This window comes from Apus apus, chromosome 19, assembly GCF_020740795.1.
Source record: "Apus apus isolate bApuApu2 chromosome 19, bApuApu2.pri.cur, whole genome shotgun sequence".
Lineage (NCBI taxonomy): Eukaryota > Metazoa > Chordata > Aves > Apodiformes > Apodidae > Apus > Apus apus.
In genome coordinates, this window is record NC_067300.1 from 7,667,012 (window position 1) to 7,924,164 (window position 257,153).

The 257,153-nt window shown below is 49.9% G+C and overlaps 15 protein-coding genes and 3 non-coding genes across 46 annotated transcripts; 9 read left to right on the forward strand and 9 right to left on the reverse strand.

Annotated features, from left to right (window-relative positions):
* Positions 1 to 444: 444 nt before the first annotated feature.
* Positions 445 to 59,403, reverse strand: RALGDS (ral guanine nucleotide dissociation stimulator). Of its 5 annotated transcripts, none has more exons than XM_051636701.1 (18): positions 59,308 to 59,403; positions 9,091 to 9,201; positions 8,244 to 8,437; positions 7,776 to 7,850; positions 7,398 to 7,591; positions 6,888 to 7,009; positions 6,521 to 6,736; positions 6,302 to 6,405; positions 5,873 to 5,957; positions 5,104 to 5,181; positions 4,933 to 5,019; positions 4,639 to 4,671; positions 4,296 to 4,417; positions 4,040 to 4,135; positions 3,560 to 3,800; positions 3,020 to 3,379; positions 2,765 to 2,879; positions 445 to 2,574 (listed from the first exon to the last, which is right to left on the reverse strand). In XM_051636701.1, exons 1-18 carry the CDS (start codon positions 59,335 to 59,337, stop codon positions 2,399 to 2,401), a joined length of 2,439 nt encoding a protein of 812 aa, XP_051492661.1. In that variant the 5' UTR covers positions 59,338 to 59,403; the 3' UTR covers positions 445 to 2,398. The 5 variants fall into 5 exon arrangements, with proteins under 5 accessions (XP_051492661.1, XP_051492660.1, XP_051492663.1 ...); XM_051636700.1 differs by lacking the exon at positions 59,308 to 59,403 and adding an exon at positions 43,932 to 44,092; XM_051636703.1 differs by lacking the exon at positions 59,308 to 59,403 and adding an exon at positions 25,115 to 25,583.
* Positions 59,404 to 62,018: 2,615 nt separating this feature from the next.
* On the reverse strand, positions 62,019 to 98,775 carry GBGT1 (globoside alpha-1,3-N-acetylgalactosaminyltransferase 1 (FORS blood group)). Of its 14 annotated transcripts, none has more exons than XM_051636783.1 (37): positions 98,339 to 98,775; positions 97,605 to 97,789; positions 96,724 to 96,803; positions 96,100 to 96,209; positions 95,875 to 96,003; positions 95,586 to 95,696; positions 95,138 to 95,233; positions 94,708 to 94,871; positions 94,021 to 94,140; positions 93,275 to 93,354; positions 92,562 to 92,650; positions 91,699 to 91,821; positions 90,900 to 91,073; positions 90,251 to 90,366; positions 89,328 to 89,454; positions 88,855 to 88,894; positions 88,538 to 88,746; positions 87,720 to 87,937; positions 87,066 to 87,241; positions 85,785 to 85,965; positions 85,092 to 85,238; positions 84,672 to 84,816; positions 84,349 to 84,465; positions 83,848 to 83,946; positions 83,380 to 83,493; positions 82,253 to 82,452; positions 81,467 to 81,534; positions 80,705 to 80,822; positions 80,025 to 80,099; positions 79,043 to 79,109; positions 78,572 to 78,713; positions 78,013 to 78,173; positions 77,103 to 77,240; positions 76,086 to 76,197; positions 75,747 to 75,852; positions 75,097 to 75,235; positions 70,919 to 71,012 (listed from the first exon to the last, which is right to left on the reverse strand). In XM_051636783.1, the coding sequence occupies exons 1-37, from the start codon at positions 98,405 to 98,407 to the stop codon at positions 70,998 to 71,000; spliced, it is 4,560 nt and encodes a 1,519-aa protein (XP_051492743.1). In that variant the 5' UTR covers positions 98,408 to 98,775; the 3' UTR covers positions 70,919 to 70,997. The 14 variants fall into 14 exon arrangements, 10 of the variants coding, with proteins under 10 accessions (XP_051492750.1, XP_051492749.1, XP_051492752.1 ...); XM_051636782.1 differs by lacking the exon at positions 70,919 to 71,012 and adding an exon at positions 74,245 to 74,583; XM_051636784.1 differs by lacking the exons at positions 70,919 to 71,012; positions 94,021 to 94,140; positions 94,708 to 94,871; ... (4 more) ...; positions 97,605 to 97,789; positions 98,339 to 98,775 and adding an exon at positions 74,245 to 74,583 and having other exon boundaries at positions 95,138 to 95,213.
* An 82-nt stretch (positions 98,776 to 98,857) lies between these two features.
* SURF6 (surfeit 6) lies at positions 98,858 to 101,489 on the reverse strand. Its single transcript, XM_051636817.1, has 4 exons — positions 101,326 to 101,489; positions 100,757 to 100,972; positions 100,066 to 100,157; positions 98,858 to 99,672 (listed from the first exon to the last, which is right to left on the reverse strand). Exons 1-4 carry the CDS (start codon positions 101,417 to 101,419, stop codon positions 99,001 to 99,003), a joined length of 1,074 nt encoding a protein of 357 aa, XP_051492777.1. The 5' UTR covers positions 101,420 to 101,489; the 3' UTR covers positions 98,858 to 99,000.
* Positions 101,490 to 101,834: 345 nt separating this feature from the next.
* On the reverse strand, positions 101,835 to 108,009 carry MED22 (mediator complex subunit 22). 2 transcript variants are annotated; one of them, XM_051636827.1, is made up of 4 exons: positions 107,867 to 108,009; positions 107,502 to 107,582; positions 106,974 to 107,182; positions 101,835 to 103,070 (listed from the first exon to the last, which is right to left on the reverse strand). In XM_051636827.1, the coding sequence occupies exons 1-4, from the start codon at positions 107,996 to 107,998 to the stop codon at positions 102,875 to 102,877; spliced, it is 618 nt and encodes a 205-aa protein (XP_051492787.1). In that variant the 5' UTR covers positions 107,999 to 108,009; the 3' UTR covers positions 101,835 to 102,874. The 2 variants fall into 2 exon arrangements, with proteins under 2 accessions (XP_051492787.1, XP_051492786.1); XM_051636826.1 differs by having other exon boundaries at positions 101,835 to 103,076.
* A 50-nt stretch (positions 108,010 to 108,059) lies between these two features.
* On the forward strand, positions 108,060 to 112,185 carry RPL7A (ribosomal protein L7a). The gene is made up of 8 exons (XM_051636823.1): positions 108,060 to 108,093; positions 108,691 to 108,811; positions 109,242 to 109,391; positions 110,076 to 110,216; positions 110,549 to 110,628; positions 110,952 to 111,082; positions 111,499 to 111,568; positions 112,027 to 112,185. The coding sequence occupies exons 1-8, from the start codon at positions 108,091 to 108,093 to the stop codon at positions 112,129 to 112,131; spliced, it is 801 nt and encodes a 266-aa protein (XP_051492783.1). The 5' UTR covers positions 108,060 to 108,090; the 3' UTR covers positions 112,132 to 112,185.
* Positions 109,101 to 109,173, forward strand: LOC127392743 (small nucleolar RNA SNORD24). Its single transcript, XR_007891330.1, has one exon. It is a non-coding gene; the product is annotated as a small nucleolar RNA SNORD24 (small nucleolar RNA).
* LOC127392742 (small nucleolar RNA SNORD36) lies at positions 110,314 to 110,390 on the forward strand. The gene has a single exon (XR_007891329.1). It is a non-coding gene; the product is annotated as a small nucleolar RNA SNORD36 (small nucleolar RNA).
* LOC127392736 (small nucleolar RNA SNORD36) lies at positions 110,802 to 110,874 on the forward strand. The gene has a single exon (XR_007891323.1). It is a non-coding gene; the product is annotated as a small nucleolar RNA SNORD36 (small nucleolar RNA).
* A 610-nt stretch (positions 112,186 to 112,795) lies between the features above and the next one.
* Positions 112,796 to 117,340, reverse strand: LOC127392628 (surfeit locus protein 1). The gene is made up of 9 exons (XM_051636819.1): positions 117,230 to 117,340; positions 116,440 to 116,521; positions 116,188 to 116,315; positions 115,746 to 115,828; positions 114,776 to 114,967; positions 114,431 to 114,503; positions 113,903 to 114,065; positions 113,499 to 113,580; positions 112,796 to 113,280 (listed from the first exon to the last, which is right to left on the reverse strand). The coding sequence occupies exons 1-9, from the start codon at positions 117,251 to 117,253 to the stop codon at positions 113,214 to 113,216; spliced, it is 894 nt and encodes a 297-aa protein (XP_051492779.1). The 5' UTR covers positions 117,254 to 117,340; the 3' UTR covers positions 112,796 to 113,213.
* A 33-nt stretch (positions 117,341 to 117,373) lies between these two features.
* SURF2 (surfeit 2) lies at positions 117,374 to 120,292 on the forward strand. 2 transcript variants are annotated; one of them, XM_051636820.1, is made up of 7 exons: positions 117,374 to 117,489; positions 117,824 to 117,978; positions 118,194 to 118,295; positions 118,406 to 118,467; positions 118,892 to 119,080; positions 119,331 to 119,497; positions 120,191 to 120,292. In XM_051636820.1, the coding sequence occupies exons 1-7, from the start codon at positions 117,391 to 117,393 to the stop codon at positions 120,272 to 120,274; spliced, it is 858 nt and encodes a 285-aa protein (XP_051492780.1). In that variant the 5' UTR covers positions 117,374 to 117,390; the 3' UTR covers positions 120,275 to 120,292. The 2 variants fall into 2 exon arrangements, with proteins under 2 accessions (XP_051492780.1, XP_051492781.1); XM_051636821.1 differs by lacking the exon at positions 118,406 to 118,467 and having other exon boundaries at positions 118,194 to 118,297.
* Positions 120,293 to 120,571: 279 nt separating this feature from the next.
* On the reverse strand, positions 120,572 to 134,312 carry SURF4 (surfeit 4). The gene is made up of 6 exons (XM_051636822.1): positions 134,160 to 134,312; positions 126,989 to 127,175; positions 125,764 to 125,840; positions 125,120 to 125,163; positions 123,976 to 124,162; positions 120,572 to 123,356 (listed from the first exon to the last, which is right to left on the reverse strand). The coding sequence occupies exons 1-6, from the start codon at positions 134,205 to 134,207 to the stop codon at positions 123,090 to 123,092; spliced, it is 810 nt and encodes a 269-aa protein (XP_051492782.1). The 5' UTR covers positions 134,208 to 134,312; the 3' UTR covers positions 120,572 to 123,089.
* Positions 134,313 to 134,735: 423 nt separating this feature from the next.
* STKLD1 (serine/threonine kinase like domain containing 1) lies at positions 134,736 to 148,690 on the forward strand. Of its 4 annotated transcripts, XM_051636807.1 has the most exons (19): positions 134,736 to 135,018; positions 135,554 to 135,646; positions 136,117 to 136,161; positions 137,486 to 137,560; positions 138,163 to 138,267; positions 138,461 to 138,531; positions 139,141 to 139,256; positions 139,739 to 139,851; positions 139,951 to 140,111; positions 140,562 to 140,692; positions 141,291 to 141,374; positions 142,130 to 142,246; positions 142,823 to 142,957; positions 143,942 to 144,070; positions 145,164 to 145,292; positions 146,168 to 146,296; positions 146,834 to 146,971; positions 147,257 to 147,336; positions 148,400 to 148,690. In XM_051636807.1, exons 1-19 carry the CDS (start codon positions 134,932 to 134,934, stop codon positions 148,457 to 148,459), a joined length of 1,998 nt encoding a protein of 665 aa, XP_051492767.1. In that variant the 5' UTR covers positions 134,736 to 134,931; the 3' UTR covers positions 148,460 to 148,690. The 4 variants fall into 4 exon arrangements, with proteins under 4 accessions (XP_051492767.1, XP_051492769.1, XP_051492768.1 ...); XM_051636809.1 differs by lacking the exon at positions 141,291 to 141,374; XM_051636808.1 differs by lacking the exon at positions 137,486 to 137,560.
* On the reverse strand, positions 148,311 to 153,615 carry REXO4 (REX4 homolog, 3'-5' exonuclease). Of its 2 annotated transcripts, XM_051636815.1 has the most exons (8): positions 153,198 to 153,610; positions 152,613 to 152,959; positions 152,166 to 152,321; positions 151,771 to 151,964; positions 151,257 to 151,345; positions 150,636 to 150,710; positions 149,869 to 149,943; positions 148,311 to 149,137 (listed from the first exon to the last, which is right to left on the reverse strand). In XM_051636815.1, the coding sequence occupies exons 1-8, from the start codon at positions 153,360 to 153,362 to the stop codon at positions 149,033 to 149,035; spliced, it is 1,206 nt and encodes a 401-aa protein (XP_051492775.1). In that variant the 5' UTR covers positions 153,363 to 153,610; the 3' UTR covers positions 148,311 to 149,032. The 2 variants fall into 2 exon arrangements, with proteins under 2 accessions (XP_051492775.1, XP_051492776.1); XM_051636816.1 differs by lacking the exons at positions 148,311 to 149,137; positions 149,869 to 149,943 and adding an exon at positions 149,963 to 150,170 and having other exon boundaries at positions 153,198 to 153,615.
* Positions 153,616 to 153,865: 250 nt separating this feature from the next.
* On the forward strand, positions 153,866 to 174,775 carry ADAMTS13 (ADAM metallopeptidase with thrombospondin type 1 motif 13). 6 transcript variants are annotated; one of them, XR_007891307.1, is made up of 31 exons: positions 153,866 to 154,056; positions 154,360 to 154,465; positions 155,292 to 155,575; positions 155,765 to 155,906; positions 156,278 to 156,417; positions 157,237 to 157,320; positions 157,397 to 157,521; positions 158,307 to 158,453; positions 158,777 to 158,911; positions 159,455 to 159,605; positions 160,265 to 160,369; positions 160,824 to 160,975; positions 161,076 to 161,139; positions 161,669 to 161,795; positions 162,012 to 162,160; positions 163,786 to 163,906; positions 164,548 to 164,628; positions 164,900 to 165,081; positions 165,491 to 165,626; positions 167,302 to 167,431; positions 168,084 to 168,273; positions 168,932 to 169,049; positions 169,402 to 169,531; positions 169,941 to 170,145; positions 170,425 to 170,472; positions 170,647 to 170,947; positions 171,272 to 171,418; positions 171,873 to 172,049; positions 172,388 to 172,572; positions 172,645 to 172,742; positions 172,845 to 172,927. XR_007891307.1 is itself a non-coding variant. In XM_051636798.1 (31 exons), exons 4-31 carry the CDS (start codon positions 155,351 to 155,353, stop codon positions 173,001 to 173,003), a joined length of 4,056 nt encoding a protein of 1,351 aa, XP_051492758.1. In that variant the 5' UTR covers positions 153,995 to 154,056; positions 154,139 to 154,248; positions 154,360 to 154,465; positions 155,292 to 155,350; the 3' UTR covers positions 173,004 to 174,775. The 6 variants fall into 6 exon arrangements, 5 of the variants coding, with proteins under 5 accessions (XP_051492753.1, XP_051492755.1, XP_051492754.1 ...); XM_051636798.1 differs by lacking the exon at positions 172,645 to 172,742 and adding an exon at positions 154,139 to 154,248 and having other exon boundaries at positions 153,995 to 154,056; positions 172,845 to 174,775; XM_051636793.1 differs by lacking the exon at positions 172,645 to 172,742 and having other exon boundaries at positions 172,845 to 174,775.
* A 205-nt stretch (positions 174,776 to 174,980) lies between these two features.
* CACFD1 (calcium channel flower domain containing 1) lies at positions 174,981 to 181,402 on the forward strand. The gene is made up of 5 exons (XM_051636828.1): positions 174,981 to 175,364; positions 179,716 to 179,788; positions 180,227 to 180,352; positions 180,485 to 180,592; positions 181,041 to 181,402. Exons 1-5 carry the CDS (start codon positions 175,241 to 175,243, stop codon positions 181,132 to 181,134), a joined length of 525 nt encoding a protein of 174 aa, XP_051492788.1. The 5' UTR covers positions 174,981 to 175,240; the 3' UTR covers positions 181,135 to 181,402.
* Positions 181,403 to 186,085: 4,683 nt separating this feature from the next.
* On the reverse strand, positions 186,086 to 191,219 carry SLC2A6 (solute carrier family 2 member 6). Its single transcript, XM_051636811.1, has 10 exons — positions 191,002 to 191,219; positions 190,259 to 190,421; positions 189,785 to 189,991; positions 189,121 to 189,220; positions 188,366 to 188,577; positions 188,062 to 188,214; positions 187,597 to 187,705; positions 187,198 to 187,371; positions 186,757 to 186,902; positions 186,086 to 186,662 (listed from the first exon to the last, which is right to left on the reverse strand). Exons 1-10 carry the CDS (start codon positions 191,124 to 191,126, stop codon positions 186,507 to 186,509), a joined length of 1,545 nt encoding a protein of 514 aa, XP_051492771.1. The 5' UTR covers positions 191,127 to 191,219; the 3' UTR covers positions 186,086 to 186,506.
* A 22,806-nt stretch (positions 191,220 to 214,025) lies between these two features.
* Positions 214,026 to 221,549, reverse strand: MYMK (myomaker, myoblast fusion factor). Its single transcript, XM_051636825.1, has 5 exons — positions 221,176 to 221,549; positions 218,687 to 218,801; positions 216,103 to 216,251; positions 215,275 to 215,391; positions 214,026 to 214,214 (listed from the first exon to the last, which is right to left on the reverse strand). Exons 1-5 carry the CDS (start codon positions 221,308 to 221,310, stop codon positions 214,068 to 214,070), a joined length of 663 nt encoding a protein of 220 aa, XP_051492785.1. The 5' UTR covers positions 221,311 to 221,549; the 3' UTR covers positions 214,026 to 214,067.
* Positions 221,550 to 229,369: 7,820 nt separating this feature from the next.
* On the forward strand, positions 229,370 to 256,403 carry ADAMTSL2 (ADAMTS like 2). The gene is given in 21 exon segments (XM_051636799.1): positions 229,370 to 229,522; positions 229,524 to 229,695; positions 229,698 to 229,764; positions 231,235 to 231,346; positions 232,066 to 232,208; positions 232,790 to 232,865; positions 233,246 to 233,348; positions 234,969 to 235,114; positions 235,218 to 235,341; positions 236,287 to 236,367; positions 237,278 to 237,453; positions 238,410 to 238,752; positions 239,452 to 239,827; positions 244,592 to 244,695; positions 246,631 to 246,757; positions 249,003 to 249,216; positions 251,710 to 251,865; positions 253,037 to 253,207; positions 253,343 to 253,519; positions 254,190 to 254,334; positions 255,549 to 256,403. Coding segments are annotated over 21 exon segments (3,285 nt in total). The 3' UTR covers positions 255,668 to 256,403.
* The last annotated feature ends 750 nt before the right edge of the window (positions 256,404 to 257,153 follow it).

The window sequence follows — 257,153 nt, forward strand, 5'->3', positions numbered from 1 at the left end:
TAATCTCCACTGGTGTCTGCAATTCTAAAACAGAAAAGAACCATGCTGGCCATTCCAAGAAACAAGCCCTTGAGTGCCAAAGGAACGATGCCTGAAAGCAAGGCAGGCCACTCCACAGCCTAAGGACCAACCATCACATTTGCTCTTCAAGCAATTCCTTTTACCAAAAGGACTAAAACCAGGAAATTGAACATTTATGCAACCAGAAAATGGAACGGTCCCAACAACTCACAGGTTCAAATTAACCCTGTTCAAAAACCAGGCTGCAGTCCCTTAACCAAAACCCCTGTATCCTAGTTCAAACATAAACGAAAGCTCAACTCAGCAGCGTTAACAAAAGGTACAAAGGACAGGCTCAAGTGCCACCTCCTCCACAGTCAGACCCACTCCTCTTTCTCCAGGAACTTGCCAGCATTTTGGGGAAGGAGGACAGGACAACCCCTGCATTGGGGCAGAGACATCTGAGCATCAGTATTTTATTGCAAAGACTAATTACATTGCTGTGTACAAGTCACACCGGGCAGTGTGCTCCTTCACTGAAGTGGTACAAAATACATATGGTACAGCCAGTCCCTCGGGTGACACTGGGCTGCTGGGGGACACCGTTGGGAGGGAGAGGGGATGGTGGGGGCAGAGGGAAGACCCCGGGGCAGGGGCTGGGCTTTGGGCAGGGTGGGAGGCTGGAGGCTGCTGCTGCGTCAGGGAACCAGGGGTTCCCATCATGTGCAGCGACGGGCGATGCCACCCGAGGGGACACGGGGCTGCGGCAGCTCAGGGCTGGCCACGCTCACAGCCAAGCAGCCTCGTCCCCAGCTGGTGCCAGGGTCCCACAGCCCAGCTCCTGCCACCAGCCCCCAGAACGTGGCCGCTGCAGCTCCAGATGCTGCCCGGGCCCCGCTGCTGGAGCCGGGGAAAGGTGCTGCCCCCGCCTGGCGTGGACAGACCAACAGAAAGGATGTGCTAGAAAGAAGCGCTTAAAAAAACCCACAGAGATGGAGCCAGGAGCAAAAAAAAAAAAAAAAAAAAAAGGTCCCCCTTCGGTTAGTGTTTCCTACAGTGATTAAAACAAGCATTTCTGCCCCTGCTCAAGCAACTAGCAGTAGAGGAAGAAAGGACAGGGTGGCCAGCAGGGTCTGTGTCCCACAAGCACGGCAGAGCAAGGCTGCCAACGTCCCTCCCAGCAGCCTTAAATACCTGGTCGGGGAGAGGAGAGGGACTGGGCTGCAGGGCAGGGGGAGGCTGGATTAGTAAAATGTACAAGTTCATCTCTTCTATTTACAACCAATAAATATTGAAAAAAAAAAAAATTCAGTAAACTTTTGTTTTATACAAAAAAAGTCTCATTGCTCCTTCTCCCATGGTCAATGCTTGCAGAAGTCTGGTTAAAGCCCAAGGTGAGTGGCACTTCTGTGGGTCAGGTGGTGGCAGCTGGGGCACCCAGGGCGCCCTGGGAGCTCCCTGACTCCTCACCCACCTTGGCAGACCCAGGGTCTCTATTTACAGAAATTCAGGCAGAACTTCACTCTCCTCCTCCTGGACAGGCTGGCAGCGCTGGGGGCACAGCCCAAAGCTTCTCCCCCCTGGTAGCAGAGACAATGGTGTTTGATCTTTGGTGCAGGTTTGAACACAGGCCATCTAAGTCCAGCTGGAGGACATGCTGGATCAGGGAGAGGAGCGAGAACACGCAGGCTTCCAGTCATCAAGAGCACGAGGGGCCCCCTCCATCATGGCACAGACACAGCTCTCCACGGGGCTCTGAGCACTGCTGCAGGGCTGCATCCTCTCCAGCCCTGGGAATCCATGGCTTCTTCCAAGGGAAAGGACAGGCAGAGATGTGCAGTGGTGGCAATGCAAGTTATCCCAAGGAGGAAGGGCATGGAGGTAAGAAAACACCACCAGGAAAGCTGGGAAGGAGAGCACCCTTGCCATGTGGGAGGCTTTGCAGCCTCAGGGTGACAGCTCCTGCTCTGCTCCTTGCAAACGGCCCCTCTGCCAGTCCCAGCTCCCTGGCTGGCTCGGACACAAGGCACCTATGGCAGAGGTGGGCTCCAGCCCTGGGCTGGCCGGTGGCTGGACTAGTGTTGCACCGTGGAAGGTTAAAAAAAGGGGGGGGGTGGGGGCGGGGAAGAAAAAGAAAAGAGAGAAATCCCCCTTTGCTGCCTTCCTGTGTAGAAAAAAAGACCTGATTGAAACGGGAGTTTGTGCAGAGAGAGGTGGAGGCCGACACTGGTTCCCAAAGCACCCTTGGCTCTGGGTGCAGGGGCAGATCCACGGCCGCCCCTGTGGGCCAGGGCGGCTCCTCCTGCCGTGCCAGGCGGCACGAGGACCGGCTGCAGCCAAGCCTGGAGCTACCTGCCCCCAAGGCCCCGTCGGTGATGGGTGGGCAGTGGGGCTGTGGCTAGAAGATGCCTTTGGCAATCTTCAGGCCCTTCTGCTTCATCCTGGGCAGGGTGGAGCTGGAGCCGTGCTTGATCTTCACCCCCTTGGAGAAGCCCCGCTTCTTCAGCACAAAGTCGTAGTTGGCGGCGGAGTTCATGGCGTAGAAGACGTTGGCGTTGTCTGGGATCTTCAGCTCTGGAAGTGACCAAGGACAGGAGTCAGTCAGGCACTTCTCTGACAGGGCACCACAGTGGGGCTGAGAGAGGTCCCTGGCTGCTGGGACCCCTCTGCTGTCCCCTCCCAGCCCAACTTCAACCCAGTGCTGCCCAGGCTGGATGGGGACGCAGGCCCCAGGATAGCCCCTTGCACCCCAACCAACACACACCTCTCTCCTCTGAGATGATCTGAACCAGCTCGTAGTCTTCAGGCCGGTCTCCATCCAGGTTGTGTTTGGCCATGGCCTTGCGGATAACAACCGGCGTCTTATCCTGACTTGTCACCTGTGAGCACAGAGCCTTATTAACCAGGGGGTACAAAGCCCTGCAAAGCCTCCCACCACCACCTCCTCCCAGCCGTGCCTACATCCAAGCAGGATGAGCCATCCCCCTGCCCGGCGTCACCACGGGTTCCCCGTGCTAACCAGGATGCTCTTGTACATGTTGCCGTTGTCCACAGCCAGGCTGACACGGATGATGCAGCAGTCGTCGACCTGCTGGTTGTAGAGGGGAAGCGAGAGGGAGGAGTAGCTGGAGATGCCGGAGACCGAGCGCTTGTGGGTGCGAGAGGCCGTCACCGGCGTGGAGGAGACAGAGGAGGAAGAGGCACTGCTGGAGCCCGAGCCGATGCCCGATGTGTCCAGGGAGGAGAGGGAGGTGGACTCCCAAAACTGGAGGGCAGGGAGGAGAGGGGATGCGGAGGACACAGTGGTTTTAGCTTCTCCATCGGCCACAGACGGGGCGTACCAGCGCTGGGGGAGGGAGGCCAGAGGGATCTCACTGACCTGTGACAACGGGGGACCGACACCACTACAGCCGCTGGCAGCACAAGAGCCCTGCCTGCTGCCGCAGCAGCCAAGGGCAGGAGCCCCCCTGGCCCCAGCGGATCAGAAACAGCCCCCGGGGACCCCTCCACCCCCCAGCCCCAGCGCAGAGCTCGGGCAGGCCCCACACGATGGCCGCACCTGCCTCCGGAGGCCCGGACCCCGCGAGCTGCCCCGTACCTTCTTCTCCTGGCAGTCGGGGGACTCGGGGATGAAGCTGATGTTGATCTCCTCCACATCGGAGCTGCTGGAGCCGGCAGAGGTGACGCTGACGGAGTCGGTGGCGTCCCCGCTGCACAGGTACTGCCCACACTTGAGCTGGTCGAAGGATTTCGAGTGGGAGCTGCCGCTGGCGCAGGGCTCAGTGCTCGGCGGCTGCCGGCTGCCAGGAGAGACCCGGGGCAGGTGAGAACTGGGCGGAGCAAGGGTGCGTTTGGCCAGCGGGACAGAGGTGTAGAGGAAAGTGTCCCTGCCCATGCAGGGGGGTTGGAGCTAGATGATCTTTAAGGTCCCTACCAACCCAAACTGTTCTGTGATCCTACAACAGCAGCCACCCCAGCCCGGTGCCCTGCGCTGCCCCCCACCTCCACCCCGCCCCCCGCCAGGGCTGCACAGACTCACTCGCTCCATCGCTTGATGATGCCCGTGTTTTTCTTCGCCTTCAAGGTGTTGCTGGCTGACTCTGACAGCGGCTCGATCTCACACGACAGCCCGTAGCTGGGAGGGGAGAGAGGAGGGTTTGAGCTCCTTGCGCTGCCGCGGCCACGGCCAGCGCCGTGCCGGCAGGGCGAGGGGCAGAGCTGGGAGTTGAACTCAGGGCAGCTCAGCCACGGGGGACGAACGGTGGGACCTCCCGATGCTCCCAGACCCTGCTCACCTCTCGGCCTCGCTGAGCCGCTCCAGGCTGTGGAACCAGTCTACAAACTGGTCCTCCTGTGTGAAGCTGTAGTTGTTGCAGGCTGACTGAAGCAGCTTGATCTGGGCAATGACTTCAAACTCCTGAAGCAAAAAGAAGCTGTGAGACCAGGTCTGTTTGCCAGCCCCAGCCTCCTCCACAAAAGCCCAGCCCTACACATGAAGATCCAGAATCCACCTCCCCAGAAATGAAGAACATGACAGCGAAAAACGAGAGGGATCAACCCCAAAGGGACTGACACAGCCTGGGCTTGCACCAAGTCAGCCTCCACCCCACTGTGCTGCTGCCAGGGCAAAGCTCTCACCTTCCTTCTCTTCTCAAAGTTGATCAGCCCGCCCTGGAAACCAAAGAGGCCAAATGTCAGCGTGGAGCAGGCAGAAAAAAAATTTCCTCCCATCCCTCCCTGCCTCCCAGCTTTCTGCCACTGCAATGTGGGCATCCCTGACGCCAGAGCAGCCCGTTCCCATGGGCTGATGGGTTAGATGTGCAGGGTGCAGTGGCCAATACAGGACGCACGGGGGACCAGCCTTCCACCCATCAGTCCAGGCTCTGGGGTGGCCATGTGGAGGAAAAGGAGGATAGAGATGGAGGCACTTACATCCAGGAAATCCTTCATGGCAGTGTCCAGCATCACCAGGTCCGTGAGGAAAGTGCCAAGGTAAGGAATGGTGCCCTGCATCACACCCTGAGGGGAGAGCAAAGGAGAGAGGGGTCAGCAGAGCTGGGACCAGCCGGGGAGGAGCTGTGGGGGCAGCTGTGTGGGACTCACCATCTCTCGCTGCTGCTGCTGCCGCTTCTGAGCCCTCTTGGGGTTGATCTCCAAGGTGGCAAATTTGGACGTGCCCTCCTGGATGGTGGGGAGAGGAGGGAGATCAGCAGGTGGGAAGCTGCACTAATAGATGAGCTAAACTTCACCCTGCTTTTATCAGTACAGCTTCCCTTGTGAAGAGGGATGAGGGGAAGAGGAGGAAATCACAGCTGAGCTTTCTCATGGCTGAGAGGGAGGGGAGGCTCAGTGAACAGAAGCGGCTGCTCCCACTTCCAGCTCTGTATAAATAGCTCCTCAATGGGATGTTTTGTTTCCTTTTGCAGTTTGTGTCCTCTCAGCCCCCAAACCGGAGCCAGGCTGGCAAGCTGCAGAGAGGCTTCACGGGGAAGAAGGACATTTTTGCGGCAGCCTTCCACGACTCCTAGAACCCCACCGGAAATCAAGAGGACTTTGCAGTATGGCTGTTAAAATGCAGCTGCCTCTGGGGAGAAGCTGTCACCTGGTGCACTGGATCCCACCCCACTGCTTATCTCTGCTTGCTGAACTGCTCTGCAACCTTCAGGCAATGAGGACTTTTGGGCAGAGAAGCAGAATGCCCAGCCTTGTGCGAAACCCCTGCCTGCTCCTCAGACTCAGCAGGCCCTGCCTGCAGCCCCGGCAGCACTGCCAGGGCTCTAGCCTGGAGGTGGGAACACCACAAAAATTTCTGCCAGCACCAGCCCAAGCTCCCTGCCAGAGACAGGGGGACACAGGTGCCACTTGCCCGTACCTTGATAAGAAGCTCCCGGCTCAGCGAGTGGTTGTTCTCATCAGAGAAGATCTCAGAAAGCTCGTGGAAAGTGCGGAAGCTCTCCCTGCTCAGGGAGAAATGGGGAGAATTCAGCAATAGTGCTCCCCTGGGGTTTCCTCCTTGGACTCTCTTCTGCCCACCCAAAGGACCCCCGCAGTGCTCACAGCTCCAAGCAGGGTATTACTGTCTGGGGGCTGTTTCAGGGTGTTTGGCATAGAAAGGAAGAGATGATGGTGCTTTGATTTCCTCACCCTCCTTAGGTCCCTGGCACCTCATGCTGGTCCCTGGCTTTTTGGCACATTCCAAGAGGCAATGCTGGAGTGGAGATGATCCCAGCTCTGGGCTCAAGGGCCACAGCACAACCTCCCTCTCTAAATCTCCCCAAGGAGCCCAGGAGGCACCGCTTACCTCAGGACCTCATCCCAGGTCTTCTTCAGCCGGTGAACAGCGTTGCACTGCAGAGCCGAGAGGATGGCCCGGAGGGAGGAGAAGTTCTTCAGGATGCGGCATTCCTGGGGGCAGGCAAGGAGACAGACAGTTAAAGAAAGCCCAGGGATCTGCTGGGATTCTCACAAACTCAGCCCTGGGGCCAAGGTGGGAGGTGAGCAGGATGATGAGCTGTCCTACCCGAGCCACTTCGATCCACCGCTCCACCACTTTAGCCCTCTGCTGAGGCTTCAGGGACCGGTCCCCGAGACACGTGGCAATGACACAGTTGGCCACACTATTGAACTGTGAGACCGTGGCACGGATGGTGGGTGCCAGGTGCTCCTTGCCTTTCTTGTCTCGCTGGGACCAGATGCAGCCCAGGCAGTGGTAAGGCACCACTTTCTTAAACAGCTCCTGGAAGATACAGGGGATGGAGATGGGTTTCTTTGGGGTCCCTGGGTAGGGAACAGGCCAGGAAGAAAAGGTAGAAGGGATGAGACAACCCAGAGCAGCAGGTTGCAGATGGGCAGAGCACCACCCACCCAACTGTAGATTGAATACTCACAGCATCCATCAGTGTGAACTGTTCTGCCACCATCTCTGGGGAGAAGGAGAGGAAATCTGGCTTTCCTTCCCCAACCCCATTCTCCTCCACCAGCTGGAAGGTGCAGCCACCATGGTCCACAGCTGTGAGAGATGGCACAGAGTTCAGTACTGCCAGCTGAGGTCCACACCAGCCCCCCATCCACATCCCACCTCCTGGGCTCTTAATTCTCATCTGGCTTCATGCCTTGAGAAACGAGGCTCAGATAAAAGGGTAAGTGATTTTAAACCTGGACACAAGTGTCTGCAGAGGATTAAAGGCAGATTAGCTAATCCACTTAGAAATCCCACTTCTGGGGAGGCTGGATTAGCTTCCCAGTGTCCCTCTGTGTAAACACAGCCAGTGTTTATGGGGGTTCAGCCACGTGGCAAGACCCCAGGTTTTGAAGACTTTCCATGCCAACTGGTAGCACTCGCTCCACCTGCAGCTCCAGATGACCCCCCCAGAGGTGGAAAAGGACAAGGATCCCACCTTCTGCTTCGGACTCGCTCTGCTCTTGCTGCTGGAACTGGCCTAGCAGGATGCGTGCTCGGCGCTCCAGGTCGGAGCCGGGAATGTTGTGGCGCACGTAGGAGATGAGCTGCTTGAGGCAGGCAAAGTCCGGGGGCTTGCGGAAGTCCTCTGAGTACTGGTCCAGCCAGGCACCCAGGATGGAGGAGATGGTGCTGCAGGGAGAGGGGGAACAAGCCTATGTGAGAATTGGGTGCCAGGAGAAACTCGTGCGCATCCTCCCCCTGAGTCCCACGCACCAGGAGCACCCCTGGGACAACACATGCCTTTGTATGACATCCAAAGAGCTATCACCAAAGCCACCCACCCCTTGTTCAACCATAGCTTGGTCAGACTTACTTCTTCAGCTCCATCCTCTCATCCACAGCATGCCTGGCGTGGTCCCCATTCGCCTGTACGTGGAGTTTGCCGTACCTGGTGGGGCACAGTGAGGAGGCAGTGAGTGTCCGGGCTCAGCTGTGTCTCAATGCTGCCTCTTCTCCATCTACACCACCCTCAGCTCTGCCTGGAGGTTGGGATGAACCTCCCACATACTGTTCTGCTCCTCCCAGTCTGCCACAGCCCCTGTGTTATGGGAATAGGGAAGCAGCCAGCACGGGCCACCTCACAGACACAACTGGAAGAGCTCCAGCTCGCTGGGAAGTTGTGTCTTCCCTACCCTGCTCCAAAACCTTCATGCTGATGGGGTTGGCAGAAGCCCAGCAGCCTTCCAAGGCATGGCTGCAGAAGATGCTGGGGTTCTCCTGGCCAAGGGGCCTCAGAAACCAGCCACCCCCAGCTGCATTTCAAGACTCAGGGCAGCCTCACCTGTTAAGCAGCAGGTCCAGCACTTGCTTGGTGGTGGCAAATGCCCGGTAAGTGCACAGGAAGATGGTGACATAGGTGGAGTCATTGCCCTTGAAGGCTGAGACCAGGTACTCCACCAGCTTCTCCAAGGTCCCAGCTTTTATCGTCCGTACCTTACATGTCTCGTAGAGGTTCAAGGCTGACTCATTCTCAAACTGTCAGGAGAGGAGCACAAGTCAGTGGGCTGGATGAGGACAGACACATTCAAGCACAATGTGGTCCCAGCAGCTTCACAAGCCACTTCTGAGTCTAGCCTGGGACCACAAACCCCCTGCAGTGCCTGGGGCTCTTGTGATGGGCCTAGGGAAGCCAGGTCTCCTCCAAAACCAAATACCAGCAACTCAGCTGAGAAGACCTGAGCATCTGAGAAAGCCCAGGAAAGGTCTCAAGGTTGCTGAAACCTAGATGCAAATCAGGGTCACCTTACTTTATACAGACATAGTACTTACGGATATGGTTTAGTTAAGGACTTGTCAGTCTTAGGTTAACAGCTGGACTCAATGATTTTGAAGGTCTTTTCTAACCAAGGTAATTCTGTGATTTTGCAAAATGGGTCTTCAGACTTGTTTCCTCCCAGCCCTTACTGCAGGGCAGAGGCCAGCTCCCACACCCCCACCCCCAAACAAATACATGGTTCCCAGATAAGGCTTGGTAGGAGCCCCCTGGACAGGGAACATATGGAGAGCAAAAAGAGGGCAGGACACAGGCTGATATTGACCATGACAAGCCCTGACATCAGGTCACCACGTCTGGCAGGGAAACACCTGAACAGCCCCCGTGGCAGAAGGTGGCAGAGCCCCCAGCTTACCCCCAGCCATCGCTGCCCTTTGTTGGCCGTGTGATGGAGCTGCACTTTCCGGAGGGATATGCTGTAGATCACACCATCCTCCAGCTCTTCTCCAATCTCCTGTGTGGAGCTCTGCACGGGAGGACAAGATACACCGTGAGATAAGAAGGGTGAAGCATGTCAGAGATGCTCTGTGGGTTGGTATCTCAGCAAGCCAAAGCAACAGCCGGCAGGCAGCGAGAGAAACACAAACCAGGAGACACCAGCCTCCCTGCCAGCCTATCCCTGGGCCCACCTGAGCCCACACACAGGCAGAGCCAAGACTTCAGGAAGCTGCTCTGGGTCTGTTCCATGTCCACTGCCCTTCATTCCAGCTCTTCTGCAAACTGGGGCTGTGCTGGGTGCTGGGCAGAGTGGGAATCTCTTGCCAGGCAGTTGAGGAGGCAGGTGGCAGCACATCCCCGTGCTCAGCCCTGGCTGCTTTCCCCTCCCCAAACCTTTGCCTTTCCCATAAGGTGACATTACCACCTGGTCTGACTGAAATCTTGGTAATCTGCCCCTGTGGGAACTGAGCACCTCGACACACCTTCTGTAATAAATAATAACCATGAAACCAAGCTGCCTGCAAGCCTTGGCAGAGCTGGCCGTGCACACCAGGCAGAAACCCAAAGGGAGAGCTCAGAGCTTGGGGAAAAACCTTGGGGAGCATCAGCAGGGTGGGCTTAGACACAGCCAGGACAGGTCCCTACACCCTGGGGACAGGCACCTTCAGGCCACAGTGAGCTATGAGGCTCAAGTTTCTGCTCAGGGGAGATGGAGATCATCAAAAATTTGGTGAGGAAGGAGGGGCTGCTTCTCAGGGCAGGTCCCCAGGCACACAGCTCCCCCTGCCCCACATGCCAGCTCAGGGCTCGGTGGTGGTTGCAGCCCCACAAGGATAATTCAGTTCCCTCCTCCTCCTCCTCTCAGCAGGCTCTGCTGAGCCAATGCCTCTCTTAAGAGGATTTATCCAGATCCTTTTAAACACCGCAGGAATCTCCCCCACCCTCCATCCCCCACATCAAATGGTGGGACACGGTGTAACACGTGGCAAAACGCCCTGCTTGGCAGATGGGGAAAATGCCCCAAAGCAATAAGCCTGTTAGCAGGAGGAGGTGACAGTCACTGGGGTGCAGGGGCTCAGGGACAAGTGCCCCCTGTGTATCACACTGCCAGCCAGGGGCCAGAGCCGGCCTCCAGCTTTCCCTGCAGCCTGCCTCTCAGGAGCACAAAAACCCCTGAACAATGGCAAGGAGGCAGGGCTTGCTGGGGAGAAGCTGCCAGAGGGTGAGCCAGTATGGAGCCCCGGGCTGGAGCCCTAGGAGCAATGCTGCTCCCTGCAAAACATCCTCATCCCAAACCACTCCCTGAGAATGTGGGAACAGCCGTGCCAAGTGCCCAGCTTCAGATGATGCTGCACACCTCGAGAGACTCTGAGCAGAAAGTGCCAAACACAGCCCTGAGCTGACACACTGACCATGTACGTAATGTGTTCTTTAAGCACCCTCCTTTACCATCACCGTCCCAACCGTGGTCACTGCAGTTATCAGCCCCTGCTCAACTGCTTGTTACGGGCAAGGAACCAAAGCACAGAGTAACAGCCAAAGAGCAAGGGGAAAATTTTAAGAAGCCTCTTGTTCATGGTAGTAATGAATGAAGACAGAGGAACCCCCTGGGCAGGGCTACTGCTTCTTCCTCACTTTCTGCTGAACCTGCTCTTCTCACTTCATGCCAGACTATGGAGAGGTTTGGTTTCCTTAAGCTCAAGGGGTTGTGAGGCTCCTAACTCCAGCAGAGCTGTGAGTATCAGGAGCATTTCCTGGGATCCACTGGCTCCCAGACCAACTCTGAGAGCACCCTCACAAGGCAGGGGACAGACACACATACTTCCAGACACCTGCATCAGTTCCTCTCTTGTTCTGTGCTCTGGGATAAATTAGGGCATAAATTGATGTTCGAGTATAAACAGGTCTGAATCACAAGAACAAAAAATCAGATGCTTGTTGAGGTGCCATTAAATTAATTAAAAAATCAACTCATACGAGGAGGACATACATCCCAGGATCAACCCATGAACTTCGGGCAGCTCCTGTGCAACTACAGTGGAAATTATTGCCATAACCACACAGTGAGGTTTGCTCCGTGTCCCGTGTCACATGCGGGGGATACACCCAATTTCCATGTGCGTAGAAGCAAATTTCATTTCCTTCCCATATTCAAGACTGTCAGATTCATTCATTTTTTGTCTTACTGACTTGTGAGATATCCCTCCAAGTTCCCCCTTTGAAAACCACACACAAAGTACTCAGCTTCTCAGCATTCTTCAGCCAAGTTCATGCCAAGAGCCAGCGAGCTGTGACACTGCTACATTTTAAAATTTGGCTATTTATATTCCACGTGAGCTTCCTCTTTCCTACCACTGCCTCTCCAAGATGCTGATTGTGCATTCCACACATGTTGGTTAAAAACCAACAAAGCAAAAAGCAGCAGCAGGACAGAGCCAGTGAAGTCCCACTCAAACACCTGCACCAAACGCATATTGTGCCTTTTGCAGATGAGAAGACACGGGGGGGGAGCAGGGCTTGGAGACACAAAACCTTGACCTATGGCTTATGTACATGCAGAACTCTGCAATCCTAAGTCTGGCACTCACACTAGGATCTCCAGCAAGTCAACCAAAGGTGAATGGTCTTCAAAATGGTCTCTAAAGGTATCTTGACAGCCGAGTGCTGGTAAATATTACTGCAACAGCTACTGTTCCCCATTGCCTGCCCCCCACATCTGCTGGAGTTTTCCACCCTTCTGAGCAGAGGGGGACACAAGTCAGGCCTCAGCCAGCACCACCACAGCCCAACACCCATGTGCAAACCCTCCTTCACCAGTGGTTTAACCTGAGTAAGGGAGCACTGCACCACGGCAGAGATAGGGGTGAACTGTTGCCTCCCCTTACCGCACTTCAAACGACTGCAGCAAGATTCAGCAAGGCTGTCTGTTCTGTGAAATCACCAACTTTGAGCACCTTGATGGTTATGGCATCTGCACCTTCCAACAAACCTGGACAGAAGAGACTTGGCACCCCAGAGAGTGACAGCCAATGCATTTCAAGATGGGCACCAAAAACAAGAAGACATGGAAAATAAACAGTTGACCATGACTCCTCCAGCTCAGTGTGCAATCGATCCTGCTGCTCTCCATACAGCAGGAAAGAGGCCTCTCAATGGAGGGGCACAAGGAAAAACCACATGTTTAACTTAGAGGTATCAGACGCCCAACTCAGCAGAGTCGGAGGCTTTTGCAAAAGCAGCAGTGAGTGAACTCTGCAGGAGTTCATCCCCTGAAACATGAAACTGGAGGCCTGCACCAGATGGCTTGCCCGGTTTTAGAGACCGCCTCTTCCAACTGCAGATAGCCCCAGGCTGGGTGAGCAACCAGCTCCCCACCACAGTTCAAAGCATCGGTGACTACACTGGGGAGGAATTCCTGCTCTGTGCAATAAACTCTTCTACTCTCTGGTGAATGTTCCAGGACACAGCATGGTGTCAAACCCCACGCCTTCACAGGGAGGTTTAATAACGAGCTCTAAGATGTAGCCAAGGTTCAGAGCCTGGAGGAAGGGCTGTGGTGTGAGGGACCCTGGCAGGAGCCAGGCAGGGAGCAGCAGGGAATCTGCCTTCATCTCTTCTCGAAGGCTGAAGGGAAAACGCAAAAGCCAAAGAGCAAAGGAAAATATTGGCAAGGGATGTGCATTTCAGAAAGTGCTTGAGATCAGTCACAAAGGTGGTTTTGGTAACAGAGAAGCAAAGCACAGGATTAAGTGTGAGCAGGACAGCATCCCTGCATGTTACACAGACGATTATCCAACAATTACCAGGTCTTTAGAGCTCTGGTCCCACGTGCCCTGGGTTAGCCCGTTGGCCTCCAAAGACACAAAATAATGAACTGTTATTGGAAAAAGGTTTTAATTTCAGCACACGTGGAAGAGACAAAACTGCTTAAAGTGCTTTTGCTGATGCTTCCTGGACAACAGCTGGTTTAAAGATCAAGATGTTCGTGTTACTTTGTTCCCTTTCAGCTGGGCTACACAAAATGTCTGTTCCACAGACAGGTATAACACAGCACTGTGGTTTCAAAGGGCTGCTGCTGCCAGCCACGGGAGAGAAGCAGACACTAACCTTGCCCATGGGAAGCAGGGAACCCAGGCCTGCTGGGAATTAACGGTCTCGCTGACTAATGAGACAAGAAAAGGCAGAGCTGAGCCTCAGAGACATCACCAGGAGCTTCTCATTGAAGCTCCGCGTTTGCACGAGTTCCAAAGGACTTGATGAAAGCTGGTAAAGCCAGAAACAAAAAGTGGGAGCTTGGTCTTTATAAACCCCAGTCCCTTCTCAGAACAATCCTTCCTCACCAGCAATGGGAAATGGGCCTTTCCAGAAACGAAAGAAACCAGCTCCACCAAAGGAGCATGTCCTCCCAGGCTGACACAAGCCCCAAGTTAACTTTCGTTTCACCCTCAGGAGCAAACCCTGAACCCATGCAATGACCAGCAGCAACTTTGGGGCTTCTTACGTGAACCGAAGCATACGACATGATGTAAGAGGAAATAGGAAAAAAAGCCACCCCCAGCTAGTGAAAGGAAAACAACTGCAGTTCCGTGAACCCAAGATAAAGACCGCAAAAGCAGAAGTACCCTCTTGTCCTACACATCCAAAATAAGCGCACACAGCACAACGTAACACCCTTCCTCACAGGGACTTCCAGGCAAAAAGCCCCAGCCAAAGCTGGCAAGGAAGCTGCTGAATGTTCCCTGTGTTTGTGGGAAGAAAAGGTGCCCCATGCTGGCACCTGTCTGCCCTGGTGACCCACAGCACCTCCACCAGATCACCAGCTTCACCAAGGACAGGAGCACTCCTGCTCCCAAACACCACCCCAGGGATGACTGTGGTGGCACTGGGGTGCAATGGTTCTCCCCAGCCAAGGCTGGCCTCAAGCATGTCTTGCTTCTCCCAGGCCATGTTCCCACTGCTGCTGATGGAGCTCGAGTCCCTGCCATGACCCGGCTGTGTCCAGCCCCTGCCCAGGGCACTGACCCCTGCACAGGGATGTTAGGCAGATCGACAGGATTCCTTTGGATTTCCAACACTCTCTGCCTTCTTTCCTGTCTGCTCAGAGCTGCCTCAAACCAGGACCCATGCCAACAGCCCATTAAAACACAACAACAAAGGGGGAAACAGGAAAAGAATAGAAAAAAAGGGCCAGAAGCTAAACTTAAGTCCACTATGAAAAGGGGGTGTTTTTGCCAGGACACTAAGATAGTGGCGACAGCAGAGAGCCTGTTCTCGCCCCACCAGCAGCTGGGATCTGCAGCCAGGCCTTCCCAACACCCTGAGCTCCACTTTTGCCCTGCTACAGGTGCTCCAGCATGGAAAGCTGCACCCAGGGACCACAGGGAACAGCCCGGGGCTGCTCATCACCCAGCACCACGCACACCCAGGGAGCAGGATGGGGGCACATCACCCCCTAGACACCTCTTGAGGGGATTTTACACCTCCTTCCTCAGGGTCTGGGGCTGCCTGAGGCTGACAGCAGGTCTGATCCTGTCCTCACAACCCAGAGGGGTTACAGACAGTATTCAGAGGTAGCCTTCTCCACCCTGGCAGCTTAGGAAGGCAAGAAAGCAGCGGCTGGTGGATCGGTTACAAAGGCATCTTGTGACTCGCACGCAGTGAGTCAGTGGCTGGAGCAAGGATTAGGAGCTCAGCTCTCTCGTCCAGAAACAAGACAGAGCAGATACACAGGATTCCTCCCCCATTTGCTTTGTTTTGCTTTTAAAGAAAAGTAAGAGCCTTCCCACACGTAGAGACTTTTTCGCTCTTTTTATGGTCTGGAAATCAAGAGCCAAAGATCTGCAAATATGTTCTGTGTGCACTCCATCCCCCCTGGCCTCCAAGGGGCTGGATCAGGCCCCTGATGCAGGGGGTGATGCTGGTACTGGGGGGATCACCCTGGCAAGGGGGACTCCCTAGGGAAAAGCAAACTCCAGCTGCAATTGGCAGTGCCAGAGGTGACTGCTTAATTCCAAACCCTGTGGCTCCTACACCCAGGAGATGACCACCAGGACCTCTACCTGGTGGAAACACCACCAAAGCAGGTCTTCCCTACCAGGGGACATGTTGGGATGGGCTCCCTTTGCAGCCTGCGGAAGGTTAGAAGAAAACCAAGAGCAGCAGGTTTTGCTTCCTCTCTAAGTCGATGGAAAACAGGATCCTGCCAACACAGCAGTTCCAGCTCTTGCTCCACAGTCCTCAGCTTTGCGTTCGTGATCACTTTGGCGTCCGTTTCGGCAGAATCCATGCTCAGCACCAACGCCCACGCAGGGTCAGGCCTGCAGACGAGGGATGCAGCTGGCCTGGCTCACAGAGAACAGCCTCTGCTACCAACTCGCCTACAGCCTGCAGGGCAGTTACTGGAAGTGAAACCAGAACAACACGACTGGTGAAAACTGGTGGATAAACAACGAACACGCATTGCTCGGTAAGGGTGAAGCGAGATCGAGCGTGGCGCAGTCATGTCAGCTCAGAACAAAGAGTCTGTGTTTCACCAAGAGGTAACAGAAAAACCTGCAACAAGCATAAAAGATCGAAAATTGATCATTTTTGTGTTGTGTGCTGACTAGCACCTGCAAGCCACGTGGAACACAACAGCTCCATGATGCCTTGCCCGAATGCAAAGGAAAAACAGGCACGTTTCCCAAAAAGGTTACAGCTCAAACCTACCTGATCTAATGTTACTCTGTTGGTTCCACTGCTGAAATGGGGCCCTTCTGCACCAAGTGGGTTATTTCTGTGGCAGTAAGACTGGCCTGTGTTTGGATAGGGATGGAGATGAGGCTGGTATTCAAGCTGACATACCTTGAAATGGATTGGTGTGCTCACTCCTGAAATGTCAGTTATGTCTTAACACACATTAACCAGAACAGACAGACTTGGTCATTGCTGCAACTCGAGGGCAATGCTCATTCCCTCCATCTACCAGTATCTGCAAGATAGTGAGTTCATCTAACCCAGAGTCAAGTCTTTACATTTTCAGAGACACAAAACCTTGAATAAATATTCTCCTTCTCTCAGATCATAGTTCATGTGACAGTCCAGACAGCCAAAAAAATTAATTTTAAGAACAATCAGCTGCTCTAAAACCAGATTATTTTGTCAAACCCTCCCTTGTCCCCAGCGTGTACCTGACCTGCATGAACAAAGGGCACACCTGGGCACCAACAAGAGAAGTGGGATACACAGAAAGGGCAACAAAACAATGATGGCTCCAGCAACCCCCAGGCATGAAACACCAGCCCAGAGCCAGCAGGTGGCTTTCAGCCCCTTCTGCCATGCTGAACAATCACGCCAGCCCCATGCCAACATTCCCAGGGAGTTTCTCCACACACCAGTCCCAAGAAACCTGGCTAAGCTGTAAATGGCTGCCTGTGCAAGCCAAACTCGCCTGCTGTAGCTTGCAGAAGGAGGAAAAGAAAGCAGAAAGTCCAATCTTTGTCATTTTCAAGGTGCACAGATTGAGTTGGACAGGTTGGAGGCTGTCCAAAAGCCACGGCCCTGGCTGCCTTACGGTAACTGCTCCATCACCCTCTGTTTCAATCTGAACAAGGTTAATTTCAGTTTAGCTCAGACATCCTTAGACAGGCTGAACCAAAACAAGCCCTCATAAAATAAACGTGTCCACCTGTGCGTTCTACACTGCCCCGTGTCAACTCACATTCCCTCCACTACAGCCGGTACGGCTGAAGTGTGGACAAAGCCCACGACCCCAGCCCTCTGGAGCCCCCTCCCCAAAATCCCGCTGCCTCAGCCTGCACAGAGGAGGATGCCTGAGGGGCTCCGGGTGTTCCCAGCCCACCCAGACTCCAGAGCAGCTCTCCCAGCGGGGTTCAATGGCCCCAGCGCGCTCCGGAGCAGGGCTCGCCGGGTGGTTGGCTCTGTGTGCGTGTCGGCATCAGGGTGACCCAGTAAACAGCTGAAGCAGAGAAAACGCAGGAACAACCCAGTGCAGGGAGGCAGCAAGGGGCTGCGGGTGAATGGAAGGGAGGGAATAAATGTGAGTCTTTGTTCTCCGGCCGTGCCCCCCGAGCCCGGGGTGATGCCTCCGGTCGCGCTTCCCGGGATGCCCCGCAGAGATCCGGGCTGAGCTCGTCTCGTCCCAGCCTCCTCCTGTCACCCGCAGCCCCAGCGTGTCCCATCGCATCCCAGCTGCGGGTCCCCGGCCACCCCCTTGGCTCTGGGGAAGGGCTGGGACAGATTCTCCTCTTGGATGGTTCCCCCTGTTTGTTCCTCTCCCTGGGGCGCCTGTGGGAAACCGGGAGGGGGAAGAGCAAGCACTTTTGCTTTGTAATCACGAAAATCTCACCTTCGGAACATTACTTAAATAGGTGTCAACGAGGCAGTAGGTGCTATGGAAGCAGATAAAGAGGCAGGAGTCAACAAGCTGACACCTGGGGGGCCTGCAATCAGGATGCTCAATCAACTAAGCCTGATCTCCACAGCTGAAGCAACTGAGAGCTTAAGTTTAATTGGCACCTTCGGGGAGAAAACAACTGGAAAAAAAAATATTTTTTTAAAATATATAAAAATCCAGCTGTTGCCAAGTGCCTGAACACGCATGCCAGGAGCCCAGGCAGCGAGGTTTGGACCCAGTCCCTGCCCTGAGAGCTGGGTGTGCCAGATCCTGCACATCCAGAGGGTGGAGGGTGGCTGCAGTATGAGGAACAAGGGTGTCCAGGCAGGGCACAGGCAGCCAGGGTGGTGGGATGAATCCCCCCCTGCACCCTCAGCCCAGCACCTGTCGGTGCGGGTCCTGCCATAGATCATGTCTGAGCATCAGCCAGAGGGGGATCTGCTCCATCAGCTCTTAGCTAAACCCCAGGATGGGCAGGGAGAGAGCAGGCAGCTTCCTGCAGGGCTGCTCCATTTTCCCACCCACCCTGGGTCAGCACAGATTTTTGGGACCACATTTCCTCCCCCTATTCAAGACGCAGCCCTTTTCCAGGGAACTCATTCCTACATCTGCTCAGGGAAAACAGGCAACAGGCGTGGGGGATTTCAGCCTGGTGCTGGGTCCCCACAGGCACTGGCAGGCAAGCATTCCCTGGCATTACCAGAGCTCTTTCATGGCAGGTAAAGCACCACTCAAGGAAGCCTGTTCCTCCTGGCCATGGCACTTTGGTGAGCCAGTACAGGCACGTTCCCACCCCGACTCGTCTGCTCCTGCCACCCTGCTCCACTCACCCCTGGGGTCACTGGCCACAGGTGAGCATCCCTGCAGCTCACCCTCCTATTTAAAATTATTTTGGGGGACAAACCTTGTGAGAGTCAAAAAGCTGATGTACACAACAACCACGGGGCAGCATCAGTGCAAAGAGGTGCCCACCTTTCCCCCTGGCTCCTTCCTTCTACACTGCCTGGATCAAGACAGGTCAAGCTTCAACAGCCCCATCCATCCTAGAGCCGAGTTTTGCTGAGGAACACACTGAAATCCATGGGAAGGAGGAGGACTGGGAGAGACTGCCTTTGTGGGATACCCTCCCCCCCCATGAAGCACCTCAGGGAATACGTGTTTGTTATGACACTGGCATGAGCCATAGCTAGGCTCTGAGTCACCCCCAGTGTGCTGGGAGGGAGGGACCTGCCGGGCTCCTCCTGGTGCCAGGTCTCGCTGTCGCAACCGGGACTGAATCTAGTAAAACACATCGTCTAGAAACCCAGTGATCCCGGGGACAGTCACCAGCAACGGGCACGGCCACCGTGAGCACGGGGACCTGGCCAGGGAGTCCCGACCAGAACCGCAGCTGGGAGAAAATGCCCATTAAAAAAAAAAAAATAAATAGGAATCAAGTAGCAACATTTGGAGGAAAGCTGGGCTGCTTTAAGATGATAAAGCAAAGAGAGAATTAACCTCGCCCTGAAAAGTCTGCAGTGATCGTTGGGGGTCGCAGTGTGGGAGGAAGAGGGGTGATACAATCAACCCCAGTTATCACCCCCACACCCTCCAGTGCTTGCAGCTCCCAGGCTCTGCTCCCTCTCCAATGCACAAAGCCAGACCTCGCCAGCAGCAGGCCACCAGCTCAGCCTTTTGGGCAAGTGTCTTTGAACAAAATTCCTGGGGTTTAGGCCAAAACTGGCAAGTGAGGTCCTGAACCCCCCTGACCACATGAAGATGTGGGCTTCAGCACCCTTGCTCACTTCCCACAGCTGAGTTTTGGCCCTGCCAGCCATGGCCAAGGTGCTTTGCTTTGCCCAGCTTGGCTAAACGATGGTTTCCTGAAGTTGGTTCCAACTCTCAGAAGCCAACCCAAACCAAACACATCCCTGCACCAACGACAGCGCTGGCTGGAGGGGGGAGCCCGGTGCAGGCTCTCAGCTTGAGAGTCTCCATGGAGACCCAACCACTGCAAAGAGCAGGGAAAGGGTGTGTGGTTTCACTCCATCACATGAAAAGAAGCTCTGGTAAGACGGGGAGCGAGCCCTTTGAAAAGCAGGTTTCCACGCAGGCCTCAGCTCAGCTGCTGTTTGCTAACGTCTGGTTAGCAGAAAGAAAAGCCGCTCTAAAAATAATGCCTCAGCATTCCAGATGAAGTTGCCTCCGATGAGTTTCCTCTCCAATCTGCTCTGTTTGCAAGTCAAAACAACTTTTTTTTTCCTCCCCTGTCAGCTCTGAGGACTCAGCTGGTGCCCGGTAGCTGGATCCATCTCCATGCTGCCTCTGCAGCCCCTCACCAGGCTGCTGTGCCCACCAGCACTTACATACGGAGTGGGAAGACCCCCTTCCCCATCCCAGAATATTTCTGACAGCAGGGCTCATGGAAATGCCAACTGAGTAATGAAAACAAACTCCAGCTATGCAAGTGAAATGGGCCACGTGTGTGTCTCTGCATGTGCTTCATCTCCAGCCACCTTCAGCTGCCACAGAACTCCTGCCTCGGGTACGTTCGAGAGAAACTCTCAGCAGTTATCTAACATAAAAGTGCTGCCCTGTAAGAACCTGCACAATTGCAGCCCCCGGAAAGTAATCAAAGACTTTAGAGACTATTTGCATAGCATCATCAAAACAAAACAAACAAATTGAGCTGGAGAGGGATGGAGGCTTCAGGTGCTGCAGAGTCACCACTTCACTGCACTTGAGGAGGCCGGAGTTTGCTCAACGCAGCCCACGCGACTGCACGGCCCGGCAGAGATTTGGGGAAGGACTTCCCTGTCGCCTCTGGGAGAGCTGTTCCCAGGTGCTAAGAGAACAAAACGGCCATCCACAAAAACCCTCCTGCAAACACCAGATGAGATGTGAGCCAAGCTGCTCCTGTGACCGCTCAGGACGGGCACTGGGAGCAGGCTGGGAGTGCAGCACCCCAGCACCCAGGGAGTGCAGCACCCCTGCACCCATCCCCTCCCCATGTCTCCATTTGGGCAGCCACCCAGCGAGGCAGAGCTCCCGGGAGCAGCTGGGATCACTGGGTGCTGCAGCTCAGCACTCCCTTTCCCTAATGACTCCAGAGCAAAGTCCAAACGCGTCTTTCTTTATAGAAGCTTGGTGAGCCAGGAGGGCTGGGGCTGCTGTGACGTGAGGGTGAGTCCCACACGGGGACAGGAATGAGGCAAACACACACCTGAATGGCCAAACAGCTCAGTCCTTACCCTGCTGCCAGTGTTCCAGGCAGGCAGACTGCAGCTGGAGGCTGCCAGCCTCACCTTCCAGCCTACAGATGCTTCTCCCAGCAGGACAAAGGTCTCACACACCCCTGGCAACAACCAACACACAATTTGGACAAGCCATGGATGCTGCCTTGGGTCTAACCCAGCGCCACACACGGGATAAACAAACTCATCTGTGGAGGGTATGAACCATACAACTCAACTCTTTCCCAATTTAAAGCCCAAGTGATGCTTTAAGTCCTGACCCCCCTCACCCAGACCCCGCAGGTGACATCCCACCAAAGCAAGGCACAAACTCTGACCTGCCAGGAGCTGTGCTGGAGCCCCCCGGGCCCCCTGCCAGCAGCTCGGCCAGCTTTGTATCCAAATCCTGCTCCTTAGCAACGGCATTTTTTTCCCCCTTCTTGCTGGGTCCGTGGGAGATGAAGAAATATTTGAGACCTGGAACAGCCCTGCTGCAAGTATTTATTTAAATAAAAGGAGCCCGGCCGCTTGAAAGGCAGTCACCAGGCAGCTCTGGAGATAACGGTGTTAGAGAAAGTACAAGCAGGGGATGCCCAGCTTTAAATGTGGTCTGGAGTGACCTAAATAAGCTCTCTGCTCCTTCAATTACACACCCTCGGGGGACAGAGTGGCTGGCAATTAGAGCTGGAAAGGGTGATGGAGGAGCTGCTAGTGGTGAGGCCCTTCCTATGGCAGGAACAACTCATGTGGCCCTAAAAACAAGCCGTGCTCTGGCCCTAACTCTGGGGTGGTCACAGTTGCCTCCCCAGCTCCAAAACAGCAGTGCTGGCTGAGCAAGACCTGTCCCTGCAGGCACCACTGGCCTGACACTCTTTTTGCTTATCACACCTCAAACTCAGGCAGAGGGAAGCACGGAAATCCTGCAGGGCTGCATTTAGTTGCCCCTGACGATCAATTCCACCTTGATAGCTAGAAAACAGCTGGCCATAGTGGAGCAATAGTGTGACCTGGGGGCCCCTGAAGCACCTCCAGCTGCAGCACGGGACCTCCTGCCTCCCTGCTGCCCATCCAGCCTGCGGATAAACAAAGATTTCAGCTCCCAGAGCTGCCAATCTGGTACTAAATCCACTAAAACCCCAGCAAGATCCCAGTACGGGAAGGTTTCCCACCCCTATGGAGGCACAGCACAACAACCTCTGAGTAACATGATCCTTTTACAAATACCTCTCTGCAGCTTCTCTCTAACCATATAAAATAATAATAATAAATTAATTAATCATCATCATCATCATCCCTCCCACCTCTGTTATTCCCATCCTGCAGCAGTCACCAACAATAAGCATCTCAGCCTGCTCCTGGTCTCACTGCTGGCTCCAAATCCTTCTGGAAGGGAGCCAGAAGGTAGGTCCCCATGCAAGAAATACCAACAGATGATGTTCATCTGGCAAATTGCAAGGGGCATATCAAGTTGTGCCTGGGGGAGAAGAACATGCTGGGAGAAAAGGATCTTCTTCCAAAGGCACCACAGGAAGCTAAAAGAAAATGGCTTTTAAAAGATATTTTTGCCCCTCCCTTGCCTCCTTCCCAGCTGTAAAGAACAAGCACTGACCTCCAAGGCATCTTGAGGTTGCATTTAGCAACTGAAAATCTCCTAATTGTTCAGAAAACAAATAGTGCCAGAATAGCAAGGACATGAGCTTTTTTGATATGTGTCAGCCCAGCCACTTGTCTAGAGGTTCAGCAACTTCAGCCTCACAAAAGTTTCAGTCTGTGTCACTTGCAGGGGGGTGTTTATGACCCACTTGTCCAGCAAGGACCAGGAAGAGGGCCATCAAATTCACTTTGCAGCTGCCACTGGACAGGGATGATTGACACTTGCTGCTCATTTGGGATGGACTGGAACTGGAAAAGTCAAAGCAAAAGGTCTGCAAAGCTGCCCCATCGATCCTTGCTCGAGACAATTTAAATTTTCCATTCCCTGTGGTTAAAATCACGGTGAAGACTCTTGGCCACACGTGGCCATGAGACCTCGAGCAGGACCTCAAAGTGGTGCCTGGGAGATCGATACCGTTGCTGTGGGACACGGGCAGAGCTCTGCCCTGCTGCCATCCCCAGGGGCCCGGCCAAGGAGTGGAGAACCAGATCTGCATTCCCTGCAACCTGCCCAGCAGCTTTCCAGGGATCCTCTGTTCCCTGTGGGACCAGATTATCTGCCCCATAAACTGGCACGGCTCCATCAAACCCAGCTGCCTTTGGTGGAGATGGCAGCCTCAGGCTCCCACCGGGGAGCTGGGGACCAGCAGCAGCGCCGTGGGGCCACGAACCAGGGCTAGCAAAACACTCATGGTCTGCAGGGGGTTTTTCTTCAAATCATCTGCCTTCTCCTCCCAGCGTGCATCTTGCAGAGTAACTCTACCCGAGGGTTATAACCACACCAGGCTGCTGCCAGGACAGTTGTCACAACACCAACATTCCTGATATTTTTCCCTTTCCGCAGCCGAGCCCCCGAATGCAGCTCACCTGGCACGGCTTAGCGAGCAACACAGAGCACAGGAAGACTCCAGTGGCTTCTCTGAGCATCTCAAAGCTGCTCAGGAGACAGCAGGTCACCACACACCACTCTGGGACGCACCTTTTCTTGCCCTCGCTCGCAATAGATGGTAGAGAGAAAGGAAGCATGTGTCTGTAATTTGTTCAGGGCTGGGAGGAAAGCCCAAGCCATGGGATTCTGGGGACGTGCTCTGACCATTACACAGCACAGACCCACGTCCAGCCCAGAGCAGGAATCTGGACAAAGATGACTTCAGAGGAGGTCTGGCAGGCAGTCTTCTCTCTCTGCTGTGCTCAGGGCCATGCAAAGCCACCCTCAGCCCCAGTGACTTTACCTTTGCAGCCCCCACTGCCCGAGATGCTCCCAAACCCTCTCCTGAGCTCTGCAGCCTCCCCTGGCCGGGGTGCATGGGGGGGCTCAGCAGTGCCAGGCAGCCTCTCCTGGGGGGCACAAGCAGCAGGCTGCATCACCCCCTCTTTTCCTCCCCACTCCTCTTGCTCTCCCTGCCAAAAGCTCAGCCCCTGGGCCTCCTGGAGCGCAGAGGGCCGGAGAGGCTGGACTTCCTGCCAGGCATAACACGAACCAGATGATGTGCTCCAAACAATGTCAGCACGCCCACCCCCAGGAGAGAGAAGCAGGGAGGGGAAAAGGGGGAAAATAAGCTGGATGGAGCTTTCGTGAACTCTCGGCAGAGCTGATGAGCCCCTGCCACCAGGCCAGAGGTGAACTGGTACAGACGGAGCCTGAGATAATCCCTTCCCATCCCTGGCTGACCAAGACTTTCCATCACAGGTTACAGGGTAGATCATTTAGCACCGGGAGAAGGAGCCATCACCCCTGAAAAGCTGGCGGCCATCCCCGGATATCTGCACAGTAACTCAAAAGGTTTTAGTGGTGATTCCCCCCCTTCCAGCGGGAAGCATCCAGAGCCGAGCAGCACATCTGCAGCTGGCTCCAAATCCCAGCAAAGCCAGACTCGCTGACCCTCGCTGGTGTTAACCCCTGCACCACCAGCCCGCAGGCTCGGATGCTGCCATGAAAGCACCACCTCTGAACGCCAAAACCTTCCTCCAGCCCAGCTCCTCCTAACACACTCTTTACTCTGAATCAATTACATTCCTGGCACGCCAAGGATGACCATCCATTACTAAGATAAAAGGCACAGCCCTGACTCAGATTATTTCGGGTACTTCCAAACATATTGCCATCAACAAACCGCTCAGGCAGAGACCTCCAACGGACCAGTCCAACTCTGAACCACCCGAGGTCAAATCCAAAGAAGCACAATTTTGCATCCACAAGCAATATCCTCCCGATGCCCGTAACCTTCCCAGAGGACACTTTTGTGGTTTGGACAAGCCAGAAGCCTCTACAAGCAGCTCAGAACTGAGCAGGCTCCTGCCTCTGAGCAGCCAGAGTTTCAAATAAAATATTAAAAGCCCTGGGTTTTAACAATCTGCCCCCTTCCCTAGTTGTCTGGAGGGAAACTGTCTCTTTGGTTTCTCCCAGCAGAGCCTGGCAGCCTGCCTGCCAGGCACACACAGCAAAAAGACCAAGCAGGGGCACCCATTTATTTAATAAAATGAAGCAGGGCTGCACGCAGCAGGCTGCTCACAGCCACCCCCTCCCCGAGCACCGGCTGCGCTTTGACCAGGGTGCGAGCAAAGCAGAGAACTCCAAAGCAGAGAGGGGATGTGTGGCCGGGCCCGCACTCCCTCTGCAGCCTGCTGAGCCCCCTCTAAACCCACAGAGAGACCCCCGCACCCCTCTTCCCCGCACTCACCTCCAGCGGCGGCAGGTCGGGGTCGAGCTGGGTGAAGCTGTGCAGCACCACGGGGCTGCTCTCCCCGGCCACCTCCAGCCTCACGCCGCCCCAAAGGCTCCTCGCCCTCCGGCAGCCCTCGAACATCCTCTCCGGGGCCGGGGCATGGTGCGGGGGGGTTCGGCGGCGGCTCACCATGGGCAGATCCGCATCCCCAGCCCCGCGCTCCGCCGCCGGCCCCGCCAGCTCCCCCGGGATACCCGGGGACGGGGGGATGGATTCCCGGGGGATGGATGCGCGGGGAGGGGGTGGATGCCGGCGGAGGAGGGGAGGTGGGAGAGCGGGGTCGATGGCCGGGGAGGAGTCGGGGGTGCCCGGGGGAGGCTGTGCCAAAGCCGGCGGGGCAGGGGGAGCCGTAGCGGACGGGTCGGGGCCGGGAGGGCCCGCAGCAGCGGGGCAGGCGCGGGGAGCCCTGCAGCCGCCCCCGCCGCCCAGCACAGCCCTGATGTCACGGCGGGGCCGGGACAGAGCGGGCCAGGCTGTAAAACCAGGCACTGGATTTGCCTCCTCCCGCAGCCTCCGCCCGCCCCGGGGGCTGGCCCGGCTCGGCACGGCCCCCGTCGGGGAGGGGCGGGGAGCGGGGCGGGGGGGACAAGGAGCCGCGGGGGGCGGCAGGGCCAGGGGTGGAAAACCCGCAAAAACGAGGCGGGAGCTGCGGGGAGACGGAGCTGCCGGGAGGAGCGGAACTCGGGGGGCAGCGGGATGGGGAAGGGGCGGCCGGAGCCCCCGCCGGAGGGGGAAGCACCGGGGGTTTAACTAGGCTGGGAGGGAGCAAAGGTGACCGTGGAAGAGGATCCTTTGAGTCACCACCAGGTGTTCACACAGCACCGAAGGCCGGGGTTCACGTGCCACCACCCGAAGAAGAAATATTAAAGTCAAGCGCATGAATATTAACAGCACGTGCTGTTGCCTGGACAGACGAGTTCATCTCATCCCACGAGCTCAGCCCTCACCAACAGAGCCCTGTGTGTCCGCAGCACTGCCCGGCCCGTCACCCACCACAGCTGGGCCTGGAGGGGTGACACGGTCACAGCCCTGCGGGGGTGGCAGGAAGTGTCCCCCGGGGAGATGAAGGGATGTGACCGAGGCCACGCAGCAAGCCCGTGCCAGGAGTGGGGTCTGAGCCTTTTCCCACACCAGGCCCCCGGTGTGGGACCAGGGCACCTGTGCTTGGCCCAGCAGGGGCTCAGGGAAAGAGAAAGAGCCCCCCAAGGGGCAGCGGGGCTGCAGATCCTGCTTTCAAGAGGCCCTGAGCCTCCAAGGCAATGCTGAAACCCTGCAATGTAATTCTGTTTTCAGAGGCAAAGAGAAACAGGCAAAACTGTTTGTCATTCATCCTCCCCACCACGCTGAGCACAGCGTGCTCTCACCCTCCCCTGGCTCTTTCCTTTCCCTCCTCACATGCTGCCAGTAAACTGTATCACAGGGTCAGGGCAGTTGCTGCTGACAACACCAAAACCCAGACTTTTACGCCTCAGCTCCCTGCGCAGCTGAAATAACATCAGCTCCCAGGGCCTTCCAGCCCCATGGCTTTATTTCCAATGAGAACACGGAGCTGAAGATCATACACTCAGCTCTGCCCAGGGCACCAGCAGCTCCTGCCTGGGCAGGAAAGGATTAACAAAGCTGCCAGGGATGTGATATGCTTGAAAGTTTACCAGGCAGGAGGATGTGCCAGGACAATGTGGGTTATTATCCTGCTTATCTGGAGTCACAGAGGGTCAAGGGGACTTCCTGGGACACCCTGGGAAAAGGGACCCAGCCTAGCATGAGGGCCTTGCACTACCCAAGGCAGCTCTGCACCTCCAGGACCTTCTCTTGGGGGCAAGGTGGATTTTAACATTGCCTGGCACAGAGCTGCAGGCATCACTTCACTTAGTGTGTTCAGAAATCAGAGGCAGCTCCAGGTTCTCCAGCAGAAATCAGTGTTGCCTCTCTGGAGCAGGGTCCTTGGGAGGGATGCTGTGCTTTTCTTCAGTGTTTCCCTCTCAGGGCAGTGTAATCATGGCCCACCACTGGAATTGCTTGGCACTGCTGGAGTGCACATGATAAATAAGAGCACTACTCATTCTCAGTTGTCAAAACCCTTCAAAACCCTCCAGCTTCATTTGACCTCTATGGAAAGATGCTGCTCTGTTTGATGGGCAATTTTAACTGGTCCCTTGGTTGACCACTAAAGATGGTTTCAGGGTAGAAACACGTCTGATAATGGATAATAAATAATATAAGGCAGGAAGGCAACTGTGAGGATTTAAAAATAGCCAGCCAGTTTCCTTTCTCCTCTCCTGGGAACCTTCTGGGTCTGAAAAGCAAAACACTCAAAGCAGGGTCAGGAGCCCAAGTTCAGGATGTTTGCTCATTGTAGCTAACCCCAAACACTCAGTTGCCAGGGGCCAAGCTCTTGAAAATCATAAGATTCAAACCCAAAAAACTGTCCAGGGCTTCTTACTTGCCTCTAAGCACAGAGCCAAAAGGGAACAAGAAGATTACATCCTCAGGTTTCTCCCCTACACCCTTGGAGGTCTAGAAGTTGTTGAAAAATGCAATTATTCTATAGGCACATGACTCCAGGACCAGGGGATTTAAGAAAACAATCAATGATTGAGTGACCTATTAAAAAATAATAATAATAATAATATCATTTTACACTTGGCAACCTCAGCAAAAGCTCTTCACAACACACTGTGCATTTTGCATTGACGTCAGCTGTAAATGTCCCATTGACTCCAGCAGGCACAGATGGGTGCAGGAGCTGGGTGCTGTGGGAAATCCCTTACTTCATTTCTTTCCACTGCTCTGCAACCAGCACTTGGCTCAACCCAACGCTGGAGCACCCACAGATCACCAATCTCTGCTGCTCTGCTGCAGCCCTCAGCCTCCCTGCATGGTGAATGATGCTGAGCGGGTAGCAGAGAGGGGCTTTTGCCAACTCTTAAGACATTTTCCTCTGTGGCTCAATCTGTTTGGGTCAAGATCTGCACATTCAGACCTTAGTTTGTTTCTTAGGAACCACGCTCAGCACAGCCCCTGAGATGTCTCTCCCAGCATGTACAAGCTCATACCTCCAGCCTTTCAGCATCCTGCCCAGCTCCATCCTCCAGCCCTCCCAGCAACTGCCCTCCTTTGCTTTCATCTCGCTGCTCCACTTCCTAGAAGGACTTTCCAGTGTATTTCCTACAGGACAAAACTCTCAGTGACCCAGTTCCTGTGCTCTGTATTGCTGGGGCTTTTTTCTCACCAGGCTATATAGGCTGAGCAAGCAAGGTTGCCCACCCCAAAGCATCACTCAGAGGTGCTTTCACAGGGGTCACCGCCTCCCGCATGGCACCAGGTCACCTGTGAACACCCCCAGTGGTCCCTCCACTGCCCTGAGGGGACACACTACCACCATCACACAAAACCCTTATTTTCTTTGAGCCTCAATGAACCTGCACTGGGACAGATGCCAGAGCAGGGAATTGAAAAAACGCTGAGCTCAGCCCCAACTGCAGAAGGCAAGAACCAGCCCCAGTCCCCTCCAGCCGAGCCCCTCTGGAGCATCACACACCAGCAGGTTTTGCTGCTCCACAAGCAAGTGAACCAGGACCCAAACCAGCAGCCTCTGATGGGAGCTGGGCTGTTTTGTGGGGGAGCAGCAAACACTACCCGGAACTCCGTCCCAGGCCCTGGCACCAGCTCACAAGGCGTGCCCAGTAAATCCCAGCAGCATTTCGTGTCAGGCTGCTGGCTGGAAAATGGAGACGACAACACTTCCTCCTATTGTAGGGGCTGGGGAAGCCCTTTTCTGTACTGTTTGTAAGGCATTTTGGAGAAAAAGTGCTAGAGAGAAGAGAATTATTGACTAAAAGTCAGGCTGGTTGTTAACATTTGCCTTGGATCCTGAATCAAAACTTTTTGGATGTTCAGATTTCAGTCTGAGAGACTTTTCTTTTCCACTGCCCAGGTTTAACCAGAAAATCGTTCCATAATAAACAAATATAACAACAATAATAGAATCATAGAATGGGTTGAAAGGGAGCTTAAAAATCATCTAGATCCAATCCCCCTGCATGGGCAGGGACACCTCCCACCAGCCCAGGCTGCTCCAAGCCCCATCCAACCTGCCCTTCAACACTGCCAGGGATGGGGCAGCCACAGCTTCCCTGGGCAACCTGGGCCAGGGTCTCACTGGAATAATGTTATAATAATATATCATTAATTAAAATAATCAATATATCAGTCATTAACTATCCTCGTTACAATATAAAATACTATTATAATGAATAATAATATTATAATACTACAACTAGTACTATCTGTTCTACTTCAGGAGGAGTAAAAAACCTCCAAGCTTGTGCAAGAAAGGGAAACAACGTCACTGCTCCATTCAGTACAACCTGTATAGAGATGTCAGGTTAGAACAGCTGCTCCCAGAATCTGGGGACCAGCAGATGACCACCAACCCTCAGTCCCTCACAGACCCAGTTCTCACTTGCAAACATGAACAAAAGCCCTATTTAACCAGATGTTAGTGGTGAGTCAGACACCACTTGCCACGGCTTACAGCAAGAGTGGATTTTAGGAAATTCACCCTGCCTGCAGGCTTTGGGTGTAGCTTGGGGCTGTTTCCCTGGTGGAGAACTCCTCGGGAGGAAGGATAACGGGCTCTCCTGCACTTTGTGTCCCTTCTGCCAGTGGCACCTGTTCTCCAGCCACAACACCCCCTCCTCCCCACAGCCCCCTCGGGCAGCTACCAACTAACTACCACGTCAACTCAGAAACGAAGCTCCCCAGCCTCTATGAAGATGCCAAACATCTAACGCAGCAAGGCAAAGCTCCTAATTATTGTCAGCTCCTAGCAGAGGAAGCACACCAAATCCCTGGGCAATTAGGATCTAAAACTCTCCATTCCAGCTTTTCTGTGTTTCATTTCCTGCAGCCCCCGTGCACAGCTGGGCTGCGGCATCTCCCGCCGAGCTGCAGGCTCCTCAAGCTCAGCAACATCAACCCAGTTATGCCACAAGCCTTGGAGACTCGAGGGCCAGCAGGAATATTTTTTTTTCTCCTCCATCCTACTCCTTATGCCATCTACTTGGCCATAGCATTTGAGCATCTTCCATGAGGGCAGCCAGTGACAGCACAGCCTCACGTTTTTCAGACTTGCTGACCTCGGGACTCCACAGAACAAGGCCAACACGGGGGGTGGAGGGGAAATAAAGTGACTTTCTAAGAAACAACTGACCACAGTACACTTTGTGTGGGCTTTTCTGAAGGAAGGTGCCTTGAGTTCTCCACAGCAAAGCACCACACAGCCATTTACAGTAAAAAGAAAATACTCAGAAAAAATAAGAGGCAAAATATAACATCAAAATAGGCTCAGAAAGCCAAAGAGAACAACAGGGACCACCTTGTGCAAAGTACCAAAAGACCTTTGCAGGGCACTTAGTGGCAGGGATTGCAGCAGAACAAGCCCAAAAGCTTGCCCATTTTGAGAGGATGGTAAGACACCCAGTTTTGTTACAGACCATGCCCACATTTGAGGGGGACTCGTGGCTGCAGTGGTTTCCTCTTCCACGTGCTCCCAGAGTTCAGCAGCTGCTGAAGCCTGACACACTGCAAACACACCAGAGCTCCTCTAGTAAAGACTATTGTTTCTTGAGCTTTTTGTCTTTAAAAGCAACTTTTATCTCCCTATCACCTTTCTGCCAGAATGTTTCAGTCAGCTCTTTCAACAAATACCACCTAAGGTTCTTGTAACCAAAAGAGAAACAGGAAAAACAGATTTCTGTGTTGCTTAGTGATCAGTGTACGACCAGTTTGAGCCTCCCAGGTGCTCAGATATTGTAATTTCCATCCTTGCTTGCCTGGGCCCTCTGCTTAATAGTTGGGAAAAGAAAAATCACTGGTAGAAAAGAGGAGAAAGTTTATGGAGCCACTAAAATTGGCAGGGAAAGATGGGAATGGGTGTAGCCCCTGTAGATAGGGGAAATTCCTTTCTGAAATCAAAACACCCCCTCTCTTCTACCAGAAAGATAAAGTCAGATTTAATGATATACTGGAAACACACGTCTGATTGCTGCTGTTGGGCCAGGACCAATGGTGCAACCCCCCCCCGAGCCTTGCAGGGTCCCCCAGCAGCTGGAGTCACCTTCCCACAGCCAGTGCAGCACCCCAAGCCCCTCACTGCCCACTGGATTTTCGGTGCACGGAGCTGTTCCTCCCTCCAGCACCTTGGTGCTACTGGGGCCAGACTGGGAGCAACAGCTCAGTTCACATCCCTGCTCTGTTGAACGTGCCAATTCCCCCCGCTGGTGACTGCCCAGGGGCCAGGGGTGGCATCCCCGCCTGTCACGGCTTTGGGATGCTCCTGTCCTTGCTTGTGCAGGGCTGAGCCCCCAAGCCCCCTTCCCAGTCACAAATCCATGCCCTCCGTGGCCAGGCTCTCCAGCCTGGGTGGAAAAGAAGCAGAAGAAAGCTCTGGCTCTGCACACCTCTCAAACACACCATCAAGGACAGGCAGTACGTTTTTCCAGGGATGATAACCAGCCAAAATGACACGTTCAGCTGAACTGTGTAAAAGGAGACTCTCAGAAACAAGAGGCTCTGGCAACTGGTCAATAGAGAAATCCCAGTGGATAATGAAGAAACTCTACTGGGCAGAGGGACATCCTGGTCACCTGCTCTGGCCCCCAGTCCTGCTCCCTCTCACACCTTTCCAGATGATGCAGGTGGGCTGAGCTGCTGCCACCACGGGGTGACACATCCATGGCACAGCCTGTGCCAGACAGACAGGGAACTCAGTCCAGCCCCTGGGTCCCACTCTCCAGCCAGGAAATGGGAGGGCAGTTTTATTCTGGCTGTCATCCACTGGCTCTCCTCCTGGGCTGAAGGAGATCACTCCTCACACCCCACACATGGGGCATCCTCATGTTGTAGCTCCCAACTCTCCCTGTGTGCTCTGACCCCTCTTCCTCGCTGGGGACAGGGATGCAGGTGCCTCAACCAATGGAAACACTACCCCAGGACACTCGGGCTCAGCTCCCTGCACAACCTGATCAGCACCATCCACTTGCCTGTCACTGGAACACTGTGTCTGAACACAGCAGGGCAGGGAATGCTGCCACGGCGCTGCTAAGGAGTCCAAGAGAAAAGTGATACCCTGGCTCAAGCACAGGGAAGCAGCACACAGAGCTGATACACTGCACAAGATTAAATTATGTCCAAAGCCAAACTTAAATATGGGAGCCAAACAGGCTGCAAGATGCTGGGCTGCAGTGCTGAGCTGATCTGAAGAGCTACAGGTAGCAAAACAAAACTGATTTACATGCAGCCTGGGTTGGAGAGTTAGCCCAGTACAGGAATACAGTGGAAGAGAATTAAATACAAGATCCTGGAAATAAGTGGAGCAACACCAAGGTGTACCACACACCTAGTGTTAATACCATAAATAAATCACTGAGGTTACTTAAAATAAGAAATCCAGTTAAACAGGAACAAAGGCCCTTGATGGGTGATATGGAAAAGGATGTTCCAACAATGGTCCTGTATCTCCTTGGGCTGCACAGACGTCAGGGAAAGCATACATCAAAACCTGGACATGTTGGAAAGCCGCCGTGAAAGCCACGGGAAAGCTGACTTGATTTGAAGTGAGGAGTGAAAGCCTGGAGCCAGGATCTGGCAGAGCCAAGAGCTGATATGATTGAAAACAAGGAGATGAGAGAGGAGCCAGAGGGCCTGGAGCAGCCACGGGGATGAGGGAGAGAAGCTGCAGGAGGAACGCGGTGGGAGAGACGTCCCGCAGCTGGACCAGCAGCCTGGCTGCTTGCTGACACCGCGCGGCCCCCAGCAAGATATTTTCAGGCCAAATTCACCTCAGTCTGGCCTGGGGCACAGGGAATGGGCATGAAAATATTCTGCTTTAACAGCTCCAGTACACGCTTAGTGGTGTCAGCCACGTGAGAGTCAGGAAAAGAGGCTGGCAAGAGCTGGAAAGGGAAAGTTTCATCGCCCAGCCCTGAGCTGGGTATTGCTAAGATGAAACAAACCCTCACACGGCTTAAAAGTCAATAGGATCCCCAGGTATTGTTAGACCCTCAGACAAAGGATGTTTAAAAAACATATATATTTTCCCCTCAGTAATGACCATTTTAAAAGGCTTCCGCTCTGCATTGTTCTAGCGGGGGAAGTTACTCCAGCTCCTCTCTCACTGGCCAGCAGAACTCTTTTTGTTGTGGGTTTTTGGCATGGAGGAGCAGTGTTCTTCCAAACAATACTGTACACCAGTGGCTGAGAGCCAGATTTATCTCTGGGTTACAGTGGCACAAATATCAACAACCTGGGTGAGCGCTGCTGACTCACCTCGTGGGGCTGAGTCCGGCCATGGTGCTCCTGACCTTCCCCCAGCTTTGTGCCTTCGGGTCCATGACTTATGCTGGTTTTCCTTCAAGTCTTGGCTCAGGGGGTCACGTTGAGTGCTGAAGAATATCAGCTTTTGTTAAAATAAAAAGGTCATCCCTGTGAGCACTGAAACTACTTGTGTCGTTTCCTATGGTTTTGTGTCTCCAGACGGTGCCTAAAAATGTATCAACTGAGAACGAAAATGTTTTTGTGGTTGAAGTGTTTGTAAGAAGCATCTCCCACGTGCATTTTCTGATGCCTAATAATACGTGAACTCATGCTACAGATGTTTTGGGCCACTTACAAGATTCTTTTCCTCCTCTCAACCATCTTGTTTTATCACATTTGCACCCACTTTATGATCTTTAAGCCCTCGGCCAAACTGGTGGGAAGGAGGCCAGCAGGTCCAGAAGTCATCTGGGGATAGAGGACACAGGCAGACAAGACACTGTGCTGCCATTAGCCTCATTTTGCCAGGAAATTAGATTTTAAAGAATTTTCTTCCCCTCTAATTGCAGGGAAAAATGCTAGAAAAGATGATTTGAGCATTTGCAGGAGGGTCAGGGACCAGAGAGCAAGTGAAACATGCTGCTCCCCAAGGATCTCACCCAGCTCCTGCAGGACCCTCTGCCGCAGCCAGGCAGCACCGTGCCCACCATGAGCTTCTCCCATCTCCGACTCTCATGGTACAGAAAAGATGGGCTGATAATCCATTCCTGAGCAGTCCCCCATCATGGCAGGTCAATGTATTTTCACCTCAGCAGTGAGCATTACCACCCGTTACCGATGGTTAATTAGCTGCTGCTGTTTGTGACGCGCTGGCACGGAGGAGTGTCAGGGTTTCCATTCCACGTGGGCGCCGAACTGCAGCACCCAAGTGCAACACCAGCTGGGTCACACACTGAGTCACCTCTCTGCAAAAGCCAAACCCCATGAGGAGCTTCCCCTTCCCCTCTTCTTCACCCTGGGCCCCGGTGGAGATTCCCCACCCTTTGCAAAGCTCTTTCCCAGAGCAGGGGACCTGGGGCAGTGGGTACATTTAGCAATTAAGGGAAACTGAGGCTTGTTTTAAATCTTGGGTGGAGACGGGTGCCACGATGTGACAGGTTGGTTGGCCAACTTGGAGACAGGGCCCTGCCTTGTGCTGACCCCAAAATACTTGGGGGAGAAGGGCAGGGCCAGTCTCCCCTCCACCCCCAGGGCAGAGGGCAGCAGGTGCAGGGGCACTGAGCCCTGCGCAGGGGGAAAAGGTGGAGCTGTGCCCACAGCTCGCCCGCCTCCTTCCCTGCACTTCCCCCACTCCTCAACTAAATGAAAAGCAAAATCCGGGATTTTCAACTGCTTTTGATTCCCTCCTTCTCCTCACACAGCAGGGTGGGAAGGGATTAATCTCCATTTCCTGGCTCCAGCCAGTTCCAGAGCTGGGATCTCCCCCCGAGTCAGGGGCTCCCCGACCCAGGCCGCTGCCGGCCCCGCACGGCTGCAGCCACAGTCTCCATCCTGCCTCCCCCCATCCTGGCACATCCCCCCAGAGTCCCCAGACGTGCCTCCCAGCTGCTGTGGTCGGTCAGCCCCAGGGGTCTGGCTACAAACCACATTTCCCCTCTTTCCTCACTTGGTTTCAGTTTCTAACGTGTCCTTAGATTCCAGTATGGGAAGTAGAAGTGCTGGGGAGGGCACCAGGGTGAAAGGAAAAAACCCCAGACTCTCCGAGCAACAAGACAGGAACCTAAAGGGAGAAGAAAAGGTTGAGCAGAAAGGGGTTATTTTGAATGTGGGGTTTTTTGGGTGCTACTTCCTGGCAAACAGGAGGCCAATCACACAGAAACACAGAATCATTCTGGTTAGAAAAGACCTTTGAGATCACCAGCCTTACAGATCACCTCAGTTCATCGGTGCTGCTGGGGATGTTGCTCTGCATCTGCTTCCCTGTCACCAATGGGGCAGCCAGACACTACCACGACTGCCACGCTGCTCATCCCAAACTGCTCCTCAACATCCCTTGCTCCAGGGTGTCATCTGGGGTTCACAGCACCCAGCCACAAGCTACGAAGGCAGATAGAGGCTGTCAGCAGGATGGAATCAGGGATTCCCTGCTCCTGGGCAGCCAGAGAGAGCAAAAACCCAAAGTGCTCAGCCACCAAGTGCTGCCACAGCACCAACATACACAGACACAGCCCCAGCACAAGCCCAGAGAAGCCAGGAGAGGAACAAAGACGCAGGGCAGAGGAGATGCCTGCATGAGTCTGCACATCAGCTGACAACAAGAAAAATCAACACAACAGCCTTTGGATATAAACAGCCCTTGGGGTTCATAACATCCAGACTTCATTTGAAGATAGAGAAAGTTTCTTACCATAGAAGCCCAGAGGAAGACAAGCACCTGAGATGCTGCTCACAGCCAGCCTTTGCATGGTGGTAACACCTGAAATCCTCAGCCCCGGGTCCCGATGCGGGGCACACACTGGGCCAGCCCTGCGCTCCCCCCCCAGCTCAGCACCCGCATGACTGCAGCAGCCAGGAGTCACAAATACCAAATATCACAAGTTCTGCCCAAACCCAACCACCAGCCTGCCTGGCTGGTCCCTTTCCAGCACCGTCATATGACAGAGCAAACAGCTCCATCGCCGGGTCTGGCGAGAGACATCTCCTCAGGGCGAGACGGAGCCAATCCTTCCAGCAATGTTAACACTAAAACAAAGCAATTAAAACACTCCAGGTTCCCAACAGACAGAGCCAACACCAAGCTGCCTCTGGCTGTGCTCCACACTTGGGCTGGAGTGTTTTACCCCCTCACAAGAACGTCACTCTGAAACCAAAGATGCTCTTGGGACAGGGCTCCCAGCAGGGTAGTTCTTAGCATTATTTGAAGCTCATATGGTTAAATCCAGCCCTGGCTGAATGCAGCAGCAGTGCCCATCTGTGCTGAAACAAAAGAAAATTGCTGTCTTATGCATGGGGACACCAGTGCACAGGGGCAGGGGTGCATCAAAGCCATGTGTTGGCTTTGGAGAGGTGCTGAGAGCCCCAAGGCTGCTGGCCAAGGAGCAGCCAGGCAGTGACTGTGTGCCCCACATGAGGACATTTCAGCAACATCATGGGCTGCAAGATCAGAGCTTGTGCCAGCAAGAAGTGGTGGCACCTGCATCTGCAGTGGCAGCCACACCTGAAGACAGGCAGGGTCCAGCTCAAGCATATAACTCCAGACATACTCCAGATTGAGTGGCTCTATTGATGGCAGCCTTGTCCCTAGGCCAGCCCCACTGCAGGACAAGAAGGACATTGAGGGGTTGAAGCCCATCCAGAGAAGGGCAATGGAGCTGGGAAAGAAGGGTCTGGAGCACAAGTCTGCTGAGGAGTGGCTGAGGGAACTGGGGGTGTTCAGCCTGGGGAAAAGCAGGCTGAGAAGAGAGCTTGTTGCTCTCTGCAACTACCTGAAAGGAGGTTGGAGCAAGGGGAGGTTGGTCTCTTCTACCAAGTAACAAGCGATAGAACAAGAGGAAACGGCCTCAAATTGTGCTAGGGGAGGTGTAGATCGGCTACTAGGAAGAAGTTCTTTACTGAAAGGGTTGTCAGGCACTGGCACAGCCTGCCCAGGGCAGTGGTGGAGCCACCATCCCTGGAGGAATTTAGAAAACATGTTGATGTGGTGCCGAGGGACATGGGTTAGTGACTGGCTTGGCAGTGCTGGGTTTACGGTTGGACTTGATCTTGAAGGTCTTTTCCAACCCAAACAACTGTATGATTCTCTCAGACTGACCTTGTGCTCTAGCAAAGACCCCAAGAAAGCATCACAACCCGCCTCGGATTGCCTGTAACGTGTCCAACCAGTCAGTGAACCGGACCTGGCTCCCCTGAGCACAGGCAGGCAGCACGGGCAGCCCTCACTGCCTGCTTCTGTGACAGCTGCTCCTGCAGGCACAGCTCCAGGCCCTGCTGCACGGTGACAGATGACAGCAAATTGTACTGACGGGCCCTTATTGAATCCAACCATCCGGAGGCAGCTGCTCCGCGGCCGACCTGCCGTTCATCGGGGTGCAGGGATGGAGCCCAGCCCAGAGCACACGGGCAGCAGGAACCCCCTGTGCCTCTGCCTCGGCAGCAACTGGAGACACCAAAACTGCTCTGCTGAGTTCGAGGGTCCCTGTGGTACCAGCAGGAGGAAAAATGAGAGCAGAGAGCGAGAAGGCTGAAAGCACAGAGATCCCATTTCACTTGGGGAAGGGAAAGTGCAAGAGGCAGAACCCACACCTCCTGGAGATGCTGCAAGAGGAGCAAGTTCTGACCTTGCCCTCAGATTTCAGGCAGAGAAGCTGGGGCAAATGCAGGGAAAGAAGAGCAAAGCAACAGAGAAATGCTGTAGGATGTCACCTTGAAGACCAGTTGATGTAATGCCACCAAGATGGGTGGGTTTGCCTTTATTTACAGCAGCAGAGGATGCAGCACACTCTGCTCTTGCCAGTTTCTGCTCCGCAGCTGGAGCTACCAAGCACAGACCCAGGCAGGCAGGCCACTTATAAAAATACATGGAAAGTGGATTGACTGAACAGTAACTGGAAATGTCAGCTCCTTCTGCACTTGCAGTACAGGGAGAGCTGGCACTGCTTGAACTGCACCAGTGACCCGGTCAGGGCAGCAGCGATTCCCGTCCCTGCGAGCACCCGGGCACACACAGGGCAGCCACCCAGGGATGCCACCAGCATGACCAAGTGTGACCTGCTGGCTACGCACAGACACTTGGTGAGCACCACACATCTCAGCATCTGCAAACGGGACGTCCCAGAGGCTGCAATGCCAAAGCCTGGGGCAGGAGAAGCCCCCGGGGCAGTGCACCCCAGGGAGCTGCACCCGATGCTGGTCGAGGCTCCAGAGGTTTGTGTTTACTTCTCCCTTTGGCAAGCCTGGTCTACTTGGCTGCATCAACACAGTCTTGCTAACTCCTTATTTAAAGCATAAACCCTGATATTCCTGGCCTGGCACTCCCCTGGCTGTATTCCACTTGTTTATCCAGCTGATGAGCAGCCGCAGGCAGCAGCGCCCTGCAGCCCCACAGCAGGAGCCACAGACAGGCTTGAAGCTGCCCCAAACATGCACAGAAGGTGTTGGATAGGCTTGGCCTTCAGCCTTGCCAGGGCAATTCCCAGAGATCCCAAGGCTTTACAGTGCACTCCTGAATTTCTGCCTTTACAGGTGAGAATTCAACCTGGGAGACTTTTTCCATAGTTTCCAGTTTTCTCAAAAAATCCCAAATGATGATTCTCCTGAGGGGAAAGGGGAGTTTGGCCAAGAGCAGGGATGGAGGGATTTGTTGTTTCTGACTGCAACTGTGGTCAGGAAACAGTCCTAACGCTCATCTTCAGCTCCTCCCCCTTGATAACATCTACCATACACAGGCAGTGGAAAAGAAACAGCCTTTGATACAAACACGACAGAGTTTGATTCATCGTGGGGCTGTTTGCAGCTGTGGCCTCACCCCAAGGCTTGGTGTGCACCTTCAACCTGTGATGGGTGCAAGCTCCAACCCCCTGTGCCCGCTTGGCTCTTGGTAAAAGTCTTTTTGGCCCCTGCTGTGTGCAGAGCCCCACCAGGAGCTGCTGCTGGGGCTGCAGGAGGTGCAGGAGTGTCTCACCCCCAGGGCTCAGCTGTCAGCACATGTTCAAGACAAGAGGATTTCACAGCAGGACCAGGAGGATTTCACACTGTGCAACCCGCCTGCTCAGCCGCTCATAGAGCACAATCACAGAATCATTAAGGTCAGAAAGGACCTCTAAGATCATCAAGTCCAACCCTCAACCCAACACCACCCATGCCCACTAAACCACACCCTGAAGTGCCAAACCCACCCCAGCACCCAAAGCCCCCCCCCTGCATCCCTGCCCCACAGCAGCCCCCAGGGAAAGAGCTGAGCCCCACTGACCCAGCACGGGGGAAGCATCCAGCTCCCAGCCTTAGGGATTCAGCCTTCCCAGCCGGGTGGAAGGGGCATTCCCAGCCCTTTCACGGTGCCATTAACAGGACATCACCCTTCAATGCGGGACTGAATCCTGAAACCAGCTCTGGTGCCCGTTGACTAAGCAGATCCCTACACCCCCTTCCACATGGAAAGTAACACCATTCCCACCCCCTCCCATGAGGATTAATTAGTTGCCATTTACGCAGCACTCCAAGGTGATACGGGAGCTGCAGACAGGAACAACAAAGCTGGAAATTAGGAGCTCATTACTGCTGAGCTGGAAGGTTTTCTTTTGGGTGCCAGAGGACAACATTTCACCCAAGCTGCCCAGGTTCAGTCAGCTAAACCACTTAAAGCTCAACTGGACAAGAGGTGGAACAGAGCAGGGAATAAGCCTGTGCTACAGCAAACCTGGGAACTAATTGTTTGTTCCCATCTCCAGCTCCTCTGAGCATGCTCTAAGGTCAAACTAAGCTTTTATCTTCTCCTGAATTCTAGTACACTGGGAAAAAAATATTAAAGGAATAAATTAGCATATTAAATGTAATTTAACTAATTAGCCCACTGGAGTGGAAAATATTTGCTAACCACTTTGAAGTCAAACCTACTGCACTTGCTAGGACATCACAGAGGAGAAAGGAAGTGAAGAGGTGGCCAGGACAGACACCAGAGGATGCAAGTGCCTCAGCAGGACATTGAGAATTTCACCTGATCATTTCTCTTTTTCTCCCACCCTGCAGAGCTGCATCAAGTGTCCAGCTCAGACACAGCTGTGCTGGAGGAGCCCAAGGGCAGTGCTGCAGTCCTCTCCACCTGCCATTTTCTGGACATTGCAACAAGGGGGAATTTCCCAGCAATTTTTGCTGTGACACAGAGCTGGGGCAGCTGCATTAGCCTGGGATGTCCAGCCTTGAGTGGATGGAGCCATCAGACAGGAGGGATGAGCTGGGATTGTGTGAGATGGGCCAGGGCAGCAGCATCCCACCACCACAGGACATCAGCTCAGGGCTCCTCCCCAGTCCTGCTCCCCCTCGCAGGGAGCAGATACTGCCAATTAAGCTGACAAAACAACATGCCATGAAGCTCCTTTATATTAGGGAACTGCCTGAGATGCCACAAAAGCCGTTACATCACTTGCAACAGTCTGTTCCTCGATTTCCCCATTTCCCAGTTATAGAAACTGTTGCTCTACTATCAGCAAAGCTTTGGAAATCCTTACCCATATTAGCAAGAGAGGCACACGGGGAAATTTTGCAACTGCTGTGGCTGAATTATGAAAGGGAGGGATGGACAGCCCCATTGAAGGCTAGCAAGGGAGATGGAAATGAGAGTCTCCTCTGCCTGACACATACCACCACATGGGGGGTGGCCAGGGGGGTTGTTCCCTTTCCAGCTGATCACCCACTGACCATGGGCATAAGCAGCCCACATCTCTCCCTCACCTCCAACCATGTCCCCAAAGGAGCCCTGCTCTGTGCTGGGGCAGGGCAGTTCTTCTGAAAACAGGAGTATGAGATGTGGACCCAACAGAGCTACTGCCTCAGGGAACAGGCTTGGGCCAGGGGCCCATGTCTTGTGGGGTGCACCAATGCAGGTGGTGGTATCAGCCACGGGGAGGGGTGAGAGGGTTCACCAGAGGGGCTGCAGGGATTTTGGGAAGGGGAGCTCACAGATGGGGCAGGATGCTCCTTTTGCAAAGGGAAGGGACAGCTGCAAAGTGCCAACTCAATGCCAGTGAGACACACACCACCCCAGGGCACCTTCACAAAGGGCTGTGGGGCTTGGGGCGGGTGCGTGATGCAGCTGAGACCCCCATTGCTGGGAAAACCTCTAACTCCCTCCCCAGGAAGCTGATCCCTGCTTCATGCAGACCTGCTCAAGAGCTCCCACACTTGCAAGGGGTCAGGAAGGCAATGCTGGGCCAGGCCACTGCAGCACAGGCAACATTTCCTGGTTCAATCCATTTCTGGATCCCCCACCCTCTTCCTAGAGCTTCCTTTGGATGTGAGCACCCATAGGTCCCCAGGAAACACAGTTCCTAAACTTTTCCCAACCTGCTTGTGCCATCGCCAAGAGGAAAGGCACTTCATGAGCCTGAAAGTCCTCAAATAGAGGGGGCAAATGCCAACACCCCCACACACATCATGCCCACACAGGCCAGCAAACGTGACAGGGGGAGATGAGCAGATACCTGCAGGAGGGTGGGCAGGAGACACCAAACCCTGCCTGGCTGGGGGGGAATCGTTCAGCTGTGGAAGAGGAGTTTCCCCATCACTCCACAGACAGAGATGCTGCTCAGGACTTCCCCGCTGGCATTTCCCTCCCAGGCCTGTTCTTTGTAGCAGAGGGAAGTGCCAGCTCATGGGAGCTACACCCCCACTTTCCAGGAATGAAAATCAGAGGGAGCACCCTCAGCCCAGAAGCAGCAGCAAACACACAGCAGCAGCACAGAGAGGCAGAGCAGTCCCTGATCCAGCCTAGTGCAGGAGAGGGCAGGGGATGGAAGCATCGGTAGAGCTGGGATAGGTGATCATGGCTGGGAAACATGGTACCCACAGAGATCCTCAATTTAAGTGGAAATGGGGATGCTGGAGCCCACACTCCAACCCTGCCCTCATGGCAGTTTCCACAGGAAGGCACCAACCCTTTCCATCCTGCACAATGGAGCAAACACCCCAGCTATGACCCATGTGCTGGATGCCTGACTGATGCCTCACTGTGACCCAGCAGCCACCATGGGGTTAGTGGGACACCCTAAAAACCCAACCAACAACCCCTCTAACGCAGCACACAACCCTCTCGATTATTTTTCTTTTCTGCAATAAAACCAGCAATAAGATTAAGCAAGCAGAGGTCATTTCCAAGTGACCCAGGCCAGGCCATCCCCCGTGACCGGTCCCAGGTGCTGTCCCAGGTGAGCACAGGTCTCCAGCTCAGGCTTCCCCCTCTGCAGGGAGGGGAAACCTCCAAACCTCCCCCTCCGTCCGGCAAACCCTGAGGATCCCCGCGCCGCACCACGGCCGCGGGGAAATCCAGCACCAGATTGCACTGCTGAGCAGGAACGGGCATCACCCAGCCTGAGCCTTGAGGAACGTGCTGCTTCAACACCCAGCTGAAGGAGAACCGAGCCCCCCCAGCCGCTGGTTCCCCGGCTCCATCCCGTGCTCCAGCCCCAGCTGCCCTCCAGCCTTCCCACACTTGCCGCAGCGAGCACCAGGGCTTTGGGGAGAATTTCCCACCCCCGACACACCCCCTCCCCAGCTCCGCAGTGGCCATCACAGGTATCCTCACGAGTGCAGCAACACAGGAGATCCCAGCAAAGCCCTGGGGTGTTTCTGAACATCGGAGGCTCCCTGCAAGCCCCCTGTCCCTGCAGAGACACTGCTGAGCTGGGGGTTCCCATCCCTGCCCAAGTCCAACACACCAGCGTGCAGGAAAGTCCTCCCTTCTCCAAGGGAAGCAGGCTCATCTCTGTACCATCATTTCACCTCTTTAAATGCACAGAGAAGGTGGAAGAGAATCTAACGCTAACAGTGACGTATCGTTTGCCATCAGGAAAATCTGGATTCAAGGCTCCTGCAGTGATATTACAAACACCAAACACACACAGCAACGACATGGGCTTTCCTTGCTCCAAAATCAAAGGAAGTCTTGCTTCTGATTCTAATTTTAACTGCACCTGGATCACACTCAAAACCCCTACACAGGCGGGACAATGACCACTTACCACCCATCAGCTCTGGAAAGCACTGCCCCCTATTTCAGGCTTTCCAGCAGCTTAACCACAGGGTCCCTTCTTCCACAGTCAGATTTATGGTGTATTTCTGCAAGGGGCAGAGCTTGGGTGACAAGAGGAGCCCTTGCCAGGAAGCCCCTGACCAGAGCACATGGGGAAACCTCCACCTCAGTGCTGCAGCCAATGCCAATTTTTGGGTCATGGACCAGACCCTTCCCTTGGCGGCAGCTGCAGCAGAGCAAGGGGGCAGGATCTCTGCCCACAGAGGCAGCAAGACCAGGCAGGGCAGCCATCAAGGTGCATGGAGGCAGAGCCAAGCTCTGCAGCCCATCACTGCCTCCCAGGCTTTCCCACCCAAGGCAGGAGAGCCAGGACACACACACAGCAAAAGCTCCCTTCTGTACTGAGCAACAACACAAGCATTCTTCTTCCATCTGGGAAGGCTTTCCTTCCCTCCAAAACTCCTCCTTTCGTTTTGGTGCCCTGGCTTTGGCAAGTGCAAGACATGGTTTGCCTCAAAATACCCCGCTTCAGAGAGGAAACAGTCACATCTAGAGGCGGCGCCAGCTCTTGGTATCTTTCACTTTGCCAGAAGTTCACCACCCCCGGGTAGCTCCGGGGTGGGGTCAGCCAGGGCACCTCTCTGCCCCTTGCACACCCACCCCGTCCCCAGAGCTGAAAACGAGCTGGTGGCTCCGTTGCCTTCTACTTACATCATCATCCTGCACGCTCAGGGGGATATCCAGCATGCACATCTGCACAGGCTGCACCAGAGCCTTCTGCACGTTGAACAAAGGTTTTGCCTCCATCTTCCCAGGGATGGACGGGCTGCTCATTCTTCTCCCTCTCCTCCTCCTCCTCTCCTCTTCCAGGAGCAGGTCCAGCCCAGGCAGCGAAAACAGATTCGGACACCTCTCCCTGCTCGGTTTTGTCAGCACATCTTGCCAACAGCTGCTGCTGCTGCTCTCGGAGCTCTTATTTCCTTCCCTTGCAAAGGCAAGAGGCGCGCGGAGCCGCCCGGCGCGGCGCTGGGAGCAGGCGCGGCCGCCGGTGCCCGCGGGTCGGGAAGGAGCCGCCGTGAGCCCCCCCGGCTGCCTCCCCGCAGCCTCTCCCCTCTTCCAGGGCAATCCCGGCGCTGGCTCCGGCTGCTGCTGGGCACCGAGGGGAGGTTTCCAGCCTCATCTACATGCATGACACTCGCGAACCCCCGCGCATTGTCTCAAGAGACACAACAGGTCCTGCCTGCTGTTGATTTCTGATTATGATCAAACTGGGTCTGGAGCAGCTACAGCGATTCCCTCCGGCTGCTGAGGCAGGAGAACGAGCAGAGCTGGAAGGATGAGAGGGTGTGAGCCACGGAGCATGAACGATCTGAGCTGGAGCCTCCCCTTTTCTTTCCCTCTCTGCTTCCATCCCCGCTTGCCATTGTTGGAGGCAGTTTCAGCCCAACGCCTTCCTGTACTCCAAGGACCACGGTGAGGCTTCAGTCATTCACCTCCAGCGAGTGCTCGGGGAACCTCATGGCACTGAAAATGCCACGTGGCACTAAGACAATGAATATGGGTGATTATTTTGTTTGCAGGTCAATCCTGCACGGAAAGTTTTGCCCAGGTGAGCATGGCACTGGCTGCCTTTTCTACCACCCTGAGCCTGTGACTCCACAAAAGAGTTTTGCTCAAGGGAACGTGGCACAAAATGGGGTGGGTTTGTCACAAGCAGCATCTTCCTACGGAATTTGCACCAACAGGAGCAGCAGGATGAATATCAACACGGAGCATTATCAACATCACCTGCACACACAGGTCACATAGATTGTTATTGCTCTCCCAAACAAGAGGAAACCTAGAGCCACGTCCTTAAGCCATCTCCTCATCCTCAGGTTCTGGCCTCACAGCTGCCCTTCTTGCTGGCCCAGGGGGGAGGACAAAACCAGGGTGAACAGACCTTCTCCAGGCAGGCATTTTTCAGTGCTTCCCATGACTGCAGGCAGCTGTGGGTCCTGCTTTGGGCCTGCCCCTTGCTGCGTGCAGGGCAAAGGGCTGGGATGGTGCAGCCCTGTCCTGACTTTCCCAAATCCAGCTGCTGCCCAAGTCCGCATCTGGGTGTCAGGAGCAGCTCTGGGCATTTCTGCAGCACTACACAAGCTGGGCTGGGTGAGCCCTGCTCAGCTCCAGTCGTGCTCCTGGCTGCCCAGCTGGGCTGAGCAGTTCACAGAGAAGCCAGAGCAGCCCAAGACACTGGGGTGAGCTAGGTCTGACCCACACATGGGACCTTCCAGCCACTGGCAGTCAGAGCTGGGCACGTTCCCAGCAGGCTGGGGCAGAGCATGGGACTGCAACAGGGTCCAGCCCATCACTCCCAGGAGAAACACAAGGGTGAGAAAGGCAGTGCTGACGTGCTGCAGGGATGGGAGCTCATGGACAAGGCTGGAACAAGACCAGATAAATCCACCATAAGTTAGTTTTAACTAGAAATCAGGCAGAAGTTTCAACCACCATATGGTTGAGATGAGCAGGAGCACAAGGACTCAGAGGCTGGAGCTGCAGCAGCCCTGGGAACAGCCTCACAGAGGAGGAGAGACAGGAGATCACAGCTACAGCACATGGACACAGCAACGTTCCCAGGGCTGTGCCCCAGCTTCTTGCTGACAGCATTTTGGCAACTCTCTGACTCCTTTCATGACAGAGATGTAGTGTCACAGCCCAGGAAACACCCTGGCACGGGCAGTCACTGCCCTGTTAGGTACTCGATGCCTCAGTGACTCAGTACAATGGGCATTCCCATGGAGGACAGTCCCACATTTCTCACCCCTGTCACCAGCAGCAAAACGTGCCCCCAGCAGGGGCAGCACCCACAGCTTTGTTCCAGGAAAGGTGATTCAAACCCAGGCTCCAGCCCCAGCTCAGGTTACTCACCTCCCTGCAGCACCAGGGCAGCAGAGCATGGCTTTCCAGTAACAACTTTCCAGTAACAAGCTGGGCATGGCCAGCCAGGACTGCACCTTCCCAAGGGCCAAAGTGTCTGCATCAACATCCTGAGGACACAGATTTCACACTCAAGTGCCAAAGTGCCGCCATCCCCAGGAATCCACCTATCAGCCTGCTCAGCAGCTAATCATTCCCATGGGAACAGGAGTCTCTGCAAAGGTGGTGTGGAGGTTTAGGAGTCCCAGTACCTGCTGGTGTCAGGGTCTCTGGGTCTCCTCCAGACCTCACAGTAGCAGCAAAGGAGACACAACAGAGGTTGCTACCCCAGAGCTCACCCTCCTGGCAGGGGCTCAGTCTGCTCTACCTCACCGGGCAGGCATAAAGATGCCAAAGGGATAACCCTTCTGGAAAAGTCACAAAGCACATGGACAGGCTGCAAAGGACAGCAAAACTCCAAGTGCAGAGTCCAGGAGAGGTGCCAAGCACAGCAGCAGAAGTTGGGATGAAAGAACAGCAGCTTTGGAGAACGATCTCAAACCAACAGCAATGGGACTCAAGGGATGGGAGCTGATGGGACATGAGAGCTGCTGCGCATGGAAGGCTTCAGCCAAAGGTAACCAGCCAGATGTTTTGGGCATTCACACAGTCTCAGGGACAACCTGAAACCTGCCCCTCCTCACCAGGGGCCAGCTTGTGCATGTGCACCCACCAGCCTCCCCTGACACCTGCCCCAGTCACTGGGCAAGGTAACGGTCCCTCAACCAGCAAAGTGGTTTGGAATGATTTCCCACTGGGAGATCCTCAGCAAAAGCACAAGGCAAAGATTCCCCCGGCACCAAACCAGCCCAGACGGGACGATCCTACGCAGACTTTTGAACGACAACCTCATCCTACTCCTCCTCCTCCAGTCTGGCATGACTGGAAACCGCGCTGCGCTCCCAGATCCTCTGCAACAGCAGCCGAGACCCTGAACGTACCATGGCATCAGTGACAGAACAGCCACCCCACAGGCACAGGACTAACTCTGCTGGAGCCCAACAGCAGCAGGTGCCAGCCCAAGGAGCAGGGAAGCCCTGCAAGGGGTGGAGGAGAAATCTCCCCCTGGTATTGCCTTACCCCAGTGACCACTTCTGGCAGACAGGGAAGCCCCGGCACAGCCACTGATGCTTCCCCATTTAATTTTGCACTGGAGCTTTATTGTTTCTTGCAGATCCAGCTGAGCAGATAAAGCCCATCATGAGACCTCACTGCTTAGCAACCATGACTGGAAAAACACTGTTTTCCAGTAAGAGTCTTGGCAGGAACAGAGCAACTGCAGGGCAAATAAATCGCCATCGCTACACCAGACACATCCTGCTCCCAACTGCTCTGCTGCTGCCCCAAGGAGAGACTGACTCCTTCACTGAGAAGTACATCCATCCCTCCAGGTCTGAGCAGCCTCTGCTACCCCACAGCCTCAAGGTTTTGGCCACACCGTGATGAATCTCCGCAGAGGTGGACACAACTTTCAGTGACAAACTCACAAATCAGAGAATCTTAGTACCCAGCACAGCTGCAAGGGTGTAAACATCCAGAATGCTTCAAGCACCAGTGACCAACCCCTCTCACCTTGCTGGTTGTTCCTTACATCAAGTGACTTTTGAGGACAAAGGCCCACCTACGGAAGGCTGACTCCAATGCTTGGTGAAGTCAAGCATCAAAGACTCCCACAAAAATAAAGAAATTCCACAGAAAGAACAATGGCGAGTTTGTTTTTCAAAGGAAATTGCAACTCCATGTATTGCCTGCCAGCCCAAACATCCCTGCATCCTGCAGGAGAACGTGGTACTTGAGAGAAATGAGACAAAACCCACCGGTTTATTTTCACTGTGTGAGGCTGATAGAAAGGCAGAGAGGAAACAGAGCAGCACGACAAGTGGAAGGCAAATGGAAAATCCCAACAGCTCTTCCCCTTTGATACTTATCAGTAATAGAAAGAGGAAACCTGCTCTCAAAAACACAGAAATCCCAACCCAAGAGGATCCCTCTGAAGAAATCTGGCATTTACAAAAAGCCTATGGGTAGATTTAGAGGGGCAGATACAGGCACAGACATGAAGGTGGATGCCTAGAAGGAATTCCAGGAGACCCCGAGCAGGTAGGATACCTATTGCTCACTAAAAATGAAAGGTACCATGGAATCTAACCTCCTGAGTGCTTCTGTACATCCCATTTGAAATCCATCTGTCTTGTCCCAAATGACCTACAAGAACAAATCCCATTGACTTGTATCTGCACCCTTAGTTTTAGGCACCTCTTTGAAGAAGTCATCCTTGTTCCCTTAAAGTTACTCCTTGTGGTGGCCCCAGCCTGTGCCACACCTCGTGCATCTGGAATCCTGAGCCAAATACATTCCTGTGCTCCCCAGAATAGATACCTATGCAAAATTAATTAGCAATCAAGCCCGTGCAAAGCATGAGATGGCCTTTTAATAGGTGCATAGCAGCAATTACCAATGCAAAGTGAAAGCCACCAGGCATAAAAGGGGTGTGTGAGGGGGGGGAGCCAATTGGTTTTCTTGGGATGCTTCCACACATTTACCACTTGAGGGATTTCAATTTTCACACTCCCCCGGGGGCTGAGACTGCACCCTGGGAGCCACCATGTCCCCGTGGGGAGGGGATAGGGATGCTTCCCCCTGGCTTCCCCCCTCCGTGGTCCCTGATGGGCTGTGCTGGATGGGTCTCCATGGAGACGGTCACCGCAGCAACAGGGACCAGAGGTGCAGCTCCTGGGGCTGCGAGGGGGTGGAAATGAGACCCAGGACCATCTCAGCCCAGAGGAAAGGGGCCGTCAGGTGCCCCCCACACCCCTCCCTTCCGCTGCTGAGGCTGCATCCCTGCTCAGCGGGATGGGGGGCTCTGCTGCCCGCGCTCCAGCTGCCTCAGCCCGCGCGGAACGCGCCTTATCCTGCTGAGATCAGTCCCAGGGGAGCCGGCAGCACGGAGCTGTCACGGTGGGGACGGCCAAGGGAGGGAGCTGTGCCCGAGGCTGTCATGGCAACAGTTTATTGAGTTTCCATAACTGCCCTTCCCCCCTCCCTCTCCCCCAGAGGTGGGGACAGAGCCCAGGCTGGGGACGCTGATGGAGGAAGCCCCAGGTGCGTGTGGCTGGGGAGCCCAGGGTGGGCAGAGCTGCTCAAGGAGGGCACTCCAGCCCCCACCCTGGCCCCTGCACCACGGCTTGCACGTGGGGGGGAGGAAGGACCTCATCCCTCCCAGAGCAGCTCCCCACTCCCTCCTGCCCCTCATGGCACTGCTGCAGGGCAGGGTGGGCAGTCACCAAACAGCTCCCTGCAGCTCAGAGCTGCCCCCACCATCCCCTCCTCTTTCACCCCCAAACTAATCTCAGCTTCCTGCTAGATTGAGCCCATTCAACAACATCCTCCCAGTCTCCCCATCCCAAGTGCGGCCGCTTTGTGCTGCTGGAGTGATCTGGGCACAGCTCTCAGGCAGGGAAATCCCTGGCACAAGGCTTGCAGATGTTCTGGGCATCTGTTGCTGGGATGACTGCACTCATGCAGGGGTGCCCACCTCCCCAGGCTGGGCACACACAACAGGCTTCAGAGCTGGGGGCTGCAGAGGTACCAGTGTGGGAGGATGACACCAACGGCCATGTGCCCATCACAGCTGTTCTCTGCCAGCTCCAAACACAAGGAAAAGCCCCACCATCTCTCAAAACATCTGCCCATCAGGGGAGCTCACAGCACGGACAGATTTAAGAAAGAAAGGGCCCAAGAATAAGCTCCCAAACGTCAGCACACCTTGGCTTCTCTAGGGCCAGCTCCAGACCATGCCCTGGCAGCATGGCCAGCCATCCCAGCAGGACCCAGGTGGGCACAGTGCAGGGTACAGGGCTCAGCTGTCCCCACACCAGCCTGGCAGCATGACCAGGCACTTCCCACTGCAAAGAAAATCTTTGCTAGAAAAGAGGAAAGGTTCTGGAGGAAACAGGAGAGCTGAGGGCACGGGCACAATGCAACAGTCCCCACCATTACCAATTAAAATTTCTCTGCCAGGGTTTTAATCCACCTGCCAACCAGGCTGGAGCAGCAGACATCTGTGTGAGAGCCCAGGCTGGCAGCAAGGCCAGGGCACCTCTCCAGGCACATGTCTGCACACACCAGGGCCTGCAGGCAAGCAGGGGGCACGCAGAGGTGATGAACAGCCTCACCACCCAGAGCACTCACCTGAGACACAGCACCCACTAATGCACCCATCTGAGCCTCCAGCACCATGAAGGGCTGTTCCCTTCAGCATGTTTTTCCAGGGCTGAGCTGAAGCTTAAATAAAAGCAAAGGAGAAGATTCCTGCCTCCCCACCCCTGGAGCCTGCTCTGCCTGCAGGACACTGTGCCCTGGAGACTGAAACCACCTCAGCTCCTCATGCACACTTCAGCCTACACAGCCCTTGGCCAAGAGGTTATCTGCAGTCCCACATTAGTGTCACTTGGCAGACAATGAACTGCAGGCTCAGAGAGATAAGAGACAGAGATGGGGCTGTGGCAGCTCGGAGGGTTCCAGCCAAAGGCTCTCCCAGTCCTCCCTCTTAGTGCTTGCTTTCCAGGCTAGGGGGTTTCAAAGAGTTTCCACCCTGTGCAGTCCCCTCTCCCCTAGCCCATGCTACCCAGGGGGGTGGGAAGCACTTGTCACACAGCCAGGATTCCTGGAGCAGGTTGACTTTCCTGGAAGGCTCCTTCAGGGCTCCCTTTCAGCTGCTCCCCACCCTCCTGTGAAGCCAGTGAAGAGTCTGACATTCTTTCCTTGGCTGTAAGGGCAGCCCACACCTTTTGCAGACCTCTCCCACAGCCCTGGATCAGAGAGGGACAGGCATTTCAGCCCAGGCCCCCCTTCCAGGAGGGTGAGGGCAGCAAGCACAGGCAGCACTGACCAAACCCCAGGGCTGTCAGCTGTGGGGGATACAATCCAGAGAGCAGAGGGGCCCTTCCCTGATCTCCCCCAGGGCTGTGGCTGGACCTCAGCTTTCCCAGCCCCAACACAGCACAGACCTGCCACAGAGGGGGCTGCACCCCCAGCCCTAACCCCTGCAGCCCCTCGGGGGCTGGGAGCCTCCTGCACTTTGGGGATGGAGAACTGTGAGCTCACTTTGCACTGCACAGATCAACAAGCCAGCCTGCCAACCTGCTGTCTCCAGATGCTTTCCTACAGCAGAGAGGGGGGCAAAGCTCCCTCAGGCATTGCAGAGCTGTGCCTGCTCTCAGCTTTTAGGCCAAGTCTCCATTTTCGGCTGGAGAAAAGGAAAATGCCTGCGTTTCCCACACCAGCCCTGCAGCAGGCAGGGGAACTGGGGAACAGCAGCCAGTGCTTTGGGACACGAAGCCATGGGGCTGCATCAGCATCCCAACTGCCTGTGTGCTCCCAGGCCCTGCACCAAGCAGGACCTTCCCAGCTGGAGAAACATCTGGCTGGTGCTGGTGGATGCTGAGAGCATCCTCTGCATGTGCAAGAGGCCCCAGGGGAGCAGGGGAGGGGGTCTGTGCTCTCCCCAGCACCCTACCCAGCACAGGCAGTGACTGTAACTCAGATAGAACTCAGCCCTGGAGGCCCACATTGATTGCTGTTGCCTAACGACAGGAAAGCTTTATAATCCTATTAACTAAACACCCTTCAAGCAGCACTGGGAGCAGCGCAAAGGGGACTTGTGTAAGCAGTGAGAGCCACCCAGTGCAGTCCCCTGCTCCCTTAGGTGCTGGGTGAGCTCCCCAAACATGGGGCTGTGACACCAGCAGGTGCAGCGTGGGTGGTGGCTCCCAAAGACATGTTGGATCCTACCCAGAAACACGTGCTTTGGCTGCAGGTCAGAGTGCAAAGGAGCTAGGAGGCCTTCCACAGGAAAATGGTGCCCACACGTGCAAACTTGTAGAACTTGGACCCTGAAATATTGACAAATATATAAGGAACAGGCTGCCCAGGGAAGCTGTGGCTGCCCCATCCCTGGAAGTGCTCAAGGCCAGGTTGGATGGGGCTTGGAGCAGCCTGGTCTGGTGGGAGGTGTCCCTGCCCATGCAGGGGGGTTGGATCTGGATGATCTTGAAGGTCCCTTCCAACCCAAACCATTCTGTGATTCTATGATTCTATAATTGCATTTCAATCTCTTCCTAATGATCACCACCTGGCAGTACTTGTAGCTGTTTCCCAGAAAAAGATACATCACTTTGGCCAAAACACACAAACATTTCAGGGATGCGTGTGAATTTCATTATGACTTCCTAAGGAGAAAGGATACATTTCAGAATACTTCTATTTGCAAATAAAGTTTCAAGATTGCACCCCCCAGCCTCCTGGCTTGCAATGACAGTGAGAAAAAAAAAACAACAACCAACCAGTCTAGCTTGCAGAGGATGTAAAATCCCCATTTCCCACCCAGCCCCAGGCACCCCAGAGCCATGGGGCATTTTTGTATGGGGGTGAGAAGGCTCCGTGCTCCTGTGAGCTCTGAGGAAACACTTGCTGAGACACACGTGGAGACAGAGACTGCGTCCTGGTTTAAGCCAGGAGCAGGTACAGTGACCAGACCTGCCCAGTGCCACAGGAAGGGCTGTGCCACCACCCAAGGTGCTGATGTCTCATCCAACTAAAACCTCTTTGGGTCCAGACCTCCCCTAAATGGTTGGGACACCCGCAGCGGGAGCCTGAGGAGGAGGGTCTGTGCTGCAGCAGGAGGGAGAGAAATGCACCTTTCCCAGACTGTGGAAGGGCTGATCACTCCTCTCCCCTTCCCTTTAATTATTCACACAGCACTGCAAGTTGTCAGGCCTCCTGTCTTCCACAATGGGCTGTGGATGCAGGGGCACAGGACAGGCTCTTTGTCAGGGGACGTGATGCTGCAGGTGTCCCCAGCAGGGTCAGAGCAGGAGCCCAGGCACAGCAGTCTGAAACAAAACCCTTCCCCCTTTCAGGGCTTGTCCCACTGGGAGCAACATAAAACCTCCCTCCACGGGCACTGGAGAAGGAGCACGTCCAGTTTCCCCAGGCTGGGACAAGGCTGTGGGTCCAGAGCTTGCAGACCCACCACACCAAGGCACAGCGTTTGCACCAGCCTCGTTACTGTGGTGCCACCGAGGACAGCAGAGCCACCAGGCCTGCCTGTCACCATGGAAATGCTGAACAGAAGGGTTTGAAGCCTGCTGGGACTTTCAACCTCTGCCAAGCACAACAGGGCCCTTAAGCAACCACGAGCCCTGAACACTTGCATGAGAAGGGGACTTGTGCTCCCCTTGGCCTGCCGGGCACGAGGCAGCGAACGTGGGACTTCTCCCAGAGAAGAAGCCACCCGGAGAAAGGGCACCCCCTGCTCCTTCAGCCTCGGCGCTGAGCTCAGCCCCGTCCCGCAGCTGCTCCCTCTCCTGGTGCGCACCCACCGGCTCATGGATGCGCTGGGTTGGGAGGGACCTTTCAAGGTCACCTGGTCCAACCCCACTGCAGCGAGCAGGGATGGGATCTGCCCCCCCGGACACCCCACAGCTCAGGCACGGGTGGGTTTTGGGGTCTGCACAGCCAGTGCTTTTGCACCTCTCAACCACCACTGCCCCGACGGCTGCCCAGCCCCCTGGGAGAGGGGCAGAAGGCAGCCAAGAGCCAGGGGTGTTCCAGTTCCCCCCGAGCAGGGAGCAGGGCAGCCCCAGCCCCCCTGCCCAGGCTGTCCCTACCGGTCCCAGCCCTTGCTGAGCCACCACCGCTCTTTGTCTCGTCGGTGGCGCCTCCTCCCCAGGGAGGTGAAGATCCCAGGCCACACGGGACACAGCTCCAAGCAGGAAACACACGGTGGGAAATCCGCTGTGAGGAGGCAGCCGTGGGGCCAAAAGAGCAGGGCAGGGAAGCTGCCAAAGATTTCAAAGGGGCCTTTGGGCTGCCCGGAGAGACGACCCTGACCTCCCCTTCCCACGCCCACAGCCCGTGCGGAGCCAGGAGGGCTCTTCAGTGCTGGCCGTGGCCTCTGCTGCCTCTGCTTCCTGCCCTCGGGCCAGGCAGGGTGTTTACAGCAAGGGAGCAGGAAAGAGACTGGGGCTCCACTGAGGAGGACAGATGAAAAGGAGCAGCGGATGTCCTGAGAAACCCACCAGGGTGCGAGGCAGGCACAGCTCTCAGGGTAGTATCAGCCAGCATGTCCCCTCAGGGAGGCTGTGAGCAGGTTCATGTGGCCACATGGTGAGTCCTGCACCGAGCACAGCCAGGAACCTGCACCCCAGCTGCACACCTGTCCCCTCCTCTGGTAACACCAGGAGGGCTCCTGCCCCACAGGTCATCCCTCCTAACAGCACAGCTCAGCCTGCAGCACTCAACAGCCACAGCACACCTGCCTTGTTTTCTCTCCTCCCTTTCTTTTCTAGACCCTAGAGGGAAGTGTGGAGCTGTATCTGGGATACCTTCACATCCCAGAGTTCTGGCACCACATCTAAAGCTCTTCTCATCTTCTCCAGATCCTACCAGACCAAGATCATCCACTCTTTCTGAACTGCAGCAGGCAAGTGACCCACAGGGCACCGCTGTGCCCCTTCCTCCCCCCCAGCTCCCTTGCCCTGCCTCTTTCCTTCCTTTCCCCACATCTCTGAAATCTCTCTCTGGGCAGGGTGGTGAAGGATGATGGAGCTGCAGCTTCTCCAGGGAGCACACAACTCTGACCAGCCCCAAGTGCAGGAGGGCAGGAGCCTGCAGGGCCACGGTGCAGCACAGCTCCCTGATCCTGGGAACACCGGGGGGCTGAAAATCATTGCAGTGGATAAACTCCCACTGTGCTCCCAGGCCTCAAGGGAGTGGGAACTCAGCCCTGGAAGCCTGTGATCCCCTGGCACGCCACCTTTGACGTCAGCTCATGTCTACAAACATTGTCTTTGACCCAAGGCCAAGACTAGCAATGCAGGGGAAAACCAGTGGAGAAGAGGAATACCCGCAGAGACACCCTGCAGAGAGCCTGCTCCACGGGGTGACAAGGGGCAGAGGGGACTTGGGAGCCAAAAGGGCTCCAAGAAATCAAGTCATTCAGAACACAAGTGCCCAGGGAAAACAGATGGGTGAATCCTCACTACAGGTCACACAGGCTGGACTTGGGCAGTCCCAGCAGGGAATCCTAACATCTGGAGAGACCCCAGCACTGCCAGAGGATCTGGTGACAGTCGGGGCTGGCCTCAGGCAGAGCAAACTGGGTATTTGGGAGACAGCTCAGCACCCAAACTGCTGCCTGAACACCCAAATCACACTGCTTCGTGCAGGGATTTAAATGCTGCTACCCTAGCACGAAGAGCAGCAACGCAGCAGCCTGGAAAGCAGCACAGACACCTCTCCCTGCCACTGCTGATGGAAAGGTCACACGTTTGCCTGCTGTTTAGTGAGCCCTAGGGAAAGCAGGGGGATGGGCTGGCTGGTGACAGTGGGAACAAGCACAAAAGGGAGCCCTGGATCAGGGTTTTCTTTTTATAGGAGGGACATGGTGATTGATGTGGCCTTGCTGAGGTCTCACAGCAGCCCCGCGGTGGCTTTGGGATTGGACTTCAGGTCTCCAAGGATGGAGCTGGCTCCTATTACTCATCACCAAGAAGCCAGACGCTGCTCCTCCTAGGTGAGCAAGCTGCCAGCCCCAAGCTGCACCGAGCAGACCTGCTCCCCGCGGCGCAGCCCAGCCTGGCGCGCTGCTCTCCGAGAGCCCCGGGCGCCCGCTGCCCCACCACTCACCCTCCTCGGCACGGGTGAAGGCAAAAAAACACAGCAACTCATGTGGAAAACAACAGTGCCACCTGCTGCACAGCCCCGCTGGGCCCCCGGCGGCCGGACAGCCCCTGGCCTGCCCACCCCAGGCATTCACACAGGCTTACACAGCCGGGGGTCACAACACTGGCAGCCCCACAGCACCCCTGGCAGCCCCACAGCACCACGCAAAAGGCATCCCCAGCCAGGCACGGGGGCCCCAGCAAGCACCACTGCAGGGGGAAGTGACCCCAGCCCTGATGGTCACCTGCAGCAGACTGAGAGGGGACAGACCCTGTGTGCATGGAGGAGCCTAGGACAGCAGGATGGTGGGCAGAGCAGAACTACGGAGTGTCCCCGAGCCCATTTAGCGACCACGATGTGTGAAGGTCACTTGGCAAAGGCAGGAAAACAACCCTTTTCCTCCATCAGCAGCCTGCAGGTGAAGCACATCTCCCCAACCTCTCAACAGGAGTGGGGGGAGAGGCAAACAGCCCCTGCCACCCACCGAGCCTTGGCAAACTAGCTGACACCATCCTGAGCTTCCCCTCTGGAGAGAAATCCCAGGTTCTGGCACTAGATACCATCCACTCCACAAGTCCTTTGTCACCCTGATATCCCAGGGAAACTCCAGGCTTTTTCCAACCAAGGTAATTATGTGATTCTGGAAAGGGGGACACCTGGGAGAGCAGGGTCAGCTGGAGGTACCTAGGAGCATTTTGCTGGCACCTGCAGCCCCAGCAGCTCTGTGTAGTTGCCAATTAGCCACCCCTGCTCCACAAGTGATGGCAGGTTGGTGGCAGGTGAAGCAGTTTCTCTGCATGCCTGCCTGGAAAGCATGCTGGCATCCTCTGTGAGACATGTGTTGCTATAGCAATGGGAAAGGTATCAAAAGCACAACCAGAGCTGATGGATAGTGCAGATTGCCTTTAACATGATCAGGCAGGATCGGGACCCCTGCTTCTCAAGGTTTAGCAGCCAGGCACTGTATAGGGAATGGCACAGTGAAAACACTGCAAGGAACTGGAAAACACAACCCCAAAGATGCCCATAATAAACGAAGTCCTGAAAAGCCCCTCCTTTTCTCAGTGAAAGAGTCATCTCAAAGCAAACTGATCCCAAAGAAGATAAACCGCACGGAGCTACAGGATGTCAAATCCATCATTTCAGTATCCCAGCGATTTATTCTGGAGCCTGCAGCAGTGGCTGCATCCTCTGCTCATGTCTCATCAGCCCGATCTGCAGGCTCACACACACTCACATGAGTGGGAGCTCCAGATGGAGCTGCTGCACCACGCTGAGGAGGGACTTTGCATCCCTCCATCCTTCCTCCCAGACCCTGCTGCCAGCTGGACTCTCTTGTTGTCACTTGTTGCCAACGCACCCTCCTACCCACGGCAGAGCATGACAGAGAGTTAACTCCTAGCCCTTGGAGTCACTTCAGACACAGATCCCTTCTCTGCCAGAAGCAGATGACAGACACAGAAACAAATCCAGCTCCAGCCTTGCTTGCCTGCACTCCAGCTCTGCGTCCTGCCCTCAGCCAGCCCCAAGGCTGCCTGCCCTCCACCTGCTCCCTTCTCCTGCCCAAGCGGCCAGTAAGGGAGAGAGGAGAAGACCCTACAGCTCCAGGAGCTTGGCTGGGGATGTGCCACCTCTGACCCAGCTCACACGCATGTTTCAGTTTCAGTTTGAAAGGCTGCAATTCCCCACTGCACATGAACCTTTGCTTCCACGTCTCATGACACCCTGAACAACAACACACCTGCAGCAAGTAGATCATAGGTGAAAAAAAAAATAATAAAAAATCTTGCTTGCTCAGCTTATTTACTTTGCAGCACTCACTTTTCCCAGTTGTTTGTGTGGGCCTTTCCCTTAGCAACCAGGGGGAGAAACATTTATGAGGCATGAAAACGTAGCTGCACAGCCATAAGCACTGGCAGGGTGTGGCTGCGGGTGCAGCTGGAAATTCCTCTGAACTGGTAGTCACAAATGACAGGGATTTGATGAACTGCACCCCTTAAACAGCAAAGTGGCTCCTCCTCTTCAAGCAGGACATGCAGGAGGAATCAGGACTTCTAACCTGTGCTCTCAAACATTCAACCCACCATGCAGGGTCCTAGGCATGTAACAAACACCTCTACATGCCTCAGTTTACCCATCTATAAAATGGGGATAAATATAAAAAGCAACAGGAAGGTTGAAGTTGAGAACTTAATACAAACCAGTCCACAGGAATGCAACATGCATTGCCCAACATAGGAAGGAGACTGAGCTTTGGATATATTTTCCTAGACAGCTTTATAGGTATAATTGTCTGGATCTCCCTAGTCCAATGCCATGGAATACTCTTGTTCTTGACCCTTGGCACAGTCAGGATCAAACTCTTGGTATTTTGATTGCCAATCCCTTTTTCCAAAGGGACATACCACAGTCCACCACACCTGTGTGCTGGCTCTAGCTCCTTACCCCAGCAGAAATAATTTAGCTTTCTTTTATAGGGCTGGATCAAGGCAAACGAGGCTAAGACCAAATGAGCCCACTGGGTGCAGGAGGTGGCTCTGGTGTGCACATTTTCCAGTCCAGAAATGAATCCCAGCCCACTTTTCCATCAAAGCATCAGTCCTGCCCTTCATTCATTCTCAGGCTCCCAGGAGCCATCACTGCCCAGTTATCTTCCCAGAACCCCCACCAGGGCAGCAACCCAGACCCCCCTTCCCCTCCCAGGGTTGGGGACAGGAGGGCAACATGACAGGGGGACCATTGAATATCAAGTCACAGGAGCACCAGGACTGAGAGCCACATTCTGATGGGACCTCCAAATACGGCACCTTTGCTTCATCCTCCTTCCCCCAAAGCACCAGTTGGTCTGTGAGCACAGAGCTTTTGTCCACCTGGGCTCAACTGAGCTTCATTTAGCCTCGTAAACACACCTGGCAGAGAGAAGGGACCTCGCGGTGCCCCTCGGCCTGAGCGCTGCAGCCACCAGCCCCGCACCCCAGCCCCTGTCCCCGGCTGCCCCGCGTTTGTTCTCGGTCCGTCACCCCCACTTCCACCGGCATTTACCCCATTACACAGCTAAAAAGCAAAACACGGTCATCCCAGCTGCTTCTTCTCCGCCAAAGCTCAGGCTGCAGGGCAGGGGCCCGGGCTGCTGGCACCGGCAGCGTCCCCGACACCAGCGGGCAGCCAGGGACACGCACCTGCAGCTACAGACCCCCAGGAATCCGCCGGCAGAGCCCACCCGCTCCCGGCCACCGCACCGCGACCACCCTGAGCCCAACCTGCGGCGGGGCCGAGCGAGCCCGAGCCCGAGCCCGGCCGCCCTGGCAGCCGCTCCCCCGAGTCTCGGGGGCAGCGTGAAAAGTGCCCCCCGCCCCCGGGGAGAGGCCAAAACCGACGGGGTGCAACGCAAACCACTCACCTGAGTGTCGATCATCATCGTGCCCCGCATAGCACAGCCCCGCCGGCCGCGCTGGGACAGCCGCCGCGGGGCTCCGGGCTCAGCGACCCCCCGGGCTGCCCGGCGGCCGGGACCGACCCCCGCCGGCCATGGGGCCCCGCCGACCCCCGGGAGCCGCCAGCGCGGAGCCGCGGCCGGGAGAGCCGAGCGGGGGGCGGGCACGGCGCTGCCGGGGGCGGGGACCGGGGCCGGCTCCGCCCGGGGGCTGGGGGGGCTGCGGCGGGGGGCGGCGGGCAGCACCCGCGCCCGGGGGAGCAGCCGGAGAGGGGGGACACGAGGGGCGGCTGGCCCCGGGGTACCCCTTGGCGCCTCTTGCTTGGCGCCCTGGGGGTACCCCACCTCTGCTTTGGGGGTCTGTTTGGGTGACTTTCCCCACCCCCCGAAGGTGGGTGTTGGGGGTGTGGGGCTGGGAGCCGTGGGAGGGCACCTTGCAGGCGAGCGCGGCGGTGCGCGGGGTTTTGGCAGAGCTGCTGTGAGAGCTATAAATAGGAGAAGAGCTTCGGGGCAGAGCAGGGGTCAGTTGCTGGGCGAGATCCCCGCTGCCGCCAGCACACACCCCGCAGGAGGCCAGCCCGGCACCCCGGGACTGCGCAGACATCCCCCCCGCCCCGTGTCTGCCCACCTGCTCAACCCCAGCCCCCCAAACTGGGCCAGGGTGGGAGCCGGGGAAAAGCTGCTGGAAGATGTGGGAACACGGGGTGATGGTGGAGCGTGAGCTGGTGAGGAGACAGCCCAGGGTTGCCCTGGAAACGGCGAGGCTGCACGCACCAGTGCTCCCAGTTGACATGGATGGGGCCGGTGACATGTGCCATTCCAGGGTGACGTCAGGAGCAGCAGGGAAGCTCGTCACTCTCCATGGCCCAGTGCTCCCAGCGAGGGGGTGCTGAGCTGACCTCCGCACTCCTGGGCACCCCAGGACACGCACCCGGCACCCGCGCGAGTCCCAGCGTGTCCCACAGGAGGCACCGGGAGGGAAGAACCAGCGGCCAGGGGGGCAGTGGGAGGGAGTGAGAAGGCTCAGCCCAGCACATCCCACTGACCCGCTCCTCGGTGGCTGCCGGGCAGGAGATCCAGCGGCTCCGCACGGGGAGTGCAGCCAGGAAAGGAAAAGGTGCTGCCAGGGCTCTGGCTCTGGCACTAGATGCTGCTACAGAGCAACATCCCTCTAATTATAGCAACACTGTCAGTGCTGAACAGTGGGAAAAACACGTACTTCAAAAGGCCTATAATGATAGATTTTGCTGCTGGCAAAACTCAGTGCAAAAAAACACCCCAAAAACCTGCCCCAAAAACAACCAACCAACTCGGAAAGAAGCACTGTTTTAAGGTAATTTGTACTCGTAAGATTGGCTTTAAATTAGCTAAAGGTCCAGCAGGGGTAAGGGGGGTGAGGTGGGCCTTGAAGCAGCAGAGATCTCTGGTTAAAACTGCCTTTCTACTCGTATGGCTTTGTACTGGTTTTGGATGAAACAGCAACATTTGGTGGCTCTGTGTTTCATCTAAATATAGCCCAGGAAAAGTCAAGTCAGAACAGCATTACTCTACACTGAGTGAAAGGGGGGAGTCGGGTGGGTAGGCAGACATTTAAAAGTCACATCTTCTCTGAGTTTTGCTAACAATTCTTTCCTAAATTATTTGATTGTGTGGAGCAGAACTGCAGGATTGGGAGGTTAGCGTGAGTGAAGTGCAACCCACTCCTTCTTCAGTTCCTGCTGTCCCTGAAAGTGCCCGTCACTGTCACTCCACCTGTTGCTCCCTGAGTGTTTCATCCCTGGGGATCCCATGGGGGCAGTGAGGTGAAGCAGAGCAGGGGGGGGAAATAGTAACCCTGGGGCTGCCCTTTGAGATCAAGAACAAATCCCTGCTGAGAAAGGAACTCGCTCTGTGTATCTCACATTCACTGGTGAGTGACCAAAACTAGTCCCTGTGTGGACACAGGAGACAGTCCCTTCCTTGAAAGCCAGAGGCTAAAAAGTCAGGACACAGGGTGGGAGAGGAAAACCATCCATTCTGGCAGGGAGCTCAGAGCCTTCCAGCTCCTTTCCAGGACTGTGCTGCATGAAGCCAGGCAGATGCACATGGCAATTCCCCAAGCTGGTTTTATGCAGGGAAAACACAACTGATGTTCTTAACCTTCCTCATCTGTCTGCTCAAAGAGCATCTCATTTCCATCCCCCCCAGCCACAGATCTCACAGAGGTTTGACTAGTCCTTTCATAACTATTGCTGCGTATTTAAAGTGGTTCAGAATGACATTTCTGGTCAACAATGTCAGGCAACACTCCAGAGAAATCCAAATAGGAGTGAAAAGGGGTGCAAGATTAGCTTAGTGGAAAGGATTCTTGTCCTGTCAGTGAGGAGAGTGAGAGGGTCACAATCTGGTCCCACCTAGGATCAGGTTCAGTGCTGCAATTTGCTGTTTCTTGCTCCCCCAGAGAAGTTTTCCCTCTGGGGATGAATGCACCATGGAAGTCACCAGCTGGGACAAGGAAAGAAAAAGCCTGTCAGATTGGTTCTTAAATTAGATGGACAATGAATGATGAGTCTGTTCCAGCCAAGCAGAAAGGGATGATAGAACAAGAGGCCCTTGGGAAGGCAACAAGCTACTGATCTGAGGCTTGGTTAAGCACAAACAGGGCTTGAGTTGGAAATACCTTGACAGCATGAGCAGTGTAGAGGGGCTGATGGTTTATTTACACGTGCTGGTTTTGTGCAGTGCTGCATTTGTGATTCTAAGTCCAAATTCCCTTGGCACAAGGACACATGAGACAGCGTTGTCCCCTGGTGAATGGAGGAAGACCTCACCTGCAGGACTGCCTGCCTGCTGCCTTGCTAGTGTGTGCCTCAGTTTCCCCACTGAGGAAGGGATGTTGGGGAATTCAGATCAGAAAGTAGGTCCTTGTGAAGCTCCCCCACCACCCACAGGCCTCTGGCTGCACAATCCAAACCAGAGAAGGAAAGCTTGGTGTTGGGGGAAGGGGATTAATCAGCAGGAGATGACAGCAGAAGTCCAGGCCTTCATTAATTAGAGGAGGGCAGGAGCTGATTCAGGGAGCATCTCCCACACTGCACTGGGAAGTGTGTTTCTGCAGTCACATTCTTCCCCCTGGAGACACTGGGAGTTTCTAGGTACTGCTTCAAATCACAGCCTCGTCGAGCAGAACTGTGTCAGGTAACATGTGATACAAAACCTTTCCCTGGGGAGAAGCTGCAGGCCTGCCAGGAAGATAAACATGTTTGGCACTGCACAAATCAGGCTATTACTGTGTCAATCACAGGGTCCTGGAGCAGGCCAACAGGCAGCAGAGCTGGAGACCAAGCCTTTCATGATAGTTTTGCAGAACAGGTACCCCAGAAACACAGACCACCCTCTGTCACACAGCACTGGCACCTGGGAACTTCTTCTCATGGTGCATTTAGTTCAGCCTGTGAACCATCTGCACAGGAATTCAGAATATACAGTATGGCAGGATGAAGCCCAGTGGCTGCACATACAGACCCAGGCTGATTTAGAGCCAAATTAAGGCACGGGGGGAATTAGCCATTGGCACAGTTGATCCATAGATTTGTGGCTTCTATACCACTTTCTGTTTTTATTGGGCCAGAGTGCTTCTCCAAGAGACCTGGCAGAGCTCAGCCATGTCTTGTGAGTTTGATACTGATAGTGGGAGATACAATTACCTAGCTTGTCTTGTGCAGATCAGACTAGGCAGCTCCTTGTGGCTTGTAAAAGAATCCATGTGCATATATATGTATATATAGCAACTGGCATAATAAGACCTTAGTTTCAGTCATGGCCTCCAAACACAACTGCTTTACAAAGAGGAAATATACAGTATTAATCCTGGGTTTGGTGGGAATATACCTGTTTGGAAATATTTGGGTAAGGAACTTTCTTCACCCTTTTGTCTCAGATGATGTGCCTGGTTACCAAATGTAGACAGCTTCACAGGAGATTCAGTTCTGGTTCAGTTCTGCAGAGGGGTGTCTTCCTCCAGCACCACAGCACTAACAACAGCCTAGAGAAAATACAGTAAGGGAGACAGACCCTCTGCTGGGTAAAGCAGGACTCAGACCAGCTGCCACTAGGGGCTTTGTGCTGGAGGCACTTTGTGCACCTCATCTATATTATGGCTACCATGAAAGCTTTTCTAATTAGAGTCTTCTGGAAGATGAAATGCCTAAGACACCAGCAAGTGTCATTTTTCAGTCTGCTCACACGGGGCTGAAATGGCTCGTTAAGTCATCTGCAATCAGTGGTGGGGCCCTAAAGCTTTGCATACTTGATACACTGCCACAGAGCAATTTTCTCATGTGGAGCAGCAAGAACAGTCAGGCACCTCTTCCCCATTTTCTCTTTCTCTGCCAAATGAGCCTTTTTTCTTTTCATTTTTAAATTGTTTCCTTAGAAACAGGCAGCTTAGCCCTTTCACCCCTGCTTCTCTCCACCCTGTACAGTGCAGCACAGCCCTTCCCTGCTGCTCCCTGTGTTCTCTCTCCCCACTCACACTCCATGAGCACAGCACAGACTTGCACAGCCCTGGGGTAGGTTGAGCCACAAGATGTCCATGGCAGACGTGCTGCAGCAAGGGAGGTGGCACAGGACCCCCTGTGCTGTCCCCTTGGTCATTGTTGGCAAGCTGTGCCTGCTTCCCTGTGCTTGGATGCCCCCCCAGCCTGTTCACCCTCATGAGCTGTCAGGTTTTAAAGGCTGCAAAACACCTAGTTCAGCTTCTCCTGCAATGAAAACATTAACCCCAGCATACTCACAGTTTCCCTGGAGCATTTGGTTATAAAATGAAATCACCCTGTTTGTTGGAAATGTATCAGCTCTTCCAGTCAGTTCCAGCAGATTCTGGCCAATTTATTTCACAATGCTTAGAAAAGTTGGAAAGGAATGAAGCAACGGGGTAGGGACATGAACCTCTCGATACCAGATTTTGTGTTGGAAAAGATTACATGATCTACAGAGACACATGAACCAGGGAAAAGGTTCAGAGCACATCTGTGATGGACATAAACCCAAAGAAGTTCAGTTTGGGTCTGAGCTGTGCCAGTTCTGTGTCATCTCAGGTTTGCAAAACACACACTGGAATTTAGAAGACAATTGCTATAGGAATTCACACTGTTTGTCCTGTCAGACCAGGGTTCTTACTGGCAATGGCTGGCACCAGCTCTCTGCTGAGAAGGTCCAAAAAATCCTGCTGCACGTTCATCAGGGCTAACTTGTTCTGAGCTCAAGTTCCCTCTTGATCCTGAGAAAAAGTGTGAGTTTCAATTACAATGTATGAAAACTTATTTCCCTGAAAATTCTTTTTTAAGTGAAAAGGTCTTTACTAAAACTCTAGGTCTTCTCCACAGGAATGTCAGGTGCCATTCCGAGCTTGCTAAGGTTCTGCCAGGCCTCTGGAAAACACTCAGGCAAAGGCATCTGCAGCCTTGCTACAAGGACAGCCTTGCATCTGATAACTGGCCTTTTGGATGCCTTTGTGGGCTGCAGCCTCAGGTGAGATCCTTCTATTTACAGATTAGGAACCCAGAAACCTTTTCATTCTCACCTCCACTTTGGCTCCTTCTTCAGAAATGCACTGATTCCTGTTCTCCAGAGAAACTATCCACATCTTCCTTTCACACCAGGAACAAAAATTCCTGGTGAGGAGCTGCAGGAGATAACATTCAATAGGTTTGATTGTGTGGAGAACATCTCTGCAGGGATTAGATGGTCAATCTCTTATCTCTTTGTAGTTCTTATCCACTGTGGAAAAACGGATGAGGTGAATTTCAGGGGGCTTTGGCTTTCTGTCATCCCATATATACTCTGGAGAAAGCACCTTGGTGGGTTTGTGAGACAGGAAGTGTCTGTTGAGATGACTTTCTTCCTGCCAGGCTGCCATGATCCCATTGGCTTTGTCTGCCAGAATGGTCATGTGGCAAGTCTTGGTGAGCTCATAGACTTTCTTGACCAGCCCTCCAAACACAGCTCCTCCATAGTAGAAGTCTCCTTCTCCATCAGGGATGTAGGCTGCTGAAGAGCTCCTCCTCTCATAAGGGAATTGGCTTCGAGGGACATTAAAATAGCCAGGGTGTATGGCTGCTACTATCTCACCCAGGGTCTCAGTCCCCCAGGCATTGTAGAACACCATGTCAATGTCCAGGCAGAAGAGGTAGTCCACCTCCTGATGGCTGACCTCTGCTATGTGCTTGTTTATGGCCTCCATCCTGCGCATGGAGATCTCTTGCCAGCTGGAGTATTTCTGGATGGGGACAAGGACAAGCCTTCGTCCAGGTTTCAGCTGGACAGCAGGAATGGTCTCTGGGCTGTTGGTGAAGATGTAGTAGTTCACCTGATAGCCCTTCATGAAATGCTTCTCTGCTGACTCCAAGAAGCGACCCACAAACCTGGTGTATCTGTGCAGACACAACATGAGTGGCACAGCAAGACAAGGGGGCACAGGGTGGGTCATTAAGGGTACTTTGATTAATGAAAGAGGACAAGGGATGACTAGCTACTGCTGCAAGGATGCACACCCTACACATGCAATGAGTTAAGTACAGTGGAGGAGAAGGAACAAGTGGATTATCCCTGCTTTGACCAACCAACCACCTGCCTACAGCTCTAATTCCCAAGGCACACGCCAGCTCTTCAGAAATACTGACCATGCTTTAGGCACCTTGGGTGCTGACTCTGTTCTCTTGTTGGCTTGTATGATTATGGCCACAACACACGGGGATAAAAGTTTACTACAGACTGGGGCAGATTTCAGCTCTGCTGAGGACAAGAGAAGTCAAGATGATGGTTCCAGGGAGGAAATGCATCAGCCCAAGAAGTGTGCCCACAGAGTGCTCCACTTACTTTCCCACTGCAAAGGCTGTCACCCCTATGGTGAGATTCAGTGGCCTGTAGGCACTGTCTAGGATCTCAGAGCTGAAGGTGCCTTCCCAGATGATGGGGGCCAGCCATGGTGTGAGTGTCAGCACATCCTGACGCCTGGAGGAAGAGAAAGGGAATGTTAATGACATGCAACTGTTGTTCCTTTTGGTTTCAAGGCCAGGAAATGGGGAAGAAACTCTAAAAAGGAAGCTGCACCAGTGTGTGCACCAGCAGTAACTCATTACAGGTGGTATCATCTTCAGATCTTTCTCCCTGTTATTTACTGAGCATGGACATTCCAGTTCCTGGGATGAAATTAAGCCCTTTTTAACAAATTGGCAAAAACCCAAGGATCTACTAAACCTCATTTAAGCTCATAGGACTTTTCTGCTGTGGGAGAGTTTAATGTACCCAGGACTCACAGAATGAGAAGCTATGAATATTTGAATATCAGCCTGATGCAGCTTGCTACCTACAGATGAGAACACAAGTAACAATATGAAAATTACTATAAAAATAGAGCCCACTGCTGTGTTATTAAAACACAGCTTGAGGCATGACAGTTTATTTCTCCAGTATTTATATATAGCTTTAACACATTCAGATAGAATTTAAAATTCTGTATGTGAAGCAGAACTCAAACATACCACAAATTTATAGAAAAATCCTTAATCTCCTGTGTGGTTAGTGAAAATATTGACTATGCAGAGCCTGATTATGTCCTATCAGAGCTATTCAATGCTATTTCAACCTCTTTTTTTTTTTTGTTTTCAGAGGTTCTTTCTTGCCTTTCAGATTTTAAAACAAGGTGCCCTTTGTGATGTGTCATTTACCCCAGCCCACTCACGTTCACCCCAGACCCTGACCTGTAGCACTCTGCTAATGAAATGTGCCCTGCACAGGGTCACAGCTGGAGGCTGAAGCAGCTTCTCATCTGACAGGCTGCCGAGGCAATAAGAGCACCAGAACCAAACCAGGGAGCTGTGGGGAGCAGTTGAGTGGCTGTGGCAGCACCACATTTTCGACCTAGATCTAATCCTTTCAGTCAGAGTGGCAAGGAGAATAACAATTTCACTCCCTCCTGTAGCAGGGCATGTGATTAAAAGATTAAATTATACAGGAGGAAGAATTTTGTTTGTAGAAAATGTACAAACTGAGCTGCTCTGCGTTAATTATCTTTTTTTTTTTTTGGAGAAGGAATTCTGCAAGTTTGTTTCTTTAAGCTGGGCCTTTTAAATTTCATTTTAAAGAGCTGCACAGGGTTTCCCAGTGACTCATTTCCATGGAATGCATCCTCCCAGCGTGTGCTAGTCAACTCCCTTCAGAAGACACAGAGCACTAAGAGCTACATGATTCATGTAGCCCAGTACACACTTGCTGATTTCACACATTCGTTTATTCCAACACAGAAGAGAGAAAAATTCAAGCCTTGCACATCCTGCTGAAACAGCAGGTGGAAAAAAAATAAGTTACATACCAAGAGGTGTGTTTATTAACAGGCAAAAGAATGGTGGCTGTTGAAGGTGAACTGCTTGAGATAAGCCAGGTGATAGGAGCTGGACTGAAGGGGACTGCTAGCAAGCAGGAGCTGACAAGTAGTGTTTGCCTAAGTCACTTCCCAGCTGCTGCTGCCTGAAAACCTCTGTGTCTGTTTAAACTCACTGGTTTGACTCCTTCTCACAACAACTTGTCTGTGTGAGTGCCTGCAATTTGTTCCAGTGGCAGATCCAGCAGGCTGGCTGAAACCACTGCTGAAGGTCATGCAAGGCACCTGCTTGATTTTGCCCTGAAATGGATTCAAAGCTCTCCCAGCACTGGTTACAGCTACAGCACAGTTCCAGGAAGTGTTCCTCACTGTCTTACAGCTATTGTGCATCTCCCATCTCAAAAACAGTTCCTAATGTATGAACTGGGAGCTTACAGCAGGTATGTCAACAAGGACAGAATCACAGACTGGTTTGGATTGGAAGGGACCTTAAAGATCACCTAGATCCAGCCCCCCTGCATGGGCAGGGACACCTCCCACCAGCCCAGGTTGCTCAGAGCTCCACCCAACCTGCCCTTGAACTCTTCCAGGGATGGGGCAGCCACAGCTTCCTGGACAACACGCTCTAATATCTCAGCACCTTCATACAATGACTAAACTCAATCTTACAACATCACAGACAGCTGGAGAAACCATATGGTTGGACTTCTCATAGAATAAGGTACTGCTCAGTGTGTCCTAGGACTCTGAAACACTTAAGTGCCACACAGCACCCAAACCAAAAGTCAGGAGAAACAAACAACAAAGATCAAACAAAGAAACTTACTTTGGAGCCAGCACTCTTGGCTGCTGATAAATTAATCTGTAAAAGGGAAGAAATACCCACTGAATAATACATGAATATGCCCGGAAGGGAGGAACAGCATTTTAAAGGTTAGGAAATACTTACTGGGGAAAAAGCTGGATTAGCTTCTCTTCTGTATACTGGAGTTTCATGGAGCTGCATGATGGGGTGGGAAAAGAAAGGGATTGTAATGCTTTTCCTAAAAATGAACAAGGTTCAGCTTGAGGACCTGCTGCTGCACTAACAGCTCTCCAAGCCCCCACTCCAGTTGCTGTGCACACTGTTCTGCCTGTCCATCCATTCCTCCAAGGGCTGCCAGACCAGTAACAGTTTGGAAACAGCACACAGCAAAACAGGGACAGAGGGATGTTGGCAGCTCTGAGCCTGGAGGCGAATCAGAGCTTAGGGATCAAGATCTAGGGAAGCTCAGGCTTGTTGGGGACTGCCAGCACTGCTCATGGATGTGCTCCCTTCCCTGTCCATCTGGAGGGCTGAACTACCTGAAACACATCACACTTGAAACAGTATTCAGAGAAATAAGCATCTTACTAGACACAATGTTTTTTAACGGCTTGAAATAAACAGAAATGCCCCTAAAACAGAGAATATTTGCTTTCTTATTTTTTTTTTTAAAACAAGGTGATGAAAAAGGATGGAAAAAGCCATGGCTTGTCATGTTACAGCTGTGGTCTGACATGGCAGCCACTCAGGCCATGTACCCTGCTTCTCCACAGTGTAAATTCTCTTGTGTGCAGCTTTGAGGAAGTTTTTAGGACCAATGCTTGGTCAGTTAACTGTACATTAGTTTGCACCATGGAATGAAGCTGACTCTTTCTGGAGAAGCAGCTTCATTTCACTTTGTTCAGAGCAGGCTGCTGCTCCGTGGCTCGTGCTGCCATAACACAGATACACTCATAAAGTAAGTGGGAAGCAAGGACTGCAGTGAAGAGAAGGAACAGGATTAGGAGATGGAGGGTTATTCCAACTCTGCTGGAACACCTTCTGTGATTGTTCATTTCACCTCTCTGACTTAGGTTTCTCCACCCAGTGAGCTGGAATACTTAATCTGCATCTCAAAGCAGAGTGAGATCCTGTGTGTCCATGTGCACGTGTGTGATTACACCCTGATAATGACCTGTTAGTCCTGGTCTCTGTGACCCACAACAAACAAGGCCTCACTCATGCAGTAACAAATGCAGAGCTGTCCTGAAGGGCAAGCAGAATAAAGCAGAAGTTGCATTGTTGCTGTTTTAAGAGAGTGACTAATTATAGGTTCATAAAATATAGAACAAGTGTCTACTTGTTAAGAACTATGTACACAGCCAGTGAAGTACAACTCCTGTGACAACAATCTGTATTATTAATTAAGTAGAAAATGGGATACTTACAAGATTTCTGGGCAAGGGAGGTAATATGGGAGGTAGTACACTTTTCCATTCCAAACTGTAATCCTGGGATAACAAAGAGAGACTTTAAGACAGGTAATGTTGAAATATCTTCCCAGGATTTTCTAAGGTCAACTCAGAATCTGGCACAGATTTTGAGAAGTAACTCTAGCTAACTGCTTGTCTACTTTAATAATTAGTGTAGGATCCACTGTCTTCAGGTTTTAACATAAGTCACTGCTGCTAAGGCACAAGTGGGAAGCTCAGGAGAAAATTAGTCCAGAAGCATCCAGCTTGTAACACCAGTCTCAATATTATTATTTACATCAAGATGTCTCCAAAATGTAGGTCTACACATTTTTTACAAGTGCATAGCAATGGAGACACGAGGCAAGGCTTAAAATGGACACATTTGCAGGATGCACTGATGAGACCTACAGACACTTCCTGGAAGTTGCAGTGCTGGGAGAGCAGCCTTTCATTTGTGCAGCAGGCAAACAGGCTGCAGAGTTTTCCCCCCCCTCTCAGTTCTGATCACAATCAGAAGCTTGCTCAAGAGAATCTCTACTGAGTACACTCAGCTACAAACATTCCCAATATTTGAAAGCAACAATGTTTGATAGCTACAAAGCCACCCCTAATTACACTAGAGTGAGTTAGGACTGTTTGAAGACAGATAATAATCTCTTTTAAAGCCTGAACTGAAATGTAACTGAAATATTCTGTACTTGAATGTTTGTTTGAGTCAGATACAGTATCAGCAGCCTAATTTAGACACAATTAGACTTTTTTTCTCTCTTGCTTTGGAGGCTTTTCCCTCCACCAGTGTTACTTTATCTATTGTACGAATCACTGTTCTTTCTTCCAGCTCTAATTGCACTGCTAATATGCTTTTTACCACAGTATAGATAGAGGCAGGATGTTTTAAATATGACCAAGCTTGCCAGCAAATGCTTACCAGATAAAGGCAGTAAGAACCAAGAGACAGACAAGAGATCCCAACACTTTCCTGGAAATCATGTCTTCTAGAGTAGGAGGAAGGGCAACTTCTTCCTTCCAGCAGCTTTCAATCTGCAAAGAACTAAAAAGGAAGGGAAATGGGCTATAAATGTCTCTCTCTGAGAGTAAATTATTTTATTCTAGAAATAGGATGTTCTCTACGCAGTTTAATTTTGATTCAGCCTTTCTGAAATGAGGAACGTGGGCGGAACCTGCCTGTCAGAGCCAGGCCCCTCAGTCACCGAGGCAGTTCCTGTAAACCATGTTTCAGAAACTTCTCCACCTCAGTGAGATCTTATCACAGCTGTAAGTGCATAGGGAGCCTTTATTTTAATTTCTGGAAATTCCATTTATTCATGTAAAGAACACACCCTTTGCAAGTCAATAAACCCAAGCAAACCATCCACATCAGCTGATATATAGAGCTAATACAGTTACCACTTTAGCTGATAAACTCCATCTTTCCCAGAAGAGTAACTGCCAGCACAGCTCCCTCCAAAGCTGTGTGTAGCAGAAAGATAAACTGAGGCCCAACACAGGCACAGAAACATTAGACAACGATAACGGTTCATACTGAGTAACGATATTTCTCTGCAAGTCAAAGAAATTACTCCCTTTTCAACAGGAAAATCAATTTCCCCAAGCTCAGCTGTCTTACCTGAAAAGCTCAAATTAATCTGCTCTGTTCACGGAAGTAAAGGTTCCCACAGTGTGAACCCAGGGACCTGTGGCAAACACTGAATTATAGAAGCGTTAAGGTGGAAGGGACCTTAAAGATCATCAGGTTCCAACCTCCCTGCTGTGAGCAGGGACACCTCCCACCAGACCAGGCTGCACAAGCCTCACCCAACCTGGCCTTGAACACGTCCTGGGAGGGGGCTTCCACAACCTCCCTGAGCAACCTAATTCCAGCACCTTCCTACCCTCACAGCGAAGAATTTCTTCCCAATGTCTAACCTGCATTCCCCCTCTTTCAGCTTAAAACCACTACCCCTTGTCCTATCACTGCCTCCTGATGAAAAGCCCCTCCCCAGCTTCTCTGTAGCCCCTTCAGGCACTGGAAAGTGCTCTAAGGTCCCCCTGGAGCCTTTTCTTCTCCAGGCTGAATGTCCCCAACCCCCTCAGCCTGTCTTTATAGCAGAGCTACTCCAGCCCTTTGACCATCTTTGATGGCTCTTTGCACGTGGCAAAGGGGCTTATTACAAGCACATTAATCACTCCAGGCTGCATTCATAATTACCCTGAAGGAACACAGAACCACAGCACCACATGCTCACCCACCTCCTCAGCATCCTCTGCCTCCACAAAGTGCTCCTCTGCACAGCCAGCTCTCCAGGCTGCTGCACCAGGGGCTGCAGTGCAGCCTGGACTCAGAGGAAAGCACTTTCTAACATGTGACTAGAGCCTGGGGGAAGAAAAAAAAAAAAAGCAAGGCTGTTTGTCAAACTCCTATTTATAGACAGTCAGCAGCAGTGATGTTAGAGGGAGGAACCACTATGGGTCGCTGCTTTGGGGGAGGCTGAAGAAGACATCACAGAGAGCTTTTCTGGCCCTGGCCTTAGCAAAGCAAACAGCAGCTCCAGTGGCCATTTTCCCCTCTCCAATTTCTATGGTTACAGAAAAAGAGGTAGCAAAAAAAGTTTGGTTTGGTTTATTATGCCACACAGAAATCCTCTCAGGTGCTTCTTGCTCACTCTCCTGGCAACCAATCTGAGCTTTCACCAAGAAGCACCACAAAAAACACACAAAAATAAATATGCATAGACAGGCCTTCTACCTGAGCAGTTCTGGATTCTTGCCTAAAAATGCTGCAGCTTCACAAATGCAGAAGGATTTGCAACCAGCCTTTCCCCTCTAGCTGTCATTCTCTGCTTTGGGCAGTTTTATCTAATTCCTGTGTTAATTCTGTAACAAAAGCAGCTACAAAACCAATGCCAGGGTTTTTCAGCACCACGTACCTGACCTTGTGCTCGATGCCTCCAGCAAGTGCAAAATGGACAAGTGTGCAGAGGGAGGTTCAAACAGGTGCTTTTCAGTCATTCTTGGAGAGCTGGCTAAACAAAGGGTGGGGGAGACAACCTCTGCCAATGCTTTGCTGCCCTTCTCCCCAGGAGAATTCCTGATTTCCAACCAGGATCTGCCTTGCCACAGTTTAGCTCCATAAATGAAAACAACAGGCAGAACTACTTAGCAGATGGTCTCCTGGGGAGCCTCATTTCCTGCACCCAACTCTCCTCATGCTCTTACCACCATGGTGTAGGGAGTGACAGCACAGACCTTGGGTGATGGGGGAGGACAGAAGGTAACGAACAGAGAGGAGAATAAAAGTTATCCTCAAATTGAATACTAACATTAATATAGAATAAATAAAAAAGACACGGATGTTGTAGTTATTTTTGTGCAGTTTCAGCTATGGTAATAGGCACAGTGTGCTTCTATGTGTCTTTACAGAGTAAACAGCTAATCCCTCAGGTCAAGTAATACACATATTTTGAACACACATCCTTAGGAGAACAGCTGATGCATTCTCCCTTTGCTTCAATTTCTCTGTTACAAATCTGCAAGAACACTGGAGCCAGAGGAGTTCAGAACATCTTCTTGCACCTAAAACCATCTCATTGGCATTTATCTTATTTGTCCTCAACTGATCTACAGCTGTAGGGTTCACATTGAATGCCAACAAAAATGAAATAGATGTGGTTGGAGTTAGTGACAGAATCTCCTGACAAACAGGAAAACAGCAAAAGGATTTTTAATAGTCACTCACATTCCTCAAATTTCTTCAGTTTTTTAAAAAAGTGATATGGTTGAAAGCAGCACTATTAATGAACTTGCTTGACCTCCCAGAACAAAGCAGCACTTTATCTTCAAGCCCTGCCTCAGAAAGCATTCTGGATTGCAGATAAATGCCTCACTTGTAGACCATTCCATGGAAAACACTCTTCACAGATCAACTGTTTCAGATTTCAAAACCTGTATTTCAGATTTCTAAACTGGAAGTAGCAAGCTGCAAGTGCAGTGGTGTTCAGAATGTGAAGGAAGGGAGGATATCTGTGGGAAGGGCTTCATCTGTGCTGAAGGAAAACTCTCCCTGCTGGACTGCACTACTGAGCAGGCTGCTTGTAACAGTGGGAGCTTCAGACCACGCACGACACAGACACATTCAGTCACACCAGAGTCTTGATCATGAGCTTGAGCACAAATCCATTGCTTGGGCTTCTAGCTTTTCAGATTCACATATTACAGACAGCACCACCACAAGTTAACCTGCCTCTGGCTGAGATCTGCCCAGGAAGCACTGCACAGAGCCTACATTTCATTCCCAGCACATTTGCCAGATTTTTTTATTGCAAGAGGCAAAAACCAGCTCCGATCGCCGTCGCACTTGTTGAGTGCAACAGAAATCATTAAGAAGACAGCAAGATCTGTTGGGCTCAATCTAGAACATCACTGACATGAACACAAAGTTGTCAGTTTACACCAACAGTGATCAGAAGAACACCCACAAGATCTGACTGAGCTCATGTGTAGTGTTGCTTGATCTTCTGGACGGATCGTTTCCACCAGCCTTCCCAGCGCTGAACTGTCAGCAGCTGAGCTCTGCTTTCTTCCTGCATCTGGGCCAACTGCTGCTCAAGATCACACTTGTATCTCTATAAAAAACAAAACAAAACACCCAAACAAGAAGAATAAAGAAGGACAAAATTGGTAGTGATAAAACGTAACTTTGCCTAAATCCAGGTCCTGATCCACTGTGTCAGAAGCTTCCACACAGGCCACTTACATTCTGCCTTTGACAACAGAAATATACTAACAATAAATAATTCACTGCCTTCCTTCTGTGTTTCTTTTAAAGGAACTTCCAAAACTAGATTATCAGAAATATTTAAATCTTGTTAAAAATGCAAGATCTTCATCTCCCTTCTCTGCTGAAACGAGTCCCCATGTAATGTATCTGAGCGAGGTCCCTGAGGAGCCAGTTCTGCTTTTGACAACATCACCAAAAAATGGACATAAAAGAGGATTTCTACACACAGTGAATATGGCTTTGAGATCTGAAAACACTGTGTATATTAAAATCTTATGCATAGCTATAAGTTTTCTTCTTTAAATACCAAAGCCACACCAGTAGCAGCCCCACTCCCAGACCCTTCCCACAGACCAACCTTATATACAGCATCTCTTGCTTCTACTGCTGCTACGTGGCCCAGTGTGGTCTTGGCTGTTGTAACTGATGCAGTTTCTTTGCAAATAATATAGTCTGAATTGTCTGTAGAGGTAGTCATGGGTATTCCTGGCCAAGTTCTTTAAAAAAAAAAACAACCAACCACATGAGAAGTTCAAAGAGAGAGCAGGTTATACTCACTGATGTTACTTGTACTCAAAGTGCAAAAGATTATTATTTTTTTAATCCATAAAAGGATTACTTTATTTAGTACTACAGCCACCTTTTCTTTTAAAACTTCAGGATCTTTGCACAGTAAATAGAATTCCTATCTTTTGAGTGCAAATGCATAGATTTGAAAGTGTTGAATTGATAAACAGTGGCTGGCAAAGTGGCACAGCAGTAAAATGGAAGTTGCATTGCTCTACAATTCAAGACATAACTCTCTTTTATTCATTTGCACCCATTGCTGTTTCTTTAAAACCATCACCCACTCAAAATGGCCCAGAACCAGTTAAATGACTTTACTAACAATGAGCAGAGGATTCAGCAGTTTCAACAAGTGCAGCAAAAACCTCTGAGGACAGTGTCTGATACCTATTTAGGGAAGAGAAACTGCACAGAACAGTGTTCAGTATCTTCCAGCATTACCTGCTCCCACGCTCAGATAACTCCTTCACTTCACAGACTTCTAGAGGAAGTTCAGCTTCTTTCTGGTGGATTAAAGAGGGTGCCTTCTCTCTTGGTCTGTCAGTTTCTGGAAGACAGTAAAACAAAGACTCAGCATGAACAAAACAATGGCAGGAGCCCCATTGCTTTGAAGCAACTATATGCAGGGACATCCTTTTGCTTTCAAGAAATAGTTTTATCATGCAAATCTTTCAGTTTAAAATACTGTAGCATATAAAAGTTTCCTCTTCCTAGGGAAAGTCAGCTGCAATCTTTGAGAAAGAAGCAGAGACCTGAACAAGCAATCTCTTCTTTACTTACTTGCTGGTTGTATATCATCAACAGTCACACTTTCATCCAGTTCCAGAAGCAGGTTTTCAGTGAAGGCAGCTAATGCAGAAACAAAGTTCTGAGCACACTCAGCAGCACAGTCCTGTTGGGACACAGGAAACAAGTGAGAGGAATTCCTTTGATAACTTCACCTCCTCACCTTTTAGTTTAGCTCTGAAAGTGCTACACAAGCAGCCAACCTAGACGTTTTGCAACAGCTGCAGATAACAGACAGGAGGCTCCAAGTTGCACATAAGAGGGTCTACAAGTGCCTCTCTTCAGTATCGTTAACACTACTGATTACCTAAGGTAAAGTACAGAAAGCTACAGAGTTAAGTGCATGGTTCCCCACTAGTTGAATGTTTGGGTTAAGATCTAAACCCCATAAAAACAGTTCCTGTCAATGCATCCTTCTGCCCAAAGCAAAGGGCATTGGAATTTGGGTGGAGGTGCTTTGGCCAGGTATTACTCTAAAATAGGGTATGTGTGTTTCTGGGTGTGTATGCAGGGATAAGAGGTGAAGGAGATACTAATTTGGAATTAAAAATATATATATACTCTGCAGACAGTGTAGAATTTTGAGTAAGTGGTCCAAGAACAGAAAACAAAGTACTTGCACTAATGCAGTGCTCCCAGAAAACCTTCCAGGCATTTGTTGTCTGCAGGTAAGAAAACTAACCAGAGGATGTCACTGTTGCTCCCAATTTAGACATATCCCATAATTCTACCACTAAGACAGATGTCATCTCTTCCTCCATATGTTCTATGGATGATGCAAAAGATGAGTCAGTTCCACAATAAATCTATACACATGTACACGTGCATATGCATTTTATCTATATATTGATCTAAGGCTGATAATATGTAACTTAAAATACATCTGACCAGGGTTACCAAAAACTGAACACGTTTTCCAGTTTACTTTGGATGGGGCAGAATAACATATCCAGGATTTCTTCTTTTTCCCAAATACAACATCTGAGTCCACATAAATGGCTTTACAACTACCTGCAGCATCTGTGTGTAGAGATGAACACCATCAGCTTGGTCTTTTTGCCTCTTTATTTCCTCTTGGCACAAAGCATCCAGCTGAAGTAAGTTGTCTGGATGTCCCAGAGAGGGATGTAATTGATTCTTGTGTGCAGCCTTTAAGTAAACACGTAAGAAAGAAATGCCTCCAGTGAAGAATGTGCAATCAAGTCATAACAAGGAAGTAGTAAAACCCACACATTTTATATCACAGTATTCAGAAAGACAATTTACTCTATTCATAGCTGTCTTGAGATGAACCCTGCAGTGCAGTAAACACTGTATTGCCTGTCTACTGGAGAACTGGGCCTCTGATCTCACCTTGGTTTTTGTTCTCAACAAATAATTATCTCCCCTACCAAGCAGTAAGCAAGATATATTTTATATCTTTATATTTGTATATTTTCCTAACTATCTTAATAGACTCAAGATACTACTCTGTAACATTTTCTGCATGATCTTTATTATGATTCTGTTAACATTTCTGATATTGCAGAACAAAATATACTTTGTTTTTGAAAGACAGTAAGTAATGACATTTGATTACCCATATGTCACAGTGCCCACAAATGAGTGCACCCACACAGTGTGAGCTGGGTAGCCACACCACAGTGTCACAGCCTCTAATGAGCTCACAATCTCAGTGCCAGATGACAGGCAGAGCTGTCTGAGATCATCAAGGGGCAGCTGGAAGCAGTGAGAGAAGGGACTGAGCTCTTAGAAACAGCTTCCAGCAGAGCTACACAGACTAACTGCAAACACAGAAACTAAATCTGTGTCTAGCTCAGCAGCAAGTGATTAGGTGAGATTAAGAAGAAAAATTTGTAATTCTGATGCATTTTTAACATTGCTTACACTGGAAGCATTCCAGTGTGTCCATGATACACACCTTCACACTCTCCCAGCCCTCCAGCTGTTTATTGAAGCGGTTGCGAATCTGAGTGATGGAAGAGCTGAGCTTCTCCTTGTGCTCTTTTAAAAGCCTCTCAAATGCCAACTGGGAGACAGAAGGAAACTCCTTCTCAAACAACTTCACTTGATCCTGAAATTCTTTTTGGGAAAGAGAGTTTATATAACAGAGTATTTGTTGCAAGGGAAAGGAACACTCAGCCCAGCTGAATGGACACTGCAAGGGTCAAACAACCTGGAATTTTCTCTCAGAGAGATTCAGTCCCTGCCATTCCTTTTCCTAGGTCCAATGTTTAGAGAAACTGACACTCGCTCACACAGGTCTTTCAATGTAGTCAAATGCCCTTCTGCTATGCTTTTTATAGCTGATAATATACAAAAGAGAATACTGGCCCAGTTTCCAGTAAAATACTGGAGTTTTCCCACTGACTGTGAGTGATCAGGAAAGCTACATTATTCTCCACCACTGCAAATTTTCATTTACATAGCTGAAAAATTACATACGTAAGAAATTAAGAGTCTCAACTGAATGAATTTACCAGTAAGACAGGAATTGTAGTATTCATCTGTCTGACTTTGGTACAACAACAGAGTCTGTTTGAGCAGTTCTGCACAATCGTCAAGTGTCTCTGGCAGATCTTCAGGCATCATGATTTGAGGCTCTGCTTCTTGGTAGAACTCCTGCAGGAGGTAAAGGTAAGACAGAAAAGTTGTTGATAACACATTCAAAGAAGTCACATCTAGGCATAGAACAGTAGCAGGAATATATCAACCAACCTTATTTGACACCAGTTTTCTTCCTCTGATAGTGAAATCCTTACTTAATATTTATAAAGACACCAACAATTTAAAATATATCATGGTAAATACTATTTAAAAATTAGATTCATTGGTGAAGCAAGGAAAATTTTGGATGGCCATCCAATTCTTTTAAAGAACCAAATTATTCAGCTGACACAGGAGGAGACCTCTGGAAGCAGAAGTGACTGAAAAGCACAGGGTTTTCTTACCTCAGCAAGGGAAATCAAGCTGTTATTGCCTGTCCAGAGAATATTCATAATAATCCCTTTGAAAGTACTGAAAACAAACAAAAGTAAAAAATAAAAATTAAGAAGACAGCTGTAAAAGAACCATATTGCCAACATTTGCTGGCTTTCAAATATTTTGTTCAGGTTTCTTTTTTTTTTATTCAGAGTGTGTGGAAACAAATAATTCAAAAATAAAAACCTTCACCCCCCCTTGATACAGATTCTCTTCAGAAGCAGGAAGGACTCTGAGCTACTCTAAATGCTGAATGGAGAACAACTCCATGTCACAAGAAAAACCTTAGCCAACTTCTCTGCTGAAAACTTCCCTGAAGAGCTTCCCATGCATTTGTGATAAACCAAAAACATTTCAAGGTGGATCTAGTGATTTACTGAAAGTATTTTGAAGCCAAGCATGGAACAAAATTCCTGAGCACTTCAACATCTTAGGCATTAATTGTAATAGTTTTTCATGGCATGTAGGAAATATCTCAATTCCATATAGTACAACTGCACATATCAAGAAAAGATATGATCATTTTCTTAAGAGAAGGAGAATGGAACCATTTAAAAAAAAAATCACCTCCTAAACAGTCTGTTCCTTGTTTATTCATGTAAATGTAGTATTGAGCACAAGAACGTAGAGTATAAAATTTATTCATGTTCTTACAGGTGAAATTAACTGCAAGAAAGGTTGTTTTCCAACCTATTTTTTCTAAATGTACAAAATGGGCTCCAATGAGGCCACCCATTTTAGATACTGAACAGAATAAAATGGATGAATTTTATACTCACTATTGTTACACTGCAAAAAGGAACTGCTGAGTAAACACTTTGACCCATAAATATCAAGGTTAAATCCCTCAAAATTAAATGGTGACCTCTACAGTTCATGATAATAAAAAAAGATAGACAGACAGGATTTTTTTGCAGATTAACTTTATTTCTGCAACTATACATGACTTACTCTGACTCTGGAGGCTCCTCTTCAAATATCTGGAATCTCTTGTCACTGACAACTGTTACGGACAGTTTCTTTACCCTAGGGAAGCAAAACATTAATTAAAAACTATTCACAAGTGTTTTCCTTCTCTGGCTGATTATTTGAGCTAGTCAGTTACATGATGGATATGAAACTGAAGGAAATTTTGAAAAAATGTTACTCTAAAACCAGTATTATATGAAAGTAACTCATAATGGAAACTCATTCTCAGGATTCTCTCCTCAAAAACTCTTCACAAGTTTTCTTTTGTTTCCACCAGTACAGCAGCTCATTTCATCTCTCTGTGCACTAAAGACAAACTGTTTAGACACCAGACCCCAAAATTAAGCCACATTGATTTAAGAGTGGCCTTAGTCTGTTTTTCAATAACTTCAAAATACAAAACAACAGCAGATGAAGGAGAAAAAAGAATGTTTATGCATCCAAAATCTGAATAAACCAGAACAAAACAGCAGAGCTGATTATGAGGACATAAAGAGGGAAGAGACCCTAAATTAGAAGCATAGATGGAAAGGAGGCCAATCCAAACAAGCACTAAGAATTGCTCAAAGAACAATTTGACCAAAAAAAAAAAATGGACAAAGGGGAGGTGAATTTCTGCACAGGAATATTGTAAGGGGAATTCCTCCTTTCAGGGTTCTTACCTTCTTTTTGGCATCTCTTTGTTCAGAGATGACTTCTTGGTGATCTTAGCTGCAGAAGCCTTCCGAGCATCTTCAAAAGATGCTTTTGGCCGAGAACTCCTCTTTGATGTGGGAAAAGCTGTTTTATATTTCATGAGAAAAGATGGAGAACACTGTATAAATGCCAACTGAAGTATTTTTATATGGTTATATATTTTGTGTTCTCATTTCTAGAACCTTTCCTTACAACATTAAGGAGACGACTATGGGAACAATTATTTCTGGCAGACAGAACTGAAGTAACCCAGCAGTGGCAACAGCTCTAAAGGTTGTGCCCTGGAACAGCAGTACTGGGAATGTCCTAGAAAATATATGGCAGATGAGAGGAGAATGGAAGGGCTGCATTCATGGTCTTGGCTGTGATGGAGACTTAGGAATGTGGAAGAGAGAGAGAATATCTTTGGATGTAGCTAGAGTGGTGTGGAAGAGCCTAGAGAAGGGAGGTGAAGATCAAGTGGGGAGCAGTTGGGGTTCTCTCTGCACTCACCTTTGAGTGAACAATGATAAACTGTAAGAAGGATCCTGATCCCCAAGTATTTTCATGACTTCAAATTATTTTCTCCACCCCTTTTCCCCTTTGCTATCACAAACGAAGTTGGGATGCACAACTCTCCCAGAGCCAACATGTAACCCACTGGCCTGGAGCATCTTAGATCTACTCAATGATTCACTAGGGACTACAATTGATATAAATGTAATAAATGAAAAGAAATGCTGGCACACCTGGTCCTAATGAACGTCGATGATAAGACCTTTGACTTAGGCTTGAAAACTTTTTGGGTGGCTTAATCCTGAAACAAATAAAAAGAGCTAAGGAGCTATTCGATATCCTGCCAGTTTATATTATACATTTTATGGAAAATTATGTCATTTCTCTATCCCAACCATGTGCTAAGTGCATTTAAATTTCTGAATTAACATTTAACAGATAGGATTACTTTTACAACTGACAGTGTAAATGTAAGTACTTTCATGGAAGTAACTGTTTACTGGATTTTCGGAATTTCTACCAAAAAAAAGTGCACATTAAAATATTTATTTGCAAATCACACACTTGTCATGCTGCTCATTTCACACTTTACATGTTCATTAAACTATGTAGCATGTAATCACCTTTTAACTAAAATAATACCACAGAAGAGAAAAATGTAACACCTAAAATTTTCCACAATGCTCTTAACTAGATGTCACATATTGCTCACAACAGGGTATTTTTGGCTGGTAGAAATTGTGCTTTTTAGAAGAAAGTAGTTTCTGCTAGACTCATTTTTAAATCCAGACTGATCAGAAAGTATGTAGCAATGTAACCTATGAACAATGCAATAGTTCTAGTTATAGAAAGGCAAACTACAAAATACTAATTGAGGAAAACTTTTATATGCTTCTGGAGTAGAAATTTTAAAAATACTGTAGTGAAGCTCCTTGTCTTGTCATGAACCTCATGAAGAGAAGAGGGATACATGGCAAAGACAATGACAGAAAAACACCTTTAAGCAAACATGTACTTACTGAAGTAGATTTTGGATAACACGTATTGATAAATCATCAAGTGCAGACTTCCCTGTTCTGCTTGGATTTATCAAAGGGAATTTACCAGGATCCAGCCCCATTACCAGCCCTTTGCTCTCCTCTCTGAGCTGCTTAGTTGGAGTGGCAACAGGTATTGGACTTTGTAACCTCTCATCTGGTTCAAGAGGGGTGAAGTCCTCCTGAGATGGGAAATAAAAGGAAACCCTGTTGACTGGAGCAGGCAGGTAGTGAAAACATGACATGTACTCACTGGTTACTAAAGCAGATTTTCCAAACGGGCACTATTTTGCTTTATAGGCTGAAAAAAAGTTTTTTATAACTCTAATAGTAATGTTGTTACAGCTCTACAACTCTGAAACACATAAAATGTAGTAGATTCTCATTATCATAAGCAGTATTTAAGTATATCCCCTTAAAACAACAATCCACTGGAGACCACAAAATACAGAGAAACTTTCTAGACAAGGAAGGGAAAAAAACCCAACAAACCACTTGAGGACACATTTGATTTTTTTTTTTTTTTTTAATTATTTAAAGAAACCCATGAAATATGTATCTATTAATAGTGACACTTCTTGAAAATAAACTCCTGCGAGGGACTGAGCATCACATTGTGAAGTTGTGCATCTTGAACATTCAGTGAACTCCGTGGTGAGGGATCTACTCAGCCTCTTAACCAAACTGACCTAATGTTACAATGTCTTGGACAGCTTGGCATAATAGAATTGTGGAAACATGGAATGGTTTGGGTTGGAAGGGACCTTAAAGATCATCTAGTTTCAACCCCCCTGCATGGGCAGGGACACCTCCCACCAGCCCAGGTTGCTCCAAGCCCCATCCAACCTGCCCTTCAACACCGCCAGGGATGGGGCAGCCACAGCTTCTCTGGGCAACCTGGGCCAGGGTCTCATCACCCCCACACTAAAGAATTTGTCTAACCTAAATCTCCCCTCCTCCAGTTTAATCCATTCCTCCTCATCCTGTCACTCCCTGCCCTTGTAAAAATGCAGCATGTTTCTTCATTTGAAAATACTGAAAACCTTGAAAATCTACACACACTGAAAATCACTTAATATTAAATAAAATGGAGATAACTTAAACCTTACATTATCATGTGGGCTCACTTCTTTTACTAGCAAGCAGTCAAGATACTGGCTCCTCTTTTTCAGCTCTTTTGACACTACTTTGGCAAAATCATACAACTCTTCAGCAGTCAAAGCCTGCAAGAGATGATAATACAGGTGGCATTTACTGAACTAACTCTTCTGGACTTCACAAATATGCTGACTCTTGCATCCAACATCATTTGACTCTGTTCTGTCACCATTTTGTTTACACAACTGTGGAAGCAGTGAGATTGTATAGAGGCTGATGTTTTTGTTTGGTGAACAGGCAAACAGGCACAGGACCTTCCTGAGCAAAAACTGTGTGGTAAAGTAATCTTTCCACCACCCCCAAATGTGTATCAACATGTCTGCCTCAAGAATATCAGTTTATACATGAAACAAATATGTACATGAATCAAATTAACATCAAGTCAAACTAAAATCTACTTCATGTTCATTAGAACTTACTTCTTTATCTGCAGTAGGATGAGCACAAGCATCTATCTTCTCATGGAGCTTCTTCAGACAAGAGTTTAATGTCACTGCCTGCAAATTGGATTTTGCTACCTAAAGCAGAAGCAGATATTGGTGATTGAAATCCCATTTAAGGGATTCTCAGAGGCTCCACTTTGAAACCACTGGACTTGCTGGTAAAAACACTCAAATCACTGTTATTCAGAGGAGAAGCTGAAAACAGCCAATTCACAAAAGCAACACTTCATGCCCTCTACTGCACCACACAAACATGCTGCTCTGCTCACATGTGCACACTCAGTGTGCTGCAAGAGCACAGCTGCAGCAGCAGTAAAACAGTTTTAAGCTGATAAAGACAGAAGAAGAGGTTTTGAATTCACATAAAAAGTCACTTAGTGTTTGTCCACTCTGAATTCAGACAAAAATCTCTTTGATGGAATAAAATAGAAATTATTATGATCCATTTAAACAAAGCTCTGAGGTTTCTGTTTGTACCTCTGATCTGATTTGCACTTGCAGATTTTTCAGAAGTCGTTGGCTCTTCTCCATAAAGACTCGATTCATGAAGAGATGATGGAACTTTGTTTCAGCCTGGTTGATAAGTTCAGTAGCCTTTAAGAATGCCAGAAACAAGAGACAAAACTAATTCACTTTTCACTTGTTAAAGCTTACATAATAAAACTCACCATTTCTTCTTATTTTTTCCATCCTTTTATGGCCACACAGAAGTGTCTTAGAGTCCCAGTCTGCAAGCAGGCTGATTATAAATCAAAGATGCCAACAAAATACATAATTTGAAAGAACAAGACTCTGCACACCTGCTCCAAGCATCTTGATTCCATTTTCTCCATATCTGTCTTGACTGAACGTTCAAAAGCACCAATGGATTTACTTTCCTCCTGGAGACGCTTGCTGAACAACTTGACCTCCTCAGGAGAAAAGTTTCCTCCCTCTGAAAACAGCCTGAAAGCAACCAAAGAAAAATCACTTGGGTATGAGTCTTCCTTTTCTCAAAGACTGCTTTAGCTAGGCAGCCCTAAAACATAGATAGCAACAGAAATGAAAACAGTATGATAATTGTGGCTTAAAATAAAAGTGGGTCTTTGTGTTTTTTTAAAAAAGCAAACTAGATGAGTAACAAAAGAAACTTTAATTTTACTGTTCTGCCCATGCAACTAAAGCTGAGACCCAGAAATAGGTAACTGTTTATAAACAACATTCCAATGAAACATCCATACCTGCAACCTTTGAGAAAATCCACATTTGAAACCCTTAATTTTCCTAAAGCTTCTTCCAAATAGTTCCGGTAACTCCTGAGGGAAACCTGGATCATTTCCAGATGATTTTGTAGCTCTGAGTGCAGATTGTTGTTGAAAGAAACTAACCTAACAGCAAAGAACAAAAGACAGGGAAGACATCTAGGAAGAGGAGCATAATGATTCAGAGGCTGTTGTCTGTAAAGACATGAATAAAATCTGAGCCCTCCAGAGTGTTTTGGTATTCTGAAAGCAACCCATGGGACTGGGATTGCTTTAAGGAACATTCCAAAGGCATCAGGAAGCAGGTGCTGCTATTGAAGCAAACCTCCTGCAAACCCAATTAGTCAATTGCTATTGCTGTGCAGGTTCATAAACTGGATGAAGCCTAAACAGATGAAACATCTTTTCTACTCTTAGTCTGCCAGCACTTTGAAAAGATATGAGAACTGTCAGCCATTCAGAACTGGTTTTCATTTCTCCAGGGACAGATAAAGGGAACAGAAACCCTTTACATGTTTTTTTTATTTATTTTTAAGTTCCATGAAGCAATCTTCATTGGAGTGCAATGACAGAAAAAACAGATTCAGAATGCAAAGCAGGAACATCTCAGACAGCAATCAGGAGTATTTAACTATGGGAATTCACAGCCAGGAACACCTGTGCCAGACTTACTTCTCAGTCATAGGAGCGTTAAGGAAGACGGATTCCATGTCACAGATGTGTGACTGTAACTTTTTGCTGATGTTATCTTGCTGCTGACAAAACTTTTGAAATTCAGCTTTTTCCTTTTTCAGAGCCTTGGCCACCTCTGCAGACTGACACTCCAGACACTCCTTGTGAAGCAACAGTTCCACTGATAAGGAAAGAAATGTTACAAGATGGTCGTTTTTCCCTGGTTACTGAGGACAGCCACAACCACCAGCCATCCTATTATCAGAAGCAGCAATAAAATAAACTGAGCCAGATCTCAGAGTGGCTAAAACAGACAAACAAAATACAACTGATTCTGTTTCTTTGACTTTTCTCCTGTGTTTCACTTACATTCCTGGTAGCTCCTAATCTATTCAAATCACAAATGTCTTTTGTTTGCTCTGAGCCTTTTCCCTTTATCTTTGGTCACTGCTGTCATCTCCATTATCTCTCTCTTCTCAGTCTTGTAACAAAAGTAAAGCTAAAAGATGATTTTTTTTTTTCATGGAAAATACACTTCTCCCAAATTTTGTGGACAAAAATCATAGTTAAATCAAGGGCCAGCCAATCAAACTCAAGAAAACTGCCAGAAAAGGCACCTGTCCTCTTTGCAGCAACAAGTGGAATTGAGAAATAATTTCCTGTTCTCCCAAAGGATAATTTTTTATATCTTAAAGATCAACAAGCCTGTCTTAAATAATTTTTTCCACCTGAAAAACCTGACACTGGTCACACAAAGAGAGTTGTGTTGAGTGGTCAATCTCTATCTGCCCAGTGAACTAGCAGACAGTCAACTCTTTCCTATTGTTCTCCATTATTGAGTCAACTGACACTGAAACAGATTTTGGTCCATCTATCATAGCATGGTTCGAGTTGGAAGGGACCCTAAAGCTCATCCAGTTCCAATCCTCTGCAAGGGCAGGACACCTCCCACTAGACCAGGCTGCTCCAAGCCCCATCCAACTTGCCCTTCAACACTGTCAGGGATGGGGCTTCCACAGCTTCCCTGGGCAACCTGGGCCAGTGTCTCACCACCCTCACACTAAAGAATTTCCTCCTCATATCTCACCTAAATCTCCCCTTGTCCAGTTTTAATCCATTCCCCCTTGTTCTGTCACTACAAGCCCTTGTCAAAAGTCCCTCCCCAGCTTTCCTGGAGGCCTCCTTCAGGTACTGGAGATCTTCAGATCCATCTAAAAGGTGTCCACCTAAAATGATCTCTAGATGAAGACATGTAATACTCAGAGTTTAAAAAGTTAATACCAGCTCTAACGTTGTAGATATTTGTCTCTATATTCTCCTGTCTTTGTTGAAGCCCATGAAGATGCAGCTCATGGTCTGAATTCAGCTTCTCTTTCTTGGCAGCTACAACAACAAGGGACTTGGACAGGGACTCTGCAAACCATTTCTCCAAGTGTTCAAAAAAGCAGAGGCGAATCCTATGATTGAAAAAGAAATGTCCCAGTGAGGAACAGTAAGTAATAATTAAGAATTTAAGTGTAGTAATTCTAAGAAATTAACTTCTGACAATAGGAAGATATGGTTTCATTACCATTTGCTCAATACTGGTAGAGTTTGTGAGCTGGCTGCACCCTACTGAGCAGTAGGCATTTCACCCTCATGACTCTGCAGAGAATTTGGGCAAATTACTTGCCTTTCTGTCATATATTTTCTCACTAAATAATTTTCTGTAAAATATGACTGTTCTGTAAGAGCTACATGCTGGTGTGGTACTTTAAGAGCCACGCATGAAAAGCAAGATAAAGCTTTTCTCCCATTTTTGTCATTTTTAAAGAAGGAGTAACACCCAAATAATTACATCATTTTTGCATATTTATTCTAATGTTTCTTCCAAGCAGCTGAGCTTTGTCTATTATCTAAAGGACAAAAAAGGAACAGAACCTGTTTTCTACTAACCGTTTCTTCAGCTCTACAAACAGGGTGTCTTCGATGACCACATGTTTCAGGTACCTAGGAAGTGATTCTTTCTGTTGATGTTTTGACAAAAAAGTCTTTGGGATGTCAGCCTTTCCTGTTTCTTCAAGTCCAAGAACTGTGTAAGTGTGCCCACCAGAAGTGGAAAAGGTCTCAGGGACAATTTCAGAGCTTTTCACCTTGCTACTCTTGACCACAGCCTAGGAAACAACTGGAAATCATAATCTGTTGCCTTTGGAGGCATAAGCATAGAATCAATAGTGCACAGGCTAATGAAAGTACCCTAAGGATATTAATAATTTTCTGGTTCTCAATTTGGACAACATTCACATAGAGAATATGCTTTCAAGTCCTAATAGGCACAGTCATCAAAGTTTTAAAAGGTTTAAGTTATGGTAATAAATTCATGTAACTAAAGACCCAAAAAACCAATACTTAGATAGAAACACAGCTTAAATCATGATTCCCCATGTGTTAAGAACACTATGATGAAATAAACAAAGATTAAAAAAGAAAAATTATATGCAAAAGGTTTTTAAAAGAGTAAAAGCAGTGCATAAGGAGTGGTTGTAAACTGGTGCATGCACTCCATCACCCCATACAAAGGAACTAAAGCCCTGATAGTCCAGAAATAAATGAAACCAATAAAGACTTCTCTGTGCTTTGTGTACAAAGCAGATCTAATCTACTTTAAGGAACTGAGACTTACCTCAGAAAAAAAAACAAACAGATTTCCTATCCTTGTGCAAGATTTTCCTCACCTTCAAATTCTCTTGCTCATTTACCTGTGTAAAGCTTACCCCTTGTCTTGCAAGCTTGGGTTTTTCACTTCCATGAGGAATACTCTCCCCATCCTTTTTTTCCTTTGTTTCTTTAGTTCCCTGTGCAATCTCGGCCTCATTCTTCTTTGTGTTTGTTTCTCCCTTTGCTTGTTTAGAACTCTTCATCTTTCCCTCTCCTTTGTTTTCTTGCATGATGCCCTCAGCTTGCTGCTCCAGACTTTCTGCTTCTGAGCAGAGTTTTAGTGGTCACAATTGGAAGAATTGTGACCACTTGGTTATCAATTGATTGAAAAAGAAGCAAACAAAAAGACCTTTTTGTACCATGAATGAATTACCTTGGTCTTGAAAGGTGAACTCTATCTCTCCTTGCAAGTTCTAAAAGCAAAATAACAAAAAACCCCCCCACAAATTTAAAAATAAGGATTTGTTTGCTTAGAAGAAATTCATATTCCTTCTCAAAATATATGTTTCAATAAGATAGCATAGTCTTGGATGCATCACTTATTTTCTAAAGGAGCTATAACATTCAAACTGGTCAATATAATTTTGTTACTTTGCATTTTTCTGTTTAAAAGGCCAAGTGGACTGGCTGAAAAGCAGTATGTGTAACAAGAACAGAGTTAAAAGTGTGGAGCAGAGAAAGGTTTTGTGCTTCCCCCTCTATTTCTACCAAAACCACTTCAGCCCTATGGCCAAAACAATCCTTTAATTTATATAATCTAAATTCTAAAGCTAACATCAATTTTCCCAAAAATGAAAAATTCATACACTAGTAACTTTCTAAACCAGAAGTTGGTTTTCTTTATACCTGTGTGAAGATTTCCTTTACATTAAAATATTGGCTGATGGATTTACTGTAAGAAATCAATTTCTGCAAAATATCTTCTGGGTAAGCTGCTACTTTATCCATTAGAATCTGGTGCAGTGTCTCATACCTGTCAAATTTAAGGTCAGTGTTTAAGAGATTTCAGGGATATCTAGAAACCAAATGAAACATGACTACAATGTCTTTAAATCCAAATCTAACTATTGGACCAATCTCATAAAACCTTTAGGTTAAATATTCAACTGTACTTGCTCAGCCTGAACACAATCAGGTCAGCACCAGTTTTCTAATATCCCTCTGATCTAACAGACAGAAAAGACTTTCTGGGTGTGCAAATGTAACTGCTTCTTCCCTGGCCACCTATTCCTCAAACCTTCTGCTAAGATTTTCAGCAAGGAGAGTGGTATGAACCAATTTTGATTTTAAAGAGGAAAATGCCTGATCATGAGACACAGAACAGAAAGATTATATATACTTTGGCCATCTGAAATGTATTAGTAACTTCCAGTCCTTTGACTTGCATCAAATCTGTAAGCCCAGAGAACAGGTGGTGGCACAAACCTACTTTCTGATCCCTGTGATTCAAGAATCTGAGCTACTTCTGTTACCTTTTGAATAAATATCCCACTGGCATGGATGACGTGGTATACTACATAATAATATGGATCTGGTATATTTTTTAAATGATACCAGCATTTGTTTGGTCTTGCCTTAGTCCTACTGCTAAAATGTGGGCATTATTTGCCTTAACCTTGTTGAATATGGAAATTATTATATTTTACATTCTTATATGAAGTATCAAGCAGTGTTTTTCCACCCCTTCACCCTACAGCATAAACAAGACGTCAGTACAACCAACACTCAAATATGCTTTCCTTGTGAAGTTTGCATCACAAAATTCATACCCAGCTCTGATGTCATTTAAAGTAGAAAGGGAATTCTCAAAACATTTCTTCAGCTTGTCTTCAGCACTTGCTGTTCTCAGCTGAGCCAGAATTACATCCAGTTGATCTTCCATCTTCTAAAGCCACATAAGAAGAACCCAGCAGGAAATGTTGGAGTAATTACTGAAAAGCTTCACAACTATTCAGGATTCAAATAATACTATTACCTATGTATATTCTAAACCAAGAAGGGAACCTGCCTGACAAAGCCGTGTCCGTTATGAAGACCCTTCATAGATAATCAACATCTCTGACATTGCCACCCTGAGCTGTATGATGTACCCATGCTATGGGAACTTGACATACAAACAAGACCCTATACCTGCACAAGAGCCTATGAACAATAGAAACTTGCAGCCCCTTAATACAGAAGATATAATCTTTATCACCACTGCCATAGCAAGAGTAAGATATGGATGCTCATTAAGTGTGAAGCAAACTGCTAGCAAAAACCTACCAGACAAGATAAAACCACCCTGCAGAAATTCCAGTAGAAGTATCAGAGATTATGTTTTAAATTTTATAGCAAGTACTTAGAATTCTAGAAGCCTCCCTGCATTAAGAAGTCCTTTCTTTACATCATACCACATCCTTATTTTGATGTTAATACCTGTATCGATTTAAGCTGTTTCCATCTGCATCCTTTTAATGTCTTCTGAAATTCACCTTCCTGCTGGGACAGTTCGGTTTGATGGACATCCCAGAGATCCATGGCCTCCTGTAAATAGCTGTACAAGTCTGTGCAATTCCCCTCATTCTTTTTAGCCAGCTCTTCAAAGTCTCTCTAAAGAAATACATTTCAGTGAAAGAGTTATTTTTTTAACTGCTTGCTGGGAGGTGAAACAAATGATTAAGGGGACATGTGACATGCTGAAAGGCTGCCTGGGAGCACAGTGTCAGTATGCAATGTGGTCTCTTCTGCTTGAGGGGAAAAATAGTCCAAGTAAACTGGATAGAATGTGGATTTTTGTTCTAGAAGCTGAGATATCAAAACTTCTGTTTATTCTTCTGGTACTGCCAAGCAAGAATTACTAACTTTTGCATGTGCCCTCAAGTCTTTGGCCTTCTAGCATTTTAGGAACAATTGCCCTGTTATTTTCAAGCACAGAATCATACAAGATAGAATTTAAAGATATTTGGGAGATGATTTAAATCTATCCTTCTACCCCCAGGCAGAGTAAACAATTAATCCTAATTAATCCCTGACAACCTATTATAAATATAAGCCAAACAATTCGGAACTCTTCTCCTTGAAGAGGCTTTTTAACTTGTGGGACAGGTGTTCAGTCACACTGTGGACCTCTTTCCAGTGTGACAAGAGCCCAAGACACATGTGGCATTTCAGGCAGTAGTGCAGGAAGAACAGGCTAACTCCCAGAGGCAATAAAAACTGATGTAAATAAACATACACTCATTTGCTCCAGTTCTTCTTCAAACCGACTTTTCAGTTTCTCTGTCAGTGGAAGTAACTCAGAATTCACAATTTCTTCAGCCTCATTTTTTGTGCAGACACTCAGATTCAACAGATTATTCTAAATTAAAAGAATGGTAAGTTACTGACATGCACATAACACAAAAATATTTTGTGACTTTTAGAGAGCATGGCTAAACTTAGTGCTGCTTCTTCTTGTGACTGGGGAGAGAAAGACTCAACCTCCTAGATCTCATATTCGTAGAATCATGGGATGGTTTGGGTTGGAAGGGACCTTAAAGATCATCTAGATCCAACCCCCCTGCATGGGCAGGGACATCTCCCACCAGACCAGGCTGCTCCAAGCCCCATCCAACCTGCCCTTCAACAATTCCAGGGATGGGGCAGCCACAGCTTCTCAGGGCAATCTGTTCCAGTGTCTCACCAACCTCATAGTGAAGAATTTCCTCCTAATATCTAGGGGCAAAGGAGGAAGGAAACAGTACAATTCTATTTGGACACAAAGGGAGAATCTAGGGCAGAGGGGTGGAATTTCTTTCCCAAGATAAGACAGATTCAGCACAAAGGCTGAGGGTTCTGACCCTGTGTCCTCCACTTAAATGTGGGACAGTATTCCTTGCACTGCTGATATTTGTTACTGCTCTTACACATCTCAAGTACAAATACCACTGCAAACCAAACTGGGCAGGCAGTTTTGTATCAGAATAAGACAGAGGTTAAAAAGCAATTCCACTTGCTATCTCAATGTTTGGTGGCTCCTCAAACCTGTACTACTGCAACAGCACATGGTACCCTGTAACCAATGATCCTTCCAAGAATTTCCAAAGCCGTGAAACTAACCTGGCATAACTCCACTTCTGCCAAACATTTCTGCTGGGTCATCCCACACTGGATGTGTATTTTTGTCATGCGCTGCATGTGGCAGGAATCTGGGGGACATGGAAGAACAGGCCATGGGAAAGGTCCCTGTACTGCACAGAGGAGTGTGAAATGGCAAGAGGACACTGGACCTGTGCTGAGTTTCAGAACTGATAATGTATCTCAGTAGTGTTTCCACTCTTGTACAACACTACCAACCAACTAAATTGGATGGTTTAATACAGATTTTTTTTAACATTATGCTTAAAAGTAGTGAGTTATTTGCAATCTTTGCTACTCTATAGGCATCAAGAGAGGATGTGCTCTGGAAAAAGAGAAGGCAGACACACAGAGGGAAGGCACATCACAGCACTCAGAGGAAGGAAGCACCTCAGACTTCCCCTCTCATTCTCCAAGAAGCAAAAAGGAGTGTTTTGGTATCATTGAACTGCATAAAAATTAACATTCTATTTTCCACAGATTTATTCTAACCCAGTCAGTTTCTGCTAGATCTCACCTGCTGGCAAAAGGGAGCTGCAAGGGACAGCTGATGTTGGTTGTACTGCTGGCTCAAAGCAGAAGATACATGGAAAAACATGGAACAAGTAATATACTTTCAAAGAAACTGACTGCCTGGAAAAAATAAAGAATGAACTGCTTGGATTCCAGACTGGTTTGATGATTTCCCAACTTACCTATACTTTTGCTTAAATTCACCAAAGAATTGTAGCATTCATTTATCTCAGCTTTTGTGTGTCCTGGAGGCAGCAAATCACTATTGACATAGAAAACAAGAGTTAGATGACTTCAGATATAATCCAATCAGCTTTAAAGGATGAAGTTATGAACCAAAGTAGCCATACTACTGTGCTTTATATTATTTAGAGCCGTATCAGCAATGAAAACAAAACTGTTGTTTTTGAAGTCCACTGTTCACTGCAAAAGAACTAACTGTAAACTATCTTGTTGCTACATACATTGTAAAACTGTAAATATTGCAAGGCATTGCACCCAAACCATCTTCTTGTTATCAGGATGGACATTCAAACACAGCAGTGTTAGATTTCTATCAAGACTCTTTTCTTAATTCATTATACAAATTAAACTCACACACACAGCTGACAAGACCACCAATTTTTACTTACCTACCCACTCTTGTCTGCCCCTTTCTACTGTTTCAAGTGTTAGTAAGATTTACTTCTGTGTTCCTACATGTCTAGCCCTTGACTACCTCCTATTTAGTTCAACGGGTCCACCAAAAACCAAGAATGCATTATTTTCCATGAAAAAGAGCTTTACAGAAGAAGTTTAGGTCCTGTCTTACTGCTGCATTGCACAACTGCACACTGCAAGGGAGCAGAGTGCATTTTGTAGTCAAGTCCTTCATCAACTCTAGAAAGAATTCCAGTTTCCTTTGTTCCTCTTCCCTCTTTTGTCATACCTAAGGCGCTGCAAAAACTCCATTCTCCTTCCACTAAGTAAAAACTGATCTGTTATCATATTGTCCATTTCTGTTTTCACAGCTGGGGGATTCTGTATGTCTTCATTTGCCATAAATTCTCTGCAGGATGGAAAAACACACTGAAGTAAATATCTGGGAAACTGTCATGTTTGAAATGCAAAAAGTTTTGCACATACCAGATAAAAAAAGAATGCTAAGTTATTTTAGCTTTTTAGTTGTAAAATGGAAAAATCAATAAATATCACTGTTTGTAGAAAACACAAGTGCACACTAGTCACTTTGTGTTAGTCTTACTCAAAAAACATGGAATGGGTTGGAAGGGACCTTAAAGATCATCTAGATCCAATCCCCTGCATGGGCAGGGACACCTCCCACCAGCCCAGGTTGCTCCAAGCCCCATCCAACCTGCCCTTCAACAATTCCAGGGATGGGGCAGCCACAGCTTCCCTGGGCAATCTGTTCCAGTGTCTCATCACCCTCACACTCAAGAATTTCCTCCTCATGTCTCACCTAAATCTCCCCTCTTCCAGTTTTAATCCATTCCCCCTTGTCCACTACAAATCCTTGTTAAAAACCCCACCCCAGCTGTCCTGGAGCCCCTTCAGGCACTGGAAGGCTGCTATGAGGCCTCCCTGGAGCCTTCTCTTCTCCAATAAAATTTCTGACCTGAAACTGTGAACTACACGGTTCTTTTGGATGAGTTTCCAGTCCTTGACTTTATCTTGCCAATTAAATCGATGTGATAATTCCCACTGCAGCTCTGACTTCATTAGGTTAGAGAAGAGCTGGGCAACTGCCCTCTGATTAGCCAGCAGGGCTCTGTTAATCATCTGTGTATTAAAAAAGATACGTTCATAAAAGCACTAAATAATACACCAAAAATTAATATTGCAAGTTCTGTGTGAAATGAGGGAAAAAGGAGACAAATTATAAAGAATATCTGGCAAAAGCCTCCTGTATGAAAGAAAACTCTCCTATATTGCAGGGACTGATAGGGAGAAACAATGAATTTCAGTTGGAAACAAAAGACATTCTGGGAATGTTCAGATTGTTATCACCTTGCAGGTCAAACAGACTCTCAATATGAAAGATTTACCATGGCCTCATTATTCATGAGCCTGTAAACATCAGCTGACAAGAAGAAGGAAATTTCCTCCAGTTTCACAGTATATTTCCTCAGTACATCTGTTATCTGTGCAATAGGAGAATAAAGAACAGAAAAACAAAAAGCTGTGTATGTTTCAGTTTCCTAAGTTAAGCAGTGATATGAACAAGACAGGTTTTTTTCCCATTAAAATAAATTAAGTTGGCTGATAGACAAGGATGTGAATAGTAAAATATTCATCTTAAATATCTTAAATATTGGGGGTTTTTTTAAGTAATTCATAAAAATAGTAACCACAACATACTAATTTGTTGCTACCCAACTGATTTCTCTATAATATTTGTGATAACTGAGTGCTCTGCAGACAAGCTGCAGTCTGAGTTTAGAAATCAAGCCAACTTATTCTCAAATACTTGTAGCTATTAAAGCCCCAGCTCACTTTATCAGCTCGACACCATTCAGCCTTTTGCAAGGACTCATCCATTTCCCTAATCCACTTCTTCCTGGTCAAGGATTCCTGATGGATGATGTTCCACAGTTCTTCCAAACCCTGCAAGAAGGATTTACTCTCAATCTCAATGAAAACAGATGTCAAAAAATGAGAAACCAAACCAAGCCCCAAAACCAAGCAAGCTTTTGTATCTTGAAACTACAGGAAGGCACAAGAAGCTGTTACACAGACCAAATACAGAGAACTTGAGGTGAGGCAATGGCACGAGCTGACTCACTTCCATTGAGAGACCTTCCAGAGCAGTGTCAACCTCAATCTTTTTAAACAGAAGTTCAATTTTTCTATCAGATTCCATCCGTTTTGCCAGAAGGGATTTTCCAGGTTCCAAAACAAAGGGCTCCATTTCCTAAAAAGGGTAAGGAAGGCAGTCTGATATTTGAATATGAGCCCCTGACCTTGGTATGAGCACTGCAGACTCTCTGGATTGCCAACCCAGCCCTACCTTGGCAATACTGGCAAGCTCCTGACGCATGGAGGTCAGCGCTTCATCGTGACGGCCCCGCCGGCGTTCTGACAACAGCTCCAAGATGTTACTCCCTGTTTCCTCAGGAGCTGCCAAGAAAGAAATGAGGATGATGCAGCTTGGACCTGTCACTGCAGGATACATAACACATGCACAATCAATCACTAAACCCACACGGAGACCTCGGCCGTTTGTTCCAGTGCGTGACGCCTTCCCACCGGAAGGGAAATCTGTGCAAGTCTCTGGTAAAAATTGTCAAGCATATTTCAGCTTTTCCTTTGGTTTCATTAATTTCTGCTTTTCAGCACGATAAAAGCATGGAAGCTACAAACTAAGTTCAGGTAGGATGCAAAAAACTGCAGCTTCCCAGAACGAGATCTGCTGACATCATTCCCATCTGAACACAAACTGACACACGGACAATTTTACAGCCATTTTTTCTCTGAGTCGATTCTTCATCTTCAAAATGACTTACAAATCATCAAAACTGTGTCAGATCATTTCTGAGCTGGATTTTATCCTTTGTTCAGCTGAAACTATTATATGTATAGTGGCTCCAAAACCTACAAATTCTAATATCTGACAGGAAGGGACAAACTTTACCAACAACATCAGGTAGGGATCCAACTTCCTCAGCTGCTTTTTCTTCTGCATTTTTCCAAACCTTTTGAAATGTGGCTTCTCTGAAACAGAAAAAAGCTTTGTTTTGTACTAAATACACAACAAGAGACTTGAAATGGGTATAATGCTCCATTTAATTGACAAAATGTAACAATTAAGTGAACATAAGCATCATTATAGCTTCAAAGAATATGGTTAAAAGAACTAACATTGCTTCTTCTGATTTTAATTGGACTAATTATATATCCTGGGTTGATCACAACCTCAACTATGATGGCATAAAAAGCAAAAAATGCTAGACTTCATACATATAAACTACAGAGACATGCAAACTTTCTATAAAAGGTATAAACACCTGCCAACTGTTAAGTAAGAACTAGCAAGAAATGTGGAAATAGCCTTTTTCTGCCCACTGCTCTTCTCCTCATCTGGGGGACTGTGTTTCTCCCTGGGGGAAGTGAGAATAAGGGTACCATTATTCTGCAGAATAGCTGGAGTGAAGAGAGTGGATGGACACACTAATTCACTTTCTTGCTCATTAATTAATCATCAATCCATCATCATATAAGCCATTGATACAGTTAAAAATATAGTTTAAAAACGTGGATCGGACTGGGCTTCTGTCTAAATTGCTATGAACAAAAAAGACATACAATTTATTTTAAATAAAAGCTGTATGATATGCATGCCATTGCAAATATTAGCTTGTTAACCTGCACTTTAACTGACTCATAATACATCTGGCAAGGAGACTATCACAAGCTGTGACCAACAATTCAGCAGCGTCTAACTCCCAGTGCAGACACCAGAGCTTCACACCTGCAGTCACCGAGATAGAATTGGATTTTCATGCTGTTCTCTACCTGTTTGGCAACAGCGTTTCTGTGGGGTCATTGCAGGGTGTTTTCTCCAGCCACTTCTGCTGGTAACACAGTAGCAGCCTGGCATCAGTAGAAATGTCTGAGGCCTTAAGCAGACAGAGTTTTTCGCTCTGTGTAGGAAACCCAGCCTTGCTCCTTGCTGCATTCAAAGAGCGTACGAGGAGAACCTTCAAACAACCACAACAAAACCAGTTAGAATTCTCTCCAACCTACTGAACAGAACATAACAAAATAATTGATAAAAGGAGTGGAGGAAAGGTGGCAGAAGAGACAGGTGAAATAATGAACATCACTTTGCATGTGTCACGATTTTCATCCCAGGCTGCATTCCAAATAGGAAAAAAAAAAAGATACCCCTCTCCTCAGGGAGGAAAACTAAGGCAAACTGGCCTGCATGGTTTGTTTATAGCTACAAGGAAAGTCAACAGCAGAGTGAGAAATGCCTGAATCAGGCCTACTGTTCTCTTAATTTATCTTTTACTTCGGTGTTACAACCATTCTGCCTCCAGGTAACACATCCTGACATGCAGCCAAGACACAGGAGCAGCCCTGGACACACTGCAGAGCAAACGCTGCAGATAACACAAACATTTTCTACCAAAACAAACCAGAGCCAGAAAGGTTGAAACTGGCCTCAGCTTTGAGGTCACTCAAAGCACTTGTAGCAGCCAGCAAACAACCCACCAACCTTTGGCTGCTTCCCCTCTTGTTTTTACCTCATCCTCAAAGATCTGTCTGTAGACTGCCCCCCTGGGGACCAGGCGCACGGCCCCCACCACCTGCATGTGGCCCAGCACACCAGCTGCCAGCCCCGGCCTCCGGAAGAACTACGCTGTCCCAGCTGGCAGCCAAAGGGAGAGAAAACGCCTCAGTTTGAGAAGCTTCTCCCGAGGGTGAAGCCGCCCGGGTGCCGCTCTCGACTGACACGGCGGCAGGCGGAGCATCCGGAGGGTGTGTAAACACCAAGGTGGGGACGGAGCAGGGTTTGGGGACGCGGGGCTGAGGGGGAAGAGCCCGACCCGCGGTTCCTGCGTCCCCCGAGAGGGGCTGAGGCCACCGGGCCGCGCACCCGTCACCTAGCAACGGAGGGGAGGGGCGGCGGGTCACCATGGCAACGCGGAGGCGGGGGGCGGGGCCTGGCATCGCCCCGCCCACCGGGGGGAGTCGGGGAGGGCCAGGATGGGGAACCGGGGCTGCAGTGACTCCCTCAGAAGGTGCTTCTTCCAAACCGCACGTTTAATGAACAAAAACACAGCAATACTTTAATGATCAAGCTGGAAGCCGCGGTGGGTCCCCCTGGGGCGCCGCCTCCGCCCAGCGCGGGGGGTGGGCCCCTCAGGGAGCACCCCAGGGTGCCCCTTCCCCACCGGCCTCACCCTCACTTCAACCCAGCTTTTTTCAAGTCCTCTGGCAGAACGCGGCCTTTCTTCCGGGCCCTGGCTTTCTTCTTCTCGATCTTCTCCTTCTTCTTCTTCTGAATGTTCTTGCGACGCTTCTCCTGCCGCTGCTGCATCTTCCCCGCCACCCGCTCGGTGCGCTGCTCCCACCGCCGCCGGCGCTGCGCTTTCCGCTTCTCCTTGCGCTTCAGCGCCTCCTTCAGACGCTCCTCGTCGTCACGGATCTTCACGCCTTCCGCTTTGTAGAGAACGTTCGTCCATCTCATCTTGTTCTCCAGCTCCTGGGCCTTCTTCTCGTCCTTCTCCTTGAGCTCCTCCAACTTGTTCTTCCTGGTCTCCAGCCTGCTCAGCAGCTGCCTGTAGTTCTTGCCCGTCAGAGGGGTGATCTTGCCTTTCACTGCTTTCCTCTTCTCTTTTTTCTTCTGGATCTTGTTCAACTCATTCTCTTCATGGACTTCCACCCTGTTAAAGACCAACTCATCTGTGCTCTCCTCCTTTTTGCTTTCTGGCTCTACAGGAACCTCCTCAGCTTCCTTCTTCTCCATTTTTGCCTTCATCTTCAGCTCCTTTCTTCGGCGCTTCTTTCTCTCCCTCTCGTATTTCCTTCGCTGCCTCTTCTCCAGGACTGCAGGGGGTAATTCTTTGGCATCATCCTAAGAAGAGGGATGGAAATTAATCAGGGGTCTTAAAGGGATAAAGCAGAATTAAATGCAGGATATCCTCAAGTTCCTGATTTCAAACTTCTAAGAAATGCACTGCACTGGTGACTAGAGGCTAAACACAGCAAAGGCATTTCAAACACTTTACTCTCTTAACACCCAGTAGCTCCCCCAAGCTCTGGGTGCTTTTCCTTTTCCCAAAGACCACCAGAGGCATGCTCTCCCCCAGGTCTCCCAGCAATACTTCCCAGACACTTCCTCAGGACACAGACTGAGCTCAAATCATGAGCCTGTAAGACCGTAGCCCTGTCCCCACATCCCTGGGAGGTGAGGGAGACTTTACACTACATAAACACACACACAGATAGATATGAAGAGTTCTCATACTTGTCCAGAAGCTTTTTTAATCTTCTCGTGTAGTCTCTGACGCAAGAGATTCATTGCAGAGAAAGAAAGGGAACCCAGTTCATTTTTGCTCCCTGAAAACGAGAGGAATAAAATAAAAATACTTTAAGACAGCACTGGCTGAACAGAAGAACTTTCTATGGCTACAGGAAAAGCCCCAATAACTCTTTAGATGCTGTAAATAAAATAATGGGAATTCTAAAGAAAACAAGACTTTCTATTTCCTTGGTTTCTTCAGCATTTCCCCTTTTCGAGCCATATTATCGTTCCACACTGGCAGCCAGAGCAGCCCGGCAAGCCCTGTGGCTGCCAAACAAACCAGAAGTACTCAGGGAGTGTAAACAGAGACGCCAAGGACATCTTCGTGATCAGGCGTTGCAGACTGACCGTGGAAAGCCGGCCCGGCGTGGCAGACACCGCCTCCACGCGGCAACTCCCAGAAGTTACCCAAACACACAAAAACACCAGGCTCCTGTTCCCCGAGAGCCACCCCGTGGCGACTCTACAGACCCAAACGCATTGCAAAAGCTCTTGGGCACATGGAATAAGCCGAGACGTTTTCAGTTCAGCTCAACTTGTGAAAGGCTTTCCAGGCTCTGCGTGGGTGAAGCAGCAGAAAAGCAGCCCCCTCGGCTTAATTTTAACCCAAACACAGAAACGCTGATGTTCTCACCTTTAACCAAGCCCTCATTTCTGCTCTCTGTGACACCCTGTGGAGATGATTTACTGGCTTGAGGGGATGTTTTCTTTCCTGGAGCGGGTTTATTGGTGTTAGAGACCACCTGCTTGACTGAAGGACCGTTTGTCTTCTCAGCTTCCTTCCTGGATTTCTTTCTCTTCTTTTTCTTGAGCTGTCTGCCAGCATCCCCCTGCTGGCCCGGCTTAGACACTAGGAGACAAATTACACGAAAAAAAAAAGAGGATAACGCTACACTCCTACTTCCTAAGGTTCAGCTGCCCCCACGGACTGAAAGCCCAGCCCTGCAGTGGCACAGCACCTTCAACAGTTCCACAGCACCGCCAACAGTTCCACAGCTCAGGGTTTCTTCAAACAGACCCAGGCTCCAGTGACCCCCCGCTCTCCCACGTGTCCCCACGCGCACAGCAGCGCCCACAGCCCCGGGATTGCGGCTTGTTTGTTTTTTAGAACCGGCACAACACAACACAACCCCTCCAGTCCGAGCCCGCCACCCGCCCGGCCGGGCCGCGGGGACAGAACCCGAAGCGTTTCGTCTCCGTTACCGAATTTCCTCTTCCGCGACTCCGGGGCCTGCTGCACGCAGACCTTCCTCGCCAAGCCCTGCAGGTAGGAGTCCTGCGCGGCCAGGCTGGCCATGAGGGCGGGGGGACGGGCGGGCCGGGCCCCGCACCCGCCGCCTCCGCACGCACCGCGAGGGCCGCGACATCCCGCCCGGCAGGAAGTGACCTCCGGGCGGCGGCAGGAAGTGACGTCACGCCCGCCCGGTGCCGGCGCCGCCAGCGGGTCGCGTCGCGGTCCCGGCTGAGCCCCGGGCTTCCCGCGGCACCTGCCGCTGCCCCTCGCAGGCCGCCCTCCGCTTCGCTATTGCCCCCCGGCTCCGGCCTGCAGCTCCCAAACCGGCACCGGGGGGGGTGAGCAGACGGCGGCCGAACGGTTCCCGGGGCGCGGGCAGCCCGCAACCACCGGGGGTTTCTTCCAGCCCCGTCCCGAGGGCCCGCCCCCGCTCAGCGCCGCACTCTCACAAAGCCTGGTGCCTGAAAACACACGCCGGAACGGTGACACACGGAGAGCGAGTTTTATTAAACCAGCGAATGACAAAAATCAATGGAATCGAGGAAAAATAAACCAGAACGTATCCCAAAAAAAATTCACATCCTACGAGCGGAGGGGCGGCAGCAGAACGCGGGGGTGCGTGGGCTCAGGTGCTGGCGGGGCGGCCCTGGCTGCTCCCCCCGCAGCCCAACCCCGGCAGGGCCTGCAGGACCCGCAGAGGGAGGGGCAGGAGATTTCCCTGGTGCTGAACAAGCTCCAGGGAAGGAAACTGCGAGTTCCTGAGCACCCCGCCCTGCTCACCCCGGCATGTTTTTATCAGACAAAACTATCGGCCACCATTAGTTACTGTGTAAAGACTGAGAAGGGAATGAGAGTCACTAGAGCGTGTCCCGGCTCCTGCCTGCAGCCTGGAGAATCAGCACCTCCTCCTTCCCACTCCTCAGCGTGCCCTTTCCAAAGGGGAATACTGCTCGTTGGCAAGTCTCCTAGGAGCCTCCTCCCACACGATGGCAAGCCAGCAGTTTGTGAAGTACTCCGAGACTGGAGACGGCTGTGTACAAAATACTACAAGGTTCTCACTCTGGTTGGGCAGCAGGGAGGTTGTCAGAGCCCACCTGAGAGCTCGGAAGCAGCAGGAATATCAATAACCTCGGGAAGCAGGGCAAGACCCCCAGACACTGACTGCCCCTGCATTTGGTTCAAGTTTATCCCAAACAAATCCAGCTCCAAACACTCCAGCCTGTACTTACTGAGACTCACATGGAAACAAACTGGATTTCTAATGAACTCTACAGGCAACTATCACAGAAAAGCAAACCTAACTCTAGCTTATTAGTACAATCAGCTTCGTTTTGGCTTATCACAATCTCTGAGGGGAGGGGAGCACTCATGGCAGTGTCCCAGGGATGGAGAGAGCCCCGTGGCCATCCAGTGAGCAGAAAGCTGCAAACGCAGCTCCAGAGCCCTCTCCTGGGAGTGGGAGATGCTCGGTACAGCAGATGGAAGAGTCCAGCAGCGGCGCCACCCGGAGGATCCTCTTCAGGAGTGCTCGGCAGGGCCGGCCCCCCCGTGCCCGTTGACGTGGGGGTGCGACGGGGTGGAGCTCTGGGAGGGAGCAGCGCTCTGCTCCGCTGCGGCAGCTGCCAGAGGCATGGAGAGGCTTTCGGGGGACAGCGTGGCAAAGTCTTGTCTCCAGTAGGCTTCGCACAGGGGGAGATCGTTGCTGTCACACAGACTGTAGCTTTCCAGAACAAGCAAGCCCAGGCAGGAGAGGCAGCAGGTGCCGCGTGAGGGGGCAGGGGAGGGAGGGAGGGGGGAGCAAGACAGAAGCAAAGCGTTAAGAAAATGACAAAAACACGTTCATGGATGTAAGGTCTGTGCTCACAAATTCACCACGAGCCTTGTGAGAGTGGCCTGCACTAACACACCCCTTAAGGGCTGTTCTGGAAGCTCGTGAGGATCTGGTGAGGATCAGGGGGACTTCAGAGATAAAACCCATTGCTACAGACTCCAACAGAGGCTCAGTCCTAATTCAGATGCTCAAAGTCCCTGGAAAGATCTGGGCTAAAGTCCTAGCACCCCAAAGATGGGAGTTCTGCTTATCTGAGTGAGGCAAGGACCTCACCCATCACTACTTTACTTGGAGCTAGATCATAAACTCTATGAGGAAAAGAAATACACATCTTGCTCCTACTTTATTTTCAGCAAAAAAAAGCTAGCACAACTCTTTTAGGGCCTGTCCCTGTCATAATAAAGAGGAAACCTCTCTGTACCCGTGCCCTTTCAGTAAAGTGCTCCACAGAAGGTCTGGGTCTGCTACTGAAGCTCCCCAGCCTGATTTTAGAGTTCTGATGGCTCCTACCATTTTCAGCAGAACCTGAGCTGTTCTTCTAAAAGCAACTGGCTGGATGTGACCACTCATGACTATAGAGCTGGATGAACCAGCAATGTGGGCAGTAATGGTTTTAAACAACTGGCTAATTCTGGCCTGTGCTCTGAGGAAAACACAACATGGAAGGGCTGAAACTAGAAAGAAAAATTATGCAAGAGACTGAAACAAAACCAAAACAAATTCCAAAGAGAAGAAGGAGCTGCACACACAAAAGACACCCAAGACAAAGTGAGTGCTGAAGCAGAAAGCAGCTTGCAGAGTAAAACAAACCCAATGGGTCAAGTGATTTTGTTGTTGCAGCTTTATTTGTACTTTAGTGTGTGGACTTGAATAGATGCTTAGGGAAATATTTTAAGCGTAGAAATATGAGACACTTCAAATTGCACAAACATGAAACATGTTGAGATCTACCCCCACACTCAAGACAGCTCCTGTCATCTCAGAGGAGGGAGCAATGGAACGAACATAAGTGCAAGTCTGGGGTTTAGGATGAGAGAAGACAAGCTGGAGTTACTGCTTTGGAGAAGAAGCACACAAAGCACTGCTTGCAAGCATCTACTTTAGAGCTCTTTTCTGGCTGGTTTTGCCATAGAAGCCAGTGGATAGAGGCTTGATATCTGGGGCCTTTATAAAATCCCTTGGAAGATCACCCTTCCCTAAAGTCCCCAGCTCACAGTGGAGCTGGGTTCAATTAGCAAAGACCTTCAGGACTGAACCAGAACTTTGACTCCTATCAGTCCTAGACCTCAGGCCATGGTTTCCAAGGAGAACCTGGCCACAGCATCCACCACATAATGGCAGGTGAGTTACTACAAAAATTTTAGCTGCATCAGAAGCAGAAATGCTTCTCCTGCTGCCCCAGTTGGAACAGTTCCAACAGCCTGAGCCTTGCCTCTCACATAATACTCCTCAAAAGTCAGGGTGAATGAGCAGCTGCTGCACAGCCCACAAGTGCACTGGCCAGTCTGCTGCCCTGTGCTGTGACAGAGGGTTCCTCAATGTGTGGAAGGGACTGCTTCCCCTTGGAGCATGCAGCCATGGAACAGCTCTAGGAAACTACTTGAACACAGGAACTGAAAATCCTTCAGAACCACCAGCTTTAGTTTCAAGGACCTGCTTTCAGGTCTCCTCACCAAAACCCCCACGTACACATAAAAAGCCCAGAAATTAAATCTAACCTGAGACACGTTCTCATAGTTACTCACTGTGGGCAGGGGGCTGCTGCACAACACCAGTGACAGCTGCTGGGCAGGAGACACTCCCTGCTACAGGCTTTTTGCAGTGCACAGCAACCAAACTATTTCCCACAGAGGAGCTGCTGCAGGGAGCTCACTTTCCTACTGCCTTCCCTGGAGGAACAACCTCAGAGGAACTAACCAGTGACCTTCAGGGAAGCTGTGGGGGAGCAGTTTGGCAGGAGGGCTGCGTGGGACCCATGTCCTGGCCTCATGGGACTGCACACATCTACAATTCCTGTGGGATCAAGCCCCACCAGAAAGTAACAGACAGTGCAGAGAGGCAGCCCCAGCTGGGCTCCCAGGACAGGGCAGAATTCCCGTTTGTGGGCAAACCAGCTGTTGAATTCCAGCCATTTGAACATGATTATCACTATGACTTAACAGAAACCCTTTTTCCCCACGTTAGACAATGAGGTTTCATTAAAAATATCTTAGCACTCTAATTATAAAAAGACTCTGAATAAATCACTGTTTCTGAATTAACACACACACAATTTCTTTGGTGCAGAAGAAGGCAGGAAAGAGCACAGGAAGGGAGAAAGTGCTAAAAGCAAGTGAGGAAGTGCTACATGGTAACAGGCTTCAGTGGAGGGATCACAGCTCTGTAAAGCTGCCAAGTTTCCTCACCTTGTGACCCCTCTTCTAAGAAAGACCACAAAGGCAAGTCCGTTTGGCACCCACCAACATCTGTCCCAGATGTTAGTTCTGTTCCTAAGGGCTGGTCTACGTGGTATCTGGTGCCAGGCAGGTGAGCAGACCACGCCAGCATGGTCAGAACCCCTTAGTGCAGAAGTTAAAGCTACAGACACACCACGGTGGCACTCTGGTGACAGGGTGAGAGAAACAAGCCTGACACACGTGAGGCACTGTCACCCCACATCACTCTGGATAGAGCTCAGGGATGAAACATTCCTAGGATCCCTAGACACCCTCCCAAAAAAATGAGTAAACTTTGAAGAACAACTCTAAGCATTTACCTCTAGTTTCCTTCCTATGTCATAACTATTCCTAAGCTATGTTGGATCTTTTCACTCTTAAAATATGTATATTACATATAAATAATGGCCAAACTTCCCAAAATATCAAGCAATTAGGGGTTTAGTTGACCCAGCTGGAGTTATAGGCATTCAGCATTTTTAGAAAGAAGAGAAAGGTAAAAACAGAAAACCTGGTCATTAAAATTCTAAGTAAGATTTTTGTAATTTAAGTTTTTGTTTAGAAGTCATAGCATTATTGTACTGACTTCACTTAGCTTGCACAGTGCAGCCAAAATAATCAGGTTCTCATTTGTTCTCTCCTGCTTTCCTTTACTGCATCATCAACTAGAAGTGCTGGAGTGCATGACAGAAAACAACATAAAAAAAATAAAGTGTCTGAATTCTCTAAGGCCCATTTTCTAAAAGTCTTTAAAAAATATTAATAATCTCACAAACAAATCACTATTAAATCTTTCATAGAAAACCCTATCATGATACTTCATAAATCAATGAAACTGAGCAAATCTTTGCTGCTCCTTTCAAACGTCCACCCCAACAGGCAGCCAGGGGGACTAGAAGGGAAAAGGCACAATGTGTCACCAGGTCACTTGGGAAAGGACTCATCTAATATAAGGACCCAGCTCAGCAAGCTGGTCTCTCTAGGGAAAGAGACAGAGGCTCTTCCACAAGGATACTCAGAAGTCTGTACCCCCAAGGAAATTAATCTCCTTTTACAATGATTAAAAGGAAGCCTCAGCAAATTATCTGTCAAATCTAGCCAACAAGCAGGCACCTAGAGTTGGATGCTGTGAAAACCTCCTTCACTGTGACATTCATGCCCTGTCTAGTATCTATAAGGAAAAGACAGTTACTTTAGTTGCAGAAAAAGAGTTTGACCTAATTAAGGAGAGGAGTGAGACTTTGTTGGGAACATTCTCAAGACCTCTACTCTAAGGACTACTTGTTTGTCTGGACTAACCACCTCAAAAGGGCTGTAGTCATAAGGCAGAAGTCCACTGCCCTATTTGTACCTGGAAGAGTAATATTCTTCTTCTAGCTCGTACAGGTCAATGGAGATTTCATCCCGTAGTGCAATCAACTTCTTGTCACACTCCTCCTGCAAGCTTCTCAGCTGCTGGTTGCGCTGGTTGATGGCTTCATTCACAGAGGGAAAATCATTGAGGATCAAGAACTGCTTCAGGTCTGACACGAGTTTCATCAGGGACTCACCAGCTCGGACCTTGCAGCAGAGAGGAAAATCACACAGCACATCAAACCAGGGCTTTGCTCCAGTTTGACACATCTCCCCAAATGCTGCTTCAACCCAAGCCTTGAATGAAGTAGAAACTCCCATATTATGACAAATTGAGCTGACAAGCCAGGCCACCTTGCTTCCCGCTAGTGAAGGAATTAACCCAGCAGCCACTCCAAATATCAGGTTACTCTTCCAGCAGCAGAACCCGTGAGAGTTATAACGGCTGCACTAGATGCAACAGCGAGCCTAACAACACCTGCAGGATTGTGCTTCCCCCCGACTTGAACAGCAAAGGGCTACTCACAATGTTTGCAGCTCTGACGTGCATCTCATAGTTATCCTGTTCACCCTGGGTTGCTCGAGAGACTTGAGTTTCGTCCTCAATCTAAAGAAAAAAGCACATGTATCCACCTTTACCTCATACACCATTACTACATTACAACGCATTTTATGACTCCCGTCCGAAAGAACCCTCTTCCCTGAAGTTCACCCCAGGGAGAACAGAGAGAAAGGTGCCCGTCCTTCCCCTCAGGGCCGGCCTTTCTCCCCTCCGAGGCTCTGTGTCCCCCAAGGCCCCTTCTCTCCCCTCAGGGCCCTTGCTTTCCCCTCACAACCGCCCCTTCTCCCCTCAGCCACTGCCCTCGGGGCTCGCTTAGGGCCCGGCCCCACCTTGGCCGTCTTGATGATTTCGGTGAAGTTATCCATGATGGATTTGACGTCGTCCTTGAGGCGCTTGTTGTAGGACTGGAGCAGGGTCTCCTTGCTCTGCGGCAGGACCCGCTGCTGCGCCATGGCCGCCATGGCCGCCCGGCCCCGCCCCCTCTCGCGAGACCTGCCACCCCACCGAGATTTCCCGGCATGCCCCGCGCCGCCTCCCTCTTTCTCAGCCCAAGATGGTGAGAAGCGGCGGGGTCGGGCTGCGGGTTGGGGTCCATCCGCCGCCATCCGCCCCCGCCGCTGGGCCGAGGGCCGGCAGGGAGGGTCGTGCGGGTGCTGGGTAGCCTGAGGGGGCGGTGAAGGGCAGTTCTGTGCCCGGTTTGCGGGGAGCGGAGTCTGTGCGGGGGTAGGCCGGAGCTGGGCCTGCTCGGCGGCCACGCAGCGCGGCGGTGACTGGCTGGGGGAGCGGGGCAGCGCGGCCCGGCCGCAGCGGCTTTGCTGGTGCTGTGCGGGCCCCGGGCTGGGGTTGGTGGTCTGTAATCCGCCGGGGGGGTGTCTCAGCTGATGGCGGGGTCCGGGAGCGCCGGGCTGGGGAGCACAGGCCGCTGCTTCGGCTGTTCCAGCCGAGGAGAGCAAGACGCCGTTTTAAACTGTCCTTTTTGGGGAGGCTCATAAGCTTTAATTAAAATCAAAGCGAAGGGTTTTCTCTCTTTGGAAGAGCCGGGCTGGGAGGCTGCTGGGCTGCCTGGGAAAATGCATTTCCAGAGTGGCCGCAACGCTCTGAAGTGCACAAATATTAGAGGCACAAGAAAAAAGAGTGTGTTTCTTCTTTGCAGCCGAAGGGAAAGAAGGCCAAGGGCAAGAAGGTGGCACCTGCCCCTGCTGTAGTCAAGAAGCAGGAGGCCAAGAAGGTTGTCAATCCCCTCTTCGAGAAGAGGCCCAAGAACTTTGGCATTGGTGAGTGTGTGAGCTGCACGTTCATGGCCTTTGTGTTTTGGGGCAGATGTCTGAGCCATAAACAGGAATATATTGTAATGAAGCTGTAGAGTGGGGAGAGCAATGGAGGAGCTTTCCTGGCTGCCTGCAATTAAGAGCTGCCCTTCATCAGCTCTATGAAGGTGGCTATGGACAATTTACTGAATTTCATGTATTATAAATAGATCATGATAAGATTTTGCTGTGAAGAATCTTGCCCCTCTGCCTGCACCCTAGTAGGGCAGCTCAGACATCAGCCGTGCCCTTCTTGTGCAGATGATGTGAAAGAATATTTGCTATCTGAGCGTTGGTGCTGACAGATCACCACCAAGATCACTGATGCACTCCTGCCTGTTCCTTGCTGTTGCTGCGGGGGTTTGGAACAGCCTGGAGCTAAAGCCCCTGTTTTTAGGACAGGATATCCAGCCGAAGCGGGATCTCACGCGCTTCGTGAAATGGCCGCGCTACATCCGGCTGCAGCGCCAGAGATCCATCCTCTACAAACGCCTGAAGGTGCCTCCTGCCATTAACCAGTTCACTCAGGCTTTGGATCGTCAAACAGGTAAGGACCTGCCCTGCAAAGTTCTCCTGGTTTTCTTGGGTAGTTTGTGGGATCCTCTCCTCTTCAGAGCAGAGGAAAGAAACTGATAAAAGGCTTAACGCCGTAAGCTGGAGAGTGTCCTTGGAAATCCTTGGAGAGGGTCCACAGGAAAGCTGAGGAAAGGTTGTTCACCAGAGAGGGGTAATGGTTTTAAACTGAAAGAGACGAGTTTTAGGTTAGACATCAGGAAGAAATTATTCAGGGTAGGAAGGCACTGGAATAGGTTGCCCAGGGAAGTTGTGGAAGCCTCTTCCCTGGAGGTGTTCGAGGCCAGGTTGGATGAGGCTTGTGCAGCCTGGTCTGGTGGGAGGTGTCCCTGCTCACAGCAGGGAGGTTGGAACCTGATGAGCTTTAAGGTCCCTTCCAACCTCCACCATTCTACAATTCTATGAAACATTTTAGGGAGGCTTTAATAGAGCCTGGGGTGATGTCAGCAGTGAGCTGCTGTTGGACTTTGCTGGCTAAAGTCTCAACACTTGTGTGATTTGAGAAGGAGAATAGAAAATACCAAAGCTCTGCTTAATGACCAAAACTCAGGAAGTTGCCAACACCCACCAAGATGGGTGATGCACTGCAGTCTTTAAGAGTCACGAACAGGGTTGTTTTTTAAGGTCACACAACTCAATAATAGCTGTTCTTTTCCAGCTACCCAGCTCCTGAAGCTGGCACACAAATACAGGCCAGAAAACAAGCAAGAGAAGAAGCAGAGGCTGCTGGCCCGTGCTGAGCAGAAGGCTGCAGGAAAGGGAGATGCACCCACGAAGCGGCCGCCAGTCCTGCGCGCAGGTAACTGGACGTGGACGTGGCTGCTTCAGACATGGTGCTGTGGGCACCTGGGCATGGGTTGGTGCTCTGCTCCAGCCAAACAGGACTGGACAAGCTATTGCTGTGATGTATGAATTTCTTCACCTGAGCTCAAAGTGAAGAGCAAAATAGACGAGCTTTTTAACCCTGAGCTTTAGCAGATTGTCCATGGAGCACCTTCTCTGTGCTGCTGAATGGATGTGGACATTTCCACAACTTTCGGTGGTAATCTGAGCTGGTTGTATGAGGCTTTTGTGAAAGCTCTGAAAAGAGACTAAGTAGAATCAGAACTTAACCTACGACTTGTTTTTCAGGTATCAACACTGTCACAACTCTGGTAGAGAACAAGAAAGCTCAGCTCGTCGTTATTGCCCACGATGTAGACCCCATTGAGGTAAGCACATGCCCTGGGACGTGTTACAGCCTGAGGTCAGGACTGGGCTTGGGGTGAAAATGCACTTCAGGACAAATTTGCTGCATGAAAAGAGAATGCATGCAGATGTATTTACCAGAACTGGAATACTTATGCATGTTCATAATTGTCCTAGTAATTAAGAGGCTTGGCCCTTGCAATGATGTATGAATTTCTTCACCTGAATCAACAATGAAGAGCAAAACGAGCTTTTTAACACTGAGCAATTGCCACAGCCTGGACTGATTTAAAGAATAAAAATATGTCCTCCCTCAGTTTACACAGTGTGGTCCCTTTCCTTTCAGCTGGTGGTCTTCCTGCCTGCTCTGTGCCGCAAGATGGGAGTGCCCTACTGCATCATCAAGGGCAAAGCCAGACTGGGCAGACTGGTCCACAGGAAAACCTGTACCTCTGTTGCTTTCACCCAGGTTAACCCGTAAGTGTTCTGAGTGCTGACCTGATTCACTGGAGTGGAGAAAGGAAACTGCCCATAAGCTCAGACTGCAGGGTGGATGGATAGCAAACCTGGGTCCCTAAAGAAGTAAAACTAAATCAGATACTGCCCGTATAGTGTGTAATATAGATGTCCTTTTGTGTGAAGAGCTCTGTTGGATCCTGAAGATTCAGATTACTTTGGTTTACCAAGAGGGATGGTTATTCTAATACACAGATGGAAGTATCAACCTTTGTGCAGGCCCCTGAAGCACTGATGGTCTGATCATCTCTTGGCAAATGATGCTTATGCTTAACCTGGAACATCATGTTGCCCCTACAGCCTCCTAAATCCAGAGGCAAAAAATCTGTGAAAATGTTAAATTGAGGCTCTAAAGGAAATAAAACTCTTAATTACAGGGAGGATAAGGGAGCCCTTGCAAAGCTGGTGGAGGCTGTCAAGACCAACTACAATGACAGATATGATGAGGTAAGATGCTCTGTTCTGCTAGCCTTGCCTTTTAATTGCACTGGAATATCCCCAGAAGCCTCCCAGTGAAAAGCAGATTATTTTAGACCTGGTGACATCAGCTTTAAGCCTGTTGAGTGTTTTACCTAATTTTCTTAGGATGTATTTTTTACCTGAGAGTGGGGTAAAATGTGAACACTCACCAAGTTAGAAGGAAACAGCTATTGCAGGGCTAGGATTGTAGAGAGGACAACAGCTTCTGCTGGGACTCACTCCATGTGTGATGGCTGAATCCATCATCATTCACGGGGGAAGGCTTTAAATAGATTTTGCACTGCCTGAAATGTTACTGCACTGCTTGGAATGTGTAGGACTTGTTGAGGGAGCTCTTTGTGGATAGAGGAGTGGGACTGAGCACGTTGACTGACACATGGCAAGGGATGGCAGGAGGCATCTAACCTGTCCTCACTTCTTTGCAGATCCGTCGTCACTGGGGTGGTAACGTCCTGGGACCAAAATCAGTGGCTCGCATCGCAAAGCTTGAGAAAGCAAAGGCTAAAGAACTGGCCACCAAGCTGGGCTGAGGATGGCTGCTGTGTTTCTGTACATAAAAGGAATAAACCCCCAGGTGAAGTTTCTGTGGTCTCTGTTGATGGGATGGCTCCAGTGAGTGGGTAGGGAGTCAGCATTGCCTTCCATCCAGTGACTGGCTCAGGCTGCAGAGAAACAGCTGCCTTGAGCAGGGATCACTGTGCTTGGAACTATCCCTGCCTGCTGGTCCTGTGTTGTCATTCCTCTCTGGTCACAGCCCAACAACAGCTTGGCTCCACATCCTGTGACCATGAATTTGAGCAGGCTAGGCTAGTCCTGCCAGTAAGTCCTTACACAGGTATCACTCAACTGGAAATTGCTCCAGATCTTCTCCATTAGTACTTGGACTTAGTTACAGTTTGAGTTAATAGAACTTTACCACGTGGGGACCTCCAGTTAGATCTGTGATGCCTCTTCCAGGGGAAGAATGGTCAGTGAAGGCAGGACAAAGTGGTGGGAGAGGAATCTAGACCTTGTCCTTCTGGTGACCTGACTTGTGGCACTGTTGGAGGCTACTGAGCTGAGGGAGCTGCTACTTGTTTTTGCTAGCCCTTGCCCTGCTCTTGCAAAGCTAGACCTCTGAGTGTCCAGAGGAACCTTTCATTCAGGTCTGTCACTGTTAAGATGCAAGATGCACAATACAAGTCACAAGGCAAGCCCCTATAGCCCTTCTTTATTATTCATATGCAACTGCTGTGAACCACTCCTGACTTCAGGAGTAACTCCTTGGTGCAAAGAAACTTGGATTCACAAAATCCATTGTCTTTTGGAAAATACAGCAGTGGAGAGGTTAAAACTTCGTAACTTGGAACCAACCACAACAGAAAAATGTGTCTTTGAGCTCACTGCATAGAGGGGCTTCACTACAAGTCTCAACAGCCTCTTCCAGTTGAGTTGAAAGCTTCCAAGCTGCAGCAAGATCACTCTGGCAGGAGCTGAGTGCAGCAGTTGCTTGAAGTATTTGCAGCTCAACAGCTGCCTGAGTTTACTGAATATTCCCCTGAAAGTTCAGTTATTCAGGACTGATGGGTCTGCTCTTGGCTGGAGTCCTGAGTGAAGGTCTCAGCCCTTCCCCTCACAGGGGTATCTTCTGTATAAATTTTCTGTACCACAAGAATGAGGTTGCAGCACACAGGCCATACCTAGGAAAGAAAACAAACCTGTGCATTTACACCTCTTTTCAAGATGGAGTAGACCCTCCCCAGCAGTGCAATAAAACCATTTCAAATGACTGAAAACATTACTTAGGTTAACTTCAGGTGTTTGTGGGGTAATGGCTCATCCAGTCTCACTGATGGCAGGAGCAAGGATGCTGGGCAAGGCTTCTGGAAGGTGAGTGGGGCAGGGCTGGGTGCCTTACCAGGTGATGATGTACTGCATGTGCTCGTTCCTCAGGCTCACTCTTGTCTGCCCTCCAATGGGCCCCCCCGGGACTGTGCTCCCTGCAGGTACAACACAGGACACAGGTCACATCTCCAGTCTGCACGAAATGGGATGGAGGTGGGAAGTTGTGCAGATACCCTGCTCCTCAGGCCATGTCCCCAAGCCTGAGCTGTGGGGCAGGTGGCTCAAGGCATCAAACCCCAGCAGGGGTGCTCCTGCTCCCCAGTGCCGGCTGCATGTCACCTCCAGAACAACCCAGCAGAGAACATGAAGGAAAAGATGCCACACTTCCCAAGTTCCCAGGAGACCCAGATACCTGAATGGGAATGGGGGGGAGGCTGATTTAAGGTGGAGGTGGGACTGGGTTCCTCTGCCACTTACTGAAATCTGCATCAAGGAAGATGGGCTCAGCACCAGTCACCTTGGCCATCGCCTCCAGGTCACGGTAGTGCCAGCGGTTTTTCTCAATGTTGTTTTCAGGCACAAAAGGTTTCCGGGTTTCTGATAACCTCACCACCCCTGTCAGGTCAATTTCATCTTCAATCTGAAGAGCAGAGGAGAAAAAGAATCAAGGTTCATTTCATATTCTGGTCTATGAGGTTCCGGTAGAAAAAAAAGAAGGGCAGTTGTAGGGTCTGATGATGGTTCAAGTGCTTGTGCCCTGAAGGGGCAGAGCTGTGACACAGCAGGGGAAAAGGCAGAACAACAACAGCTCCTTGTTTGAAAAAATAACATTATTTACTGAACAAAAAGGTGGGATGAAGAGGTTTGTCTTCGAGAAGTGCAATGACTGTTAAGTACCCTCCCATGATGCTTACTGTGGCTGCTGCCCTTCTGGGTTTGTCAGTCATGCCTCTGGGTAATACCAGGGCAGAAAGTAACTCACAACATTCCCTGTATCCCCCTTACCTGTCCCTTCAGCCGGGTCTCTGGTTTCAGCTTCTTTCTGGGCACAAATCCTCGGTTGACTAAAATGGTGACCCTAGAGTTACACAGAGAAATGCAGCTCTTGAGTAAAATGTCTTCTTGCTGCTGCCTGGAACTGAGTACCGAAGAAAGAAGCAACCCCTGTTTGGTGCCACCTTTTCTGTCACCTGAGTGGAATTTAAATACAATTTTGAATTGAGCCTCAGGGAGCTAACAGACTGAGAGGTTCTAAGGGAGAGGGAGTGATTTCTACAAGCCCAGCCACCGTGGTTCAGCTTTCCAAAGCAGAAGTGACTTGCTCAGATGACCCATGACTTTCATTCTTACCCCAGCTCTGTGCAGTAGAAAGGAGTGATGACATTTGCCCCGTGCTCTGGGTGGGATGTCAGCCTCCCAGCTTCTCTGGCTTCTCGCTCAGGGTCCACCAGTGACCGTGGCAAAATGTAGAGCTCCTTGGAGTGGTCAAAATGCCCTCGGACCCGGACAGGTCTGTACTCCAGTTCCCTCAGTTCTATCGGGCTGCACAGAACAAGATGAAAACAAAACCACGGCTGCAACAGGCACCTCAAATGAGGGGGTTTTATCGTGGGATCCTCCTTTTCCCCAGTGGTTCACTCTAGGGGCAGCTGGCAAACAGAAGGCTAACACCTCATGGAGTAAGCAGCTGGCTTAATATTTTTTCACTATCCCACTGAACCAAACTGAGATGATGGTGAGGATCCAGAGAGCAGTTTTTTCCCCCTGAGATCTGTGACCCAGAGCCACTCCCATGGCACCGCAGCTGTGGACACGCTCCGTGAGCATCCAGCCAACAGGGACCATTTATTTCCCATCCCAGACCAGGAAATTAATTGTGTTCATTCTGATAGTCGTGCCACATGGCCAAGTGACCTGAAAAATCTCTCTTGTATCCTGTACAACTGCTTCACACTTGGGCAGGGCGTGCTACTGATCCAAGACTCCCTGTTGCAGGAATAACCCCTTCAGGACAGCACAGGCACCAGCTACCAGGACAATTATGTATGGTGTGAACCATATCTCACATGCTCCCAAAGAGATTCAGCCTGAGCACATGCACTTGGAGTATCCCATAGGGAATAGTGCAATTATTCTCTTAACTAAAATACAAAAATGAACATGAGCTTTCCAACCTATTTACATGTCCTGATTCCTGTCGCCTTCCTTCATGTTTATGCAGTTTAGTTCAGCTTAAACTCATGAGTGCAGGGACCAGATCTAATATCCCCAGCACACCTGGCAGAGCTCTGCAGACAATAAACTGTCTCAGTCTCCTTACTCTAATGTCAGAGGGATGGGCTCTGATGTGATTCTTGATGCCAGTTGTGCAATCAAATCTAATTTCCACTTCCGGCGGCGAACCTGAAAGCACAGAAACACAAAAGATATTCCTGAGGGCAGGACAGAGCAATAATAACCTCAGAGAGCCTTAAACATCTTTGTCGTTAGCTTCTCCTCAGACATGGTCTACAACAGGATAAGTGGAAATGGAAAAATGGAGGCTATTGACTTTGAGGAACTATTTATAGTGAAATGAAAGTGTAAAAAATAAGAATCTCTCACTTTAAGACTTAGGAATGACACTTGGAAACCAAAAATGTAAAAAAAACAACAAAGCTTTAACCTGCATCTGATTTGAACTAGATTAAACAGCCAGAGATGGAAAAAACTAACAACCCTCAAGTGCTCCTCTTCTGAGAAAACAAAATACTTATTTGTACCTGCCAGGTGCCGAGACAGAAGGCAGTCAGAGGGACCAGGAAAAGGCCCCACTTGAGTAAGATGTCATCTCCAGATGTGTCAGCAGCTGTTGTAGAACTTCGTGGTCTGCAGAACCTCAGACAGACACCTAGAGAAGCACAGAATGAGGAATAGGATTAGTGCAGGAGAGGAGATGCCAAGTTTCTCCAGCAAATGTCACCTCTTGCTATGAGGTGGAATCAGGGCAGAAGCCAAAACAAATCTTTTCTTACCTTTAGTTTCCTGGGCCAGGCCAGGACCTGCTTTACTCTGGGGATACCCAAACAAGGTTCTTCTGCTCAAGCAATGTGACACCTACGTGAAACAAGAAAGACCCTTTGTAGCGTCTTTGCTTTGTAACATTTGTATCTAGACGGTATCAGTTGCCTCAATGACTGCAGGAGGTTTTGTTTACCCTTTTATACGTCTCATCCAAGCAACCGCCTGCTGAAAACAGCGTTGGATTATAATTTAAAAAAAAAACAAAGGCAAACCCCAGTTTCAGAGCTGACTATAGCACAGCAAATGATCTAACCCTTTCCATCCAAGTTACCAGCAAATACACACCGGCTTCGTTTGGGTTTGAAATACATGAATAAATGCCCCGCCGAGCAGCTGCCCCCCCCCCGCGCCGGGCGGCAGCGGCACAGGGACAGACTCACGGCTTTTTGCCACCAATTCCGCCTCACTTTTAGTGAAGTCGGTCCCCGCACCGCAACGGGGGCAGCGATCCGCCGCGGGCAAGGCCCGGGCCACGGGGAAGGGAAGGGACAGCGCCGGGCAGCGCGGGGGGACGGGCCCGGCCGGGAGCGGGGCCTCATGCAGCGCGGGGCCTCATGCAGCGCGGGGCCGCTGCCCCGCTCCCGGCCCCGCTCCCGGCCCCGCTGCCCCGCTCCCGGCCCCGCTGCCCCGCTCCCGGCCCCGCTCCCGGCCCCGCTGCCCCGCTCCCGGCCCCGCTGCCCCGCTCCCGGCCTCGCTGCCCCGCTCCCGGCCCCGCGCCCGGCCCGGGCCCGCTCCGCTCACCCGCAGCAGCCTCCACGTCGCCATGGCAACGCCGCCCCCCGGCCCCGGCCGCCCCGCCGCGGGCAGGCGCCGCTCTAGCCGCTCCTCTCGATGGTGCCGTGGCTCCCCGGTTTGGCCGGCACCGGAAGTAGAGGCCGGGTCCTGCCTGGCGCTTCCTGCCTATGGCGGCGGCGGGGCCCGCGGCCGGGGCGGAGGTGCCCGAGGAGGTGCGGCTCTTCCTGCGGCAGCACCCGCTCCTCAGCCTCGCCGAGCCGGGCAAGGTGGGGCTGCAGCCGGGCCGGGCGGGGCTGGGGGGCGGCTTGAGGGCCGGGGTGGTCCCCGGAGCAGGGCCGTGGTGGGGCTGGGGCCGCCTCCCCGAGGGGCTCGGGAGGGAACGTCGCGGCCTCTGAAGGGGCCATGGGGGGTGCTCGGCCGGTTGGTAGCTGGCCGGGCAGGGTACCGATGCGTTCCGCACCAGTCAGCTCCCTGGCCCGGAGCGTTTTCTCCCACTGTGGAAGTCGGAGGAGGATGCTGGGGGGAGCCTGAGGCCTCCCCTGCGCTCCCCAGCCTTCGGTGGCCCCCTGGGCCCCCCTGACCTGACTCATGTTTCTCCAGGTGAGGTGCGGGCTGACGGGCCATGAGCTGCCGTGCCGGCTGTCGGAGCTGCGGGCTTACACTGACGGCAGGAAGTACCGGCGGCTGGCAACGACAGCCAGGGAGTTTGACTACGCCAAGTTTGAGCCCCACATAGTGCCCAGCACGAAGAACCTGTATGTATTCTCCCTCTCGCGGGTCATGCTTCACACTTTGTTACATCTCAGACATAAAGTGGTCGAGCTTTTCAAAGTTCTTGAGAGTTCACGGGTTTGGGGAGACTGGGGAGGTCTGAAGTATTTACCCACTTGAGCACGGTGCTTAGAAGTGAAAGGTTAGCAAGCAGCAGATACTTAAACCCTGCCTCTGGCTGTTTCTTTGTGTCTCTCAGGCACCAGCTGTTCTGCAAACTCACCCTCAGACACATCAACAAGCTCCCGGAGCACGTTCTGCGGCACGTCCAGGGGAGGCGCTACCGGAAGGCCCTGGAAACGTGTGAGTGGCTTTTCTGAAGGTGCAACCAGGCACCTTCCTTCTTTCCTCTGAGCTGCTGAGATTCCAGTGGCTCTGTGTGAAGGAAGGGGATCCATTTTTTTTTTTCAGTCAGTCAGTGACATACTGCTGTTGCTGTGTGTGCTGCTCAGCTGGGAAGGAAGATCCCAGAGGTAGGGAGCAATGGGTCTCCAGGATACTCTGGAATCTCCTCACTTGAGTGACTAAAACTTCCTCAGAAGGGGTGGTTCTCACAAGCAGCACAGTCTCTATGTTAACATCTTTCCCATCTTTCAGAAAATCATACCATAGGATCATGGAATGATTTGTGTTGGGATTGACCTTAAAAATCATCTAGATCCAACCCCCCTGCATGGGCAGGGACACCTCCCACCAGCCCAGGCTGCTCCAAGCCCCATCCAGCCTGTCCTTGAACACCTCCAGGGATGGGGCACGGCTGCAGGTGGAAGGAGTGTATATTACAGTTGGAGCTTGACATACTTTGGAGTTGCATTTAATACCAGCTAGAGCTGGAACTGAGCAGGACTGGGGGGACTGGGTGTCCTTGCTGAGTGCTGCCCAACTCCCCCCCCTCAGATGAGCAGTGCCAGAAGGAGGGAGCACAGTACGTCCCTGCCTGCCTGCGGCACAGGCGGCGGGCGCCGCGCCCCGGCCGGCAGCTGAACGGGAGCAGGCAGCCCCGGGGGAAGGAGGAATTCTGGGAGCCCCAGTCCAGCGATGAGGATGGAGAGGAGACAGATGACAGCATGAGTGACCTGTACCCCCGTGAGTAGGAACCTTGGTCTCATCTATGTCCTGAAGGGGGTTTGTTGGCTCGTTTTCTCCTCGCTTCTTTTTACCGCTCCCTTCTCATGAAGCACAGTGTGGTTAATGCCCCGACGTGTCACAGGGCACATCTGTGCTCAGGAGCTGGAAGCAGCTTGGGAAATGGCCTCGAAGATTCCCTCAGAGCCAGGGGGAGGCAGAGCCTGTGTGCACAGCAAACTGACCCCCAGCTTCAATCTTTGCGTTCCAGCTGCGCTCTTCCCAGAAAAAAGCCCAGCAGCTCCACCGGCCACGAAGGGCAGCGAGGGCTTTGGAACAGACAGTGAGGATGAGGAGGCCAAGCAGAACGGGGACAGGAACGGAGAGGCTGGTGGAAGAAGGGATGTCAGTGGAGCTGCCGGCAGCAAGAGGGGGAAGGTGGGAATGTCAGACGGTGTGTGCGGCAGGGCGGAGCGTGGGGCGGGATCCCGGCTGCAGGGGTGGGATCTGCTCCTGTCAGAGGCAGCTGGAGGTGTGGAGCTGTTCAGAACAGGCTCCCCCTGTGCCACCCTCCCACTGGCAGCCCGAGGTGTGAATGACAGCCAAGAGGTGTTTATCCCACCTGTATAAATAGCTCCTCTGGTGGGATCCTGCTGTGTGCTCCCTAACAAGGAGACTGCAGCTGCCTTTGGGTGCGATCATCCTCCCCATACACACAAACATTAACTGAACCTTTCTGAGGTCACAGGGTCCTTCTAGGCACTTTTCTGCCTCTTTTGAGGAGCTGCCAGGTCCTGCCTTACAGGGCACACCCTGATCCTTCTCCATCTGGGGAGCAGGCAGATGTTACATCCATAAACAACTCTCCAAGGCAGCCAGATCCTGTGTAGCTGTTTCAAACTGGGAAGTGATGCTGGATGAAGCTCAGGCTCATTTCTATGGGGAGAGGGTCACTGTGCCCAGTGGAACCACATGGCAGTCAGGGAACAGGGCAGGGATCCTGGCTGGCTGTGACCAGGGCTGTGCTTGTCTCTTGGTAAAGGAGACCACACTCCCTGTCTCTTCAAGCTACCTCCAGCAGGGCTGGATTTGGGGTTTGGAATTCCACTGATTCCCTTTTTTCCTCTACAGAAACAGTCAGGCCCTTTAAAGAAGAAATTCAAGAGTCATCATCGAAAGCCCAAGAACTTCAAGAAGACAACCAAGGGCAAATAAATGTTGTGATAAATACAAGTCCTGAAGCCTATTGTACAAGAATTCCAGAGGGTGCACAAGGCTGGCTGAATGTCTGCCTGCTCCAGTTGACTGTGACAGCTGGGCAGGGGAAGAGTAGGGTGGAATTCAGTTGTATTCCAACATCCTCATGTCACCCCAACCAGGGAAGGATGGTAACTTCAGTCAAGCACAAATAGCCCTCTCTTCCTGGAGGGGTGGGATGGAAAGCACAGGAGACCACCAACCAGCATCTCCAGGTAGCCCAGCTCTGAGGTGGCACCAGCCACACACGCCAAGTGGATACAAAGATGCCATTGTTTTATTTTGATTGTTTCCAAAAATCAAAACATTTTCAAACACAACTAAGGTACAAAATACAGCATAAAATGAGAATTTATACTTAGTTCTTTTTTTTTTTCCCACATAGAAAGCAAAAATATATTCAGAATGAATTCCAGAACACTTTGCAGAGCCAATCGAGAGCTGACGTCCTGCTTGTGAGAGCTTCTTGGCCACAGGGAGAGGTCACTGTGGTTTTGGGAGATGCATGGATACAGCAGTATATGTAGGAAACCAGAATCTTCAGGACTCACAGTTAGTAAGTCTGCACATTGTGCTGCCTAGAAATATCTTCTAATGCCCTCCCACCCTAACTGTGCCCCTTTAGCACAGTTTTTTGCTGCAAGGGACAGTATCAGTTCCTTTTCTGGGGTGTCTTGCTGGAAAGGGGACTTCATGAACCTGGTCAGTATTTCAGACTAGTCCATTATCCAGCTCCTTAGTTAGACAGGACACAAAGTTTAGAAAGGGCTACTTACAGAATTTTTCTATCATTCCATTTATAAATACTATGAACATCAACAGCAGTTAGGATCTCTGAGGATGGCTGCCTTGATGTAGTCTAAAGCCATCATAGGACCTGCAGTGAGAGTGAGGAAAAGCCTCCTGTGTATCCATCACCAGTTTGTTTTGCTACAAAGAGACAAGCACAAGGAACACCTCAGGTGAGAACTCTCACCAAGCTAATCCAAAGCTTTCTACAAGGCCTGACCTTGCATGCTGGCTTCCCCTCCCCTCTACCCCCACGCACCAATTAGTTTCCTTCAGCAGCAACACACTGGCTGTTACACAGGCTATTTTCTCCTTAAATGATGAAATCACTGGTTTAACGTTCAGCAGTGCTCTTCTGTCTGTCATTGGGTCTTTCAGCCTGGTTTTCTCTCCTAAAATGCAACCGTTTGTCCTTACCCTGGTGAGCAGCTCCTGCTGGAGACCTTCAGCTGGGTTAATCACTCCTTGAACAAACAGCTGAGCAGCTTTCTCAAGGGAGACAACAGTGCAAGGAATCAGCGTAACATTATCAAGTTGGTAGGGCTCATGCTTTCTAGAATTCTGGTATCATCTAGTGAAACAGGTTCACCTAGTTGACTAGCAGAGGACAAAATGCCTCCTCTGAGCAGCACTAAGCATGTTCATGGCACAGAGGTTGTGGCAACTGAGAGGTGAAAACAGGGCCTTCCTCTCTCCTCACCACAGTGCTAAGGAGTTCCTCCCTCTGAGCACACAAGTTACATCCCTGGTGCTTCTCCACTGGCAGGGAGAAGTGTGAGGATGCAGAACTGGGGCTCTGGCAGCACACAGCTGGCTTGTTCCCTCCCCACACACCTCAGGGGTGGTGTGAGATGGCAGAGGGAAGGGGCTGCAGCAGGAGGACAACACCCCAGCTCCTCCACTCTTCAGTCAGCTGGGACTTTCACAGCTGAGACTGGCAGAGTGAATCTAAAAGCAAAGGCTACGGCTTAGGAGACAGACTGTTCTCATCCTGCATGTGCTGGGTGCAGAGAAAAAGGGGAGTTTCTGCAATTCTCAAGACACTTTAACCAATAACCTGCAATTCAGATATGAATTTGGGGCATAAATGAATGGAAGCTGGTTAATAGCAGAAAGGAGCTTTTATTGTGGAACCTACAGCACAATTTGGCTCCCTTCTTGGGAATTCAGGAGGGGTGACTTTGGGGAAAGAATGCTGAATAAGGAGTTCTTTTGGCACAGAATTTTAACAGAATCTGACATGATTTCTTCAGGAGTACCTCCCCTGCTTGAAACCTGATTAGCCACACAGGATTCCTGATTAGCAAAACAGGATTCTCCCTTGTTCTCCTCAAAAGCAGAACTGGGACATGTTAGAAAACCCTCTCCCTTTTCTTAGCTAGATGCAGGTAAAACTACTGTCAGGTTTTCTTTTGCCTTTTATTGGGGGGCAGGAAAGACCTCCCCTCTTGTTAAACAAAATGGAATTACAGGCCTTTTAAGTAGCAAAAGAACATGATTTTTCTTTTGCTGCTGCTGCTTTCCACCTTGATAAGAAATGCTATAACCAGCAGTGGAACTCCTTATGCACAAGACAGCTTCGATGAGGGTGAGAAAGGGGATCCACTTTTTTAGTTATAGCTGAAACCCAACAGCCCACTCCATGATTCAGCTCTATCTGCTCACAGTACTTCAAATTTTAAAACATTGCTGCCATGAAAGACAGCAACTCTTCTACTGCAACTCACTGAAGCATCAGCAAAATGCAGGCTCCTTGGGTTAGTTCCAAATCTAGGAAGTTAGATTAAGCCTAGGCAACATTCCTTGAAGAAACAGGGGTTTATCTATTACATTACTGTTGCCACTGTAAATCAAATTCATAACATCTGTGCCTTTAAGAGGAAGGGGGCATGTACGTGTAAAATGCTGGCAGTTTTTTGTTGAATCCATAGAGAATCAGTTCTGGACTTAATATGTTATGTCCCAAGAAGTGTTGCTATTCCTGTTACCACTCTTTTTTCTTCTCATCCATGGAGACTCCACCAGGGCCCAGTGCAACCACGAGGAGCAGCCCCCCAATGACAGACATGGTCTGGAAGAAGTCGTATTTGAGGAAGTCGTGCATGGGCTTGTAGGCTGGGACGGTCCAGAAGGCATTGAAGTAGATGTTGATGCCAAACAGCCAGATGACTAGAGTCAAGGCAGCCAGCTTAGTCTTGAAGCCAATTGCCACTAGGATTATCAGGGCTGTGCCCACAATGTTCTGCAGAATCTGCAAGGGAAAAACAAACAAACAAACATACACAAATATCACAACAGGGCATGGATACATTCAGCAGAACAGGTTGTCACAGCGTAGATGATTTAATAGCTTCTTTAAATAATAATTATACTAAAAAACAAACTTAAATGACAGGCTGAGTTGGGGCTGTTTAGCCTGGAGAAGAGAAGGCTCTGGAGAGATCTTAGAGCACCTTCAAGTACCTGAAGGGGTTACAGGAAAGCTGGTGAGGGGCTTTTTACAAGGGCTTGTAGTGAGAAGACATGGGGGAATGGATTAAAAACAGAGGAGGGGAGATTTAGGTGAGACATGAGGAAAAACTTTAGTATGAGGGTGGTGAGACACTGGAGCAGGTTGCTCAGGGAAGCTGGGGCTGCCCCATCCCTGGAAGTGTTCAGGACCAGGCTGGATGGGGCTTGGAGCAAGCTGGTCTGGTGGGAGGTGTCCCTGTCCACACAGGGGGGTTGGAGCTTGATGATCTTGAATGTCCCTTCTGACTCAAAACCATTCTGTGATCCTTTAATAAACATTCAGTAGGTCCTGCAGCCCCTCTAGGATTTGGTTCTATATCCTAGTTCCTTAACTCATGCTTTTACACTCAGATACTTACAGAAAAGAAGTTCATGTCAAAATGTAGCAGTGTCATGAACATGAGGACCAGCAGCACACGGCCCCCCAGCTGCATGTACTGCTTGGGGGAGCTCTCCCGCATGGTGGGGACACCAGCAAACATGCTCTTCCCCTCGGAGCGCGACTCAGCCAAGAGCAGCAGCAAACCTCCCCCCAGGGCAAGGTTTCTACAAAGAGACAGAGATGAATAAATAGCAGTTTATTGCAGTTTGCACTGATCTGGACATGTAAAGTCTTATCTGACAATTTCAGCTCAGTAAGAACCTGCCTGCTAGTGAGGAGTGACCTCAGAATGTGTCTCTGTGTTGGACTTCACAGCTGGAACAGCAGCACTGGACACAGCAATGATTCACACAAGCCTGTGTAGGCAGGTAACAGCCTGCCAGAGAAGTCCAGCACCCACAGCTCAGGCACAGCTGCTTGGCATCTCTCACAGCATGGATTTAGTTGTGTTGAAGTTATTCTGTACCTCAGGGTTAGCCACAGATGCCAAAGTAGTTCAGAGGTTGCTCTGAGGAAACAGCACAGCAGCCCTGCCACGAGAAGTTACACATTTACAGGGCTGCAGTAAAAGCCCAGAGCGTGGCTCCTGAGCCCTGCTCCCCCCTCAGACCAGAGGGGTGAAAAGGTAACAGCCAGACATCACTCAGGACTTGACAAGAAAGCTCACATCTAAGAACCCTGTCCTCTACTTAGAGGAGGTGTTTGGAATTTAAAATCCCTGAAAGCACTCTGATATCTAATGCTTTCGTTTCCTCAAAGAATGGCCTCAGTCAGGCACAAGCACAGTTGCTATTTTAGACACTTAGGAAATAACAGCAGCTCATTGATCCACTCCAGTCAGTTTGTGAGCTCTCAGCAAGGAGGTCAGCAGCAGAAACACTTGGATCCCAGAGGGTTAGGATCAGTCTGTCTACAGCACTGAGCCTGCCATCTACAGTTTAACACAGACTGTACTGACTTTTAATTTTTAAGTGCTGCCATTTCTTTTTTTAATGTAACTGTATCATCTGTAAAATCTTCCTAGTAAATACAATGTACAAAGATCATCTCCTCTGTCAGAGAGGGTCAGTGACAGACAACAGTTTTCTTTCTGTTTTGATCAAAACTTCAGGTAGACATACCTCATCAAGAACTTCAGGTCCCATAGAATGCTGTATGCAATAGTCTAGGCAAGAAGAAAATAAGTTAAAACACCATCTAAATTATATGGAAGTTCTGAGTTTCTCTCAAGTCTGTGCTATTCACAGCAGAAGTCGATTGCAAGTATGTTATAGTGAAAGAAACAAGGTAGGTTACATCAAGGTAGCCCAATGAGCTAGTGTAAAACAGAAGCCAAAATTTGACTTGTGCTTCAGCCCCCACAAAAATCCATCAGTTTTGAAGAGGAAGGATGCTACTAGTGAGGATCCTTTGTGATGGTAACAGTTCTTTATGAAAGCTGTGTGCTAAAGGCCAAAGCAACTGCAAGTTCCACATTTGGCACATGACTGACAGACAGGTAAATTCCAATTTACTTCTGCTAAATTGGTCAAGGTCAAGTATTGAATCAACATCTCCAGCTACTAATTGCAATTACAGTCAAGGATCTATTGGGCACATGAGAAGAACAGCAGCAGCAAAACAGTTCAGTGGGGACTGGCACTAGACCAGGGTGGAGAAAAATTCCAGGGTTGGGAGTCATATTTAAATATGTTGTGAGTACTGGGGCTAAGAGAGAAGATTGGAAAGACACTGTTTAGAAGGGCTGAAGACTTAAGCCTCCTACCTGTAATGCTATAATTCCAAACAGTCCAAAGCAGGCATATTGCACAAAGTTCCTACTCAGCACCAGGATACAGCCGCCTGAGTTGGGGAAATTGAAGACAGTTACACTTCTGGCTTGCACAGGAAAAGATGCTGCAGGAATGCCAACTCCTTTTGAACTGGGCAGGCTCCTGTGTCCTTCAACTGTGCCATGAAGGACATCAGGCAGGAAATTCTAATGGCACATTGGCACAAATTGGTTTGAGAACCAGTAAGTTTTAGTGCATTTTAAGATGTGTTATAATTGCAGAAGTATCTGTTATCTGACACAGGGTGAGCACACACCGAGCTGCAGCCCCAACACACAGCACAGCAGCTGTCAAGTGTTAAAGCACTAGAAGTCACTGAAAAGAAACTCGACTCATCATGGATTTTGTTCTTTTTTTAATGAGATAACTGTTAGGGCAAACATGATGCACTCCTTTTCCTTGAAAGCTGTTGGTTTATATCCCTCCTCAAATCTTTTGTACCAAAGCACTGACAGCCTTTGCCATGTTGACACAAGGACCAGTGACTACATTAAATTAAGCTGACTCTACACAAAAAATGAGGGTTAAAAAAAAAAACCACCCAGACCCAGGACAAAAAATTGGCAAGGCAATCAAGAACAGTACATCAGGGGCATAATATTAGCAGAAGAGAATTTTACTCCTCTCTCTCAATTTCTGATACCCTAAGTCCACCAAGCACACACAGAGAAACTCTGCTTCTGGGATTATTTTGGTTCCTGGGCTTTGAAAGCCTGACACAAGCACCTCTCTCAGGCTTAAGTGTCTCAACTGCAGGATAAGACTTTGCCATTGAGATTAATACCCAAAAAAACAGAAGGATGAGAAAGTCTTAACATTACCCTGTTTAAGAAAATACGAGTATTTCATTTAGAGAATTCAGGGGGTGTGGTATGTGTTCACAGATGCATGTAGAGAAGAGAAACCAGACTGTTCTAACTGATTCTTGGAATCTGAGTCAGAGGTCGTGTGTCACAAAAAATTATCTAAGACTACTTCCAGGAAAGGCTGGAGCAGGTTAATCACAAGTTTGTTTCATTCAGCCCACACAGTACTATCAGTTGTAAGCTGTCAATGGCTATTAAGAAACCAGTGAGGCATCCCCTGCTTCCACGAGCCATGGTGGCAGACACTCTGGAGTGCTCTGGCACCCACCTTAACAGCCTTAGAGCCACTTACTCAGCTGTCCGAGGAGATTTATGAACACAAAGATGGAGGCCAGGAAATAGCCACAGTTCCACGTGCCATCAATGTAATCCCTCTGCTCACTCCACTGGAACCACATGCGGATGCCATCCTCCAGGAAGGTGCTGATGAGGCACAGGCGGGCCACGTGAGGGAGGTACTGCTTGGTCACCCGCAGGAACTGTGGGCAGACAGCTGGGTTAGCAGGGGGCAGGCAAAGGGACACTCACAGTATCACAGACCCATGCAGACAGCACTCCTCATGCACACAGGGTCATCATCATCCGGAGAGAAACACATCCTCGGGACTTGGATTTTATTAAATTCTTCTCCACTGGAGTTTCGGAACATTTGGGAGCAGTGGGGGTAAAGACATGTTGTCATGCTCCACCCAAGGAGCATTTTGGACGAGGACTTGGAGAAAAGCAGAATCCAGCAGCACCCTTCTGTGTAAGAAGAACTGTATTTTGATGGAGCTCTTCCTAGATGAAGGCTGACCTTGGTTTGAGTTTGTCTATCTCAGGGTTTCATGTTACAGCTCACCTATCAGATAGCCAGGAGCTGAAAGGGCAATCCTACTCCCACCCACATGCTCAGGCACTCAACACCCTGCAACAAATCGATCCAGGCAGACAGAAAACTAATTCTGTACAAATTAAGAACATTAATAAGCTTTCTGCCAAGCTACTTTCCTCTAACAGTTCAGAAAAGCAACAGTGCAAAGCACGTGTACTTGTGTAGCAGCAGCAGCTATTAAATCAGCACAGCAGTTGCATGAAATTTCCCCTCTGTCCTCTCTGTAAGTGTACACAGTTCCTACCTCCATTATAAAGATCATCCTCTGCTGAAAGAAAATAGGCATTTATATACACAATTCAGTGTAGCAAATGAAAGGAAATACCACCATGCAACAGATGTTGAGCCTTAGCTCTTGGGAACACAAAACGTATCTGGGTCCCTGCTACCCCTCTGTCCTGCAAGCTGCCTGGTTGGCTTGCACTGCAGTTACACTAATCATAAGGGAACAGATACAGAATTGCCAAACAGGGTTGAGACTACCAGGGTGGAGCCAGCCTATGCCACTGTCAGAGTAAATGCAATCTACGAAGAAACAAACGTAACAAGCTAACCTACAAGATGATCCAGCAGGTTTCTACCTCCAGGTGACAGGGGCAGCCTGAGGAGGCTGAGACTTTTGAGAGCAAACGCCGGAGCCACAAGCCTCCCGGCACAACTGCCAGACTCCAGAGATCCCTGCCTTATAACTGGGAAGAGGAGCCACTTAACAAAACCCCATTATCCCACACAAAGTTCAAGGTGCTGAAAGGCACATTAATCCCTGTGGTTCATGCCACGTTACAACACTGCCTGAGAGGGCTGGGGGAACCCATGTGCGTACAGGTGTCTTCCAGACAGTATTGAACTATGTTATAAAAAATGGACAGAAAAGGCACACAAACCTTTTCTTTCACAATTCAGTATTACATTTACTTCAGGTGAAACAATACAGCTGACTGGTTTCTTTTGAGGCAGAATATACATATATATATTTAAGTTCTGGCAGCATTACATGCTTTCAGTATATGCAGGCAGTGAAAGCAGACTAAAGCCATTCCTGAGTTTATTCTTGCCACAGTAATTAGAAAATACTAAAGGCTGTTTCAAATCCTATGCAAATGACAAGCCTTACTTACTCTGTAACTGAAGATTATAACACGAAAAAACCCCAGCAAACATGTTTCATTGTTCATTAAAGTTAATAGTGGAACAAATTGGCACTGGTTGCACTACATGCATCCAGAGTCTAAGGGTCAAGACTCAATTAATCAAGTGCATTTTAAGTGCAGATGTACTCTGACACAGGGCTGCCACTTCAGGCCTTTTTAAGCCATATCAAGAGTTGGATGAATGAGTCAGAAGAAATTCTGTGATCTTTGTCACTGAATGAGACACACTTCTTGGTTTACAGCTTTTCTTCTCTCCCAGATTTCACTGTGGATTTAGGCAAGCTTGCTGAGGAGCACCAAGGATAAAGTTGTTTTGGAAATCACACAAAAAACAAAAGTGGTTTGTGAAGGAAGTCTGCCTTGTTAAGACACAGAGCAGGCAACTTTTTTCTAGAAGGAAATGAAAGTGCTAGGTAACTGTAGGAAAAGGAAAAAGACACTGCTGTGGAAAGGCTGAAAAGTGAAGAAAACATCAGAGAGGGTCTCTGCCTCCAGGCCTCATCTCTGGCATTTTGCAGAGTCACCTGAGCTGCTCTAATCTTCCACTTCCCTGAAACCAAGCAACTGCCAACAGCCCAAGCGAAGGAGCCAAGAAGGCACTTAACATTTACCTGTTCTTGTGGCATAAAGAGGGAATTTAACCCTATCAATTAAACATGAGCGTGTACATCCAATCAGCTTGAGACAAGTCAGACGGAAGCCTGAGGCAGCTGTAGCACTAAGCAACCTTATCACAACACACATCATCTCTGGACATCCATAACTCAGGTAGATGTATTTCTTGAGCTCCACGCAAGTTGAAACCCTCAACACAGCAAGATTCAAGTAAATAAGCTTCAGAAACAGCTTGTGTGAACAAAAATCCAAGCCAAGAGAACTAGCCATGGAGAACAGAGAAAGGAAGAGTACAACTACATGGTACCTACAAGGAGAGGACATAACAGACATCAAGTGGTTTTACAATTAGAGATTTTGGGTATAAATCACCTAAGTAACTTAACTAAGGACAGGGTAATTTACAAGAAACCGGAGATCTGTAGAAGTGGGACTGAACTGGTAGGACCAGACACCCTGGTTTTGTCCCCACACATCACTAGCAGCATATGGCTCAGTCGCTGCACGCTGAGACCACTTCCTGCTTCCTCTGTGGTTCACACAGATAAAAGCTGCACATGTGGGACACTTGGTAGCTGAAGTTAACCCATCCAGCTAAGCCCTGGGACTTGGAACACACTTCACTGAGCACAGAATATGTAATCCAAAACAAAACTGTTGAGACTGATGGAGATGCCAGTGTTAAACTCATGACATCAAGTCACTGGATGTCTTACTCTGCTCTGGGCTTTTCATCACCTGCTCTTAGCACGTGGTGTCTCCTTGCAAGAGGCAAAACATCTTGAGAAAAGGTAACAAAATGCTAAAGTAAAACTATTTTAAAGAACAGCTGGTTCTGTGTCGGCAGCCAAGTCACTAGCATACATTAGGGGGGTTTCATGTTGCCACTTCCCCCTCTAACAGGATTTGAAAGGCAAAGATGGATTGAAATGCTCCTCCAATTTTAGCAAGCAAAGATGCACAAGAGGACCCAGAGATTCCTAAATCAAATATCTGCTCAAAACCTATTTTTCAAAAGGAGGCTTGAAATATTCAGGCCCACAAAGAGGCCAACCCAAAAAAGCAATAAAGTAATTCTGTTTTGACTCTGATCATACTTTCTAAAGTATATCCCAGGACATCCCACCTCCAACAGTTTCAAATTTGATAAAAAGTTCAGACCTTTTTGCTAGAAGTATAAATAAATCCTGGATCAGGGAAGTTCTGATGATGGTGAACAGCAGCCTGCTAATCTGTGCAGAAGCCTCTGTGGGGTGCACAGCATTATTAGCCTGCAGCTTCTGATAAAGGCATATTCCAAGTATCTAGCCTGTATTCATTTAAGAGATTGCTTTGCTCTGAGAGGACAGACCTCAAGCAGCCTGGGCCACCAGTGGTCTTTTCTGCAATAGGATGCTCAGTCCTCTGGACAGAGAAAAATCACTCCTGTCACCAACCTGTACATATCCTTTTATTCCACTTCATAATGACAAGGACAGTAACACCCACAATGCTGGGCTGATCCATACAGGTTATTTGTGAAAACCAGGAACAGAGGCTTTCCTGCTTATTTCAAGAGGCAAGAAGGGAGCTCTGACCCACTAGAACATTGCCAGTGGTCTGAATCAGGTTTTTAATTGCAGGAAAACTTCTCATGACAATAGTTTTCACTCCTAAAGTGTGGTTTATACCAATGCCCTTTTTCAAAAGGCTGTTTATTAAATCCCATTTTAAAGATTTTATTATTGGTCATGTATTGCATTTTGCCATCTCTCTTCATGGCAAGGTTCTTTTCCAGCCTAACCAGAATAAGACAGTTGGTTTATTATGATAAAGGCTGAGTGCCCTGACACGTTACTGAGAGAGGTCCCATATTCAGTTTTTTAATATAAAACACAAAAAAGTTCAGACTAACAATGAAATGTTTTCTGCAAAAGAGGATACAGAGATGTTAGAATTAGTTGAACAATGTGCCTCAGCATTTATGTTGGGAAATTAAATAAAACCCCCAGAGCCTGGGTCTCCCTTAGAGTCCTTTCACTGCAGCACAATGACTCAATAGTCTCTTTGCATTTTTGTCCATATTTATTCTTTCAGAATGGCAGAAACACCAGACACCCACATTTCTAAAGATTATTAGACACCAGAAAAGTTGCTTGAGACCTTCTCCCTCTTATGTGAATTACTGAAGAGAGGCAACCAGTTCTATAACCCTAGACAACCAGTACAGGCCCCAGATACATCTATTTTCAGTATGATAATGTTAGCAGTACATGGTGACTGCAATGAAGGGCTCAGCACATAATATTTTAACAGGAATCACTTTAAAAGGGCTTATCTTCTTAGTATGTAAATTATTTAATTAATAACACTGAGCTGGTGTTATGGGGCTTAAAACCAATCCAACCCATAGAGCCTGGAGTTGAGCATCATTCTGAGCCAACATCCCAACTGCTTCACACTGGGTATCACCTAGAATTTAAGAACCCTCATTAGCTTTTCCCACCCTCCCCAGCAAGCTGCTTTGTCCAAAACTGAGAGGACCACCCTCCACCAAATAGATGCCTCCTCCACTGCAGCCCTTGGGAACTGCCAGCAGTGCAGAGAGAACAGCTCTCCAGCCAGCCTGTGCACCTGCAGGCTACAAACCCAAGCTATGGTCAAGCTAAATGAACAGGGAGTTCTCATCACAAGTGACCTCATCACCACCACTGGCCCTCAGTTGACCTAAACAATCAGATAACTGAACCAACAGAAAACACAATTATTTTTTTTTCCCCATCTGTCAGTTCTGCTCTCCAGTCCAGTGACAGAAAAGTACTAGTGTGAGAGAAAAGGGGAACACAGCCTTGGGAGCAGTAGGACAAGCCACTTCACCTCCAGTGCACTAGTTCACCTCTGGATTAAAAGCTTCCTGTCACCCCCGAGTATCTTGGCATCTAAGGCATAATTTACCATTTCAAAGGGAAATTACAATATTTGAGAAAAGTTCAGCTTTCGTGCTCGAATTTAAGGAACAGATTATTCTTGCTTTTGTAAGAGCCATTCAGGACTTACTGATAAAGCCATGGAATTAGTTGCAACGTTTTCCCACAGGGCTTTTATGCTACAGAAATTAAGACTCATTAGGTCCTGAACACCAGCACAGGGAGCAGAGGAAGCAAGGTTATCACTGAGAATGTTCTCAGCTCCCAGAACAGCCATTGTCCAGCTCCACCATCTCTGCCTCCACCAGGGGAATTCCAACATAATTTCAGTCTAAATGTTCCAAGTATTTTTTAATCCCGGATGATCTAACAGTTTCCATACTATCAAGTGTTAACTCTGCAATATGTACCAAAGGTTATTGTTTGGTAAACATCTCCACTCCTGCACTGGTGGGAAACTGAGTTTTAGCAGCACACACTGAGTACCTGAGTGAGCTCCTAGGATGTTACTTGGAGGCAAAAATTACCAAAGGAATTAGTTACTTGGAAAGCAATGGAAAACTTTTTCCAGTCTGAAGGGTAAGTATACACAAACACCCCAAATTGTGCAGCTAAAGGAAACACTCATCTTTAAATAGGTTGTGGGCAAGCACAAATAAAGTTGTGCCATATAAATCTCATTTCAGGAGGAGACAAACTGCATTTTAGCTGGACAAAGTGCTTTCAGTAGCATGAAAAACAGCGTGTCAAAGACATCTAGAAATAGTCACACAGGAATAAACAGAGAAGTGTTGTAAGAAGGCCAGGACCAGCAGTGTAATTTCTGGCAAGAGATTTTAACACTATAGTGATGGTTTACCTTCTCCTCTCAAAAAGTGAAGAGAAGGAAAACAGAGGGTGGCAAAGATGGCCCAGACACCCCTTAAACTCAATACTCCACACACCATAAGAAGCTCTGTCTCCAAACTGCGTCTTCCATCTGGGGTTGGGGAGGAAGTGCAGAACAGGTTTTCCCAGTGAAACTCAGTAAAAGGCAGAGGCAGCACAGCCCCCTCAGAGCCCTGACGTGTTACAGTGCACCACACAACTCACCCTGCTTCAACAATCAGAGTTGTAGAACCAGGCAGAATCAGATCTTCCAGAGAACTTGCTAAATATGATTAGATGCTGCCTCGTATTTTCAATTAGACAAACCACCATGACAGTGAAGATCTAACACCATCACCAGCAGATGAACTACTTACACTCAAAATACTCTTGCTCTCGCATAAAACAACAAGAAATCACAAAACCTCTATTTAACAGATAAAGGTGTAAGGGCCTCCACTGAAATAAATGTAAAAAAGGACTACAAGACAACATCAGTCTGTTTGCTCTCCTTTTGCCCCAGTTCTAAGCACAGAACCACGGTGCTGGCAAGTCTCTTAGGCTTTAGGCTTCCAGACATCAGCCAGGGTTTAGATTTTTGCTTCCCTGTCCCCACCCCCCCCACCCTGGCTTCCCACACACCTTGATGCCCTATTGGCCAGCCTGGGCGGCTTGCAAGGAGAGCAGCTCAGCCCTTCGTTCTCCTTCCATTTACTCAACCCTAGGCAGAAGCCCAGTTCCCAAAGACAACTCCTCCGCTCCGCCGTACCAGCAGCCCAACAACAGAGCCCGCCTGAGGGCCGGGGCAGCCGCTCCCACCGGGACCCGGCCACGGGGCCTGCACCAGCCTCCCCTCCTGCGGACCCTCGGCCTTCCCGGGGGGCAGCCCCCAGCCCCGCCAGGCCCGGAGCCCCCCAGCCCCGCCTGCCCCAGCAGGGCCCCTCAGGCCGGCGGCCCAACCCCCCCTCACCCGCGGGGCCCCTCACAGCGCACACAAAGCCCCCCCCCACCGCCCCAACCGGCTCCAGCGCCGGCAGGACGGGCACCCACCTGGTCCGCGAAGTCCTCAGCGGTGCCCATGATATCGTTCTGGCCCATGGCGGCGGGGAAGGGGGGGGCTGCCGGCGAGCTGCGCGCCTGAGGCCCGGCCTGGCTGTCGGCGAGGCGGGAAGGGCGGGCCGGGCCGCGGGGCCGGGGCTGCCACGTAGGCCAGGCCTTAAAGGCGCCGCGCGGGCGGAGCGGGGCGGGCCCGGGGGTTACGGGCCCGGCCGGGCCCTCCCCTTCCCGCAGCGCCCTCAAAACCGGCGCTCCGCCCGCTGGGGAGCCGCCCCCGGGGGTTGGTGCGGCAGGCCAAGGCCTAGGGGCTTTTTATTTTGTTTTATTTTTCTTTCTTTCTTCCTTTCCCTCTCTTCCCTTCTTTCCTTTCCTCTCTCCTTTTCCTTCCCTTCCTTCCCTTCCTTCCTTTCCCTTCCTTTTCCTCCCTTCCTTTCCCTTCCTTTTCCTCCCTTCCTTCCTTTTCCTCCCTTCCTTCCTTTTCCTCCCTTCCTTCCTTTTCCTCCCTTCCTTCCTTTTCCTTCCTCCCTTCCTTCCTTTCCCTTCCTTCCTTTTCCTTCCTCCCTTCCTTCCTTTCCCTTCCTTCCTTTCCCTTCCTTCCTTTCCCTTCCTTCCTTTCCCTTCCTTCCTTTCCCTTCCTTCCTTTCCCTTCCTTCCTTTCCTGGTGCTTCCCTTGCCTGTGTGTTTTGTAGCAGCTGGTTTTTAGCTGGCACATGTAGCCTGGGGAGAGGGGCAGCAGCCCGGCCTCTCCCAGCCCCTCTGGCTGCTCATGGCTGGGTCTGGGGGTCCCTCCTCATCACCCCCCACCCCGCCTGGCCAGGCGGCCGGGCCCAGCCCCGCCATGGAGCAATACGAGGTGCTGCCTGGTGGGGAGGGGGAGGCTGCGGCCCTTGGAGGGGCGTGGGTGGGCCTGGGGGAGGGCTGTGGTGTCTGGCCCTGGGGAGGGGGTTGTGGCCTGGGGGGTGTAGGTACCACTGGGGTAGTACGTGGCCATGGGGAGGTGGTGGAAGTGGCCATGGGGAGGTGTGGGTGTCCCCAGCGAGGGGTGTGTGGTCTTGGTAAGAGTGCAAGTCCTGAGGAGTGGCCCTAGAAAGGGAAGTGTGGAGGTATGGAAGGCCCTGGGGAGGTGGGGGCTCGGCAAGGGGGGAAGCGAGGGGAGCTAAGGATGATCTTTCAGGTCTCTTCCAACCCAAACCATCCCACATGTTGCAGTGGGGAAGGGAAGCCCGTGTCTCTCAAGAGCTGGGATGCAGAGGGGGTGCCAGTGGTCTGGCCATGGGGATCTGGAGGGGTGTGCTGTGGGGGGGGTGTCTGTCCAAAAGTGGTTTGAAGGGATTTTCTGCCTTGGTTTTTCGCTCCTTGAACCTGAGTGTCTCTCCTCTGCCCTGCAGGTGCTGGAGCAGCTGCAGCCTGGGGCCCTGGGCACTATGCTGGTAGCTAAATTGAAAGCAGAAAAGGATGAGGAAAAGTATATGATAAAGAAGGTGAGGTGGTTGCTAGGAAAACAAAGAGTCCTTTGGCATGTTTGTAATCTCCATGGGCCCTTCTGATGGTAACAGAAACAGACGCGTTAGGCAGCCTGGCCACTGGGTGAGTGCAGGCTTGCACGTTACTGTGTTGCTGTTTTGGAAATCAGAAGTTTCAGATCAGTTCACTAGAACATTTAGGTTAAAAATGAAGAAAAGGGGAGCAGTGTGTTTTCACCTGAGCTTACTGCTGCTTCAAGAATGCAGGAGAAAGATTGGCTGCCTGTCAAGGACTCATTTAAAGTTCTGGTTTTGGCTATCTCCTGACACCAAGGCTTCTCCAAACATTAGAGTTTGCATCTATCATGGCAAATTTATGCCAGTTAATACACAACTTGCAGTTCCAGTCATTTTAGCAAGACTGTTCTGGTTTAAAGCTTGTTTGTCTCTATATTTCAATCTCATCCTTGGTCTCCTGTTTGGTGCAGGTTGAATGCATCGATGAAAAGCAAGCAAATGAGGCCTTGAAGGAGGTATCAGTGTAGTTTTTCTTTACTGCTTTACTTACAAAGACCAAAGTCTTAACAGAATAAAGTCTTTTATCTGCAAGGATTAACTAAGTAAACAGTGAAAATGTAAATCAGGTAGGAGGACCTGAGGGGTGTGCTCTGTGCCCTCTGCTTGAGCTCAGGGCAGAATTTAGTATTATTTGTTCTTGTATTTTAATATGTAGATTCAAATGAACAGCTATTCTCAGGGGGTAGTCCTTTTTCAGAGTTTGTGTTTGTTTTGTGCTAAAGACAAAGAGCAAAGCTCATCCTTTTGGCCTTTAAGCTGAAGGGGAAACTGATTATAATTTGCTATTAATAAATCAATTTCTAGTTAATGTTTCATTTTATGCCCATTTCTTAGAGTTGGACAAATTTTTTTTGTGAATGATTTGACTGGTTTTCTTCCTTCATTGTCCTTTTTTTTTTTTTTTGGTGCAAACTTGTTTTGATGACTGGAGTAAGAAACAACCTCAGAAATACTATCAAAATGCTAACATTTATTTCAATACAATATGTGAAGTACCACCTGATGAATTAGTCTCACAGTGTCCAGTATGCAAGGCTTCTACAGTGGTAAATAAGTGAGGACATGTGTCTGTACAGGTGCTTCATCCTACTCAAGAGAGGTGACCTCTTCATCTACAGAGACTGGTTTTACTGATCAGTTTTGCTCTAGTTTTGCTGCTGATGTGTGTGTCTGTTGCAAGAAATGCAGTTGTGCCAGCTGGGAGCATTGGAGACTTTCTGTTGTGTCTGCACAGCCACAAACACAGCTGTAGGAGAGGAAGTTGAATTCTTTTTGCCTTTCACCTCATCAGCAAATTTGCTGGAGTAATCACTAATTGTTAGAGCCCTGCAGGGAAACCAGCTTCAAGGAGAGATACATCTCTCTAGTGTAATCATATTTTCTGAGGTTCAAGCTTCCACAGGGGTTACTGGAAATCACGACTATACTAGAAAAATCCTCTTGACTTTCATATTCTAAGATGTGTTGTCAGGTTTGGATATTAGGAACTGAAAGAGGGGTTTGTTTACAGTCATCTCCCTAAGGATCAGTTTATGTCCTTGAATCTCAGAGGGCTGTTACAGTTTTGCCTTGAGTAGAGTTTTAGTGAAATATTTTCCTTAACTTGACACTTGTGTTTGCAACTATATAACAGAAATTGAAGCTATATAACACTGACACAATTAGATCAGATGTGATGAGCAATTCAATAACTGGCTTTGGATATTAGGTAAAGTCCTGTTAATGGGATGGACTGTGTAGTTATAGAAAGCTCTCTCTGTATTTTTTTACTCTATGCAGGCAATGGAGTTGCTAAAACTTAATCATCCACGCATCTGTGCTTACATGGAATTGTTTATAACTTGGGATAATGAGGTGAGAATGACATAGGATTGGTTAAACTGGAGCACATGGTTAATGTTGTAGGCAGGTAAGCATTTTAGCAGGTTTAAATTAGGGATCATTGGTGTGAAATGCTAAAAAAAAAGTATTTGATTTGGAACAAGCCTGATTTTTTTAACCTGTTAATGAACATGCTGAAAAGCTGTGAAGATAGATGGGTTGGACTCCATCACAAGGCAGCATTGCCTGCTGACTCACAGATTCTCATGTTAATCAGTGTGTTATACTGATTTTCATGCCTGAAAACCCTTTTGTAGGAGACAATAGGAAGCTGAAAGCCCTGACTTATCTGCAGATTTTATTCAGTACTGGGGGATAATTTGTGTTGATTTATGGATATATATGTGACTTGAGTTGTCCCATATAGCTTCAGATAAGGTGCTTGATAATTTTTTTTAAAGGAATGACAAACATGATGTGTTTTTAATAAAGTAAATACTATCTCCTTTGAGTGATTCATCACCTCAGAGCACCTTGGTATTGGTGAACACCACACCCACCCGTTTGGTTTTATCTTTCTTACTGGGTATGTTATTACCTGCAAACAGACCATTTGGTGTATTGTTTTATTACAGATATCATCTCTGTTCCTTTGTCTGGTGATGCAGCACTCGGGCACAGGAGATCTTTCCTCTCTAATCGAGGAAAAAAGGCAGAAGAGAGAAAAAATAAATTACATGGTAAAAATACTGGCATCTGATTGAACTGAGAGAGTCTCCCTGCTTTTATATTTCTTCCTCTGCCTTCTCTCTTTCTCAAAGTCCTCCCTAAAATCTTCAAAGCACAGTGCTTTGTAGGAGGGTGGTATCTTCCAAAGGATATTTGGAAGTGACTCTGTTTTTGTTAGACTTCCACATATGTTCCCCTCAACAGGTGATGATGAGGTTCCTGGGACATGTTGTGGATGCTTTGTTTTATGTACACAAACAAGGTATTTTCCACGGGTGAGTAGAAATCTTGTTTTCTTAGTCTAGTAAGTCACTGATCACTCTTGGTTCAGCACAGCTGCTCAGAGACAGTGAATTTTACTGTTCCAAAAGGGAGGAGTAGGAGCTAAAAAATTCTGCACTTCCTATCTGGATTAGTTTTCTGTGACTTCTGAAGAACTTATTTATTAAATTTTGTCTAGAATTATCCATTTGTTTGAGATGTTATCTCTGCTTTTCTGAATGTGGTAAAATTCTAACATTAATTTTAATATTTGAATACCTAATATCTCAATGTTTTTGGTGGCTGTGCTGGGCAAGGCACACTTTGTGTATCAAAAGTAAGAGACACCTTTTGCCTTCCAAGTTCACATAAATTGGTGTCACAATCACAAATTTTAAAGCATTTCACAGTAAAAGAAAATAATTGTATTTCCTTTGATTATCATTTTAAAAACTCCCCAAAAAAACAACAAACAAAAAACCTCCAAACTTTTCACCACCACCCCACCTAGACTTCCCCCCCAAAAAAACCCTCAAACCTTCTGAGTGGAAGGCTGGTGGGAACCTGTACTTACTGATCACTAGGCTGATTTCACAGGCTGACAGAAAATATTTGTGTTGCAGAAATCTCAAGCCATCAAACATCCTTGTGATTGATGAAGAAACCTTCATTCTCAGTGACTTCAGTACAGAAAAACTTATGAGAGATAAGATGAAATGGAAAATACGAGTGGAAGAAAGTAGATAAATGTGTTCCTTTTTAAAAAAAAAAAAATTTTTTTAAAAGTTTCAGTTATGGTGAATATTTTTAGTCCTCAGAGAAAAATCAGCCAAAGAGAAAAAAATATCTTCCCTCCTCCTTCTCTGCATTATATTGTTTGTCTTCTCAAGTATGAATAGGTTCTTCACAGGCAGTTGCCTGCAGCATCAATTGTGTTCACAATTGAAAACTATAAATATGTCTGAGTCCCAGAACTCTGCAGCAGATACAGTTGGAATCCTTCCTAGCTTGCTACCTAAGCAGTAGCATTTTAGAAAATTGTTCTTGAGTTAGTGTTTTTCTTAGTCTCTTGTGACATATCACCAGTAAAAAATGCCTAATCTCTGCAGAGGATCTCTGAATTAATTTTAGACATAAAACAGTGTCCTGCTGTTCATGCATTTGCAATCAGTTGTATAGTTCAATGTCAGCACCATTGCTGTGTGATTCTTATTTCAACAGCTAACAAGTCCTGGATGGCTCCAGAAACATTTGATTTTTCTTTTACTGAGAAATGTGACATCTGGTCCCTGGGTTGTATTCTGCTTGACATGGCGACCTGTTTTGCTCTGAATGTATGTAATAAGGTTCCATTTTAGATTGGAAATGCCACAGGCTCCCCAGGATATCTCTAAACAAGTGTGTGAAAGCTCTGCTGATCCTGTACTCTACAGGCAGAAGACAGAACTTCATTGCTGCAGGATATCAGAGAGGATTCCAGCCATCTTGAGGGAGTTGAGACACTTATGTCAAATGGAGATAACATCTCTTTGCCTTTATTTCCAATTTTAATTATGATGCTACAGATTCAGCCCAGCATGAGACCCACAGTAATGTGAGTTCTGGATGCCTTCCCTTTATTTTTCTGTCCTACACCCCAGCTCCCTTCACAAAGAGGGAAATGTGAGCTGCTGTTTGAAAGAGATTGAGTCAAGGTTGCTGATCTTGCTGCCTCAAGAAATGGAGATATTAAAACAGAGAGTTGGTGTTTGTTCAGGAGAGAGCATTCTGAGATGAGTAGCTGCCCTTTTTTGAAGAGTTACATTATAAAATCATGTTATATGCAATTTTACAAGCCATTCACTTGAAGCCTAAGTGTGGTGTGCCCAATGTTCTCTCTTTCTTTAGCAGCTTTGAAGTAAATTGTGTGAGTTCTGTCAAAAATAATCCAGTCTTCAAAGAAGTGTAATTAGCTTTTAATACAAAAATGAAACAAAGCCTGTAGAATTTCTTGTAACTTGCCTGTTCTAACTTACTGGTACTGCTTTGTCTCTTGTAATTCTAGGGATCTGATTGATGACCCACTTATTAGGGAATGCCTGACTATTACTGGTGCCTCTTCAATAAATCTAAAGAAGACTTTGTCTCCCCAGATAATGGATTTGCTCCTTGAGGGAGAATACAGAATTATTCTAGGTAATAATGAAAATAAGACTATTGTAATGGGGGATTTTTAAACCACATGTTTTCCAGTCCGCATATATTCTACTTAAAAATGAATTATTGGACATTTATTTTGCTTGAAATTAAATGGGAGGTTAATTGGAGAAAAGACTACAGCCTTTTCTAGAACCTTGTGGGATCACCAGCCATACCTTCTGCACAAGGGAAGTGGGGTCAGAGATTTTTATTATGAAAGATCAGGGAGCCCCACCTATTTTGTCTGCATTCTAACATGTTCGCCAATTTATGCCAAAGCTCTGCTCTGTTCTTTTTCTTCCAAGTAAGAAAGTTATTCTTTTAATCTGAGAAGTCTATTGGAAAAATGCCTTTATAGCTCATGGGTTTAATATTCCAATGAAATTCATCATGCAAAATACACATTTTAGAGGTGAATCACAACACTTCATAATATTGACATGTGGGGGGTGTTAGGGGAAAAGTTTTTCTCATTTCAACAATTGTAGGTTACATTATTTTCATTGCTAGGAATTCATCCCTTGCACAAAATAGAGGAAAACCTGAGTGCTTTTTAAGTTCTTGTAAGATTAGAATAATCTTGGTTTTTATGTAGTTTTCATGAAGGTTTTCTGGGATGTAGAAGAAGCACAAGCTAAAGCCATTCAAAAAATTGCCAGCTTTTTGGGTGATAGAAGTGGTAAGGCAATTATTTTATACTTTTATTTCTTCTGCTCTTTCTTTACTTTCATTAGAGGTACCTACATCTTCATTTCTTTTCCTAGGGGAATCTTTACTCAGTAACACAGCAGGCTTTGCTTGTAAATAACAAAATGAATGAATCTTTGTGATTTCTCTTTCATTCCTGTTGATGGGAATACAAGGCTGTGCACACACCTGACTGACCTGTTTGACACTTCTGCATGGCTTACCATGACTGATGCTCACATCTTTGAAGGTGCTGAAAATGGATCCTGAAAACCCATCCAGTGTTTTCTCCACATTTTATCATGTATTTGTGGATACACTGAATAGCTATGAGCTATTCCAAATGCTCAGAGCCTTCCTACAACTAGGAGGTGAAATATTTCCCTTCACAGGTTCTGAAAAGTATGGTTTTGGACTCATGCACAATGTTCTACCTCACAACTTGCTACATGACCAGTGACAATGCCAGTGGGACTTCATGAGGAAGGTGCTGGCTACACTTAATTTATGTCATCTTGCAGCAGTCTTTAATGAGCCACAGAGACTGCAGAATTCACTCTCTGTTGTTCCCTCTTCACTTGCATGTTATCATCTTTTGATTCAAAACTATTGTTCTGCCATATCACATCTGTAGGGACTCAAATTTATTTGAAGCTGGAACTCTTGTCATTTTGGAGCACAGAGACTCACCAAGACTTCCAAGCTGTGTGACTGAGTGTTGTCTCAAATTGTGTCCTTTCCCCCCAGCCCTGCTCAGCCTGCTGGTATTCACAGAATTCATTGTCTTTGCCATGAAGACTCATATAGATTCCCTCAGGATCCAAGTAGAAGGTTGCAGTTTATTGCTTGCAATTCTCAGTCAAGGTACAGTTATGAAACTTCCAACTTACACTGAGAGATAAAGCTTATCTCTTACAAATTTAGATGTAGCAGGTAAGGTTTGAAGTGAGTTCAGTAATTATTTAAGGGCAGAAATTTAAAGAAATGGAGTAATCTAGCCAGCTTTATTAAGAGTCTGGATTCTCCTGGGCTTTCTGGCATGCATGAATCCTGTGATAGTGTTAATTTTAAGTCCAGACTACTGATCCTGGGCTACCAAGTTTTTCACATTATGTAGAGTGTTACTAGAGTGCATAATTAAGAGACTCTTAGTGCTCTGATATTTGAATTTCAAAGCATAAAAGTGTAGAATACTTTTAGATCTTGTGTTGTCCCTGCTGTAGCTTTCTTGGCAGGTTACCCCAGTAAAACCTGATAATGATACAGGATTAAAAGTAGTAAGAATTCTTTCAGAAAAAGAGAATTTCAAGTTGCTTTTAGGTTTGCTACATGAAGAAATACTGTTAATTGAATGTTTTACTTATGATGACAGCAGGAGGTTCAGGCTTCATTTAAAGCCACTGAAATCTCTTGTTCTGACCAAATGTTTCCTTTTGACAGCTCTGGAAGAAAATGCACTGGTGACCCTGGAGGAGAAGGTGGCCAGCTGTCTGTTAGGGATCCTGAGAAGACACTCTGAAAATGAAGAGATAGTTTCACTGATCTGCACATTACTGATGATTATTTCAGCCAGTGGTGAGTCACCTTGTTAATTTTGGGGGCACTTCTTATTTTTCTACTTTTCTAATTTAATCCAAGACATCATGCAGAACTTGTGACTTCACTGAGAGATGTGGGTGTCTGCAGGAATTAGATTAATAATGACAATATTTTGTAAGACTGACTAGATGTTGGTAAAATAACACTCCTGAAAGTATAACATAAGCTGCTGAGGCTTCAGGTGCCTACAGAATTTTAGCTGTTAGAGTGGTCCTGTATTTCATCTTGTTTTGGAAAGCAGTACATGCTAGTGGTGCTTGGGAAAATGAGGGCATAGAACCTGGTTTCTATTTTTGGCTGTGCCAGGGTGAATTGAAACCATTCTACCTAATTTCTCTACTTGGGTTTTTCTCTAGAGATTGTAATTGCTAAATATTTATAGTATTTTTCACTTGTTTTCAGTATCAGTTCAACAGTCAGCAGAAGATTTTTTTTTTATAATGGTTACAGAAGGATTTAAAAGCAAGGGGATAATCTTAAAACAAAACAGAACAGGTGTCATGTCTAAATAAACTTACCATCCAAGACCAAACTACTTTTATGCAGTGTTTCCTAACTCTGAAGCTGAGGTAGATTGAATTGCTAAATTGCAAACGTTTGAAAAGTAGTAATTTAGACCCCCTCAGTTCCTTTTCTGCTCTGTAGGTTTCAGATCTGTAAGGAAGAAGAATGATGAAGCATCCATCTGAAAGGGTCACTTGTGCTAAACTCTGTGCTTAAATGTATCTTGTTAAAGAATTCGATCTGAACTCTTGCTTTCTTTTGTCCTGTTGATGGTGTCATGTTACTGGTCTGTTATTCCTGTTTAAATAGAGTTGTTGGTGCTGTCTGCTGTGAGGACAGGGAGTGGGACAAGAAGATCAGATTCTATAGTGTCCTGGTTTGAGCCAGCAAAAAGAAAACTGGCTTTGTCCTAGCTCAAACCAGGGCATAGAGAATTTCTTTTCCTGTGTTTTTCAGAATCTGCTGCAGAGACTCTAAGGCAAGTTGAACTCATTCCAGAGCTTCTGCCAGTTTTAAGAAATTTTCTCCATAATGAACAGATCTGCCTCTCTTGCTGTGGAGTTATCTGGAGCTTGGCTGCGAGTGGTGAGTGGAACACAGCAAGTTTGTGCCTGCATGGCAGCAGGTTTGTGCCTCCTTGAGTTCAGACATTCCCATTGCTGGGACTGCATTTTTCTTCTTTTTCCCCTGCAATGGAGAGATGTCTCCACGGAACTGCTGGAGTAACTTTAATGATCCCGAGTTAAATGAGGGAAAATGAAAAGCTAATGCCAACTTCTTTGCATCATTTTTTTGTCAAAATTCAAGTCTTCATTGTTTAGGCCAAGTTGTGGCTCATGAACAGCCTCAGCACTGAAGGGCACACATAGTTTCTGGTTTGTCAGTCATCTGGTTTTGCTCTTAGCAGAGGGATTACAGTGCATACAGCATATTAGATTAGGTATCAGAATAGCATTTGGAATTAATAGCATCTTATTTCTCTGCATGACACTTCTCTTGGCAGCACTGGGCTAAATCTTGAGTTGGAGACTATCTAGAGGATTGCTTTAAAAAAAAAACAACCCAACCCATACGACTGGCAAGGTGGCAAGTGTTCTCTTCCCATTGCCTTAGAACTAACCCAGTGTCATCCCACAGTGCTGGAGAGTCAGGGGTGACTGAGCTGACCCCCTCTTGTGAGACCATTCTTGGAGTTCTTTAGGGGTTTGTTTCTGTGACATCTTGTATAGGTGTGTGGTTGTAATCAAGGAAGGCTGAAAGCACAGCACTGTGAACAACTGCACTTTGTGTGTTTTATTCCCTCTTTGCAACAAAACACCTGTTTGACTTATGTGACCAGCTAAATACCCATCCCACAGGCTGTTTGTCAAAAAGGGGGTTATTTTTGGAGGTATCTTGCTGTGATTGCCTTAAACAATTTATATAGTGAAGAAAATTAGTTCCTGGAGAAATTCAGCTTTCTGCAATAAACATTACTATTTATTAGGCCTGTAAAATTTGATTTTTGAGCATTTAAAATTCCTTCCTTCTGCTGTTGTCTAATAAAACAATGTTTCATTACTCTTAATGCCATAACTTATTGACTTTTTATTGATAGAATTTGACATACAATGCACGTATGATGTTATTACTTGGCTAAATAACTCTGATGCATTTCCTTTTTGTTATGGTATTTCAGAGAACAATGTAGACCAAGAGGTGCTGGCAAGTGCTGTCCCTGTCATCTCTGCAGTCCTTCAAGAGCACCTCCAGAATGGAACAGTGGCAGAGTGTGCCTGCTCAGCTCTGTGGGGATTGTCACTCCAAGGTCTGTTTTCCCGCAGTCCTTTTCCCTTGTGCATGGAAAAGGCACGTGTCTGTCAGTGGTGATCTGTGAAATCCAGGCTGCTTGGCCTTAGCAGGCTCTGCAGATGGCAGCAGAGTTAGGAATTTAGGTCCTCTCGACTTGTCTTCCTTGCACATGTCTCTAATGAAGCTGTTTTGGATGAGCTGCAGCAATTAGATAAGTAGATGCTGAGGATGGGCACTGTAAGGATGGGCAGCTACCAGACCCATGATCTGCAGAGCATTCTCTCTGGCTTCTCTCTTAACAACAAGAATCCCATTTGTGCTGCTCCTCTGAACACAGCCCCAGTGTCATGCAACATGTGCGGGGAGGTTTGTTTTCCTGCCGTTTGCTTTGCAAATTACAAACAAGCATTTCAGATCAAAAAATAAACTCCTGCCTTCTCCATCATCATGTGCTCAAAGGCAGGCAGCCTTGCAGTACTGCTCTCTCATCTCTTCCTCATGCAAGAACATTGCCCTGTGTTTACCTGCTGCCAACATTCCCCTAGGAAGGGTTGTGTAAAACCCCCTAAACAATCTTGTTTCTAGTACTCACCAGCAGAATAGCTTGAGTATTCAGGACTCTCCATTCCTTTTGGCTTGGAAAATGAAAGGGAATCTTGACATAGAAGATGTACCAGACTTTTTTTCTAGACCTTTTTCAGCTCCTGATAAGGGCTTTTTGGGCCCTTTTTTTCCCTGCAGTTCAGGTTTCCATTTGTTTTCTTTGTAACTTTTATCAGACAAAAAACCATTTCAGAAACAGGAGGCAGAAATTGAAAAGCTGATGAGCATTTTAAAGCCTTTTGAGTGTATTGAAGCTTTGGGGGTTTTTGTTTGTGTTTGTTTTTAAAGGTTGCTTAACTGACAATGACTATGAGCCCACAACAGCACTTCTGCTGGCTGCACTCAGAATGAACACAGAGAGATGCATGGTGGTGAAGAACACCTGCCTGGCACTAGCAAGCCTTTTAAGGCTATCTGGTAACACTCCTAATTCTTCCTTATTAATTGCAAATCAGCTCAGAAGTGGATGTTTCTGTACAGTTCAAGAGTTCATAGTGGGATTGGCATCTGCTGTCCAAGTTAATCTTTTCCAGAAGGACTGGAAGAGGAAATGGTGGAACTGGAGGTGCAAATTTTTTTCTTCCCAAGTGTGTATGAGAAATTAGATCAGCACAATCTGATCTAAGTTATTAATAGATCTAACTAAAACACTTGAGTGTTTTGTTACTTGTTTTACAATGAAGTTATTTCAACTGTGTAAAAGGGTAGAGCTCAATCTATGTGAAAACAGTAAACATGAAAATATCCCTTCTGCCACACGTGACAGAGTCAGCTGCATGATCTTCTACTTGTTGCCCAAATATGCCTCAGAATAGCTTTTAGAAAGGCTGAAAAGAATGGAAATTACTTCCTGGAAAAATATTAACATATGTTCTAGCTGGAGCAGGGGATTGGAAAGCAGATAGCACAGCCTGCAGCTACCAATTAGCCCAGCAGTGTTTATCTTCCTTGCAGAAATACCAGCTTTGAAACTTCTTACGGATTCAAAAGGCAGTGGAATAAACCTGATCAAAGATGCCTACCAGCTTCACTTTGATGATCCTAGAGTGGTGAATTCTATCTGTGTGCTGTTGAACGAGATGGTTCAGTATGGTGAGATGGTGATGGTGTTGGTCCAGTCTCTTCCTCTCTCTCATCCCCAAGATAGTAAAGAAAACCCAAACAGCAGCTGCTCAGAGATGTGGTCATTCCTCTCAGGACTGGAACTGGGAGTCCATCCCACTTGTTATTGAATAGTTGTAAATGCCTCTCTGATATAACTTGGTAACTTCATCTTAACTTCCCTTCTGTAGTTCTGTGTCCTCCCTGCTTTCCTTCAGCTCCTGCTGAAACCATTGCAATTGTAGCCCTAAATCACCCTGTTCATTTACATTACAGAGGATGTTGTGCTGGATATGCTGTACCAGAAAATGGAAGACCTGCTGTTTGAAATAAAACTCCGTTTTCCATCTAGCACAGTAGGTAGAAGTCACTGTGATAATGGAGGGTGGATGCTCAGTGTATTGTTTCTGATTATGGATTTTATCATGCTCAGATAGGTGGAGAAACTTGCAGAATTAGGAGTATATGGGGTGAAGAGGGAGCTTGTAAAAGTGTTTCTGACTTCTGAAAACAAGTAGCTGAAAGGGTGTGTTTTTCTTTATGCTGTAATTTTTCAAAACTATGTTCTGCTTTCTTGCAACATTGCATTAATTTACTACATTCTTCATACTAAAACTGAAGGCTGAAGTTTACAGGAATAAATATATTACATCCAATTATTTTTGCTTTGTAAGTGACATCCTTAAAAAACCCAAAAAACCAACCAACAAAACGCTGGTGTCAGTTTGCCTGAAGATTTAACTTATATTAAATTCCAACGAGTAGTCATACTGGAAAAATTAACTGTTGAAACACCAGAAACAGCAGTTATTCAAGCTATTGAAGGTGTTACACTAGTATTTCCTTTGTGATGGCTTGTTGTCATGAAATGAGTTATTACAAGTTCATGCATCAAGCCAGCAAAGCTGGTTAGTCTTACAACTTTGCTTTTTGTGGTTATGGATTTAGCCTGTTTATATTTGTCTCCAAGACAGTGACAGGTAAACTTGTTCTCCAGCGTTTCCTGCAGGCATCGCCTGCACCAGTGTCAAGGACCCTGCGGCTAATGAGGTAGTGCAGGAAAAGAATCACAAAAGAGAAGCTCCCTCTTCTGTTGTAAACGATCTATTATTCCCCTGCTGACAGGCAGACAAGGCCAGAGCACTTTCCTTCTGGCAATCCAGTGTGAAATACACAACTGCTAAATCTCCAAAGCCCCCTTCTTGTTACCTTCCAGAAGCCATTTAGATGACTTAAATCACAGCATCAGTCTGGCAATTACAGATGCTTTGGATTTTGCTGAATCAGACCCAACATCCGTTTAAAATAGTACTTGCTTTAAAGGCCTGTGTTAGACACGGTGTTTTTATTAATAAATGAATATAAAAATAAGTAAAGCAACAAGGTAATCTTGTATTTGATTCTCACATTTCTCTCCAGGAGATAATGACCCTTGTGGATGCAACACTTTTGAAACTGGAAGAAAAACTTCGTGTGTAAGAACAGGACATGTCCACTTCTGGTTCAGACAGAAAACCCTGGATCCTCCAGAAATATTTTAAAATACTTTTCTCACCAGAGAGAAGAATATTGGACCATTAACAATACATAAAGTTATATATTCTGTTGATTTAAGTACAACTGTGAGAACAACAGCCACAATTAATAATTCACCTTACTTTGTCAACTTGAAAATATTTTAAATAAAGATTTTATGGGAGCTTCAGCAAAGCAATGACAGTTTCTTCCTTCATCTATTGTAATTTAAAAACACTTGTTTTTTTAAATCATTCAGTGTATATTTCCTTTGCAGAAACTGAACTGGTGTTAGTCTTTCACAAATGCAGGCATTTGTTACAAGTGTTTAAAGACAATAGCAGGCATTAAGAAGAGGCACCATCCAGAAAGGGACACCAGCACTATTCCAGTATGGCAGCTGCAATGCACCAGGTGAGGAAGAGTTGTCTTTTGTTTTTTATGAAGTAGCTGCTGTCAGTTCTGAGTTGTCACATTCCAGGGCAAATTTAGAGATATGAAACCAGCAAATGGTTCAGATGAATACACAAGGTAAAATCATTCAGGTTTTACACTTTTGTTGTTAGGTTTGTTCTTAAGAGCAGCTTCCCATTTCTTTTTCTCCAAGGTGTACAGTTTCATAGCTGCCTGTGCATCCTGAATCTAAAAGAGAAAAGGAGGCTTAATGAAACATACCTGGCATGGCTTAAGAACACGGTTTATTGTTAACAACCAGCTACATCTTCCATGGTTTTCAATTAACATTTCATGGTATCTCTCTAGATTTAGGTTCTATGACTAGTGGAAGGGGATACATTCTGAATGCACCACCCTCCACAAGGCCACAAACTCCTATTTCTCATTGTGACTGGGAAAACCATAATGGAAAAATACTCTTGATACAGAGTCTTGGAGATACCCTCACCATCTGGCCTGCTTTTTCAGTTCATTCCTCTATGATATCCTCCTGTCCACTGGAAGAAAGGAATTACCTGCTGAGATTTAGTAGTTTTAGTAGGTGTGGGTTCCCACACTACTGTATCCCACCTGCCATGGCACAAGGGTGCAGAATGCTGCTGTTCAGGTAAGCAGTGGATACTTTAGAATTACTTTTCTGCTGGGGATCTTAAAATAACACTAAATATTTAAACAAAATACAGTTGATGTGTGCAAAAGAAGTTTATGAAAATAAGGAACTAATCCAAGTGGCATGAGGGCTGTAAGTGTAAGCAAGCAGAGATGAGTCTTATAGCACACTGGTGTCCAAGCAGAGCTTGCTGACTTCCAGTGAGGGGCTGGAACTTTGAGCATTCTTGATAGAACCCAGATTCTAGAGCTCATGTGCTCTACCTTGCTGATCTGCCCCAAAATGCATGGTCTGATGAGCCACGTACCGAGCAGTGCTCTGATGTCTGCACTTGAATGTTGAGCAGTCTCTGACAGAGCAGCTTCAGTGATGGCCGGCCAGTCTAGAAACAGGAAAGATGGAATTATGGTATCTCCTAGTACTTAAAATACACATATAAAATATGTGTATATATAAAAAAAATATCAGTTTAAGTGTATTCCTTGAAGAACAGCACATCTCAGCTATTACTGGTAAACTGTCAAGAATTATTATGAGATTCACGGATGCACTTCTGAGAGGATTTTGTGTGTTACCATAACACTAAAGATTTATGTTTGGGATGCTTTGCTGTGGGGAAAAACAAACAACTGAGTATAAAGAGACAAAACTTAAAATATCTCCCTATAATCTGAACCTTTACTCCTGCTGTTCAAGCAGAAACTTGAAGCCAATTAGTTTTTTTTATCCCTCTGGAAACAACACCATTAAGAAGATGGCATAAGCCTCACTGTCAGAACTCTACCATCTTGTTTTGCCATCCAGAAAAGCATTATGAAGACCACATGAGTGTTGAAGAATGGGAGAGCCACTGAATTTTGTGCACAGGTGTTACTGGTAAATTTTGTACTGAACTGAGTACCTTTCTGAGATATTTCAAACACCATGTAAGTATTTGACTGGACTAGTATTTTCACATGACAAAAAGAAAAAAGCAGGCATCCCTTTCTGGGTAGGAATGAAGGAACAGGGTTGGGCAGAGCCAGCAGCTCAAGAGTCACTTAACTGAGGTTCACCTTCCTGCCAGTTTCTTACCTTGACTCTCTCTCTGAAAGGCTTGTATTTTTGTGTGTCACGTATTTTCTTCTTAGGATGATCAAGAAACAGGACCTAGAACAAATTACATGTCCAAGTCTAAAATAAAATGTTCTGTTGCATGGAAACTTATGCAGCTGAATGTGCAGCTTCCTGCTCTTTCCTTCCATCCAACAAATAGTTCAAAGCCATGAATGGACAAGACCAAGATCATCCAGTCACCTGCTGGATCCAGCAACCACAGATGGTCTGAGAAACAACTGACTCTAGAGAGACTGCCTGCAGTGCTGGGACAGCACCTGGCTCTGGTCACCAGGACCAGGCTGCTGAGCTCTGGGGACTCAGCAAAGTGTCCAAACTGTTTTTCATTATTCTGTTTCTTTCCTGGCTCTTCAGGAGGCAGATCAGTGCTTTTAGCAACACAGTTTGGAAGCTGAAGAACTTTTGGTGGGCAAGGGACTATGGCTGTCATTGGTGCAGCAGGAAATGACAAGAAACTGAGATAAAGTTTCTAGGAGTTCAGTGGTGTTCAGCTGATCCAGAATGATGTATAAGAAATTTAATTAAATCTTAAATTCTTGGAGCCTTGTCCTTCAAAATAACAAACATGCAGCCACCTACCTTTAGGTCATTGCGTAAAGCGTGCCCAACTAAAATCCTTCCACTCAAGATCTCAGCAACCTCCTTCTGCACTGTTTTAAAATCTTCACCTAAAAACACCACACCAGGAAACACTTTGCATTAGATGCAGTTTTAACTGTAGTTTGCTTGGTTGTCTTCAGCATCTTTTCTGTGAAAGCAGCTGTATCCTTGGGCCTGTAGTTACACAAACTTGTTCACTGCACTAAATCCTCTGCTTGTTGGAAGAGCACAGAGAATTCCCCAAAGAGCACAGCACTAAAAGGACAGAAACTTTCTATTATTCCCATACCATAATCCACAAATTAATTTCTCCTAGGGCCTTAGTGACCACTCTGTAAAAAGTACTTCTTACCACAATTTTTCTTGAGCATTCAAACAACACTTGGTTTTCCATTTCCCAAAAGAGGCCCGAAACTTTTCCCAGCTCAGCCAAGGAGGCTTCTGCCTGTTAATTTTTTTTAAAAAACATTTTTCTGGGGAAAAAGCCTCCTACCTGTGTTTATATTCTCAGGGCGAATGCCACTGACAGCTGTCCTGTAATCTGTCACCTTTTCTGTTGGCTTCACATACTTGTCATAAACGCACTTTCCAAACTGGTTGACGATGGACACACGAGCCACGATGCTGTCCTCACCCTTGGGTCCCACTCCCACCATCTCACAGTCCATGGCTACAGCCCGTGTCAGCCTACAAGAGAAAGGACAGCTTGGTGACACCTCTGCTCCAGGGACTGCAGGGTGGAGTCCACCAGGTTCACATACTAAAAGAGGAAACTCAGCAGCTGGTCTGTCAGACTGATGGAGATGTCAGCTTGAGCTGTGCACCTGCAAATCACACTTCTTAGAAGATAATCTCTGCTGCCACCCTTCCCCCTGGATTGCCACTTACCCCTCAGATGCATTTTCATTAACTAGGATCTGCTCCACAGCCTTTTTGGATTCATCTGTTTCAAGTCCTAGATTTCTTCTAGCAATTTTTGCTGCTTCAGGTCCTATTGCTGCTTCAATATCTTTTGGATCGACATCATCAAACCAGATTTCAGCCCTGGTAAGCACAGAATAAATTATATGTAGCAGTCTGAAAGGAGTCTTGCCTCTTTATAGTGTTGAAAAAGCATGTTTATTAAATTAAGACATTGGCTCTGTGAAAAGGAGTCTGGTCCTGTCACCTATGTGAGTTCTTTGCTGTATCTGAGAGGCCCAGGCAGAATGTGTCTTATTTCTCTCAAAACTTAGTCTGGAAAAGTGCATCTGTTTGGAACGTTCTGCTCTGTGCTCCTGTGCACACCTCCCAAAACAAATCCTCCCATACAAGCATGATGCCTGAAATACTCACTCTTTGGGTTGCTGCTCCACGTGCTCTTCAGCTTTCCTCCTCTTATGTTTGATATCACCTTTCTCCTGTAAAATATTGCCATTCTTCTGTTTCCCTTTGCAGCCTTTCCCGTGGCTTGTGGTGCCCTTTAAACCCTTGCCTGCTGCAGCCCCCTTGGATCTTGGCTGAGGAGGATTGCCTTGAGCAGAACCCCTGTCCGTTTTTGGGGCGGGTTTGGCCTTCACCACATTCCCACCGACCGCGGGGCCTTCCTGGCTCTTCCCTGCCTTCAGGGGATGCTTCTTTTCGGTGCATGTTTGGCCGGCGGAGAGGGACTCCCTGGAGCTGCCTGCCTTTTGTTTCAGTAGCTAAAAGGAGACCGAAAAAAAAAAAAAGGGGGAAAAAGGATGATTTCCCTCCATTTCCGAGCCCACCCTGGCTGCAGAGGGCGCGGGGCCCGCACCTGGAGCTCTGGGGGGATCACAGGTCCCACAGCTCAGCCCGCAGCGCTTCCCTGGTTAATGAATGATTCGGTTCGGTTTTAATTAGCACCTGCAGGGCGGGACGGCACCGGCCCCAGGCCCGTCCCCCCCGCACCCCCCTCACCTCCCGCAGCGCCTTCCAGTTGGAGGAGACCTCCCCGGGGCTGCGGGGAGGAGCGGCCGCCGCGCCGGGGCCTTTCCCCGCCGCCTCTGCCTTCCTCTTCCTCCTCCTGCCCTTCTTACGGGCCGCGGGGCTCGGCCCCGCCGCCTCGGGGCTGCGCTTCGCCATGCGGGGCTGGGGAAGGGAGGCCCGGCCGGGACGGGCTGAGCGGGACCGCGCAGCGCCGCGCCGGCCCGGCCGGGAACAGCGCCCGCGCCGCTGCCGTTCCGGGCGCTGGGGCCCGCAGCCCCGGTGCGTTCACCAGCCCCGGTGGGTCCCGCAGCCCCGCTGGGTCCAGCCCCGCTGGGTTCACCACCCCGCTGGGTTCACCAGCCCCGCTGGGTCCCGCAGCCCCGCTGGGTCCCGCAGCCCCGCTGGGTCCCGCCCCGCCGCCACCGGCGGTCCCGGGGCGGGCAGGGCAGCACGCAGCCCCTTTCCCCTCCCCACCCCCGCCTCCAATCGCCCCTTGGCCGCTCAGACCCAGCGCCGGGTCCCGCCGCGCTCTTTGGCTCCGTCGAGCCGCCAACATTGCGCAAACCCCTCCAGCCCCCCCAACCCCCTCCCTCCCTCCCTCCCGCGAAGCCTGCGGCCGCTGCCCGCCCCGCGCGGGGCCAGCTGCCCTGTTTGCCTAACCCTGCAGCCTTCCCTGCCGCTCCACGTGATGCTTCGGGACAAACTTCGGGTTGAAAACCCCCCGGTTTGGGTCGGCGCGGAAGGCGGCGGCGCCGGCTGCGGCGCCTCCAGCAGCAGCATGGTGGGTTGGGCGGTGCGGGCGCTGCTGCTGCTGCCCCTGGGGCTGTGCTGGCCGCCGGCTTCCCCAGAGGTGAGTCCGGCCTCCCGAAACGCGGAGCTTCCAGGAAGCCTTTTTTTTTTTTTTTTTTTTTTTAATTCTTGTTTATTTCTAGGAAAAGAAAACAAGCCAACAACACAACGCGTTTCGGAGCCAAAACCCATCAAACCCCGCTAACCGAGAGGATAAAGCTGCTTCCTCTGGGGGGCTGCGCTGCAGCCCGTGGTCAGTGCCCAGTGAAGCCACCAGAGCTTGGCTCCTTGGGTGGTTTGCTGGCATTCCTTCCAGGTTGGGTCCAGTGAGGTGATAGTCTTGTATCCATTTGTTTTTCTTAAGGAAAACACAACAAGGGAAGTGAAGCTGTTCTTCTTGCAGAAGTTTCTCGGCGCTTTGGATGCAGAAGATGTTTTCTCTTACTTTGGAACCAGCTCAGCCTCGGATGGTATGCAGGGCTCCTTCCTCCCTCCCTTTGGAACGTGTCTGTCAGTTGATTTCTAATCCTGTGTGTAAAGGACACATTAACAGAGCCTGTTCTGACAAGCATTTAGCATTTCTGAGCCCTGTTGCTCAGCGAGGCAATTCATGTTTCAGTGTGAAAGCAGTTGCAGAACTGGGTCAGTATTTAAAATCTGTTGAAGGAGACAGGATAAATCTTTTTGCACGTTTCTCCTGCAGTCCTCATTCTTGTATTGGGGTTTTTTTAAATGAGATTAGCAGGTCCACGTTTTCTGAGTGGGAAGCTTTAGACTTAAGAACAGCTTTACATGTGAAAAATTGCTGTTTTTTAAAATAAGCATGTGGATAAACTGGTATTCTGGGTTTGGATTGGTGGTAGTTCAGCATAATGACATGTTTTAAATTCTCAAATCCTTAATGCAGAGATGTTGTCCACTTGTGAATTCACCTAGTGCTCATCCCAGTGTCTGTCTGGATTTGGGTAATTCTCCCTCAGTAATACATAACATCTGAAGTAAAACTCTCTGAGCCTATGTTAAATGAGCTGTTCTCCTTATCAAAGGAGCAAAAGTGCTGATAAATTAAGAGCCAGTTTCAGAGCTGTTGTCTGTTCCCAATCAGATTATCCCCACTTTGGAGTACATGAAAGCACAGCAGGTTTTTCTGACTGTTGACAGGATGACCCTGAAAGGCCACGTTTGTCATTTGGAGGGTAGTTTTTCCTATGGAAAGAGATCTTTTCATTTGTTTTCTGTGGATCATCCTTTCTCCAAACTCTTCCCCTTGTTCTGGTCTTGTCCCATTTCTTTCAGTACCCGAGTTTGTTGTTGCTGAGCCAACTTGCCCTTGTAAGGAAGCACAGATTGGGCTGATGTCCTGTCGAATTCAACACTGCTCCTTTGAGGCCTGGGGAGAACTCTATGCCTTTGAGTTTCTAGAGGACCATGCCCTCCTTTCTTCTTCCTTCGTGAGCCACCAAGTGGTGAACTCTTCCTTTAGCCTCCTGAAGCAATTCTCCAGCAACTGCTTTGCAGGTGGCAATCCACTGCAGCCTCCTGGGGCAGAGTGTAGAGTCACTTACTGTGAAGGGCAGCTGGTGAGTATGCACTCAGCTTATTTTTACAAGCATTTACAGCCCTCATAGGTTTGCAGCTTGATGCCCCAAACATGTGTGAACCATCCATTTAATAAATCCAAGCATGACAAGGCAGAAACAGGAAGGATGTTCTCCATTGATAGCCAATGCCTTTGCAATAACTCAGAGATGGAATTTCATCCCCCTTAGCAAGGAGTCGTCATTGCAGATGAGGAAAAGATTCATATCAGGCCTGTCAGAAGCAAAGATGTGGCCCTGCTGAAGGACCTTGGCTTCTCCAGACCCCACATTGTCTTCAGAAACCCTGCAAGAGGGGAAGGTACAGCAAGAGGTAACATACATGGCAAGGAACTTTCACATGTTCTCCTTGGAAGAGCTGTCTCCTGGTAGTGGGGTTGCTTGCCTGAGCTCAGAGGAAAATCTGTATCTTCAAATACAAGTCTACTTGGTAGTTCCTCCCCTCACTGAGGTGGAACTAGTGTGTGTGTGTGTGTTTAGCTGTTTGTTATTTTGGTAGCCTAAGTGTGTCTTTAAGCATGCTGGCAAGTGAAAGAAACCAGCAGAAGTGGGAAACCTGAGCAAGCAACTGGTGGAGTGGTCTTCCAGCTGGATGGTTCTAGTCTTTCAGGAAGAGGGAGCGGAACTGTGGGACCTTTTATGGTGTGTTGCATTTTAAACCCCTTGTCCCTGTGTGCTGTTCAGCAGGGCCTTTTCCTTCTCGCCTGCAGAAGAGGGCTGAGGGAGCTGTCAAACATCTGGAGCTGATGGTTATAGCAGGCCCAGATGTTTACTTGTACCACAAAGAGGACACGGAGCGATATATCCTTGCCAACCTGAACATTGTGAGTAGCTTTCTGTTTGGATTGCTGTCCCAGTGTCAGAGCTCACAGTGTCACAGGCTGTCACAGGTGGAGGGACCTCTGTGAGTGCCCTTTCAGAGGTGTCTGGTTTCCTGCTCCTTGTAGAGAGCACTGCTCACGTGCAGGGTGTTCCTCTCTGCTTCTCTGGGCACTGCATGGCAAGTTTTCCCTTGCAAAGGAGCTGCAAAAGGAAAAGGGGTGTCAGAAGCTTTGGGACTGTAGCCTTACAGCCCGTGTAGAAATTGTAGCTCTTAATTTCATTGCTAATGTTGTTGTATGTCAGATACAGGAGCAAGAGTTTCATTGCCAGAGCCTTTGCCCAGTCCCTGTTGGTTCAATCTCCAGTGAAATTGAACAAGATCCACTGAATTAATCTTACATTTTATATTTCAAAGTGGTTTTTTTTCAGTATTTTCAGTTTTTGGTTTTTTTTCAGTATTTTATATTTCTGTTACAGGATTTCTCTGTGTCTCTCTTTGCTATTATTAAGAATTTGTTTATACATTTTCAATGTGTGTATATTGCAAAAAAAGTCTTTAGGATTCTCCTACCTTATGAAATTGTTTTCTGTGCAGAATTTTCTTTCTGCTTCAGAGCATCTAACAACAGTTCTCATCTGTTGACAGATTAATTTACATTTGTAGTGCATACTTCAATGTTGTATTTCCTGATGATTTTATAGCTGCCCCTGGTGTTTACCAGGAGTGTTACCTCTGTAGTGAGCACAGCCCAGTTTTGGGAACAGGTTAGTGGGAGTCACTGAGGTGCCTCCTTTGTTGAATCTTTTCTATCTCTGAACAGGGGGCAGAGCTGCTGAGAGATCCCTCCCTGGGTGCTCATTTCAGGGTTCATCTTATGCAAATGCTTGTTTTGAGGGAAGCAGAGGTAAGCAGGGAGGACTGTGTTCAGCTGTTGTCCAAGGAGTTGCTAAAAGCTGTAAAAGCATGTGGCTTCCCTCTAGGCAGAGGTGAACATCACAACAAACATCACCTCCTCACTGATCAGTGTTTGTGAGTGGAGCAAGAAGGTCAACCCCCAGAATGACTCTGACCCCCAGCATGCTGACATTGTCCTCTATGTCACCAGGTACTGAAGCTCCTCTGCCCTGAGAGGGGACTAGAAACAGGGCTGGTGGTGTCCAGCTGTGGGGTTTGCACTGGGTCCTCCAGCAGTAGGGCATCACAGAGTCTTTGGAAGTGGGTTGGTTCTCCTGTTTGGGTTGGTTCTCCTGTTTGGGTTGGTTCTCTTGCCCTTAGTGTGATGCAGTCACTCAGAGGTGCTGTTCCTTTTGTTTCTGAAGGAACTGAAATGTTCCCCATGCACCGACCAGCCAGACTTGAGCAGACCTTGTGTGTTTCCAGAGCAGCACAGCCAAACCCAGCTTTCTGTGGGCAGACATATTGAACAGTAACTGGAAGTGAAAAGCCACTGGTGTTTTCTACCTAAGATATCTAGTGCTGCTCTGATCAGACATTTTGACTTTTAGGCTTCTTCCTCCAAATTGCCTTGGTGGTTTAATTTTGTCAAGTGGTTTAAATTTGTCAAAGGCAAACTTTCTGGAGTGTACTGGCTTTGTTTTGGTTCTCTTTCGCTCTGTCATTTGCAAGGAGGATTAGGTAATTTCTATTCTGTTCTGCTTGTCTGGGGTCATGGGGATTTTTAAATGTGGAATCACCATAAATTTTGAACCATGGGTGTTCATGGGACCCTACTGCTACTGCCCTGTCCCAGGGAGCTCCATGTGTCAAAACAATGCTAGGTAGTTGGCAAGTTAGATCAGGGAGGGGCCAATAAATTCAGCTGAATTCAGTCTAGATCTGACTTTTCTAGCTGCAAGGGTTCTTTGCTCTTTCCTCTCTGTCTCCCTTTAGGTTTGACTTGGAGTTACCTGATGGGAACAAGGAGCTACGTGGAGTGACTCAGTTAGGTGGAGTCTGCTCCTCCTTCTGGAGCTGTGTCATTACCCAGGACACTGGCTTTGACCTGGGAGTTACCATAGCCCATGAGATTGGGCACAGGTCAGTAGGATAAGCCCCAGAGCAGCCCAGTGTGGTTTATTTGGGTAAAAACATTCCTCGGTTTAAAGGATTTAGAAGATGAAAAATGATATCCTGGTGTAACAGGGGGTTTCCTCTAGATTATTTAAAACTTTGGAAAGAGTTCCTTGCATTTCTGGTATCCCTGCATCTTTTGTGCCAATTAGAGGAGAGAAAACCTTTGTGCTAACAGTAAAAGGAAAGGCTGCAGAGGGAGCTCAGCCTTTGCTTAGAGAAGAGAAGCTCTGAGGGAATCCAGCCTCTGGGTTTCTTCTCCTCAGGGCACTGTGCTTCCTCTGTTACAGTCTTGGAATCCCCCACGATGGAGAGGGCAATGGTTGCAGCAGCAGTGGTTACATCATGGGCTCAGCTGGAAACCACAGCAGCATCGACCTCTCCTGGTCACAGTGCAGCCGGGAAGAGTTTCTGGCCTTCGTCAGGTAAGGGAGTGGTCGAGTTCTGTGTGTGGGAGTGCTTCCCTGTGCTGGGGGCTTAGGAGAGGGCAGGGACAGGCAAGGAGTAAACCAGGATGTTCTTGGAAAATGAGAAACTGTTAAAAAGCTTGGGGTTTGTTTATGTCTTATCACTGTCGCTGAGGTTAAACCCAGTTTTTGCTTCAAATAGCTGGAAATTACTTTGGTTAGTGACTAACATGCCTGGGCTGTGCTGGACTTCTCAGACACTACCTCAGCCTGGAAATTTCATTTAAAATGTCAGAGCATCTAGGTGTAACCAAGCATTGTGGGCTGTGAGCTGGCTGGGTGAGGAACAGGAATGGGTTTCTGTTACAACTTCAGCAGCAGGGAACTGCGAGGATCTCCAGGCAGCTGCTGCAGCTAAATCCATCACAGCCCACAGTGAGCATGTGTTGTCTGGGAAAGCAACAGCCAACTCCCAGAATGAAACTCAGCACAAGTTTGCAAACATGTCATTGTCCTTGCTGCCCACAGCTGGGAAAGTGATATTTCCTATGTTTCTATCAGCACAGGCCAAACAAACTGCTTAAATGACCTGCCGGACACGGACGGCAGCATCCCTGGGTGGAAGCCTGGCCTGTACTATGGAGCAGATGAGCAATGCAAAATAGCCTTTGGGAGTGCTGCCACAGTGTGCACCTTTGCTGACAGCAATGTTGTAGGTAGAAGGTTTGTTTGTCTTGCTGTGGGCAGCAGGGAGATGTGCTGGTTTCCAGGAAAAAGGGAACTGGGGACATTTTTCATTATAAGGGGATGGAAGGTGCTTTCCTGGCACAAGTTTATTGGCAAAGAACAAACCTTCAAAGGCTTTTGAAAAGCTTCTCTTCTCTCTCACGTCTTTTATGCACATAAGTCTCCTTTGAGGTCTGCACAGTACCCAAAGCCTTCTCTCCAGGCAGGGGCCTGGTGGTGCTGGTGTTGAGTTTATCTACTCAGGGCCCTCTCCTAGGGAGCCCTTGTTCATTGGACTCCCTCAGCTTCCCCACCACTGCTCAAGTCCCCATGTCTGAGAAGTGCAGCATGGCTGATAGCTGCTGGTCCGGCATGTTTTGCTAATGAGGAAGCACTAAGGTGGGTGAAACTTGAATTGCTTCAGTTGGTCATTTTCTAGCATTGCAGCTGGTGATGATGGTCTTCTGACATGCCCACAACTTTTGCCCGGGAGGGCAGGAGGAATGAAGGGACTTGTTTGCATTGTTGGGTACCTGTGGGGAAACCAAACAGCCAGGACAAGCACCATTGAAACAGAGCAGCTTTTAGGACTGCTGTGTTGATGAGCCTGACCCCCTGAACTCCCTGATTTTCTTCTCACACCAGGACATATGTGAAGTTCTCTCATGCCATGTAGAACCAGGAGACAAATCCAGCTGTAATCGGCTTCTTGTTCCCCTCTTGGATGGTACTGAGTGTGGTATCAATAAGGTAAGGAGGCTGCTGGTCTGGTGATCAGGAGTGAGTGTGGATGCTCTGGAGCTCATTAGACAGCAAGACGTGGTTGGTGGCTGGAAGGTAACAGGGCACTCACTGCCCCTCCAGTCATGAGTTTGTACCAGCTGATCTCAGTGTTTTGACCTTATCTGGATCTCTGGAGTTGCTTTGCAGTTCTGTAGCCTGATATCTGACTTCTCTTCAAAGCCTTTGCTTTCCACTTGAAATGACCTCTGACCTCTTTGTTTTAACCTCACCCTCATGGTAGAGCGTAATTAGGAATGAGATTCTTCTAGAGCCTTGTGGGAAGGTGCCTCACTCGTCTTGGGATTCTCTGTCATAGTCTGGCCTGTAAAAAGATGGGGACTTGTGCCCCCACTGCAGATCCCAGCCCTGCTTCTGGCCCTTCTCCTTGCCCACTGCTCATTTTCTATACTCTTGGTCCTAGTGGTGCTCCAAGGGACAGTGCAGCTCTCTGGAAGAGCTGAACCCCATGGCTGCAGTCCATGGGCAGTGGTCTGCCTGGAGCCCCTTCTCCTCCTGCTCCCGCAGCTGCGGAGGTGGAGTCGTGACACGGCAGCGGTTCTGTAACAACCCCAGGTGAGAGGGGGGAGCTCACAGTGCCTCTTGCCTGATCCAGGGCCTTGCTCTTTGCGTGGGACAAACCCACCTCTGCTGAGGAGTTCTTCTGTCATTCCAGGCCTGCTTTTGGGGGACAAGAATGTGATGGTACCAGCATCCAAGTGGAGATGTGCAATACTCAGGTAATGGAGCTCATCTCCTCTTCTGGGCTCTTTTCTTAATACCTTTTAACTCTTGGAGAGCTGTGTGGGCTGGGACTGTACTTCTCATGGCTGCCTGCTCTGGGAAGGAGGGCTAAAGATCTGCTCACAGCCTCCATCTGTCTGACAGCAGAAGTATTTGTTCCACTGTTTGAAGACAGCAGTATTATTTAATAGCATTGTGCATGTGTAATGAAGCATTTTCTTTCTGGCTTCATAGCAGGGCAGACACTGAGAAAATAGTGACTCACTTAATGATAGTTTTCTTCAGAGGGACATTCTTATATTGTTCCTGTTTTCTTTATCCATTTATTTTGTGTAAATACCAAAGATATCAACTTCCAAACACAATTCTCTGCATATCCTGCAGCTTCCCTTTGATGTGGTTTTCTGTATTTGCAGTTGTTTTGGTGTTTTGCTTTCTGCCTTCAGCTAGTGGGTAAAATGCTGCTTGGAATTCTGTGCTCAGTAACTTCCTTTCATTACCCATGCAATTCTCTCTGGGATACAGGCCTGTTTGATGACTCAGGAGGATTTTATGGCTGAACAATGTGCAGCAACAAATTTAAAGCCACTGTATCTCACTGTGGAAACACCATCGTTTTATACCTGGACTTCTGCTGTTGGCTTTGCCAAAGGTAAGGAAAGATGGAGAAACTGTGGTTTCTGTGTGAAGCTCCTGTACTGGTCTGTACTTTGAAGCTGAAAGGCTGTTTCACTGATTGTTCTAGTTTTCACATGAAACCTGGATGCTCTTTCTGTCAGATCCTTTTGAGTCCTTCCCATTGCTTGATGGTCAGCCATGTGCCTTTCTGGAAGAGTAACTCCCTCCTTCCTCTGTCTGCCTCCTGCAGGGGACTTGCTGTGCAAGCACATGTGCAGGGCTGTTGGAAAGGAGTTCATGGTCAGCCGTGAAGACAGTTTCACAGATGGAACCAGATGTGAGCAGGATGAGACTGGGCAGCACGGGGCTTTCAATCTGTGTGTAATGGGAAGCTGCAGAGTAAGTGACTGGGGGAGCCAGGTGAACCTCTGATGTATTATGTGCCCCAAGGGAGTCAGTTTACTAGGAGCTGGGGGAAAAAGCAGTGTCCCAAACAACAGAGGGAGCTTTTCTCAAAGAAGAGTTTTACTCTTAGCTTGTTGGACACAGTCACAAAGTCACAGAGTGGCTGGGGCTGGAAGGGATCTCAGGAATCAAGTCCAACCCCCTTGCCAGAGCAGGATCACCACATAGGGCAGGTCACTCAGAAACACTTCCAGACGGGTCTTGAAAATCTCCAGGGAAGGAGACTCCCCAGTCTCTCTGGGCAGCCTGTCCCAGGGCTCTATGACCCTCACAGTAAAGAAGCTGAGGTGGAACTTCGTGTGTTCCCGTTTGCATCCATTTCCCCTTGTCCTCTGACAGGGCATGACTGAAATTAAATTCACCCCTCCTTCTTGACACCCACCCTTCAGATATTTATATACATTAATAAGATCCCCCCTCAGTCTTCTCCAACAAATCTACAATTCTATCTGTGCTTCCAGTGCCCTCTAGATAAGACGTTTTGCTAATTATGCAGGAAATGTTTAAGGCTTTTAATCTCTAATCCAAGAAGCAATTGGTTTATGCACATTGAGGAGATGTTTGCATGGTATAAATAACCCTATGAAATCCTGACTCTTGGAGAAAAATTACATTATTTGAACATACTGAATCAGTGGCAAATTAGGGAGTAAAACGTGGGAATAGGAAGTTGACAAGGAGATTGTTGCAGGAACTCAAGGAAAACTGAAGTATAACTTTAGTTTTGGACTGGACAACAGAGACATTCTTTCATGATGAACTTGAATGCAACTCCCCTGTGCTGTCTGCTTTTTAATAACTACTCAATGCTGAGCTGCTTGTATGTTTTCTGTTGTTTCTTTACCTTCCCAGAAAACGCTTTTAAAATGGTATGTTTTTCTCGTTATCCTCGTGTTCACAATATTTTTATAATGCATTTCCACCGAAAGAGCAGCAGAGGGTGCAGCCACAGTCTGCTCTGATTCCTGCTGTTCTGGTGGCGACAGTGATCCATGTGGGTGTTATGGCAGCATCCAAAGCCTGGGATCAGTGCCTCCAGCATAAATTCAGCAGTTGCACATGTTTTGCTGCTAAGCCTGCTGAGATCCTCCTGTAACTTCGTGTAAATGAGCCTTGTTCACGGGCATGAGGATAGAATCCCTTTTCTGAGCTCCATGGGATTGAAGGTCAGGCTAAAGGTTTGGGTTTGGGGAGCTAAAGGTTCCTTTAGAACCTGCCATTCATGTTTACTGTCCTCCTGGGCTTCTTTTTAATTTTCCCACTCCCCTTTCCAGGAGGAGTTCACAGAAGAGGGGAGTACAGAACCTTTGGTTTAGGTCACAGGAGAAATCTTTCTTATGGGAAAGAAAATGCCCCACAGTTAATGAAACTTGTGCTCTTAGCTAAGATGTTTCAATCTCTGGCTTTGTCTGGACAGTGGTAGGTCTAGGTACAGATGCATCTTTGTCTCTGTTGTCATCTTAAATTCAAATTATGAACGAAAAAAGCATTTTCAGGAATTCAGGCAATATTTTCTTCTTAGAATAAGCAAGTCTTGACAGACTGTCCCTTTTGCTCAGGCTTTCGGGTGTGATGGCCAGATGGACTCCAAGAAGATACTGGACTCTTGCAGAGTCTGTGGGGGTGACAACACCACTTGCACTGAAGTGAGTGGATCTTACACAGAAGGAAAAGCTAAAGGTGTGTAGTCCTCACCCTCAGGCTCACCATTATGGTACTGTTTGTATCCATATTGAGTGTCCATCATCTTCTGTACATGACTCCTTGTTTATTTGATAGAGGATCTGGGGATGGAGTTTGGGTAGTCAACACAAGAGGCATTTAAGATCTGTAACAGGGAGATAGTTACCTTGTAGGCAGGGTGACTTTTTGGGTCACAGTTCTTCTCTGGCCATGGACCATGTAGCTGTTTGGGAAGTCCAGCAAACTGCTGGGAGCTGGGGAGCTGTGTCAGATGCTTCCTGAGATCTTAAACATCCTTTTGGGAACTGATCTGGCTTATCTAGGATCACATATAGATGTTAGCAGAGAACATAAGAAGAACAAAAGAAAGAAGAGGACACAGAATTCAGTTCAGCTTGGTTTGCTGTGTTCACCACCAGCATGTTGAAGCCAAGCTGACAGAGGTGAGGTCAGTGTGAGCTCGGCTTGCTGGCCAACACTTGTATCCTTCTTTTGTTTATATGAGCTAAATAACCCCTGTCTGCAGTTGTGCTCCAGTGCATAATGTACTAGTAAGGTGAAGAGGGGCTAATCTGTAATCCCCAGCCCTTTAACAGAGGCACAGAAATGGGAAGTGACCATACCTTCTCTCCTTCCAGAGTACGTTACGTTTCTGTCCCTGCCTCGTGGCGCCACCTCGGTCCGTGTTACCAATCAGAGACCACTCTTCACACATCTGGGTGAGCTGAGTGAAAAGGAGGTGAGGGACTAGAGGGCACAGGGCTAAAATGAGCTTGTGAAAACAACAAAATGGAATTGGGGAGGAAAGTCCTTGATGATGCAGTTTGAGGGATATTTTCCAGTGGGAAATGGTAGAAGCCATGCTCTTCAGGGTGCTTGGCTTAGATCAAACTGATTTCTCACAAATGGGCAGTCTGCAGCTGCCAGAACCAGGGCATTCTGGTGACCACATCATGTCTCTTAACCTCCCTGCTTCTTTTGCTCCTCTAGCTGTGAAGGTTAAGGGAGACTACGTGATTGCTGGAAAGGGAAAGATCTCACTGAATGTCACCTATCCATCTGTTCTGGAGGACAGCCAGGTCAAATACAAAGTGTTTCTCACCAAGGACAACCTTCCAAGCCTGGAGGAAGTCCATGTGGATGGGCCAACAGAAGAAGAAATTGAAATACAGGTAAATTAAAATAGCAGAGTTGGAAAGGGGCCAGTCAGGACTGGGCAGGCTGAGTTTGTGTGGCTCTGCTGCAGTGCAGAATCCAGGTGGTGTAGGCTTGGTGTCCAAGGGTGCTGGAGAAGGTGCTCACTGAGAGTGATGGTGTTGCTTTTGGGGAAGGTTGAGTGTTGACTGCCTACAGGGGATGGTTGTGTGGGAAAAACATTCTGAGTGAAACCTCTTGCTTAGCTTAGTCTCCTTTCAGTGCCCAGAATTCACAAGGTGAGCACTCGGACTGTGTCTGGCAAGAGCTGAGAGTCATCGCACTGAGGCTCGAGTGGATGGAGAAGGGGAACTAGTTTCTCTTCTCTCCATCCTAAGGAATGAGTCTGAGTTGATTCGTGCATTGACTCAAGACTTCCTTCACCAGGTCTATCGGAGGTATGGAAAAGAATATGGCAATGCCACCAACCCAGACATCACCTTCAGCTACTTTGTTCCCAAAGACAATCTGACCTATAAGTGGATTCCTCAGCAGGGACCGTGTTCAGTGACCTGTGGGGAAGGTGAGGCAGCAGTATCCAATCTTTATTTTTTAAGGAGACCTGGGCAGAATTCTAGTTTGACTGGGTAGTCACCCAGGTCTTTACCCCATGGGCTTTTCTGGGCTGACTGAAAGAAATACAACCTCAGCAGAAGATTCTTGGTTAGAACTTATTAAACAACTGAACTGTATTTAAAGGCAAATTGCTGAGAGTGAGCTGCAGTTGCCAGTGATAAGCTGAACCAAAGCAAAGAGTGGTGCAGGTTTTGAATTAAATTAGCAAATCAGCAAATGAGATGCATCGTGAAAATGTTTGATCACGAAGATGGTTTTTAAACAGGGTTTTAGCTGAACTTTTGGGTTTAAAACTAAATAATTTTCTCAGATTTCTCAGAGTTATTGCAGACTGCAATCTGAGGCTGGCAAAACGTCAAAAAGTCTGAGACCAAAGCAGTATCTAGTGTCTAACTAAAGCCTCAGAGCTAATTATGAAACTTCCTTCTTAGAATTCTATTCCTGTGCCAGCTAATCCTTTTGGTCTCCCTGAAGGAATAATCATGCAGATGGGAACGGATCATTCTGGTAGACAATCTGACATCTTGCTTACCAGATAATACAGAGCACACTGGCAAGCTTCTCAAGATTTTTATGACAAGGATTTAGAAAATACATTAATGAATACTTGTGGAAGTCAATCTATGGGACTTGTTATGCCTGGAGAGCTTTTTTCCAGCAGATGCCCCAGGTGAACTGATTGCTGAAACCCTGAAGAACTCAAAACGCTCTAGGGCCTTCCAGCTATTGCAGTCACACACACAAAAAATAATAATGAGAAAGCTGGGACTTGAAATAACAGAAAGTTGAGAGTCTGAGCTGAAATTATATCTTGAGAGCTGAAAGTGATGCTCAGACCCTCATTGGAAAAACATTATTGGAAAACCAGGAGGATAGGGAAAAAGGTAACATTGCTGATTGATTCTTGACATTTACTCATTAGGGTCCTGCTCTTTGAGATTCAGGAATGCCTGTCTCTCTGTGGGCAGCACATTCACTGCAAAGGAGACCCTGCAGCTTTGCTTGTAACTTTTTTGAGGTTGGATTTTCACCTGCTTTACCTGCTAGGTTCAGTATTGTTAAAAATCTAGTTTATACCTGTTGTTTGTTTCACTTCTTGCATGCCACAGGCACTGCAAGCCTGCAGTTTCTCTGCCAGTACCTAGTCTGGTTTTGGATGATCATGTTGAGGACATTGGCCTGGTGCTGTCTGGGGACAAAGGCTGTGATGATATTCCATGATTAGTTCTACAGGAGCTCATTTTAGAAGGGCTGACTGCTGGAGCTTTTTCAGCAACCTGCCCCTCATCAGTCAAACATCAAGATGATTAGATGTAATTTGGACCGAATTATGACTGATATTCTTTTTCTTGCAAACAGCAAGTTTCTTTCCATTTGGTAGTTGATTATTCATCAAACTTCTCACCTTCTGGGGTGTTCGTCTTGGAAAAGTCACTTTTAAACTCTTGAGGAAAAGTTATATGAGAAAGAAGGAGTTTTTGTGTTTATAGAAAGTCTGTATTCCCAAATATGACATTTTCCTATACAGATGATTTGAGTAAAGCCAAATTTCTGTATCTTTCCAGCATAAAAGATGTGAACTGTTCACTTTGTTTATAACTTCCTTTCCTTTTGTATCCCAGGGACACGACCAGTGCATCATGTGTGCTTTGACCAGTCAAAGAATGAAGTAGCAGAGGATCAGTGGTGTCTGGAGCTGCCACAGCCCCTTGCAGAGCACAAGCCCTGTGCCATGCAGCCGTGTCTGTACAGGTTGGTGTGTTCCTGGAAGCTGAGCTGAATTCTTGCTTTGCTTGTCCTTTCTCTGCCAGCTCACCCAGTCTCTTGCAGTCTTACTTGCGTTCTGCAAAGTGGGAAAAAAAAGAGGGGTATGAAGTAGTTTCTTCCTAGTTATAATGGCACAGTGGGTTCCCAGCCATGTGCTGTCTTTCCTGGTCCCATGAAGTAATTGAGATGTCAGCTGAATGAAAGGGAGATGGTCCTTTCAGTGTTTTACAGTAGTCTGCTCAATGAAAGTACTTTGGTGGTGTGGCCAGAAGAAGATGTCTGCTCACCTCCTTTCCAGGATTGTGCCAAGATTTGGTCTTAGTCTGGAGGAGACCCTTGTGCTGATCAGAGTGGAAAGAGGATCTAGAGCCAAGCCTGCCCAGATATTGGTCTTATAGACATTTTAGAGTTTAACTACACTGTCAACTGTAGCTCTTTAGCTTAGATGCTTTTGGTCCTAGAGACCTGTGCAGGGACTCAAATTTCCAGCAGTTGTCTTCTCAATCACATCCAGTCCAGGCCCTTGAAATAGAGAAGATGAATACTCTTTATGACCCATTTCTGTAACGAGTGGCATGAGTCAGAAACCTCCATGATTCAGATCAGAAATAGGGTGATACAATTACTTCCCATTTAGGTGGAAGATGTCTCAGATAGATGAATGCTCTGCTGCCTGTGGAACTGGAGTTGCCCAACAGAATCTGACCTGTGTCCAGTTTCATGATGGATTGGAGACTGTTGTGGATGACAGCTTGTGCCCAGCAGAAGAGAAACCCCTCTCCACTGTGCCATGTGTGGTTAATGTCTGCCCTTTAGGCTGGGAGAAAGTGAGTTCATTGGCTTGCCTGGTTTCTGGAGTCTCACAGGGCGCTTTGCACTTGTGATCCACAGGAGGCTGCCAGTTAAGAAGCACCACCTTACTCCTGGAGGCTGGGAGGGTGGTTTACACCAAGGATGTCTGGCCAGTTAAATGTTTATCCTGTCACTTTAGGCAGCTCTGTCCCTCTTTATGCTGCTGAGTTCATCACTTCCTAGTGGTGGTTTGTTGAGGGCAGCTGTTGACTATGACCCTCCTGAATTTTTCCTTGAAGACCCTGACAAAAGCAGAAACAGAAATAACCCCTGATGCACTGGAAGTACCTCACTGGGAAAAACAGTGGTTCTGACATGGTAGGGAGAATTGCTAGCAGGAAAGGGGGTTTCTCAGCACGGGATCACTGGGCCCATTCCATACTGGGGAGCCACTGCCAGCTTTGTATTTACATGTGGGAAAGATGCTGCTTTATTCATCTCCTCGGGTGGAGTGAATTGTGAGGAATCCATGTTCTGCAAGAATGGAGAAAGTGTTTAAATGTGCCTCTTTCTTCAGTGACAGGAAATATGTTGTAGGCTTGATCTGGAGGTATCCCCCAGCTGTATTTAGATCAGGACTGGTGTGGAAAGCAGGTGCCTGGCTCAGTCTGGGTCTCTTTTCTCTGCTCTGAGGAGGAAGATGCAAACTTACTGCAGACATCGGAGTCACTCGGGCATATCCAGCTGGAAAATCAGACCGTGTATGTCTGGAGCCCTCAGGCTGGAGAGTGTTCTGTCTCCTGTGGTAGAGGTGAGGTCTTCAGTGCTGCAGGGATATGTTACCTGGCTGTAGGAGCGAGCTCAGTGCCTGGGAACCTCAGGGACCTGTCTATGCCCCTCTGCAGTTCTAAGTGCCTGGGTAGCTGTGGTTGCATATTTTTGGGTCTGGAAGAGGGAAGGGGGCCTGGCTTAGACAGGGAATAGTTTAGAGGGCTGGCTGGGTGCTGCTGCTGTGCTTCAGAACTTTGGGGCATGAGTGCAAGGAATGTGCCTGGGGCTTGGGCAGTTTGTTTGTTTTGTACAATGCAGATATGACTGCCTTGTCTTGGCTTATGTTCAAGCCTTGCATGCATGCCATGCAGTCAGACTGCTTCTCCTTCTAGGTGAGACTCAGCTACAATATGTCTGTGTGGCTTTTGACACCAAAGAACAAACCCAAGAGGAAAACTGTCATCCAGTGCCAAAGCCAGAGAGCAGGGTGGAAGTCTGTGATCTCAGTCCCTGCCCACCAAGGTAAGGCATTTTACCAGGAGGGAAAGAGCCAGTGAGAGATCTTTCCTTCCTCTTCTTGGAGGGAGATAAAACTGTTTTTGCAGTTAAGCCTGTGTGTCACCCTGGGGTAGCAGTTGGCACCTGGCTGTTGTGGGCACAACATAAGAACCAACACGTATTTTGAGTCTTTGGGCTTCTTGAAAAATGTGAAAACCTTCTGTTTGGGTCCAGCTCCCAACCTGCTCCTTGTTTCACAGGCTGCCTTCAGAGTACCATGGGCAGCAAAGTGTGTGAGGTGGAGGAGTGAAGAAAGCTCCTGAGAAGAAGGGGGAAGGATGAGGGAGTTGCAGTGCATCTTCTCCAGTGAGAGAGACCAGAGGATGGGGATTCATCACTAACATAATTTTTCTCCTCCTGTGTCCACTGTCAGATGGAAGGTGACCCCAGGTGGCCCCTGTTCCTCCAGCTGTGGGCTCGGGTTGGCTGTTCAGCTGGTCACCTGCGTGCAGCTTCACCAAGGCAAGGAGGTTTTGCTGGAGGAGCATCTGTGTCCTGTGGCAGAGAAGCCCCTTCCCAGTGTGCCCTGTGTCATCCGGACGTGCTCTTATGAGTGGAGCTTCAGTGAGTGGACAGAGGTATCTGCTCCTGTGCAGCACTTGGTGTCTAGTGCAGTGGTTTTCTAATCATTCAGTTCCCTAAAGCATTCAGGAGGGAAACACACCTTCTCCCTTATATATTTACTTCCCACAGAAATGCTGAACTATTTCTAGGGATGTTTTCCCTCCTTTCCACTGCCCTGTGGTTGGCAGCCACAGGTCTGCTTCACACCTTTCTCAGCTAAGGTTTTGGCTGTGGTTTAAAAATGGTCCTTGACATGTTTTCTTGTAAAATGCAGATCTTTTTGGATTTTTTAGGAAGTGGTTCTGCAATCCAAAGATAAAGTTTGGAAGATTCCCTGGGAGGTGGGTCATCATCTAGCTGATGACACTAGGGCACTGAAAGGGCAAGTGATAGAACAGCATCGGTGAACAAACAGTCCCCTGCCCCTGATCACGTCTGAGCCAGTAAATGTATTTATGTTTAAATATCAGCTGAAACAGATATGTATAAAGGCCTGTGGGCTTCTTCCCCTGCAGTGTTCAGCTTCCTGTGGGAATGGCATCCAGACTCGGCAGGATTTCTGCCTCAACTCTCTGACCCGTGGGCACGTGAGCCCCGTCTTCTGCAGGCACTTCCCCAAGGCCATCGTGGTCCGTGGCTGCTCTGCAGGGCCCTGTCCTGAGCAAGTGGCTGGGGCTGGCTCCCCTGGAGCAGAACTGCAGACAGTGACACCAGCCACACATCTGACCACAGCTGCAGCTGCCAAAGAGGCAAGATACAAGGAGCTGGGTCTTCATCCACCTGCTGTGCTGCAGGAACAGACAAAGACCGGTGCAGGTGAGGAGGGCACTGCTGAAGGGCAGAGATAGGTGCTTACTGGGTGCAGCTGGCTGTGGTGACTCTGCTGCCATACAGGAGCATGGCAGGGGAATACTTCTGGTTAGGAGAGTTCCTTCTGGTTCCTTCCAGTGTGCCATGATCTGCCCATGTTATTTGAGCTGGGAACAATGACTCCCTTCCCTGCCTTGGAACTCCTTGGGGCAGCAGCTGACCCTTCCTGTGCTTTCACTTCTGTTTGTTGTGCCACAAAGGGAAGGGGGACTGTTTTTCAGCAGCTGTAGTTCCTTCTGGATGTGTTTCTCACTTGCCTTTGCTGTCCAGGTGTCTGTGGAAGGCTCTTTCTTAACCCCAGTGGGATGATCAACATGACGGGTGCGGAGAGTCGCGACTGCACAGTGGCCATTGGGCGTCCCCTCCGGGAGGAGATCACCATCCATGTCCTGGAGAGCTCCCTCAACTGCACTGCAGGTACTGCCCAGGGCTGCTGGGGACTCCCCTGGCCCTTTGGGAAATCTTCTCCTCTCTTCCCATGTGCTTTTTGGTGCCCTGGAAGGTTCTTGCTGCCCTGTAGCCTGTGGAATCTCTGGAAACATTGTATGGGTTTTCTTGTCCTATCAAGTCATTGCCAGGTGGGACTAAATGGAGATGGTGCCTTTCCTCCCCCAGACTAGTGGTGTCTTACCTGTTTTGTTGATTGATATGAGATTAAAAGGGTTTATAGGGTTAAAGAAGCTGCTTGTTTTGGCCTGTTGTGAACTCTGTAATATACACTCTAGCTGTAATCAGTAGTTAGATTAGTTAACTGGACTGTTTTAATGACAGACTTTGATAAGACTGGGACAAGATGCAGAAATTACTTGATTCCAGACCTGTATAAGTTGTGGCCTTTTACTTCAAGTGTTCCTGTGCTCATCCATTCCAGGTGAGGTTGTGCTGTTTTCTGGGCGAATGATGTGGAGGACAGGCTGCAGGAAGCTCCCTTTGTCCCTGATAAATTCCAGAACAAATACACTGATTGTGAAACAGCGAGTTTTGCTGCCAGGAAACGGGATCATTCTTCAGTACAACAGCAGAAATGCAACTAAAAAATATTACCAAGGTACCTCACTGAAAGCTTGGCTGTTGCTTTAGATTAAAGCAACCCCTGACAAGGCCCACAGAGTTCCATGGATCATGATTGCCTATGGAAATCTATGGAAATCTTGCTTCATTTTTAGCAGCTAATCAGCCCCTTCTTAAGGAGTGTTGGAATTAATATTACTTGTGGGCTACCCCTCCATTATCAAGACAAGCCCCCTGCAGGTGTTTGCTGATGCTTGGAGGTTCCCAGATGAAATTCCTTAGAGAAACTTTTCCGCCTGTGTTTAATTTAAATGGTTTCCTTCTTGGAGATGCTGCACACTTCTCTAAATCGTTTTCTTTTCTGCTCCCTCTCAGACTGTGACAAGCAGCTGTTTGGTCCCCAAGGGGAAATAGTGAATCCTGTGCAGTTGCCTGATCAAAGGCAAGGAGTGGTGTGTCGGACCTTCATCAACGTGGCTCCGCGGCATCGCGTAGCTATCCGTGCCCTGTCCATTGACCTGGGCAGTGAGAGCAACCAGACACATTTTAATTACATCCTGGTGAGTCAGAAGCCTGAAGGTGATGGTTTGGATGGGGATGGACCCATCTCCTCATTAGAGATTCCCATCCAGATGCAGAGTTCAGTCACAAATCCTGGAGGGTTTGATCTCTATTAGTGAAGATAGATGTGAGTGAGCACTGCTGATGTCTGATCTGACCTTTGCCTAGGGTAGGTTTCCTCCTGAGTGGCCAATTTAGAAGTCCCCAGTGTTTTGTGGGTCCCTCACTTGCAGGCTGCTATGATAGAATGATTTCTTCTGTCTTGATGCAGGTCCGTGATGTGAGCACCATGAAGACAATGGTGTTCCGTGGGAAGCAGCAATTCTTCTGGCAATCAACAGGAAGCCAAGCTGAAATTGAATTCCATGAAAATGTTAAGGATCATCAAACCAGTTTCTGGGCTGAATATCATGCTATTGAACCCAAATAAAAGGGGCCACTGCACTGAGAGGGGCTGTGAAGCAGTTAGTCACTGCTGCCTGTTCACTACTTGAGTTACACAAGTTGTTTAATCTTTTTATAACTGCTTCCCCATCTGTTGAGTAAGAGCAATAACATCTACTGACTCCTTTGGGATCTCAGTTAATATTTATCAAGGTTATGCAAAAGACATGGAACTACCAAATATTTAGCAAATAGTCCTTCTAGGGATTTTCTGTCTGTGTTGATTGGTATAAATGCAATTTATGTGTCTGCACTTGGTGACTTAGACACTCACGGTCCTACGTTTAGGATGATTTGATTTGTCAGTGGCTGAGTCCCATTACAAACCTCTGTACACCACAAGTAGCTACAATTGTGTTTTACCCATTAAGTTCACTCTCCTACAGTGTAAATGCCCCTTAAAACTGAGGCCCACTGAAATTCTGCAGTGTTATAGGGAAGGATTAATGAGGATGAATGGCTCACACAAGAAGACTAGAGACATGTCTGGGGGCAAGACACTACCCAGGAGGGTTGTGCAGCAGGAGGACAAGTCCCTTAGAAAGCTTGAATGTTTTCAGGAGTTGGCAAGACCTGGTCAAAGCCTGGGGACAGTTGGCTTTATATGGAATGACTAAATGACATCCAGAGATCCCTCCCCAGCCACCCCTTCTGTGGTTCTACTATTATATATCAGACAGCAATACCAGTACTTCTTTTATATGGGAAAATAAAAGAGTTCTGTCTCTTAATGACTGCTTTTCTGCCAAAATGGGTTTACCCAGCTATGAGCAGTATCTGTGCTGTGAATCTGCTTGTATGTTCATCTTGCAGGAGCTGTGCAATGAGAGATTGAGACTGCACGATACCAGTTGTAGCAGGAAGAGGTATTTCAGTCACAAATATTCACTTGTTTGATTTAAATACATTTTTTAAGGTTGTTTTTATTTCATATATTGAACACTTAATGTCTCAAACCATTGGACCATGCTTTGGTCCAAATCTTTCATCCTCTTCAAAACCACAGTACCCTGCTCATAGGGTCTTTTCCTTGCCTGGAGCCTGGCTGGACACATGTGCCTTTTCTCTTCACCCTGGAGACAAGAAATGGTTCTGCCTGGGCAGTTTTAACCCTGCTTCTGCTTTCTTTCAGTTGAATTCTTTGACATCTTTTTACACCCACAAAATCTCATTTTCTTCTGTCTTCTCCATAGCTTTTTTTTTGCTGGTTAAGCCTGGAGTTTTTTGCTTGCCAGCCTCCAGATTTACGTTCCATTCCTGGAAGAGCTAGAAAGTAGATTCCTGAAGCAAGATCCTTGAGGACCGGGATACATCAGCTATTCCAGTGCAGTGCGTGGGTGATGCAGGCACTGGGCCTTCATTTCCTGTCTAACAGGAGATGTTACTGAAAAGACATCCTTTTCCTAATCCTTTCTCTGTAACCTTTTAGCAGATGGGATCTGTCTTCCCACTCTGCCCTGGATCCCAGGTCTCTTTGCTATTTGTTGTTCCAGATCAACTGTGCAGAGCCCCTGGGCTGCAGAGATGGGCTCTGGTTACTGACTGGATGCTCCATGTTGATTTGCAGAAGAAAAACTGCAGCTGTTGCCTTTATAATGGAAGGGAATTGCTTACCATTTGTTTGGGTACCAGGCTGCAAAGACTTACTCCCATTTTCTAGGGAGAACACCTGATTCCTTTCAGATAAAGGCGAGTTATTTCCCTCTTATCTCCAGGGCAGAATTCTGTAACACCATTAAATTCATTTTAATGCCAAAACTGCACGTTTCCTTGTGAGCAGACAGTGGCTGCCTGGGGAGCAGCATCTCGCAGTGGCCCTGCTGTCGGGTGTCCCTGGTCCCTGCTGTGCAGCCTGTGCAGTCCCATCCCTGTGCTGCTGCTCATGAATATGCACAGATGGCTCTGCCCACCCGCCTTTTAATGCGAAGTGACATCCAAGCCCTGCCTGCTGGAGGAGGGGACCCACAATGCTTTACTGCAGGCAGACGTGGAGGCAGCTCCCACGGCCGCTGGCATCCCCGCTGCAGAGCCCTCCATCGTCAGCCCTGGGCTCCAGCCCCTGCATGGGGGTACAGGGAGGAGAGGCCCAGCAGCTGCAGGGCTGCCTTTAGGGGCTGTCTCCTGAGCTGGCTGGAGAAGAGGGTGGCACCTGGGGGGCCGGGGGTGCATCCTGTGCCGTGGGGAGGGGGTGCTGCTCCCTGACCCCCCCGCAGCAGGGCTGCCATGAGCTCGCAGGATGAGCAGTTCCAAGAGGCAGCCCCTGGCCCGGCGGCTTCCTCCGCCCAGGATGGCATGACCTGGTGGTACAGGTGGCTCTGCAGGATTGCTGGGGTCGTCGGGGGCATGTGTAAGTATCCCCCTCCCCCCCTTCCCCTGCAGCCAGAGGGTCCCCCTGGGTGCCACTGGTGTGTGTCAGGTCCTGCCCACCCGCCTCTCGTCGGGGTCACGTCTGTGCCGGGGGGTCGTCCCGTGGGACCAGCGTTGGGGGTGACAGGGCTGTGTCTGCTCTAGGCACCAGCTTGCTGCATTCTGGGCAGAGGGAAGAGTCGTGGACATGCCTCAAAGTGGGGTGGGCTTAGCTGGCCCATGAGGGATGTGCATGAACTTGAAACTTTGGCTTCTGGGAGAAGGGACGTCACGGCGGGATCTGCAAATCCTTGAGTTTCTTCTGGGATGCAGCACTTGCTGGACGTGGTGGGAGCAGCAGCCGAGCCCCTGGTCCAGTGAGAGAGCTGGGGACAGGGGAACCAGATGGTTTTACCATGAGCACCAGGCACAGGGTGCTCAGCAGGGTCAGGTTCGGAGCTTGGAGAGGGGCCTTGGGGTTTGGCTCATCCTGTTTGAGGTTCAAGTGTTTGCACGTTGCTGCAACTTATTTTCTTTCCCTGTCCTGAATGCCGGAGCATCACTCCTGTTGCTGCTCACAGAGGGCTTGGCTTGTGCCTTTTTTTGAAGGCAAATGTTGGACTTGGTTTGTGTTGTGTGTTTTCAAGGGGTTTAGTCTTGCACAGACAGAAGAAGGGAGCCAGTGTCCAGAGAAGTGAGTTGGCTGTGCTCTGAATTACCTGCTGCTGAAAAAAATTTTCCCAGGGAAAGAAACTTTGCAACTTTGCCAGAAATCAGCCTGTCCTGTTTTGCTACGTTCTGTGGAGAGATTAATAGCTCCTAAAAGCAGGAGGGACTGTTATGACCGCTTAGTCTGATCTCCTGCAGAGCACAGGATGGAGAATTTCTTCTGCTTCAGGTCCATGACTTCTAGTAAAACAAGAGTGTTTCTCAGCCAGTGCAGTCAAGCCTGATTTATTCCCTCTGCTGTGCTGTTTTGTCTGGTCCCTCTCTCTCCCTGCCTCATTCCTATCCTGCCGCTTTCCTTGGGACTTCACTGCACAAGCCCCTTTTGCAGCCGCCCTTGTAGACCGTGGTATTGGTGGTCAGGCTGGTTGCAGCCCTTTTTGGCTAGGCTGGTAAAACATATGCTGCTCTCATTGTTTTATGTCTTAGGTGCTGAAATTCTGGAGGTGTGAAAAGATTTGGTAGGACTGCTCTTAAGGGGGGGGAAAGTACTGGCCTTGCTGTGCTCTGCCTGAGGCCCCTGCAGTTCTGGTCCCGGCAGGCGGCCACGGCACCAGCTGGGACGTGTCTTCAGTGCAGGTCCCAGGTGGGGGGGTTTCTGTAGCAGTGTCTTTCCCACAGGCTGGGGCTGTCTCTGGAACTTGGGCACTTTTTGTGTGTCTTTGGCCCCCACAGAGCTCGGGGGATGTGGATGGAGGGTGAGGAGCTGGAGAGCACCAGTCTCACTGGTGGCATTGCCACCTTGTGCTGGAGCAGCTCCTGAAAGCAGTGCAAGTCCTTCAGGACAGTTTGTTGTTTTGTTTTTTTTTCTCTGTCTTCACGTTTCAAAGCAGCTGAATTACATTTGGGTTATTATCCCAACCTTTTGTTCACAGCTCTGAAAACTCATGGCTTGTTTTTAAAGGAAAGCTGAGAGTTTTACGTATTTGGGTGAGTCTGGGAGAAGAAACTTTTGGAAGAGCAGCCGGGCTCTTAGCAGGATTGATAATGATCTGGGAAGGGAGACTGCTTGTTCTGTAGCCCTGACATTTTCCCTTCATGAGGTTTGGAGAAAGAAAGAGGCAGTGTGAGACACAGGCTCTGTACCTAGTAATGAGTCTCCAAAATGCTCCTTGCTGAGCATCACCTTGTGAAAGGTGGACAGTTTGCAAAAGGGATGAGTAATAAAACAGCAAGGGGGGGAAGTTTGCTGCTGTTTTCAGAGCTGGCTAGGAAAAACAGAACTCATCTACAAGGTTTTTGAGCAACTGGATTGTGGTCCTGCAATGGGGCTGCATTATTTCTTACAGAGGAAAAATTCCTCATAGAAAGGAAGAGAAACTTTGTTAGTGGAGGTGAGACTGGCAGACAAACTTCATGCAAATACCTGCAGCCCATGACTTCAGCCAGAAAGGTCCAGGGCCCAGAGCAGGAACAAGACAAGGTGTGGGATCTGTTTCTGGCTCTTGCATGGTCTGGCTTGGTGACCTTGGCCAAGTCCTTTCTTTCCCTTGTGTTCCTGTTTGTAAAACAACGAGGAGAGTCTGTGGCTTCTGTAAAATGCTCTAGGAGCAAAAATAGGCTTGTGCTGAGGACAGTGACCAGCTGCTTAAAATGAATAGAGCCTTTGTGGAGGGTGGTGTTCTTCCCCCCTTATTTTAGCTCCCAGTTATTTGTGCTTCCTCAGGGATTCAGGGTGGAACAGCAGTTAAAACAAATGGCAGAACTGTCTGTCTTCCATAGCTTACGTGCCATTGAACATTATCTGCATTGTAAACCTATTGCAAGGCTCCTGTTTTGCAAAAAGAAGTCTCCAGGCTGGCAGCTTCATCATTTTTTTTGGCTACTGAGGCAGGAGCTGATCCTGTCCCAGTGGGACAGGGGTGTACCAGGCTGCTGTGGGTTGTGCTGTTCTACAAAGGAGACTGAAGGTCACCAAATCGTTATCTCTGTGGCTGTTGGCAACCACCATGGAGTGCAGTGTTCCTGTGATTAGAAACCTTGGAATTCTTTCCCACTGGTTGATGCTCATGCTGACGTAGGGGCTTGCTCAGCTCAGGCTTGTTGGATCATTAGTCCATTGGCAACCAGGGCGGTTGCTTAGCTGAGACTTCTGCAGGGATGTATAGGGTTCTTTTGGGGTGTTGGAGGACAAAACCAAGCCAGCTGTTTCCATGTGTGACTGTGAGCAGCTCATCCCATCCCAGTGCCTCAGTTTCCCTTGCAGTGTGGGGACATCGGTGCTGGTCATTCTGTGATGGGAGGCTGAGAAGCACCATTGGAGCATGGATATTAACATCACCTCTGGCACTTCTCCTCTGCATGGCAGGATTCTCCAAAAGATTTTGGGTCCTGTGGAATAGTCCTAGGAAGCCTTTAAAAGTAACCTTGTTTGGTTGTTTCCTGAATCCAGGAGGCCACTTGCTTGTGGGCTGACCTTAGATCAATCCAGTCACGGGCCTGCAGTTCTGCTTCCCAGTCTGGTGAATAAGGAGAACTATTTTTAAGGGAACTTTGAGGATTCAGCAGTTACTGCTGACCAGAAACCTTGCAGAAGCGTGCTGGGCTTTTGAAGGTCAGGACTGCTGGCAGCAGCCCTGCTCAGGGATCCCCTTTGCAAAACATGAGCAGACATCTCAAATACCTCAGAGGTGGATTCTGCTGCTCTTCCTTGTGCTGCTAAACATCCCCCAGGCAGCCTTTGAGATCTATTTAATTTTAACTGGAGTTTTGCAGGGGGTTGTTGTTTCCCCTGGACTCAGCCATGTCTGGCTGCCCTCCTTGCCCAGGCTCAGGTTCCCAGGGGAGCAGCAGCCAGTGGGTGTGGGAGGAGAGAAAGGGCCATATCAGGTGCCAGGATCGCTCTGCAAGTTTAATGATGCAGGATGGAGGTGCAGGCAGCTCAGCTTGGGGGCTGCTGCCTGGTTCCTCTCCTTGCATTACAGAGTCAGGAGCACTGGGGCTATTTTGGGCTCTGCTTTGTCCAGCATCTGCTTCCATTTGTGTTTGTGGAGACCCAAACTTGGCTCTTTTCCACCCATCTCTAGTGCAGAGCCAGCAGTGGGTGGCAGAGCCCGGGTTCACCTTCGCTTTATTTATTGTTTGCCTGTGTGCCTTGGCACTGCAAGTCCTGTTTTTGCTGATCTTTCCCTGTGCTGCTCACAGATAGGAACCTGCTGGGACCTCTTTGTTCATCCCAGGACAAAGCTTAGGAAATAAAACCCAGGGTGTCAGAGGTGACTCCATGTCATAGCAAATGGTCTGTTGTTTCTGCACAAGTGGAATATTGTGTGTCACGCTGAGACACCAAGAGCTTGAAGCAAAAGGAAGCCTGGCTGGAGAACTTGGGAAGAAACCCTCTCCCTGGCATCCTGGACCCCATGTCAGGCCATCAGACCTTTCCACCCATCCTCCTGTACTGGTCTGTACAAGCTGCTCTACAGTGCCCAGAGGTGCTGGGCAAGGCAAAGGCTCTTCTGGGCAGCCCTTGCTCTGCCAAACAGCCCAGAATACAGGAGAACAAAAACATGCTGGTGCAGCTGCCAGGTCCTGGGAGGAGAAGCCATCCCTGCCTGCTGGGCTCTGGCCTCACTGCCCTTGTGGGTGCACTGGTCTTGGTGGTGATTGAAAACCTCTTTGCTTTCCAGCTTGTGCCTTCGCTGGTCTCTGGAACTGTGTCACCATCAACCCCCTGAACATCGCTGCTGGCGTGTGGATGATGTGAGCAGAGTTTCTTTTTTTTCCCTGTTGGGAGGGAGGTTTGGTCAATTAGACAGCAGTGAGCAAGGGGCAGAGCTGCCCCTGGGCGGTGGATGTGAGCGGAATGTCCATCAGGCTGTGCAGGTCTGTGAATTGCCAGGTCCTGCCCTGTAGGGTGGGTTGAGATGCTGGGTGAATTCTGTTTATATTATTCTTCCCTCCCTACCCCTTCCCCTACTCCTTTTTTAGGTAAATACTGGGCTACCCTTATCCAAAATAAGTCACCAGGCTTTGGGAATTACCAGGAAGCAGGAGGGAGCTCAGAGGGGTCCAGCCCCACCGTTCCTTCCTGCCTGTGTCAGGGAGAGGCCGGTTTGAAGGGTCCAGGGGGAGGGGGCATCACAGCCCCTCGCCCTGTTCCGGGCAGGTGGGATTAACTCTGGTTTGCTCTGTCTGGAGGCTCAACGCCTTCGTGCTGTTCCTGTGCGAAGCCCCGTTCTGCTGCCAGTTCATCGAGTTCGCCAACGCCGCCGCCGCCAGGGCCGACCAGCTGCGCCCCTGGCAAAAAGCCGCCTTCTACTGCGGGTGAGGGGGCTCCCGGGGCAGCTGCTGCTGCTGCTGGTGGGACCCACGCCGGGATGCCCCTGGTGATGGGTGAACATCCCCCCGCCGCGGGGGGAGCCGAGCCTGGCTCTGAGGGCCGCTTCTCTCCCCCAGGATGGCCGCCTTCCCCGTCATGCTCAGCCTGACGCTGACCACGCTCTTCGGGAACGCCGTCGCCTTCGGCACCGGGGTGCTGTACGGGCTGTCGGCGCTGGGCAAGAAGTGAGAGGGATCTGGCTGCTTCTGGAGGGGGGAGGGAAGGGGAAGGTGGGACTCCAGCCCCCTCGCTCCCATCTGCTTGCCCAGGGCTGTGCTCTCCTCTTGTAGTGACTGTGCTTTCAGGTGTAGAAGCTGCCGGAGGACACCTCCCCGCCGTCGTCCCAAAGCCCCCGGGAGGGAAGGCGAAAGGGTTTGCTGAAGCTCTGAGCTTTGCCTTGGGAGCTCAATCTAGGTTGCCCTGTGGGTTCCAGCCCTCTTTCTGCAGCCGTTGGTTGGATGGGCTTAGCTCTAGGGGTGGTGAGTGGCTTTGGTGGGGTTGGGGAGGGCCAGAAAGTCTCATTTCACTCCTGGCGTCCCTTGGCACCCAGACGCCCAGGCCCTGGTTGGGAGAGTTGGTGGGCCTGGTGGGCACTCAGAGCTCATGTCCCCACACTGTCCCTTCTCTCTGCAGGGGAGATGCCATTTCCTATGCCCGGATCCACCAGCAGCAGAAGCAAATGGATGAAGAGAAGCTCACAGGGGCCATGGAGGGACAGGCTCTCTGAAGCACATGAGCTTGGGGTAACCTCTCCTGGACACTGAGATGTTGGTGAAGATACAGGAATCCACTCTGCCCTTCCCTCTGCCCACTCCCCTCTCTGTTACACCATGATTTCCTTGGACTCTGCAGCAAGTGGAAATCTCAGGGGCTGGGGTGGGCTGTGTCCTCTTCTCACACCAGCAGCCAGACCTCAGTGCATTAGCCTCTCTCTCCTCCTCAACTCTCAACCAAATTTCTCTCAGTCCCTCTATTTTTTAATTTATTTCTTTTCTTTTTTTTTTTTTTTTTTTTTCTTCCTGCAGAGGTGCTGGCTCTTTGAGTGCTGCTTTACAAGCCTGAACAGGCAGCTTCTCTTTAGAGTGACACCTGATAATGAGCTGAAGGTGCAGTGCCTGTTTGGGAGCTGCTCTGCAGTTGGGGTGAGGATGGACAGAGCTGACGTGCCAGCTCTGGTCTCCTGGCAGCCAGGGAGCTGCTGGCCCTTCCCAGGTGTCATACACTAATCCAGGGTTTAGCAACACATGGGGATGCTTAAGCTTGGTCTTATTCCACTAAGCATGTTCAAGATGGGTCCAGTTAGACCAGGCATCAGAGGAAGGACTTGTAGCAAAACGAACATGTAAAGACAATAATCCTCTCTGCAGAGGAGCTGGGGCAGAGCCTGATACCTACAAAGCACAGTTCCCCCTTCCTCTGGGTACAGCTGCAGGCAGCCACACTGCAATTTACTTGAATGATAAGAATTACTGACTTTGTCTTAATAAGGGTACTTTTCTTAAGCTTTACTCTTTTCCTGGGGAAGAAGGGGGATAAGGTTTGCTTTACCTCAGCTGAAAAAGGGTGTTTTATTGCTGGAGCCAAGAAGGATTTTTTGCAGGTGTAAGGGTTACTGGTGTGCAAGAGCATCCCGCTCTCATGAGCCTGGGACTGCTCTGCTCTCTCATTCCCTGCTCCTGTGACCCATCCCTCTGCATCAGGGACCTGCTCTTTGGTTCTGGTACAGCCCTTCTCTTTGGGCTCATGTGCTCTTTGCAGCAGTCCTGGGCTGGTTTTGCATGGGCAGGTGGCTCAGCCTTCCCAGGCAAACACAGAGAAGTCTGCACCAGTTGGTTTGGAGAGCTGGGATGTCCTGCTGCTTTATTCCAGGCTCCATCAGTGGCTCTCACATGATATTTTCCGTTTGCTTTGTATTATGCAGAAACAAAACTGTTTTGCTGAGTCCAGATCCCCCCTCTTTTCATCATACTTTCCTCTGGGAGTTTTAATTTATTTGATTTTACATGATTGCTTTTTATTTTGATTAGGAAAATGGGGAGTAATTTATTTCTAGTTATTTAGGTGTTTTGATGAGACTCATTTTCTCTGGACTTAGGAGAAAGGAGTGGTTTCCTGTCCTTCAAAGACCTGCCTCATTTCACTGGGGGGGGGGGGTTGTGAATCCAGGGAGAGCCCTGGCTGCTGGAACTGGGATGCTGGAACTAGCTGGGGATGTTGGAACTGGGAGACCATAAAATCCTATTCCAGCCTTCAGAGCATTTCTCAGACTTTTGGCAAGTGTGTTGTCCTTTGACCCCTTTGTCATCTTCTGGACCTCTGGCTGGACAAAATTGGTTTTCCCCCTCTTCTGGGAGAGAGAGGGGAGGAAACCTGGGCTCTAACTGCTGGATTGAGGATTAGCTGCTGTTTCTTTGGGAGAAGTGTGAGGATTTGCACCAGCCAGGAAAGCAGCCTGGGTTTATTTGCAGACACAGGCTGTGCCACTTTGGAGCCCCCATCGTGTGATCCAGAGGACATCAGCCTTCCCTGGGCATGTGTGCAGGGACCACAACCTCCTGTGTGGGGTGCTGGGGTGAGGGCACCCCCAGGGGTGCAGTGTGCTCCTCCTGCAGCCCCCCCTTACCCCTGCACCACCCGAGGTGCTGTGGTGGGAACAGCCTCTGCTCCTTGGTGTCCCCAGGCAGTACCTTTAGTGGGTGATGGAGGTGCAGGGTCCTGCCTAGCAAACAGGACACCTGCTTGGATGTCTGGGGGGTTTGGGGGGGGGGAGTGGAGGGATGTTAAGTAGTGGTTAGTAGAGGAATGTTGCAGACTGATGCACGTAGCTGCCAGCATGTCTTTGGTAGTGACTGCTTTGCTCTGTGAGTAGTTCTACAGTAGCTTTAGTGACAGAAGGTGAAAGGCAAAGCAGAGGTGGTAGAATAATGCTTGCAGGCTGATCTACACCCATGGTGATGAGCCACAGAGCTGGGGAGACCTTCTCTGGCTTCCCTGATTGCTGCAGGTCTATGGTGGTAGGACAGTCCCTGGGGCTGGCACAGACAGATGCTGCTCCAGGTCACCTGGAGAGCTCATTGGCACAGACTGGTTCACTCTGCTCCCTTGGTACCCACAGCAGAAATTCCTTGGACACCAGCAGCACTGTCATGTCCAGTTTTGGTGGCAGCTGTGTCTGACCCTGGGGCCAAGGCAAGCAAACAATCCACATCAGCTCTGCCACCCTTAGAAGGTCGCAAAGCTCAGCCCTGAGCTCAAGGCTTTTGCTGAAAATGGCCCTCAGGGACCCTTCTGCAAGCTGAGCTGGAGCCTTTGGCCACAGTGCTTAAAGACACAGGGTCTGTTCAGTGTCTCTGTGCCTGCCACAACAGGAGGCGTCTCAGATCTGTGCTCCAAGAGTGCTGACTCCTACAGATGTGTCTGGAGTGGGAGCTCTTGGGAATTTTCAGCTGTCTGTGATGCAGCTGAAACTAAGCCAGATGCTGCTGTCATTGCAGATGTTGGCTTGGTGACAGCACCCAGGGCTTCTCTAAGAATTGTAGTGACAGTTAGAGGATGGTCTCACCTCCATGTGGGCAAGAGACTGTTTTTGTGGAGGTAGAAAGGATCTTTAGAGTAGTAGCCTCACAGTAGTGAATAAGCCCGTTCACAGTGCAAGGTGGTTATTAATTGTGTTTAGAGGCACCATCAGGGCACTTGGAGCTGTTAAGGATAAATAAAGCTAAAAGCCCTGCCCTAGGGACTCCACAGGATCAATCCAATCCTTGCTGGTGGCATCCAGGCTGGATGGCTAATCCACTGGGTCTCCATGGAAGAGGTTCTGCTTGGCAGGTCTTGGAAAGGCCTCTTGGGAAATGATGGGACAGAAGTTTTGTTAGGTAGGAACTCACAGGTGGGTGATGCATTGACTGCAGTGAGTTGGTATCACCAAGTGTGGAAAGACATCTTGGTACTGGCAGCACAGGTGCCCTCAGCAATGGACTGTTTCACCACCTACCACTTGAGCTGGGCACTTTAACCCACCTGCATTTATACAGTGTGCAACTCTTCCATGTCCCATTCAGTCATGAAGCTGACAGCACTTGTGCATATGAGCTCCAGTGTCCCCTGGGCTGTCCATTGGGCATGAAGAGAAGGGCAGAAGCTTGTGTTCTGCTGCGTACCCAGACCTTGCTGCTCTGGGCAGGAGCTGATTTTGTAACACCAATTCATTCTCTGTGTGTGCAGTGAATAAAAAGACCATTCTACCTCTGGAAAGAGCCACTGTGATTTCTCAGACTCTAAATGTTGTAGCAAAAACCCTCAGACTTCCTATATTGAAGAAAGGAGGTCAATCAGAAAATGCTTCTCCAGTGAGGTTCTCACAGGACCTGAGGAGTCCAACCTCATTTCATATTTGGGCATTTCCTCCTTAGGCTGAGCCCTAGAAGCTCAATTCATCTTTGTCATTTTCTCCTCAGGAAAAAACATCCACTGCCTTCAGGGAGGGGTTTGACTGCAGTGAAGATATCAAGACCTGGTCCATAGCCATGTGAGAAAGAGAATGCTCTAGCATAGGGCTGCCAGAGATCCTGGTCTTCAGAAGGTCAGTGGAAACTAGAGGCTCTTGAGACCTCTTGTAATCAGACAATGCTTAGAAACATTCATATTTCAGCCAGGGCTGAACATCTTTCTGGAAATGGGTCCCAGCTGCAAGGGTCAGATCTAATGCTGAATTCTCTGTGGTTTTGATTTTTGGCCCATTTCCATTCCTCTGTCCCAGGCTGCTTTAAACTAATCCTCTGATAAAGCACATCTTCTCTTAGGTGATTTCTCTCATCTCCTGCTAGAGGGGATCTAAATAGCAGCTAGTGTGCCTAGAGACCTGGGCCAGATACACTGTTACTCCATGCTTCCTCATCCCAGCAGGCTGAAGGTCCTGGGATGGCAGGACACAGGCATCTCCACCAGCCCTCGGGGTGCCAAGTGCATTTCAGGGGGTTGGACAGATGCTTGGGCAAAGCATCTCCCAACTCTGCCTTTACTGTTCTGCCCTTTTGGGACGAGTTAGGCTGGATGTGATGCTCAGCAAGGCTGTTCATTCCTCGCAGCCGTTCCCACCAGCTGGGCCTGAGTTTTACCTAGGGTTGGGCTCTAAAAAAAATGTTAAGTCCTCCATCTTGCAGGACACACAGGAAAGGGGTAAGAACAATTTGCTACTAACTATGCAGCTGAAATCATAAAGTGATGGAGGTGGAGGCTTCACACACAACCTTGATGGAGGCACATCCACCTTCCTCTCTGTGGATGAGTAGAACTCTGGTCTGGGAAGGACCCATCCCAGCACAAGGTACTGTCAGTACCTGCTGTGTCTTTCCTACAGTGAATCCCTTGCACTACAGCTGAATGTTGGTCTGTTCCTGTTCTTCGTTTTGTCCTGGATTTTCTTTGTCAACTGTGCTTGGTCTTGTTCATTGGGCTTCTAGTGTAACGTTTGTTTTTAGAGCAATAAAACGTGGCAGCTTTTTGTACAAAATATCTGGCTCTGCCTCTTTTAAAGTCCTTAAGTACATGAGACTCATCTGGGAAGCTGCAGAGTGCTGTGGTCCCCTTGTCCCAGCCCTGGTCTGCCTCTCCATCTCACCCTCCTGCAGCTCCTTTCTCTGCAAACCAAGGCACCATCTTACACTTGGAGGCAAAACTGTTTTATTCTTGCAACTACATAATGAACTTTTGCCAAAATGGCTTCAGCTGCTAATTCTGTTCCAGCCAAACCCTGGGGCTCTCGGGCTGCTTGGGTGGCTGCAAAAGGACATGTATGGTCCTTTGTCCACAGCCATGTTTTATTTTCCAGGGCATTTTTATCTCCAGCCTGATGCTGGTTACCTGGTCCCATGCCTCAGGTGGACATGTTGCCCAGAGAGCAACAGGTAGTGTTGGATGATGGAAAAGGAAGATAAAGTTCCAGTTGGCAACTTCTACATCCAAGGCAAGATGGTCATTGCTGCTGGTTCCTCTTCTGTTACCTTTGCAGAGAAGCTCCAGCCTCCACCTCCAGCAGCACAACCCTTTTCTTTCTAGTCCTTGAGCACCTGGCCTGGTGCTGCTGGCAGATGGGAGCTCCTACCTCATGAATGACCTCCGGCCAGTTCTGAAGAAGGCCTCAATCTGTTCCAGGGACCTCCCTTTGGTTTCTGGAACGCAGCAGCCTGTGAAGAAGATGTTCCCGGCGCAGATGACCGCGAAGAATAGGAAGGGCACCTCGAGGCCAAAGGCGTTCTGGAAAGCAGGACAGAAAGCAGACATGAGCTGGTGCTGAGAGGTCTGAGGAGAGACTGCCGGACACCAGATGCCTCCTTGGGACAGTACTCACCACCACTTGGAGGAAGAACTGGGTCAGGGTGAAGGCTGTCAGCCAGCTCACCACGACACAGAGGCCTGAGGCCACCCCACGGGCTTTCAGAGGGAGGATCTCTGACATCAGCAACCAAGTGATGGGGCCCCAGCCCATGGCATAACCTGCAGGGGGAGGAGGGGTGAGGTGAGCCTGTTGAAGCTTCAAAACCTGCTGGAGAGTGCAGAAGAGCCCTGTGCAATCCTGCCCTGCTCCTTCATCATTTATTATTCCCCCCATCATGCTCTGTCAGCTCTCAAAGTGACTTCAGTTGGCATCTTTGTTGATCTTCCAGGGACACCTGCATTTCAAGCCCAAATCTCCTTGCTTCATATCACCCTGCCTCAGACAAGAAACATTTCCTCAGGCTGGTACCCAGCCCTGTGCTGTGGGTCCTGGGCTCTCATTCTCTGCACCTACCCATTATATAGAGCATGGTTGCCAGGAGGGGGATGAGGGTGATGTAGTTGGTCGGCTCAGCAGGAAGGCTGGTTGGGCTCACCAGGGTCTTGTTGGCAATGGTGCTGTTCTGAGAAGCTGGCACGAAGTGGATATAGAGCCCCATGGTCAGGTTGGAGACCAACATGCCACCAGCTGTGGAGAGATGCAACAGCAGAGTGGGACCAATGGGTGAATGATCCCCTCCATGCCAAGGACTGAGCTCTCAGCAATCCCTCTGCTCAGGAGCTGAGCCACCACCAAAGGAAAGAGACCACCACCCCCTGCTCCCTGCCCAAGTCCTACATGGCTGAAGTTTCCACCCCTGCACATTTGCAGAGCTCCTGGAAATCCTTAAACAAGAGTAGGAGAGAGACATACTTGATATAAAGAGAAGGATCTTCCTTCCAGCCTTATCCATCGACAGGGCAGCCACCACCACTGAGAACAGACGCATCAAGCCAACAAGAGCTGCGTCGTACTCTGGTTTCTGCAACGGCAAAACCAGTGGGAATGCTGAGCTGGAAAAGCCAAGGAAATGGCTGGTTCCTGCATGTGTTGCCTTGACTCTGCCTGACGACTTTGTCAAAGCTTTCCTCCCATAGTAAGAAGCCAGAGAAGAGCCTGAAGCTCAGAGAAGGACAGCAGGGAGACAGTGGGGCCAGTCCTGCCCCCCATCCTCATGCAGCCTTATGTAGGGCAGGTGCTTGGCAGTCGCTGCCAACCAGGTGCTTTTAAAAAGGCTTCTTCAAAGTTGGGGTCTTGGAGCCACAGGGACCTTGAAGCATTGGGCAGCCATCACTGAAGACAAGCCTGTCCAAGCACAGGCTGAACCTCAAGGCTCACCAGGATGACAGCTGTTTTCTTGAAGATTGGCTGCAGGTACACGAGGACACAGGTGACACCAGAGAGCTGCTGCAGGAACCTCATACCCACTGCAATCAGGAGGGGCTTGTAAATGAAGGGGTCCTTGATCTCTGCACAGGAAACCCGTTGGCTCTGGAGGGGACAAAGCCAGAAAGCCAAGGTGTAACCACCTCTGGGCACCACTGCAGCACCCAGAAGATGGCTCAGGAGTTGCCCAAAGGAAGCTGGATTTTGCTGTTTTCACATCTCCCTGTGCTGGAGGTGGGCCCTGTCCCCTCCTCACCTGCTTCCTCACGCTGTCCTTCATCTGCTCATACTCCCTGGCATAGTCAGTGTCCTTGCCCCGCAGCCAGCACAGTGACCTCAGGGCCTCGTCATCCTTCCCTTGGGACAGCAGGAACCGGGGTGAGTTGGGCATGAAGCAGAGCAGGATGATCATGGCCAGGATGGGCACCTCCCCTGCCACCGCCAGCCAGCGCCAGTCCAGGGCCACCCCTGCCAGAGCAGCACAATTAGGAGCAGAAAGCACACAAGGAAGGGTGTCCTGGTCTTGCCTCCATGTGAGCACCTCAAGAATTCAATTTAAAAATTTCGGGGGGGGGGGGTGGTGGGTGTGTGTGAAAGATTTTGCATGTTTTTCTCCTTGGAAAGAAGCATTTTCAGCTGTATGATACAGGGACATTCCAGCAAGCTCCCTCAAATCGTGGAGGATCCAGCAAGATCCTGCAGCAACCAGGGCATAAGATGGCAGGAGGTACACATGCAGGGCCCTTCAGCCCTGGTGAAACCTCAGTAGGACCCAGGTCTGTGGGCACAATGATGGCAATGGGCCTGTGAGGGTTATGAATTTATCCCTCTGAGCAAAGCTACACGTGTGGTTTATGCACAGGAGCTCCTGCCCAGCCCCCTTCGCACACCTGTTGTGGTGGCTGTGAGGAAAGGAATCCCTCAGCTTGCTAGGGAAGTTGTTTAAAATAACCAGCCCTTTCCTAAGGTCTCCCTGAGGGTTTTGTGCCCTCCAAACACTGAGATACTTGCCCAGAGCATACAGGGTGAGGGATCCCAGCACTGCCATGATCTGTGGACAAGCACCCAGCATGCCTCTGACCCCAGGGTGGGAGATCTCTGAGATGTAGACCTGGAGCAGGACAACACACCCTTAACAGAGCTGCAATATAGAGCCATCACCTCCAAAACCTGTCTTCTGGTCATCCACTGGTGTGAAACTGCTCTTTCGGGGTGAAAACCTGATGGCTCCAGCAGCAGGAGCTGGTCCTGGCAGGCAGAGAGGACACCTTGCGGGCACCCCTGCTTCCCTCCCACGCCCCAGCGGGAGAAGTGCTCCAGGACATGCTCAGACTCTCATTACTGGAAGGACGTGCCCCGGGGTTACTCAATTCTTGCCTTCCCCTCTGTGTGAAACAGAAGTTCTGCGTCTGGTAACCATGGGAGGAAATAACTGCAGGGAGGGACAGGGATTGAGGAACTGCCCTCCCGTTTCTGCAGGCAGGGAACTCAGTGCCGTGGGAGCAGCTTGGGCTGGCCGTGGCAGGACCACCAACCCGGGCCCATCCTACCCATCCCACATCCAGAAAGGGGGCTCTGCTGATGTTTCCAGAAAGCTGCGGGCTGCCCCGGGCTCCGCACCTCCCGCTCTCCCGCCGGGCAATTCCCCGACAGATCCCTTCCCGTGCCACGTTACCGGGATGGATGCGGACGTCACGCCCCCGGCGTACCCCGTCAGCACACGGCCCAGCAGCAGCGTCCCGAAGCCCTGGGCACCGGCCATCAGCGCGTACCCCAGGGCGGAGGGCAGGGCCGAGAACATGATGCTCAGCTTGCGGCCCAGGCGGTCGTTGAGGAACATGGCGCTGAGCCCCCCGGCTGCCGCCCCCAGCGTGAACACCGACTGCGGGGAGACACGGAGAGGGGCCGCGGTGGGTCTGGGCTGCTCCCCGCGCACCCCCTGGCAGGGACAATCCTGCTCCTTAATCACACAGAATGTTTGGAGTCGGAAGGGAACTTCAAGATCATCGAGTTCCAACCCCCCTGCATGGGCAGCGACACCTCCCACTAGAACAGGCTGCTCGGAGCCCCATCCAACCTGCCCTTCAACACTGCCAGGGATGGAGCCCCCACAACATCTCTGGGCAGCCTGTTCCAGTGTCTCACTTACCCCAAACCAGGATGCCGTGTGCTGGTCCAGCCTCAGTGCAGGGTTGGGGTGAGCCTCCAGGACAGGGATGACAGGTGAGGGGTAAACCAGGGCGAAGCCAAAAATGAAGTTCCCCAGGACAGCGGTGAAGGCAGCCAGGTAGAGCCGCTTGTTGTGGAGGCTCCTGAGGGGCAGAACAAGAGGGACATCTTGGCACCCGGTAGGAGCTTTGACTCCATCTTGCAGCTCCCCCAGCCTTTGCTGAGGTTCCTGTGCCAACCACAGGGGTTTTTTCCCAGGGAATGGCCCCGAACAGCCCCAGGCTGGTGGGTTTCTCCGAGCAGAGCACCAGCTGCTCCTGCTGTGTGTGGTGGGGGGTGAGAGCCCCGGGGCATCACTGATTAGTTTCCTCTGATCGGGGCAGATTTCAGTGGGTTCAACAAACCGAGAAAAGCAAAAGCAGCGTCTGGGCAGCACTGCAGATCCAGCCAGCTTGCCCTGGCGGAGCAGAGAGGAGGCTCCTGTCAAGGTCCCCCCAGCAGAGCCCTGTGCCCCCAGGAGAGTAGGAATGCCCCAAAAATCTGCCCACCCGCCGCTCTCCTGGGGATGGCTCGTCCTGCACCGCACACCCTGGGCAGGATGAGCCCCCCCATCTCGAGACAACCCAGGACGGACAGCAGCAGGAAGCAGCTCTTCCACCAGCTCCCCCCAGCCCAGCGCTCCGGGGTTGGGGGGCTCAGCCCCCCTCCCAGCCCCAGCCCTACCGCAGGTATTCCTTGTCCAGCCTCCTGACAGCGCTGGAGGAGAAGGTTCGATACGAGGAGCTGCTCTTCCTGACCAGAGGCTCCCGCGCGCTGGGCTCCGCGGCAGGGCCGTGGCCGGTGCCCATCGCGGTGCGGCTGCTGCTGCGCTTTTGGGGCCGGATTCTCGGGGCTGCCTCTGGGGACGGGGAGGAAGAGGCAGCTGAAAGCGAAAGGGGAGAGGCTGCCTGGCCTTGCCTAATCGGGGAAATCTGTGCCTCCCTCGCAGGTTTGTGCCCGGCCGGCCTCTGGGGAGGAAACTGGGGGGGAAGGCCAGAAAACCAGCAGGCAAAGAGGCACGGGGCAGCACTGGTGCCTGGCAGCCTTCAGGCCAGGCCCACCCAGCCCCCGTCCCACCCAGCGACACGAAAAACCCATCCTTGAAGAGCTGTTTCCACCAGCAGAAATGTCCCTTTGTTAAGGCCACGTCCCTCCCTGTGAGGAACCGGTACCAGTTAGACTGGCCGTGGCTTTCTGGGTAAATTGCAGCCCTGTGAGTCTCCACAGCCACCCTGGAGAAGGGTTTTTAATGGAGACCAGAGCTGAAGAAGAGGAAGGAGAGGAAACAAAAGGGAGGTGAACACACAGGGGGCACAAGGAGCAGATGAGGGGGATGAAGAAAGCTGATGAGGATGGAAATGGGGAGGATGGCATCCTTGTCACATTGGGTGCAGCTGCTGGGGGCCCCGAGCTGCCTCTGGATGTCTTTGCCTCCATCCCCTGATCCTGCCTGACCCCTCAGGGCTCAGCAGACAGTGCTGTGCTGGGGCATCTGCAGATCCTGGGGGGCTGCAAGGCCCAAACTTACCCTGGAGGAAAGGGGGGACACACCTACTGGCTTTGCACTCAGATTTAGTTAGCAAAATACGTCTTTCCCTACACTACTGTAGCTCTCCTCTTGTTTCCACTGTTCACCTTAGTCCCTGGTGCTTTTGGGACCACCTGGATGGTTTCTCCACCCCCCAAATCTGCCTGGGAGCCCCAGTGATGCTTCAGGATCAACCAGGATGCACTGTCTTCCCATCCATGCAATCTAGTTCCATTACCACCAAGAGTCACATTCAGCGTTTGGTCAATGCTGGGGATTTACAGCTGACTCAGGCACTCGGGGCTGTGACTTCTCTGTGGGAAGAAAGGTCATGGAGCAAGGGGACACTGAAGCAGCAGGCCAACTCATCCAAGAACTATTTAGCATCCTCTTTGCTCCTGCATCTGAGGCCAGCAGCATCCTTTTGCTCCCAGCCTGGCAAAGCTCTGTGCAAGGTCGTGGCCCTGCATGGGGCAGCAGAGGCCAGGATGGGTTGCAGCTGGTTGCATCTTGCAGACCAGTGAATATCTGCAAATGAGGGGCCTTAAGGAATTTGAAGAGAAAGGACGCTGCAAATTCAGTGTGAATCACCCTGCCTCAGACTGTGTGAATTTGCAGCGTCCTTTCTCTTCAAATTCCTTAAGGCCACTAGTTGAGAAAGTTATTCTTTATCTTCTCTGCCCCTCCTGGGCCTCAGCTTTTTTTCCCCCAACTAGGTGTGCTGAGCCCCTGCAATGCAATCTTTGCCACGTCACGCCCCAGAACAGCTGCCTTTCAGCCCTGCAAATCAGAAAAAGGCCCCCAGGTGCAGGTGAAAAGGGGCTGCAGGTGCCGAGCATGATGGTGCTCGCCAGGGAACATGGTTGCAAGGTCTCCGGGGGCTGAGGCTGCTGCAAGGTAAGGGCTTTTTGCTTTTTCCTCGCTGAAATTTGGTTTCTGTTATAAATATTTTGAGCAAGGGGGAAGCTGTAGGCTTGCTGGTTTGTTGTCTCTGTTTGTCTCCATCATGGAGCTGTTTGGCTGCTGCTTTTGGGGACTGCGGTGGGGCAGAGCATGCTGCCCCGTGTAGGGTAGTGCTAGCTTTTGTCCTTGTCTCTTGGAGAGGCTGTGGGTTCCTGCTGGGAACAGTATTTCTTACAGCAAAGGTGTGAAACTTCCGTTGCTGCTCTGTGGTATGTTGGGGGGGAGCGGACAAAAGGCTTCTGTTCATGTTGATGCGTCTGTTTGTCCTTTGAATGTTCAGGTCTCTCAAAGACAAGGACTGGGAGCTTTCCCTTTGCAGAGGCAAAAACTGAAGCAGGGAGAGATTCTGTGTCCTGATGGGGCGGGTTTGGTGGCAGTGCTTGGTGTTGACCTGGCTGGGCAAGCTGGTGGCTTGTGTGGAGAGGAGGCAGCTCAGAGCAGACTACCGTGAAATGGCCATTTGTATGCAACAAGCATTTCTTGCTAAACTCACCTCCCTTCCTTCATCTGTTTTTTGGAGATGTGGGACCAGCTCAGTCAGTGGGGTGAGCCTGGTCACCCTGGTGTAACCCCAGCATGTGGGTGCACAGGGCTGGAGCTCCGTGTGCCACCTCCTGCCCCAGAGGGGCTATTGCTTGAGTCTGATTTAATTCTCTTGCTTCTGGCTACAAAACAACTATTAACTGAAGAGTCATCAAGGGCCATAAACGGGCATTAGCTGGTTTTGCTGTATTTGTGAGATAGTTGAATTACCAAGGTTTCCTCCCACTGTTGGTGGGAGTTTTTTTGGAGGGAGTACAAGGAAGGGAAGACTGGCAGTGGCTGTTGGGTTTTCTGGGCTGGGTGTGGTGTTAGGATGGGGCTGGGAGAGTGCCCTGGGCTGTTTGGCACGTTGCTGCTGCACACACTGTCACAAACCTCATGGAAGGACATAGTATGTGTCCTTAAACCTCAAGCCACTTGAACATGGGACAGAGAAGAGTGTTCAACTCAATCTCCCCCCCGTATATCCGGATGGAAAAAGCGTATTGGAGAGGAGCCCTGAGCCTGTGCAGTCGATTTCTCTGAAACATGAAGGGTTATCCACTTTCTGTGCAGATTTGTCAGCTGCTTCAAACAGGAAATTACTTTGTGTCTTGAAAAACCTCCAAGCACCTGTAAGGGCTGGGGGAGCTGGGGCTGGGCGGGGGGAGCTGGGGCTGAGCCCTGGGAGCTCCATCCCTGCTTGTGTGTGGCGGGGACGGGGTGGACCCTCAGGGTGGGTGTAAAGGGTCCCCATGTTTTCTTTTGGGGAGCATCACATCCTTGCTCTGCCCTCTATGGTTTATTTTTAAAAGTGCACCCTGGCTATGAAGTAAAGCACCCACCACCCTGCCCCTGCTCCACATCTGCCTGGGAACTCCCCTAACTTCCTGTAAGTCCTATCAAAACCCAAGGGTGGGTAAGGTGAAAGAAGACTCTGCATGGGTAGTGTCTGTGGTGAGCAGTGCTTGGCTATCGGCACGGGGAAGGGGCTCCTGCCCTGCTCCCCACTTCTGTGGCACATGATGGGGCTCCAGGCTCTCAGGGGTGAACTGGGGAGGAATGAGGTGCCCACTTAGGGAAAGCAGTGGATCTGCCCGTGGCTGATGAAAGGATGATCTGGTTTTGCTGAGAGCTGTTGGCTGCCTGGGCCAGCGTGATGCATTGCTCAGGCTCAACAGGACCTTCCTCCCGCTCTGACAACTGTGCAATAGATCATGAACATATGCAAAAAAACAAACTGCATCAAAGCCACTTGGCAACTTGACTAACCCAATTCATAAATTAACTTCTGTTCCTCTTGTAAAGAAGAAATCAGTCACTTCTCAAGGAGATCTGTCTCCATCCCTCCTCTGGCCACATCCCTTCATAAATCTTCCCCCTATGTCTGAGCTGGTGATTTCTGGGTTGAGATGAAATAACACTCAGTGCCTGCACTGGGCTTGGGGCAGCCCTGGGGCTGTTGTGCCTTGGGCTGGGGCAGGGATTCTTTCCTGCATCCCCTAGGGCTGGTGTTTTGCAGCACAGTGCTGCTCTGTGGGTGCACATGAGGGATTTTGAGGGGTGTGTGTTTCCCCCCAGGGAGCTGTTGAGGTGATGTAGAGGTATGATGGTAAACCATCTTCTTGCAGAACGTAGGTGAATGGTATGTGCTTGGTTTGCAGAGCCACATGGGGTGTCTGCTGGGGGCCTGTGGAGGAAGGGTGGGTGCTTGGTGGGGTGCACCAAGCTGGGTGCACCCCTATACCATGGTGCTTGTGGAGCTGGGGAAGTCCAAACCCAGGAGCTTCCCAATATCCTATTGCTTTACAAAATGTTGCCTTGCACCCCTAGCTCCAGATGGGCATAGGTGCCTAGATCCCAGGTTAGCTTTTCCAACCAGGCAGACAGAAGTCAGTTCTCCCCTGCTGTATCCCTCACCTCGCTCTCCCCCTCATAGAAAAAACATCACCACCTTTTTGGGCTGCCATCTGTTTATTTTGTTGGACTCGGAACTTGCTGAAATGTCTTTCGATGGATGAAGCAGCACAGAGTAGAAGAACAGAGCCTGGCAGGCTGCATGGTGAGTGGAAAATAGCTTTTTTGGGACTTACTGGAGTTTGAAGCCCTGATGATGGATGTGCATGCGAGGGATGGTAATGACTTTGTAAGTATCAAAACACAGAGCAAAGGAATAACTCTGCCTAATAGACTGAGAAATGTGTGCCGGGTGAGAGCGGCGATGCTGAATGATGGAATGTTGTGGAGCTTGGGAGCAGAGGCTTGTATTGGTTTAAGCTATTGGAAACAGAGATACAACTGGTTTTGAATATTAGATACTTGCTATGACTGTGTTGGGAAAGGCTGTATCTTGTCTCAAAATGAGTCTCGGGGAGACCTGTTGTGTTTCTGTTCGAGGGGCTCTGACCCACCCGGCAGGGCTGCCTGTGCCTCCTGGCTTCCCTCTTGCTGCCTTCTCCCTCTGCTGCTGCTGTCCAGACCTACTGACAAAAGTGATGGTTTTATGTGGAAATTTTGTGGGGATAAATATTTCCCTGTCAGCAACGCTCGATCGGAGCATGATTTCTCATGTGCCATTTGGAAATGACATTTCCAAATGAAATTAGAATTTCCCATTGAGGGATTTTATTGTTGTTTTTAAGTTGGAAAAAGGTTGAATTTGGGGGGTTCCTGGTCATCACACAAGTGAGAGACTTGTTCATCCCCCCAGGCTCACAGTGAGGGGTTTTGGTGTCCCATTTCCGACCTGGCTAACCCAGAAGCCAGAGTGAGCTGGAAGACGTGTGTGATCCTCAGCTGGGTGTGGGATTTACCTAAAGTGGGATGGCGTTTCCCTGCTTGCAGGGCTTTTTTTTCAGCTTGCATGAAATCTTCCAACCCACAATTTCCAGTGCCTGCAGGTAAAAGTGAAACTGAGATGGTGGGTAAGAAGGGGACGTGGGGGCAGATCACAGATTCCCAACCCTTCTGGTGTGATGTGGTGGCTCTGTCATTTGCTGCATCTCCTGCTGCAGCTTTTTTCTTGGGTGGCTGCTGGCCTGGGCCAGTGTTTGTCAGCAGTGTGAAGCAGTGCAGGGCCACACTCCTCTGAATTTTCCTGGGGATACGGTGGCTCCTAGGAGAGGGAGGGATGTGGACAGCAGTGCTCAGAGCTGGTCCCCCACGGTCCTTGCACCCCATACATCTGTGTCTTGTCTTGCTTGGATGATGTGGTTAATCTTCATGCTGGGACATCTGCACAGTGATACTGCATGAGAGCTGGGGCTGGGCATCCCCAGGATGCTGTGCTTTTGGCCTAGGAAACAGCTCAGGTTTTCCACAAAATCTAGCATTGGGCAGGACACGTTGGGATGTGGCTGCCTCAGACTGGGACAAGCCCCCGTGGCCCTCAGTGCCCCAACAAGGTTTTTGACACCCTGTGTTATTTGAGAGGTGGTGAGATAAATAAACCGGCGCTCAAGAATAATTCTTCTAAGAAATCTTTTTTGTTTTTTTTTTTTTTAGCCTGCCCAGTTCAACTCTCTGGGCTGTTGGGACAGGCCTTGGAGCCACGTCTGTTGTGCGCCCCAATCTGGGTGGGTTTTTTGGGTCCCCTTCCCTTGCTATGGACATTTCTGCTGGGTATTTGAAGTGAAGCTGCTTTTTCTCTGACGGCAAGGAGTTGAATTCTGTATGCCTTGGGACACAAATCTCCCCCCAAATTCCTGAGAGCTGCTGCCTGCTCCTTCCTTGGCTCGGTGTGGTTTTATCCTGTTAAATATGATTTTTCTTTTTCTTTTTTTTTTTTTTTTAAAAAAAAGGGGCAAAACAAAACATATCATTTCCTTGATTTAATGTGAGCCAATTATGGCTCACAGGCTGTTAACTTCATCACCACTTCTTCCAAGAAAGACCTTGGTAAAATAAACCACCACGCCAGAGGAGCAGAGCTGGCAGCCGTGCCGGTGCGCCGGGACCTGCCATCGGGCTCCGCGTGCGACCGGCAAAGCCTCGGCTGGAGCCGCGGCATTTTATCCTCCCCCAGCTGGGGAAAAAGAAGAAGAAGAAAAAAAATCCAACCACTTGTTGTACATCTGCTGACGGATACCAACTGGAAAGGAGATTAGGGCTCAGACTCCCGCGCTGGGCTGTCTGCCCCTCCTAATGAGGAACAGATTGGAGCCCTCGCCAGCGCTCGAGCACGGCACGCTGCCTCCAGCGCCCGGCAAATGGCTAAATCAGGAGGGTACCAGGGCACCAGCCAGAGGTATTAACTGCCTTGGCAGCCAGGGATAGCTGTGGCCAGGGCTCGGGTGGGTGTTGCGTGGGGTGCTGGGGGGGTCTGCAGTGGGGTCTGGGGTCTGCAGTGGGGTGCTGCGTTCTGCGGGGAGCCAGTGGAACTCCAGGGGTTGGGGGCACCTGATTTGCTGATGCATGTTTGCAGTAAGGGCTGGCCCAAGGTCCTGGGGATGCTTTGGGGGATGTTGTGCTCCCCTTCAGAGTGTCCTTGTCCCTGTGTCGTCCTGTTTGTTGCCCCTAGAATGCAGTGATTCACACATCCAGGGACAGGATATGACCCCTGTGATCTAGGCACTGCTGGCTTGGGGACCTGGAGCTGATGGTGTCCAGCCATGGTGAAATCCCATGTAGGATGCATCACCTCTTGTGTGGCATTTCCCAACCCCTTTTCCTTAGGAAGGAAAACACTTGTGGCATTTAAAGGCACCTGGGGGGCTGTTCCCCAGGAGCAGAGTGTGGGGCTGTGCTCTCAGCCACAGCCCTTGCCCAGGGTTTTGCCCGCTGCCTGCAGCACCGGGACCCACAGACTGAACGTATGTTCACCAGCAGTTGTGTTGCAGTCTCCTAAATTGCTCCATCCCTTGGCCAGGGGCCAGCACAGGAATGTTAACGTTTTTCTGCTGCTAATTTGGGGCCGTGGGCAGACCCGGTGCTGCCTTCTCCCTTCCTCCCTCCCTCCCCTCTGCTGGCGCTTGTTTTATTTTATGTTTCTTTTCAGCAGCAGTTGAATTGAAAATTAAGATGTGCTGGGACTTAATCCCAAATAAAAATGCCAGTGTGTTCCCTGAGGGGCCCTTGGATTAACCTCCAAGGTGGACAGCACCATGCTAGTGCTGCATGTGGCTCAGCTGTGGGGTTGATGTCCCTGTCCCCATCCAGGGGCTGGGAGCGAGGGCAGGGAATAAGGAGCTTTTTATAAGCCCATTTTTTGCAGGCACCTTTTAACCTGTTGATCACGCTCACAGAAAGTCCCGTGGATTAAGTTTGGAGTGAAAGCAGAGACCTGAAAGCACATTTCTGCTCCACTGGTGATTTGCTAACAGGATAATCTTGCTACAGCCACCTGTTAGTCCTGAAGTGAATCTGGAGTGTTCCTGGGCAGATAATTGATTTTGCTGGCACAACAACCTTCTTGCCTCATGATCCTGGGGTGTCCCCCAACACCCCAGCCCTCAGTTCCTTTCTCATTCAAGGCAATCAATGTTTCACTTGCTCTTACAAAAAAAGAGCTTTGAGGTTTTGAAAATCAAGATCCACTAGATGGACCAGGATTTTATGCAGGGGCTTTTGGGCCAAGCCTTACATGGGTTCAGAAAAAATAATCTTTATTAATCTCCTTGGCCTTGATTTTCTCAGAGTTAGTGGCTGGGTAGAGAAGCAAAAGTCCAGATATGTGTCCCTGCCACTGGAGGAGGCTGTTCAAGCCAGGCTGTGCTGATACTGGGGACCAGCTGGCTGCCTCGGCTTCTTTCCCTTCCCACCAGCTTTGTTTCAGCTTCTTTGGGGTTTTTTTTTTCTCATTGTCCTTCCCAGCCCCTGAGCTCTGCCTCACCCACCCACAGCCTCCACGGCAGGTAAGGGCAGCCACCACCCCTCGCTCCCAAAATTCGTGTCCCCTGGGAAAGCTTCCTAAGCTGGTTATACATCTTGCTGCTGTGTTGTGTACCAACTGGGTGAGCCAGACCTTGCAGGAGGATGAGATGGGAAAATCTGGGAGTGAGATGGGGCAGAGTCTGTATCAGAGAGCAAGAGGAGATGCTGCCTGTGCTCAGTCCCTGTCTTCTCCCGGGGGCTCCCCGGCTCTCGGTGAGCGCTTGCCTGGGTGTCCTGAGCTCCTGGGGCTCTGCCTGTGTCTGGAGGAGCTCATGTGAAACCCATTAGAAGCATAAGGAAAGGGAGCACGACGGTTGGGAATCATTTTGTTTGGGTTTCTAAAACGTGCGCATGAAAACACTGTGTGGTTTTCTGACAAATTTGAAACAGTGCTGCTCAATTCGCTCCAGCGCTGCTACTGTGGATCTCGCAGACTGTAAAGCATTTATTGGAGTTGCTTGAGGCGAACTTAAGCATCTGTGGAATAACAAGTCCAGGAAGTAATTGCATCCACAAGGAAAATATTTTTATGTATAATTCAGTGACCCATTTTATAAACATTGTGGTTCCACCTTGGACTTTTTTTTCTTTTTTTTTTTTTTTTCTTCATCCTCAGCCCTCCCTATCCAAGAGTCTGAGGTTAGTGAAATATGCAGAGTTGTGTTTGGTGACTCCGTGTTTGGTAAGGTGTGGTGCTGGGCAGGAGGTGGGGAGGAAAGCCCCAGCACTGCAGGGAATCCAGGGGGGAGTCTGGCTCCAGGCTCTGGAGGTGGCACCGTGGTGGGGGTTGCTGGAGCTGGGAGCTCTGGAGAAACAGGGAGACAGTGCGGATTGGTCCTGCCGAGCTTGGCAGGAGCAGAGGAATTGTTTCGGGGCAAGGGCTTTTTGTTCTTCCTTAGCAAACCAGTTTTATGAGAAGATGAGTCATTTAGAGTCTGGGTGGCATCGTGGGGCTGTGCAGCCTGGGGGCTCTGTGTCCAGTTTGGGTTCCTTTTTTGGGGGTTCATTTCCATGCCATGTAAATGCACACCCTGGCCCCACCTTTCTTGACTTAGGATCTCCACTTGCACAGTACAGGTGGGAGCTGGAAGGAACCCACACAAAGACATTTTGGAGAGGACTGGCCTGTCCCAAGCACAGCACCAGGGCAGGGCTGATTTGGGGACCTGCATTAGATACAGGTGTTTAAATGGGCAGTAACTTAAAAACCATAGATCTCTAACAGAACCAAGTTATGAAAAGATAAAGCTGAAAAATTAATATTAAAATTGCACTTAATTTTTGAGGAGTTAATATTGTGGGGGTTTGGTAAATGTGATGGCACCTCAGCTGGGGACGGCCCCTCCTGGGGACAGGGTGGGATGAATGGCATGGGGGCTTGCCTCCCCCTTCTCCTGCTTTGCCTGCACAGATTTGTTGTCATCTTTATCCCTAGGGGATAAAGATCCAGTCTGAATGGTGAAAGGTACATGAGTGCCGTACCGTGAGACCAGTGCGTGTTCTGCGAGTCCCCCTCATCCCCCTGGACCCCTTCAGTGCCCCTGCTGCTGGGATGGGCCCCTCGCATGGAACCCCCACTCCTGCCCCCCTGTCTGCCCCTCAGCACAAGGCATGGCTCAAAGTCAGGCAGTGCTGAAAACTGGAGGGCAAACTTACCTGGAGGCCAGGTGGAGCCTCCCCTGCTTTTCCTGGGGCTTCCATAGCCCCCAGATTGCTGTGACCCGGGCACAGCCCCCCCAGCCTGTGCAGTGGGATGCCAAGGGCAGCCACAGGGCCAGGTCCCCCTCCAGGAGGGAGAAGAAAACAAAACAAAACAGGCCTGGGAGTAAATATTATCTGAATATAAAGGAACGCGATGTTTCCTCGTATGGGTCTAGAACTTCTGCCTTTTAACAGCTAACCTTGACTCAGCCAATATCCACAACATGCAGCCCTGGCCAAAATACGCTGGGCCTTAAAGTACCACAACAGCTGTTTTTCTTGCTAAAAAAAAAAAGACATTAAATTTTTTTTTGGACGGCTGGATGCTTCCCTGATGAAAGCGGAATAGAATAAGGGGCTATTTTTCCTCTCTCTCTTCCCCCTCCCCTGTCCTGTCTTTCCTCCTCCTTCCGTGCAAGGCGATAAAGCCCGACGAGCCTTCACAGACATCCTGTGCGGGCAGGCGGCCGATGCGCCCGCGGGGCTGGAGCCCCGGCTGCAACCCGAGAGAGGGGGGTGGGGGGAGCCTGCTGCTCCCTGAGCCCCCCCCTTGTTATTCCTGGATCCCTCCCACACCCCGGAGGAATCGAGGCCAGCAGCAGTTACAGCCCTGACATCTTGTTTTGCCGATGGGTTGTAGCATGTCGAAAACGTTCCGCCCTTGAAATGAGGGCACCAGGGTGGGGGACAGGTGGGTCCTCTGGTGGGTTTTGTGCTTTGGATCCCCCCTGTTCGCTCAAATGAGGCTGTTTGGGGCTTTTCAAGAGCCTCAGCTGCAGCCAGTGGTGTGGGGCAGGAGCTTGGTGGTCACATCTAGTCCCATGAGCAGGTCCTGTCCCTGAACTGACCCATATTTCACAGAATCATAGAATCATCCTGGTTGGAAGGGACCTTGGAGATCATCAAGTCCAACCATAACCATTTGCAGAAGTCACTGGTGGCCTGAGCTGGTGCTGCTCGGCGTTTGTCCCTCTTCCCCCTCCACTAGCAATGAGGTCTCATGTGGGTTTCATGACCAGCCACACACAAGGGTGGTATAAAAAGCTCTGTGGTGGCCTTTGGTTCAGTGGTGCCACCCAGTATGATGAGTGTCTTTCTGGACAGCATCTTTGCCCACAGATGCTTTTGCTGGAGGAACTGCACTTCCCAGGCTGCAGTGGGCACTGGGATGGGGATTTGCAGTGGAGTCATTATCCTGGGTGTTAAAATATGGAAATGTCTGCAGTGGGAGCAGGTATGCATGGTGGGATGTGTCCTGGCCAGTGGTGGGGAGGTGGCTCTGCCCATCAGTGCTGTGGTCACCCACGCCAGCATTGCCCAGTGGCCCCTGGGTGCAGGTCTGGGTAAAGTGGTGCCTGAAATCCATGCAGGGGTGATGTGGGTGACATCAGGATGGGGCGTCCACTCTTCGTGTCGCCATCCCCACTTCTGGAAGCACTGTGGCTCCTTGCTGGGCTCCTGGTGCACTGTTGAGAACAAAAGTTCCTGCCTTCTGGGAGACAGAAGAATTTTCAAAAGGGAGGTGGATAGGAACTGAACCAGGATGAGGGTTTGACTTCCCAGAGCCTCCTGGACTCCCTTATTTTGCCTGGGATCTGACGTCTCACGGGCTGATGAATTGGAAGCACTGGTGAGGTGCTTTGTGGGCAGCATGGCTCTGGGGTCAGGACTGGGGCTCTGGGGTCAGGACTGGGGGCTCCAGCTCCAGGTCACCCATCCCTCCTTTTATTTCCTCAAAGTTTTCAGTGCCTTATTGATACTTTCTCCACCGAGCTGCGCATGTATTTAGTTGGGGAGACCCATGAGTGCTGGTGGTGATGGGGGTGCAGCTGGGGGTGTGTAGGGTGCCAGGCTGGGTCCCTGGTGGCACCCGTGTCTGTGTGTGTGTGTGGAAGGTACGTGTTCCCCTTTTCCCGGCCGGCGAGCATGTGGTTGGAATTAGCGGCGCGGCTGCAGGGGGAGCGGGCAGCTGGGTTTCTCCGGAGCGTTTCAGTGCTTAATCTCTGAAGAATGCAGAATGTCTGTCTGGACGCCCCGGCCAAGATCAACTCTGCGGCACGGGGAGGCCAATATAAACGTTCATGTTTTGTGTCACCGAGATTTCATTAGATGTTTTTTATGTAATTGCATAAGTCGAACTACCGTGATGAAAATGCCACAGCGAACGGAGATGAATTGTGAAACCTCTCCTTCGAGGAGACGCTGGCCTCCTCTGGACCGTGGGGATCCAGCTCCAGCCTCTTCCAAGGCGCTTCTGACCTTTTGGGATAAATAAGAGGCTGTTTGCTCGTTGTCCCCCCTCACCCTGACGTCAGGGTGAGCTCTGGCCTTGGCCAGGCAGCAGGTCTCCCCATGGCTGGGGTGCAGAGGGGCTGGCTGGCTCCATGCTCCAACAGGCTCCCATCCCTGCTCTGAAACCCAATGGGGAGGCAGCAGGGCTGGGGGAGAGGCAGAAAAATCTCTCCTGTTTCTTGGCTGCCTGGTGTCCTAGTGCTTGATGGCATCTCAATGATATCACCACCCTCTGGGTTAGATTGAGGCGGGGAGGACGAGCTGCAGGGCTCAGCTTGTGTTTGAGGCAAGGCTGCACCTCGTCCCTGTCCTCTGACCCTCTCTGCTAATAATAACAACGTGGTTAATGTGTTCTTTAAAGACCTGGAGTGCTTCCATGATGATACAGATTAATTAAGCCTTAATCAGTGCCTGCTCAGTTCAAACACAGACGTGCTGCCTGGGGCCAGGCAGCTCTGTGGGCTGGGGAGCACCAGGGCAGGACGATGCTGCTCCTCCCTGGGATGCAGGGACTTGACCAGGTGACATGCCAGCACCCATCAGCTGTACACTCGTCCCCATGCTCCTCGGTGGCTCGGCAGCTTAGACACCTACGTGGGCCAAGAGGCTGGACCCACTGAAACAGCAGCCTGGCACAAAGCCCCTCGGCTTTGGTCCCAGGGGAGGTTTTCCAGCAGATGCACCACGGGGACGGGGAAGGCGCGGGAGCCCCGGGTGCCGCATCCCTGCGGCGGCTTCTGCGAGACGGGCTGGAACGGTCGCCCTCGCCGCAGACACATCTGCTGGGCGGGAGGGCCTGGAATTTGGGATATTGTTTTTCTGGCGGAGAGTGGTGGGTGCCAAAAGCCTGATAAATTAATCACCTCTGACATGGGTCAGTCCAGCTTCTGGCGTGCGCAGGCTGGGCCCCCTGAGGCGCCGAGTGGAGACAGCGCTGCTGCAATGTGAAAGCTCCTTCTGCAGTGAGGCTGGGAGCAGCTGCCCAGCAGGGTGGAGGGCTAAGAGGGAGCCTGACCACTGTGCTCCCCTGCTGTGCTGTCCTGGGACAGCCAGCTGTGGGAGATGTGGTGGAACAACCAGTGCCAGCTGCTTGGACCTGGCAACGCCACAACCTGACCGTATTCTTCGCTTGGTTTGGAGCAGGCCCTGGGGAGATGGGGATGTACTTAGGATTTGTACAGCTGGTGGCACAGCGAGGGTAGGTCAGGGACTGCTGCAGTGCCTGTGGGAGGCTGCATGGGATGGGGATGTGCAGAACATAGCAGGGGTGCAGCTGCTGGAGGTCACAGGCAACTTTCTGTAGTCCCTTTGTTTGGTGTTGGGGGATCAGGGCTGGCTGTCCCACCCTGTACGTGCTGGTGACCCTGGAGCTGGGCTGGTGGGCTGATGCTGGTGCAGCCCAGTGCGTGGTCCAAGGTGGGAACTGTGCTACCCCTCTCCCATGATGAGCAGCATTGTGGACCCTTTGTGGTGGGGCTTTGCTTTTTGGAGATCTGATCCTTCTGGTCTCTGCTGGTTGCTCAAGCCCAAGGCAAGGCAAGCTGAGCCTGCACCTCCCCAGGCTCCTTTTCCCCTTGGGGAGCACATGGGGGGCCCATAGGTGTGTGCCAGTATAGGGTGCCCATTCCTAGGGGGTGGCATTCCCTGCTGCTGGAAAAGTCCTCACTGCTTTTGGCCCTCGCTGGAGAGGAGATGGTGAAGGGCTTTGCTCAGCCACTCCAGGGATTTCTGCACTGCTGGGAAACCAATGGGATTTTTCTGGTTTTGATGACTCCACTTGCCATCTGCCTCCTCCCCATGTTACTTCCTCTCCTATCTCTCTGCTTCCCTCCCCAGTAACCAGCAGCATCTCTCCCACTATCAGCAGCAGCATTTGCTTCACTTTACCCCATCTTTCTAGGGACCATTTCTGCACAGGAATGGAGGAAGAGGGAAGTGGAACAGGGAGCAAAGCTGGGAGGAAAGGGGCCCACTGGGGTCTTTGAGAGCGTTACAGGCAGCATTTGTCCTTCTCATTGATCAAGGTGTTTGTTTACAGGCCCCGTGCAGGGCAGGAGCACACTGTGCTGGGTGGCAGGTGTTAAGACACATGGTGTGTGCTGCAATTTGCATTTGGGACCCGAGCAGATCTCCTCAGGATGATGCAGAAGCCTCTTTCCACCCCTCCTGTCTTCCTGGTTTGCTTGTTCTCATTCTCCCCCCTCAATTTTATATTTTTTTGTCCAGACATAATTAATGTAAACCAAATGCTTTGTGCACAGCTGCTGGCATCCTGAAACTGTTTTGTGTGTGGTCTTTCCTTCAGCCTGGACAGAGATGGAGCAAAGCTCTGAGCACTATCCCAGACCTGCTTGGGTAGAGAGCAGCATCTATTGCACAAGAGGCACCTTGAGTTTTTGCGTTCCCCTCGTGGGATGAGGTTATGTGAGGCTGGTTGAACTGGTTTAAATAAAACCATGGAGCTGCCCAAGAACTTCATCTCCCAAATCCAGGCGAGCCCAAGCTCAACTTTTCTCCCTGGTTGGAGGAAACCTGCTTAACTGAACCCCCAGATGTCTGTCTCATTTTCATGGCTACCTCTGCATGTCTTGGTTCCCTGGGGCTGGATGCTACTGTACCAAAGCTGCTGTGGGAGGATGTCTTTGTGCTGCATCTGGCACCTTTGGGTCAGGGGACCAGTGAGATCTTGTGATTGATTTTTTTTTTTTTTTTCCTTCCAGCCAAAGGTCTAATTTCTGATCACTGCTGTTGCTCAGCATTGCCACTGATACTGAGCAAAGTACCAAGGGATGCTCAGCTTCCAATAAACCCCTTTCTTTTTCTGGCCAAACACCCCGTCAGGGCAGTGGGCACAATTCTGCCATGGTGCAGTGAGGGCAGCTGAGCACCAGTGCTGCTGGCTCACCCCGGGCCCTGCAGTGAGTCAGTGACTGAGCATTTTGCAAACATTTGAGCTAAATGGGAAGCATCTGACAGGCCCTGCCATGGACATGCTTTGGATTCCAGGGCGATTAGGATGCTGCGGATGCCTGGGTGAGAAGGTGGGCTGAGTGGTGAATCTGGGAGAGACTGCTCGTGTGTTTCTGCTCAAAAAAATCTGTCCCTGTTGCGTCTGGAAGCTGGGGGTGACACCTTGAATTCATCTTCCTCATGGAGACTGAGCAACTGGGGCATATCTTGAGGTGGCTCCTTTTAGGGTTGTTCTGAGCAAGGAGCTGAGCAGAGAGCCCATCTGCAATGGAGCAGTCAGTCTGGGGCAATATTTGCAATTTACTTTTCTCTTCTTCACATAAAGGCATCAATCTGGAGAGGGTGTGTGTGTCCACACCATTTTTTACTTTAAAAAAGAATATAATACCTTTCTGTGGAAGACTAGTTTCTGTGGAAAACCTTTTAACCAGCCCATGGTGGCTTTCCTGGAGAGGCTTACATATCCAGAAGGGGCAATATCTACTCTCAGCACTTGTTTGGGTGATGCTCACAGGAGAGAGGAACACTCCTGACCTGCAGGGAAATGCTCCCTCCCCCAGCCCCACATCCTCATACCCAGCCCAACTCCAGGATGCTCCAGAGCCTTGAGGCTGGTGAGCATCAGAAAAGGAATTGTCTCCACTTAAGTGCCCTGCAGCTCTCGGGTGATGACAATTTTTAAATGAGTGAGAGGTTGAAAAATAGTGACATGTTTTAAAAGGTCACCTTGGCCAAGGAGACGAAAATTCTTCCTTGTGTGAGTGAGATGCTTTAGGAACTGCCTTAAAATTAATCCAAAACATGAGCCCAGCTCCAAATGAGTGGGACTTGGCAAGACAGCTGGACACGTTATCCTTAAATACAGGCAGGCATCCTGGAGGGTTTCTGGTGGTTTTCCTGGTCACTTCTTACTCCTCCATCTCTCCCTTCTCTCTCCCCTTCTTGCATAATTCTCTCTATTTTAAAGCCTCTTTCCACATTTCGGGTAGTCATTTGAGTGTTTATTGGTATGAAATCTCCCTGAACCAGGCAGGGTTGCAACACTGCAAGAGCTTTCATGGCAGGATGTTTTGCTGGCAGCAGCACTTTGCTTTTCCTTGGGAGGGCATTGCCCGGGTGGCCATCAGCCTCTGCCCCGAGGAGGCTGCAGCTCTCCAGGGATTACAAAGGGTTTTCAAAGGAGGAAACAGCTCTGCCTTTTGGGTTGAGGCTCCAATGGACCCCAGTTTGCACAAAAATCAGGTGTGACCTTGTGTGCTTCTGACCCTCTCTGCTGGGACCTGAGTGGGTCCTCCCTGGCCAGAGCAGCCCCCAAAATTCCTGTGCTGGGATAGCAGTGCCTGGTGTGCCAGCAGGCTTGCTGGGACTGGGCCTGTGATGCTTTCCTGAGCTATTAATCTCTCTTTATACTTTTCCTACCTTAAACACAAGGCTGGGGGGGGGCAAATGGAAAATTAAGGAGACTTGGTTTAGGGTGGGAAGGAGAAGCAAGCCCCTTACTTCCAAAGCAGAGAGGCTCAGGACCTGCTCAGGCTTTGAAGAGGGCTGTTGGACATGTCTGGACATACAGACACATCTGTCTTTAATCCTTCCATCTGTAACTGAGACCAGGCCTAGGCAGAGCCACGGCAAACCCTTGCCCTGCTGCAGGTACGTGTGTGAATGCGTGAGGGGCCTTGGCAACGCGGCGCTGCTAGACCAGCTAGAGCCACATGTTCTTGCAAATGCAGCTTCCTATTGACTTGCTAAACATTTGCTATTTATCAGATTTTGCTTTTAAACTGTCTGTAAGTCTGGGAGGACTTGTGTCAAAATCCCTTCCAGATGTGAAGGTGCTACCTGATACTTTGGTTATAACCTGGACCCTCACTCCTGCTCCATTTGGATTAGCTCAACTACTGTGAAAATACAAATAAAGACATAGAAAGAGAGGAGAAATGTATGTAAAACTTCCTCCAAGACTTCTCCTTTACAGGCAAACCAGATCTTGCCTTTATAAGGAGATTGTGAGTTTTATCAGTGAACATTTACTTTGCTGGAAAACCACAGGTACGCCAGCCACCCATCCCTGTCTGTCCACGTGGTGTTTTGTTTTTGTTTTTTTTTTTTAAAGCATTATTGACTTTTTTTTTCCCCATTGAAATAATGTTTCTTTGGCTCTGGGGTTTCCAGACACATCAAGCTCATTTTATGAGCATCAGATGATGTGTGCAGTTGGAAACCCGAGCAGTTCCCTTGCATTGGGAGCACATGGATCAGATAACCTTGTTGGTTAAATGCTCCTTGAAAAGGCTGTTGCAAGGTTGGGAACTTCTCTTCACAGCAGCACCCGTTCCACAGACACTGCTGCCCTGCCCATCTCCAGGAGAAGCTTTGGGGCCACCAGATATTCCCAGATTAAAACAACCTCTCTCACTCCATGGTATCTGTCAGTTCGTATATGGCCCGAGCCAGCTCCTGTCGTAGCGAGGGAGGGTTTTTCCACTGACTTTAAGAGGTGCTGGACCAGGGCCATCCTCTGTGTAATGCGGATCCGGGAGTGTGCGTGATGCACTGCATGATGACAGAATTTCTGGGAGATTGGCCTAAACCAAAAACCTTGGACCAGGTTTCTGCAGCTGTGAAAGCATCATCCCCGCAAGAGCCGAGCAAGCTGGGCTGCTTTGCATCTGCTCTGCCCTGAGCTGGGGACTCAGTGCTGGGGTTTGGTTGCTTGGGCCCAGTCCACTATCTGCATCCATCTCTGGTGCTGCTGGAGGGAGAGAGGACACCTCTGAGTGTGTGAGGGGCTTCCAGCCTGACCCCCTGGGAGTCAAGAGGCTCAGCCTGCCTGTGGTGCTGCAGCTGAGCCCCCCTGTCTCCCCAAAATACCTTGTTGGTGCTGAAGGCTGCTCAGCAGTGCTGGGATGGGGGTCCCCTCCCTGTACCAACCAGGCTGGGAAGTTTGATTGGAAATATTGCTAAAAGCCTGAGAGGAATGAGGAGAAGAGAAGCCTGCTGTAGTGTCATGTGGTGGTGTTTTAAGTATGTCCCTGATGAATTGCTGTTTTTTTTTTTTTCTCTTGCTGGCACTAGGTTAGGCTGGTTTGCAACCATGCAGGAGGTCCCCTGTACTGACCCCCACAGCTGCATCTGCTCTAGCTCCATCCTGTGCTGCTGCAGAAAGGTGGTGTTTCTGCAGAGCAGCACCAGCCATGGCAAATTCTGTTCTACTCTTCCCAGCTGCCCCTGACTCTTCCAAAGTGCAGGAGAACTTTGTGCACCAGAAAAAGATAGACATTTGGACTGGGATAGCTGGAGTGAAGCTGAGACATACCAAGTAGTCCCAGACAGGTGCTTTAGTTGCTCCATTTCCCCTTTTTTCCAGGCAGATGGGTGGGGCTGGTTTCTCATAGTGCATCTCTCCCGTGTCTGTGTAGGACATGTGCCCCTGTAGGACCAGTGTATCCCTGTTACAGGGCACAGACATCTCCTGCAGATCAAAACTGGAGGGAGATGGGTGAGCCCATGGCAATGCCTCTCCCTGGGGCTCCCTACAGACCTCCTGCCTCTGCCTGTATTTTTAGGGGAATCAGGTTTCTTTGATCCTCCCTGTGGATCTATCTCTTTGGGTTGTCCATCACTGCTCCCGAAGAGCTGCATCTACCTCAGGCTGGAGCAACAGCACTTTCTGAAGTGGACTAGCATTGCTGTGGCCTGAAGGGCACATACAGTTAGAAGGAAAACCTTGGCCCCACGGTCTGTGAGTTCACCTGGCAAGGCTGGCCAGGCTCTCTCGCTGCTTGAACGTGCACAGAGGAACAGCAGTGTGAGGGTGAGCAGGGAAGAGCAGCCTGTGGAAAAAAACTGAAGCAGTCTTTCAAAATCACATGGTGATAAGGTGTTTTCTGGAGTGCCCCATACAGCTGGCAGCAGAAATCAGGCTTTTATGTTTTGGTCTGGCTGGTTTTTCACTTTCTGCAGCCAAAGGGATCTGGATAAAGTTTGCTTGGAAGATTAGCTGGCACTGAGCCTGACTAGACATCTCTGGAAGCCTCCTCTGGAGCAGGAGTAGGTCCTAATTCTCTTATGCCAGCCCTGCCATAGGCAAGCATGGGGGAATTTGTGTCACCTGGAAGGGATATGAAGCATGGAAGCTGGTGCCTGCCTGTTGTGTCATTGCCTTAGGACTCATGTCCTTTGTGTGGTCTGTCCCCATGCCAACCCAAGCAGGGAAATGGGGTGTGCAGGAGCACCCTGAGCAGGGCAGATGTGCCCCAGCTGCTGCACACTGGATTGGGCACAGGCTCTGGTGTCCCACCACATCTGAGCCACTGGCTCGGGCAGAGCTGGCAGGGGATGGAGCTGTGGGAAGAGAGGCTGTGTGATGCCATCCCCACGGGGCCAGCAGGCACCCCATGCTGGCACTGCAGCCCAGACACAAAGTAAATAGGATTTCGTGCTGGGGAGGCATGGTGGAGCAGGAGGGAGCCTGGCAGGCTCCTGCCACCCTTGTCACTCTGCCGCTGTGCTGGCAGCAAATTCTGATGCCTCCAGAGCAGAAAGCTCAGTCTTCCCCTCTCATTACTTTTTTTCTTTCATTTTTTCTTCTCTCCTCCCCCCATCCTCCCCCCCCGTTTTGATCTTAAAAAAGCCTGGGCGGTTTGGGCTTCGTGGAACCCAAATGCCTTTTGCAGCATCCCATAAGTAATATCCCAGTGCTGGAGAATAAGACAGTATATGAAGTAGACGGGGAGCTATAAAGACGTTTTAAAAGGGGCAATAAAAGTTTTGGGTTTCATATCGTCTTACCAAAGAAGAGAATAACAGAGGAGCAGGAAATTTCAGTAGCAGACACGACAAAGGTCACAGCACTCAGACTGCACCTTAGACGAAAACACCTACTCTTATGAAAACAGCTAGAATTTTTGGCAGGGGCTCAAGAGCTCTTACAGGCAAAGCTCTCGGCAGCGCTAAAAGGTTACAAGAGACTGTTTTGTCTACGTTGGTGTAAATGTTTATAATATTTCCCTACATTTATAGAGCAGGGGATATCCTGCCCCAGCGACGGTGAATTCAGTCCGTGCACTGTCCTCCTGGGTGTCAGGTCCCCCCGCAGCTCGTGCTGCTGCTGGAACGGGGCAGTTCCATGGCACGGACCCTATGGATGCTTTGTCCCTGAGCTTGGGTGCTGGTCCCATGCTGGGTGCAAAGGGATGGCCAGTTTGCCCAGTAGGAGCAGCACCCTGGGGCATCAGCTGGGAGCGAGGGGAGAAAGTAACCTTGCCTGGGATTTCCTTGTGTGCCATACACTGTGGGGTTGGTTTTGGTGTAACACCTGGATGAGAGGCAGGTGGGAGCAGGAGCTTTCACTTGCTTAGCTGGGCCTTAGACAACGTGCCCTCCTGGTTTGCACGGGGTTTGCCAGCCTCTTTCCCTCCTGCCATGGGAAGGCATCGCAGTTACCCACAGCTGCTCCTCCCAACCCTTGACCCTCACGAGGCTCTCGCCGTGCCCGGGAGCTGCCAGGGCTTGCAGGAGGAGTAAAGCACACCCCGGGACATGTTTGAGGTGGCTCAGTGAGAGCCAGGATGGCCCGGTGTCGTGGTTTGGGTCTAACACGACAAGGAACTCCCCCCACCCACTGGGATGGGGAGCACAAAGACCAACTAGAAGCTTGTGAGTCGAGACAAAGCACAAGGAGGGTTCTTCACCGGTTAAGGTCCTGGGCAAAAGCAGACTCAAGTTGGGGAAAAAATAATAATTTAATTTAGCACTAATTCAATGCACACAGGACACAGACACCACAGAGAACAGGGCTTACATACCTTACCCCCACCCCTCCCGTCTTCTGGGCCCAAATCCCTTTGTTCCCGGTTTCTCTCCCTCCTTCCCCCCAGCGCAAACAGGGGGATGGGGTTCAGAGTGAGTCCACACACAGTTCGGTGGTTCCTGCAGCTCCTTCCTCTTCAGGAAGAAGGATTCCTCACAGTCCTGCCCTGCTTCCCACGGGGTCCCGCTCATGGCAGAGTCCTCCACCAACCTCTCCTCCATGAGTCCTTCCCACCAGAGTCCCGGGCTGCTTGGGGAACAGGCACCTCCCCTGGTGCCAGGGTCTTCCACAGCTGCATAATCCGAGTCCACTGGCTGCAAAATCAAGTTCACCCCTCCTGGCGCCTTCAGGGATTGTTCCACCACGTTCCTCCCTGCCATGTCGCGATAGGCTGCAAAGAAACTTCTACTTGGCCACCTTCCTCCCCTTCCTCCTCGCCAACCACCAGCACCCGCTGCCTCTCCAGCTCAGCTCTGCCCCCACTGCTCGCTCAGCTCAGCTCGTATCTCAGTTCTTTCGTATGTTAATGGCAGAGGCGCATCTATTGTCTTTCTAATGGCTCCTGGGCTGCGTTTGGAGCTGGGGGAGCTCTTCAGCTTCTTACAGGAGCCACCCGTAGGGCTCCTCTCCCACTACCAAAAACTCGCCAAACCTCACACCCTGGCTGCAGGACACCCAAGTGGGTGATCCTTTGGGAAGTGGCTGTGCACCCTCGGAACCTGCACTTGCAAGGTGCTTCTTGCACTCAGCTCTGATGTAGGAGTCAAAGCACTTGGGACTGGGTTTGGGTTTCGGTTTTGTTGGTGTTTTTTTTGTGTGTGTGTTTGTTTGTTTGTTTGTTTTTGGGATGCACTGAGCAATCCTGGAGTGGCAAAGTGCTCCAGTCGTGCGCAGGCAATGGGGCGAGTGTTGCATGCAAACCCTCAGAGCATCTTGCAAAACGTCCTGGGGGCTGGCTGCTCAGAAAGACCTGGTGTGCTGTGTTGGTTTAGGTGCTGGTGAACCCACTGGAAACTCTTTGCTGGTGCTTCCTCTGTGTGTGCAGCTGCACCAGCTGTGCCATCACTTGCTGGGGACTCTGGGAAGCTTGGGGGTTCATAATTCATTTATATTTTTGTTGGAAGCTCGTTCAGTTTTGGTTGTTGCCCTGTTGCAGGAAGTTGCTCTGATGGATGATTGGGGTGGATTTCTCTTCCAGAGGAACCCAGGCTTAATGTGGGCTTTCCATGGACATCACTGTATATCAATAGTACTCTAATTGTCCATGACATATAGTCTTGGCTTTTTTCCCAGACAGTCTAAATAAATCATACACTTCTGCTATAGTAAATAGTCTGTTAGAGGAGATGTTCTAGGCTTACAGTCCTCCTCCTCCCTCCAGGAGCTTCTTTTCTCTGCCTCTAATTTTCCATGTCCTTTCCATACTCCTGAGGCTCTCTGCAAGAGCACCTGCTGCCTGTGCTGCTGGGCAGGTCTGCATGGACAAAGCCCCCAGTGTTGCAGCTCCCTCCAGGCTGTGGGGGCTGTGCCCACAGCTCTGCTTTGGGGCTGGCATCTGCCCTCAGCTGAGTGCAGCCGAGCTGGAAAATTTCTCGTGCTGCTTAGGAAACACTGGCATTGCACACTTGCAAAGTCTTTGTTAGTATATATTATTTACATCAAGAGAATGCATAAATAAAATAGTAAATCTGTCACAAAAATACAGGTTCTGTTAATGGGGCATTATGAATGAAGTCCCTTGTACTCAGGTTGGCTGAACTCCCATGGAGGGGACAACTTGGGTCCTCCTGGGCTGGTGCAGATGACAGCCTGGCTGGTGACACGGTCTGAGAATGCAAGGGTCACCTGGGGACAAGGTCACAGCTCAGACAAGTGCTTCTCCAGGGAAAAGTACAGTTATGTAGCAAGCACAGTCTCTGCTAGGGCTGGTGGTGGAAAGGTGAAGTCCTTTCAGGGAAGAAAAGCCTTGGATGTGCACAGAGCTGGTAGGAAAAGATGCTGGTGTCCTAGAGGTAAGGCATTTTGCTTTTGGCTGCACCCGTCCAACACTCCAGTGGCAGAAAAGCAAGTGCCCAGCTGGCCTGAGAGAGCTCAGACACAGCAGCAGAGTGTGGAGCAGTCCAGCTTGGCAGGGGCCCCAGCGCTCCCAGCCTTCTTGTTCTCCTTGGGCAGCAGCAGCACGAAGGCCATGGCCAAGGCACAGTGGTAGAAGCTGTGCACGTAGGTGTAATCCCACTCCTGCAAGAGAGGACAGTGTTAGTGAGACCTGCTGGGACTGTGGGAGCAGCAGTGCTAGGGGCTCTGCCTCAGGGTGCAAAACATCAGATTTCTGCAAGTAGCCAAAAGGAAAGGAATTAAGAAAAGAAAAAATAATATAAGAAAAAACTCCTGACCCTTCTGCCTCTTTTTGCTGTCAGAAAAGAAGGGATTTCCAGCCTTAAAACAAAACAAAAGCAAAGTGGAGTTAACACATTCCAATTTGCACATTTCCCAATTCTTGAATGAAGTGTTTCATTACCCCGCAAAGGACGCGGCGGCGAGGCCGGGGCGCGGGGGGAGGCGGCTTCTGCTAAGTGACAGTTTTATGTTCTGCTAGAATTTGCAATTACCAAATGCTTTGAAAAATAATCCTTGGGGATGACTGTGAGGTTGTATCTCGCTGCTCCCAATGCACAGAGCAGCCGTAACGAGGGGCTGAGGGCAGGCGGGGACCAGCAGCTGTATCGGGGGGTTATCGCCTTCCCTGCGTGGGACAGACGGACCCTTTTGAACAGGGTGGAACAGACTGGCCAGTGGAGAGAGCAAAAGATGGGATTGAGTGCCCCTGGGAGTCAACTGAAAGTCTTTTCTTTGGTGTGAGCCAGCTTTGGATCCAGCCATGCCTGGGTCATATCCAGTCCCTGCCGTGGCTCTGAGAAGTGTCCTTAAGTCACCCGTGCCTGGCTTCCAAAAAAGCCCCGATTGCATTTGACAAAACCATTTTGAGGACTGTGTGTGGCTGAAGAAAGCCTGGTCTATGTGCTTGCATCTGACTTAATGGGGGGAAAAGAGAGTATCACCATGTGTGTCACTTGCTGCCACATCGCTTCCCCACGCCACAGTTAACAGGTCAGGGGTTGGGGACAAACAAGGAGGGACCCTTGTCCCTGCTACCAGACCCCAGAGCACCAGCCTGCACCTGAGCTGGATTTTGTCCAAGGCTGGATGCAGCCCTGCCTTGCAAGGAGGGAGGTCTCCTGTTCTGGTAATGTCCTTTGCACCTTTTAAAGTCAGGGTGGTGGAGATTGCAAACAGGTACCTCAAAGAAGAACCTCAGCATCAGCGCTAATGCCCCAAAACAGAAGCCAGGACCGATCTGTTGGGTGTAGACACTCTTGTCTGGATACAGCCCTTTCTTATCTTTCATCTTTTGTAGCTGGAAGGGAAGAGAGAGCACACTAAGTGTATTTATCTGGATCCTAGCACAGCATCTGCAGGCTGGGGTATGCAAGGTGGGCCCTGTGCCTTGGTCCCCTCCTTGCCCACCCACTCCCCATCATGGCCACTTGTTTTAGTTGCTGGCTGGGCAGTTAGATGGAGCCTAGAGACAGTGTATGGGTGGGGCTCACATTGCTGTATTTCCATGATGCTTGGCAGCATCTTCCCGCAGTTTTTATCCCATCACTGAATCCTTCTCCTTGCCCACTCCTGCCAGCAGCTCCTCCACTGCCTGGTTCTCAGCGTCTGCTGTGAGCAGGGCACAGGCTGCAGCATTGGTGCCTGGCTGTCCTGGCCAGGCTCAGGCAGATCCCTTCCCATTTTATCACTGTGTTTTATGCACATCTTCAGCTCACTCTGGAGCAGTTTACCAGACCCCTTTGCATCTCAGTAGCTGTAAAAACTCCATAAATATGTTCCTCCTGATTAGAAACGTGGGGACAGGAGGTACGATAGGTTGCTCAGACCGATTGTATCTGGCGTTTATCACAAAGGCTTCTTGCTGCCAAGGTTGGAGGAGAAGTGTTGCTTTATCACCTGTGCTGTGAGAGCTGGTCCTCAAGGAGGAAACCACTGGCACGTGTTAGACCCCCCCCCCCCTGCCATGAGCATCCTGCAAAGCCCCAGCATGGTGCCCTTCCCCACGTACCCACTTCACAGTTATCACCAGCACGGCTGTCCCGATGGGTCCTGAGTAGACCCCGTAGCCCCAGCGGTCGTGGTAGATCCTCACGGCGATGGTGAGGACACCAAACATGACGAAGGTCGATCTCTTTGGCTCATCAAACTCTGCCAGGGCTGCACGGCACCAAGCACAGGGAGCATCAGGTCACCCACCCCCTTCCTCGACCGCTCCCCTAAAGCCTTTCTGGGATCTGCCCCACCTGCCCTGGGGATCCTCAGCATTGCTTCCAGGTCAGGTTTGCCCTTCTTATGCCTCACAGATGGGGAAACTGAGGCACGTGGGGGCAAAGCAAACCATCCTGATGCATCAGAGCGGCAGGTCTAGCAGCAGATTTTAGAGGTTGCATGTTCAGTGCTGTGTGTGGAAGCTAAACGAGATTTCCCACCCGTCTTTCTCTTTCCTGACTTGACCCAGAAGTTTGAGGTGATTCCAAAGACACTTGCACTCAGTGAGCCTGCAGTCAGCTCTTGCGTTCATCCTACCTCCCCAACCCTCCCAGACTTGCCAGCTCACCCCAGTGCAGCCTCCATCACCCCACTCCAGGAGATCCATGCTTTCCAGCACAATGGGGACCTGGCTGCGCCGGCACCTGCCTGAGATTTGCAAGCTGGAAGTCGCCAGTGCGAGTAAATTATTAGAGGCATTTGTTTAGCACAGAATGGGGTAATAACTGATAAAAGTTATGGATCCCAGTAGGCTCCATGCTTTTCCAGCTCGCACAGCTGTGTTATGGCTGTCCTGGATTTGCATTCCGGGAAGCCTGCCCGAGGGTCTGTGTCCGCACATGTGCGCTCGGGCTTTACAAGCCACAGCGAGAGGCTTCCCTGGGCTTCAGTCACCACACCTTCCATGTCCTTGGATCATGGTTTTATAGGGAGTTTGGCTGAGGGATAATGTCCGCATTTTAATGTCTGTTGTTTCCCTGTGGGTCGATATTTTAAACATCGTAGTCGGGGATTTGTATTTTTTTTTTTTTTGCAAGGGTTTTGAGTGCAGTAATGAAGCGATCAAGCTGAGTTGTGCTGCAAGGAGCCAAAGTGTCTGGATCGGCTCTGACCTACCCTGACACTGCTGCTGTCTGCTGCAAGTGCCCTTTGGAGATGATTTGTCTCATTGGCTTTTCTAGCTGAGCAGGGAGAGCCCTGAAATGTCATGGACAGAGGGACTTGCACCTTCTGGGGCACAGAGCCATTCCTAAGGTTAATATTTCCTCCACTCATTTTTCCCTGCATGGAAGGTTTATCCTGTTGCATGTCCTGGAAGGGGGGATGTTGCTGTCTGTGCTGCTCCATGGTGAAGAGGGGAGGGATGGAAAGGGAGAAGGGGAGGACCTGCACCCTGCCAGGGGGCTGCTGCCCCACACTCCTGCTGGGCTCAGGGCTGCAGGAGCCCCCCAGAGGTCCTGCACAATTCCTGGAGCCCCCAAGGGCAGAGGGCAATGTCCTGTGGGAATTTTGGGGCTGTGCAGCAGTATGATGTCCCCAGCTCAGTACTGGGAGGGCTGGGGATCCTGCCTGGCTGGAGTGGGGGGCCTGGCGTGTGGCTGCTAGAGACGGTCTGAAACTGCTGAGAGAAGCCTTTTTTCTTGGAAAAGTGACTCTTCTTACCCTGCTCTCTTCTCCTGTCAGAAATACTCGCATCTTTCCAAAAAACATGTTGGCAAAATGGGAAGAATAACAGGTTTGAAGCTTTTGGTCCATCTGTAGGTTTTTTTGTTTTGTTTTGTTTTCCCCCCCAATTTATTTCTATCATACCTTGTTTCATTGGCAAATGAGAAAAAAAAGAGAGTGAAGGGAATGTGGGAAAAGGAAAACTGAGTAATAGGACAAGAGTCAGGGTTTTAATAAAAAGGAAGTGAAATATATCTCTGCTCTTTCTAAGCAGATCTAATATTTCCTGTAAGCCCAGAATAAACTTGTGATAAACTAGGAAGAACATTTATTTATTTTGTACTAAACCACTTTGATTCCTGTCAAGGGAAGTGGCAGATTCTGCATTTCTTAATGCCTCCAGGTCAGGACAGGACAAGCTGATGGGCTCAGAATGGGGAAAAAGAGGAGAAATGGGAAGTTCCCTGGTATATGAGGTTTCAAACTTATTTATCTCATAGCACTGCCCTGCCTTGAACTAAAGCTCATGTCTTACTTGCCATTTTGAAAGAAATAATTCTGCTGTTGTAAGGACATGCACGAGAGCTGGTGCAGGCAGAGGAGCACTTGACTAACACAAACACCAGGTGCCAGAGCTCTGTTTATCTCCAAGAGCAAAACTTCCCCAGTCACCACTCAGAACAGTCTTCATGTGTGTCTGGACCCCACCAAGAGCAATGGCTTTCCAAGGCATGAAGAAGATAAAAGTGGATTAAACCCTATCACAGACTGAATTCCATAAAAGACAGACTCAGAGTTAAGCCTTGCAGATCAGAGTTTGAAGGAAACAACATTTCTGGGGCCTGTACCCACTAACCATCCCACCAGTGATGCTGACAGATCCTGCTTGACCTGCAAATGTTGGTGTTTGGAAGGTACCACCAGTGTCTGGTGCTTACCTATCAGGGACACCCAGATGGACAGAGCTGTTCCATAGATGCTGAAGTACTCCAGGATATCGTAGCGCATGAAGCACAGCACTGATAAGCCAGGGCCATCACATGCATGGTAAAACTATCAGAAAAAAACAGGAAAGAAAGAAAATAAAGCATGAGAAAATTAGTTCCTTGCCCTCAGACCACTAAGGTAAAGGCTTTTATCAACTGGTTTGAAGCAGTCTTTGTGTGGCTGTTGAAAGGATGGCCAGCAAGGGACAGAACAGTCTCAAACACACCAGGGTAACTGTTATGCAGTAATGTCCATATTTGAGATATAATGTCACTGTTCCCAGTCGCAAATTGCCTGGGAATCTGCATTCTTCTCTCTTAGTACAGATTATTTGTGGATGAGCTTTAGTTGGCCTCTGGGTCTGTGCAAGAATTTGCAATCTGATGACCAAGCTGCTTGGAGCTGAGCCGCGGGTGGTGCAGGGACGTCCTCTCCAGCAGAAGGAGGACTCTGAGGTTATGGTTCTAATTGCGAAAGATTCTTGTAAAACAATTCAAAATGAGAGTCCTGATGAAATGTGTATAGATGCCAGGTCACTGTCCAGGCTAAATTTGGTTTATATGGCCAGAGTCTGAATACTGGGGAATTCACTCATTAGTGCATTCCCTTAAAAGCGGCTGGTTCCTGCCCATTAGCTCTGTGATTAGGTTATTTGCAAAAAAACCCCATTGTCATGCAACATAGATGCAAACCAAGCCAAGAGAAATTTTCCAGAGCAATGGGAGGAATGCTCCCAGTGTTTGCCTGGCTCTCTCCTTCTCCTCCCAGCCCTCAGCCCTGCAAGTTTTCTAGTGGCAGCACCCGCGTGCTTCCCTGCTCCTGAAGTCTTTTGGCTGCTGGGCAGGATGCCCTTGGAACAATCCTCGCTGTCATGGCCCAGCAGGGATGCTGATAGTATTTATAATGGGAATTGCTGCAAGTCCTTTGGCTCGCTGTGGTTTTCTAGAAAAGATTGCAGCAAGGCTGTAATTCTTTGCTCTGTTTAAGATTGGGTTCTGGGAGCCCCGAGACAGGGGGAAGACAGGGTGGCAGACAAAGAGCGTGTTTCTGGCCGGTGTCGCAGCACTTGTCTGCGATGGACATTTGCTTTCACTGCTCTGATGAGGTGTCCTGGGGGAGGAGGAATGGGATGCTACAAGAAAGGCAACAGCAGCAGCTGCTGCCCTTCCTACCCCCCCGCCCATGCTGGCAGCTGCCTTCCCTTCCCCACGCACAGATATTTTGCCTCCTCAGTCTCTTCAGCAAGGACCTGTTCCACCTCCCGTCGAAACACGTGCCAACTTTCCTACCGACTTCTTGGGGAGGTGGAGCAGACACAAAACTGGTGCAAAAGGAAATCATAGATGTCTGGCTTCCCCGGGGAGCTGGGGGGGGTTCAGTTGGGACGTTTTTATTAAGTAGTTTTATGGAACTGACAGAATTTTTTCCCCCTGCGTTGCGCTTTAATTGAAGGCTCAAATGATGGATCCTTAGGAATAAGAGACTGGCCTGGTTTAGAGCCCTGCTTTACCCTCAGGGCTGCTGTGGAAGACCTTTTCATCCTGGGAAGGTCCTTCATCTACTCCCTGCCTCAGTTTCTCTGCTTCATACAAGGGATGTGAAAGTCTTCATGAGATGAGTAAATGCAATATTTGTTGGGTTGCTGGGCTGTTTCCTTCACATTGTTTAGCAGAGGATGGGCAGGGGATTAAATAGGAGACTTTTTCAAGTGGAAATGCTGCTTTAGGTGCCCGCGTGTGTACGAAGGCACTCAGCAGCTGCATGAAGCACAGGGCAGTTACTGCCAGGAGCAGGAACATGAATTATTTTGTATACATACAGACAACTGACGTTCTCCACTGATTACCCCCACGCCAGGGAAGGCAGGGCGATTCTGAGCCTGGTGAAACCCACTTATTCAAACTGCACTGCCAGGATGGAGGGTTAATAATTATTTTTCTTAATAAACCAGCAGCATGTTTTAGTCTTTCCTTTCCCGGTGGAGAAACTCCCCCGACTCCAGCATTGCTCCCATCACCACTTAGCAGTTGCAAAATCAGTAATTCAACTACGTGCTTGCGGCTAAGACAACCAAAGCATAGCAAGAGAGTCTGGATAAAATTTAAACCCCCAAATTCAGCACAGCCACTGACCAACTGTGAAACAAAGAGAAAAACCAGCTCCAAAACATTGTGAGTCAATCAAGTCGCTTTGCACCCAGACCTCCTCCCTAACCTCACAACCATAAACCACCATGAAATCTATGTGAGGCCACCCCTCAGGACATCCTGAATCAGCTACTCAGCACTGCACATGGTGGGGAAATAACTGAAAATGGATATTCTGGGGGTCACGCTTGCTGCTGTTGGGTGGGGTCCAGCTGCCTTTCCTAGTTGAGCCCTGATGCAGGGAGAATTTGGGGGGATGAAACATGCAGGGAGGGGGCATGGGGACATCTTACCGCCACGAAGAACATGGTGAAGAAGTAGACCATGGCTTCCATGTGGAAGCGACGCTTGGCTGCAATGCTGATGGTGGGGAGGAAGACCAAGGTGCTGATGGTGGGCAGAAGGAGCTTGGCCACCAGTGAACCCATGGGTACCTTGTGGGCTGGTGGCTCCTGGGGACAGGGTCTCTGTGAGCTGGATGGGGATGGTGGATAAAACAGCCGTGGTGAGCGTGCTTTAAAATTTAAATGCCCTGCCTTGTGGGGAGGGCTGTGGGCAGGGAACAGCTGCTGCCACCACCACCCCCTTTGCTGCTGTCTCTCCCCAGCAGCCAAATTCTTGCCGCAGCTGGTGGTGACAGACGCTCTGTGCCCCCAGTGTCGCCCCGGGTGTTCCTAAAGGACTGAAGGGGAATGTGGTCCTTGCAGGCCTTGTTGGTCCTTGCAGGCCTTGTGCTGGGCATCAGACCTGGGTGCATGGAGGGTGAGGATTTCAGGTTTGCTTGCTCCCCATGGGGACAACCCTCTTGAGCAACCCGCCTGGCACCGAGCCTGGGGCAGTGCTGCTGGGAAGGACCATCCGCTGCTCTGCACTGGCCCAAAGTAGGGAAAAGCTGGTATGTGGCAGGTACCAGGGGGTTTTAAAACAGCAGGACATATCCTGCTACCTTTGGTGTACATGAGAAATACACACTAAGACCCAAATCTGCCTGGACTGAGTGACCCTGCTGCACTGGAGCACAGGCATTGAGGAGCTTGGGTGGTGCAGCATCTCCCATGTGCTCAGGTGGTTTGAAGTGCAGTTAAGTTTCTCAGCCATGCCCTCAGGCTTTGCAGTGTGGACACCCTCAGGAGATCTGTCTGAAATTCAGGAGCTGAGCGTCTCTGGGGTGGAGGAATTCGAGCAGATGACCATGCAGAGCAGGAAAGCTGGAGGAAAAGAGACCAAAAGCCAAGCAGCATTTGGGCTGCTAATCCACTCAGTGGCTTCTTTCTTTTATTATGACTTTTTATTATATCACTGCTGCTCCCCTCCTGGGTTAATATCTTTTCCTTGGAACCTTTCAGGGATTCTCGGCATCTTTTTGGTACAGCTGTTCCTGGGACGTGGGGAGCAGGAATGCTTTGCTTGAGCAACCCCCTTTGTGGCTTTGTGGGGAGGAGGCTGCGAGCTGCGATATGAGCCACTGTCTATTTCTGAGAGAGATAGGATGGGCTCGGCTGTCCCCCCCCCGGGGAGGGGGGGTCCAATGGAAAACCAGGCATGCACGGAGTGAAAAATGCTTTTGAAACCACTCCAGCCAAGTTGGAAAGGGCTCCTGCAGGGGGAGAGCAGGGGTGGTGTGTGTTTGGTGAGAATGGCATGACAGCATTAAAGCACTGACCCGAGAGCCTTCCTCAGGCACAGCTGAGATGAGCTGGGTAGGGCTCCCATTTTTAGCTGATATTGCAGGAAATGTTCAGGTTCCCTGGCAGGCAACATCTTTCTGCAGAGCATGGGGGCTCCGTGCTGCCCACACTGTCTCCAGCCATTCTCCAGCCCAGACAAGCCATAAACTTACCACAAGCCCCTGCAAAATGGCATCTCTACCAACAAATTGTGAAAGATTTCCTAATTTACCATGAAAATCAATCCTTCCAAGCCAGCACATAAATCTCTTGCTTCTCCTCAGGCATCCAGCCCTGAGTGGGAAGTGGAGCTGAGCACCAGCAAGCTCCAGAGTAGCCTGTTCCTTTTCTGTGCCATATCCTCAGATGTATCTGTTATTCTGTTGTTATTTTTGCATGAGCAGCTTGGACTGAGGAGGGTGCTTGAGGCTGCTGCATGGCAGGGCTTGTCTCCTGGTTTTGAGTGGGGTTGGGGTTAGCTGGCTGGATTCCTAGTCAAAAAGACCACATCTACCCTGCTTTTGTGGTCATGGGGTTGAGTGTCAGAGAGATGAAAACACAGCTCAAAACCTGTTGGTGAGGACAGACTTCCATGTCTGGGTGCACAGCAGCCCCCCCTTGCCCTCATGGGATCATTTGCAGGGACATGGCAGTTGTGCAACAAGCCACCAACTGCAAGGACGTGTAAGGGTGGTGGTGGCTGAGCAGCAAGCTACATGGCATCAGTTGAAAAATATGATCTAGCAGTCATCCCCATCCTTTGCCCAAATTCTAGCTGGAGCCCACTGGAAAGGAAACCCCTTTGGCTGCTGGATGCAGCAAGTGCCAGCCATGGCAAGTGCTCCGCCGAGAAGGGAAGTGTTGGAGCTCTCAGGAGCAAGAAAACATTCCACAGGTTGTTGGGTTGTGGGTTTTTTTTCTCTTTTTCTCTCCCAGCTGCACACCCTGGGCTGGCGTTTGGTTTGCAGCCAGCACTGTAGGCATAGAGGGAAAAAAAAACAACCACCAACCCAAACCCACACCGGTTTGCACACATGTTCCAGCTATTATTGAAAAAGAGACCCCAAAATAAGTGGCAAGGCAAGGGGCAGGCAGGTGGTGAGCTCCTGTCGGGAGCTGCTGCTTAAAAGGTCTTTGTTCAGGCTGCAAACAAACCGCAGTGTGAGACGTGGGCTTTGCAAACCTTCCTGGGAAGGAACCCAAATAACAAAGGGCCAGGATTTTGTTCCTTCTCTCCTAAACAGGTAGGAAATGTAGAAAGAAGCAAATTTTAGCTCCTGCATTTAAGTACTTCTGGAAAGCGAATTTGAAATCTACATTCCACAGGGCTAATTTTGTGTGGACCAGAGTGCACGCAGGAGTGGTGATATATATGGCTGAAAAGTGGTTCCCAGGTGCCAAACCCAGGTTCTGGTATGTTGTCCTGGATCTTTCCAGGGTAACATTAACCATGGGTTTCTCTGAGCACTTCTACCCTTTCAACTCAGACACTGCAGTGAAGGAGGGAGACAGATATCTTTGTTTTATTTTTAATATAGAGGTGTTAGTTTGAGAGCAGAATATATTGGAATAGAGGATGAAGGATCTGTGCCAGTTGAGAGTATTGAGAGCACATTCTCTTTGGGATAAGTATAGGAAGATCTTTCATCTGTGTGTGGTGTAGACTGTATTGGAATTGAAATCTGCTCCGTTGTGTGTCCCCAGTTACTGCCAGGTTTGAATAATGGTGATAATGAGTCTAAAATGGGGAGTCAAGGTTGCAGCTTCTGTAGGTGCTTGCACATCACCATGTGTTGGTGTGAGCAGGCACACACAGCTGTGCCCGTCGGGTGCTCGCTGCAGTGTTGTTTGCCACTTCCATTCCTTCAGAGTCAAATTTTTCATCTCCATCACACTTTGACTTGTGAACTCTGGACTTAGGGAGAATGGGCAAAAGGTGGACAAGGGCCTGGTTTGGGCAGGAATTTGATGGCCATGGTGCTGCCCAGCTCGTAAAGATTTGCTGTTGTCTTGCTGCTCTTGCCTTGGGAGGTTGATCAAGAAAGCTGGTGGTGTGAAAGGGCCCAGTGGAAGTGTGGAGCAGCCCCTGGGCATGAGCCCTTCCCTGCCCAGCTGAGGAAGGGTCAGCTGTAGCAGCTGAATGAAATACCTCTCATCACCTACTGCAGGCTGTGGTCAGAGCTCCTGCAGGAGCCCCTGGTGTGATGGTGCCTTCTGGAGAGCTGAAATCCATATCTGGGCCCCGGCATGAGGGAACAGGAGCCCAATAAATGCAGAGCCACCAGCTGTGCCTGAGCCCCTCGCACAGCCCGAGCTACAGACCCGGCTCTGATGGACCCTGGCTCTCGCCTGCTCCCCTCCAGAGCCCTGCCAAAGCACCTGCATCCTTCTCTTTTTATTAGTGGAATAAATTGCCACTTAAAATATCAATTTTCAGTAAGGCCTGGCCCCATTTTAGGCAGCTTTTGCTGAATACTCACCCTTAGAAAAATTCTCCCTTCCCATCTCCCTGTTGAATAAGCCTCTTATGCATGTTCCTCACTTCTTTCTTCCTCAGGGTTTTTTCACTCTTCCCTTCTCCCCTTCCCTGTTGTGGACCATTACCAGTATCTCACCATTAGTGGTGAGTGAGGACATCTCTTTTCTTGTGACTGGGTCACTGTTGTTTATAACCTTTGGGGTGTTCTGGGGTGGCCATCCTGCTGCCACATTCAGGGGGGCAGCACAGGAGTTTATTGCTTGTTTCATGCTTTTTAATGGGGTGGGGGTTTTTTGCACTCATGACTCCTGGAGCCCAGTAAACAATGTGAAGGCCTCAGCTCTCACCCTCACTGGTCAAAAATGGCAGTTTTTGAAGAGAAAAGCTTGAAGCTGTGATGTTTCAAGGCTCAAAAATCCAGAAAGGAATGAAACCATTCTTGGGGTCTGGGGGAGTCTGACTCATGACTGTTGAATGCCTGTGGTTGGCAATGCTGCATAGCTGGTGTCCCTCAGCACAATACTGCTCAACTTCCATGAAAGACTCATGCCAGTAAAAGAAAAGGCTTTGTATACTTCTTTTTAAAAATCTTTGCATAGCTAAAATTTTGAACCAAGTGTGACTTGTCTGGAAGCTCCAGGAGCGTGTACTCTTTGGGTACAGGTAAAATTGAAGTGAAAGAAATTTGCAGAGAAAAAGACAGGCTTTTGAAGTAGTTGAAACTCCATGGCCATGACCATACCTGGGGTCAGTCTGGTTGCTTGTGGCTTTCAAACTGCCCAGAGATATTTTTAATAGGAATCCGATGGTGAGAGCAGCTTGGTGGCTTTGGCTTGTTCAGTTTGACTCTGATTTTGCAAATCTCCATGGATGAAACCCTCGTGCTAACATGACATAAATCATTTGCTGTCCACATTGCATGGAGGCAAACAGACACCAAGTGCCTTGCCCAACACTGTGCCGTAGGTCACTCAGCAAGGGACCAGGACTGTCTCTAAAGGACACTTTTTTTGGTCTCCTCCTGCTTGTTTTAGTTACCCAGCAGTAGGCCATGGCCACAAGTCTTGAGTAAAAGGTAGGACTGGCTGCCAGGGCCTTTTTTAAGGCTTTGCCACATTTTGATCCCTCTGGTAATGTCCTGTCCATGCAGAGACCTCACCCCTCTCTGTGGATGGCTTAGATCTGCCCACACTGCTCCAGGCTTGCCTGGAAATAATGTGTGTAACTGTGCAGAAGTTGTAGAACAAACGGGTCACTTCTTGGGCAGTCTTAAAAAAAGAAGAAAATCAGTTAGTCATCTTGCCCGTGAGCAAAGATGAAGCTGCTTGGAGGGTCCTGGGCCAATAGGCTCCAGACCACGCTCCCAGTCCTTCTCCAGCCTGGCTCTCCTGGACTTGAGCAGGCATTTTGGTGGGCTGGCTATGAGAAAGCCATCCTGTCTGCTGTACCAGCATGAGGGGTGGGCCAGAAAAGGGCTAATTTTGCTGGGAAAGCAGTGCTGGAATGTCACAGCTCATGGTTGGGCCATAGCTCTGGTTCACCAAGAGCAGGTCCTGTGGTACATCCTTCATGGAGGACCTGCTCTAGGGATGTGCTTGGCACTTGGTGGTGCTGAGCCTCAGGCCTGAGGGCTGGTGGTTGAGTCAGGATGGGAAGGTTTCCTGCAGTGGGGAGCACAGCAAGATGATCAATGTCTTATCCCAGGATGGGAGCTTACCATGGTTCTCTGCTCCAGGCCAAGGCTGGAGGTCCATCTACTGCAGCAAAGGCTGCCCTGGAAAAGGGATCCCCCCTCCCTAGGTGAGAAAGGGCCTGATCCCGCAAAACCTAGAGTGCTTCTGCTCAGCTGAGCAGCCTCAGCTCCCGCTGGTGCCCAGCCCAGCACTTTGTTGAGCTCATTTCAGCCAAGGAAACTCCTTTCCTCTTGCAGGCACTTCTCAGGCCAAACCAGCAGCCAGCCGCCGGCGACTCTCTCCCGGCTGGAGGAGGTTATTTTGGAGTGTCTGTCGCTCCTTTTATTTGCACTCTGAATTCTGCACGGCACCGGTTTGGGGTGGAAAGCCTGGCAGCCGCCTGCTGGATGGCTGCTGCCATTCCCTTGGGGCAGCTGGCGGGGTGAGAGCCCACCTGGTGCAGTGTCGGGAGGTGAACGTGCAGCACCTGGACCACCAAAGTGTGGGCTGCAGGGAGCAGGGCTGGCTCAGGGACCCTCGCCCAAATCCTAAATTTCCCTGGGAAAGCCCAATACGAGTCCTCAGCGACCGTCCCTGGGTGGGAAAGCCTCTCGCTGTCCATGCAGGTGCATCTTGTCTCAATTTACTCCAAGCTCAAAAGCGGTAAATAACATCTGCAAATCATTCCTAGCACTTATGCCAAAAATCTGGGAGATAAAAAAAGCTGTTGCCTGAGCCGGGCTGTCGGTGATTAATGCCGTACCTGCCGGCAGCCTTGGCAGCAGCACCCGCAGCCCCGGGGTTTTGGGGGCAGGACCAGCCCCCGGGGGGGGGTTTTTTTGGGGTGGTGGGAGCTGGGGCCGGTCCAACCCCGCATTGGAGCCGTGGGGTTTGGCTGATGCGAGGCTGGACGGAAGGCTCGTGTTTTGGATCTGCTCCCCGGTGCGTTTTGTTTTCGGGGCTGTTTTTGCTCTCAGCGAGGGGGATGGCAGCGCTCCTGCTGATTGCAGCGAGCCGCGCCGCTGCGGCCAGGGCCACGCGGCGTGATTTATGGGAGCTATCGCTTGCCGCTAGGAGCCGGTTAGGAATTTTCCGATGAAACGGGGATTGCGTCAGAAACCGCTGAGTCATCTCAACTGTTTCATGAAATAAATAAATAATTGATTGGGGGGGGGGTGTTTACCAAAAAATCCTTTGGCTTTGATAAACTTTGGGTGAAGCGCAGAGAGCGAATGAGTCTCGCCTGCTGCCGGCTCCCCCAGCGCTTTCCTCCGGGACAGCCTTCCCTCTGCTTCCCGTTTTCTTCCCCCCCCCCCCACCCCGCCAACAGTGCTCCCCAGCCCTGGAGCATCCCTATGGCAAGGACAGGGGATGGGGTTACCCGTGGATGGGGTCTCCTGGGGTGCAACCTCCTGCCAAACCCGAGTGCTGGGGGGACGCTGGGGCTCGCACAGCCCCAGGCTGCTCTGGAGTTTTCAATGTGAAATATTCTGATGCTTTTAAAACCTCCTGTGTTCAGACTTTTCCCTCACAGTTGTTCCAAAACGGAAAGGGTTTTCTCCTGTGTGTCTCGGGCTGGGATATTTTGAAATGCAGAAGTTGGGTGAACTCAAGTGCTAAATTTTCCCAGTGTCCTGGTCACAGCCAACCGATGGAAAATTGAAAGTTGCAAATCAACCTAGCTGGGTAAATTAAAACAGGCTGGCAGACATTTAGCCAAACAGAAAAGGAGACTTCATTTCCCATGTAAATTTTTTGGGACGAATTCTCTGCTCAGCTTCACCCAGCCATCCCTGGTGAAAATTAGCAACACCACGGATCCGCAGCGATTCCTGCAGGGTGCTGGGAGCTGGGTAGGGATGTGTGTCCTGTGGCAGGGCTGGAGCACAACCCAAGGCCCTGCAGATGAGAGTGATAGCCAGTGCCAGGGTGCAGTCCCCCACTGGGAGCACTGGTTTTGCTCTCTGAGGGGCAGGTCTAGAAGGGAAGGGAGAGAACACTTGAGCTGGAGCATCTCTGGAAGGAAATCGTTCAGGTGGGCTGCTCAGAACTGCTGGGATGTGACCACTGTGTGTGCAGGGGGATGTGCACAGGGATGTGTGTTACCCTATCCCTGAGGTGTCTCATCAATCACATTTTACGTGTAGAGATGGCAGAGAACACACCACATAAATCCTATGTAGGTTTCATACGTGGTGTAACTGTGTCCCTCTTGAAGCCCTGGGCCCTTCTCTCTGACGCAGACAGACCAGATACAACACGTGCTCGGCTGTTACTGAGCCAGGGGGACTGTTCCCAGCCAAAAATGGCTCTTCACCTGCACCAAGGCCCTTTCTTGGCCACCACCCTTCTCCTGCGAGGCAGAAAACTGGTCTGAGCAGCAGGACGGAGGCTGAGCCTTCCTAAATGACACCAAAACCCCATGATCCCAGCGGATTCGGTCTATTTCTCAGCAGACAACGCCGTTACAACCCCGGCAGGCAGTGTCCAGCCCCCCCTCCCTGCGCGGTGCCTGCGGAGGTACCGGGAATATTTTAGTGATGCGGAGGGGGGGTGGGAGGGATGCGGGCAGCACCTACCGGTCTTCCAGTCCCAGGGGAGAGCACAGCATCTCCCGGAGGATACCCAGGAGGGGCTCGGCGCTGCATGTACCGGGCAGCGGGGACGCATGCGCCCGGTTCCCCCCGCCTGTGCCCCCCCGGCCTCGCCGCAGGAAACCGGCTGGCTGCCGCTGGCCGGCGCCGGGGGAGGCGAGGGGTTAACCGGGGTGGGGGCATCCCGGGCCGAGAGGTGTGAATTCCGCCCGCTACACCCCCCACCCCATCCCTCCACACCCCCCACCTCTCCCCCCGCGCCGCTATAAGAGCGGCCGGCGCGGGCTGGGGGGAGTCACAGCGGCGGCTCCTCCTCGCTGCAAGTCCCGGCGCTTTTGGCTGCCCTTTGAAGTCGGAGAGGGAGAAGGAGGGAGGGAGCGTCTGGGGCTGCTGCCGCTGCTGCTGCTCCTGCTCCGCGCCGCTACCGCCCGGCCCCGGAGCATCCCCCGCCCGACCCCGCCGCCTCCAGGTACGGCCCTTCCCGGCCCCTCGGGGGTCGCGCCCTTCCCGCCGGACCCTTCCCCAAGCCCCGGTCGCTCCCCCGCGGCTCCGCAGCCCGACGATGCTCCGGCATCGCCCGCCGGGCTCCCTCCGGCACCGGCTCCGCGATGCTTGTCGGCGACAGCCCTCCCCCACCTCTTTCATTTTCCTTCTCTTTAATACACGCAGCTCTGAGCGACTCTAGGATAAACTCGGAGCGAGCTCTGTTATTGGCTTTGAGTCAGAAGTGTCTGGAAGCCTTAATGAAAACCAAGTGTAAGGCGAGTCTCAGCCACCTGTCCCCGGGATCCCCGGCCAAGCTCTCTGGGCTCCCATTAATCAATGGATCTGCCTCTTGGAAAGTAGCTTTTGCAGCCTGGACCTCTGCCCTGGGGTGATTGCAAAGCGGAGCTGGGGACCTGGAAGCCCCTCTGGTAATTTCTCTAAGGCAGATACCGAAGCCGTGCTGGTATTGCCGGCAATTCTGCTGTACCAAAACGGCCCCAAAAGCCCTTGTAAGAAGAAAAGGGAGCAGGAAAGAAGCTCTTTATGTTGCATGTCTGCAGTCCTGCCCCCTCTCCCCAGGAGCAGCACCTCTGCCACCTCCCTGCTTCCCAAAGATATCGTCTAGTTGCTTTTCAAGGGAAATTAGCTTAGGGGAGAATATTCCTTTTTCTTTTTCTTATAGACATGAGCTACTTTGATTGCCTGGAAGCATGATTTCCTGAAACCTGCTCCTTTCTGGCTCTTGCAGTGAGGTTCACAATAAAATGTATTGTGGTTTTAGCTGGGTTTTATTTAAAAAAAATGCCATTCTGGGTTGTCCTCTTTCATGAGGCAGATGGAAGAAAAGATTAAAGGCTGACACTTGGGATACTTCATTTCTTCTCTTTAATTGTGGGTGGTTTCTTTTCTATAAGAACAGGCTTCTTCCCTGGGAATCAGTTGGAAATTGAAGTGGAACAAATGAAAAAGGGAAAAATAATGGCTGTTAATTGCTTTTTTTTTGTTTATGAAGCCTTTAATCTCATCCTTCTAGGAGAGGTTCTGTAAGTGGGGCTATTTAAATGCACTGCTTTTACAGATTCAGGGACAATTCTTGTTACTCTCTGCCTCTTGTGCAACTCTTGCTTTGGCCACACTCTCTTTCAAGACAGGCTTGGAGCCTCAGCTTGCACTGGTGGTATCAGGTGCAGCCAACTGGGAACCAGTACAAAGTTGTGGTTTGGAAGATAGCAGCTGAGATGGGATCTGAATGTGTACTTTGTTCATCCTACTGATTAAATATAATTTTAGGATCAAGCCCTTGCAGTCACTGGTGCTTGGTGTCACTTAGCTGACCAGGAGTGCTGAAGCAGACACGTGCTGTGTAAACCAGGCTGCAAAGCAGCCCCTGCTCTCGAGGGGTGGTGGGGCTGGGTGGAAATTTTGCTTAGCATGGTGTTTGGTTGCTTTCTAGGATGAGGATACCTGAGTGGAGGTGGAGCAGCATCTCCATCAGTGCACGAGCCCAGCTGAAAGGCACCCTGGCCCTTCTCCTCGTGGGCAACGTTGCCTTTGTGATAGCTCAAGTAAGCGGGTCATTTCGCTGGGAGGGGGTTTCTGGGCTTTAAAATGATGCAGTGTCTGGGGTGGGTAACCCTTGGGACTTGCAGGTCTGGTCTGGGCATGCATCAGGTCTCCAGCAAGGGATCGAGTGCAAGCGTGTGGTGGGGACATTGCTGGGGGACAGCTCTTTTGCCTTCTGAAGGATGCACGGTCACACTGCTGCCTGCAGGGAGAGGAGGGTGGGAGGTGGGGGTATCAAGGATCTTCCTGAAGTGACAAAGCTAGTGGCATTTGCAGAGGGAGCACATGGGCTCTTCCAGCCTACTGGCATCCACTGGCTTGTTCTCCCACTGCACAGGGGTTTTGAAAGGGTTGCCTGAAACTTTCAGTGAAGTTTTTTGGCTGCAACCATCTTTTCATCTCCCTGAGTCAGAGAGCACCGAAAGGCTTGGTGGGTTTAGGGTTGTTTGGGAGCTTGGTTTTGCCAACTGAGGGAAACAATGAACACTTCCTTTCCTGAGGAATCCCAAATATTGCCATTTTGTTCCAATTTGTAATGAAAACACAATTGGAAAAACGCAGGGTTTCTTGCAAGATGGAAACCTCAGACTTGACCTGGCATGGAGAAGGAAATGCCCAATTTGCTTGGGGCAGACTGGGTGGGGGGGTGCTCTGAGTCCACCCGTGCCATGCGGGTGCTGACTGCTCCTTCTCTCCCTCACCTGCCTGGTGCTTCCAGCAGGACCTGGTGCAGACCTCCAACAGCCTGGAGGAAGGGGCAGATGTCACTGCCTACTGGTGGGGCGAGTGGACCAAGTGGACAGCGTGCACCAGGACCTGCGGGGGAGGCATCAAGTCCCAGGAGAGACACTGCTTGAGGCAGAGGTACAGCTCCAAGCCTCCTGGAGGTTGGCTTGATCCAGAAGGTCATTGCTCAGTAGATAAGCACTGGGGAAAAGGTGTTGTCTGGCAAAGGCAGTGAGGAAGGTAAATACGTCCCTGAGCATGTTGCCGTGAGGATGCTGTGCCCTGGGCACCCCTGCCAGGAGGACTAGCCAAGCTATTCCCGTGCTGGCCCTGGTGTTTCTCCTACAGGGATTAGTGCAGAATGGCATCAGACATAGTGTAGGCCCATTCTCAAGGCTTCTGGGCACTGCAGGGAGGACACTGTTGTGCAGAGGGTTGGTTGGGGAGCTGCTGATCCCACCTGCCCTGTGCAGCCTGTGTGGTTGCCAGAAGGCACCTTGCAAACCTTGTCCCCGGACTCTGGTCCCCATGATGCCTTCTAAGATGCTGTATTAAGCACAGTTGATGCTGCAGGTCACAAAGCCAGAGAGACCTTTGCTGTCAACTTGTGAGACTGTGTTAGATCTCTGTGTCGTCCAGCTACATGGAGCAAGGGACAAATATATTTAACAAAGGGAAGAGGTTTCTGACCCCTGTCTAACAATAATTTCTTTATTCAGAAGAAAGTCAGTGAGTGGGCTGGCTAATAAAACTTGCACTGGAACATCCAAAAGATACCAGCTCTGCAAAGTACAAGTAAGGATATCCTTTTTCTTGTTGGGAGCACTTGAAACCAAATGTGGAAAGTCACGCTTGCTGGGCCCATTTCTAGGCCCCTTGGAGAGGGGACACCATTTGTCCTGTAGCTGTCACCCTCCCAAGCAACCAGAGTTGGTGCCCATCACCATTGCTTCGGGGCTTTGAGCCTTTTTTCTGCATTGGGGGTCATAAAACCCAGTGGGTGGTTCTTGCACCATCTCCTGGGGGGGTTTCCCTGGCTGTCCCTGCAGTGGGAGGAGAAGGATGTGGCTCTGGATGGGGCAGGCGATGGAAACGCTCCTTGCAGCCTGTCAAGCTGTGCCAGAAACCTTTCCTGCATTTTGTTTTCATCAGGATATTAATGTATCCCATTCTAGGAGTGCCCTGCAAACGGAAGGAGCTTTCGAGAGGAGCAGTGTTCATCATTTAACTCCCATGTGTATAATGGCAGAACGTATCAATGGAAACCTTTATATCCTGGTAACAAGACATTCTTTGTGTGTTTCATAATGCTTAGCCAAAATATTTTGATAGTTATGATGCTATAGCCCACGGGAAGGCTCCTCCTCTGCTCCTCTAAAGTGATTTTTCAGAGACACAATCAGCTGTCTCCCAAGTTCAAAGGCATGTTTTGCAGCTGCAGGATAGGTTAAAAATAAAATAATATGTTGGTCTCAGCTCCCAAGGACCTGAGAGCTGAATGGCTGGAGGAGGATGGTGAGAGCATGGGGTGATGGACTTTGCTGGCAGGGAGAGTCCAGCTCACCCCTGCAAGTGCCTTTGAGCTGGGGCCATTAGTGGCTGTGCTGTGTTGGTGACATTTGCTCACTCCCACGCCCTTTGTGTGCTCTGTCAAATGTCACTGAGATGCCATCAGTCAGTCTGGTCACACGGGGTGAGCAGTGCAGAACTGCAGAAATCACTCAAGAAGCAGACTGAGATTTTAATTTAATTTTTAGGCACCTAAGTCCCATTGAAATCAAGCATGAAACAAAAATGATGGCCAGTTTTTAGACCTACTGGGAACCCAGGACCCTTCTGAGGAGAAGCCTCCTGAGCTCTGGATCTTCAGCTTCCCAGTGCCTAAAAATAGAGATGGGATCTAATAGAGTTTTGTTATTTTAGGGGTTCCTGTACATACCTAAGAACAATTATGCATAATGAAATTCCTTGTTGCCTCCTTTGATGTGAAACAAGCCCCCATCTCACCAGCCTCCTTGGCAGGGTCAGCCTGGTAGAACTTGGCCCTTGGCAGCCTGGTTAGCTACAGCTACTTGGCTGCTTTTGTCCCTTTCCTGTGGGAAGGTGACAATTCCTTTAAACATATTTGCTCTTCAAAATGATTCACCAGAACAGTGACAGTGAATTGTTTTGTTTTTTAGCAGGCATTCACGTGGCTCCTGGGGGATTTGCAGAATAATGTTTTGGCATTGATGCTGTCTTGCTTGGGCTCACAGGCCAGTGGGTATATGACTGCTCACCAGTTGGCTGCGTTCAACACTTGGCACTGGGTTTCTGATGCAAACATGAATTTGTCCTTTGCTTCCTGTGGATATTATAAACTCTGGGATTACTGGGCCAGTGGATGCAGCCAGCCACTTGCCTGCAGGAAACAAAGGGCGAATTAAGTCCAACTTGGGTGAATGTTTCTGGAAAAATTCTTATGTTTTAAGGTTTTGAATCTAGTCTTGTATATGCATTTCTAACAGATCTGTTAATTTAAGTCATGCATTCAATGTTGATATGTGAATATGTATATGTTATTGTGTATTGGGTACGTACATCACTGCTGCAAGTCCTTGCACAGAATGGTGGCTGTTATGGCACAGGCACGTCCCTGGGCTGATGTTGGTGACAGTGCTGCTGTCACTGCCTGCATCTCTCCCTGGCTGTGCAAAGGTTTGCAGCAGTGGGTTGTCACGCTGTCAGAAGTGCAATCTCCTGTCCAGCCCAAAACACAAGAGGTGGCAACTTCTGAACAGCTGGCTGCTGTGCTGCTGCTGTTGTTGTTTAGCTTGGCAGAGATTTGTTGACGTTGGTAGGATGCAAGTTTTTGTGTTTCTGCTGTTTTGAATAAATCTTTATATCCTTTCCCCTTAGATGACTATGTTCACATTTCTAGCAAGCCCTGTGACCTCCATTGCACCACTGTGGATGGTCAGAGACAGTTAATGGTTCAGGCTCGGGATGGAACATCCTGCAAATACACTGATTTCCGAGGGGTTTGCGTGTCTGGAAAATGTGAGGTTGTTAAACATTATAGCAAAAATTTTGTTAGTAGCATTCAGAAAATTACAACGGGTGAGACGTTGGCCTGACCCTCAATGCTCTACTTGTGCATTTTTTCAGCCGATTGGGTGCGATGGCATTCTCTTTTCCACCCACACCTTGGATAAATGTGGAGTTTGCCAAGGAGATGGGAGCAGCTGCACTCATGTAACCGGCAGTTACCGGAAAGGAAATTCTCATCTTGGTAAGGCCTTTGGGGACCTCTTGCTTTATCTCTATCTGAGGGCTATTTTTAAAAATGGTTTTGATTTTTTGGTAATTTGCTTTCAGCTCTTACCAACTGCCCTGCCTCACTTTCCCCCATGTGTTCTGTGTGTGTTTGTGCCACTTGTAAATCTGGGCAGGGAAAATCTTTTAAAGAAAACTGGTAACTTTGCATGGTGCTTGTCAGAAGCCTGAGGTCTCTGATGCTGAATGGTACAAAAGGGTTGTGCAAGAGTCTGTCATCTGCTTTGGTTTCTTTTTCATGACCCAGTAAGACTAGAAACAAATGATTTGTAATTACAGGAAGTGAGGATGTTTTGAAAGACCAGATTTCCAATATTAGTGTGATATGAAGCAACAGAACCTACTTGTCCTGAATATAGCAATTTAACTCGGGAATAATAATGAATACTCTCTGAGGATTGGTTTAAGATGGAGCAAGCTGCAGGCACTTCAGTGGGCTTAGGAGGGCTTGTCCCATCACTTCCCTAGTGCTAAGCCAAGGGCAGTTGGAGGAGAAACCAGTTGTAATCCCTTGCTGGGGTCTGGGGAAGCCTGGCAAGCACAGGGCTCCGTGCTGAACCACAGGACAGCTTCTCTAGCTGATGGAACAGCTAGATCAGAGATCTCTTCTTACACCAGTTTAGATAAATGTGATATCTGTGCACGTAAGCTTTGTCTCCTTTTTCCCCTTGGCTGTGTTTTTCCACCATAAACCAGGATGCATAGTTCATACCTTTTTCTTTTCTATATCCTGCTCACAGCCCGACAGTTATCACCGTTAGGGTTTTTAAATCCATAGCTCCTTAAAAACAATGTTGGATCGGGACCAGTTGGCTTGGTTATATTGCAGTATTGACTACTGAGTGTGTCATTCAGACTATTTGTTACAAAGTTCCTTTCATTAATCTGTAGTTTCCCATAGGCTATTCCCTGGTAACACACATTCCTGCTGGAGCAAGGGATATCCAGATAGTAGAACGGAAAAAATCTGCAGATGTTCTGGGTGTGTATAACCTCTTGGTACTTCCCTAGAATGCATTGCCTGTGCTAGCTAAAGCTTTTTCCAATGTGAAGCTGAATGTTGTTTTGTTGCAGACATGAGCTAAATCCATAGTCAATGTAAATCCCAGCCACACCAGAGCATTTCTCCTCTCGGCAGTCAGAGCACCTGGGCTGCACAGATCAGCACTTTGCCTGCTTTAGTGCAGGAATTGTTGGTCAGTATTATTGCCACTTCAGTGTGCTGTGACAAACACACTGGTGATGGATCACAGAAAAACAAGTGACTTCACCTCTTGTCATCCCCTTGGCCTTCTGCTTGGAGGATGTGCAATAGCCACATGACAACAGCATCAGGGAGATGTGACCTACGTGTGGCCTTGCTGAGGTGTTGGTGGCCACGTCATCCATCTCACAATGGAGGTGGCAGAGCTGCTCAAGAGGAGCATGAAAAAGGCTGGACTTGCCCAAGAGAAGCACATTGCTTCCATCACGTTCTGCTGCCTCAGAGGCTCGTGGCCTCATGCAGGAAGGCTTGAAATGAAAAAGTCCTGATTTAGTAGCACAGCTCCTGAGCTAGCTCTAGGTGACCTGTGTCGGGCCACTGCTGGGCCAGGTGGCATCAGCTCAGTGTTCCCTAGGAGGCAACACCTGTTGCTGGCCACCTGACAGCCTGCTCATTGTCTGCAGAGCTGTGATCATTAAATGTTCAACTTGTGATAGTGCTAGAGGGGTGAGAGGAGCCGTGGGCTGATGTAAGCCATGGACCCAGGAGCTTACAATGTTGAGAGACACATGGCCCAGAATTATTGCTGTGACACCTGAATAATTTTATCCCCATAATGACCAAGTGGCAATCCTGCCTACCTCTACTCCTGTCTGTGATGGCACTGATTTTTCTCTCTCGTTTGAAGCTGTGGCTGATGAAGCTGGGTACTATTTCTTCAATGGGAACTACAAAGTTGACAGTCCAAAGAACTTCAACATTGCAGGCACGGTGTTCAAGTACCGCAGGCCCATGGATGTCTACGAGACTGGCATAGAGTACATTGTTGCACAAGGACCCACAAACCAAGGGCTGAATATAATGGTGGGCTTTGACTTTTCAAGTTTGCAAGTCTGGGGGTGATAGGGAAGGGAAAATCTGTGTTGGATTGAGGAGGAGGTGGGTGTGGGTGCAGAGTCCTGCCATTGTTTCCCAGCTTTCCTGGGCAGCATCAGAAGGGCAGTGGGAGCAGTGACTGTGCCCAGGTCCTTGCCCAAACCTATTGTCTTTGTGTCAGGGCTCCTGGATGCTGGCAGGGCTGTGAAAAATGAACGTGGGCTTCTCTCTGCAGGGAGAAGGTGCCTCAGGCACTGCAGGATTTATCTTCTATTCCTTGGCATTTTTATTCCAGTTACATGGCAGGAAAAGTAAAAACAAGGAATTGGGCCAGATAGCTTAGAGAAGTGCACAAAACTTAAACCCCAACTCTTTCTTGAAAGCAAACCATCTAAAATCAGGCATATGAAGAAAAGTAACTCAATTTTTATTCTGGGCAGCCCAACTCCTGCCATCTCCATGTAGCCCTGGGCGAGTCTGGAAGGGGAAGGGAAAGGGATGGATGCTTGGGGGCTTCTAAAGTGTTGGAGCAGTAAAAGAAATGGTAGTGTTTCAGCTGTGAGTCCCCACCTCCAGTGGGGGTGTAGTAGCTGGGGAGGGGGTGTGTGTGCGTGCTCCTCATTCACCATAAAACCACAATACATGGGTTTGCAAGAGATGGTCAGTACCTTCTGAAGTGGCTCTCCCAAGTCTCTGGGTGCTCAGCCTTAGAGGAGGGAGTGTGACCTGCAGCTCCCAGTCCCTGAGCTAATCCCCAGGGCAGACCTGCCAAATAACCCTTGGAAAATGGTGCTGGGCTCCAGTTGTAAGGAGCTGGCAATCCAATGGAAAGCAGACTGGAAATAGCAAAATAGATGCTCAACAACTGTCATGTCTTAGATGAATCATGAGCTTTGTATGTCATACCCTCACTGCATCTGCTAATAATTTAATTTGTTTGCTAGGTCTGGAATCAAAATGGCAAGAATCCATCCATCACATTTGAATACACCCTCCTGAGGAAGCCACACTCAAAAAATCTGCAGCCCATCTACTACACCTTCTCCGAGTCAGATAGTGAAGAAAGCAGAGAGTTTGATGGAGACGTGCCATTGGGTTTTATCCAGCACAATGCAACCTATTTTGGGAAAATCTCCAGGGAAAGGATAGACTTGGAGAACCAGGTGTTTGGAAGGCAGGACACGGATGAAGATTTGAACTTGAGCAAAGGTCAGGAAACCAATGAGGTCTATGAAAGAGCAGAAACAATTGACTGTGAGCCAAAACTGAAGGGCAAACAACCCCAAGGTAAGGAGGAGACTTGGGCCTCACTGTTCTGCTTCTCAGAGCTCTTGTTGAGAAACGCTCTGTTTCTACCTCTGGTGATTCTGCTGGTTTGTTTTTTGGAAAACTTGGAAAGTTCTTTAAAACATCTCTGCTCATAAATACTCTTTGCCCTTCAGGTTCTGGTTTCTGGTGGGTGGGAGGGTGGCCATGGGTAAGGTCTCCCTGCCAATGCCCTGCTGTGCTTTGCCTCATGCCAAAGACAGGAGGGAGCCCTGGCTGCACAGAAGTCCCTGTCCACAGCATCTTCCATCCCCTCCCACCTCTGCCCGGTCCCCAGCAACCTCCTTCTCACTCCAGTCCTTTGAGCACCCCACCACCAAACTGTCTTGAGTGCTTTCCCAGCATGGCTGCATGGGCTCTGAGGCCAGGAGGACATCTTCCTATCTGACCTCTGCTGTTGCTTGGGGCAGTGCTGGCAGGTGCTGAGCTCTCCTCTGGCCATGCAATAGCAGGCTGAGACCCCCAGAGCTGCACACGCTTCCCAAAGGGATACAACCCCAGGAGATTCCCCCTTCCCAAGACCCCAGCTCCTGCCTCTAGCCTCTCCCAGGTGGCTGCTCAGGCTCCAGCGTGCTCTTGCTGCTCCAGGCTGCTTTCACCACCCCCCTGAATGCATTTTGTGGTTGTCACTGTTGTTTCCCCCTGTTGGCTCCAATCTAGATTCAAACGTAACCAGGTCTACTTACCAGACAGACCATGACGACAGAGACTTGGAGCCCAGGTTCACCTCCAGGGAATTCCTTTCGGAAAATGCCATCACGGACAAGCTGCTGGACAAAGCCTCGGACTCCAAGGAGTTGGTGCTCAACATGACCATGAACAGCATCTTTGCCCAGGGAGACCAAATCAACTCTGTGGGGTCACACATTGACAGCCTCTATGTGGACTACGAGGACGCTGATGGCATTGTGACCTACAGCATCAATAACACCTACATGGAGCTGAGCAAAGCTGTCAACACGTCTGCAGAGACACCGTTCTCAAATGCCACTGTCACCATGACCAGCCCTCAAGGGAACAGAACCCACAAAGCAAGGTAGGAGACATGTCTTTACCTCTAGTCCATCCTATTTGTTGCTGTTCTCAGCTCATGATAGCCCTGTGCTTGATGCAGACCCCATTGCATGGTTTTGATCTGCTTTGGAGGTCGGAAGGTAAGTTGGGTGGGATGATGTATGTGAAAGCTTTTTGTCGGGGGTTAATTTGGAAGGAAGGGCCAGAGGTTTGGGAGCAGAGAGTCAAGAGAGCTTTTAAGGAAGAGGAAAACTCACTGCCCTCATTAGTGGGGATGTTGGCCAGTCCCTGCTGATGGCTGTCAGCTTGCACATTGCTCTCTGCCTGTCGTAGCTCATTATCAGAACCATGGTCATAATGAAGCCTCTTCCTTTTGCCTTCTCTTGACTCCCTGCTCTGATTCCTCAGGCCCCTTCCTTTGAGCTCTGATGCAGCAGAAGTTGGTCCTGGCCCCTTCTTACCCACCCTGTTGACTGCCACCCACTGTGCTCCTCACTTGTGTTGGCAGAAACATCCTTGAACAGCTTTCAGGCATGGCCCTGCTGGCTTAACTGCTGCTGGAGAGACAGAGCAGGACAGCAGGAGCTCTTCTGTAGGGCCTGCAGAAATAGCCTGGGTTGGCTACCGTGATGGATGCAGCAGCAGTGCCATTAGTCACTGCTTTGACAAGAATATCAAAAGCTCTCCAATGGCAGCTCAGTGATGGATACTCAGGCTGTCACTGCAGGTTCCTTGGACTGGCTGGTTTGGAGCAATAGTTTTATAAATTGTAGTGGGAGAGTAAAAAAAAAAAAAAGAGGCTTAATCTATTTTTAGCAGCAGAATTTGTCCAGGCAAGGATGGGCTGGGTCGAAGGAAGGCTCAGGATAGTGCTTGACCACAAATCTGTGTGTAGGATCTTCTGGGGTGCCCTGGGTCTCTCTAGGAAGTAGCCACAAATTAAAGCAATCCTTGGGTAGCTGGGACTGCAATCAGGGTCCTAGAAGTCATCCAGGTCCCAGACACAGCTGTGGGTTTGTCCTGCTGTGTCCCTCATGACTGGTTTGGGGTCCCCAGCACCCCTGGGGATCTCCTCCTGGCTCTGCTGCTTTGACTTGTCTGTCTCTCAGTCTTCACCACCAGTAGAACATGGGCTGGGATGCTGAGCATCAGAAGATGTAAAGCACAAGGCAGATGTCCTCTGGGTGTGGTAGTTGTATTTACACAGAGCTTGTACTAGCTGATGCTAAAGCAACTTATGGTAAGGAAAATGTCCATGCAGCCAAGTGTATTAACAAACGTAATGATAAGAACATTAAAACATTGCCAAGGGTTTGGCTCTATGATCTCTTCTCATGGCTTGGCTTGGGAACTTTGCCTTCAGCTGCCAAAGCAGGCATTATGTTACCATGCTGGGGGGAGGAGGGGGCTGCCCTGCCCCTGGGGGTTCCCCTGGTCCCCACCACACTCCCTGGGTGTCCTTGCCTGGCAGCCCGTACCCACACCTCTCCCAGTAGCTGTTGAAGGGATCTAATGCTTTCCTACCTCTGGGAAATACAGGGACCTTTATGTGCTTTAAACTTCAGAGCAGCTTGGCTATTGCAGGAGAATCATAAAAGACCCTCAGTGGCTCCAGGGCAGGTTTTGTGGTGCTGAAAAGCTCTGTGCAGTATCTCTGGCTGCCCTTCTGTTGAAGACAGGGCAGGGATTTAAACCACTCCAGGAAGCAGACCCAGCTTTGCCATTTCTTTTCCCTCATTCTTCCCTTGGTTGTCTGCAGTGTTCCCTCTTATTGCCTGCTTTTATCACTGCCCACAGCTTTTTATTTATTAGAATTTAGAATTGTTTTGGTTGGAAAGGACCTTTAAGATCACCAAGTCCAACTTTTAATCTAGTACTAACCCATGTCCCTCAGCACCACATCTACAAGTCTTTTAAGTCCCTCCAGGCATGGTGACTCTACCACTGCCCTGAGCAGCCTGTGCCAGGGCCTGACAACCCTTTTGGGGAAGGAATTGTTCCTAATATCCAATCTGAACCTCCTCTGGCACAACTTGAAGCCCTTTCCTCTTGTTCTGTTGCTTCAAGACTAGCTGCAACCATAATCCTACTCACAGATCTTCATCTCCTGGGTGGGAGTGATGGATGAGGAGCCCCAGCTCAGCTCACTGAGGCCAGGGTTAAAGCTCCTGTTTGGTGCCCAGCACAGCAGGATTGAGCCTGTACAGATAGTGGGATGCTGTGTTGGGTTTGGTGTCATGGGCAGGGTGCTGGTGTGTGAGGCAGGTGAAGAGCTTTGGGGGTTGGACTTGTTCCTCCAGGAGGAAGGGCTGTGGAGGGGACAGCCAGAAGCAGCACCGAAGGAAACGGGGATGGGGCACAAAGGAGAAGCTCTTGTCCTGGGCGTGGGGCAGGGATCTACATCCTTGAAAGTGGGCAAAACTGGACTGTGGAAGGGCCTGGGGATCCAGATCTTACTGGCGTCAGCCTAGTTCTGGGAAGGAGCTTGGATGTGAGACCTCTCAAGTCCTTCTCAGGTTCACCTTGCACCTGTGTGGTGTGTTATATTTTGTCTCTGGAGAGAAGCCCCACTGGCATGGGAATGGGGGGGATGGCTCTTGTGCTGTGGGAAGGATGCAGAGTTGCTCTTCCTCTCCTGAAGCCTTTACAGTCTTTCATGGCGTGCCAGAGCAGATCCAAGCACCCTGTGTCCTTCATCCCTGTCATGTGCAGCCAGGGCTGATCCTGTAGCAGGACCCATGAGTTTCTTTCCCCCTTTGCTTAAAAATAAAAACTAAAATAAAACACAGAAATGTGAGCCCAGAGACTCTTAACATTGATTTGTGGTGTTCGTGTGCACTCCTTAGATTGTTCTTCTGCTGTGGGGGCTGCTTTGGGCTGGGGGTAGGGGACTGGTGCTAATTTTTGGTGCAGTTGCTTGTTTGAAAAGCAGAAGCAAAGTGCAGGCAGGGAAGAAAATACTTGACTTTATAATAAAACTTAGAGTAAAGAGGGGGGAAAAAAAAGAAAAAAAGGGGGAAAACCCCACCAGCTTTGTAGGACAATGTGCTGCTCTTTGCATTTAGAGGAGAACAAAATGACAGTTTTGTCTTTGCTTGAAATGGTGAGAGCGCGAAGTGCTGCCCTGTGCCCACATGTCTGATTTATCTGGGAAGAACTTGTCCCTGTGACCTCATTACACATAGAAGAAACTCTTTATTTAGGGCCCCGGACATTAAAGGGACACTGTTGAAAGCTTTTCTGTCCTCAGATGTAGCAAAAAGTTTATTTTTGAAGCTTATTTTCTCCTTTGAAAGGAGAGGAGTCCCAGTCCTGGGATAACCTGGTGGTGTAGACCGGACGATTGTGGTAAGCCCCTGTTTTCCAGGCAAATTAAAGCACAAAACCCACATGTTGACTGTGTTTTAATGGATCTTACTGAAAACTGTCATCTTGTGAGCCCTCTCCTGGCTGGGGGACAGCCAGCAGCACACGCCAGCAGCCAGGCTCGGGGGCTGATGTGGGTCCCTGGGGGAAGCTGTTCTGGCAAGATAAAGCACTATTTATAGGGAGCTGAGGCTGTTATTTTTCTGCAAAAAATAGTCACATTCATTTCAGTTCCATTTCAAACGCAGGAAGTGACCATTTGCCAAACTGACAGAGCAAAATCAGGAGGGAAAATGAGATTGTTGTTGTTTTTAATCCTTCTGGAGGCTCAGTGCTGGTGGTGGAAGGAGGGTGGGTCCGAAAGGAAGCGGCTGGATTCTCAACAGTGTCCATTTAAAGGTTGATTTCATAGACTGGACCTCAGCTTTTTCTTATGAACACCTAAATAAGGCCATTTCAGAGCTTCTGCTGCCTAGAAATCATACAAGCTGCATATCTTGCCAGGCTAGAGACAACTGGATGTCAGGATACAACCTTGTACGCTATTTCAGTGTAGCCGTTTCAAGGGTTTGAACAAAGGTGTGAGAACAGAATTGAAGCCATTTGTTGTAAAGGTGCAGTATCCCTGATGTGTTACAACCTCACAGCAGGCACTGAACTGGGAGAAGCTGTTACCCTTGCTTTGACAGATGCTTTTTCATACACTGGGCTGACTCCGTTGCTCCTCTCCCGATGGCAGGAGGTGTCTGAGCACAGCGTGGATGTGAGAGGTGCAAACCACCAACCTAAAATAAACCAAACTAAAACAAAAGTGGCAAAAGCAGTGGGTAGGCAAACAACATGCCTCTGTGTTTAGAAGCAAAGTGTGCTTGGAGAAGCCAAGTCTATGAACCCCTGTGCCACGTGAAGGCTTTTGGAAGGAGTGAGCAGCCCAAAGCTCTGCTGCGTTAAGCAGCACAAGCTGGTGTGGCCAGCCCTGGAGAGACAGGGGAGGAGATACTGCACCTTTAGTCACTGTATGCTGAGGGCCAGGTGTATTTGAGCAGAAAAATGCAAACTTTTGTTAAATTCTGAACTGTTTCTACTTGTGGGTATTTTTATCCCATTCTCTCTATTTCTAGACAGTGGAAGCTCTGCCTCTAACCGGGCTGGGGATTCTACTTGGGGCTCAGGACAGGTATGTTGTGAAACAAACCAAACTGATAAAAACAAACAAAACAAACCCCCCAAAAAATCAGAAAAACCAAACCCAACCATCAAACCGAGCAAATCCCCTCCCAAACCCAACCCAACCAAACTGCAGCCTGCTGGCAGATGTGTGTGTCTGACGTGCCCTATCACCGCTCGCCTTGTAAATGCCTTGTTTTGTTTTGTTTTGTTTGTTTTGTTGTTTTTTTTTTTTTTCTTTGCTTATTGCTAGAAACAGATTGAAGTTGTTAAGAAAGGGCCAAGGTGTGAGTGCTGCTGACATGTACAGGTGGAAGCTTTCCTCCCATGAACCCTGCAGCTCTACATGTACCACAGGTAGTTATAAGAAGCAGCCAAATTCTGCACAACCGCTGAAATCACCTGGTGTGTGAGTCACTTTTCTGTCTGTTAGGGATGGGAAGGTCCTGGCGACGTGAAGGGGATCTTGTGATCTCTGGAGCTGGTTTAGCACAACCCCAAATCTGCTCCACACGGGTGCAAACACAGGGAGAGGAGCTGGGGTGCATGGGTGCAAAGCCCACTGGCCTTGTGGGTGCATCAGGGCTGGGTGTTGGAGCCCAGTGTGTCTAGAATCCTGCAAAACTCTCTCCCTTGGGAGCTTGGAATGTCACTTTCACTTTCCAGCCCAGCAGGGATGTGTTGGGGCTTGGCAGGATCCCTGAACCTGTGCTGAGTCTCAGTATATTGCCTCTTTTGATTTTTTTTTTTTTCTTTCCTCTTCTTTTTCACGGTTCAGAGGGGTTTGATAAGCTCAGCTGCTTCCCCACAGAGAGAAATTTTAAAGATTGTCCAGCTCTGGCAGGAAACAAAATACCATTTGACTTTTTGATTCAGTCTTGTTTCTTCCACTCCCTTCTACCCTGGAGCCTGATCTCAGCTGTGAGGGTGTTAAGTCTGGAACAGTGACATTAGATGCCAGGGATATCAAAACCCAAGCTGTATTCTTTTTGCATAAATTCCCCCTTTTTGCCACCTCCTCAAAACTTGAAACCGCCTGATCTCTCACCTCCTTTACTTGGCTGGGGGTCTTGGCCCCTGCAAGCCCATCACTTGTGATGAAGCAGCCATCTGGGTCCTGCGCTCCCCTGTGCTGCTCCCCAACCATCCCTGAAAGAATCCAGATCCTGCACTGCTTCTGGAATTGGAAAGAAGGAAAAAAAAAGGGGGGAGGGGAAGGAGAGAGAAGAGATTACAATCTAAGGGACATCTCTTAGAAGAGCAAATGCAAGGATTATATTTTTTTAAGCATTTGTTCTTGTCTAGCAGGCATGTGCCTGCGGTGTGCCTGCAGCAGGGTCTTTACAAGCTGTCCCCTTCTCCAGGATCACGTCAGCCACGTGTTCTGGGACATTTTTTACTTCTTTGATCCTCTCTGAACAAATCTCCCCCTTGACAAGGCCAGGCTGCTCTGCCCTGGTTTGCAGTTAGCAGAGAGAGGTTTTACTGAAATTTCTCCTTTCTTGTTGCTTTTTCTTAATGACATATCACAGAGAAGCAAGACCATGTCAAGAGCTGTAGATCTTTTTTTAGTTTCATGTAAACCATATGTTCCCGAGAGCTGCAATTCTTGTTACCTGTAGCCAGAGCAGCCTCCTGGTTTCCAGCCAGGTCCCAGAATGGACTTCACAACATTTATTCTGGCACGTCAGGCTGTGGCAGGGGAAAAGGGCTCGCTCTGACGACACTGGCTGCCTGTGCCTTTGGCGGGGGTAGCAGGAGGGGCAGGTGCCTCCTTGGAAATCCTCTGGGAGCCTTTCCTTGGTCTGGGGTGCTGGGGACACCTGGGCACAGGGGGGTGTAATGCATATAGAGAGAATGGGGGGATGGAGCAGGTTGGGGAGTGTTTTCTGTTGCCTCCACCCATGAGCCGGCAGGGTGGAAGCTGGTGTCTGTGAGGTGGAGGGAGCTGCCAAGCAGACTTGTTGCCCCGAGCATTTCCTCTAAAAACATGTTAGTCATATATTGATCTTGGTGGCAAGCCCTGGCAGGGGTGGCCATGCCCACCTTCAGAGCCAGCCAAACTCAACCACACTGCCTGTGTTGGCTGGGTGGCCACCATGGTCCTCCCCTCCCGGCAGCATCTGTCCCACAGGCCAGGAAGTCCAGCTTGCTGCTTCCCGTTGGGAACTGGGAAATGCAGCTCAAAAAAACCCCCAAAACACCCCAACAAAAGAAAAGAAAAACCCCAACTTTGGATGTCAAAGTCACCAAGCGTCCTCTGTTGTGTGTGTGTGTTCTCTTTGAAACCAGGAGTGATGTCCACATATGCGATGTGTGTTCGCTATGATGGGATCGAAGTGGATGATACGTACTGTGATGCCATGACCCGTCCCGAGCCCGTCCATGAGTTCTGTGCTGGGAGAGAGTGCCAGCCAAGGTACTGCCTCCACAGGGTGCTCCTGGGGGTTTCTGTGCTTTCTCTGCTGTATTTCGGGGAGGGGCTCAGTGTGCATTTGGGGTGGGTGGGGCAGCAAGCGTGGCCTGTAGCACCTTCATCGCTCCTTCTCTAGTAGCAATGGCCCAGGCTGCACCAGGATGCAGCAAGACTTTCCTCTGAGTTCTAGCTTAAGCTGCTGGGTTAAAACTTCCATAAATCCTGGCAGAGTTTGCACCCAGGGCTCCCGCTGAGTCCACCTTGTAATAATACAGGCAGGATCCTGCCCTGGCCAAGGCATGGAGGAATGTTTGTGAATTGGGTGGAAGGGCTGTGCTTGCAAACTGTGTCATGAGTCCAATCCTCTGGTCCCTTCAGCATCCTAAACATCACTGAGGTTTGCTTGTATGAGAGCTGGTGCAGAGGAGAGCCCATCCTGAAAGTCCTTTAGGAGGTTTCCCTTCTGATGTGGCTCTTTATCTGAAACGTGTGACTGGGGCTGGTAACAAGCACTGTTCTTGTTGGGGTCTGCAAGTGGCAGCAGTGATGGGCAGGACTTGGTGGTGTCAGGCTACAGGCAAGGCAAAGGGAGAAGTAAAGCTGCCTGGGACATCCCCTCTTTGGTGTCACCTGTGACCAGTCCAAAGCAAGACCAGAGGGGTGCCAGGCACCAGGTATGGCACCAAGTATGGCACCTGGTCCCTGAAGAGAATTTACTTTCACTCTGGGGAATTGTGAAGGATGACGGGGGAGGAAAGCACCTGCTCTTTGTAGTTTAAGTTCTCCTTGAACTTTGCATGCTGAGGCTGAAAGCCAGGGCAGCTGCAGCTGAGGCAAGGAAAGCGTGGGGAGGTGGATGGTGCTGCTGCTGGGAACAGACCTGCCCTGTAGACATCGTGGGGATTTAATCTCCATTTGCATTAACTTTGTAGTTTTTTAGCAGTTATCCCGCTGGTCTTTTATCAAGCCATTCCTCCCTGTGGTTGAGCTGTTCCAGCTCCATGGGCTTGCACTGGGGGAGAGAAGAGCTGCCCTGTGATTTACTGGTAATTGCAGCTCAGTGGTGGGTGGACCAGGCAGCTGCCAGGAGCTCAGACAGGGCAGGCAAGCATATTTCATGGCACTTGGGCAGACAGGACGTTGCTTGGGCTGGCAGTGCTTTGCCTACAGAAAGTGCTAAGGGAATTCTGTCTGATCTGGACAGGAAATTACTTTGGTTTCATTTCCCTTCGGAATTTAGGTGACACCTCTAAATCTATGACATCTCCCTGTGGCTGCTTGTTGTGCCTGGAGCCCATGTGGGATGAGAGGCTGGTGTGCAGCCAGGGGACCTGGCTTTCCTTCTCTGAGAGTGGCAGCAGCTAGTGGCCCCTGGGGCAGCCCAGTGTCCAGAGGAGTTGTGAATTCTGATCCATTTCGATTTTTTACATTTTCATCTTATTGTTTAATTCAGAATTGTTGTAATCATAGAATCACAGAATGGTTTTGGGTTGGAAGGGACCTTAAAGATTGTCTAATTCCAAGCCCCCTGGCATGGGTGGGGACACTCTCCACTAGACCAGGTTTCCCCAAGCCCTGTCCAACCTGGTCTTGGACAGTTCCAGTGAGGGAGGGAAGGGAAATGTTACTGTACTGCGAAAATCTTGACCTTTTAATGGCTTTTCCCTTGGTTTACAGCTCTTGTAACATCAGGACAGTAGTAGCAGGGGACACTAAGTGTCAGGCAGCATCTTGGGGCAGATTCCAGCTCTTCCAGCTCATTGGATGAGGTCGATCAAGTTAGAATGAGGGTGCTACATGAATGTCTGTCCCAGCGGGGCTCAGCTTTTTGTGACACTACTGTTGGGATTTGCAGGGTGGTGGGTGGTTGTGCCCTCTCCACACTTCAGCTGGTCAGACAAAAGAGAAGGGTCAAACGTGGGCAAAAAGCATGGCAGAGAAATATGCTGGCACACATGGGGTGGCAGCCAGGGAGCCTGCAGCCTGCCCTGGACACTGGTCCGTGCCCCTCTGTGCTGGCATCTCCTTCCTCTTGGCATTCTGTTTTTACCCTCTGCTGCTGTGGGCATGAGCTAAGGTCTGCTGGGTGAAACCACCATCTGTTAATACACCCCACCCCACGGGAAAACTGGCAGCCTGGCTACAGCCCATTCCTGTTGCAGCCATCAACCCCCAGCCCACGCAGGCAGGACTCTCCTGTGGGACGCTCCAGCCGTGCCCGGCGTGACGGCCTCTCTTGCCTCCCCAGGTGGGAGACGAGCAGCTGGAGCGAGTGTTCCCGCACCTGCGGGGAGGGATACCAGTTCCGCATCGTCCGCTGCTGGAAGATGATCTCCCCGGGGTTCGACAGCTCCGTCTACAGCGACCTCTGCGAGTCGGCAGACATCACCCGGCCGGACGAGCGCAAGGTCTGCAAGAACCCGGCCTGCGGGCCCCAGTGGGAGATGTCGGAGTGGTCCGAGGTGAGTCCTGGGGCTGCTGGCCTCGCAGGGCTGAGGGGCAAGGGCACCCTCAGTCCTCATCTGATTGAAACGCTGGAGAACAGGAGGCTGAGGGGAGATGACCTCACTCTCTACAAATACCTGAAAGGGGGTTTTGGAGCGAGGTGGGGCTTGGTCTCTTCTCCCTAGTAACAAGCAACAGGAGGAAATGGTTTCCAGTTGCACCAGGGGAGGTTTTGATTAGATGTTAGAAGAAACTTTTTCCTAGCTCTGTCTTAGGCAGATCCCTAAAGCACCTGGAAGATGGTTTGGGGCAGTGCAGCTGGTGATTTGCTTGGGAGAACGTGTGAAAGGGTTTGTGCCCTTGAATTCATTTCCAGGCATGGCCAGCACTCTGGCATGCCGCTTGCACACATAAATCCATGGAAGTCACCAAACCAGTGCTGCTTCCTCAGGGAGCTGGGGCTGATTTTGGAGCTGAGGTGGCTTGGGAGCCAGTCCTCCAGCTGCCACCGGTGTGGCACTGGGTTGACACTTGTGGTGTTGGGAGGGATACCTGGCATGGCCCACAGTGAATGTGTAAAACACACGGGGGTTAGAGCTGTGTCCCACTGCACTGCTGGGAGCCAGCCCTGCCTCTGCAAGGTCTTCTGCAAGACGGTGTGCATGTGGACAGTGAGATGTTGGGTCTGTGTCTATCTCTAAGCTCACCCAGGGTGCCAGCACTAGCCCCCGCAATGGTGATGGCTGTGTGCAGAGTGTGGCATTTGTGCTCTGGAGCTCTTTGATTCCCTGCAAGTGGCAAATGTCATTCCTGCTCCCAAATCAAGCCCAGACCCCTTCTAAGTGCAAGAGCAGCCTGAGCTCCAAGCCAAGCTGTCTGTGGCTGTGAACCTGCCCCATGGTTTGCACCATGAGGGATCCAGCTCCTCCTCCTGGGATGTTCCCAAAACACTTCTTGGTCATAATTGCAATCTCTCCTTTCCTCCGCAAGCCGGGGTGCACTTGTTCCCATTGAGCCCATGGAGGGGCTGGTGCATTCCCTGGTGTTGCAGGATGTTTTGACTTTCCCAGCTGGGTAGAGAGGAGCTCCCTGCGCACGTGCTGGCGCGTTATTTTGACTGGGGTAGCAAACCAGAACAGCTTATTTTACAGAAATCTGTATTCTCCTCCAGCATGTGTCAGGGACAGATTGCTTGAGACAGTCCTGGAGTAGTTTGTTCTTAGCCAGCAGCAAAGCTAATCTCATTTGGATCCCATCTGCAGGAGGGTGCCAAGTTGGCTGGGGAAATAGGCATTTTAAAAAAAAAAAAGCACATTTCAGGGATCTGAGGATTAACATATCAGTGCGGTGTGTCTGAGCTGGGCTGCTGACACTTTTTTCCTCCTTTACGTTGTGCATGGAGCAAATGTGTGTATGCGAGACTGTAGTAACTCAAATCCAGTTCTAAATAATGTCACAGGGCTGAGCTGCCAAATTTATCTGCAGCATAAAAATCTCAGCTGGGCCGTTGGAGGAAAACGTTCTCCAAAGAGGCAGAAAGGAGCTGGCTGTTCCTGGGGAGGAGGCGAGGGAGATCTTGCCCTGTCTCTTAAGTGACAGCTAAAACTTTTAAGCTCTGATCAGGTATTTTTGATGCCTTGGGTTTTCACCCTCTGGCATTGTAGCCAGAAGGCCAATGGCATCCTGGGGTGGATTAGAAACGGTGTGGTTAGTAGGTCAAGGGAGGTTCTCCTCCCCCTCTATTCTGCCTTGGTGAGGCCACATCTGGAATATTGTGTCCAGTTCTGGGCCCCTCAGTTCAAGAAGGACAGGGAACTGCTTGAAAGAGCCCAGTGCAGAGCCACAAAGATGATGGAGTGGAACATTTCCCTGATGAGGAAAGGCTGAGGGAGCTGGGGCCCTTTAGCTTAGGGGCAACCTAATCGATGTTTACAAATATGTTAAGGGCGAGTGTCAGGAGGACAGAGCCAGGCTTTTTTGAGTGATGTTTAGCGATAGGACAAGGGGCAATGGGTGCAAACTGGAACATAGGAGGTTCCACATAAACATCAGAAAAAACTTCTTTCCTGTGAGAGTGACAGAGCCCTGGGACAGGCTGCCCAGAGAGGCTGTGGAGTCTCCTTGGCTGGAGACATTCAAAACCTGCCTGGACATGTTCCTGTGTGATGTGCTCTGGGTAATCCTGCCCTGGAAGGGGGGTTGGACTAGATGATCTTTCGAGGTCCCTTCCAGCCCCTGAGATTCTGTGATTCTGTGATTGTCTGGTGGAGAGCTTGCACAGCACCCAGGCAGGATACAGCCCTCCTGTACCTTAACCTGGTTGCTGAGGGGTTTTGAGGAAGAGGGGTGGCTTTTTGGTTTTGTTGTTGTTTTACAGTCACCTGTGCATTGTCAGTGTGTGTTTTGAGAGTTTAATGTTAAAAATGTAAAAAACCTAAACAAACCCAGACAACTCAGAAGCAGCTGCTATGGTGGTGGGAGCCCCTGCTGATGCTGTCCCCTCCCGGCAGTGCTCGGCGCGGTGCGGAGAGAGGAGTGTGGTGACCCGGGACATCCGCTGCTCGGAGGAGGAGAAGCTGTGCGATGCCAGCGCCCGCCCCCTGGCCGAGAAGAACTGCACCGGGCCCCCCTGCGACCGGCAGTGGACTGTGTCCGACTGGGGACCGGTGAGACCCCCGGCCAAGTGGCCATCGCCACACATTGCAGCTGGCCCCGGCTTGCTTGTGTCTCCAGCGCTGGGAGTTTTGGGATTGGATTCATCCTCCCTGGCAGGTCCCTGCCCCAACAGACCCACCGGCACCTGGAGCCGACCTCCAAATGACTCCAGCCCCTTTGGCTCTCCTAGTCCCAGTGTGACCTCCACTCTTGTCTTATCACCAGGACTTGCCCTGACTGACCACCCCAGGGTGGCCACTGGGGCCTGATGGTGTTAGTGGGTGCTGAGCTCTCCTCTTCACAGCGATGAGCTGCTGGATGGGCTCCAGCACTGCGGGGGAGCCAGGATCCTGGTGGGCCCCACGGCTTCCTGGCAGGTTCTCCCTGGGTCTCCTCCCTTGCAGGGGATGGGATACAGGAGGGGTTAAACACCAAGAGACCTGCCCGAAGCCTTGAGTGGGTGTCAAAATCCCCATCAGCTGCACAGCACACCTGCACAATGCTGGTGCTCCATGCCCAGAAAATGAACTTTTTCCCTTTTTTTCTCCTCCTTTTCCCTTTTCCATTTTTTTCATCCCCCTACCTATCCCCCCCAGGCTTTTCCCTTCTTGCACAGTTCTGCTACAGAGACCCCCCCTCCCCTTCCATCCCAAGCTATTTTTACCCAGGTTTTGATACATTAGCATCAGCTAAAAATAAGTTGTTTCCATGGCAGCCTCGGCGCTGTGAAACACCATCGGTCTCTCCGAGAGCGGCCGCACAGGAGCCGGGGAGCACTCGCTGCCTCCACCAGAGCTCTGGCAGTGCCAGCCTGGCTCTTTGCAGGATGGGGAGGAGTATTTGCAGCCACTTGTTTGGTTCCCTTTGCCTTGACCTCTTTGGGAGTCACCCCAGCACTCCCTGCTCACGGTGCTTCCTCTCCTGCTGAACCCAAGTGATGCCAAGTTTCTTAGAGGACCAGTGCGATGGGACTGTGGGGTGGATTGTGGTGGTGCTGAGTTTCCCTGCAGCTTTTTGGAGCCGAACCCCAAAGATCCCTCTGTGATCTGGGGAAGGTGGGGTTGGGGCGGAGCAGCTGAGCCCCAGGGAGGTGTTTTGGGCCCCATCCTGGGGAGTCGATGGGGATGGGTGGGTGCTCCCTGCCCCGCTGCTGACCGCCTGCTGTGCCGGGTGTGGTTTCAGTGCAGCGGCGGCTGCGGGCAGGGCAGGATGATCCGGCACGTGTACTGCAAAACCAGCGACGGGCGGGTGGTGCCCGAGTCACAGTGCAACCTGGAGACCAAGCCCCTGGCCATCCACCCCTGCGGGGACAAGAACTGCCCCTCACACTGGCTGGCACAGGACTGGGAGCGGGTAAGTCCAGCCTCCTCTGGGCCAGGGGTTCTTGGAGTGAGCGGGTTGGTTTTTTTGGGGGGGTGATGGAGGAGGGGTGCCTGCTGGTGGGGTTGGACAGGAGGTCTCAGCTGTCCTTTTTTCATCCCCCCACAGTGCAACACTACGTGTGGGCGGGGTGTGAAGAAGAGGATCGTGCACTGCCTGGAGATTGTCAACGGGAAGATCAAGACCCGCAACCCCGCCGACTGCGACGTCTCCAAGAAGCCGGTGGAGGAGACGACCTGCTTTGAGCGGCCGTGCTTCAAGTGGTACACGACCCCCTGGTCGGAGGTGAGCGGGGAGGGAGCTCAGGGTGGCTTGTGGGATCTGTGGGAGGGAGGGGTGGGGGGAAAATACCCTTCCTTCAACATGGGCTTGTCCTGAGTGTGTGGTGCCCTGGGCACTTGTCCCAAGGGCCGCACCAGCTGCTCCCTGCAAGCCCTCCCTGACGCAGCCTCTTCGTCCGTGCTTCACGCACCTCGTGTTGTTTAGTCTTGCAAACCATCATCACTGGCTATAATCAGCCAAAGCAGAGCTGCTGTAATCCCAGCGTGCCCAGGTGTCCAAAGGGCAGCAGGCAGTGAGTGCTGGGCCCAAGAGCAGCTCTGCAAACCCTGGGGACCTTGCAGGAGGGATCCTATGTCCTTGGGGGGCTGTAGCCACCCTGGTGCCATGGACCGGGCCAGCTCATTTATGGCCCTCTGCAAAGGGCAGCAGGAGGAGGGAGGATAGCAGCCTCAGGGGATGGAAGGACATCCACAGATCACTGGGGAGAGGCTGGAAGCAAAGATGGAGCAAGAGGCCAGCAGTGCAGGGCTGAGCCATAACATTCAGCCAGGGGAGCAGTTTATCCCCCTGCTCTGACACCTCCAGTGACCACGGCTTTATCAGCAGGTCCTGGCTTAGCACAGACCCTCGTGACAGCAGGGTCTCACCTCGCCCCCTCCTCTCTGTTCCCCAGTGTACAAAAACCTGTGGCATTGGTGTGAGGATGCGGGACGTGAAGTGCTACCAAGGGAAGGACATCGTCCGGGGCTGTGACCCGTTGGTGAAGCCTGTGGGCAAACAGACCTGTGACCTCCAGCCCTGCCCCACGGAGCCCCCAGGTGAGCCCCATCACTGGCAGCACCCCCTAGCCTTGATTTTTCCACCAGTTCACCCAGGCAGCACTGCCCAGCATCTTGACTTCCACTGACCCCCAATTAGTCACCCCAGGGAGGATGTAAAGGGGACAGCTCTCCCTCTGTGCCCAAGTAATGGAGGTAACCCCATTAAATTAAGGGGAGAGTTCAAAACAAGCATGTTCTGACCTTAAGATAAAAGGGAACTTCGGAGAGCTGACTCGGGTGCAGCTTCTGTGTGATTCCAGCTAATGTCTAGGAAGTTTGGTCTGTGCCATTATTTTCATTATTTTTTGGTCTCCAAATGTCCTGTGGGACTTGTAACTATCTTGTTATCTGACTCGTCTGCTGGCTCAAAGCCCCTGTGATCTTCAGGGAACAGACAGTTCTAATTCTTTAGTAAGATTTGGGAATAAGGATGATGTGGGAGAAAAGCATGAAAATGGGAGACAGATTTGGGGCTGGCTCCTGGCTCTGCTCTGGCCCTGCTGGGTGCCCTTGGCTGACCATTCCAGTGGGCTCTGGGATGCAGGATGCGGCTTGTGAGGTGCCTGCCCTTGGAGCAGCCTGGATTCATATACCCTATGGATTTTAAGAAAAGTCACCCCAAACCAACTTTAAATCCTATGCATTTTAAGCAAGATATTGGTCTGAAGGGAACTAGAAGAGTGTCATGGCAGTTTCTGCCCTCCTGCCTCTCTCCAGCAGCTCATTCACCTGAAACTCCTGCTGTAATGCTGCTGGATTCCCATTAGCCTTTAATTTGGGGGGGGACAGAAATTGTGTTTTGGGTGCACCCTGTGCCCAACATGGGAGGCCATTGGCATGGAGACAGCTCAGTGCCAGGCTCCCTTGGTGGCTCCAGTAATCCCTGGGCAGCTTCATTTTTGCAAGGAAGAGCCTGAGTTTTGGGACTGGGACCAAATAAGACTGCCTAGGGCCAGGTATGATGAAACAGGTCAGCCTTCTTGTGCCTTTGCCTAGGTTGATAATGATGTATTTCTGGAGAAGCTCCATGGTGTTTTCCAGGGTTATCAGCCCACAGCTGGGGTGGTTTGCTGCACAGCCCATGGTGGTGACTGAGCGTGGGGAGGCGGGAGGGGAATGAGCTAAGGAAATTGCAGTAGTTTAGTTTTCTTTTTTTGTATCCGTGCCCTTTTTTGCCCTTTTTTTTAATTTTTATTTTTTTTTCCCCCTAGACGACAGCTGCCAGGACCAGGCAGGAACCAACTGTGCTTTGGCCATCAAAGTCAACCTCTGCAGCCACTGGTACTACAGCAAAGCCTGTTGCCGCTCCTGCCGCGCGCCCCACTCCTAGTGCCTGGCAGCACCTCCCTCAGCCAGGGCTCTGGAAACCAGTTAGTAAGCACTACACATCCCACAGACCGGTGTCAAGGGTGCTTTTGGGTTGGTTTGGTTGTTTTTCTGTTGTTGTCCCACCGATGCAGAACTACTGTCCTTGTCCCTCTCCCACCCGGAGGAGCAGGGCTGGCACGGCTGGGTGGCAGAGCCCTCCCCGCTGCACGTTGGTAGCCCCTGTTATCAGAGCTGTACATAACGTCGTGTATATTTGATTCCCCTGAACCACAGACATGTGCACATGGTTCTTGGCCTTTGGTTTCTTTCCTTGGTGCAAGTTTGGGGATGAGGAGGGGAAGGTGTGAACTCTGAAGTGCAGGTTTCCCTTCTCAAAGAGGGGGTTAGTGCCCCTTTCCTAATTTATCCCCGAGCCCTGCACTCTCCTTAGCTGCATCTAACATGGTGGGAACCTGATTTTTGTTTGCTAAATAAACTCAAGCCCAAGCCCTTTTTTTTTTTTTTTTTTGTAATATGTAGGTGTATACTTTTTCAGAGAATTTTATCTTATAATCAAACATTAGTTCCATAGCCCTTATGACCCCCCCCGTAATGCTGACATATTGTATATAATATGAAACCATAACTGCACTTTATATCACAAAAAAGACATGCTCTTTTTTAATATATTTGTTTACAGACAGTGAACTTTATCCATATAATCATTAATTTGTACTCATATGTATATTTTAACAAAGTTGTCATATTTATGGTGTTATATTGTTTTATTCTCCAGTTTGTAGTGGGTGTTTGCTGGGAACACTGGAGTCAGGAAAATGAATTTGCTGGTGATGGGGAGGGCAGCAGAGCAGCTGTAAGTTGGGGAATCACAGCTGCTCAGACAGTGATGCAAAGAAAAGTCCCAGCAGTGGGAGAGCTGGGAATTTTGGGATGGATGGTTTGGACCCTTTGGGGTTATATGTGTGGCTTTAGGAACTGAACCGTGAAGCTTCTCAGGAGGTTGCAAGGAAAAAGGCTTGATCCAGTGCCAGCAAGAAAAGGGCCTTTCCCTGCTCCCAAGGGGATGAGTGCTCTGTGTTGCTGCAGGCACCACTGACTCACTCAGGCCTTTAGCATCCCCCACACTAATGTGTGCACCCATCACTGCTGCATGGCTCCCCTCAGCAGCAGGGAAACTCTGCCTGTGTGAAAGCTTTGGGAACAATACCCCAGCTATGAAGATTCAGGGACAAAATGGTCAGCCTCAAAACCAAATGTCAAAGTAGTTTATTTCTTTTGGTTTCGTTTGGTTTTGGTTTTTGTTTCCCCCCCACCCTGTGATCCCCAAAGTCCTGTACAACAGATCACCAGGTGATGGTTAACAAAAGCCAACCATTTGCTTAGTTTCCAAGCTACACAGGAAGGAAAACAGAAGAAAAGGGAGAAAAGAAAGACTGGCAAGAGAAGTACAGTCACTGTAGATGATGCAGAGAAGAGCAGGGCTGGAT

Coding starts and splice junctions, on each gene's coding strand:
- RALGDS (XM_051636703.1), bottom strand. CDS start 25,291: ATGGTGAGCCGCCGCCGAACCCCCCCGCACCATGCCCCGGCCCCGGAG. Junction 5,958..6,301: donor ACCTGGGATGAGGTCCTGAG/GTAAGCGGTGCC, acceptor CTCCCTGAGCAG/GGAGAGCTTCCGCACTTTCC. Junction 2,575..2,764: donor GATCATCTCAGAGGAGAGAG/GTGTGTGTTGGT, acceptor GGTCACTTCCAG/AGCTGAAGATCCCAGACAAC.
- GBGT1 (XM_051636782.1), bottom strand. CDS start 98,407: ATGCAGGTGGTGGGGGCCGTGCGCCTGGTCCCCAGGGGGGCAGTCTAC. Junction 85,966..87,065: donor TATCTACAACGTTAGAGCTG/GTATTAACTTTT, acceptor TTTCCTTATCAG/TGGAACTGTTGCTTCACAAG. Junction 76,198..77,102: donor TCTACACACAGATGCTGCAG/GTAGTTGTAAAG, acceptor GTGTCCCAACAG/GACTGTGCTGCTGAGTGTGC.
- SURF6 (XM_051636817.1), bottom strand. CDS start 101,419: ATGGCCAGCCTGGCCGCGCAGGACTCCTACCTGCAGGGCTTGGCGAGG. Junction 100,158..100,756: donor AAATGAGGGCTTGGTTAAAG/GTGAGAACATCA, acceptor TCTCGTTTTCAG/GGAGCAAAAATGAACTGGGT. Junction 99,673..100,065: donor TTAAAAAAGCTTCTGGACAA/GTATGAGAACTC, acceptor CCCTCTTCTTAG/GATGATGCCAAAGAATTACC.
- MED22 (XM_051636826.1), bottom strand. CDS start 107,998: ATGGCGGCCATGGCGCAGCAGCGGGTCCTGCCGCAGAGCAAGGAGACC. Junction 107,583..107,866: donor AAATCATCAAGACGGCCAAG/GTGGGGCCGGGC, acceptor TTTTTTCTTTAG/ATTGAGGACGAAACTCAAGT. Junction 107,183..107,501: donor ACGTCAGAGCTGCAAACATT/GTGAGTAGCCCT, acceptor CTCTGCTGCAAG/GTCCGAGCTGGTGAGTCCCT.
- RPL7A (XM_051636823.1), top strand. Junction 110,217..110,548: donor GCCGCCAGTCCTGCGCGCAG/GTAACTGGACGT, acceptor CTTGTTTTTCAG/GTATCAACACTGTCACAACT. Junction 111,083..111,498: donor GCTTTCACCCAGGTTAACCC/GTAAGTGTTCTG, acceptor TCTTAATTACAG/GGAGGATAAGGGAGCCCTTG.
- LOC127392628 (XM_051636819.1), bottom strand. CDS start 117,253: ATGGCGACGTGGAGGCTGCTGCGG. Junction 114,504..114,775: donor TTCTACTGCACAGAGCTGGG/GTAAGAATGAAA, acceptor GTGTAACTCTAG/GGTCACCATTTTAGTCAACC. Junction 113,581..113,902: donor CTTCCTTGATGCAGATTTCA/GTAAGTGGCAGA, acceptor TTGTACCTGCAG/GGAGCACAGTCCCGGGGGGG.
- SURF2 (XM_051636820.1), top strand. CDS start 117,391: ATGGCGGCGGCGGGGCCCGCGGCCGGGGCGGAGGTGCCCGAGGAGGTG. Junction 117,490..117,823: donor GCCTCGCCGAGCCGGGCAAG/GTGGGGCTGCAG, acceptor ATGTTTCTCCAG/GTGAGGTGCGGGCTGACGGG. Junction 119,081..119,330: donor CATGAGTGACCTGTACCCCC/GTGAGTAGGAAC, acceptor TTTGCGTTCCAG/CTGCGCTCTTCCCAGAAAAA.
- SURF4 (XM_051636822.1), bottom strand. CDS start 134,207: ATGGGCCAGAACGATATCATGGGCACCGCTGAGGACTTCGCGGACCAG. Junction 125,841..126,988: donor AAATCTCCTCGGACAGCTGA/GTAAGTGGCTCT, acceptor TCCCCAACTCAG/GCGGCTGTATCCTGGTGCTG. Junction 124,163..125,119: donor GACCTGAAGTTCTTGATGAG/GTATGTCTACCT, acceptor GTCTCTTTGTAG/AAACCTTGCCCTGGGGGGAG.
- STKLD1 (XM_051636807.1), top strand. CDS start 134,932: ATGGCTGGGTCTGGGGGTCCCTCCTCATCACCCCCCACCCCGCCTGGC. Junction 140,693..141,290: donor AGAATACAGAATTATTCTAG/GTAATAATGAAA, acceptor GTTTTTATGTAG/TTTTCATGAAGGTTTTCTGG. Junction 142,958..143,941: donor GATGATTATTTCAGCCAGTG/GTGAGTCACCTT, acceptor TGTGTTTTTCAG/AATCTGCTGCAGAGACTCTA.
- REXO4 (XM_051636815.1), bottom strand. CDS start 153,362: ATGGCGAAGCGCAGCCCCGAGGCGGCGGGGCCGAGCCCCGCGGCCCGT. Junction 152,322..152,612: donor GTGGAGCAGCAACCCAAAGA/GTGAGTATTTCA, acceptor TGTGCTTACCAG/GGCTGAAATCTGGTTTGATG. Junction 151,965..152,165: donor AATGAAAATGCATCTGAGGG/GTAAGTGGCAAT, acceptor TTTCTCTTGTAG/GCTGACACGGGCTGTAGCCA.
- ADAMTS13 (XM_051636793.1), top strand. CDS start 153,895: ATGCTTCGGGACAAACTTCGGGTTGAAAACCCCCCGGTTTGGGTCGGC. Junction 154,466..155,291: donor AACCAGCTCAGCCTCGGATG/GTATGCAGGGCT, acceptor CATTTCTTTCAG/TACCCGAGTTTGTTGTTGCT. Junction 156,418..157,236: donor TCCTTGCCAACCTGAACATT/GTGAGTAGCTTT, acceptor ATCTCTGAACAG/GGGGCAGAGCTGCTGAGAGA.
- CACFD1 (XM_051636828.1), top strand. CDS start 175,241: ATGAGCTCGCAGGATGAGCAGTTCCAAGAGGCAGCCCCTGGCCCGGCG. Junction 175,365..179,715: donor TGGGGTCGTCGGGGGCATGT/GTAAGTATCCCC, acceptor TTTGCTTTCCAG/CTTGTGCCTTCGCTGGTCTC. Junction 180,593..181,040: donor CTGTCGGCGCTGGGCAAGAA/GTGAGAGGGATC, acceptor TTCTCTCTGCAG/GGGAGATGCCATTTCCTATG.
- SLC2A6 (XM_051636811.1), bottom strand. CDS start 191,126: ATGGGCACCGGCCACGGCCCTGCCGCGGAGCCCAGCGCGCGGGAGCCT. Junction 189,992..190,258: donor ACACGGCATCCTGGTTTGGG/GTAAGTGAGACA, acceptor GTCTCCCCGCAG/TCGGTGTTCACGCTGGGGGC. Junction 187,706..188,061: donor AGAAAACAGCTGTCATCCTG/GTGAGCCTTGAG, acceptor TTGCCGTTGCAG/AAACCAGAGTACGACGCAGC.
- MYMK (XM_051636825.1), bottom strand. CDS start 221,310: ATGGGTTCACTGGTGGCCAAGCTCCTTCTGCCCACCATCAGCACCTTG. Junction 218,802..221,175: donor TCACCATGTTCTTCGTGGCG/GTAAGATGTCCC, acceptor TTTTTCTGATAG/TTTTACCATGCATGTGATGG. Junction 214,215..215,274: donor TGCTGAGGTTCTTCTTTGAG/GTACCTGTTTGC, acceptor CCTCTCTTGCAG/GAGTGGGATTACACCTACGT.